This window comes from Salmo trutta, chromosome 36 (assembly GCF_901001165.1).
Source record: "Salmo trutta chromosome 36, fSalTru1.1, whole genome shotgun sequence".
NCBI lineage: Eukaryota > Metazoa > Chordata > Actinopteri > Salmoniformes > Salmonidae > Salmo > Salmo trutta.
In genome coordinates this window covers 36,485,193-36,773,550 of record NC_042992.1, presented here as the reverse complement: position 1 = coordinate 36,773,550, position 288,358 = coordinate 36,485,193, and the positions used below count along the sequence as shown (strand labels likewise).

At 43.6% G+C, this 288,358-nt stretch overlaps 3 protein-coding genes across 4 annotated transcripts in view; all 3 read right to left on the bottom strand.

Annotated features, from left to right (window-relative positions):
- Positions 1 to 63,411, bottom strand: part of LOC115175999 (exostosin-1b-like) — a 112,930-nt gene extending 49,519 nt beyond the window's left edge. The window contains exon 1 of the mRNA XM_029735707.1: positions 61,563 to 63,411. Within this exon, the coding sequence (XP_029591567.1) occupies positions 61,563 to 62,506 (944 nt within the window). The 5' untranslated portion in view covers positions 62,507 to 63,411. The remainder of the gene's footprint in view (positions 1 to 61,562) is intronic.
- A 27,370-nt stretch (positions 63,412 to 90,781) lies between these two features.
- LOC115175997 (sterile alpha motif domain-containing protein 12-like) lies at positions 90,782 to 212,697 on the bottom strand. Of its 2 annotated transcripts, none has more exons than XM_029735705.1 (5): positions 212,207 to 212,697; positions 186,932 to 187,131; positions 177,459 to 177,588; positions 163,490 to 163,630; positions 90,782 to 93,735 (listed from the first exon to the last, which is right to left on the bottom strand). In XM_029735705.1, exons 1-5 carry the CDS (start codon positions 212,265 to 212,267, stop codon positions 93,713 to 93,715), a joined length of 555 nt encoding a protein of 184 aa, XP_029591565.1. In that variant the 5' UTR covers positions 212,268 to 212,697; the 3' UTR covers positions 90,782 to 93,712. The 2 variants fall into 2 exon arrangements, with proteins under 2 accessions (XP_029591565.1, XP_029591566.1); XM_029735706.1 differs by lacking the exon at positions 212,207 to 212,697 and adding an exon at positions 188,368 to 188,983.
- A 28,117-nt stretch (positions 212,698 to 240,814) lies between these two features.
- On the bottom strand, positions 240,815 to 245,915 carry LOC115176138 (actin-binding Rho-activating protein). Its single transcript, XM_029735972.1, has 5 exons — positions 245,871 to 245,915; positions 244,451 to 244,506; positions 243,017 to 243,042; positions 241,811 to 242,810; positions 240,815 to 241,572 (listed from the first exon to the last, which is right to left on the bottom strand). The coding sequence occupies exons 1-5, from the start codon at positions 245,913 to 245,915 to the stop codon at positions 241,089 to 241,091; spliced, it is 1,611 nt and encodes a 536-aa protein (XP_029591832.1). The 3' UTR covers positions 240,815 to 241,088.
- Positions 245,916 to 288,358: the final 42,443 nt, after the last annotated feature.

The following is a 288,358-nucleotide window of genomic DNA, read 5'->3' as shown; positions in this document are numbered from 1 at the left end:
AATTAGCCAGCGCACCGCACTAGTCAGTGCTGAAACTCCCATATATAACATAGTTATTAGCGCATAACATGCATCACACCCACACCCCTCGGCGGCCAGGAGCGGAGTAGCGAACGACAGCTGCACACCCAAGCATTGACATTCCATCACCTGCCAATGGAGACAGACGGGGCACACGCATATTTCTGCACCAGCTGTCTACCCTGTACAGTGCTCCCTCCCGCCCCTCCCTGCCCTAATGCCATAAAATATCAATGAGACAAACTCTGACCTAAATAGCTGTAGCGTCTCCCTCCCGAGCACATCTGGTTTCTGGGTTAAAGATAAGATGCGCCCTTGGCATCAGGATATCAGAGCCTGCTCAGAGAAAGTATGTGTAACCAAAGCCTCAGAGTAAGGATGTACTGCACCATATATATATATATATATATATATATATATAGAAATAGATGATAGTCTGGTTTTAGCTGACAGATGTTGGTCAGTAAACTAACACAGCGAATGTTTGGTTTAGTTCATTTCTATGCATTTCAATTTATTGAATGGAGTGGAGTGATGGATCTCTAAAAAGTCCACGTACGTAGCTAAAGTGAAGGATTAAATTGAATTTCTAGCGGAGAAAACCTCCAACACGGTTGCAGGGGCGGTTCTGGGGGGGCAGTGCCCCTGTGACAACAATTTTCGACCCCCTTGTGGCCCCCCTTAAATGTGGAGTATGAAATCATTTTTACATACATTTTTGCTATCCTTCTTTTTTTACATCCGTTATTAGACAGTGGCAACGATGATGATTATGAACATGGTCTTTTGCCTGCTAATGCCTGCAATGCAGTGAAGAAAACGATATGACAACAATAACGTCTAATGTAATTGGCCCCTCTAACAGTACAACTGGCCCCAGCTTGCCCCCCCCCCCAGTTGAAATGGTCTAGAACCGCCACTGCACGGTTGTTGAAATGAAGGATTCAATTGAAGCCTTAAGTGCGGAGGAAACTCCATCTGTAGGTCATCTATGAGCTGAAATGGCACGCTCGCTAGGGTGAAAACTGTGGTCGAAGCCTTAGCTGGAGGAAAGGTTACGGCTACATTTACGCGTTTGTTGCACTTGCATTCAGTCGCATCTAAGAATCGCAGTATTATGAATAGTACGGACGTCAAACACGGAAAACCAAGGACACAGGTGATTCCTCATGTGAGATTGTCGCTAGTGTTCACAGAACAATTGGTTCTTAGAGGTTAGGAGCAGGACCTGCGATTGTAACAGTAAGCAACTAACAAAATGGATGACTGCAGTGTAGCCGTTATGAGTACATGATGCATGGATTGCTAAGGCATAAGAATGTGAAAGTGTGTATTCTATTTCACATGTACTGCATGTAGTTATGTACCTGTCTATTAAATGTTATGTACGATTTCATTTTATGTCGTTCTGTCCTTCAGCTGTAATTGTCTAATGTTGTTACTGAGTGGCTACGGATACAGAGTTTTGTATCCGAATTTGGCTGCATGTGACTCAGCAGCTAAGAAGAACATGAAAATCGCCAGACTGCCTGTTTGTATCCGTAGGCACTCAGTAACATTATTAGACACTGGACCCCCCCCCCCGTGCTCTACCACCTGAGCTACACGGGACTCGTATCTGTGTTTTGCTACATTCCACCTCTGGCCAGCCAAACGTTCTAAGCAGCTGGGCGTGTATCGCCTGGTGCCATAGTTATGCCATATCTGCTGATATCGTGGCGAGACTCTCGTGTAACTCAGTTGGTAGAGCATTGCACTTGCGACGACAGGGTTGTGGGTTCGATTACCACGGGGGTTCAGTACGAAGAAAGTATGAAAATGTATGCACTCACTACTGTATATTTGTAGTGTAAGGGCTATTTCAAATCAAATTTTAGTCACGTGTCAAATACAACCTTACAGTGAAATGCATACCTACAAGCCCCTAACCAACAATGCAGTTTAAAAAATATGAATAAGAAATAAAAGGAACAAGTAAATAAACAAACAGCAGCAGTAAAATAACAATAGCGAGACTATATACAGGGGGTACCGGTACAGAGTCAATGTGCAGGGCACCGGTTTGTCGAGGTAATCTGTCCATGTAGGTAGAGTTAAAGTGACTATGCAAAGAGAGTAGCAGCGGTGTAAAAGAGGGTGTGGGGGGGCAATGCAAATAGACTGGGTAGCCATTTGATTAGATGTTCAGGAGTCTTATGGCTTCGGGGTAGAAGCTGTTTAGAAGCTTCTTGGACCTAGACTTGGCGCTCCGGTAGAGCTTGCCGTGCAGTAGCAGAGAGAACAGTCTATGACTAGGGTGGCTGGAGTCTGACAATTTTTTGGGCCTTCCTCTGACACAGCCTAGTACAGAGGTCCTGGATGACAGGAAGCTTGGCCCCAGTGACTACCCTCTGTAGCGCCTTACGGTCAGATGCTGAGCAGTTGCCATACCAGGCGGTGATGCAACCGATCAGAATGCTCTCGATGGTGCGTTCTGGTCAAAATGATTGTTAATTAATATCATCAACCCTTGAGTTTCTTTGCCCATGGGAGAAGTATATTTCAACCCCCCCAGTCCTTTCGCCACACAAGTTAATCTACAATTGTTGGATGAGTTTCCTGTAAACAATAGATTATATTCCTTCTCTTTTAGCCAGGTAAATACTAATAGTATTTTCTTATCTGCTAGGCCATTACAATTATAACTATACATAGCTATACTTATTTCACAATAAATGATACACGTTTCAATTATATTTACAGTACATAATATATGTTCGTAAACTTACCATTAAAAAGTGCCATAATGATTGAGTGTCGATATAGCAGTACCGTGATATTTGCACTGGTACTGAGTAAACCTCAAATTGTTCTCTACTATTCCACCCGTTAAAACCTCCCCCCATCCCAAGTTGGAATGTCGTCCCAGTGACTGGCTTTAAGAAAGAGAGTTCTCCGGAGGGGCGGGCGGGGGCAGGGTGCGGGCGCAAACTCTTTATCTTTAGCCACGGCCTTAACCTTATGTGTAATGTCATGTTTTTATGTGGACCCCAGGAAGAGTAGATGCAGCTGGAGCCAAATGGTGACCCTAATAAAATACTAGACACAGAGATCCAGCTAGATAGACAGATCTGCAGCAGGCCGCCAGACAGGCAGGCAACTGGCTCTGGTGCCTCTTAACTACAGAGAGGTTGGAATGCTACAGGTACAAGTTGGTTGTAGATACAGATCTAGGATCAGCTTGGGGGTCACCAGTTTTACATTAGTTAAATTCCCCTTACTGGTTATTAACTGAACACAAAACTCATCAAGGATCAGCATCCAGAAGCAAGGACTGCCCAACACTATTATAACAATGTCCTAAACAGTCATGACAGCTAGTGTCAGTTTATGACAACTGACTGATGGGTCCATGTCTGCAGATAATGGTGTAGATTCCACAAGATGCAGAGCTGTACAAGAAGTGAATAAATTGTCACCTTGAGATTATATATAAATAATTTATTCACTTCTTGTACAGCTCTGCATCTTGTGGGGTTCTACCCTCCATCTCTCCTATCATGTCTCCGCGAAAGCCAGAGAGGAGTGGCCCAGACCCGACTTATCCACTGCTTGCCCCTTCAGCCGGCTTGCTGGGGCACTTAGCAGGGTCACTGGTCCCCCCCGGCTGAGGGGTACAGTAGAGCTCGCTCTCCTTTCTCCATCTCATTTTCCTTTTCTCTGTAACAGCAGCAGAGCTTTGTCATCCTGCTGACCTTGAGCTGCTAAGGAGGAACCCACTGCTGAACGAACCGAGGAGCCCACAGGCTGTGTGTGTGTGTGTGTGTGTGTAAGAGGGATAGTTAAAGACCATGAGAGAGGGAGAAAAAAGAGAAAGGGGCAGCATAGGAGTAGGCTATTGTAAGGGGCGCCGTGCCTTCAGTGAAAACATTGGTAAATGAAGCCAACATAGCACAATCCTGAGGAAATATGATTCAGATGAGAGGAACTGAAAATAAGCCCTAATTAAATAATGTGTGTGTGTGTGTGTTTCACAGGTCTGATGCAATTAGGTGACCCTCTCAACCAGACCCACCAAGAACAACTTTCACCGGTTGCCGTGGCAACCACCGTTTCCTGCCTCCACTTAGCAGGGTGACTTAATTACATGCGTTCTGAACTCAATCCAGACGCACAAAAGTAAAAAAATCACCAGTTTTTTTAAAACCAGTGTTACCATTTTTTATTTTTTTTAAAGAAACTCTTTCCCGAAACAAAGCTCCTTCCTTAGTCCTCCACTAGCCAGGGAGGTGGGGGGCTTGCCTGGGCAAGACGCCAGCAGTGCACTGCCGTAAGGCCGATGCAGTATGGGTATCCGACAGACTCTAGCTAGAGCAAACCCTCCCTCTGGGCCCGCTCGTTCTAAAGTGATGAAAACAAAACCGCAAACAACCTCGATGTTCTCCAAAAACACTGAGAAAAGGGTCCAATTAAGGACTTTCATGAGGCTGTTGTCACATTAGCCTAAGAGATCTCTAGTCTCTCTCCCAGTGTGTGTGTGTGCGCGCGCCGCGTGTGTAATTACCGTGTGTGTGTGTGTGTTGCGTGTGTAATTACCGTGTGTGTTGCGTGTGTAATTACCATGTGTGTGTGTAATTACCGTGTGTGTGTGTTGCATGTGTAATCACCGTGTGTGCGTGTGTGTGTATGCGCTGTGTGTGTATGCGTGTGTGTGTGTGTGTGTGTGTATCTGCTGTGTGTGCGTGAATTGCCTGAAGGGGGCTGAGATGTGTTTTAGTCAGTCTGAAGACACAAAGACGGTGAGGACCGAAGCTGTGTGGCTTAATCGTAACAATGAGAGGGGATGGAAGTAATACCGCGACATGGAGGATTGGGGCCACTGTGACATAGCGCGTCAGGCCTGGGAGCTAGCTGAATGCTCCGGTCAGACCTGGAGGCCGTGGGAGGTGTGTGTGTGGAAGGTGTGTGTGTGTGTGTGTGTGGGCGCGAGCAAGCGAGCGAAAGAGAGCGCGATAGTGAATTATTAAAAGGTAAATGAGTGATGCAGTCAGAACGTGTGTGCATGTTTGAGAGAGAAAGCTAATTAGTATACAGGCTTATAGGTGTAGTGATTAAGACTGAGCATATGGTGTGAGTGCCTGTGAGCGGATGCCTGTGAGTGAGGCCGATGTGCTGCGCAGTACAGTATGTGACTGATTAAGACAGGCAGTGTACTTGTGTGCTGTATATCAGGCACATATGTTGGTGTGTGTTTGCATAAGAACGATTATCCATGTCCATATACGTGTGGCTGTAAATATGAGGGACAGAGGCAGTGCGGTGTGACTGACTAGTGTGTGTGTGTGTGTGTGTGTGTGTGTGTGTGTGTGTGTGTGTGTGTGTGTGTGTGTTTGACTGTGCTTGCGCACACATGTCCCCGTAACCCTCAACCCTTGTTAGTACTGAGCGCTTAACCAAAATGTTGGTTATTTTTGGGGTATTTAAACAACTAACTGACCCAAGTCGGGTCAATTATTTGAATTTTATTGCGTTACTTTTTTTCTCTCCTGTGAGCTCAATGCGCACATTGCATAGTTTCTCTAGAGACAAATCAGATCCAGCCTGAACTGTGCGATGTAGTAGGGAGTTGTAGTTTCCAACAGGCCAATATTGTACATAAACGTGGTAATTAACTACAATGACCATAATCCATTGTGCATCTACTTTTTTCTTTATTTAACAAGGCAAGTCAGTTAAGAGTAACTTATTTACAATGAAGGCCTACCCCGGCCAAACCCTAACGACGCTGTGCCAATTGTGCGCCGCCCTATGGGACCCCCAATCACAGACGGTTGTGATACAGCCTGGAATCGAACCAGGGTCTGTAGTGACGCCTGTAGCACTGAGATGCAGTGCATTAGACTACTGCGCCACTCGGGTTTGTTTCTTTTATCCCTGCTACAGAGAGAGAAGAATACGATGTGTTGAGGTGATATTGAGAGCAGCTGCTGCTTCGTGAGGTATCTCTACCTGAAAATACATGATCTAAGTGATTGATAGTTGGTATTCAGCTGTCATAAAAGTATGCCTTATTTACTTTGAAGAACTGCAAAATAGTGATTTTGTCAGACAGCAGCTCTATATGAGATGAGATGACTTGGAATTAAATAATAAAAAGTAATCAAATAAAACAAATGTAATGTACACAACTGAAATATTTGATTATATCAACGTGAATAAATTATAGTTAAGTGATAAGCAGTCACTGCCATCATAGGACTTTTATTAATTGTTTTATTCTGTGTTACAGCATTCAACCCAAATAGTCGAAAACCGTGAATAAAAAAATTAACAGAAAGCGAACAGACCTGAAAAAGCACTAAGAGCTCAGCACTGCCCCCTGTACTCCCCACCCATCATCCCCGCGGCGGGATGCCCTGCCCCTCTGGTGTGTGTCCGGTATTCTCTCCTCCTCGCTCCAGCACGCTCTCCTCCACAACCAATTCATTACCCTAATTAGCCCTCATTATCCAGCTTATGCTAGTTCCAATTAGTATCCTAGCATAACGTAACCCTGAGGTCCGCTTCCCCAAACAAACACACAGGCTGTGTGCAGGGTCCCATGACGGCCGTGAGGTCTGGCTACACACGGGGGAATCCGATTACGCTCACTTACAGTCCAGACTCCAGTAAGTCTTACTCTTTACTTACCAACTGACTTTCAGAGAGGTCTCCCTTTCTAAATAGGCAACAACAAAAACGCAAGACACTTTGTTCATCATATAGGGACTACACTTAAGAACCAACCATCAGTGTCAGTCACACCAAACTATAGTCAAAAATATATATATATATTTTTTTTAAGTCAGTTGTCTAAATGTCAATTAGCCCATTTTGTTTTTACATTACAATTGTCTTTATTAAGCAAACAAATAATAAAGTTTGGGTTATTGTCAGTACTCCAGGGAGAAAGTGGAAGATTTCTTGCGCAATCTGCAAATGATGACGGCTAGCTAGTTAGCATTAGCTTGCTGTGACTTGAAGGCTGAGTAACTCCAAACAAGGACTCAAAACCAAAACAGTTACCTCAGGAATGGATTGTCAAGGTCTTAGCTAGCTTAGCTATGCTACCATAAAAAGAAAAACATTCAAGTTAAGCGGAGCTAGAGGTAGTGAAGTCAGTGACACAGCTCGTATGGCATGCTAACTTCTAGACAGCCAAATGCATCAGTTTCCCACTTATACCTCCCCCCAGCATTTCCTCCTAGCCTACCATTCCCCTGTCACATGCGTAAGCCTGAATATTTTACAAATACACCGATAACAAGGGTCCCTCCTGCCGAGATACTAATTCACTGTGACAGCTTTATCCAATGCAATTTTTTCAATTTGCTCTCTCCGTTTTTCCCCCTAGCTGTTTCCCACAGCAAACAGATTGAGGCAATTTTTCAGTTACATTTAGTATCTGCCTAGTACTCAGAGTTCCCAATGACTATCTCTCCCTCCAGAGGATAAAGGGGGGGGGGACTTTTAGAGGGACTCTCAACTCCCCCACACACACTTCAAATCAAAGTTTATTGGTCACGTACACAGTTTAGCAGATGTTATAGTGGGTGCAGCAAAATGCTTAAGTTGCTAGCGCCTCACAATGCGCACATACGCAATAGTCACACAGCACCAAGACAGTTCACATGTAGTCTGCCACACACACAAACCAAACCACTTTACAGTCGCTGCGATTGGCTCCATGTTCGGGGCCCTGTGTCACATCGGAGGTCCAGACCGTCTGCATACACACTGGAGACCAGCTGTGTCTCATACTGCAGTGCACTTCACTTCCAGATGGCCCTCACGATGACGCAGTGTGTGTGTCACGCATGTGTGCGTGCCGTCCGTGTGCGTGTATGTGTGTGTGTGAGAGTGAGAGACGGTCTTGGATTTAGACAGCACATGCATCGCTGCAGCCTCCTTTTAAACGCAAACATTTGTCAGAGCTGCTGGAATAGATGGCAGAGGCCATATTTAGCCTTTCATCCGCAGCACACTAACCATATAAATATGGAAACACACACACACACTTAACTCATGTGCAGAACATGGGTAGCTAGTAAAATCCCAGTGCATATGGCCCTGGTCCCATCTGCCTCTAGCTCCACTCCTCAAGAAAGGTGACTGGAAACCTAATTAACTCAAATAACTATTCCCTTTAAAAAGGCTAAAACCACACACTCAGGGCCATATGCACCCCCAATTGCAGCACAGCATGAGATAAAGTACAATGAAAACACAGACTCCCAAATAAAAAGATAAATGGGTGAATGGATAAAGATAGCCTGGGTCGGAGTTTGGATGTGGTGGGTGGCTGATCGCTAAAGGCTTCAGGACATGATTCCCTAGCATAAACAGTCACAGTACATTTCAACAGTAGTCTTTAGAGTCGCACTCTCTTCAACACACACCAATACAAATAATTCCGTTCTCTCTCCATCTCTCTTACACTCCAACCCTAGCAATCATGCTCGGCGTGAGTCCAACATATCCAAAGGTGAAGCAGCAAACCCTCACATTGTATAACAGAGGAGGGCTGCACAGGGATAATGCCTGAGAGTGAGGGTGAGTGAGAGCAGAGTGCTGGCTGGCTGTGTGTTTTTTTTGAAGGGCCCATTCACTTGCAGTGCCTCCAGGAATCAAAAATAGTGTGTGTGTGTGTGTGTGTGTGTGCGCAGTTGAGAGGCTTACAAAGTACCAAGACACAGGAGCAACATGAATCATAGAACGAGAGGAGGAGAGTATGACAATGGTTCAATTAAGAATTATTCAGAAAAACCTAATTCAATACAAAATGCTCCCACTGTTTTTATAAAAGGGCTTAATCCGGATGTGAAATTGTGCGCACGTAGCCCTTACTTTCGCATAGGTCTGAATGAATCATGCATTGAGGAGATTTATGGGAAAAATTAGAGTTATTCCCACAGACCTCAAGCTAGGATTTAGGATTCGACCCCAAGAGAAAGGAGTCATTGTTTCTGTGCATTGTTTCTCATCTGTTGATGTGACTAATGCTACTAGAGAAGGTGGCCTTTGGCTATAACCAACACATCTTAGTCATATGACTGGCTAGCCGTCTGGTCTCATATGACCCATCTTAGGGCTGAAGCCTGGGTGGAACCTAGGGTCGGGTCAGTGGGGTCAAAGAGCACTCTGGTCCCTACCCCAAAAAACAAAAGGCGGTGGTGGAAGTCTTTGAACGGTGTTGTTCGCTATGTAGCTGTGCGTGTGATCCCCCCCCCCCCTTTAAGCCCGAGGTGAGAGCAGTGAGCAGCCCCTGGTGTACTGGCGCCGTCTGAGACGAGGAGAGCTGTACGGAGAACAGCTGTTCCTGAGCACTCGACGGCGAGGTCAGGGGGAGAAGCGGCCGTGCTGCAGCTGTGTTCTCAGGGCGGCTGGGGCCCAGAGGAGCGGGGCTGTTCACAGACGGGGCCAGGAGAGGGTCACACGAGAGATAACAGATACAAGAAACCCACAGTCCCCCACACAGACCAAAACAGAACAACCCAAACACAAAGTAGCTAAATCTACAGTGAATCTCCGTCACACTCAGAGAGAGTGAAAGATCCAGCAGCACACAGGCCAAAATTGCAGTAAAGCAACCTTGCCAAAACTAGGCTTACAGGCAGGAACTACAGTGAAAGTCCAGAAAGTAAGTCTACAAAGACCTTTCATACAGAAACCACAAAGAAATAGCTTATCAAAAGATAGAAGCCCTTTGACTCCTTTACAGGAGTCTAGACTAAAGAAACGGAAGAACTGCATGTCCGACCTCGTGTCAGACAAACCTACTCAGAACAAGAAATCGCCGAACTTCGTCACACTTCATTTTGTACCCAAGTTATAATTAAGAGGGTGCATTTCAGACAACCGACCGTAGATTAAATCATCAAATCCCAATAAGGATTGGATAGAGAAGGAATGTGTTTAAAATTTAATGAGAAAGTGAGTTTGAATGCTAGCCTTGACTTCCAGCGATGAACCCGCTAAGACTGAAGAGAGAAGACGGGGAATCATAAGTCAATAATACAGAGGACTAAGTAGTCTCCTAGCAACCTGTTTCTGATGGACCACAGCGGCTTACTGTGTCTCGCTTGCAGATAGAGGGAGTGTGAGACAGATGGCCCCATCCCAAATCGACCCCGACTCCTAGCCCTTATGATCTAAGAGGATTGGACAGGAAGGCCTAAGCAATATGGTAATAACTCTACTTTGCTCTGTGATCTGCTAGGTGGAATTCGTGCATACATTGCATCCCTCTCAGATCTTCAGAAATGCATAGGGGGTAAGGGCTAGGGGTCAAATCGGTATTAAGCAAGAGATGGAGGACAACTGATGTTTGACATATGCACTAAATATGCAATAGACCATCAAATATAGTAGATAAGCACTAAACTAATAGACCAGAGGTCATGACACCGTGATCTATTGGTCGCATGAATCTACACTCCTGAGGTTGGGTTCCGATCGCACAGTTGGCTGGAGCATGGCGCCAACACCACCAGAGTTGTGGCTTTGATTCCTGCACAGGTCGCAACTACTGAATGTGTGCCTGAACCGTAAGTCGCTTTGAATAAGAGCACCAGCTAAATGACCGTATTGTAATTTAAATTCCTGAAGCCGGGTCTTTTCCTGTTGCGGTGTCACATAGGAACCTCCTGGGAACCATGGCTCCTAAACCCAGTAACTGGACAAACTAAAAAAAGTCTCCTTCACGGCTGTGTCACATTTCACCTTTCATTCAGAACGCCAGAGAGTCTTTTTTTCCCCGCAGTGTGCAATCAAGCAGAGTTTACCTTTTGAATCTACAACGGATGGATATTGTTGCCAGAGAGCCATGACTTCAGTCACTGAGAATGCCGACTTCTTCACTTCAAAAAGGGGAGAGACGCTGAAGGTGAGTTGGTCGGGTAAAGAGAGAGATGAGTGAGGGAATGGGAGCGAACGAAGCATTAATAGTGGCAATTATGCCACGACTATCTCTGTTCGCAAGCAGCCTGTGCATACTCTCAAACACGACATATGGCTCTCTCTTTGTGGGGTACACACACACAGTCCTCTATCTTAGACGCTCTCATCTTGAATGCATAATCTTGTCTTTTCCCCCCCTCACTGTGGTGAGGAAGAGTAATCTAGTGCTCTGATCCATCTCAGTGAGGAGCTGTCGACTCCTATCCAACCATGTAATTCCCCCGAATGGGGTGTTTCAGGAGCCACCATTGTTAGCCACTCCCTCTGACAATCGAGACAAATCTGCCTCTGAAAGTCATAACCTCACCAAAGGCATTAACTGTCTCCGACTAAGAGCTCAGCAATTTCCGTCGACAAAGTTAACACAAGCCACTGGAGAAACAACTCAGAGAGCAAGCAAACCGTTGCCTCTCATAATAGGCCTGGCTAACTGCTTCGGCTCCAACAGTGACTGTAATTACCATTGTAATAACGGCTAATGGTAATGCTAATCATAACAATAGAGCAGTGTGAAGAGAAAATGGTGCATGCAGGCCCAGATGCCGTTTAGGGCAAATAAGGCTAAGGAAAATAACTGGGGGCCGGCCTCCTTCGTTTGACTATCTCATCAGGCCCATCTCTCTGCCTTCACTCCCTTGGCTTTGAAGTCAAAAAACTCAACTCAACAAACACAGCCGTTGATGTCCGAGGATAATTCAGTGAGAACGACTGACAAGGAAGTGACACAGGCGGACAGATGGCTGAGAGAACAGCAAGCCATGATGACATGACAGCAGAACCTTTGATGGAAGGGTAAACGCCAAGGAAAGAAATCCTAGAATGAGTCTTCTACTGAGCATCGTCAGGTTTTCGTAGATTCGTAAGAGTTTCAGCTAAAATGCTAATGATAGGCAATGAAAATGGCAGGTTAAAAAGGTATCATCAGTAACGACACTGCGAGAGCTCGCACCCTCCACTTTAACTAGCGCTCCCATCGAAAAAGGCAGCGCAAGTCCCGGGAGCCCCTCTGTGCAACGCTGACGTACTCCCCTTCAGCTGGAGCAGTTCAAAGGAGTTGAAGAAACCATTTAAAGCACCGAGAAGGCTTCTTCTCCTCCCTCTTTCTATCTAGATCCCCCGCTCTCTCGTTCCCTCTGTGATTGACCTTGGGTTAAATGCATTGAAAATTAGAGCTCACAGGATCTGCACGCCCCCTTCCTGCTCTGCGAGCTCAAAGCCGAGCCCTCTGGACAGGCATTTCTCACATGAGAGCCGGCGCGTCCAACTGTCAGACCCCACAAGCTTTCCTCTCTTCAGGCTTCGCAATCAAACATAACAGGGCCTCAATCGACTCGCAAGGATTTTCGAGCTGAAGAAGTGTCCCCCCACACACATGCATAACATTGGTATACTACAATACACGCACATGTCACAGAGGAGTGAACAAAAAGGCCGATACACTCCTGTAACCCACTGCCTCAGACCTCCTTCACACAAGACGGTACATCTCGGGCATTGCAAGCCATAGCTTTGAAAAGGGTACCTCCATCTTGGAGATTTCCAGTATACACGCCAGAGACATATTTCACATATGGGTCACTTGGGTCAGTAATAGTGCGCTTTAATGTTGCGTCGCCAACATTGAGAATAACCAGCAGCCATGATTAGCAATATACACCGAGCCATAAAAATACATAGCTACTCATGAGAAACTGAGGTACCTGTGAGTATCACCATTGGACCCATCATGATGATTGTAGGTTTTCTAAAGAAAGCCTTTGCACATTTCCTACTATGTGCTTGGATTAAAAGACAACGTAGCAGAGACAAACCACCACCGGCACTAAGTATTAAATTGAAAAGGATTTAAAAGCAAATGGAAAACACAGTTGGTAAAACCGAAGCGATCTAATATCCAATGCAACATCTGGGGAAATAAAAGGTAAAAGAGATTTATATATTTAGACACTCCGGGTATTTCTTTCTTTCCACAGAGCGGCTGAGCTGACAATGGAGTCATGTGAAAACCTGCACAGAAAAGGCATAAGCGCTAACGCTCCCAGGTTACCCGTGTTTGGGGGGGGGGTGTTGTCTTTCTGAGGCGTCAGAGAGATATCTCGTTAGTCTCTAGTCTCTTTATGAATATTTGCGTTGGAAACTCCTCCGAGGAAAGTTTCATGGTGAGACTTGGAAGGAAAGAAAAAGAAAATGGATTCTCAACTTGGAGCCCCGATCCCCAATCGGATAATAATCACTCCCATCCTCCTATCGTTAGCAACAAATTGCAAAAAAAAAAAATCTAGCACACCACAAGAAGTAGACTCAGGAGAAAGCAAAGGCATAAAGGAAAAAAACAGGCCCTAATTAAAGGCTGAGAAAGCTCTCGGGGTAGCTGCTAGGCCTATTTCCCTTCCACTTTATGCCGCTTCTTGTATTTTCTGCACCCCTCTTGAGTAGGCACTAAGGAGTCGAAGAACATGATTAATGCTCGTTTCAAGTGCGGCTCTGTTTTTTTCCTGCTGCATTCGCATTCCAACGACAACAAACTCTTAACCTGGCAAATGAGGAGTACGGATTCACCTTTAACAACTCAAAAAGGGATGTGGATCTCACTCAGCTCCAGGCGAGGGACGTTTCAACTGATATCCATCGACGGCTGTTACTGTAGCAGCGCTGCACTGTCAACGGGGTCGGCCCGCCCATTAGGCAGGGTTAGGGTGTAAGATTGATGAGGGCATCTTTTTCTGAGCTAATCTGACCAAGAGGCACACCTCCAACAATATAACACCTAACATAATTCTGCCCAACACAATGAAACCTTGTCCATACCCAACGCGCCTCGCCAGTGTACTGTTGGAGAGATGATGCGCTGCGGCGCCCCGCCAACACTCAAGTAACCTAACATAAATCGTGTAGCCTATAGTAGAAAGAGTAGTAGCCTGTGGTTTTTCTGTAGCCTTGCATCATCCATGTCTGCGATCATATAGCCTAAATGGCACTTTATCAAATAAAATGCGAATCAACTCACTCACTCACACACACACACACACACACACACACACACACACACACACACACACACGTTCAAAAGTTGAGTCACTTAGAAATGTCCTTGTTTTTGAAAGAAAAAAAAGCTTTTGTCCATTAAAATAACATCAAATTGATCAGAAATACAGTGTCGACATCGTTAATGTTGTAAATGACTATTGTAGCAGGAATCGGCAGATTTTGTATGGAATATCTACATAGGCGTACAGAGGCCCATTATCAGCAACCATCACTCCTGTGTTCCAATGGCACGTTGTGTTAGCTAATCCAAGTTTATCATTTTAAAAGGCTAATTTATCATTACAAAACCCTTTTGCAATTATGTTAGCACAGCTGAAAACTTTGTGCCAACTAAAGAAGCAGTACAACTGGCCTTCTTTAGACTAGTTGAGTATCTGGAGCATCAGCATTTGTGCGATTGATTACAGGCTCAAAATGGCCAGAAACAAAATAACTTTTCTGAAGCTAGTCAGTCTATTCTTGTTCTGAGAAATTAAGGCTATTTCATGCGAGAAATTGCCAAGAAACTGAAGATCTCGTACGACGCTGTGTACTACTCCCTTCACAGAACAGCGTAAATTGGCTCTAACCAGAATAGAAAGAGGAGTGGGAGGCCCCGGTGCACAACTGAGCAAGAGGACAAGTACATTAGAGTGTCTAGTTTGAGAAACAGATGCCTCAACTGGCAGCTTCATTAAATAGTAACCACAAAACACTGCTGGCCTTCTAGACAGAGTTGTGAAAAAGAAAAGGAAAAAAAGCCATCTCAGACTGGCCAATAAAAATAAAAGATTAAGATGGGCAAAATAACACAGACACTGGACAGAGGAAGATTTTGGGGAAAAAAGTGTTATGGCCAGACGAATCTAAGTTTTAGGTGTTTGGACCACAAAGAACATTCGTGAGACGCAGAAAAAAAGTGATGATGCTGAAGGAGTGCTTGACGCCATCTGTCAAGCATGGTGGAGGCAATGTGATGGTCTGGGGGTGCTTTACTGGTGGTAAAGTGGGAGATTTGTACAGGGTAAAAGGGATCTTGAAGGAGGAAGGCCATCATTCCATTTTGCAACTCCATACCCTGTGGACGGCAATTTCCTCCTACAACAGGACAATGACCAAAGCACAGCTCCAAACTATGCAATAACTATTTAGGGAAGAAGCAGTCAGCTGGTATTCTGTATATAATGGAGTGGCCAGCACAGTCACCGGATCTCAACCCTATTGAGCTGTTGTGGGAGCAGCTTGACCGTACGGTACGTAAGAAGTGCCCATCAAGCCAATCCAACTCGTGGGAGGTGCTTCAGGAATCAAGGGGTGAATTTTTTTCAGATTTCTTAGACAAAAGCAAAAGTTTGAAGGACACAATTATTATTTCAATAAAAATCATTATTTATAACCTTGTCAATGTCTTCACTATATTTCCTATTCATTTTGCAACACGTATGTTTTCATGGAAAACAAGGACATTTCTAAGTGACCCCAAAACTTTTTTTGTACACACACACACACACACACACACACACACACACACACACACTATCCTAAAAACAGGACATGTAAGGACAATATGGAATGAAATGAGGCTACTCACGACTGCTGTCCGGGAGTTTCACACCTAAATTGTCCCTGTAGCTCAGTTGGTAGAGCATGGCGCTTGCAACGCCAGGGTTGTGGGTCCGATTCCCTCAGGGGACCAGTATTTTATTTTGAAATGTAATAAAATGTCACTCTGGATAGTCTGCTAAATGACTAAAATGTAAATGTCATGAATGAGTGATTTCAATTGTAGGCCTATTCATACATTTTTGACAAGCTGGTCATAGCGAAGGGAGAAAAAAATACTTCTTCTTTTCCAACTGTGTAAACACATTGATTCTCATTGCAACTAGGCTCAAAATAACTCCTCATAAACTTGGGTAGCTGATATGCAGATCTTAAAATAGCCAAAATGATTAGTCTTAAGCCTAGGATAATAAATGCAACTGCCTGCTTCACAAACGGTACAACATAAAATTGCATTGCGGGCCGACTCCGAGGCAACACTATTCTAGTTTTGTGAGGATAGGAGGAGGGGCGGTATTTTTGGGGTCTCGCCTAAGGCGCCAGAACAGCCAGAACCAGGCCTGACTGTCAAAGCACCATCTGGCTGCTGTCCATTACAAGGAATGCCGTTTTATTTTTTATTACACGGGTACTCTCTTGCACACCAGTAACCATGCGGTGTAGGAGAATGGAGGGCTGAAGAGAAATCCTTTCAATGATTCAGTTTTGCCTAGGATGTGGATTGTGGATGCTGGTCTGGACGAAAAATAGGTCAATGCTGATGACGATTTGAATACGTTTAGAAGCCATTTCATTCCATTCCTCTAACAATGATAATTGAGCTTGACGAAGCATATGGTTTGTATAAGCGAGCGGAGCGTGTGTTACGTGATGAGGTTTTGTGCGAGTGACTTACTATCGAGCGGTCTGTAGATAAATAGGTCGAGCTGAACTAAAAAGTTTCAGTTCAGGTGAGCAGGCCATGGAGTTTAACTAGTGTGTGTGTGTGTGTGTGTGTGTGTCACAGAGTTTAGTTTTGTGTCTGTGTGTGTGTGTTCATGTCTGATTATCCGCATCAGTGAGCATTGCTAAAAATTGGACCTAATGATCCCAGTCAGTTTTTACAGACATACTTTCAACATCCTGGTGAGTTGTCCGATTCATGACTCCCAGTGTTTTGACAACAACGACTTTAAATGACAACGACTTTAAATGACCTTGGCAGACGTCTAATCCGAAGTTCTACAAAAATGGTAAACAATGTGAGCTCATCTTTAATAAAAAGGTCGTTTAAACTGAGCAACGGTACACTCAGCAGCATTCATTAGAGCAAAATGACCCTTTTCGTTGAAAGCGTCAGTAAAAATCAGCCACACCAGCTAAACTTAATTGGCTCATCACTCTAGCTTAATCCCAGCCACCACCGAACCCCAGTGATGGGTACTCATAGTTAGCCTCATCAAGACAACAGTCTGCATTCACGGTCATGCATTACCACCCCGACGGTAGAAAAGTACACATTTCCCAACTGTCATAATAGCCAAAATCATCAGGAAAGTTCGCCAATTCTAAGTACCTTCTTTATGCAAATAATGAGGTTGAACAAAAATGGTCGGGGCATTCGCAAGCAAAGCACGATTGTTCAATCAACGTCAGATTCAAAAATCCAAGATATCGCCCCTCAAGACCCCTAATTCAAAACGGTCATATAAAAAAAAAATAATCTCTCCCTACAAAAGCACCACAGACGGGGCCAGCACACCTCTCCACCTCTCTAGCCCTGGGAAGATGGAGAGATCCTAAAGCAGCGTTGTCTGGCTGCCGTCTTGCGAGGCCGGACAAGAAGCTGTGTATGCCGTTGGCTACTAGGCCCCCCGCTATAGTGCCCTCCATCAGCCTAGTGGCTCTCTGTTTGACAGACAGTGGGCTCATTCTAAAACAAAGCCCTTTCTCTCTCTCTCACCACACACACCGCTGGCACAGCTCCAAATAAAGGCGGTCTGAGCGGCTTCCCTTGACCCAGAGAACAGGAAGGCTTTGTAGAGGAGGGACGGCAGGGAGGTGGCAGTCAAGGAGACTGAGGCGAGAGAGGAAATAATAATAATAAAAAAATCTAGACACCAAAAGACAGAGAGACGCCATAGGGGATATACTGGGTGTGGGGATCTTTAAGATGACTGTCCACGTTTTGAATTGGCTTTTGAAAAGGGTGATACGACTGATGTGATTCGATTACTTAATAGGCCTAAGCCCCAGCTACGCATTGACGATTGAAGTGAGAGAAAAACAACTCCAACTGTGACTTGATTATCAAATAAGGACCGCTAGCTGGTGGTGGTAATGTAAAGCGATGCTCAGGTTACTCAACATGAACCAATCCTTTAGCCGCGTTGTAAAAAAAAAAGCGGCCACCTGACAGAAAAGGCGCTCTGCTTCGGTTGCTAAAGAGCTGTAGTATATATCCCTAGCTGTGATTTGGTTACTTAACGCGGGACACCAGAGCTGTCGCTACGGAGAGAGAATATTCACAGGCTTTTTATTCATGAGTCCCTTGAGAGGTTACTTATCTGTGAGCACACCTTATCAGAAGAGCACTCCATCACTCACGGTTGCAGAGGGGAGCGGCGAGAGCCTATTGTACGTGCTGGATATGTACCCAGGACATACATGATGACTCCTCTTCAGCTGGCTAATACTGTGTTAATGCACACGTCTGTGGGAACTCGGTGTTCGGAGAGTGAAGGGCAAACACTCTCCCCTTGAGCTCATTTTCTGTCTCAAGAAGATAAGCGTGACATTCTGGCTTGTTGGTTGTTGGTTGTAGAGGCGGAGGCGAAATGGATGCTTGGTTTTATCAGTGCGTAACGCACTAAATGCCAAGTACGCAGCTTTTAACAGAAAAAAATTACATCAAAACGTACTCTTCCTCAGTAAGGAACACAAACGACTATGTGAAATACAGGCTCCATTAATTTATAAGCAATTATTACGTCGTCTTGCTACTACTCGACCTTCCAGAGACGACGGAGCAAGTAACGCTGAACCCCGTCTCATCTCCATACTTATCAAACTGGGCCTAGTCACTTACAATTAGGATTATTGGGCTGACGCCGAGACAGTGTGGCCTAGTACCGTGTAGTGGGACAGACCGACGACAGCTCAACAATGCTCGACTGACAGGAGTTGACAAGCGCTCTCCCCCCTCAGCAATACACACAGAAACTGCTGACACTGGAGTAGGGAGGAAGAGTTGAGTTCCTCATACGGATAACTACGACAAGCCGCAAACATCAAATGGAACGTAGACTCTTCCTGGAGACTCAAATGGTGATAACTGGCAGAGCAAACAGTGCTTTAAATGTTGTTGTGCACAGTGCTTTAAATGTTGTTGTGCACAGCACATTTGAGCTGGCAATATTAACGCTCGAGGCACGTGTTACAGTTTGGAAGGGAAGACAGAAGTGTGAGCGCACAGCACACTCATACTTTCCCCACATTCCCCCTTTAGTCTTTCAAAGGAGAACAAAAAAAGACTTCACTGCACTCGACTAGCTAAACAGCCTTAGCTTGACACTAACACACACTAACCTAGGTCTACAAGGCAGGTATTTCCAAGCTAGGACATCTACTTTGTACATGACATAAGTAATTTTTCCAACAATTGTTTACTGACAGATTATTTCACTTAATCACAGTTCCAGTGGGTCAGAAGTTTACATACACTAAGGTGACTGCCTTTAAACAGCTTGGAAAATTCCAGAAAATGATGTCATGGCTTTAGTAGCTTCTGATAGGCTAATTGACATCAATTGGAGGTGTACATGTGTCTGTATTTCAAGGTCTAACTTCAAACTCAGTGCCTCTTTGCTTGACATCATGGGAAAATCAAAAGAAATCAGCCAAGACCTCAGAAAAAACATTTGATGAAAAAAATAGTAGACCTCCACAAGTCTGGTTCATCCTTGGGAGCAATTTCTAAAACACCTGAAGGTACCACGTTCATCTGTACAAACAATAGTACGCAAGTATAAACACCATGGGACCACGCAGCCGTCACACCGCTCAGGAAGGAGACGCATTTTGTCTCCTAGAGATGAACATACTTTGGTGCGAAAAGTGCAAATCAATCCCAGAACAGCTACAAAAGACCTTGTGAAGATGCTGGAGGAAATAGGCACCAAAGTATCTGTATACACAGTACAACGAGTCATATATCGACATAACCTGAAAGGCCGCTCAGCAAGGAAGAAGCCAGTGCTCCAAAACCGCCAGACTACGATTTGCAACTTTTGGAGAAATGTCCTCTGGGCTGATGAAACAAAAATAGAACTGTTTGGCCATAATTACCATCATTATGTTTGGAGGAAAAAGGGGGATGCTTGCAAGCCGAAGAACACCATCCCAACCGTGAAGCACAGGGGTGGCAGCATCATGTTGTGGGGGTGCTTTGCTGCAGGAGGGACTGGTGTACTTCACAAAATAGATGGCATCATGAGGGAGGAAAATTATGTGAATATATTGAAGCAACATCTCAAGACATCAGTCAGGAAATTAAAGCTTGGTCGCAAATGAGTCTGGCTAAGGTCTATGTAAGCGTCCAACTTCAACTGTATATGTGTGTGCCAGTGAGAGAGAGCTAGAGTGTGTCTGTGTGTGTGTGTGTTGCGCACTGATTCCCACCCATCACTTAATATGATTAAAGAGTCAGACAATGATAAGCGTTCCCCCTTTTCTTAAAGTAATCAAAGCATTATGGAGAGCGGCCTGGGAGGCATACAAACTTTTTGGCTGGAGACGGAGTGAGCGGACCCTCCAGGGGCAAATCAATGCTGCATTTCTGTGAGGGCGTCCGAATCGATCGGCCCTCTCGTTTTTGACTTTCCTTACTCTCCCTCATCTCACTCCTCCGTTTCGTCATTCAAGGAACGATCAAGTATCGCCTTCGATCTGCTGAGCCACGTTGGGTCGTTTACAGAAAACACTCATGGTTCTGGGTCCTTAGCATGCATATTAGGCTGTGTGTGTGTGTGCCGCCACTATCGTCACGCACTCTCAGGCAGTGATTGACAAAGACGAAAGGCCTAATCAAAAGCACAAAGCCGCCCAGTGTCCAGAGTTTCCTTCAACCATCATTCCCATAAGAGCACGTCAGACCTGCCAACCAGCCTGCTTCCACACTGAGGAAGAATCCATTAAGAACAGAAAAGGAGGGAAAGAGATGAGGGTTGAAAATACGATATTAACGGCTCACCGATGTTGTCGGCTGATATTGGCCTTTTTGACGCAATATCAGCAGATAACCAATAAATAAAATGGAAGATGAAAAAACAACATCTGCATCTCCCCAATATGTCCAGGTCAGGCGTGTGCGTTATGTATTTTGTGCGCTTTCAAATAGATTTGTATGTTAATTCACCCCCTCGTTTTCTCTGTGTGCAGATCATTAATATGGAATAACTCGGCCCACACAGTCCCCTCCACAGAAACACCGCTGCCCACATATTTTCTCTACACACGTGCGCGCACACAGACGCACAAAAATCTGCCTACTACAGGAACACCGACGCACACATTTTCCTGCTACATTCCCACTCCGCATATGGTCAGGAATTCCCCCAGTAAATCTCAAGAGCATCACTTCACCCAGGACAACATAAATGCTTTCAAAAGCAACTCATTTCAACCTGCCCGAAAAAGCAAAAAACAATGGAATGCTTTAATAATGCTGTGAATTATTAACTCCATGATCTCAAAATGACCCTGAAAATTCCGTACCGCTAATCAACTTTCATCTACAGAGACCCCTTATCCACAAGGCCGCTGGTCGGGCTCCTCTAGCCCAGAAAAATAGTCACTTAAAAGGAAAAAAAAAAAATCTTCCATCTGAGGAGATCATCCCTCGCTCCTTGGTGGAGATGATGAAAGTGGCCTTTTATTCGGGCAGCTGAAAGGGCGTCTTGAGAGGCGTGACAGTGGGCCTGTGACAGCGGCCCTGGCCAAGCCTGCTTGTTTACATGTCCGCTGGGGCGCAATTGACAGTCTGGGCATGCTCGCCGCCCCGCAGATGGAGGGTTCTCACGCCCCCACCCATCAAAGCCTCACACACAACACCCCCACAAACGCACACCAAGAAAAAACATTTCTTAGCAGAGCACAACTCTATTTTGACAGAGAAAAAGCTTGATTAGTGGTGACTTCAACAGTGAATCGCCCATTTCTAATTCAGCCCTTATAAGTCTACGCCAGTAAGCAGCTCGGTTACAAATCCACAACACTCTTCGGGGCATAACATTCAAATGTTTTCCTTCTCAGCTAGCTAGCTGCTGTGGCATTCCACAAATCACAGCCAGCCTTCCTCTTCACGTTCTGAGCAGCATGCAGACACCACCTGAGGGATGCTGGGGGGAAAAAAACAATTAGGCCAGTCAAATCAGCAGGTGGGCCTTGTTGCGACAGCCCAGTCCTGACAGAGGTGACCCCTCCGTACCCCCGACCTGCATTCTTTTTTTTTCAGTGCCGCTCCGCTCCTCCCGCCCCCCTAGGGGGCGTACATCAAACCCTCCCCTGCCAAAGGTCAAACACAGGGGTACCAGACGGCAGAGAGAGAAAACAGAGCGAGAGAAGAGAAAACAGAGTGAGAGAAAGAAAAAAAAACAGAGCGAGGGAAAGAGCGAGAGAAAACAGAGTGAAAACAAAGAACAGAGAGAGCGAGAGAGAAGAGCAAGGAAAATAAAATGAACAGAGATATGTCCAGTTGATAGTCCCTTCACCAGCTGCCACCGTTCCTGTCTCAGTGTCTGATGGGCCTATGAGAGGTCGTAGAACACAACATGTGAGATTAGGAGTGTTGGAGTGAAGAGGTTGGGGACAAATGTGACGGGTACACGCTGACAACGCCGTCTGTCCGGCACGGACGAAGGGACACGTGGACGAGTGAACACGGGACGGTGTAGGGCTTCATTTCGCAAATGACACGCCGTCATTGGTCAGCAGAAGCTGCGTTTGCATACAGTGCACATCACGTGGTTTGATTAGAAGGTTGAGTTGAAAAAGGACACGGTCACAATGTGAAGGAAGTGGGATATTCTACGGTCGTCCACTTATCCAGCAACGCTCAGCATGACAATTGTGTTCAATGTCTTGGGGAACTATGACATTGCCAAAGAGCAGGGGTTTCTAAACTTTTTCACTCAGGTCCTACTTTCAGCATCCAGAGTGTGTGTGCCACATCGTTTTCTATGGGCACAAGCACTGTTCATGACACAAACGTGTTGTCGGAGAGAAAACGTTGCAGGTTTTAAAGCTTATTTCCCACGTAGTCATGACGTGAAGAGACAATTTTGCAGTTAAATAATTCTTGCATTTCTATACATCTTGCCGTGTCTGATGTGTATTCATGTGATATTTGACTGATTCAAACATTACAACAAAATCTATGGGCTAAAAACCTAGCAAAGAAAACGTTAGCTGGCATGGGCTAGTTGATCTGGACATTTCAGACCCAGTTATAAATAGCTCTCTAAGCTCTACAATGACAAGATGAACTGATGATGTACAACCCAATTTTAAATTTCACCTTGTGCATTCTACTATTACAACATTCAAGAGTAAGTTTAAAGACTGAGTCACCACCCCTAAAAAATATAGTTAATTTTGTTTTTTTGGGGGGGGGAGGGGGGGGGGGGGGCTGATGAGCACTCAAATAAAAACAACCTACACCTCACATTGAAGTTAAGGGCACTTAACAAAAGTCCAATGTCTGACACCCCCTTCAAAGCAAGAGAACTGCGACAACGGAACGTCCATGTGGTGTGAAAACAGGAAGAAACCTAGAGAAAAAAGAACTAGCAGGCTAGATCAGAAGGCCTTCAATGTGGGCTCCAGAACTGATCAGATAGAATTTAATAAGCAGAGAGAAGAAAAAACTGCTCTGGTTTCCTCTCTTTCGAGGATATAGATATATATGTGTGTGTGTGTGTGTGTGTGTGTGTGTGTGTGTGTGTGTGTGTGTGTGTGTGTGTGTGTGTGTGTGTGTGTGTGTACGTGTGTGGTGTATTGTGCGAGTGTGTCGTGAGCGGGCAGCCACACGTCTAACGCTCGTTTGGCATTTTCTTTGAGAGGAGGAAGCCCAGAAACCAGGCCGTGAGCCGCTCTCTGTCAGAGAAGAAGAAAGAGGGACTGACTGGCTGAGGTTTTGGCTTTAGGGCACAGTCCCAGTTGACCAAAGACTGCAGCGCGAGGCTGTGTGGCCAAAGGGATGGGACTTGAAGTTTAAAAAAAATAAAAATAAATAAATAAAGACTCCAAGCCCTTGGTCCAAGCCTCCTGTTCCCCCAACACACACACACACACACACAACAGAGAGCAGAATATTTCCAGAGTGATGGAATCGCTCTGAGCTAGAGCGGTTTGTCGGTTTAGCCTTAACCCATAAATCCCTGCGCTGTTGGGAGCAGCTGTGCTGAGCAGTGAACTCGATACAACTCCCAGTCTCCCCCTCTCCTTTAAGGCTTTGTCAAATGCCATGGAACCAGGTGCTATGCAGGTAGAACATTTGAGCGCATTCAGACTTAATTGAAGCGTTAACTTTTTTAATTAGGGGTAAATAGGGAATTCCTAAGGCCAAACGGTTTTTGATCCTTGGAGGCTTCAACGGTCGTTATTGTGTTCGGAGAATGCTAGTGAACTCATCCCATTCAAATGCAAACTAGGTTGTCAGTTACCATTTATTATAGGGTCCATTAACAGTATGTCAGTGTGGGTGTTGTGTAGAGAAAGGTTGCCCTTTCCTTACCCATATTCAGGACCAGGCGTCATCTGAAATGTACAGGAGGAGACATGCAAAACAGATAGTTTCTTACAAACGGCAGACACCCAAACAGAATGTAGGACGGTACGATTACTCACATTCCCCACCAGTACTGGAGTACTCAATTGAAAAAAAGCTATTTTAAGAACAAGGGCGGCAGTGGAATAAAGTTGTGCAAAAAGAATGCGCGCATTTATCTACAGTGCATACGAAAAGTATTCAGACCCCTTGACTTCAGCCTTATTCTAAAATGGATTATGGTTCCCCCCATCAATCTACACACAATAACCCATAATGACAAATCAAAAGCAGGTAAAAAAATAATGTGCAAATGTAAAAAAATGTATAATTTTTTGGGCAGAAATATGACAATTTCATAAGTAATCAGACCCTTTACTCAGTACTTTGTTGAAGCACCTTAGGCAGCGATCGAGTCTTCTGGAGTATAATGCTACAAGCTTGGCACAACTGTATTTGAGGAGTTTCTCCCATTCTTCTCTGCAGATCCTCACAAGCTCTTTCAGGTTGGATGGGGAGCGTCACCGCACAAATATTTTCAGTTCTCTCCAGATATGTTAGATCGGGTTGAAGTCCGGACTCCGGCTGGGCCACTCAAGAACATTCCGAGAAGCCCTTCTGCATTGTCTTGGCTGTGTGCTTCGGGTCGTTGTCCTGTTGGAAGGTAAACCTGCACCCAGTCTGAGCGCTCTGGAGCAGGTATTCACCAAGGATCTCTCTGTACTTTGCTCTGTTGATCTTTCCCTCGATCCTGACTAGTCTCCCAGTCCCTGCAGCTGAAAAACATCCCCACAGCATGATGCTGCCAACACCATGCTTCACCGTAGGGATGGTGCCAGGTTTCCTCCAGACGTGACGCTTGGCAATCAGGCCAAAAAGTTCAATCTTGGTTTCTTCAGACCAAAGAATTTTGTTTCTCATGGTCTGAGAGTCTTTAGATGCCTTTTGGCAAACTCCAAGCAGGCTGTCATTGTGCCTTTTACTCCATTTCAGAATAAGGCTGTAATGTAACAAAATGTGAAAAAGTCAAAAGGGTATGAATAGTTTCCAAAGCCACTGTACATATCCCAACCTGAAGCCATGGATTACAGGCAACAGCTGCACCGAGGCTAGAGCTGCCACTTTCAAGGTGCAGGAACACTAATCCGGACGGTTATAAGAAATACAGAGACTAATACCTACAGTTGAATTTGGAAGTTTACATACACCTTAGCCAAATACATTTAAACTCAGTTTTTCACAATGCCTGACATTTAATCCTAGTAAAAATTCCCTGTCTTAAGTCAGTTAGGATCACCACTATTTTAAGAATGTGAAATGTCAGAATAATAGAAGAACATTTTTAGTAATTTTATCACATTCCCAGTGGGTTAGAAGTTTACATACACTTAATTAGTATTTGGTAGCATTGTCATTAAAATGTATAACTTGGGTCAAACGTTTTGGGTAGCCTTCCACAAGCTTCCCACAATAAGTTGGGTGTATTTTGGCCCATTCCTCCAGAGCTAGTGTAACGGAGTCAGGTTTGTAGGCCTCCTTGCTCGCACATGTTTTTTCAGTTCTGCCCACAAAATGTTCTATAGGATTGAGGTCAGGGCTTTGTGATGGCCACTCCAATACCTTGACTTTGTTGTCCTTAAGCCATTTTGCCACAACTTTGGAAGTATGCTTGGAAGACCCATTTGCGACCAAGCTTTATTTTGTGAGGTGCACCGACCCTCCTGCAGCAAACCACCCCCACAACATGATGCTGCCTCCCCGTGCTTCGCGGTTTGGATGGTGTTTCTCATCTGGCAAGCCTCCCCCTTTTTCCTCCAAACATAACAATGGTCATTATGGCCAAACAGTTCTATTTTTGTTTCATCAGACCAGAGGACATTTCACCAAAAAGTACAATCTTTGTCCCCATGTGCAGTTGCAAACCGTAGTCTGGCTTTTTTATGGCAGTTTTGGAGCAGTGGCTTCTTCCTTGCCGAGCGGCCTTTCAGGTTATGTCGCTATAGGACTCGTTTTATTGTGGATATAGATACTTTTGTACCTGTTTCCTACAGCATCTTCACAAGGTCCTTTGCTGTAGTTCTGGAATTGATTTGCACTTCTCGCACCAAAGTACATTCATCACTAGGAGACAGAACACGTCTCCTTCCTGAGCGGTATGATTGCTGCGTGGTCCCATGGTGTTTATACTTGCGTACTATTGTTTGTACAGATGACCGTGGTACCTTCAGGCGTTTGGAAATTGCTCCCAAGGATGAACCAGACTTGTGGAGGTCATCAAAAAATATGAGGTTATGGCTGATTTCTTTTGATTTTCCCATGATGTCAAGCAAAGAGGCACTGAGTTTGAAGGTAGGCCTTGAAATACATCCATAGGTACACCTCCAATTGACTCAAATAATGTCAATTAGCCCATCAGAAGATTCTAAAGCCATGACATCATTTTCTGGAATTTTCCAAGCTGTTTAAAGGCACAGTCAACTTAGTGTATGTAAACTTCTGACCCACTGGAATTGTGAATTTTACGTGAAATAATCCGTCTGTAAACAATTGTTGGAAACATTACTTGTGTCATGCACAAAGTAGATGTCCTAAACGACTTGCCAAAACTATAGTTTGTTAACAAGAAATGTGTGGAGTGGTTGAAAAACGAGTTTTAATGACTCCAACCTAAGTGCATGTAAACTTCTGACTTCAACTGTGCATGTTTCAAGCAGACCACCATAGCCCCTGTGCCCAAGAACGCCAAGGTAACCTGCCTAAATGCGTACCGGCCGTAGCACTCACATCTGTAGCCATGAAGTGCTTTGAAAGGTTGTTCATTGCTCACATCAACACCATCATCCCAGAAACCCTAGACCCACTACAATTCACACAGCACCCAAACAGATCCACAAATGACGCAATATCTATTGCACTGCAGATTGCCCTTTCCCACCTGGACAAAAGGAGCACTTACGTGAGAATGTTGTTCGTTGACTACAGCTCAGCGTACAACACTATAGTGCCCTCAAAGCGCATCACTACGGACCATGGGAATAAACATCTCCCTCGGCAACTGGATGCGGGACTTCCTGACGGGCTGCCCCCCAGGTGGTTAGGGTTGGCAACACCACATCTGCCACACTGATCCTCAACACGGGGGCCCCTCAGAGGTGTGTGCTTAGTCCCCTCCTGTACTCCTTGTTCACCCACAACTGTGGCCAAGAATGACTCCAAAACCATCATTAAGTTTGCAAATGACGGTGGTAGGCCTGATAAGACAGCCTACAGAGAGGAGACCTGGCAGTGTGGTGTCAAAAGAGCTGATCGTGGACTACAGGGAAGGGGTGGGGGGTGATCAAGCCCCCATTTGTATCGACGTGGCTGTAGTGGAGCGGGTCAAGAGCTTCATGTTCCTAGGCGTCCATATCGCTAACAAACTATCATGGTCCAAACACACCAAGACAGTCGTGAAGATGGCACGACAATGCCTATTCCCCCTCAGGAGACTGAAAAGATTTGGCATGGGTCCTCAGATCCTCAAAAAGTTCTACAGCTGCAACATCGAGAGCATCCTGACCGGTTGCATCACCACTTGGTACGGCAACTGCTCGGCATCCGACGTTAAGGCACTACAGAAGGCCCAGTACATCACTGGGTCCAAGCTTCCCGCCATCCAGGACCTCTATATCAGGCGGCGTCAGAGGAAGGCCCTAAAAATTGCCAAAGACTCCGGCCACCCCAGTCATAGACTGTTCTCTATGCTACCGCATGGCAAGCGGTACCGGAGCGCCAAGTCTAGGACCAAGAGGCTTCTAAACAGCTTCTACCCCCAAGCTGTAAGACTGCTGAACAGCACACATGTGTAAAGGGAGCAGTCAGAACCTAATTGAGTGAGACATGGAGGAGAAAGGGAATTCAGCGAGCAGAACTGTGTGATGCTTGCCTTGGTTTATCTTTTGTTGTGTCCCGCAAAAGACAAAGTTTGACTAAATAGTTTCACAGTATACATTTTTTGTTGTTGCTCTGGTTAAAGATCGAGTCAAGACAATTACACATGCCCATACCTACCACAATGTCTCTGTCACTACCTTGGGCGTTTAGAAATGTTAAGTTCATTTAAGAAGCGAAATCCACCCACCAGAGTCCAACTCCAGTCGGTCTACATGCCCACAGTGGCACCAGCCTCTGAGACCCTGACATTTTTCCTCCTCTCATAAATGTTGTGTTGCTTCCTCCCACCTCAATCTGAGAAAGATTGAGCACAGGTGTCATAGCTGCAGAGGAAATTCAACGTGGGTTGAAGAAAAGATATCCTGCAGGTGTCAGGAAATGCATTCCTTGAAGTGAAAAAAAGAAGAAGAAGAAATAAACCTTGAAGGAGTTGTCCCCGCATAAAAATGACTTTCAGTCAGTCATTTCACACCTCAAATCACTACAGTCACAGCCTATATCCTTGGTACTTGAAACTATTACAAATTAACTAGACAAGGGCATGAGGAACCCCTAGCTCCTCCTAAACAAAGCCCCCCCCCCCCCCCGAGTCTAAATCTGTGTGTTGACAGTCTCGTAGCCTTAGTTAAACATGTCCAGTAACGCCTCATTGCCTGCTGTGCAGCAGCGGATATTCCATCTCTCTCTATTAGCTTTCGCAGTGTGGTGAAGCAACGTGTCGAAACCCAACAACTTCCTCTGCATACAGTACTGTAGCCACGTGGGAGGAAACTAAAACAGTGTTACTTTCAGCATGCTAACCGCAGATTACCAGTAATTGATAGCACGAATTGACACAAAGTGTCTTGCTTTTACAGGGCAACAGTAAGAGTGTTCTTTGAAACAGTGAGCCTGTGTGTGTGTGTGTTTGTTCATCATGCCATTAGTGGGAAGAGGGCTTGATGGGAAGGTTGATGTGGTCTAGGAGACGGGAGCATAGAGGTGCCTGTTGATTGCACATTGCAACGCCTGCTGGCATAAGACTGACAACACAGAAAATCCCTCAGTCCGAATTAGGGACGTCCTTACAGAACCTCCTTTTGGCCACAAAAAGAGTTGGGACAACTGAGTAACATTAAAATGAACATAGCTACTATCTGAGGGAATTGCGCTCCCATCCCAAGATCTGTTTCAAATTGCAAATTGGCTTAGGCTCCTTTTGAATTACGATCAGGTCTAACAATTAGTGTACTTTACTTTGGATTTGCTCGTTTCAGTTTGTCTGTTTCCTTGGTAGGAGAGTCTGATCGTTATCGCGCCAGGCACATAGTTGGACAACACACTGTGGTTTTCGGGTCCCAATGGGTGAAACACTTGCCCCAGACAGGAAGTAACACTGGCACTTCCTGCCTCCAGCCCAATCAGAAACTTCCGTTGGCCATTGCAGTGTTTGCTTCCCGGCATCCTGTAGGCTAGATTGGACCATTCCACAGGGAGGGCTATAAAAAACATTTTTTTTAAACAAACACCACTGAGCCAAAAAACACAGAACGTCATGGGAAAGAAATAAGTAACACTTTAAGCTCAAAAACGTAGGAGTCCCAGAATCAAAGCTTCTCAAAGTAACCGTCTCAACACATACCTACACATGCCACCTCTGATATCTGGAAGACAAGCATACCGTCATGGGCGGCTGTCAGTTCACCAAGGCATCAACGGGAGAGAGGGTGGCCAATGTTTTCACAGAGCTGCCATCTATGAATCCGCGTCCCAAATGGCATCCGGTTACCTATGTAGTACACTACTTTTGACTAGGTCCCATAGGGCTCTGGTCAAAAGTAGTGCACTATATAGGTAAAAGGGTACCGTTTGGGACACCATAATTACGTTGTTTAAGATGACCTGGATACGGGCGTCTGCTGGATAAATAAATAAATGATGTGGCTGCTTACGGGGGCGGACTTCACAGCTCAGCGGGTCTGTATGCAAGTGCAGAACATCGGTGACGTGTATGTTTGTAATGCACGGCTGGCAGTATTTAAGTGGAGAAGGTGAGTGCACGTGTGGGAGGTCCTGGTAATGCGTTATGTAGTGATCGGACCAAACCATTTTTTCCTTATTACAAGAAGGTTAAAAAGCGCTCCAACCTCAGAGATCACACCAAAAACAGACAGAAAACTCTGGTTCCTCTTGGATTGGCAACAGACCTGGCTGGCACACTGACAATCCCTATAAACAGGATGGGCTAATGCACTGTTCTCATTAAGCTATTTTTTTTCCCCCCAAAGGCGTTGTGTGCTGTTAGGGGGGGGGGGCTGCCTGCCTCCATCACAGGGGCGAGAGGTAGTTATTAATCACAGAGGGGGTTGGTGGGAGAGGAGTGTTGCACTGACAGCTCCTTCCACAGAGAGACGCTTCATTAATATCACCCTCAAGGCTCCCGGGGTACAGAGGGATGCACATCCACACAGTCAGGGGCCACACGCACAGACAGAGACAAACACTCTCGCAAGCACACAGAGGGACATTTAACCACGCACAAATAACCGCACACATCACCACCTAACCCACACAAGTGCAAAGCTACATCTATTTTACTTGCCAGGGGAGATTCCAGCTTTGTGGGATCGTTTGCAGTGTGTGTGTTGTACTGTACTGTTTGTAGGGTGCTGGAATTGTGTGCGCACAAACACCATTTCCTCTGGATCTACGATCCCTGCTGAGCCATGCTGCCTACATCCATCTTCACTTCCCAAGATGCCAGAGTATAGGCTAGAGAGAGAGAGAGTGTGCGTCACAGCTTCGATGTGTAAAAACTGATCAATTAGCCTGCCACTACACACCCAATCGTCCTGACCTTTCTGCTCCCTCTCCCTCAATCCCACCTCTCTTCCACAGCCCCCCCCTCCCCTCCCTTCATCCCAGCTCTCTCCTTTCCTCCTCGCCATAAAATAGGCATTCTACAAGCTCCGTTGCAGCGGCTGTTCGGTGCACTTCATTTCCTCCTTCGCAGCCCTTCAGCCGCTAGCCTGCTACACTGACTCCGCCTCCCTTAAATAGCCCTGCTGAGGAATCAGCAGCTCGGCCTGGGCAACACACTACTTTTGTAGCTCAGTTGGTAGAGCATGGCGCTTGCAACGCCAGGGTTGTGGGTTCGATTCCCACGGGGAACCAGTATTTAAAATGTTATAAAATGTATGCACTCTACTGTAAGTCGCTCTGGATAAGAGCGTCTGCTAAATGACTAAAATGTAAAACACACACAGCCATTGGCTGCCGCACACAAATGGAATGACATTAAAATGTCCAAACACCCCGCCTACAACACGCAAAAAAGTAAGCTGGTTCGACAAACTAAAGTACTCATCGAAGGTTGTCTCAACGCTTCCTCTCAGAAAACCATGTTCAATCAATTCAGCATCAACGTCTTTGGCCACTGTGTCAGTTGGGTTGTGCAGGTGAGGTCTCCTTTGAACCAGGGCAATGCCTGGCAATGCTGGCATGGCGTCCTGTCTGAGCTGAAGTACGCCTGCTCCGAGGCGGCCGACCAGCAGCCTTATAAATAATTCAGTCACTCCCCTTCAGACTGCTTACTCTACCTTCAAGTGCCTGAATAGGGCTTTGCTATGTTTACATTACTCTGAGAGAACATGTTTCTGTTGGAACGAGATGTTCATCTTCTAGAGGGAAATAGAACCCGATATAGCTACGAAGAGAGGACTTATGACCTTATGTACCCAGAAGGGACTATGAGGACTAGGCAAGTGAAGTAAACGAACCAGTGATGACAATAGTTTGCGTAACAGTTCATTGAAGACTAATCAAAATAACAGATTCTAAGCTCAAATTGTTGGGTGTTGTTTTCAGACTGCTGTCCGTGTGCCCCGGTCAGGCCCGTTTTGCTCTCTATAGTCACCTTGTAAAAGTAACACTGCATGCTGCCCATTGATCATCAGGGGCCACCATTTTGGCTACAATTTAGACAGAGGAATGCCGGAATGTCTCTGGCAGTCCGGCAGCAGCCTTTTCCTGGCTCGTCCTTTGACCTCTGCAATGGGGAGGGGCCGGGTACACCTCGGCTAAACTAAGCAGCAACCACCTGCTCTCTGATTGTGATCTCGCCTCCAAAACGACCATCCGACACACCAGACAAACATGATGGGAGATAGGAGGGGGGGGGGGGGACCAAGGGCTCTTCTATATACATACAGTACACAGAGTGGGCCTGAGACAAGGACAAACTCACACATCCATGTAAACTCAACAAAAAAAGAAAACATCCCTTTTTCAGGACACTGTCTTTCAAAGATAATTCGTAAAAATCCAAATAACTTCACAGCTCTTCATTGTAAAGGGTTTAAACCCTGTTTCCCATGCTTGTTCAATGAACCATAAACACTTAATGAACATGTACCTGTGAAACGGTCGTTAAAACACTAACAGCTTACAGACGGTAGGCAATTAAGGTCACAGTTATGAAAACTTAGGACACTAAAGAGGCCTTTCTACTGACTCTGAAAAACACCAAAAGAAAGATGCCCAGGGTCCCTGCTCATCTGCGTGAACGTGACTTAGGCATGCTGCAAGGGGGCATGAGGACTGCAGATGACGTCAGGGCAATAAATTGCAATGTCCGTACTGTGAGACGCCTAAGACAGCGCTACAGGGAGACAGGACGGACAGCTGATCATCCTCGCAGTGGCAGACCACATGTAACACCTGCACAGGATCAATACATCCAAACATCACACTTGCGGGACAGGTTCAGGATGGCAACAACAACTGCCCGAGTTACACTAGGAACGCACAATCCCTCCATCAGTGCTCAGACTGTACGCAATAGGCTGAGACAGGTTGGACTGAGGGATTGTGGGCCTGCTGTAAGGCAGGTCCTCACCGGCAACAATGTTGTCTATGGGCACAAACCCACCGTCGCTGGACCAGACAGGATTGGCAAAAAGTTGTCTCACCAGGGGTGATGGTCGGATTTGCGTTTATTGTCGAAGGAACGAGCTTTACACCGAGGCCTGTACTCTGGAGCGAAATCGATTTGGAGGTGGAGGGTCCGTCATGGTCAGGGGCGGTGTGTCACAGCATCATCGGACTGAGCTTGTCGTCATTGCAGGCAATCTCAACGCTGTGCGTTACAGGGAAGACATCCTCCTCCCTCATGTGGTACCCTTCCTGCAGGCTCATCCTGACATGACCCTCCAGCATGACAATGCCACCAGCCATACTGCTCATTCTGTGCGTGATTTCCTGCAAGACAGGAATGTCAGTATTCTGCCATGGCCAGCGAAGAGCCTGGATCTCAATCCCATTGAGCACATCTGGGACCTGATGGATCGGAGGGTGAGGGCTAGGGCCATTCCCCACAGAAATGTCCGGGAACTTGCAAGTGCCTTGGTGGAAGAGTGGGGTAACATCTCACAGCAAGAACTGGCAAATCTGGTGCAGTCCATGAGGAGGAGATGCACTGCAGTACTTAATGCAGCTGGTGGCCACACCAGATACTGACTGTTACTTTTGATTTTGACCCCCCCCCCCCTTTGTTCAGGGAAACATTATTCCATTTCTGTTAGTCACATGTCTGTGAAACTTGTTCAGTTTATGTCTCAGTTGTTGAATATTATGGTCATACAAATATTTACATGTTAAGTTTGCTGAAAATAAACAGTTGACAGTGAGAGGACTTTTCTTTTTTTGCTGAGTTTACACATATTCATGTCCTGTGCCCACGGATAAACACACACGCTAAGGGGCTCGTCGAACAGCACGGGCTCGCGCACACACACACACACACACACACACACACACACACACCAGGGTTTCATTTAGCCGGTAATAGCAGGCTTATGGCCACTAAAAATAAATTAAATTGCTGTCGGACAATTTTCCAGGAGAAAAAAAACCCATCCCATTAGGATTTTTTTAGGGGGAGGGGTACTATTCAATGATGGATATACCAGTCGATGGAAATACTTTTGACTTATTGGTCTATAGGTTAATTTGCATATTTTAGTAGAATTAAATTGGCGCGTGTATATTCGTTACGCAGCTTACTAATCACACGCGCACAGCATACAGATAAAGGATTTACTATGAAATGCTTGCTTACGAGCCCTTCCCAACAATGCAGAGTTAGAAATAAAATATTAACACAAGGAATAAAATACACAAGAATGAAGCTGTATACAAGGAGTACCAGATATTTGTGCAGAGGTACGAGGTATGAGGTAGATACACCACATCACCAAAAGTATGTGGATACCTGCTCGTCAAACATTTCATTCCAAAATCATGGGCATTAATATTGAGTTGGTCTCCTCTTTGTCTCAAAAACAGCCTCCACTCTTCTGGGAAGGCTTTCTACTTGATGTTGAGCATTAGTGAAGTCGGGCACTGATGTTGGGCGATTAGGCCTGGCTCGCAGTCAGCTTTCCAATTCATCCCAACGGTGTTTGATGGGGTTGAGGTCAGGGCTCTGTGCAGGCCAGTCAAGTTCTTCCACACCGATCTCAACAAACAATTTCTGTATGGACCTTGCTTTGTACACGGGGGCATTGTCATGTGGAAAAGGAAAGGCCTTCCCCAAACTTGCCACAAAGTCGGAAGCACAGAATCGTCTAGAATGTCATTGTATGCTGTCTTATATTCTGTTGCCTAGTCACCTTACCCCTATACATATCTACCTCCATCACTCCAGTATCCCTGCACATGTAAATATGGTTTTGGAACTTTAAAAATATTTCCTGTATATAGTATGCTTACTTAATTGTGTATTTAATAATTTCCTATTCTTATTTCTCGTGTTTTTTTCTAGAAATACATTGTTATTGGTTAATGTATTGTTGGGTTTTGAGTTTCCAAGAAAGGCATTTCACTGTACTTGTGACATTAAAACTTGAAGCGTTAAGATTCAGTCACTGGAATTAAGGGGCCTAGCCAGAACAATTAAAACTGCCCCAGACCATTATTCTTCCTCCACCAAACTTTACATTTGGCTATATGCAGTGGGGCAGGTAGCGTTCTCCTGGCATCCGCCAAATCCAGATTCATCCGTCGGACTGCCAGATGGTGAAGCCCGATTCATCACTCCTGAGAACGCGTTTCTACTGCTCCAGAGTTCAATGGCGGCGAGCTTTACACCATTCCAGCCGATGCTTGGCATTGCGCATGGTGATCTTAGGCTTGTGTGTGACTGCTCGGCCATGGAAACCCATTTCATGAAGCTCCCGACGAACAGTTCCTGTGCTGACGTTGCTTCCAGAGGCAGTTTCGAACTCAGTAGTGAGTGTTGCAACCGAAGACAGGCGATTTTTAAGCGCTTCAGCACTCCGCATTCTCGTTCTGTGAGCTTGTGTGGCCTACCACTTTGCGGCAGAGCCGTTGTTACTCCTAGACGTTTCCCCTTCACAATGAGAGTACTTACAGTTAGGCCTCCCGAGTGGCGCAGCGGTCTAAGGCAATGCATCGCAGTGCTTGAGGTGTCACTACAGAACCGTGTTCGATCCTAGGCTGTGTCACAGCCGGCCATGACCGGGAGACGCATGAGGCGGCGCACAATTGGCCGAGCGTTGTCTGGGTTAGGGGAGTGTTTGGCCGGCCGGGATGTCCTGGTCCCATCGCGCTCTAGCAACTCCTTGTGGCGGGCCGGGCGCCTGCAAGCTGACGCCAGTTGTACGGGGTTTCCTCCGACACATTGGTGTGGCAGGCTTCCGGGTTAAGCGAGCAGTGTGTCAAGAAGCAGTGAGGCTTGGCGGGGTCGTTTCAGAGGACACATGGCTCTCGATAATAAAATAATTAAAAAACAGCACCTACAGTTAACCGGGGGCAGCTCTAGCAGAGCACAAATTTGACGAACTGACTGGTTGGAACAGTGGCATCCTATGACGGTGCCGCGTTGAAAGTCACTGAGCCCTTCAGTAAGGTCATTCTACTTCCAATGGTTGTCCATGGAGATTGCATGGCTGCCTGCTCGATTTTAAACACCTCTCAGCAACGGGTGTGGCTGAAATAGCCAAATCCACTAATTTGAAGGGGTGTCCATATACTTTTGGATATATAGTGTATGTACACGAAGGCAAGGTAAAGTGACTAGGCATCTTAATAAGAGTAAAATAAAGAACAGAGCAGCAGTAAATTGAGTGTAAAAGTGTGCATGTGTGTTTGTGCGTATTTAGTGTATGTGAATCTGTGCAGGTTTTGTGTAGGAGTGTCAATGTAGTGTGTGAGAGTGTGTATATGATTTATATATATAGTCTAGTGAGTGTGCGTAGGGTCAGTGCTAGATGGAGTCAGTGCAGTTAACCTCCACTTTCATGACCATCATGCTTTTAGGTAAAAAGGATCATTTTGTACATGTATTAAACTGCTAGTTTTGACCAATTCCAGCCCCCTGGCTTTGGGGGTCCTGGGTCCCCCACTGGATAATATTTATGTAGGACTGAGAAGCTGTTTTGATGACTTTTTTAAAATGATTCTAATTTCCACCTGCAGAAATGGGCCCAATAACATATTGGTCAAAATATTGTAACATATTGGACCAGCCTAGGCATTGTCTATTATCAGATGGGATATTACCAATTAGAATGATCCCCTGCAGTCCAACTGATGAAGCATTGTGGCTATAAGATTTGCATGTGGTTTGTCCATCTGCATTTACTCCATTGGACACAACATCCAGATTGTGATAGAAACATTTAAAACAAATAACAAAGTATGTCACTGCCCTTTTAAGACGACATTGCCCCTTTAAGAGCTCTGTTGAGCAGCTGGGCCTACACCATGCTTGATACTGTGGTTGTAAATCTGCATTTGTAAAAAAAAAAAAAATGCCACGTACAATTGAAGGAAGAGAGAAATAAACGTTGTAGCAATACAAAAAAAAAACTGGGATCCTCCTTTTATTTGAAATGTATTCAAAATACATTACTACAACTGCTTTCAAACGGGTTTTCCCGCGATTGCATTAAGCAGTCAATGCACAAACAAATCTTACCAGAATACACGTTTCCCTCCTATGGCTCTCGCAATTTATCTTGCATACAACACACAAGCCGACTAGGTAAAACTATTCTACTATAGGGTTGTCTGATTTTGTTTTAGTAACATTACATGGCAAAAATAGTGGCGCTGGAAAGTTACATCCTGAGTGATAAAGTATAGGCTTCGAATTAAATTCCCTTTATCTGAACATCGGAGTGTCGTCAACAATCACGCATGTCGGTTCAGTGCACACAGCTCAATTATATATTTTTGGGAGAATACAGTTATTTGGGAATATATTTCGGAGAACAGACGTGCTTCTTTCTGTATTAGGCTAGGTCATCTCCAGACCATCTATCGCCCCACAACTGTCCCAGAGCGTTTTGCACAGGCCATTTCTTTCTCGACAAGCTGACCAATAGAATAGGTCAACTACTGGGGGAATAGTAGATTGACACAGGTTAGTGATTTTGCTGTTCGTTACTCATCTTGTTGGCGGAGGAAAAGTCAATGTGGACAGTTATTCTAAAAGAGTCAAAAGGGCGCATCGGATTCGAAAGGATGAAAGTCGCCGCAGCCTCGACTTGCGTGTTCTGTTAAAATTAATTACCATCATCTAAAATGAGATTTCTGTCCTTCTGAGCACGGTGGGTGGACGCCATAATCAGGGTACACACCCAATGCATATATGGGTCCAGCAAATGTCTCAAATGTCCGGTAAATTCAAATACTGCCGGTCAAAATGTCCGGTGCACATTTTCCTAACTGGGAACCCTGACAAACACAGCCCCAAGCTAAGGGGATGAAAAACAGCCCCCGGCGGTCGACACCACGTGTATGTGTCTATAGGGCATTTTCATGTGCTCGACTCGAGGAGGTACATAAAAGTAACCTCATCCAAGGCAGGTTACAGAGTTCAAATGAAGGAATACATGGAAACGTTTCAAAATAAAACATGAAGTCGTAAAATCAGAATGACTCAAATCAGCATGAACACTGAGCTGAGCAGCATTACCAGAAAAATGGTGAGCTTAACTAACGTAAACAGTCTGAAAGGCCTTTTATACACAGCCCACAAGCCTGAAAACAGAGACAGAGAGAGAGAGAGGAAGCTTGGGAGTACGACTACATGCAGACGGCCAGACGTCAAGAGATCACGTGTCAGCAGACATATTCCCTGGGCCTGAAGAGCATGTTGCCCGAATAGCAGCAACAGACCATATCAAATTACAAAAGACGGGGTATTCCCTCATCGCTCTGGATTTTCTGTCCATGGAAGCAAAAATGGGAAGTCTCAACAAAAAAGAGAAAATTACAGTGCTAGCTCGCTAGTCTGCTTATGTCATGAAAAACACTGTCACCGCAGAAGTGTTACCGAACGTGGCCGGTTCAGAGCTGGGAGACATGGAATGAAAGTGCATGTGAACTGGTGCACGCAATTACGTATGAGGAGAGAAAGGGGCTCATTTCCAGTGTACGATGTAATATCAAATAGACAGCAGAGCGCTATTGTTAGTGCACAGTAACCCAATACAGAGTCAGAGTGCCATAGCGACACAAGGCAGAGTTATGAACACTCAGTCAGACAAGGTAGTCACAAAAAGGCCCATAGGTGACACAGGACAGTCAGAGTGTCAGAGACCGAGGTCATTGTGACACGGAAGCAAGGTCGGAGAGCATTTCATTTTTTACTTTCGTCTATTTCGTAAATATTTTCGTAACTCTTATTTCTTGAACTGCTTTGCTGGTTAGGGGCTTGTAAGTAATATGTTCACGGTCTACACCTGTTGTATTCGGCGCATGTGACAAATAAAATTTGATAACAGTTGACTTGAGTAGTCGTGGGCTACACTGACGAGCAGATTACAAAATACATGGTGCTGTTACAGACAACATTCTGCAAGTGGGTGCTGCAACTGGAGAACATTTCAGCACTTTCTCCCTCAACACGTGTCGATAAAACACTCCAAGGGCAGTGCAAGGATAAAAAGACAATAGAACTTCTCTCAACCTTTGTTGAGAGGCAGTTGACGGTTGATGCTTTTCAGAGGAATTTAGTGTTGCTGTGACTCTGGATCAAAAAGGCAGAACTATTCACCACCACCACAGAGAGACAGAGACAGAGAGAGAGACAGAGAGAGAGACAGAGAGAGAGAGAGAGAGAGAGAGAGAGAACTGGGCAAGGTGGAAGACTGAGAAAATCCTTTTATATATGCGTCCACAGGTGACTGGGTTATCAGTGATCCCATCAGACACGAGAACACGTCAGCCTACCAGAGCTAACGGGTCAGCCCTTAGGTCACTGCTGTATGGGCAGACACCGACCCCATCTATAGCATCACACAGGGACAAACAAGGCTAGGGCACAGAGAGGAGATGGCTTTAAATAACATCTGACAATCTCTATGGGCATGGGGTTTATGTAGGGTGGAGAGACTGAGCCCTCAAAGCAGGAACAGAGAGAGAGAGAGAGAGAGAGAGATCAAAGCTTTTCTTTTTCAGAATCAATCCCTTGCTGGGTGTTGGGAAGCCTGCGACAGTGCCAGGATGAGAATATACACTGGCATACACACACACACACTTTGACTATGTACACACACACACTTTGTGCGGCTCTAAGTCTGTGCGCCACAAGGCAGCCGTGCCCTCTTGCCCCATTTCCAATCCACAGAAACAGAGATGCAGCGTTGCCAGGCTGAGTGCAACGTACCGCAGTCGTTTCATGTGGGGTTTCTACGGGTGAGAGGGAGGCTTTTTTTTATTTTATTTTTTTACATTTGACCTTTATTTAACTAGGCAAGTCAGTTAACTTCTTTGGGAACAGGGGGCAGTATTGAGTAGCTTGGATGAATAAGGTGCCCAGAGTAAACTGCCTGCTACTCAGGCCCAGAAGCTAAGATATGCATATTATTAGTAGATTTGGATAAACACTGAAGTTTCTAAAACTGTGAGTATAACAGAACTCATATGGCAGGAAAAACCTGAGAAAAATCCAACCAGGAAGTGGGAAATCTGAGGTTTGTAGTTTTTCAAGTGATTGCCTATCCAATATACAGTGTAAATTTGGTCAGATTGCACTTCCTAAGGCTTCCACTAGATGTCAGTCTTTAGAACATTGTTTCAGGCTTCTGTTGTAAAAGGGGAGCGAATAAGAGCTGTTTGAACCAGTAGTCTGGCTGAAAGCCTTTAGTTTAGTCATGCGCGCAGCCGTGAGCACAAGCTCCACTCCCTTTCATTTCTAAAGACAAAGGAATTGTCCAGTTGGAATATTATTTAAGATTTATGATAAAAACATCCTAAAGATTGATTCTCTACATCGTTTTATATGTTTCGACAAACTGTAATGAAACTTTTTTGACTTTTCGCCTGGACTTAGTGCCCGCGCCTTGTGCATTTGGAATAGTGAACTAAACACGCAAACAAAAAGGAGGTATTTGGACATAAAGATTAACTTTATCGAACAAAACTAACATTTATTGTGGAACTGGGATTCCTGGGAGTGCATTCCGATGAAGATCAAAGGTAAGTGAATATTTCTAACACTATTTCTGACTTTTGTTGACTCCACAACATGGCGGGTCAACATGTATGGCTTGTTTTGGTGGCTGAGCGCTGTACTCAGATTATTGCATGGTGTGCTTTCACCATAAAGCTTTTTTGAAATCTGACAGCGGTTGCATTAACCTGTTAGGGTATAGGGGGCAGTATTGAGACTTTTTTGAAAAAAGATGTGCCCATTTTTAAATGCCTCCTACACCTACCCAGTAACTACAATATGCATATACTTATTATATATGGATAGAAAACACCCTAAAGTTTCAAAAACTGTTTGAATGGTGTCTGTGAGTATAACAGAACTCATTTGGCAGGCAAAACCCTGAGACAGATTCTGACAGGAAGTGGATACCTGATGTGTTAAATTGACTTTGAGCCTATGCCATTGAAAAACAAAGGGGGTGAGGTATATTCTGGCACTTCCTATTGCTTCCACAAGATGTCCCCAGCCTTTACAAAGTGTTTTGAGTGTTCTACAGTGAGATCTGACCGAATAAGAGCCATGGAACGTGATGGTCCATCATTCACCCTGGCGCGCGATTTGATGGTGGGTACTCTCATTCCGAAACGTTTTAAAAGAAAACCCAATGGTCCGCCTTGAATTTTATTCATGTTCTGGTTAAAAAAGGCCCTAATGATTTATGCGATACAACGTTTGACATGTTTGAACGAACGGAAATATATTTTTTCCGTTCTTGAAGTGAAGTGAAGTCCGGCTGGCTTAGATCATGCGCTACAACACGGAGGTTTTTCGACATAAATGATGAGCTTTTTTGAACAAAACTACATTCGTTATGGACCTGGGACTCTTTGGAAGTGACATCTGATGAAGAGAATCAAAGGTAATGGATTATTTATATAGTATTTTCGATTTTAGATTCCTCCAACATGGCGGTTAGTCTGTATCGCGATGCGTATTTTTCTGGCGCAGTGCTCAGATTATTGCAAAGTGTGATTTCCCAGTAAGGTTAATTTAAAATCTGACAAGTCCATTGCGTTCAAGAGATGTAAATCTATAATTCTTTGAATGACAATATAATATTTTAGCAATGTTTTCTAATATTAATTAATTATTTTGTTGTCATGACTTGACTGCCGGTATTGGAGGGAAACTATTTCCTGAATATCAACGTAAAACACTGTTTTTAGATATAAATATGAACTTGATAGAACTAAAAATGCATGCATTGTCTAACATAATGTCCTAGGAGTGTCATCTGATGGAGATTGTAAAAGGTTAGTGCATAATTTTAGCTGATTGTATGGTTTTGGTGAAGCCTGTCTTTGAATCGACAATGCATTGCACACCGCTATTGTCAATGTACTCTCCTAACATAACCTAACTTTATGCTTTCCCCGTAAAACCTTTTTGAAATCGGTAAACGTGGTTAGATTAAGAAGATGTTTATCTTTCAAAGGCTGTAAGTTAGTTGTATGTTTGAGAAATTTGAATTTGTACATTTATTTGGTTTCAAATTTGCCGCACTTGAAATGCACCTGCAGTTGATAGGGTGCGCCACGGGGGGAACACTAACGTCCCAGGTAGCCTCAAGAAGTTAAGGAGAAGTTGATCTATAATCCTATGCATAACACTTGTATCTTTCATCAAAGTTAATGATGAGTATTTCTGTAAATTGATGTGGCTCTCTGCAAAATCACCAGATGTTTTGTAGGCAAAACATTACTGAACATAACGCGCCAATGTAAACTGAGATTTTTGGATATAAATATGAACTTTATCAAACAAAACATACATGTATTGTGTAACATGAAGTCCTATGAGTGCCATCTGATGAAGATCATCAAAGGTTAGTGATTCATTTTATCTCCATTTCAGCTTTTTGTGCCTCCTCTCTTTGGCTGGAAAATGGCTGTATGTTTTTTTGTGACTATGCGCTGACCTAACATAATCATATGGTATGCTTTTGCCGTAAAGCCTTTTTGAAAATCAGACACTTTGGCTGGATTAACAAGAAGTTTCTCTTTAAAAAATGTGTATAATACTTGTATATTTGAGTAATTTTAATTATGAGATTTGTTGTTTTGAATTTGCCGCCCTGCAATTTCACTGGCTGTTGTTGACATAGGTCGCTAGCGTCCCACATATCCCAGAGAGGTTAAGAAAAAAAATTCTTATTTTCAATGACGGCCTAGGAACAGTGGGTTAACGGCCTTGTTCAGGGGCAGAACGATATTTTTACCATGTCAGCTCGGGGATTCGATCTTGCAACCTTTTGGTTACTAGTCCAACTCTAACCACTAGGCTACCTGCCGCTTTGTGGGAGTGCACTCACACACACAGCTTCTGGTCTCCCAGCCTTATAAAGAGGCCATCTAAGGCCGGAGCCAGGACACAGGCAGACATTTGGTGGCTCCATGCTGCTCTGGAGGTATGGCTGTCGGCAGTCAGTCCTTCAGAGCACTAACAATGAACCGCTCTTCCCCCTTCTCCCCGTCAAATGCTTGTTTTCCTTCTCAGCTACCTAAATCAAATAGCTACCACTTCCTTCTCTTGTTGTAGCTCCTAACCTAGAAGTTCTGACAGATGGATGGTTTTGACTGAGAATTTTATTGAGGTCACCCGGTTTGAATTCAATACAAATCTCCCCGCTGAAGATTGACTTCAAGAAATACAGCATGGTTGATAGGATCATAGTGGAACGTTCAGAATCGTAGTGACGTGTCTGGCACTTAACATATATTATCAGCCAGAAAATATTGGGAAGGCCGATTTCTGTGAATCAACCATTTTCGATCTTCACACAAAACACCAAATAGAAGAATATAAACACCCCATACTATATCAGCATGGTCTCTGTTCTTATAAAACCGAGCTGACAAAGTGTGTCAACGCACAGTTAGACTTCCCCGTTGCTTCTCTCGGCGGTAAAGCTTCTCATGCTCGCGTCAGGCTTCGAGGCATGCGTTTGATCTCCTCTCCCCTTAAAAGAAGTGTCAGTTTGACGGTTGTAAACCACAGGCAGATCCAGCGGCAAAAGGCAGGCACCGGGGAATACCCCACCGTGCCGTACAAGCCATCTGATCACAGCTTCAAACCGAGGGGGAAGAGAATGAAGCTGGATCTCCGCTGATAGCGAGGAGCGGGAAGGAGGGATTGAGAAACAGAGAAAATGAGGGAAAGAGTGCGAGTGAGTTAGCGAGAGATCAATGGTCTGTTTATCCCCTTTCCCCTGACTAACAATTGGTTAGTCAATTGGTTGCTATGGGGGGAGAATTTAAAAAAATAAAAAAACGGCTGCTCCTCGCTTGATTGTCTCCAGAGATTCCCGCCCTCCCGATACCTATGGAGCTTCCTGCTCTGCCCCCCCCCCCAAACCACCCTCCCTTATCTTTTTTCCTCCTCTTGCTCATTCTCCCTGCCATGGCCTAATGAGGCATTGCTGCTGCTTCCTCTCCCTGTACAAGGTCCTGCTAAGAAGACTTCCAGCATTCTTACAAGACGGCATGCCGGGTCACACAGGACGGTAGCCTATAGCCAGGAATACTGCAGTAATAGGGCCCAGTTCTGCGCCGGATAACCATAGCTGGCACAGCATTGCGGGACCAACTGTACAAAAAAAATCATACTTTCGATGCAAAGGCTAGAAAAATGATTACTTGTATTAATGTGGAGTCAAGCCTATAAAATACTTGCTTATGTAGTCACATGCTATGTGTTATGAGTGTAAGTATGATGGACAAAGAAGAGCACAAAGAAGCTGTGTATGGAGATATGGGAGACCCCTATGGTGGGTCAGTCAGCCTTGTTCTTTGGACCAACTCTGGTCACGCGGTTAGCTAACAGACTTGTCCGTTTCCGCCGTGTCTATTTCTGGAGGCCGTACTGCGGAGGAGAAAAACAAGGGGGGGGGGGGGACACTGATATTTTCTTCAAGCTTAAGGATCTAGGAAACCTAAAGCTTAAATTTAAAAAATTATACTCAGCAAAAAGGACACAGTCTGTCATGAAGACACACACAACAATTTTGAATGAGTGTGTCTAAAATGCAGTAAGTATCTGTTATCTCCTGAACAAAGCAGCTGGGTAACCACCTCATTATAGCAAGCTATGGCAGTTTCCTACAGCACGATCAATAACTGAACCTGATAACAATTTAACAACATTGAAACAGAGCCGTAACTGGATCCCTTCTCGTGTCAGACGCAGATTACGCTGCCACTTGAAAATGAAAACACAGCAGGTGGCTTTACATGTAGCTCTGAGCACAAAGCCATGTGTGTCATCTCATACTACACCAAGTCCTCTAACCTAGGTAAGTCGTCATTGTGATGAATGTTATTTTTCCCTCGTAGGGCTCAAGTGGCTTCCCGTCTTTTGATTTAAACGCAAACGTCTTTCTTCCCTTTCCCCACTGTAAAGCCGTGACAAATCCTGACAATGTATCTTCCTTCCGTAATATCAGCCCTGGCCCTGCCGGATCAGATAGTCACTACCAGTTTACAGACCCCCTAGTTTCTTATTTTACAGTTGACTGACAGGAAACGCAGGTCAAGGTAAGTTCAGCCCAGCTGTATCCTTGTGATTTTTCTATGGCTAGTTATAGCTCTTCTAGTGAGTGACACAAACGCCTTAAAAAAAAAGTTTGTTTCACTCAAAACCAGCACGGTGAGTCATGATTTACCAAGTTCAGATGGCTCACAATTAAAAGAATGACTTAACTTGGTCAAACAAATGTATATCAACCAGTAACATTTTGTTACTGATGCTTACATGCTGACTACACCGCTCAAGTCGCAAAATAAAATGTACACATACATGTTATTCAAGCACTAAAACAGATGCTTTTCGACCTGTCCTCAAATTAATATAATCGGTTCAGAGTTTGTTTTGATATTTCAACCTGCGTGTCGTGATCGCGTTTGCTGTGGGGGGACAAAATCAATTTGCGCTCGATGGCGGGCGCGTCCGGTTTGGGCATGGTGTTATTCTTTCAGTGGGCTTTGATCCTTGAAAAAGTCAGATTTTCCAGCACAGAGAGTGACAGGAAGGGAAGGGTTGGAATGGCAGACCGTTACTATGGGAAGGTAAAAAAATAAAATGTCATTTTTTCCCCCCTTGCCTGGAGTCATTCTTTCCTTGGCAACAGCCAGCCAAAAGCTTTTCTCAAACACGACACAGAAGGGATAGAGGAGACAGCTCTTTGGAAACAGCACTTTGAGTGGACTGCAACAAGGAGAAACAATTCCGGACAAGCAGAGGACAATGGCAGTGACACGTTGTGGCTAACAGAGTTGCTCTGACTTTTGAACAGGGTCAGTCTGTGGTCGGCCGTTTCACGTCTATCATTTAGCTTCTGTTCAACTCCTGCTCTTTGGCACAATCCTCCTCCACACCCTTTAAATTGTCCCTCAGTATAAAAGGACATCATTTGAAATACTTGTTATTTCCCTGAAACAATGACTCATTTTCCTGGCACAAGCAGGCATCTGTCCATTTTGCTCTTCACAGGATGTGGAGTGTTAGTACAATCGTGACAGCAGCAAGCGCTAAGAGACAGCAGCAAGCGCTAAGAGACAGCAGCAAGCGCTAAGAGACAGCAGCAAGCGCTAAGAGACAGAGCTAATAAGTTTGGCAGTTTTTGGTTAACACTTAAAATTCCCAAGATGGACGATGTCGCGCAACGCTAAATATGGCAGGGGCCACCACCCCTCACCACAGCAACCGAGGGCAGCGGTCTGTCTATTCTCTGTTGTGGTAAAAGTTGAATGCAGCTCAGACAGTCCGTGTGGTCTGTCAAGACACGTGTTCTCTGTCTATGTTCTAGTCAAGACCTCATGTGGTCTGTGGAAGTATACGAGACGAACACATGCACAGTCTGGGCTGTGGTGCGTTTTGACTTGGGTCCGAATCACGTGTGGTCCGTTTGTGTTCGGGTCAGGCTTTCCCAATGTCTGTTTGGGTTAGGGTCAAGCACATGTACGGTAATTGTTTGGGGTATGTCTGTGTGTTAAGGTCAGGTGCAGAGTTGTGGTAGGATTTGGTCTATTTGGCTGTCTATTGTTGCGAGTTTAGTGGCCAGTCCGATTGAAAACACAGGCAGCGTCTGCATGGATTCAGCGGACCATGACGGCTACAATAACCCCTGCAGTGGAGGCACCCATGTGCTAAATTACTGCCACAAAATGCTCTCCGTCGGGCCTCTGCAGTCTAATCCAGGACATTCAGCCCTCTAGCACCGCCGGTCTTCTTTCTTTAACCACATAATTGCACTCGGCTTGCCCAGTCGCTGCCGCGTCAACCTAGCTCTGGGTTGGAAAGTGGGGACGGAAAAGAAAAGATCATCATCATTGGAACAGGTGCTGCGCTGACAACGTCATTAGAGGAGAGGGTGGCGAACCTGACCGCTACGCTCGTGTTTCCCATAATGAAGTTCTGCATGTCGCCGTGTGTACACTGGCTGTCTTACACTGAGGCGCATGATTAAGTTCCTCTGCTGGAAACGGAAAAGCCAGACAGTGAGACTGGTAGAGACTAGAGTTGGAGCCAGGGAGGGAAGCCATCTGTGTGAACTCAATGGAATGTGACATGTAGGGAAGAGACTTCTCCCCTTTGTGAGTGATTCAACTTCCACAAGTCCAGGCACTACCACAGCTTGGGCACGAAAAATACTCTATTGAGAACACACACACACAGTCCAAGAGGTCTTTCACAGTAGAGTGTACATTGACCTGAATGTGATTTGATCTCTAGCCCAATCCCAGACTGTGCCTAGGGGGGGTAAGACAAACAGTCAAAAAGGCTTATTCACATTCACAGCACCAACCAGCACTGAGGAAGCCTGTGGCCCCAAGGCTGGATGATAACGAATTTCACAATCAAAGACCTGCAGTGTCAACGCAGTAAGTAATAGCATGAATTACCATAGAGTAATGAGAGAGTGCCACTCTGATTAAGACAAAGGGCTTCCTGTCCTGCTGTGTGCCTGCGTGAATCATTATGTGAAGAGAGAATACAGCCTGCCGACGGGGAGGCTGAAGCTCACCATGTCCCCAACCTAATTCCATCTCCTTATTTCAAAAAGGTGCTAGAACACTGCGATCCAGCAATAGACATACCTATTCCTTTTTCAGTGAGGACTAGTCACTTGATAAAAAAAATAAGTGTCGGAGATGTGGGTAGTCGGCCTCAACAAGGCGCTGGAGTGAAAGTGGAACAGGGACAGCTATGATAAGGAAATGTAGAGCCCTGTCAATCATTAACCAGCAGGTTGACGGTGGCAATCTGCCCCAGGGCAGAACACACGCCATTCACCACCACATCATAACTATATTCTACAACGTCTGAACCATAACACACACACCCAGACTGTTCGGCTACATACTAAGAGGTATACAGCTCTTAACAAAACTCAAAATGAAGAAGACGGCTACAAGATCAACACTTGCATGTCAGTTAGGCCTACATTCACGACTATCGCATCTACGAATGAACATAATCCGACGATATGTAGGTTAGACGACGTTGCCTCAGCCAGTAGGGATATCTGGCAAACCAGTAAGAGAGCGAGAAAGTGCTCCCGTAATCCAGAAGGGACAGGAGAGCTGGGCAACATTGAAGCGATTAGTTAACAAGAGGCAGTGCTGATCCTAATCCTCTTCTGGGATTAGGAGGGAAGGTGTAGCGCTGCTGGTGCTGAAAGTACAAGGGACCTTTATCACTGACCTTAATGCAGAATATGTGACCAGCTTAAGCTTCCTCACGAGACCTTAACCAGCCTCCTTATAGAGCAAGGAGAGTTCACCAGGGCCACGTTCAGTAACCAAATGTTATTGATAGAAATGGCAAGAAGAAGAGCCAACAGAGACATGTTTGTTCTACATAGCAACGTTCCAAAAACACACCCCTGCTCCCAGAAAGGGCAATGTGAACTCACCAACTCTTACATAGGATAGGGGGGCCTCACCTGGGCAATATTCAGAGAATATGGCATGGCACATCTTTTGGCAAGATTAAGAATTTAAGAAAAAAGTGGTTTAAATTAGTCAAATGATCTGTTTGCAATCAAGCTGACGTGCCTGTGTGAAGGCATAAGGTACCATCCTTAGATATCCTTTGAGTCCACCACCAACCCAATAGGTAGGCTATATGAAATACAGAATGCATCTTTGTGAAGTCTTGACTTCTTTTGAAAGGTGATCAGCATCCCAAGATGCCAACGGCAAATCAAGCCTTAGTCCATATTAGGGCTGTCCCGACCAAAGAAATATATCATCTTACTCGACTGAGAGTCTGTTCTTTCAACCAATCGATTGGGCGAATCAACTATATGCAATAAGCTTGTCTGATGCTTTAAGCACACTGTTTGCTGAAATAATTAAGACACAAATGACTAGAGGGAGTCTGACCGCACTTAATTTGATTGTGCTAGGCTCTTTTTTTTTTACAGCGACTGACTAGCACCCGTTGTCTCGCTCTCCTAATTGCTGCAGCGACTAACCACAGAACATCAGTGTATATTGCGCTGTCCGTGTTGCTGAAGCTGAAACATAATTAGGCTCCAGCCATTTCACAGAAAATGTTACCGAAATCCCTAATTTGTTTAGGAAAAACATACCCTATTCCCTCAACTCTTGCTCTCTTTATGTGACATGTATGCATCACATTCACGTTACCAATAGGGCCTGACCTGTAGTCTATCATAATCGCATCAATAAATTGGTTATAGCAAACTCCAAAACACACGTGACAGCAAAATGATGCAGAGGACATGAAAAATAAACTTGAAATGGGGGAATGTTTACTGGTTGCTCAGGAGGTAAAGGGGAAGTCAGATGTGGGAATAAATTTGACCAGTAGAAAATACTGGAGATGAGTAAAGTAAAGAGCAAGCGCTGTGTGCATTTTATGTGTGCCAACAGATGCTGTTAGATTACAATATACTTTTTCAGACCTTTTGGTACAATGTAAACACTAAATCATTTCTAAGCGTACCAGAGAGTCTGTTGTAAAGTTTAGTTTTTTTGGTAAAGCCTTTATTACAGAAAATACTAAAAACAGTCGCATTCATTCGTGAATGCAATTTCCTAAATGGAACAGTTATTTTTATTGTTTACACTAATTATTGCTGGGACACTTTATTTAATTTAACAAAAATGCAAATCATGAATGACTCGTATGCTGTGTGAGGACATGAACAAATGATTGATTGATACAGTAGCCTATATAAAAGTATTGAAATATAGGCCTAAGTCAATTACGGCATTAAATAATAAACAGGATGCCCTTTTAGGCCTGCAGCTTGATGATGGTTATACAAGGCTGCTTTACAAAGCCTACTAATCATAATGACATGACTTACTATGATGATGATGATCATAATAAGATTTCTTACATAATATAACCATATACAATTTCAGTAGCACATCTTCCAGTGATGAACTGTGCCATCCCTATGGCCTCCACAATGCATTAGTCCACTCAGATAGGCATGAATCAAAACAGGTGTCTTGCCAACCAACAGCCTATCGGCCAAACAATCAACCAGTCGACTAGGGGGAAAAAAATAAAAAAAATAAAATAAAAATGGGCTCAGCCCGAGTCCATATTCTTTAAATGGAATCGAATAATGTATACCTTGCTTTTTAGACCGTTTAACTCAGCAAATTTACTCTCCCCAAAACAGTGCTAAGATCAGTTTCTTATCCAAGATGAAATTCTAATTACATTTCTTAAGTCTGCGATAATACAAGACCCCACAGCGTTCATGGCGCTGAATAAATATAAAAACCCGAGGCTAACTGCAAAAAGGATGAGCAGTGGCACTGTATACTACAAAATCGGAGAGAGTAAAAATACATGAATAAATATCCTGCTGATAAATTATTCATTTGTGTAGCTTCCAGGGTTCCACATGAGTGGTCACAGTTAAAGCAGCCCCAGCATTCATCCAAACAAGATACACCGGGGAAGCAAAGCGCCAGAGGACTTCCACAGGAGGAAGAGAAATCTGGAACGCACTGCTGATTTGGCACAACTTAGAGGATACACACTGTAGACATACTGGCTGCCAACACAGCATACCCTCTCCTCTAACTGTAGTACAAACACAATGGACAGACTCAGACGGGAAGTGCAAACCCAACTGTCCAAACGAAACACACCAACAGCACATACTTTGACTACGCCACACACACACACACACACACATCCATCCATACACAGTAGGGATTAATATTTTCCCGAATGTAAAAAATATATATAAATAAATAAAATCGAACAAGTTCAATACTGGGACTAATTCATATTTCATCCTGAGAGTCCCTGGAAAAACTGCAAAAATCAGAAGTACTCATTTAAAGCATTTAAAACCAAGATATGGTCAATACGCTAAGGTTCTTCCAAAACAAGATTGTCGCTGTGGCACTTTGCCGGTGTTGTGCCGAAAGTCTCCCCCTGCCAGAACCAGAACCCCCCCTATCTTGGGACTGCAATGCCTGGCACACTTCTGAACCATTTTGATAGCTCATGTTGACCAGTAGTGTGTGCCACAGAAAGTATTTGACTCTAGCCACAAAATTAAGGAAATTAGAAGGGGGCAGTGGGGATTTCAGCAAGGCCATGTTCTTGTGACTGCCTAAATCCCCCCTCATAATTTCCTTAATTCTGTGGCTAGAGTCAAATACTTTCGCGAGGGGGGGAGATTCTGGCAGGGGGGAGATTTTCAACACAACACCGGCTTGGCTGCTCCACTATGTTAAGATTTCACAGCAAGTGAAACTGATATTTAGTAATGAAAGAGTAACTTTGATTACCAATGACATTGTTGTGAATTGCGAAACAGGCTGTTCATAAATTCCCAGCGTTATCATGTTCCTCAATTCAGCACATTTCAGCAGTAGGCCGTCTCGACACAGAGCGCACCCGGAGAAGGCTACAGCGTTGTCGAATCATACAAACTTTGTATCGGGCAGTCAAACAAAAGTCAAAATGACCAAAGTTGCTAAGCTTGCTAGATAACCTCCAACAAATGACAAAAATCGAGTTGATTACACAGATAGCAGACCAGCTCATGAATAACAGGAAAATGGAGAGTAAATTGTTAAAATATCAAGGCATCTTAACTGGGACCAACTCTGTTTAAAAATATATATATATCCATATCTACTCTCATACCGTTTGTTGATAACACATTCTCTACCGAAGCGCTCATTTGGGCAGCAATACGAGACAGCGAAGAGAAGCAGGGGAAATGTTATAGCGGTATTTTGACATGCATAGGTGAGACGTGCTTTGACGATGCAACCTATGGATTACAGAATAAAGTTAGGAGTTCAGGATTTTGGGTTTCAGTGGGATTGGGACAACAGGAAAATAGCCTAGGCTCTAGAAGGCTACTATCTGAGTCAATAGACAAATAAAAACACTTGATTTAGGCTACATTATTGCATGCTAAATTGTTCTGATCAATGATAGCTGAGCAAACAAATAAATTAGCTATCACTTATCCAGCCAGAGATCAATTAACCAAATATACAGACAGAGATTCCGTGAAACAAAATCACATTGATTGATTATCAGACAAGTCACAGGCTTTGGGTCTGAAGTAGGACAGTCTACTACGCGAGTGAAGCGCACAATCCACTTGTGTAACATGCTAGCAAAATTTTTCTGATCGGCTAATATGAGCAAACCAGAATAGACCGTCGTTCAGCACTCACTTTAAATTCAGCTAACATTTTCCCAGCCTAAATTGTTACCAAATATCCAAATGGAGATTCAGTGACAACATGTATTTATCTAGACGAGTCCTCCACGCTTGTCTCAGCGCAGCGCCATCCCAATGAAAACGACGCTGAAATTACAATCTAGGTGACCACACTACTATTGCTTAAAATTAGTACAACGGTTGCATTTTACTTTGTGACTTTTGTATTACACACACACACACACACACACACACACACACACACACACACCTTGATAAATACAGGTTAAACACAACCATAGGTCAACAGCCAGACCGACATGATACAAAACACGCCAACAGACGTCAGTGAAAACTCATCGAGATAGACAAAACACGCTCCTACTCGTGATTGTTACAAATACTAGCACACCCGTGAACGTAGAAAGCGAGTGGAGGGGTGGCAAACATGCATGAACAACTTTGGGATTTGATTCAAAATAGTATGAAAGGAGCGAGACACCGACTCAGGGGAATAAACACTGTGTGAAAGGCGGGAGGTTAGTCACAGTTTTGCTACCGGTCTAACGGCATAAAAAAGGTGCGCTGCTACATTAAAAAGGTTCACTAATCCCCCAGATAAAACGCGCAGCTTCTTCAAAACCGAATTAAAAAGACAGCTCGTCAAATTCCGGTGTCACTGGGCCTACGGCTCTACAACCGTCGCTTCCCCGACCTCCCTCCTGCTCTCACCTTGAGAGAGAGAGAGAGAACTTTGAGTCTAGCAAGCAGAAGCTCTGAAAACAAAGTGCTGTCGTGTCACAACTTTCTGTGGAAATAAACATTCAAACCTCGAAATAACACCTGCCGAGCAGCTAACCCGGAGTAAGACGCGCAAGCTCCGGGTTCCCAGCACAGGCCTCAAGTCGCTTTGATCCCGAAGATGCGGTTGACTAAACACCGCAAACCAGGATGCAGTTTCAAAATACTGTACAAGCGACCATGACCTTCGGCATCATTTTACCAGACAAGGTGAAAATCTGTCATTCTGCCCCTGAACAAGGCAGTTAACCCACTGTTCCCCAGTAGGCCGTCATTGTAAATAAGAATTTGTTCTTAACTGACTTGCCTAGTTAAATGGTTAAATAAATAAATCATGACAGATGAGAAACCACAAAATCCCTCGTCACAAAACACAGTTTAAATTGTGGGAAACTGTCCTCTCTCAGGCTGTGGGCCACCTCTGACTCACTCAACAGAAATGCAACCTCAAATTACTTGCACACAGAATCCTAATGGAAGAAATGCCTTCATTACCTTCCCATGAAGGCCCATCTATAGCTTACTTCTGCGTTTGCACTAATTGGTAAACGGCCAGGGCAGATTCCATAAGTATAGCGGATTAAGTTTGCAGAGCTTAAAATCATTTAGAAATGCCCGTTTTGGAGTCCGTTCTCATTTCATTTCCAGGGGGTGGGGAGAGAGAGCAGGAGAGTGGGTGCTAGTGCCTTTCGTCCAACACTACCACCAGCTGCACTTTACAAACAATCCTATTCCCCTTATCTGAAAAGGAGGCCATGTAGGAACTCATGAATAAACAGACAAACACCAGAAACAAACTGCAAAGTAAAAAAAAATGCCCTGATAACCAAAATAACACAATATTCTCCCCATCCATGCTTGGCATACAGAGTCTCCTCCATTAGACCAGGTGCCGCCCACTACATCCACCACCCCCACTCCACCCCAGCTCTCGACGCCCTCAGTGTTGGGTTGGCTGGTGATCCGTGAAGTGTCATGAGATTCCGCCAAATGAGCGGTCGCTGGTGTGTCTGAGCAGCCATTGTTGCCGGCGTCCAGGGTTCAAAGGGGGAGGGGGTTGGGATCATGAGAGAGCAGCCTCAAGTAATGATTGGCTAAGAGGAGAGACCTAAGGGGGAGGGATGTGGGACTGGACTGTCGGAGCTCAGAGCCTTGAGGAGAGGAGGGTTTGGGGTGGGGGGGTAGGGTGGCCATATGAGGGGGGGGGGGCTGTGTCGTCAACAAGGCACAGGCGGCGGCTAAAGAACCAGTGCAAACTTTCACACAAAAGGGCCCCTCTAAGCGCCTAGGGCAGCAGAGCCTTCACACCCACAAAGGGGAAGTCAAACTAACCCATAAAGTACTAGCTAGGAGCACAAGCCATACAACCCTCTGCCACCACTTCAGTAAAACACTGATGACCAGGCCCCTACTTTCTACCAAACACTTCAACATTCATCAGGAACATAATGCTTTTTTTTTTTTTTTTGAAAAAGGCACCCCCTTTCACAAATTACTATTTGAATATCAATACAGTGGAGAGACGCATTTGTTTTCACTCTTGTGGTGGTGAAAGGGGTCAGTGTATTGAGGACAGACGGTGACGTAAACTATCTGCCGTTCTATTGATGTACTGACATGAGGAGGTGGTAAATTTCTCCTGGGGCCATCAAATGTGCCTTTCCTGCTGTAAAACTACCCCCCTGGTGCTGTAAAACTACCCCCCTGGTGCTGTAAAACTACCCCCCTGGTGCTGTAAAACTACCCCCCTGGTGCTGTAAAACTACCCCCCTGGTGCTGTAACGCCCTGAGGGAGGACAGTCAGGGAACAGAAATCTACTTACCCACGGCCCCAGTTCCTGGCCAGTGTCCAGGACAGAAGTAGGTCATGGTTATTTCCCTACGTTGACGAGATGGGTCGGTCATGGGTTTCAAAACGCCGGGTGGGTCACAGAGAGTCATTCAGGAAGAGCGACGAATCCCTGAGATGACCATCCCCCTCACCCATAGCCCACCTCTCTCTCACACACACAGAGCGCCAATTGAGTCCATGTAGGATAACAAGCATGCAACCACAGCCTATTCACACTGACCATAAAGCGTGCCAACTGGGCTAGTTTGAGCAGCCTAACAGTAGGAGATCCCCAGAAGACAATAAAAACAACATTAGATTACAGGAAGTGCTTTATGGAATATAATTTCCAGTGACCGACATGCTTCTCAGCCAGGGATTCATCGGTTGTGGAGGGATTCTTAAAGTCTAAATCTAATTCCAAGTAATTACAGTCAACGGATACCCAGAGAAATACAAACACAAGTGGGCTGTCGTTCAGAATGTAGGCCGTGAGTGCTACACAAAACCAAGAACAACAGAGGTGCTGAAAGAGTTGAGGAAAATATTACCTCAGAAGAAATGAGGAGAATTAAAAGTAAAACATGCAAATCGCCGGCGAGGTAGAGAATGAGATGCTCTGAATGGTTCTATCCGTGCCACATAGTAGAGAAAAGACGAGATGAACAAGCTTTCACGCACCAAACGAGACAGATGTCAGAACTCAAAAATCATTTGGCTTCCATAATGTAAATGCCAGGTCTTCCGACTGGAACCAGCCAGCTTACCGGTCTCACTCAATTTACTTCACAAAGAGCCAAATCAGCTGTTTAGCTTGATTTCTTAGTATCCTTTAAACTGAGCGGTTAGCCTGTTAACTTACCCCGAGCTGACAAGGTACAAATCTGTCGTTCTGCCCCTGAACAAGGCAGTTAACCCACTGTTCCTAGACCGTCATTGAAAATAAGAATGTTCTTAACTGACTTGCATAGTTAAATTATGGTCAAATATTTTTTTTACCTGCCTAACTCATCACTTTAGCAGATGGAGGGAGGAGGGGGGGAAGGGAAGAGATGCTTTTACCGCTGTACCCCTCCCACTTATTAATTCATGCCGCTCAAGCATTCCCTGACAGTCCGGGAATGAAAATGACTTTCGTTTCCCACCTTGTTATTTTGTACTTTCAATTACTGCTGCGTGATTTTCCTACGGTTTTGGACAAACGGTAGGCTCTTAAATGAAGCAAATGATCCACGGGGGGCAGCCCCCTAATGCCCAGCTCGATTTTCATTCGGAGTGAAACACTCCCGATTGATCAATCCCTCCCCACCACTAGCCAAGCGGAGGTGGCTGGACTGGGACTGAGCCAGTAAAGCCCAGCTCGGTCGGTCCCGCCTGGTCTCTCAGCTGCCGCCGGCCAAGAGCCACGTCGTCATGGTAATCCACGTGGTGACAGTGGGCCACCAAGAAGAGCCTCACCTTCGTCACTCAGCCAGGCACAGATAAGAGTTCATAACCCATCCTCGCTCCGCACACACACACACACAATACCAGAGATGTGCAGACACACAAACACAGATGCAAAGCAGACCGACATAGCAGCATGATCAGGAGCAACCCCCACACAGAGTTGGGGCCAACGATCATAGAGCACAAAGCCTCGACAACCGAGATTCTGATTGAGGTCATTAATGCTACACTATGTCTGCTTGTCTCAAACGGTCACAACTGGCTCACTAGTATCCGACAAGACGTGTGAATAACTACAACACTTCACAGATAAAAAATAAATTATTTTTATTTAAAAAAGGCACAAACACGTCGAGGAGAAATTGGATGAATAGATTGACAGATGAGATCAAAAAATGTCCACTCTGGTGTAGACTAGACTACATCGTCCACAGAAATAATCAAACAGCGCTAATTAAAGGCAAACTAGCATTCCCCGCTTATTTCCTGCTGGTCATTAGCATATTTTGGTGTGATCATGGCCCAGTGCTTTATTTAAGTGAGAGGAGGACGATGAAATATTCATGATGTATTAATCTGACAAGAGAGAACAAACAACGGCGACCCGGGGAGCATGACACCCCCGAGTATCAGGCCGTGGCATGCAGCAAATGACATGTTCTGTGTTAACCTCCAGTGCCACATCCACTCTAATATCATGCCAAGATCTGTCCAGAGAATAAACTGCCGTTGACATGCGAAAACGGTATTCATAATGCTATTTTAAACATGATAAGACGGGGGATGCTGTCTTTGCTTGGCCAGGTTTGCTAATTCATCTCTGGCACCGTGTCAACAAAATGCCACGCTCTGCGTCGTAAAGGAGGAAATGGAAATATGGCAGCAAGCCATCGTCGCCCCAAATCACATCAGTGTTTCCATTTCATTCTGATAGCACGGAACGAACGAGAGAGAGAGAGCGCAACGCAGCATGGCCAGCCCCCCTCCTCTTCAAGAGGATTTACTCAAGTGGGAACATTCCTGCTGATGACGCAGTTGCGAAAATGAAAAATGCACCATCCCTCCGATCCATCCCTCGGCCTGATATTGCAGTCTTGGGGGCTTCATACAGGAAAGAACACAGACACATAAATACACACATACATTGGGTAACTCTTACACATGCAGTGCACACTCAAAAACACTCTGGCTCTCATAAAAACACCCCATTCAACTGAGTGGAGGAGTCCCTGGAGTGACCTTGAGATGTGGCGGCCTGCTAGTGAAGTGGCTAAAGTACAAAGTCAATACCCGCGACAAAACTGGTTAACTATTAAATGGGGGATCATGATCTAGCCGTCTGCTGGGAAACTTGTAAGGAGGAGGAAACAAGTAATACGCAGCAAAGCTCAGAGAGGAGGCATGTTGGAAAGTTGGGCCAGATTTCATAGCTTACATTACAGCCTATATCAGAGTAATCTAACAGCACATACACTGAGTACACCCAACATTAGGAACACCTTCCTAATACAGAGTTGCACCCCCCCTCCTTTTGCCCTCAGAACAGCCTCAATTCATCGGGGGCATGGGGCTCTACAAGGCGTCGAAAGCGTTCCACAGGGATGCTGGCCCATGTTGGCTCCAATGCTTCCCACAGTTGTGTCAAGTTGGCTGGATGTCATTTGGGTGGTGGACCATTCTTGATACACACAGGAAACGGTTGAGTGTTGCAGTTCTTGACACAAACTGGTGTGGCTGGCACATACTACTCCGTAGCAGTGCGTGGGTAAAAATCACTGGTGGAAGCCAAGCCAATAGAAAAGCCATATTACAACCTGTTGTGATAATTGTGTTTTTTTTGCTCTACAACCCATTCATTCAGACGCCACTGTGAGACGCCATAATGACGTGACAAAAAAAAAAAAAAAAGACAACAGTCAGTGGCGGAATAAATTCAACTACACATACGTTTGTTTCATCACAAAACCAGAGAACATCTGTCTGGTGAAGTCCACAAGCAAATTCTGCACGTAACAAACAGTTATGTGACCTGCAGCATGGTCAAGCAAGTCCACGTTTGACAGTTTGCTAAAACTACTGGATTTAGAACCACAGAGTTACCACAAGTCAGCGCAAAGACAACAGGTGCACCGTCTCCGCTATTCCAGCACCATTTCAACTTAAAACATCAAATCAACAAGGCAATATGCTTAGTTTAATACACAGAATTTTTATTTTGTCATGTGGCTGTGCATGGTACTGATGTGTCCGTCTGTGTGTGCTTGTGCAAGTAAAAAAATTATTGACCCACCCAACTTATAGACTAGTTGAACGCCAATGCCATCCTCCTCGCATGATGGCAAAACGGTCCAGGGCTCTGCCATACAGTACACTTTGTTTTCATTGGCTACCTAGCTAAAATGTTTGCTAGCCTAATTTCCTCACATGGGCAACAATGAACCAGATAAGTTGGCTAGCTAGTTAATGTAAGCCTACCTCTAGGCTACATATTGAACTTCAATCATCTCAGGCCAGTGGCACAATATATGCATTTATGGTAAGATCAGAATCACTGGCCTGTACAGAGAATTAAGTCAAAACCACAAGTCCAAATTCACTTCTCCAGCCGTGGCTTGGGAAAGGGCCAATTTAGCAAGCCAGCTACTGCAGGACATCAACAAAAGGATACTAGAAAATAGACACATTTGTCTGACAATGATGATGTTTGATTGGTGTGAAGCCAAATCTAAAAAAACTGGCCTCCCTTGGGGGGTGTTTTGCTGCACCAGGACGACCCACAGTAGACCAGATGCTTGCTGGCATGCTACAGCGGCAACATGTCATACTCTTTCATTCCAGACAGCATCAGATACATGGGCTACACATACTGAGACAGAGAGGTTCTGTTTCCCCTCACTCGGATGAATTCTCCGGTGAGTTTTCAGCCACCTGCGAATTGACCGAAAATTCGGAAAAAAACAGACGAAAGAGAAATTGTATCATTTTTACTTGTCAAATACTTGGCATCCATGAAGACAGGCCAATGCTACTACCATACCCCATTCAAAGGCACTTAAATATTTTATCTTACCCATTCACCCTCTGAATGGCACACTACGACAATCCATGTCTCAATTGTCAAGGCTTAAAAATCCTTCTTTTAACAGTGTCCGGGGGCTACCAGGCACTGCCTGTGTGTGAATGTGTGTTTAAAAGCCAACCAATATCTGCTGCTTCTGCCACATTCCTCTTAGAGGCTGAAAAGGTCAGAGGTCAAGAATGGAAAAAGGTTGAGATGAGGCACCATGTTGACAGTTCCATCGTTTTACAGCTCTATGGACAGAGGAGATATATATTCTCTCCTCTGTCCATAGAGCTGTAAAACGATGGAACTGTCAACATGGTGCCTCATCTCAACCTTATATATATACATACACACACACACACACACCACTGATTGTGAGAGACTCTCTGGCTGTGAACGCAGCGCATAGAGTACGCACCAGTCCAAGCCATGGCAGTGCTAACCTGAGCAGTCGAGAGAAAATTACCTGGAATTTAGATGATGGATGACATTTCTATAGGTGACACGAGCCAAAAGCGTCACTCTGGGAGAAGAGCAGATTGCAAGGGCAGATAAAGGGGAGACAGATGACAAAATGGACAAGCACTTACTTGTGGGGATGTTGTTAAAGCATATTTGCAATTGGCGATGTGTCATAGGGCAGTGTGTTCTCATTCCAGCGAGTTTCGGTTTATGATTAGTTCAGTTTAAGTTCGATTTCCCTTTGACCAAACTAGGCCAATAGATATAGAGTGCGTCCCAACTGGCACCCTATTCCCTGCAGTACTTTAGGCCCTAGTCAAAACAAAGTAGTGCACTACATAGGGAATAGGGTGCCATTTGGAATGTAGGGCTAGTTATGGCTCCTCACAAGTGACTGGAAATATTTAGTCTTCAATGGAGTACTGTTTAATCCAATCTCTCACTTCCCTGAACTTTTAAACACTAACGTCATCGGCCTAAAGTATGAGGGGAGAGGGGGGGATTGTTGAGTTATCACATGCCTGAGTTTACGGAGGATTTAGAGGCATATTCAAATCAGAAGTAGGCAACGCGGCCTAAAACAAACCTGTGTCACTCTCGGAGAAGTAAACTTGGCAACGCGCTTACGATTCTTGTAAACTTCCATGGCAAAGTTTCCTATCATGGTTACAATGGGATGCCTGTCCTTCGGGTGATTTGACTTAAACTGGCATCATTACGAGTTGTGGTCTCCACAATCAGTGATAATACACAAAGCACAACCCTAGCCTACTATCAAACTAATATGGCCATTATGATGAAAATTATTTGGGATATAGGCCAGGCCTACCCAGGCCAGGCCTAATTACATTAACAGCAATACACAACATTATTCCAACTGATTTGGCTAATAAGTCTAAGCCTAATAAATGTTGTGCTTATTCATTATAAAATGGGAGTTTATAGCAGTGTGATGCAAGGTCACACACTCCCACAGTGCACATTGCTTTATTCCGTTAAAGTATACGGCAAATAAAACGTTTCAGTACATATCCTCGTTTGGCTACAATATCAGTGAAGTGGGTTCAATTCCTGTGTAAGAGGGGGCGGTGTCCGGGGTGATTTAGGCAAACCCGGGAAAAGGTAATTGACAGGCTGGCTGGAGACGTTTTTGTTCACGCTTGAAAGGGAGCGAGGTTAGGGGGTAGGCCAGGAAGAGAATCATAAACCATTTCAGTCAATGGCTTTGTATGGCAATAAAATGACTTCACAATCTGCTCACAAAACACACACCATGCCGCGGAGACCCTCAAGGATGCACAGTTTTGGAATGGTTAAAGGACACCCAATGTAAACTCTGTTATGGAGACCAAAGGTGGTCACTTTTCGTTTACACAGTGGTAATATGACCGGCACCACACTTATAAGAGCGTTTTAATCTGTCAACGCATCAGAACTTACTTGTCATATTCTGCGTTGTCCTTTTCGCAGCGTGCGTCCTTGTGTTTCTGCCAATCCTTTCCGTGTTTGCAGGTGGTGAGGAGCACCACATCCTCCTGGTTATGGACATGATATAAGGCATTCCTCGTATCTGACCCTATACCTGTAAGGTATCGCTTCCCCTTAAACACAAGCATGTATTTCCTGAAAGGTGGAATGGAGTTGTACTTTAGGTAACCCCTGTCCCCTCCGGTCCTAGGGTGCTCCTTGGAGAACAGCGGGATGGACACGTCAAAGTTGGGCCTGAAGATCTCGGTACTGATGCTGGCCTTAGCCAACATGGCCTGGCCTATGTCGAAACCTAGGTCTTCCGTGTAGTCCGGCCATGTCCCAGAGTACAAGTTAAATATGAGGTGGTTTCTGCCGTTGTTCCAGAGATGAAGGTTCTGGACCTTGGTATTGAGATTGTGCACGTACTGCGGAGACAGCGAGTCCCGGTCCAGGGTGTCCAGGCTCAGGATGAATAGACAAGCTTGACCCGGGTCAGTGGTGTAGAACCTGGATCCCTCAACAATCGACAAAATATTCTGGTAACTTTCTGAGATTTTCTCCCCCTTCTGCTGGGGGTAGACGTACACTTTGAAATCGTTCTTTTTGCACGCTGAGAAATCAAAGCACGAATCCATGCGACATCTTTTGCCTTTGTACACGCTTGTGTTAACGTCCCTCTTTTGCCTTGGCGATATGTGACTGTTGTATTCCTCGGTGTCCGGTTGATCCCAGAGTAGGAACTGTTGTAAAGGGTCCGAGAAGTGTGGCCACGGCTGGTCGGGGCGATATCCATTGTGGCTACGGTCATGCCGGTTCCTGCCCGAAGCTGGAAGTTGCACACCTCCAAAGTAGAACAGCAGAACTAGACATGTACCGGCGGAGAGCAGGATTAAATATCGTTTTTTGGCCTGCATGTGTCCTACGAATAGGGGCAAGTTGTTTACAAATAAATTCGAAGTGGCCAGAAGTTAGGCTCTCACCACCTCCAACTACACCCCTCTGCCATCTTCCAGCCCGCAAAGATTTCAAACTCGTGTCTTCCCACTTCTTCGTGTTCCGTGCCCCAATCCAGCGATTGATCCAGAGCATGTGGGCGATTTTTAAATGCGTTTTCTCCCCCGTCTTGCTCGTTTGACCATTTCACTCCCTCGACCAAGTTAAAAACGATCAGATATCCTACGCTCTCTGACCCTCTCGCTCCCTCCCTCACGCAGCCAAGCTGTATTCAAAATGCTAAACTGCGCCCAGTTCAGAGGTGCCCCGAAGCTTTTTATTAGCTCTTTACCCTGCGAGAGTAGCGGCAGGGGTTCATCAGATTCCCTGCCTTGGCCAACACAGGGGGGGAAAAGGCATCCCACGTTTGAGATGTAAAGTCGTTAACACGCCGGCTGGGATTTAAAGCAGTCGGTGTGGCGGGGTTTAGATCCAGAGGTCTCGGAGTAGAAGTCGTCTTGTTCCTCGCGTTTTCTACGGCGATATTTCACTCCATGGTTCCATAAACGAACGAATAAAGCTTAGTCGAACCAGAGCGGTTCATCAGTGCAAATGTAGCCTCACAAATCCCTGCATTTCTCTAATGTTTTAATCTCCCGACAGACCTCATACACGCCAACAAAAAAAATATCTCATCGGAGAATAGGGCCTGATATAAACGAAGAAACGGACGCAACGATCTCAAACAGTACGTACGGTTACAATGTGACTTCGCAAATACATTGAAATTGTTACCGATATGGGATTCCTTGATCCTAGTGTCCAATTACCAAAACGCTCAATTGTTCCGATTCTTACTCTGTAAATGTTCCAATCCCGACACGATGGCAGCAGATTTGACGTCCCATCAGTGTGTATACGCTTTTCTCATTGGTCTATCCTTGGGACCGGAAGAGGCGGTGCTTCGAATGCACCCATTCACAACTGGAGCGCTCTCGCCGAAGAATTTAAAGCACGAGTAAAAATATCGAAAACTTTGCGCAATAATTATATATATATATTTTACATATATTATATTGCAAGGAATGATTATAATCTGTCACCACTGTCTTGAAATAACTAGTTTGATGTTATTTCCTTTAGTAGAGGTTGAAGCTGTGGCCAAGAACAAGTGTTGCTTTAGTGTGCCAACAAAATCACAGTAACCAAATGTGAGTGCCCTACGGTAACGTTTACACAGCACAAATTGCTGGTTCAGGAGTCAGTGAAAGTGTAGGCCTATAGGTTGATCAGACATAATACATTTCATGATTTTCACAAAAATATAAAATAATTTCTTTAAAACTATAAATGTGCAGAGCCGAAAAAGATAGTGCACTTTGGTTTGTGTGAGACTGACTAATGACAAAGATTAATAGCTCCAAATCGCTCTCGAGGAGTCATACCATGCCTCGTAATTTACACAGCTGCCATTTTGTGGAACAACACTCAGGCTGGGTGAAGGGGCCATCCTCGTTTTTTATGGCCAATTAGTTTAGGGGGGACAGGGGGTGGTAATTTAACATGACCAATGAGAGGGACCGGCTGGGAGCTGGGCCAGAATCCTGGGGGTTAGCCAACCTCAGTATTACCCTTTCATACTATAGTGCCGAGTCCAAACTGAACCATACCGTGCTGGCAAATTTGTTGTTCGTTTTTTTCTCGCATTTTCCTGATTCACACTATCGTGCCAACCTGAACCATACTTTACTGGCTCAGATATTTCCTCTTCTCATGGTCTTTTCCAGCTTGGTTCCATAAATTATGGATGTGTGGATCTGTAACCAGGCCAGCTCAATAGAGCTCAGCTTGGTTCGGCTCAGCTCAGTAGTGTAAATAGGGTATAGTGTGCCGTTGAGACAAAGCCTCCTTTAGGCCCCCAACACCAGCCACCTTTAGGGCCATAGGGACACCTTCATTTACTTTTGAAAGTAATTGTGCCCCTCGTGCTATTTGTGGCAATCACTTGCTGGCAATTCCATTTCATTTAATCACCAATTAATTGCTGTTGTAATTTATACCTAATCTGACCCACTTTTCCTACATGGTGTTACATGAGATTTATTTTATTGAATCCTTATTTAACTAGGCAAGTCAGTTAAGAACAAATTATTATTTACAATGACAGGCTACACTGGCCAAACCCGGACGATGCTGGGCCAATTGTGCCAATCACGGTCGGTTGTGATACAGCCTGGAATCGAACAAGGATGTCTGAAGTGACACCTCTAGCACGGAGATGCAGTGCCTTAGACCGCTGCGCCACTCGGGAGCCCCCCTCGGAAGCTAAACGAACCAACTCCAGACAGGGCACCTCTGGTTGGTTGAGAATAGCTGGATTACCTGAAGGATTGCTATGGTTCCCCTGGTATACAGATGAGCTGTTTGTGAAGCAGCACTTCCTCCCCGCATCGGCAGGCAACTGTGATAAAGGCCACGGTAAATTAGGGCGGCGGTAAACAAATACCCACGGCTGGGAAGGTAATCCCAGGGTTCAGGGAGTTCTAGGCAGATGGAAGACAAAACAGCCTTTGAGAGTGCAGATCGGGCACAGATAACTCCCCTTAGGATGACGTAACGAGCTCGAGTGCTCCAGGAGGCTGGAGACGCAGATAGGCCCGGATAAAGGATGTGTGTGTGTGTGTGTGTGTGTGTGTGTGTGTGTGTGTGTGTGTGCGCACAAAAACAGACAAACACAACAAGGCCGTGTAACCCAACCGCAAAATCCCAACACACCCTCATTGGAAACCAAAACACAGCAGGCCAGGATTTGTTGTGAGGGGACAATAAAGGGTCTGCAAACCTAATAGAGGTCACTTTGTTCAGACGGAGAGGGAGAGGCTCATAAAAACATGGAATTGAGTTATATTGATGTAATCTCCTATTCATGGTCTCCTTGGGAGTGTGTTCTACTGTACACAATGTTTATCCCTGGCATTGTTGTAATGGGTTTAGGATACATTACACCTATTCAAATATTCACTCCACATCCATTGTCTTGTCACCGACGTGTTATAATAATTTCTCAAGGATGATATCTGCAAACTCTGAGAGGTGAAAAGTTCGGAGGAGAAATATCAACTTAATCGAATAGAATCCCGGTCTTTTAAATCCTTGAGGGCTCAACATCCCAATGCAATAAACATTGGTGGTAGACTTTCCCAAAGACTATAGAAATCTCACAACAACGACTAAAAGGCCAGAGGACTTTTCAGTAAGTCATATAGTACAGTAGCATTGTGCAGGCACAGTGTGACTCATGTAGCTATGGCTACAGAGTGGGAGTTAGAGTGGTCTTGGAAGATGTGTTGTTCTTCTCTCACTCTCACGGAATACCTCCAGGCGAATGAATGTTAAGTTGTGGTTCCCAGCCTTTTCAAGAGCTGCTCGGAGCTTGGTGTGTGGGATGCTATAGCGATCTTCCTCCCTTTTATTTATTGATTCCAAATGACCTTTAGACTGTATTTCTTTAGACAAAGTGAGGGTTTAAATGTTCTGGGATGTGGGAGGAGGACGGCCATCGTTTGCAGGGCTCAAAGCGAGCTGGAGACGAAACTCTGAAATTTCATCCGGAATTCTACTGGGACGCCAAGGCAGCAAATGAACTGGAGCAGGTTAGATGTGGTGATAGGTTTTTGTCCTCATTAAAAATCCCTGCCGCTGACTCCTGAACCACTCATTTGTATTCCACTGCAATTTATCCGAGGCGGATTTTGATTTGGGTGATATTGAAGCCGGGAGAATACTTTTTTTTTTTAAAAATTTCCCGCAGAGTTTCTCATAAAAATAAAAAAAAGCCTGCAGGAGGTACTTTACATATGGCATTGTTTTAAACTCCATGATTAAAGAAAGAATCTCTTATTTTCGGCTGAGTGGCTTAGGAAAGAAGAAACAACGGAAACTCAAAGAGTTTGGAGATCCTTAGATGATGAAGAGTGTCAAATAACAACCTAACAGAGACTTACCACATCAAATATGACTATCACACAAGGAACTGCAGAACCGAAACATAACAAATGTCACTTTCATTAAAACTCTCTATACTATTTATTAACATGAATAACAGCACTGATTTCAACAATTTGAAATATGCTGATGTTGCAGAAGTGGATGGGTACTACAGTGCATGATGATTTGCGTGTGTTCAAAGCAAAGTAGCTAATTCCCATTAGGGATTTCCCACTGCATGCTAATCCACTTAATGTACAATTATCCATGCAAACCACAAGTGCATAGAATAATAAACAGACTTTACTAATCCCACTGATACTCGGAGTAAATAATATAGAACAGAGAACATGTCTGCACACTATTCATAGTGAAACCAATCACTCACACACACACACACACACACACACACACACACACACACACACACACACACACACACACACACACACACACACACACACACACACACACACACACACACACACACACACACACACAGTGCATTTGCAAAGGTATTGAAACCCATTCCCTTTTTCCACATTTTGTTACGTTACAGCCTTATTCTAAAATTGATTAAATTAATTGTTTTCCTCATCAATCTACACACAATACCCCATAATGACAAAGTGAAAACTGTTTTTTAGAAATTTTAGCAAATGTATAAAATGTAAAAAACAGAAATACCTTATTAACATGAGTATTCAGACCCTTTGCTATGAGACTCAAATGGGCTCAGGTGCATCTTGTTTCCATTGATCATCCTTCAGATGTTTCTAAAACTTGATTGAAGTCCACCTGTGGAAAATTCTATTGATTGGACATGATTTGGAAAGGCACATACCTGTCGATATAAGGTCCCACAGTTGACAGTGCATGTCAGAGCAAAAACCAAGCCATGAGGTCGAAGGAATTGTCCGTAGAGCTTTGAGACAGGATTGTGTTGAGGCACAGATCTGGGGAAGGGTACTAAAAAATGTCTGCAGCATTGAAGGTCCCCAAGAGCACAGTGGCCTCCATCATTCTTAAATGGAAGAAGCTTGGAACCACCAAGACTCTTCCTAGAGCTGGCCGCCCGGTCCATACTGAGCAATCGTGGGATAAGGGTCTTAGTCAGGGAGGTGACCAAGAACCCGATGGTCACTCTGACAGAGCTCCAGAGTTCCTCTGTGGAAATGGGAGAACCTTCCAGAAGGACAACCATCTCTGCAGCACTCCACCAATCAGGCCTTTATGGTAGAGTGGCCAGAGGGAAGCCACTCCTCAGTAAAAGGCACATGACAGCCTGCATGGAGTTTGTCAAAAGGCTGCTAAAGGACTCTCAAACCATGAAAAACAAGATTCTCTCGTCTGATGAAACAAAGATTGAACTCTTTGACCTGAATGCCAAGCGTTACGTCTGGAGGAAACCAGGCCCCACCCCTACGGTGAAGCATGGTAGGGGCAGCATCATGCTGTGGGGATGTTTTTCAGCGGCAGGGACTGGGAGACTAGTCAGGGTCAAGGGAAACATGAGCGGGGCAAAGTACAGAGATACCATGATTAAAAACCTGCTCCAGAGTGCTCAGGACCTCAGACTGGGGCGAAGGTTCACCTTCCAACAGGACAACGACCCTAAGCACACAGCCAAGACAAAGCAGGAGTGGGTTCGGGACAAGTTTCTGAATGTCCTTGAGTGGCCCCGCCAGAGCCCGGACTTGAACCCGAACTAACATCTCTGGAGAGACTAAACAATAGCTGTGCAGCGATGCTTCCCATTCAACCTGACAGAGCTTGAGAGGATCTGCAGAGAAGAATGGGAGAAACTCCCCAAATACAAGTGTGCCAAGCTTGTAACGTCATACCCAAGACTCAAGGCTGTAATCGCAGCCAAAGGTGCTTCAACAAAGTACTGAGTAAAGGGTCTAAATACTTACATAAATGTGATATTTCAGTTTATATTTATTATGGGCTATTGTGTGTAGTTTGATATTTAATCCATTTTAGAATAAAGCTGTAACATAACGTAAAAAAAAGTCAAGGGGTCTCAACACTTTTCGAATGCACAGTGCAGTACACACACTGTATATTCCATCCACATACACACACAGCTCTTCCTGTCTTTTTCTTTGAAGAGATGCAGGGGCAAAGCCCTCCATTGCTGTGTGACTTAGTGCATTAACTCCACTGCCAAACATCCAAGCAGGCTTTTCTCACCCCTTTGAACTGCCTCGTGCCCGATCCTCCATTTCCCTCTTCCAATCTGCTTGGATGGAAGCAGAGAGCTGGATGCAGTCCTTACCATGATTCTTTGCTGGAAAGATGCTCCTAACATTGTGAGGAAAAAGTCCCTCTTTCTCTCACCCTTTTTCTTGTTTTACCCATTTTAATGACTTCTTGTTCTAATTTTAGACAGCGCCTCTTCAGCGCCTCTTCCACCACAGGAGGCTGAAGAAATTTGGCTTGTCACCGAAAACACTCAGAAACCTTTACAGATGCACAATCGAGAGAATCCTGTCGGACTGTATCACAGCCTGGTACGGCAACTGATCCACCCACAACCGTAAGGCTCTCCAGAGGGTAGTAAGGTCTGCACAACACATCACCGGGGGCACACTACCTGCCCTCCAGGACACCTACACCACCCGATGTCACAGGAAGGCCAAAAAGATCATCAAGGACAACAACCACCCGAGCCACTGCCTGTTCACTCCGCTATCATCCCGAAGGTCGAGGTCAGTACAGGTGCAACAAAGCTGGGACCGAGAGATTGAAAAACAGCTTCTATCTCAAGGCCATCAGACTGCTAAACAGCCATCACTAACATTGAGTGGCTGCTGCCAACAGACTGAAATCTCTAGCCACTTTAATAATTAGATGTAATAAATGTATCACTAGTCACTTTAAACAATGTCACCATACCCTACATTACTCATCTCATATGAATATACTGTATTCTATACCATCTACTGCATCTTGCCTATGCCGCACGGCCATCGCTCATCCATATATATCTAAATATTATTATTCATCCCTTTACACTTGTGTGTATAAGGTAGTTGTTGTGAAATTGTTAGATTACTCGTTAGATATTACTGCACTGTCGGAAATACATTTACATTTTAGTCATTTAGCAGACGCTCTTATCCAGAGCGACTTACAGTAGTGAATGCATACATTTTTTTTTGTACTGGCCCCCCGTGGGAATCGAACCCACAACCCTGGCATTGCACACACCATGCTGGCGTTGCAAACACCATGCTCTACCAACTGAGCCACAGGGAATCTCTCTCCAAATAGAAGCACAAGCATGAGATTGACACGTGGTGTAGATGACGGGGAGGAGACAGGTTAAAGAAGGATTTTTAAGCCTTGAGACAATTGAGACATGGATTGTGTGTGTGTGTGCCATTCTGAGGGTGAATGGGCAAGACTAAATAATAGTAGGTGCCAGGCTCACCGGTTTGTGTAAAGAATTGCAAGCGCGGCTGGGTTTTTCATGCTCAACAGTTTCCCGTGTGTATCAAGAATGGTCTACCACCCAAAGGACATCTAGCCAACATGGGCCAGCATCCCTGTGGAATGCTTCCGACACCTTGTAGAGTACATGCCCCGACGAATTGAGGCTGTTCTGAGGGCAAAAGGACACCTTCCTAATATTGCGATTCAATATTAGGAAGGTGTTCTTAATGATTTGTACACTTAGCATAGAGCACTCAATGTAGAGTATTATTATCCAGTGTTACTACCAGGTGTTTTACAAGGCAGCAGGAGTTCTACCATGTAGGGATATACATTTGTATGATGGTGTTAAAGTAAAAAAAACACATCACTTTCTATTGTCGCAACAAACCAATCTAATCAGCCTTATATCGTGAAATATAATGAATTGGTCAACAAAATATAATCGATTTATCTTGTATGGTAAAAACACTGACTGTTGTTCCCTCAAATATAATGGATTAGTCTACAAAATGACTTGTCTATCTGCCTTGTATGGTAAAAACACACATTTTCCCTCAATATTCCATGTTTACACAGTGTATATTAACTATTGATTGAAGTCGTTGAGCTGACGTTTGCTATCCGCTGACACAGCTTGTATTGTACTGACCTCATTTGTTCCTCTTGGATGTTTTGTTCTCCAAGCGGTCTTTCTTTGCCATCCTGGATTTACCACAGAATATTGTATCTTGCTGCTCTCGCATCTGTGTCGTTGTTGCTGCTGATTCATGCACTTTTGATTGCCTGGATTCTGCAATTAACTCGGTCAGGCAAACAATGCTGGAGGATGTCTTTGGAACAAACACTGTTTAGAGGTATAGATTAGAATGTAGGAGGAAGACTGATGTCAGCACGAAAACAAAGCTGAAATCTCCCATCAATATAGTTGTGACGTGTAGATGAAGACAAATATGAATGTACGTTCTTCTTTGCCTGGTCATTTGGAACATCATAACATATGATTAGGGCCTTGTGTATTTTCTGGTCAGGTCATGTGGTCAGGAAAAACTCCTGGCTTTACCTAGGACGAAAAAAGGCCAACTTTTTCTCGTTCACGTTTTATTTTCAGCCCTTGTTTTCTGAGACTTTTTTTCTTGATCACGTAGGCCCAATCTCTCTCTCCTTCTCTTCTGCGTGTCATCTGTTGGCTCGCCCTGTCTCTTCCTCCCCTTTCCTCTGTTATGCCTCATCACCCATTTCTCCTCCCTCCTCCCTCCTCATTTGCTTCCTAATTTGTTTTGTCCCGGGAAAAAGAAACAGATGAAAATTACAGTAAGTTAGACGTGGGTGCCGAGAAGGAAGGAAAGTAGAGTGTGGGTGGGGATGAGAAGGCGGTTGGCCGGGTTCTTATTCTTGAAAATCAGGTTTGTTTTAATGAAGTTTGCATGTACACTGTTTGTCAGTTATGGGGAATTTCTTTATTCATTTGAATGTTGAAGCGAGTGTGGTGACTGAAGAAGGGACAGAATGCCTAAGGCGACATGAAGATTATAGAACAACATTTGCTATTCTGTATGATAAGTCCCTTCATCAAAGATTTACTCGAAAGGCAAATTCCTGGGGTCCAGCAAAATTAAGGCAGTTAAACAATTTAAAAAACATTACAATACATTCACAACACATTAAGTGTGTGACTTCAGGCCTCTTCTCTACTACCACATATCTACATAAATATATGTGTACGTGTGTGTATGTTATCGTGTTTGTTACTTCACAGTCCCCGCTGTTCCATAAGGTGTATTTTTATCTAATTTTTACTGCTTGCATGAGTTACTTCATGTGGAATAGAGTTCCATGTAGTCATGGCTCTATGTAGTACTGTGCGCCTCCCATAGTCTGTTCTGGACTTGGGGACAGTGACATGGTGGCATGTCTTGTGGGGTATGCATGGGTGTCCGAGCTGTAGGCCAGTAGTTTAGACAGACAGCTCGGTGCATTCAACATGTCAATACCGCTCGCAAATACAAGTAGTAATGAAGTCCGTCTCTCCTCTACTTTAAGCCAGGCGAGATGGACATGCATATTACTAATATTAGCTCTCTGTGTACATCCAAAAGCCAGCCGTGCTGCCCTGTTCTGAGCCAATTGCACATTTGTGGCATCTGACCACATGACTGAACAGTAGTCCAGGTGTGACAAAACCAGGGCCTTTAGGACCTGCCTTGTTGATTGTGCTGTGAAGAAGGCAGAGCAGCGCTTTATTATGGACAGACTTCTCCCCATCTTAGCTACTGTTGTATCAATATGTTTTGACCATGACCGTTTACAATCCAGGGTTACTCCAAGCAGTTTAGTCACCTCAACTTGCTCAATTTCCACATTATTCATTACAACAATGAGTTGAGGTTTAGGGTTTAGTGAATGATTAGTCCCGAATACAATGCTTTTAGTTTTTGAAATATTTAGGACTAGCATTCCTTACCACCCATTCTGAAACTATCTTCAGCTCTTTGTTAAGTGTAGAAGTCATTTCAGTAGTGGCTGACGTGTATGATGTTGAGTCATACGCATACATAGACACACTGTGTTCTGTTAGACGGGAACTCTTCATCCACAATATAGCAGGGGGTGTAAAGCCATAATAACACAAACGTTTTTCCAGCAGCAGACTATGTTTGATAATGTCAAAAGCCTCAAAACAGCCCCCCCCAATCTTTTTATCATCAATTTCTCTAGGCCAATCATGTCATTTGTGTAAGTGCTGTGCTTGTTGAATGTCCTTCCCTGTAAGCGTGCTGAAAGTCAAAAAGTTTACTAAGGGTTGATAACAGGCTGATTGGTCAGCTATTTGAGCCAGTAAAGGGAGATTTACTATTCTTAGGTAGCTGAATGACTTTCGCTTCCCCTCCAGGCCTGAGGGCACACACTTTCTAGTAGGCTTAAATTGAAGATATGGCAAATAGGAGTGGCAATATTGTCTGCTATTATCCTCAGTCATTTTCCATCCAAGCTGTCAGACCCCGGTGGCTTGTAATTGTTGATAGACCATTTTTTCACCTCTTCCACACTTACTTTACGCAATTCAAAATTACAACGCTTGTCTTTCAGAACTTGGTCACATATACTTGGATGTGTAATGTCAGCGTTGTTGCTGGCATGTCAGTTTGCTAATATAGTGAGCTTGGATGACAGACTGAATGGACTTCAGCGTTTGTGCTCTTTACATTAGGACTGGTGGTATGTACACCAAACACAATATGTAGAAACCCTTAGGCTTATATAACTCGTGCTTCGGCCACGTTGAATCTGTTTGTTATTGTACCCCACTAACATGCAGTGCCTTCGGAAAGTATTCAGACCCCTTGACTTTTCCCACATTTTGTTAGGTTACAGTCTTATTGTCACAAGTATTGCCGTGTTGAAGGGAGGACCAATACGCAGCAGGAATCTGGATGCTCATCTTTTAATTAGATATAATGAAGCATACACAGAAAACAAGAATGACGAAGGACAGTTTCACAGGCTAAAGCAATAATACTTAGCAGTGCAAAATGTAACTACCCACAAATGACAAACCAAACACACACCTACTTATAGGACTCCCAATCAGAGGCAACTAGAAACACCTGCCTCCAATTGAGAGTCCAGCACCCAAACCTACACATAGAAAAACTAACCTGGAACATACTAATTCAGAAACATACACCCAAAACCCAGGAACACATAAATAACACACCCCTCTAAACCACACACAAAAAAACCCCACCATACAAAACAAACATACCTCTGCCACGCCCTGACCAAATATAATACAAATAATACCTAAATACTGGTCAGGAAGTGACACTTATTCTAAAATTGATTCAATTGTTTTTTCCCCTCATCAATCTACACACAATACCCCATAATGACAAAGCAAAAACAGGTTTACAAATGTTTGCTAATTTATTAAAAATAAAAAACTTGAATATCACATTTACATAAGTATTCAGACCCTTTACTCAGTACTTTGTTGAAGCACCTTTGGCTGCGATTACAGCCTTGAGTCTTCTTGGGTATGACGCTACACGCTTGGCACACCTGTATTTGGGCAGTTTCTCCCATTCTTCTCTGAAGAGCCCCTCAAGCTCTGTCATGTTGGATGGGGAGCATTGCTTCACAGCTATTTTCTGGAGAGTTCCGATCAGGTTCAAGTCCGGGCTCTGGCTGGGCCACTCAAGGACATTCAGAGACTTGTCCCAAAGCCACTCCTGCGTTGTCTTGGCTGTGTGCTTAGGGTCGTTGTCCTGTTGGAAGGTGAACCTTCACCTCAGTCTGAGGTCCTGAGCGCTCTGGAGCAGGTTTTCATCAAGGATCACTCTGTACTTTGCTCCATTAATCTTTGCCTCGATCCTGACTAGTCTTCCAGTTCCTGCCACTGAAAAACATCCCCACAGCACGATGCTGCCACCACCATGCTTCACCGTAGGGATGGTGCCAGGTTTCCTCCAGACGTGACGCTTGGCATTCAGGACAAAAAGTTCAATATTGGTTTCATCAGACCAGAAAATCTTGTTTCTCATGGTCGGAGAGTCTTTGGGTGCTTTTTGGCAAACTCCAAGCAGGCTGTCATGTGCCTTTTACTGAGGAGTGCCTTCCATCTGGCCACTCTACCATAAAGGCCTGATTGGTGGAGTGCTGCAGAGATGGTTGTCCTTCTGGAAGGCTCTCCCATCTCCACAGAAGAACTCTGGAGCTCTGTCAGAGTGACCATCAGGTTCTTGGTCACCTCCCTGACCAAGGCCCTTCTCTCCCGCTTGCTCAGTTTGGCTGGGTGGCAAGCTATAGAAAGAGTCTTGGTGGTTCCAAACATCTTCCGTTTAAGATTGATGGAGGACACTGTTCTTGGGGACCTTCAATGCTGCAGACATTTTTTAGTACCCTTCCCCAGATCTGTGCCTCGATACAATCCTGTCTTGGAGCTCTACGGACAATTCCTTCGACCTTATGGCTTGGTTTTTGCTCTGACATGTACTGTCAACTGTGGGACCTTATATCGACAGGTGTGTGCCTTTTCAAATCGTGTCCAATCAATTGAATTTACCACAAGTGGACTTCAATTAAGTTGTAGAAACATCTCAAGGAGGATCAATGGAAACAGGATGCAGCCGAGCTCAATTTTGAGGGTCTGAATACTTATGGAAATAAGGTATATGTAAAAACTTGCTTTTGCTTTGTCATTATGGGGTATTGTGTGTAGATTGCTGAGGATTTTATTTAATTTAATCCATTTTAGAATAAGGCTGTAATGTAACAATGTGAAAAAAGTCAAGGGGTCGGAATACTTTCCGAAGGCACTTTACATGTCTCTCCAAAGAAACAGATCATCCCCTATACATGATCAGAACATTAACACATTTATATCCCTAAGTTTCACACACGAAAGCACACACACGCATAACCAAGTACACATTCATGCACACACACGCACACAAAAAACCCTTTCGTTGACGAAGATCAGTCAGGCTGTCCATCATTAGTAACACAGCTGCAGATGTGTGTCATTACACTAACACAGTATTTACACACAAAAAAACACAGGAAAGACCCGAACTCACTCTCTCACGCTACTAATCTCTCATGAAAAGGCCCTAAAATGAGCAGTTTGCAAACAAGTATCCCGATCACCAGCTGTTTCTTCCACCCCTCTATCAGAGGGCGGTCTTTGTCATAAATCACCTCTCCTAGATCCACACTAAACCCTGGAAATTGGGGAATTTCTAAACCTGAACTTTTGGCTTTGCCTTGTGTCAACAGCCCAGAAGGAGAGAGGAATGGAGAGCATCGCTTTAGTGGCACACATGGCACACAGAAGACAAAGATTTATCTCCTGTAAGTCAGGCCTCAACCGGCACCGGACTGGACAGGCTTGGGTGTAAACAGAGGAGGCTACCCAGGCAGAGAATGGCGAGACATGAGAGAACCAGCGGGCCTTGGAGATTGTGGTAATATAGGGCCACAGTGTGTTGAGGCAGGGTTTGGCAGGTTTGTTACAGCCGCCACTACATGCAGAGTACATACAGATAGCTGGTTTGAAGCTGGAGAAGACACAGTTCAACGTTCTGCCATTTTTGGATAAATATATACTGGACAAAAATATAAACGCAACATGTAAAGTGTTGGTCCCATGTTTCATGAGCTGAAATAAAACATTGCAGAAAAAAAGCTTATTTCTCTCAAGTTGATCACATATACTCATTTAACAGGGATGTAACGATCATTTCTCCTTTACCAAGATTATCCATCCAGCTGACAGGTGTGGCATATCAAGAAGCTGATTAAACAGCATGATCATTACACAGGTGCACCTTGTTCTGGGGACAATAAAAGGCCACTCAAAAATGTGAAGTTTTGTCACCCAACACAATACCACAGATGTATCAAGTTGAGAGAGTGTGCAGTTGGCATGCTGACTGCAGGAATGACCACCAGAGCTGTTGCCAGAGAATTGAATGTTAATTTCTCTACCATAAGCCACCTCCAACGTCATTTTAGGGAATTTGTCAGTAAGTCCAACTAGCCTCACAACCACAGACCACGTGTAACCCCGCCAGCCCAGGACCTTCACATCCGGCTTCTTCACCTGCGGGATCGTCTGAGGGGGTGCTGAGGATTATTTCTGTCTGTAATAAATCCCTTCTGTGGGGAAAAACTCCTTCTGATTGGCTGGGTCTCGCTCCCAGTGGGTTGGCCTGGCACACAAGTGGGTGGGCCTATGCCCTCCCAGGCCCACCCATGGCTGTGCCCTTGCCCAGTCATGTGAAATCCATAGATTAGGGTCTAATTAATTTATTTCAATTGACTCATTTCCTTATATGAACTGTAACATCTTTAAAATGGTTGCATTTATATTTTTGTTCAGTATAGTTCAAGTGTCAAGACCGGCTCCTGGAAAGGGGTTCTCCACATGTTTGTTTCTCTCTGTCTCTGCACTCTGTTTCTTTCCTTGTGTCTCTGCCTTGCTCTATTTCTCTCTCTCATCTGTCTTTAAGATTATTTCATGGCTGTCTACTGTATTTAAAGGTGCCAATTCAGGCAGCTGAAATCTCTCTCTCTCTCCCCCTCTCTCAGCTTGGAGAGTATCACTATCAGACATTCCATTCACTGTAATAGCTAAAAACCTAGAGGACTCAAGAGTATAAAATGTGGAACAAATTCTTTCTCTGCTGAGAGAGAGAGGATACTGTAAAACTGCATAAGGTAAAATAGAGCCTCCAGGTGAACAGAGAAATAAGGGTTAGTGTGTCGCAAGACAGTCTGGGGCTGTATCTGTATCTGCGAGTAGACTATGCATGAAAATATACTATTTTTAGGGAGTGGATGGGGGTATGTGGGTTTATAATGTGTAGCGAAGGTGGTTCAGTGAACTAAACTTGCGTGATGAGTAACCATGACTGAGACCTGAAGGCTTGTTTTGGCGCCAAGAGATAATGACTTGGGTTTAGCTCAGAGGGATAATGTGGGCTTGAATGCACAGACCACCTGGGGTTGATACTGTTACACATACAGTAGTGGAAACTAGCATTAAACTGAATATATTCAAAGCACTGCTAACAGAACCACAGTCAATTGAAATAAATATATGATGCCCTCATCTATGGATTTAACATGTCTGGGAATACAGATATGCATCTGTTGGTCACAGATAAAATGTATAAAAAAAAGGTAGGGGCTTGGATCAGAAAACCAGTCAGTATCTGGTGTAACCACCATTTGCCTCATGCAGCGTGACATCTCCTTTGCATAGAGTTGATCAGGCTGTTGATTGTGGCCTGTGGAATGTTGTCCCACTCCTCTTCAATGGCCGTGCGAAGTTGCTGGATATTGGAGGGAACTGGGACACTCTGTCATACATGTCGATCCAGAGCATCCCAAACATGCTCAACGGGTGACATGTCTTGTGAGTATGCAGGCCATGGAAGAACTGGAAAATGTTCAGCTTCCAGGAATTGTGTACAGATCCTTGCGACATGGGGCTGTGCATTATCATGCTGAAACATGAGGTGATGGCGGCGGATGAATTGCACAACAATGGGCCTCAGGATCTTGTCACGGTATCTCTGTGCATTCAAACTGCCATTGATAAAATGCAATTGTGTTCATTGTCCGTAGCTTATGCCTGCCCACACCATAACCCCACTGCCACCATGGGACTCTCTGTTCACAACGTTGACATCAGCAAACCGCACGATGCCATACACGCGTTCTGCCATCTGCCCAATACAGTTGAAGCATGGATTAATCCGTGAAGTGCATACTTCTTCAGCTTCCCAGTGGCCATCAAAGGTGAGCATTTGCCCACTGTAGTCAGTTACGACTCCGAACTGCAGTCAGGTCAAGACCCTGGTGAGGACGACGAGCACGCAGATGAGCTTCCCCAAGATGGTTTCTGACAGTTTGTTCAGAAATTCTTTGGTTGTTCAAACCCACAGTTTCATCAGCTGTCCGGGTGGCTGGTCTCAGACGATCCCGCAGGTGAAGAAGCTGGATGTGGAAGTCCTGAGCTAGCGTGGTTACACGTGGTCTGCGGTTGTGAGGCCGGTTGAACGTACCGACAAATTCTCTAAAACAAAGTTAGAGGTGGCTTATGGTAGAGAAATGAACATTCAGTTCTCTGGGAACAGCTCTGGTGGACATTTCTGCAGTCAGCATGCCAATTGCACACCCCCTCAAAACTTCAGACATCTGTAGCATCGTGTTGTGTGACAAAATTGCACATTTTAGTGGTGCCTTTTATTGTCCCCAGCACAAGGTGCACCTGTGTAATGATTATGCTGTTAAATCAGCTTCTTGATATGCCACACCTGTCAGCTGGATGCATTATCTTGGCAAACGAGGAACGCTCACTAACAGGGATGTAAACAAATTTGTGCCCAAAATTTGAGAGAAATAAGCTTTTTGTGTCTATTTCAGCTCATGAAACATGAGACCAACACTTCACAGGTTGCGTTTATATTTTTGTTCAGTATAAATCATTTGTATAAGTTCTAGAAAAATGTTTGCTTTAATTTTGGGTATGTCAAGGTTCGTTGTCAACACAAAGTACAACCTGACCCACATGCAAGAACTAGACCGCTCCAGTAATGTTACGCAGGCAATTAATCACAATCAGGCTTTACAAAGTGCTGCCATCCCAGGTAGTAAGGGGGGGAAGGGGGAAGGCGTGGGAAATTATGACAGGAGGCTGACGCGCCCCCCTTATGCACCCGCCTCTCCGCCACTCCTTGGAATCCCGCTCCCTTCTCAATGGATCATCACACAGTTGGAAGATAAAGAGGCTTTGAGAATCTGTGGCCACTCCTGTGTGCCAGATCATAAGCACCGGGTCCGCCGGATTGAAAAGGCTTATTATGAGAGCTCTGTAATGAATTCACAGCCAGAGGTGTGTGTGTGTGTATTTGTGTATGTGTGCATGTACAGTTGAAGTCAGAAGTTTACATTTACTTAGGTTGGAGTCATTAAAACTTGTTTTTCAACCACTCCACAAATTTCTTGTTAACAAACTATAGTTTTGGCAAGATGCTTAGGACAGTACTTTGTGCATGACAAGACATTTTTCCAACAATTGTTTACAGACAGATTATTTCACTTATAATTCACTGTATCACAATTCCAGTGGGTCAGAAGTTTACATACACTAAGTTGACTGTGCCTTTAAACAGCTTGGAAAATTCCAGAAAATGATGCCATGACTTTAGAAGCTTCTGATAGGCTAACTGACATAATTTGAGTCAATTGGAGGTGTACCTGTGGATGTATTTCAAGGCCTACCTTCAAACTCAGTGCCTCTTTGCTTGACATCATGGGAAAATCAAAAGAAATCAGCAAGACTTCAGAAAATAATTGTAGACCTCCACAAGTCTGGTTCATCCTTGGGAGCAATTTCCAAATGCCTGAAGGTATCACATGCACCTGTACAAATAATAGTACGCAAGTATAAACACCATGGGACCACGCAGCTGTCATACCGCTCAGGCAGGAGACACGTTCTGTCTCCTAGTGATGAACGTACTTTGGTGCGAAAAGTGCAAATCAATCCCAGAACAACAGCAAAGGACTTTGTGAAGATGCTGGAGGAAACAGGTACAAAAGTATCTATATCCACAGTTAAACGAGTCCTATATCGACATAACCTGAAAGGCAGCTCAGCAAGAAAGAAACCACTGCTCCAAAGCTGCCATTAAAAAGCCAGACTACGGTTTGCAACTGCACATGGGGACAAAGATCGTACTTTTTGGAGAAATGTCCTCTGGCCGGATGAAACAAAAATAGAACTGTTTGGCCATAATGACCATTGTTATGTTTGGGAGGAAAAAGGGGGAGGCTTGCAAGCCAAAGAACACCATCCTAACCGTGAAGCACAGGGGTGGCAGCATCATGTTGTGGGGGTGGTTTGCTGCAGGAGGGGCTGGTGTACTTCACAAAATAGATGGCATCATGAGGGAGGAAAATTATGTGGATAATATTGAAGCAACATCTCAAGACATCAGTCAGGAAGTTAAAGCTTGGTCGCAAATGGGTCTTCCAAATGGACAATGAGACTAAGTATACTTCCAAAGTTGTGACAAAATGGCTTAAGGACAACAAAGTCAAGGTATTGGAGTGGCCATCACATAGCCCTGACCTCAATCCTATAGAAAATGTGTGGGCAGAACTGAAAAAGCGTGTGCGAACAAGGAGGCCTACAAACCTGACTCAGTTACACCAGCTCTGTCAGGAGGAATGGGCCAAAATTCACCAAACTTATTGTCGGAAGCTTGTGGAAGGTTATCCGAAACGTTTGACCCAAGTCAAACAATTTAAAGGCAGTGCTACCAAATACTAATTGAGCGTATGCAATCTTCTGACCCACTGGGAATGTGATGAAAGAAATAAAAGCTGAAGTAAATATTTCTCTCTACTATTATTCTGACATTTCACATTCTTAAAATAAAGTGGTGATCTAACTGATCTAAGACAGGGACTTTTTACTTATTTTTTTATTTATTTGGCTAAGTGTATGTAAACGTCAGACTTCAACTGTATGTCTGTGGCATGTTTTATGTCTGCTGAAGTGTGAATGGAGATTTTATGCGAGTGTGTGTGTGTGAATTCTATGCCATATCCACCCGGACAGTATATTAGGTACACCCATCTAGTACCTGGTCGGACCTGCCTTTGCCTCCATAACATTCTGAATTCTTCGGGGCATTCTACAAGGGGTCAGAAATGTTCCACAAGGATGTTGGTCCATGCTGACGTGACGGCATCACGCAGTTGCTTCAGATTGGACAACAGTGGTACATTTGTGCTGCTTACAGCCCATTCCATCTCATACTAAAAGGTGCTCTTGGGTTGAGGTCTGGGGACTGCACAGGCCACTCAAGTAAACTGAACCTTCTGTCATGTTTCAGGTGATGTTTTTCACTCCTCAATTGTCTAGTGTTGGTGATCGCGTGCCAACTGGAGCCGCTTCTTGTTTTTAGTTGATAGGAGTGGAACCCGGTGTGGTCGTATGCTGCAATAGCCCATCCATGACAAGGACCAACGAGTTGTGCGTTCCGAGATGCCGTTCTGCATACCACTGTTGTACTGCACCGATATTTGTCTGTTTGTGGCCTGCCTGTCAGCTTGCACGATTCGTGCCATTTTCATTCGACCTCTCTCATCAACCAGCTGTTTTCGCCCACAGGACTGCCGCTGACTGGATGTTTTTTGTTTGTCGCACCGTTCTCGGTAAACACTAGACACTGTCGAGCGTGAAAATCCCAGGAGAGCGGACGTTTCTGAGATACTGGATCCGGCGCGCCTGGCACCGCCGATCATACCTCGCTCAAAGTCGATTAGGTCACTCCTTTTGTCCATTCTAACATTCAATCGAAGAGCAACTGAATGCCTCGATGCCTGTCTGCCTGCTTTATAGAAGAAGCCACGTGTCTGAAGAAGCAATCCAATTTCATGAACAGGGTGTACAGTGTATTCGGAAAGTTGAAGCACCTTTGGCAGTAATTACAGCCTCGAGTCATCTTGGGTATGACGCTACAAGCTTGGCACACCTGTATTTGGGGAGTTTCTCCCATTCTTCTCTGCAGATCCTCTCAGGCTCTGTCATGTTGGATGGGTCGTGTCACTGCACAGCTATTTTCAGGTCTGTCCAGAGATAATTTTATTTATTTAACTCTTACTTTACCAGGTAAGTTGACTCAGAACACATTCTCATTTAAATCCTGGGGAATAGTTACAGGGAAGAGGAAGGGGGATGAATGAGCCAATTGGAAGCTGGGGATGATTAGGTGGCCATGATGGTATGAGGGCCAGATTGGGAATTTATCCAGGACACTGGGGTTGCCATGGGATCTTTAGTGACCACAGAGAGTCAGGTCACCCGTTTAACGCCCCATCTGAAAGAGGGCACCCTACATAGGTCAATGTCCCCAATCACAGCCCTGGGGCATCGGGATTTTTTTTTAGACCAGAGGAAAGAGTGCCTCCTACTTGCCCTCCAACACCACTTCCAGCAGCATCAAGCCGGTAGTGGGATGCAGGGGGGTTTGCTGCTGGCAATGAGATGTTCAATCAGGTTCAAGTCTGGGCTCTGGCTGGGCCACTCAAGGACATTCAGAGACTTGTCCCGAAGCCAATCCTGCATTGTCTTGGCTGTGTGCTTAGAGTTGTTGTCCTGTTGGAAGGTGAACCTTTGCCCCAGTCTGAGGTCCTGAGAACTCTGGAGTAGGTTTTCATCAAGGATCTCTCTGTACTTTGCTCCGTTCATCTTTCCCTCGATCCTGACTAGTCTCCCAGTCCCTGCCACTGAAAAACATCCCCACAGCATGATGCTGCCACCACCATGCTTCACCGTAGGGATGGTGCCAGGTTTCTTCCAGACGTGACGCTTGGGATTCAGGCCAAAGAGTTCCATTTTGGTTTCATCAGACCAGAGAATCTTGTTTCTCATGGTCTGAGAGTCCTTTAGGTGCCTTTTGTCAAACTCCAAGCGGGCTGTCATGTGCCTTTTACTGAGGAGTGGCTTGCGTCTGGCCACTCTGCCATAAAGACCTGATTGATGGAATGCTGCAGAGATGGTTGTCCTTCTGGAATCTCCCATCTCCACAGAGGAACTCTGTCACCTCCCTGACCAAAGCCCTTCTCTCCCTGAGCTCAACTTTGCATCTCATAGCAAAGGGTCTGAATATTTACATAAGTAAGGTATCTGTTTTTAATAAAATGTGCACAAATGTCAAAATCTGTTTTCATTTTGTCATTATGGGGTATTGTGTGTAGATTGAGGATTTGTATTTAATACATTTTAGAATAAGGCTGTAACGTAACAAAATGTGAAAAAAGTCAAGGAGTCTGAATACTTTCCGAATGCACTGTACCTAATAAACTGAACTGTGAGTGTGTATGCTTGAATACTGTTGCAGCTTCAGAGAGGGAGGGAAGCACACACTGGGAGCTGACTGTGATGTTTATCTGACCTAGCCGTTTCATTCCATATTCAAAAGGGGTTTAATATTGAGGCAGTTGGAGCTGTCAAAGCACATCAGAGGGAATGCATATTTCAGTGAGCTTGGCTAGCTGGGTGGGATATTCAACCCACTTTATGAGATACATATCTCAGTGACAGTGTAGATACCCAATTTTCATGCATAGATTTGCTCATATCCAGGCCAGGTCTATAAAAGACAAAGAATAAAGAAACTGATCTCAGTGCAGTATGGGGCAAATCCATACTTTGACTTAAGTATAATTTTCTCTTAGTCTCCCATTGACATCAATGAATGACTACAGATGTAGGATCCTAATTTGAGCCAGTTTGCTACAACAAGAAAATAATCCTGCAGCAACAGGAAATGGGAAATTGTTATGTGGATTATAATGAATTGAAATATTCTGTAGATGTTGATACATTTTTCATTAGGACAAATCAAGTTTGCAATTTTAAAGTGGAAATTACAAATTTAAAAGCCTTTTTAAATGTTGAATACACTACAAGTTTGAATTTTCTGCTCTGCAAGAATTTCCTGCTGTGCAAGAGTGATCAAATTAAGATCTGCATCTGTAAGTGTAATTCGATTTAAATGGGAGTTAGGATTTGCCCCTAACTTGTGGCATTTTTCATGGTGCACAGTTCAGTGAATAATATGTAAAACATTCAGTTGATAAGGAGGGGGTGTGGAGGAATCACACGCTATAATAATAGGTAGGGATCTACAGAGTAAATGGTGTGGAGATCCTTTCTTAGTCAATTCTATTTTTTTAAACACTTTCTGCCAGTCATTGGAGCTGAACATTCAAACAGTGGGAAACCACAGTTTCTACTGTACCTGTACCTCTGCTCTTCTTCTATTGGCCATCATTAAACACTTCCTTTCCTGCTCTCCTATTGGCTCTCGTTGACCCCAACTTCACTTCTTCTGCAAAACTATTGGCTCTCGTCAACTTTCACTGCTTCTCTTCCCCACTGATTCTCTGAGTTGGCATGGCAGAGAGCTGTGCCGCTGTCCTGGTTGGCACCCTGGTCCCAGCTGTCGCAGTGCGCGGTGTGCCAAGCTGGATGCCCACAGCACCCAGCCGAGCCGGAGGCTGCGCATGCTGCCAGCTGGCCTGCCAGGCTGAGCCCCCAACCCCCAACTAACCCCCACAACTCCCCTCCCCACAGATACACAGTCGATGTTGGAGCGGTCATGTTGGAGCGGTCACTGGCGACAGGAGTGTCAACAACTTCACACAGCCGAAACATAATCCTTATCCCCGGGTCCAGTTAGATCAATAAATCAATCCTCTTATTCAATGTAATGTCTTAAACCAGGGAGAGGTCACAATTAATTGTGCTGGGGGAGGTGATGTAATCCTTCATTCGTGACAACTTAAATCCAGAGACAATTTAAGAACTAGGAGAAATGGCTGATTTGATAGAGATATACACAATAGTCACAAACTACCCATCCCAAGAGGGCAACAACAGATCATTGACATAAAATATTGACACGTCATTGCAATATAGCACGTCCTCGGAGTTGTAGAGAGAGTATACTGTGCCCTCTCCATTGTTCGGAGGCTGTGAGAAAGTGGTGCCATTTACACACACACACACACACACACACACACACACACAGAGACAGAGAGAGAGAAACAAGTGTTAGTAACTAACCTGATCCCTGTAGTAAGACTACAGTATAAGAGAAAGCGAGGATTCACACCATTTCCTGTATTATGACATCATCATACCACTAATATGACTGGAAAAACCTGACTGCACAATGTTTTTATCATTGGTACACTGGAAAGGTTGCACAACGGTTAATGGAAAAGCAAGCTTGCCCAATTGTACAAAATTACCAAAACGTATGGTTTCATATTCCCCAGTTGCTTAGCGCCCAAGGGGAAGTTTTGTTGGTGTCCTCTATTGGCCTAGAACCTGGAAGGACAAATAATTAACACGAGTTTCCTGGAATTTTATCACTGGAACAGGACACCAAAGCTAAATGATTAATGTGGAAATACAAAGTTATCAAATAACACTCATCCAGGTGGAAAATGGGACTCAAACAGTTTCAATTAATATTTGACTCCTACATGGTGAATGAAAGGTGCCATCAAAGCTCAATGTTTTGGCCTATCTGGATCCTGTAGTTTCCCACAGAAATTGAATGAGAGAGGATTGAGGATTTCCCACCAAAGGCTACATGTTACATCATCTCATCTCCCAACTTCCCCATCATTGTGGTGTAAATAATTAATAATAACCAGTCCCCTAGTTTCCTGAACTCAACCCAGCAGTGGGAAGTGTGAGGGAAAGAGAGAGGCCATTTTGTGCCACAAAGAGCCGGGGCGGTCGTCCCGAGCTCTGCTCCTCATTAGGAGGCAGTGACAGAGACTTCGAGACCAGACGGGCCCAGGTTTCTTCACTGAGGGAGGGGGGAGGTATGGGGGGGGAGAAAGCGCCAGCGGATATCATTAGGGCAGAGCGCCAGACTTTTTAATGAGCACGCTCACAGCACCCCTTCGTCCTCAGTGGCGCCTGCCGGCTGGAGGGCCCCAGGTTCCAGTTCCCTACTGTGCTGGCTTTGGCCTGTTCCACTAGCTATTGAAGGTAGGGGGTGTTGTTGGTAGGGAGCCTTATTGTTTCTGGCAACCTGTGGAGCTCCAGCACATTAACACAATGGCGCGGGGTACAAACAGTCACACATACCTGCTCTCGGGATCAAATGAACACAAACACAGCCTTTATCATGCTGCCCTCTTCTCCCTCCCCCCCCCCCCCCGTCGGTGACATAATTGACTCTCCCCGACACGTAAACGTGACTGTAATTACCCCGACTCTCCCCTTGATGTCGAGCAGCTGCGAGAGACGCTGGGAAAGGGAAATGTCGCCGGGCTTTACCGCTACACCCGTCGACCGTTCGGCTTTCAGAATGCCCGCTGCAACTGGAAGCCGGAAAAACCTTCCCCGCGGATGACGAACAGGGGCCACACTGTCGGAATCCATCAGTGCGGAATCCAACAAGTCAGTCTTCCTATCAGAAAAGTTACTGATAATTCCATAGGCACAGGGAAGTGAGCCAGAGTGATAAGGGGAGAGGGAGACTAGAGGGAGAAGCCCGACAGTAATGATTCATGAGCACTGTTGTGGTTCCTCTGGAGTGCACACATAGACCCTGCAGAGGAGTGGAGGAGATCAACACATGAGAAGTAGCTTAGAGTGAGCTCAACCAGGTGAAGTGTGTGTGTGTGTTTGTGTGTGTGCGCGCACAAGTGGATGGGTGCAAATTTGATCTAGATCCTGCTGTAATAACTGATAAGGGGAAGAGGCTTAAACCTTGGCTGCTGAAGTGGGCCATCGGACACACCACCTGGAGTGTTGATGGGACTGAGACAGACTAGCAGCCATGGACAGGATAGATAGTTCTCAACTCATTTACACCCAAAGCCTCATAGTGGACAGAGGGAGGAAGAGGATAGTGCAAGAGCAAGAGAAAGAGAGAGGGAGGGAGGGGAAAGAGAGCAGGAACATGAGTCCCCACATTTCAAAACCAAAACAAATTACGGAGAGGGGAGAATTGAGTACGTACGACAAGAAAGAGAAAGAAAAAATACTTACTTGCGACACGCCATGAAAAAAAGCATTGGCTAAAAACAAACATTATGTACTGTGAAGTTCAGCGAGATAAGAGATGAGAGCGAGAGCGCACATTCCACTCCGTGCTGCTTAGTCAAACGGTTAAACCATACGTTAATAAAGTAGTGTGATCCTTGTGCTTAACCCTCGGTTCTCTCTAACAATAAAACAGAAAGAGATGCTGCCCTCTCTGCTGAATCAGATACAGTGTGTCAAGAGAGAAAAGAGGGGCAGAACACTGCGGACTTCCTCCAACACGCACCCTGACACAGATGCACACACTCCTCGAACATACACACCGCACGCTTTCTCTCTCTCTCCACTGTGGCCAGCGCACCCCCGTGTTAAAACGTTCAGCTTGACACACCAAAGGGGCTGAGCGGCATACGGTCCAACATGTTTAATTCATGGGACAGTCTGTGTGTGTTCAATATACCTGACAGAAAAAAAAGAGAGAGAGCAGACAAAATAAAGAGCTTGGAGGGGGAAAAGAAGATACAGTAACGAGAGAACAGGGATCAAGAGAGTCAAAGGGAAGAATCGCGAAGAAGAGGGAGACAGAAAGATAAAAGATAGGGCAGAGAGAAAGATGGACACCGACACAGATGTGTAGAGGGACAGCAGAAGTGATGGCTAGAATTGGATTGCTTTAGACAGAGCTAGAAAGAGAGACAGGAAAAGAGAGAATGTGAGAAAGACAAAATAGGGCAGATTTCACCCAAACAGCCTAAAGTGCTGAGAGCGTCTTCTGCATATCTTGTGTGCCCTAGTGATTTACTGTCACCTCTCTCTCATCTCTCACTCCTCCCCCTTTCCTTTCCACCGCATGTCCCAGGGTAAGTGTGTTTTAGCATTGACACCGGCGTCATGCTCCACGGCGCTGCTTTCACTACCGGCGTGTGTGTGTGTATGAAGCTGCGTTCGTGTGTGTGGAGCTGCTTTCTCTCTCCGTGTGTGTGTGTGTGTCGCAGAGGTGCTCTGTCATTTCCTACTGTGATTTACAGTCCAACTGGACCCAGAGGTAGTGGGGAGGCCGGAGCGTGTTAACCAGGAGAGATGGTTTACATTCTATAGTATAGTATCACACAGTACCACTGATACATCATTCATCTTCAGGATCTGAGTCTTCAGGCGTTATTCAGCAGTGTGGGAAGAGGTGTGTAAAGAACATTTGGTATATGTAAAAATATGTAAGTGGGGTACGCTCAATAATGTACACTACAGTATAACATTACTCAATATACAATGAGCAAGTATATTTAAACTAACAGTTTGTAAAAAATAAAAAAGAATAATAATAAGACTACAAACCCAATGTTAATTGATTTATTTATTATATTAATATTTGACAACACTTTACACATAACCATGTCATAACAGCTAACATAACATGTATAACCTGAAATATGTTCATAACCCTGTCATGACTCATATACTGTATTTACACCTGTGACATATATTGCGTTATTTTATGGCTGGTTATAACACCTACATAAGTGTCAAAAGCCACATTTATTCAAATGCGTTTTTCCCCTGCCAGGAAGCTTCCTTTCGGTAGAAAGTTTGTTTCTTAAACCCTTTGTTGTTATGAATTATTTACAGTCATGTTTTTCCCCCCTCATATTTTAGATAACTTGTAGAAAATACACTTTATGACATTGCCAAGATGCATTGTGACCATCATGAGATAGGCCTATCACGTACATTCCCTTATATCAGTCCTGCTCCTGCATTCATCCCAGTCATCAGCAACAGAGCGTGTGGTAGGTGCATTTCTGACGTCAATGTGTACGCAATTACAATGATAATTTAATATGGTCAATAAAAATGATAAACATACTGTTGACAAGTAGGTTATGGTGTACTGGAATGTTTTGCATTGTTTGGTAGGTTTTGTGCGTTTTGACACTTATGTAGGTGTCATAACCTGCCATAAAATAACTACTGTGGTAGGTTTTGACACTTATCACAGGAGGTTGGTGGCACCTTAATTGGGGAGGACGGGCTCGTGGTAATGGCTGGAACATGATTAGTGGAATGGTATCAAATACATAAAAAAAATGGTTTCTATGTGTTTGATGCCACTCCATTTGTTCTGTTCCAGACATTATTATGAGCCATTCTCCCCTCACCAGCCTCCTGTGACTCTTATGTAGGGGTCACAATAGCCATAACATAATGCAATATATGTCATAACAGGTCTAAATATAAAGTGTCATGACCATATTATAAACAGGTCATGACAAGTAATGTCAGCTGTTATGACATATGACGTGTTATGGCGCTGGGTGTATAGTGTTACCAACATTTCATTTATATCTAAGATTATGCACCCTATATGTAGATGGGGGGGGGGGGGTGTATGGGGGCTGAAGACTTGGTCTGCATGCCTGTCTGATACGGACATGCTGTAAAAATGGCAGAAAAATCATACATTACAGTTTCTCTCAATCGCGTACGAGCGATTATTTTGCACAATGTTGTCGATTTTCAAAACAGAGTTCGCGAGGCAGAACTATGTGCCCTTTTGCAAAACAGCAAATGCGTTTTCCAAATGTCGTTGCCTTCTCAAAACAAATACATTTAAAAAATATATATATTATAGCCTACCGTCAAAATTGCAAATAGATTCATGAAAACAACACCACTGCCTGCAACCATATTTGTCTTTCAAGTCCAAGCAGACAAAACAGTCTTCCAAAAATCCCATTCGATTTTCTTTAGATACTAAATCATGATCAAAATTGGAAGAAAAACTATACAAAAGGTGCAGAACTACTCTCCTTTTATGCATATTTGATCAAACAATTTCCTACACGTCAAGTCAAACATTATTCCTGATAAAAATATAAAATAAAGAACATTGTGTGCAGGATTCATTCATCGCTATCATCACAATCCAAGTCCATGTATTCAATACAAAAGCTGGTTTGCTCATTGTTTTGTAGCCTTTCCATTGGTTCACAGAAACTATCCACAATAGAAATAAGGAACGGTGAACACAATGGAGGAACACAACTGATATGAACCTTTAAGCAACCCAACGTTACTTAGAAGTAAGCCAACTTCATTCTCTGCAATATTGTAAAAAAAACACACAAAAAAAACTATTAGACAGTCCCCATTGCCTAGATCTTTCCATATACAGTGAGCACCAAAAGTATTGGGACAGTGACAATTTTGTTGTGGATTTAAATTATTAAAGTTCAGACTGTCTGCTTTAATTTGAGGGTATTTTCATCCATATCGGGGGAACTGTTTAGAAATTACAGCACTTTTTGTCCATTGGTCCCCTAAAATGGGGGGACTAAGGTATTGGGACAAATTCATTTAAATGTGTATTAAAGTTTAGTATTTGGTCCCATATTTCTAGCACACAATGATTACGTCAAGCTTGTGACTACAAACTTGTTGGATGCATTTACTGTTTGTTGTAGTTGCGTTTCAGATCATTTTCGTCCGATAGAAATAAATGGTAAATAATGTATTACGTCATTATTTGAGTCCCTTTTATTGGCTCCTGAGTGGCGCAGCGGTCTAAGGCACTGCATCTCAGTGCTAGAGGCGTCAGACACCCTGGTTCGAATCCAGGCTGTATCACGACCGGCCGTGATTGGGAGTCCCATAGGGTGGCACACAATTGGCCCAGCATCGTCCGGGTTTGGCCGGTGTAGGCCGTCATTGTAAATAAGAATTTGTTCTTGACTAGTTAAATAAAATAAAAATGTAAATAAGAATAGAATGTTTCTAAACACTTCTACATTAATGTGGATGCTACTGCGATACTGAATGACTCATGAATAATGATAAGTGAGAACGTGATAGATGCATATACACCTGTGAATGTAATGTCTGACTATGTGTAGTGACAATTCCTTGTATGTCTGCTTCTATTTGCATGTATGTTTTTCTTGTGCAATAAGAAAGTGAGGCTCAGTATAAGGTTTATTTTGTGTAACAGTGTACTAGTAAAGTGCCAATGAAAAAATGCCAAATGCCTAAAAAAAAGAAAATCAGGAGATTGTGGAAAGAGCCAGTTCAGGCAAGTCCTCGGGCACCTTGGCAGAGCTGGCAGGGTCGTGTTCATTAGGAACCAAACAGGAGAAAACAGACAAACAGGGAGGGACTACCTGGACTTGTCCAATAAGAAACGACCGTTTTTGTTCTCTGTTGCAAAACGTTTTGTTACGGTATTCCCTAATGAACACGACCCAGGTTCGAAATGCCTTGAAAGTCACATGGTTGGCGACGGCATACAAAGTAATCATACTTCCTTCCCCAAAACACCCCACCAGCCAAGTTACGGTGGGGCTGCTCCATCCTGACATGTTACAGTTCCAGGAGGGTTTTTCCCTTACCCAAACACTGAATTCAATACTGTTCTCAACAATACTGGATTCAACAAAACGCTGCCTTGTGTTAACTCTGTAGACTGCTCCTCCCAGTTTGGCTATTGACATCCAGATGATGTGAAATCAGAGCGCCAGCCTTCCCAACTGGAAGCAGCCAGGCAGGGCTGGCAGCTCACACAGTCCAAGAGAGACACACTGACACCAGAGCTCCACCAAAGCATGAAATAGCCACTTGTATTTTGATATGAACAACTTCATCCCATGTGACCAAGTATCAGCATTCCTTACCTCTCCAATGTCAGGGATTGGGCTATTCCAGGCCTGGAGGGAAATACAGTCCTGAAGGTTTAATCAATACTAATCTGCTACTACTGGGCCAACCAACCACTAGAGAGCATAAGGCAAGCTCCAAACCAAACAATGGACGCTCGTAACACACAAGACCCAATGTTCCAATTAAATTCAGCTAAATCAAAAGGCTCTCCAGGGCTGGAATCCCGCCCCTTTTGTTTCTTGGAGGCCATTTCAATTTTTTCGATCCCCATTTATTCATATTCACAGGGAGGAGGTTGTTGTGATGGTGACAATAGGTCATGCTACACTGGTAGTGATACATGGGTAATAGGAATCACTCCAGCATACTGGCTTTAGTTAAAGTTCATTACTGGCTACAAGGTATGAAAACACACATATAGGTCACGATGGCCCAAGCAACAGGTTTGTTGGCATGACAGGTAAAATACCTTTATATCACCAGTGAATGGCCATTTCACATTAACAGTTACAGCAAAGAGTTAGTTTCTCATAAAAACACTAACCGAAAGATAAATACCACGTCTCTCTCTGAGACTTGACAGACATTGGATGATTTGTTTTTTTTTGGCCACGGTACATTTTCCTTTCTACACTATTTTCAATATATCTCATATCTAAAAATAGTCTCAAGCAGTGAGATAGAGAATATTTTTCTTCTTCATCAGTAGAGAAGCACTTGCCTTGAAGTCTCTCTCAACCGACCAATTGTCCCATGTAGGTTATCAGTCATTTCATTTTCAGTGGCTCAAAAGCCCTTTTGGGTTGCCAGATTCTCTCTCAACCGACCAATTGTCTCATGTAGGTTACCAGTCATTTCAGTTTCCCTGGCTCAAAAGCACTTTAGCCAGGTCCTCGCAATAACATACCGTGTTCCATTTATGTTGTCAGGTCTTTTCACTATCACATTTAATCCTTAATGGGTTGCCAGATCTTTTCACTATCACATTTAATCCTTAATGGGTTGCCAGATCTTTTCACTATCACATTTAATCCTTAATGGGTTGCCAGATCTTTTCACCATCACATTTAATCCTTAATGGGTTGCCAGATCTTTTCACCATCACATTTAGTACCTTTTGGTTTGCCAGGTTCTCCCTCTTCATGCCACACCTGGACTTATTCACAGTGAAGGCTTGCTGACCGCGCTGAGAAAGAGACCCACAAAAGTGAAGGAGGGAAAGGTGCGAGGACAGACAGATAGGACAACGGCTGTCATTTTCACCAGGCAAGCCCAAACTCTGGCAGGGCACAGAATCAATGCAGACAACAGTCAGGAAGAGAGGGACAGAGAGGGGAAGGGAATGCAAAATGTAGCACCCTCTCACTGCTCTGGCGATATAGTCAGTGAGGACAGAGAGAGAGAGAAAGGCTGGTGTACCCAATGTCTCTAAAGTCACCATTAGAAGTCACTAGAATGTTACACCGGCTCAGTGGTGTATCGTGGGGGGTTACAATTCACATTTAATGTCTGTCCTACGCTGGAGGATTTACTATACAGTGAGAAGGTTTTTGGAAGTGGACGCCATCTTTGACGTGTTTGTTTTCTCATCGTTCTCCACAGTCCTTGTAGTGGGATCGTCAGTTGAGGATGTATAAATTGTCCAGCTTTTGATGCTCGTTCTCAGAATAGAGTCCTGGGAGACAGGTGTTGGGTTGTGGTAATTCAGAAGGGGTAAGAGAGTTGGGATGGGATAGGGACAAATGTAGTGGAAACGCTTGGTTAAAGGCAAGAAAATGAATGTCTGTCTGTGATAAGTCACTGGACAGGTCAATGACTTGACTTGTTTGAAGATTTGAGATTATGCATGGGGTTAAAAATCAAGGTTAGGATTAAGATTGGAGTTAGGTATGAGGTTGGGGTTAAGACGGCTTTGATTGGTGGTGGGAGGAGGTCAAGGGTCAGATGTAGGAAGCCCAGGGTCGGAGGGAGACCGGGTCCTGTTGGCAGCTGGTTTCCTAGAGCGCCCGGGCTACGGTGAACACTCCAGAGAGGCTGCAGAGAAGGAGAGAGAGGGAGGGAGGAAGAGACCGAGAGGAAGAGAAAGAAAGAGCGAAAGAGAGGGGAGAAGAAGAGATGATTAGAAGAGGACGGAAGTGAGAAATGGATAAACAGACAAAAAGGAATCAAAAATGGGAGCAAAAATGTACAGAGAAATTAAGGAGGAAATGAGTGATTACAAGTGTTGGGCAAGGGGAGGTAGAAAAATGGATCAGGGGGAATTAACAAAATAGAGGAGAAAGAAAGAGATAAAGAGAGAGGATAAAAGAGAGAAAAAAAGAGGGGAGACATAATTATAAAATGGCAGTAGCAGCAGAGAATCAACACAGTGGAGCAGCACTGCGCTCCCAGGCACACAAAGGGATGTAGAGAGCTGTGTGTGAGTGAGTGAGTGAGAGAGTGTGAGTGAGAGAAAGAGTGAGTGAGAGCGAGCGAGAGAAAAAGCACACCACACACACACACACACACACGTCAGGCGATCAGGGGAGAGAAGATAAGTGACATTTAAAGCTCGGCTACGACGTGTGACACGGTACGGGTGACACATGCCAAGTCTCTCTGATGAGTCTGAATCAGTCTCTGAAAGACTGGCACACTGTTATTAATCCACCATTTTTTTTATTGAAATGAAAGCAAGCGCTTATGCTATATTTACCACACATAGGCTTTGTGGCTGTGTATCAAACGACATACTCAACGTTTTAGAACACAGCACAGATCTCTAAATAAATACCAAGTGTGTAGGTCTTTACATGCAAGGTTGGGGAGTAACAGACTACATGTGACGTTAATTACATGTTATGTTACCAACAAGAATTTTGTAACCAGATGACAGATCCTTTTGAAAAAGTCGATGATTACTTCAAAATTTGCCCAAAAAATATTCCTAACTTTTGTTCTCTCAAAGGCATTCAAATCAGCATTGAAAAAAGGCACAATTTAAATTAGTTCCGCTTGAGCAAGTCAGAGACCACTATAAATTAAAAAAGTTGTCACATGCACCGAATACAATAGGGGTAGACTACCGTGAAAAGCTTGCTTACGAGCCCTTCCCAACGATGCAAAGTAAAAAATATATAAATTGTAACACGAGAAATAAAATACACAAGAATGCGGATGTATACAGGGAGTACCAGTACCAGATCAATGTGCAGAGGTATGAGGTATTTGAGGGAAATATGTACATGAAGGCAGGGTAAAGTGACTAGGCATCAGAATAGATAATAATAAGGCATTTGAGGTAGATACAGTCTGAAGTTTACATACACCTCAGCCAAATACATTTCAACTCAGTTTTTCACAATTCCTGACACTTAATCCGAGTAAAAATTATGAATGTGAAATGTCAGAATAATATGTGAAATGTCAGAATAATAGTAGAGAGAATGATTTATTTCAGCTTTTATTTCTTTCATCACATTCCCAGTGGGTGAGAAGTTTACATACACTCAATTAGTATTTGGTAGCATTGCCTTTAAATTGTTTAACTTGGGTCAAACGTTTTGGGTAGCCTTCCACAAGCTTCCCACAATACATTGGGTGAATTTTGGCCCATTCCTCCTCACATAACTGGTGTAACTGAGTCAGGTTTGTAGGCCTTCTTGCTCTCACATGCTTTTTCAGTTCTGTCCACAAAATTCTATAGGAATGAGGTCAGGGCTTTGTGATGGCCACTCCAATACCTTGACTTTGTCCTTAAGCCATTTTATCACAACTTTGGAAGTTGGCTTGGGGTCATTGTCCATTTGGAAGACTCATTTGCGACCAAGCTTATGTTTGGAGGAAAAAGGGGGATGCTTGCAAGCCGAAGAACACCATCCCAACCGTGAAGCATGGGGGTGGCAGCATCATGTTGTGGGGGTGCTTTGCTGCAGGAGGGACTGGTGCACTTCACAAAACAGGTGGCATCATGAGGGAGGAAAATTATGTGGATATATTGAAGAAACGTCTCAAGACATCAGTCAGGCTGTTAAAGCTTGGTCGCAAATGGGTCTTCCAAATGGACAATGACGCCAAGCCAACTTCCATAGTTGTGGAAAAATGGCTTAAGGACAACAAAATCAAGGTATTGGAGTGGCCATCACAAAGCCCTGACCTCAATCCTATAGAAAATTTGTGGGAAGAACTGAAAAAGTGTGTGCGAGCAAGGAGGCCTACAAACCTGACTCAGTTACACCAGCTCTGTCAGGAGGAATGGGCCAAAATTCACCCAACTCATTGTGGGAAGCTTGTGGAAGGCTACCTGAAACGTTTGACCCAAGTTAAACAATTTAAAGGCAATGCTACCAAATACTAATTGAGTGTATGTAAACTACTGACCCACTGGGAATGTGATGAAAGAAATAAAAGCTGAAATAATCATTCTCTCTACTATTATTCTGACATTTCACATTCTTAAAATAAAAAGTGGTGATCCTAACTGACCTAAGACAGGGAATTTTTACTCGCAGTAAATGTCAGTAATTGTGAAAAACTGAGTTTAAATGTATTTGGCTAAGGTGTATGTAAACTTCCGACTTCAACTGTATGTAAATAAGGTTCCTGTTTTTTATTTTTAATAGATTTGCTAAAATTTCTAAAAACCTCATTATGGGGTATTGTGTGTAGATTAGAGGAAAAACATTGATTTAATAAATTTTAGAATAAGGCTGTAACGTAACAAAATGTGGAAAAAGTCAAGGGGTCTGAATACTTTCCAAAAGCACTGCATGTACAAAAAGTATTGTAATTTCCAAATAGTTCACCCGATGTGAATAAAAATAAAGCTGACAGTCTGCACTTTAACCTCAGACATTGTATAATTTCAAATCCAAAGTGCTGGGGTACAGAGCAAAAATGACAAATTTGTAACTGCCCCCAATGGACCTCACTATAGTTGTTAAGGAGCTAGAATATTAAATGCTGAATAAAAACAAGTAAAACCTCATAATCTGTCTATCGTGTCTCTTAAAAGCCCTCAGAATGACTTGAGTTCTATTCTTTTCTCTGGTTACTACAACCTACTAAACCCAAATTAAACACGACAGGGTATGAATACAACCATGCTTGGTGTGTTGCCTAGTTTGTGTGAATCTGTGCGAGAGTGAATGTGTTTGTGCATTTGAATGAGTGTGTGTGTGTGTGTGCAGTAGGTTTCTGTGGGAGTGTGAATGTCTGTATGCGCGAGTAAATGTGTGTGTGTGTGTGTGTGTGTGTGTGTGTGTGTGTGTGTGTGTGACAGAAAAAAAGAGCAATGCCAGTTATTAAACAAACCAATTACAAGGCCCACTCATGCCGTTTACCTCCCAAACAAAGGCTGAATGTTGATTATTATTCTTTACTACTACTACACTGTAATTTACACACAGTAAAAACTGTCTTCTCTCACTGTCTTTTCTCTCTCTCGCTCTTTTTTCCCCTCCATCTTTTGAGCCTGTGGTGGCTCCCTTGCCATTGATCGCTCTCTCTGTGTGTATATTTTCTCTCTCTCTCTGTGTGTGTATTTGTTCTCTCTCTCTCTCTGTGTGTGTGTGTATTTGTTCTCTCTCTGTGTGTGTGTGTGTGTGTGTATTTGTTCTCTCTCTGTGGGTGTGTGTGTGTGTGTATCTGTTCTCTCTCTGTGTGTGTGTGTGTGTATTTGTGTGTGTGTGTGTATTTGTTCTCTCTCTGTGTGTGTGTGTGTATTTGTTCTCTCTCTCTGTGTGTGTACGTGTGTGTGTGTATTTGTTCTCTCTGTGTGTGTGTGTGTATTTGTTCTCTCTGTGTGTGTGTGTGTATTTGTTCTCTCTCTGTGTGTGTATTTGTTCTCTCTGTGTGTGTATGTGTGTGTGTATTTGTTCTCTCTCTCTCTCTCTCTCTCTCTGTGTGTATGTGTATTTGTTCTCTCTCAGTGTGTGTGTGTGTGTGTGTGTATCTGTTCTCTCTCTGTGTGTGTGTGTGTGTGTGTGTGTGTATCTGTTCTCTCTCTGTGTGTGTGTGTGTGTGTGTGTTCTTTCTGGGTGTGTGTGTGTTCTTTGTGTGTGTGTGTTCTTTCTCTGTGTGTGTGTGTGTGTGTGTGTTCTTTCTCTGTGTGTGTGTTCTTTCTTTCTGTGTGTGTGTGTGTGTTCTTTCTTTGTGTGTGTGTGTGTGTGTTCTTTCTTTCTGTGTGTGTGCGTTCTTTCTCTGTGTGTGTGTGTGTGTTCTTTCTGTGTGTGTGTGTTCTTTCTGTGTGTGTGTGTGTGTGTGTGTGTGTGTGTTCTTTCTGTGTGTGTGTGTGTGTGTGTTCTTTCTGTGTGTGTGTGTTCTTTGTGTGTTCTTTCTGTGTGCGTGTGTGTGTGTGTTCTTTCTGTGTGTGTGTGTTCTTTCTGTGTGTGTGTGTGTGTGTGTGTGTGTGTTCTTTCTGTGTGTGTGTGTGTGTTCTTTCTGTGTGTGTGTGTGTGTTCTTTCTGTGTGTGTTCTTTCTGTGTGTGTGTGTGTGTTCTTTCTGTGTGTTCTTTCTGTGTGTGTGTGTGTGTTCTTTGTGTGTGTGTTCTTTGTGTGTGTGTGTGTGTTCTTTGTGTGTGTGTGTGTGTTCTTTGTGTGTTGTGTGTGTGTGTGTGTTCTTCCTCTGTGCGTGTGTGTCTGTGTGTTCTTTCTGTGTGTGTGTGTGTTCTTTGTGTGTGTGTGTGTTCTGTGTGTGTTCTGTGTGTGTGTGTTCTGTGTGTGTTCTTTCTGTGTGTGTGTGTTCTTTCTGTGTGTGTGTGTTCTTTATGTGTGTGTGTGTTCTTTATGTGTGTGTGTGTGTGTTCTTTATGTGTGTGTGTGTGTGTGTGTTCTTTATGTGTGTGTGTGTGTGTGTTCTTTCTGTGTGTGTGTGTGTGTGTGTTCTTTCTGTGTGTGTGTGTGTGTGTTCTTTCTGTGTGTGTGTGTGTTCTTTCTGTGTGTGTGTGTGTGTTCTTTCTGTGTGTGTGTGTGTGTGTGTGTTCTTTCTGTGTGTGTGTGTGTTCTTTCTGTGTGTGTGTGTGTTCTTTCTGTGTGTGTGTGTGTGTGTTCTTTCTGTGTGTGTGTTCTTTCTGTGTGTGTGTGTGTGTTCTTTTTGTGTTCTGTGTGTGTGTGTGTTCTTCCTCTGTGCGTGTGTGTGTGTGTGTGTGTGTGTTCTTTCTGTGTGTGTGTGGGTGTTCTTTCTGTGTGTGTGTGTGTGTGTTCTTTATGTGTGTGTGTGTGTTCTTTCTGTGTGTGTGTGTGTTCTTTCTGTGTGTGTGTGTGTGTGTGTGTTCTTTCTGTGTGTTCTTTCTGTGTGTTCTTTCTGTGTGTGTGTGTGTTCTTTCTGTGTGTGTGTGTGTGTGTGTGTTCTTTCTGTGTGTGTGTTCTTTCTGTGTGTGTGTGTGTGTGTGTGTGTGTGTGTGTGTTCTTTGTGTGTGTGTGTGTTCTTTCTCTGAGTGTGTGTGTGTGTTCTTTCTGTGTGTGTGTGTGTTCTTTCTGTGTGTGTGTTCTTTCTGTGTGTGTGTTCTTTCTGTGTGTGTGTTCTTTCTGTGTGTGTGTGTTCTTTCTGTGTGTGTGTTCTTTCTGTGTGTGTGTGTGTTCTTTCTGTGTGTGTGTGTTCTTTCTGTGTGTGTGTGTATTCTTTCTGTGTGTGTGTGTGTGTTCTTTCTGTGTGTGTGTGTGTGTGTGTTCTTTCTGTGTGTTCTTTCTGTGTGTGTGTGTTCTTTCTGTGTGTGTGTGTTCTTTCTGTGTGTGTGTTCTTTCTGTGTGTGTGTGTGTGTGTGTGTTCTTCCTCTGTGTGTGTGTTCTTTGTGTGTGTGTGTGTTCTTTGTGTGTGTGTGTGTGTTCTTTCTCTGTGTGTGTGTGTGTGTGTGTGTTCTTTCTGTGTGTTCTTTCTGTGTGTGTGTGTGTGTGTGTGTGTGTGTGTGTTCTTTCTGTGTGTGTGTTCTTTCTGTGTGTGTGTTCTTTCTCTGTGTGTGTTCTTTCTCTGTGTGTGTGTGTGTGTTCTTTGTGTGTGTGTGTGTTCTTTGTGTGTGTGTGTGTGTGTTCTTTATGTGTGTGTGTGTGTGTGTTCTTTATGTGTGTGTGTGTGTGTTCTTTCTGTGTGTGTGTGTGTTCTTTCTGTGTGTGTGTGTGTGTGTTCTTTCTGTGTGTGTGTGTGTGTGTTCTTTCTGTGTGTGTGTGTGTGTTCTTTCTGTGTGTGTGTTCTTTCTGTGTGTGTGTGTGTGTTCTTTCTGTGTGTGTGTGTGTGTTCTTTCTGTGTGTGTGTGTGTGTGTGTGTTCTTTCTGTGTGTGTGTTCTTTCTGTGTGTGTGTTCTTTCTCTGTGTGTGTTCTTTCTCTGTGTGTGTGTGTGTGTTCTTTATGTGTGTGTGTGTTCTTTATGTGTGTGTGTGTGTGTTCTTTATGTGTGTGTGTGTGTGTTCTTTCTGTGTGTGTGTGTGTGTTCTTTCTGTGTGTGTGTGTGTGTTCTTTCTGTGTGTGTGTGTGTGTGTTCTTTCTGTGTGTGTGTGTGTGTTCTTTCTGTGTGTGTGTTCTTTCTGTGTGTGTGTTCTTTCTGTGTGTGTGTGTTCTTTCTGTGTTTGTGTGTGTGTGTGTGTTCTTTCTGTGTGTGTGTGTGTGTTCTTTCTGTGTGTGTGTGTGTGTTCTTTCTGTGTGTGTGTTCTTTCTGTGTGTGTGTGTTCTTTCTGTGTGTGTGTGTGTGTTCTTTTTGTGTTCTGTGTGTGTGTGTGTTCTTCCTCTGTGCGTGTGTGTGTGTGTGTGTGTGTTCTTTCTGTGTGTGTGTGGGTGTTCTTTCTGTGTGTGTGTGTGTGTGTGTGTTCTTTCTGTGTGTGTGTGTGTGTTCTTTCTGTGTGTGTGTGTGTGTTCTTTCTGTGTGTGTGTGTGTGTGTGTGTGTGTTCTTTCTGTGTGTGTGTGTTCTTTCTGTGTGTTCTTTCTGTGTGTTCTTTCTGTGTGTGTGTGTGTGTTCTTTCTGTGTGTGTGTGTGTGTGTGTTCTTTCTGTGTGTGAGTTCTTTCTGTGTGTGTGTGTGTGTGTGTGTGTTCTTTGTGTGTGTGTGTGTTCTTTCTCTGAGTGTGTGTTCTTTCTGTGTGTGTGTGTGTGTTCTTTCTGTGTGTGTGTGTGTTCTTTCTGTGTGTGTGTTCTTTCTGTGTGTGTGTTCTTTCTGTGTGTGTGTTCTTTCTCTGTGTGTGTGTTCTTTCTGTGTGTGTGTTCTTTCTGTGTGTGTGTGTGTTCTTTCTGTGTGTGTGTGTGTTCTTTCTGTGTGTGTGTGTGTTCTTTCTGTGTGTGTGTGTGTTAGTGTTCTTTCTGTGTGTGTGTGTGTGTGTGTTCTTTCTGTGTGTTCTTTCTGTGTGTTCTTTCTGTGTGTTCTTTCTGTGTGTGTGTGTTCTTTCTGTGTGTGTGTGTGTGTGTGTTCTTTCTGTGTGTGTGTTCTTTCTGTGTGTGTGTGTGTGTGTGTGTGTGTGTTCTTCCTCTGTGTGTGTGTGTGTTCTTTGTGTGTGTGTGTGTGTTCTTTCTCTGTGTGTGTGTGTGTGTGTGTGTGTTCTTTCTGTGTGTTCTTTCTGTGTGTGTGTGTGTGTGTGTGTGTGTGTGTGTTCTTTCTGTGTGTGTGTTCTTTCTGTGTGTGTGTTCTTTCTCTGTGTGTGTTCTTTCTCTGTGTGTGTGTGTGTTCTTTGTGTGTGTGTGTGTGTTCTTTGTGTGTGTGTGTGTGTGTGTGTGTGTTTGTGCGTGTGTATTTTTCTCTCACTCAGTGTGTATTTTCTCCCTCCCTGTGTTTTCTCTGTGGAACTCTGTGTGAGAAAGTGTAGCCTGGAGAGTCACACAGTGCCCAGCTAACCGTCAAGCCTGCTTTGAAGTACCTGATCTGGGCTACAGTCAAGCTTTTCTTGGGGGGGTAAGAAAGGAACAGGGTCTATCTTTAATTTACAATCTGGAGAGATTATGAGAATAGAAAGGTTCAGAACTTCTGTGAAACATCACAGCACTGTTGAAAAATATACGGCAAATAGAAATCCAATATGGATGGTTTTAAGAGATAGATGGGAGGGGTTGAGGTTAGAGGAAGGACAGGAGTAAAACAATATATATATATATAATTATTAGACTGTGCCCGTAAAATGCATATAGATGTACAGTTGGAGTCAGAAGTTTACACTTAGGTTGGAGCCATTAAAACTTGTTCTTCAACCACTCCACAAATTTCTTGTTAACAAACTATAGTTTTGGCAAGTCGGTTAGGAGATCTACTTTGTGCATGACACAAGTCATTTGTCCAACAATTGTTTACATACAGTGAATTATAAGTGAAATTATCTGTATCACAATTCCAGTGGGTCAGAAGTTTACATACACTAAGTTGACTGTGACTTTAAACAGCTTGAAAAATTCCAGAAAATTATGTCATGGCTTTAGAAGCTTCTGATAGGCTAATTGACATCATTTGGAGGTTTACCTGTGGATGTTTTTCAAGGCCTACCTTCAAACTCTGTGCCTCTTTGCTTGACATAATGGCAAAATCCAAAGAAAATCAGCCAAGACCTCAGAAAAAAAATTATAGACCTCCACAAGTCTGGTTCATCCTTGGAAGCAATTTCCAAACGCCTGAAGGTACCACGTTCATCTGTACAAACAATAGTACGCAAGTATAAACACCATGGGACCACGCAGCCGTCATACCGCTCAGGAAGGAGACGCATTCTGTCTCCTAGAGATGAACATACTTTGGTGCGAAAAGTGCAAATAAATCCCAGAACAACAGCAAAGGACCTTGTGAAGATGCTGGAGGTAACAGGCACAAAAGTATCTATATCCACAGTAAAACGAGTCCCATTTCGACATAACCTGAAAGGCTGATCAGCAAGGAAGAAGCCACTGCTCCAAAACCGCCATAAAAAAGCCAGACTACGGGTTGCAAATGTACATTGGGACAAAGATCGTACTTTTTAGAGAAATGTCCTCTGATCTGATGAAACAAAAATAGAACTGTTTGGCCATAATGACCATCGTTATGTTTGGAGGAAAAAGGGGAGGCTTGCAAACCGAAGAACACCATCCCAACCGTGAAGCACGGGGGGTGGCAGCATCATGTTGTAGGGGTGCTTTGCTGCAGGAGGGACTGGTGCACTTCACAAAATACATGGCATCATGAGGAAGGAAGATTATGTGGATATATTGAAGCAACATCTCAAGACATCAGTCAGGAAGTTAAAGCTTGGTCGCAAATGGGTCTTACAAATGGACAATGACCCCAAGCATACGTTCAAAGTTTTGGAAAAATGGCTTAAGAACAAAGTCAAGGTATTGGAGTGGCCATCACAAAGCCCTGACCGCAAGCCTATAGAAAATTTGTGGGCAGAACTGAAAAAGTATGTGCGAGCAAGGAGGCCTACAAACCTGACTCAGTTACACCAGCTCTGTCAGGAGGAATGGGCCAAAATTCACCCAACTTATTGTGGGTGAATTTTGACCCAAGTTAAACAATTTAAAGGCAATGCTACCAAATACTAATTGAGTATGTAAACTTCTGACCCACTGGGAATATGACATTTCACATTCTTAAAATAAACTGAGTTTAAATGTATTTGGCTAAGGTGTATGTAAACTTCTGACTTCAACTGTATGCAAAAAGATATGGGGGATTGGAAGTGATATAGACAGTTACATTGATGGAAGCTACAATCTATCTGCAATATTAAAGCTGATCTACCCCTTTAAAAAAAAGAAAGGAACGAGGGTTTGTTATTGGAGCGTGTCGAGTTCTTGGGGATGTGGTCTGGTTTGCGATTGGATGCTATCCATTTTTCGGGTGTGTGATCTGGTTTTCGACTGGCTCTTTTCCCCTCTGTGCGGGTTTCATGCCGTCTCTGAAAGGCTGTTGTTTCGGTGACCATGCGATTTGTCTAATCATGCCTGGAACTGAATGCCCTTCTTCTGATGTGCTCCAAGCAAGCCAATGATCAGTAAATGTATTTATAGTATCTGGTCTACCATGTAGTTGGTCCATAGATTCATTACTGTAGCAGCAGTTATTCCAGGGAACAGAGGGCCCTTGGGTTCGGTTACATCACTTTGCTGCGAGCTTAAATCCTTGACTGTTTGCTGTAACACACACACAAATTATATTGTTTGGAGACTCTGTGGTTCACAGATAGGGTTTAACAAAGCTTTTGTTCCACAGCGTGCCTTCAAAATAGGTCATCCTGTTCTCGGGCTGTCTGTGAGTTTTCTTATTTTCTCCTGCCCTGATTTTACCACATAAACAAAAGATGGAAGTTTTGCTCTCTAAAACAGAAAAAAAACCCTGCTCATCAGCATAACCCTGTGAGGTGAAGTAAATAAGTTATTTTATGCGGAGGGAGTCGTTCTGTCTTTATGACTTTCGTCACACAGGTTTTTATTCGTCATATTTCTTCCTGCATCTGAAAATCCCCACCAGTACTCACTGTCAATGTTTGTTATTAGGATGATGTTTGGGGGTAAGGGAAGTGTATGTGGTGAGAAATAAAAATACAAGTAACTACCAAAATAGTAGAAACACCTGAGTAAATGAGGGATACCAAGTATATTGAAAGCAGGTGCTTCTATGGTTCCGGAGTTAATTAAGCAATTAACATCCCATCATGTATGAAAATGCTGAGCAGGCCATTATTTGGCTACCATGGCTATGCCCCCATAGTATGACAATGCCCCCATCCATAGGGCACGAGTGGTCACTGAATGATTTGGTAAGCATGAAAACTATGTAAACCATATGCCATGGCCTTCTCAGTCAACAGATCTCAACCCAATTGAATGCTTATGGAAGATTCTGGAGCCGTGCCCCGAGACCGCATTTTCCACCACCATCAACAAAACCAAATGGAAGAATGGTGTTGCATCCCTCCAAGAGTTCCAGACACTTGTAGAATCTATGCCAAGGTGCATAAAAGCTGTTCTGGCCCAACAGTCTATAAAAGACACTTTATATTGGGGTTTCCTTTATTTTGGTAGTTACCTGTAAATCATCATAGTACGATGCCATGATGCCTCCACGCTCTAAGTTATTTACGACATGTAATGGTATTCGCCAGGGTACCCTACTGTACCTAACTCATTACCAGTGCTCTGTTCTCTTCTTTAGCACAGAACTAACTTCTCCTCTAGGGCTTTCAGTGATGCGACACACAAAAAAAGTGAGTGCAGAAGTGCTGAAAGTACTTTACTGTAAATGTGCCATGAGGGTCACTGTAGGTGGTCACTGTAGGTGGTCCTGAGAGGTTTGACGATGGTGGCGACTGCTTCACGATCCTCCATCTTACAGGGCGGTTACAGTGTTATTGCATTAAAGCTCAAGAGTTGTATATTGTATGTACATCACATGTATATTGTAGCTCCACCATTGGCGAATGCAAAGATGTTGGTTGTAGCTAGTGGTGTACTTGCTATATCTCAAGCACTGGTTACAGCTTTAAAACCAGTTGTAGCACAAGCGTTAGCTGTATTAGCATTAGCTAACTGCTAAACAAGGCTGCTAAATAGCTAATCAAATTGCTACCTGGACTACCTGCATTGACCCCTTTGTTTAACTAACTCTTTCATGGACTATGCACACACACGCTCACATCCCTAAACACACACGCTCACATACACACACTCACATACACACACACACTCACATACATTACTGCTTTCCTCTCTCTCTGGCAACTGAGTTAGGAAGAAAGCCTGCATCCTTGAAGTGACTGGGTGTATTGCTACACCATCTAAAGAGTAATTAATAACTTCACCATGCTCAAAGGGATATTGAATGTCTGCTTTTTTCCTTCTTTTTTTTTAACCCACCTACCAATAGGTGCCCTTCTTTGTGAGGCATTGGAAAACCTCTTTGCTCTTTGTAGTTGAATCTGCTCGAGTGAGGGACCTTACAGATAGTATGTGTGGGGTACAGAGATGAGGTAGGCATTCAAAAAGCATCTTAACAGAATTATTGCACACAGAATGAGTCCATGCAACTTAGTTGAGCAAATCTTTACTCCTGAACTTATTTAGGCTTGCCATAACCAAAAGGGGTTTAATACTTGACTCAAGACATTTAAAATGTCGAAAAACATAGTTCCACTTTGACATTATGGGGTAGTGTGTAAACCAGTGACCCGACATCTCAATTGAATCCATTTTAAATTCAGGCTGTAAGTCAACGGGGTGGGAATACTTTCTGAAGGCACTATCGCTACCTCAATTACCTCGTACCCCTACACAATTACCTCGTACCCCTACACAATTACCATCGTACCCCTACACAATTACCATCGTACCCCTACACAATTACCATCGTACCCCTACACAATTACCATCGTACCCCTACACAATTACCATCGTACCCCTACACAATTACCATCGTACCCCTACACAATTACCATGTACCCCTACACAATTACCATCGTACCCCTACACAATTACCATCGTACCCCTACACAATTACCATCGTACCCCTACACAATTACCTTGTACCCCTACACAATTACCTTGTACCCCTACTCATCGACTCAGTGCTGGTACTCCCTGTATATAGCCAAGTTATTTTTTACATGTTATTGTTATTCACTGTGTGTTCATTTCTCATGTCACTATTTCTATTTTATCTTGAACTCTGCATTGTTGGAAAAGGACCCGTTAAGTAAGCATTTCACGTAAGTCTACACCTGTTATTTACAAAACGTGACAAATAACATCTTACTCATACAGGAATCTCATGGCCAGACTACGTAACATAAATTGTATCATTATCGAGTAGTTTGTGAAATGTTTGCTTCTAGGTTACCGAGACTAGCTATCTCTGGTACAGCTTGTTGCTACAGCATCGTCTATGGCTCACACATTGCAGTTTGCTGAACAATTGCTTTTACTTTGGGGCTCAGGTATTCTACTGCAGTTTTGGCACCAATCCTTGTTCCTTCTGCAAAGTTAGGGAAGCAGAGAAAGAGGTAGGAGAGGGATGGGGCTGCAGCCTAGCCCAGGTCTAGCGCGCACCACAGGTTTCTCCTGACACTGATAAATACCTGAGGAATGGGACACACTCGAGAGCTCTGCTACGGGCGTCGTTAACCTTGTAGAACCTAACCCCGCGCCCATGATTAACGGCGGGCTATTATGTGCTATTAAACACCATCATGGGAGCGTCCCGTCACCCACACCAAAACACACAACTAAAGCTGCCAAATATGTAGGGGCCTACTTCGAGTATCGAACTTCTTTAAGTGTGGCTATGTAACATCTCCCACAGGAGGAAACCTGTTACAGGAGGTCCAATATGCGTAAGATATGATTGTACGGTAGCGCATGGCTCAATATGCTCCAATGTCGCTATACTCCTGCTCTGTGTTACGTTTGCGGTGTCTCTTACACGTTTCTCCTCCGTCTATTTAAAAAAAAACGTATTGTTTATTACAATAGAATAGAACGCCGGAGTCCCTATAGTCTGGGCAATAAGCAAAATACCCTAGCACAGTAGAAAAACCTTTTTACATATGAAAAGAAGGGTAAAGAAGAAAGAGGTGGAGAGAATGAAGCTGGGAACGAAACCGATAAAGTGAGAAAAAGAGAAGAGGTGGCAGGCAGGGCGGGGTTGGAGTTGAGAGAAAAGGAGAGAGAGAGAGAGAGAGACAAGGGTAGAGTGAGGGAGGGAGGGAGCGAGAGAGAGGGGAGAAAGATGAAGAGAGAGCTATTCCCTGTTGTGGCTCTCGGCAGCCTCTTCGCGGCTCCTGCTCTGAGGATTACTGCAGTTACACTTCGGCTTAAAAATAGCCCCCTGATCATTTATTTAGCTGGAGCGCGCCGTCCTGCATTGTGCGCCTAGAGAATAGAATTGCTTTCCCCGTCTGTTCCCGGCGTGAGACTTTTGGCTCGCTCCCTACAACACCTCAATGTCATCTACTGTAGTTCCATCCAAGGAATGACAGAGCAATGCGATCACGGCGTCTTGTGCGACATCAATTAGGGTTACAACGCACTGCAGCTTCCAAAGCTATCGATTACCTCGTACCCCTACACATCGACTCAGTGCTGGTACTCCCTGTATATAGCCAAGTTATTATTTACATGTTATTGTTTGTCTTTTAAATCTAGGATATACAGTTGAAGTCGGAAGTTTACATACATCTTAGCCAACTACATTTCAACTCAGTTTTTCACAATTCCTGACATTTAATCCTAGTAGAGAGAATGATTTTTTTCAGCTTTATTTCTTTCATCACAGTCCCAGTGGGTCAGAAGTTTATATACACTCAATTAGTATTTGGTAGCATTGCCTTTAAATTGTTTAACTTGGGTCAAACGTTTTGGGTAGCCTTCCACAAGCTTCCCACAATAAGTTGGGTGAATTTTGGCCCATTCCTCCTGACAAAGCTGGTATAACTGAGTCAGGTTTGTAGGCCTCCTTGCTCGCACAGTTTTTCAGTTCTGCCCACAAATTTTCTATAAGATAGAGGTCAGGTCTTTGTGATGGCCACTCCAATACCTTGACTTTGTTGTCCTTAAGCCATTTTGCCACAACTCTGGAAGTATGCTTGGGGTCATTGTCCATTTGGGACCAAGCTTTAACTTCCTGACTGATGTCTTGAGATGTTGCTTCAATATATCCACATAATTTTCTCTCCTCATGATGCAATCTATTTTGTGAAGTGCACCAGAACCTTCTGCAGCAAAGCACCCCCACTACATGATGCTGCTACCCCGTGCTTCACAGTTGGGATGGTGTTCTTCGGCTTGCAAGCCTCCCCCTTTTTCCTCCAAACATAACGATGGTCAAACAGTTCTATTTTTGTTTCATCAGACCAGAGGACATTTCTCCAAAAAGTACAATCTTTGTCCCCATGTGCAGTTGCAAACCGTAGTCTGGCTTTTTTATGGCGGTTTTGGAGCAGTGGCTTCTTCCTTGCTGAACGGCCTTTCAGGTTATGTCGATATAGGACTCGTTTTACTGTGGATATAGATACTTTTGTACCTGTTTCCTCCAGCATCTTCACAGGGTCCCTTGCTGTTGTTCTGGGAGTGATTTGTACTTTTCGCACCAAAGTACGTTTATCTCAAGGAGACAGAACACATCTCCTTCCTGAGCAGTATGACGGCTGTGTGGTCCCATGGTGTTTATACTTGCGTACTATTGTTTGTGCAGATGAACGTGGTACCTTCAGGCGTTTGGAAATTGCTCCCAAGGATGGACCAGATTTGTGGAGGTCTACAATTTTTTTTCCTGAGGTCTTGGCTGATTTCTTTTGATTTTTCCATGATGTCAAGCAAAGAAGCACTGAGTTTGAAGGTAGGCCTTGAAATACATCCACAGGTACACCACCAATTGACTCAAATGATGTCAATTAGCCTATCAGAAGCTTCTAAAGTCATGACATAATTTTCTGGAATGTTCCAAACTGTTTAAAGGCACAGTCAACTTAGTGTATGTAAACTTCTGACCCACTGGAATTATGATACAGTGAATTATAAGTGAAATAATCTGTCTGTAAACAATTGTTGGAAAAATGACTTGTTTCGTGAACAAAAGTAGATGTCCTAACTGACTTGCCAAAACTATAGTTTGTTAACAAGAAATTTGTGGTGGTTGAAAAACTAGTTTTAATGACTCCAGCCTAACTGTATGTAAACTTCCGACTTCAACTGTATACACTGAACAAAAATATAAATGCAACATGTAAAGTGTTGGTCCTATGTTTTGAGTGATCATGCAATTAATTTCTTAATTTCTGTACCATAAGCCGCCTCGTCGTTTTAGAGAATTTGGCAGTACGTCCAACAGGTCTCAGACCACATGGCAGATCACGTGTAACCACTTCAGCCCAAGTCCTCCACATCCAGCTTTTTTCCCTGCTCTATCGTCTGAGACCAGCCACCCAGACAGTTGATGAAACTGTGGTTTTGCACAACCAAGGAAGTTCTGCATAAACTGCCAGAGACCGCCTTAGGGAAGCTCATCTGCATGCTAGTCGTCCTCACCAGGGTCTTGACCTGACTGCAGTTCGGCGTCATAACTGACGTGTGTGTAAAGGCTCACCTTCGATGGCCATTGGCACGCTGGAGAAGTAGTGTGTTCTTCACGGAGGAATCCCAGTTTTAAATGTACCGCGCTGGTTTGCTGATGTCAATGTTTTAAACAGCGTACCCCATGGTGGTGTTGGGGTTATGGTATGGGCAGGCTTAAGCTACGGACAACAAACATAATAGCATTTTATCGATTGCAATTTGAATGCACAGAGATACCGTGACGAGATCCTGGAGGCCCATTGTTGTGCCACACATCCGTCGCGATCACCTCCTGTTTCAGCATGATAATGTACGGCCCCGTGTCACAAGGCTCTGTACACAATTCCTGGAAGCTGAAAATGCCCCAGATTGAGTATGGCCTGCATACTCAGACATGTCACCCATCAAGCATGTTTGGGATGCTCTGGATCGGTGTACGACAGCTTGTTCCAGTTCCCGCCAATATCCAGCAACTTCACACAGCCATTGAAGAGAAGTGGGACAACATTCCACAGGCCACAATCAACAGCCTGATCAACTCTGCGAAGAAGATGTGTCGCGCTGCATGAGGCAAATAGGTGGTCACACCAGATACTGACTGGTTTTCTGATCCACGCTAGAGGTCGACCGATTAATCGGAATGGACGATTAATTAGGGCCGATTTCAAGTTTTCATAATCTGTAGTCGGTATTTTTGGCCACCGATTTGCCGATTTTTATTTATTTATTTTAATAAATATTTTTTAACCAGGCAAGTCAGTTAAGAACACATTCTTATTTTCAATGACGGCCTAGGAACGGTGGGTTAACTGCCTTGTTCAGGGGCAGAACGACAGATTTTTACCTTGTCAGCTTGGGGATTCAAATCTTGCAACCTTAGGGTGAACATTTACGTCATTTAGCAGACGCTCTTATCCAGAGCGACTTACAAATTGGTTTATTCACCTAACTAGTCCAACGCTCTAACACCTGCTTTACATTGCCTTCCACGAGGAGCCTGCCTGTTACGCGAATGCAGTAAGAAGCCAAGGTAAGTTGCTAGCTAGCATTAAACTTATCTTATAAAAAACAATCAATCAATCAATCATAATCACTAGTTAACTACACATGGTTGATGATATTACTAGTTTATCTAGCCTGTCCTGCGTTGCATATAATCGATGCGGTGCGCATTCGCGAAAAAGGACTCTCATTGCTCCAACTTGTACCTAACCATAAACAATGTCTTTCTTAAAATCAATACACAAGTATATATTTTTAAACCTGCATATTTAGTTAATATTGCCTGCTAACATGAATTTCTTTTAATTAGGGAAAATGTGTCACCTCTGCAACAGAGTCAGGGTATATGCAGCAGTTTGGGCCGCCTGGCTCGTTGCGAACTGTGAATACTATTTCTTCATATTTAGCTGCATATTTAGCTAAAAGAAATCCAGGTTAGCAGGCAATATTAACCAGGTAAAATTGTGTCACTTCTCTTCCGTTCATTGCACGCAGAGTCAGGGTATATGCAACAGTTTGGGCCGCCTGGCTCGTTGCGAACTAATTTGCCAGAATTTTACGTAATTATGACATAACATTGAAGGTTGTGCAATGTAATAGGAATATTTAGATTTAGGGATGCCACCCGTTAGATAAAATACGGAACAGTTCCATATTTCACTGAAAGAAGAAACGTGATAGGTCATTAATATGGTCGAATCCGGAAACTAAGGCTCGTGTTTCTGTGTGTTATGTTATAATTAAGTCTATGATTTGATATAGCAGTCTGCCTGAGCAGTGGTAGGCACCAGCAGGCTCGTAAGCATTCATTCAAACAGCACTTTACTGCGTTTTGCCAGCAGCTCTTCGCTGTGCTTCAAGCATTGCACTGTTTATGACTTCAAGCCTGTCAACTCCCAAGATGAGGCTGGTGTAACCGATGTGAAATGGCTAGCTAGTTAGCCGGGTGCGCGCTAATAGCGTTTCAAACAACACTCGCTCTGAGACTTGGGAGTAGTTTTTCCCCTTCCTCTACATGGGTAACGCTACTTCGAGGGTGGCTGTTGTTGATGTGTTCCTGGAGCGAGGAGAGGGATGGAAGCTATACTGTTACACTGGCGATACTAAAGTGCCTATAAGAACATCCAATAGTCAAAGGTATATGAAATACAAATGGTATAGAGAGAAATAGTCCTATAATAACTACAACCTAAAAACTTCTTAACTGGGAATATTGAAGACTCATGTTAAAAGGAACCACCAGCTTTCATATGTTCTCATGTTCTGAGCAAGGAACTTAAACGTTAGCTCTCTTACATGGCACATAATGCACTTTTACACATTTTTGCATTATTTAAACCAAATTGAACATGTTTCATTATTTATTTGAGGCTAAATTGATTTTATTGATGCATTATATTAAGTTAAAGTGTTCATTCAGTATTGTTGTAATTGTTATTATTACAAATAAATAAAAATCGTCAGATTAATCGGCATTGGCTGTTTTCGGTCCTCCAATAATCGGTATCGGAGTTGAAAAATCATAATCGGTCGACCTCTAATCCACGCCCCTACCTTTTAAGGTATCTGTGACTAACAGATGCATATCTGTATTCCCAGTCATGTGAAATCCATAGATTAGGGCCTAATGAATGTATTTCAATTGACTGATTTTCTTAGATGAACTGTAAACTCAGTAAAATCTTTGAAATTGTTACATGTTGCGTTTATATTTTTGTTCATTGTACCTTTCGCATGAAAAAAAGTGCTTTCTTTCCATTCACTGTCTATGGAATATGTCTGCAAGACCGCCACGTATTCTTGGAGTACAGTCTTGAAAAGACCCCTTGAATGCTTTAGCTTCCTCACCCAGACAAAAGGTCTCTTCGATGTCAACACATTTGATGTTGACGACAACTCAATTCAAAGTCAATGTGATAGGAGTCCTTCAAAGTGCTCCAGTATAAGACATGATCTTATATCGTCCAATTTTAAGGGGGAATAGCTGAGGTTAAGGGGACCAGTCAGTCAGTCTTTCGTCACTGAAGCGAATGTATTTTTCTGTAGAAATGATGACTCAACAGAAGGGATGGAGTTTGTTGGGAAAGATGAGGAAGTGAGCCCAGGAAGAAATCACAATGTTTGGGCCTCAGCATTTTGATCTTCACAACAACTTTGAGCCGCATGGCATTTGTGTGAGAAAAGATGACCTCACATCCTGCGGGGTTGACATCTCTTCATATCCGCGTGGTAATGGGATCTTATTTGTCTCCCATTCTGCCAACTCAACGGCAGAATGTACTCAATGTCTCTCGCTTGAGTGCAAAATTCGTTTCAACAAGGTCAAATGTGGATGGAGAGAGGGTGCGAGAGGAAAGCAGCTTTGCGAGACAAGGCGATAGTCTTGGCTCATGGGTTGTGAGGTATTGTGGAATGCTTTCTCTCTCTACACAGGTTATAACCTTTCACTGTGTTTATTTAGTTAGCTAGAAGAATTCAAAAACATATATATACAGCCGTATATATACACACTAGTCTCACACGATAAAAAAAAGCATACATTTATTTAATTGAATCTAACCAGGATAATGAGTTCATTATCAACTATCATTTATAATGTAATCTACTTTCTTACAATTGCTTTTCTCTGTTGAAGTAGCAGTAGCAAAATCCAGTGAGGTGCTTGCATCACCAGGCAACAAGACAAACCAGTTCCTAAAATACAGATTTTCCTGTAATGACAACCCTTCCAAGACTGGGCGGTAATACGAGTGGGCAGAGGAGAACATCCAAATCCTCCCACGCAATCATATCACCAATCAACAACAAAAAAAATTCTCATTTGGAGGTCTTCAGTCCTGAAAAACGTTCTGAAGCGCGCTTATTCCCAGAGTGGAGCTGCGTTTCATGTAGAAATTAATTCCGCTGTCTTGCAATTAAATAAGAAATCAATTCGACAAACAATTAGTTCCGCGTGAGCAACTTGGTGCTTTGGCATGTGGGTGTAAGTTGAATTGACTCATTTTGGGTTAATTAGAACCGTTCCCCCCCCCCATGTTTGTGTTAGAGAGGCAGGAAGAAAGAAGGTGGGAGAAGTGGGCAAGTCTGGACTTTATTACTAGACTCTTTGATTCTGTTACCTAAATGAAAACCATGCATTGACTGCACACTGACAAATCTCTCATGTCCTTACTGAAAGTAGCGACATAGTGCCACAAACCATAAAGCTGAACACTGCATCATAAGGCTGTCTTTAGTTTGGGCTGTCGCAAGCGTGACATAACAGATGTTGTAGGTCATCATACTAAAACTCTTGGCCCCAATAACAACCAGATACCAGGTTATGACAAGTGACTTGACACACACCACACTCTTGGTTAGCTAGTTTATAAGCCACAAAGCTAACGATTAGATTACAACCTTCTGAAAGCAGTCTGCCGTAATCGCGGCGGTGGCATATCATTTGGCACATACAGACGTAGTAAAGCTATTACAGCGGACTATGACATGATAGTTGATGATAGGCCCCAATGATGGAGGGTTCAAAGGGAACATTACGGGGCCGCGCAACTCTGTCGCAACACACAGGTGAATTATGGAAACAACATCTGTGGGAGCCAGACACGTGACCACCGAAGACTTACGCGAGTTCGATTCCCAGTGGGGGGATGCTAATGTTACCAACGCTCTCCCAGTACCCTTGAGCAAGAGGGCACAATCACCTTAACTGCCGTAGAACTGTATATATATTAACCTGTGGTAAAATGGGATATTATGCAAGTGCCAGCTATGTGTAGGTCCCGGTGGATATGGGCAGGGGCATCTGCGGGCTACCGTATGATAAATATGAATACTCGTATCGTACCGGGGAGAGACCCCGGGGGAGTAAGTGTCACCTAGCGAGGCCGTCGTCATTACCCATCCACCACTGCAGCGTGTCCCAGCATGCCCTCAAGTCTATGTGGCCTTTCTGCTGTGGAGCTGTTCAGTGATGTGTGGCGCTACACTGTTACAGTACAGTAACGCTGATATAAAGTCATATATTTACCTGTGGGTACATGATGTCGCTGGATCAAGCCAAGCGGCACTAAGAACACAGAGGGAGACAGTATGGTATCTGCAAGCAAGCCAGTTATATAAAAGACACACAGTTGGTGAATCTAGTGAGGGGCAAATGGAATATATGGACTTATACTACTACAGTATTAGGCTTATACTACTACAAGATACTGCTATAAGTACTAATAGATTGGAGTTATATACAGAAGCACTCCAACTACACAAATACCTGTGGACAGTACGGGGTGGAACTAATCTCATCCACTGTAGGTCTATTGGATAAGACAGGGAGTCACTCGCCAAATATCAACAAACATATCAATTGTTGATCTTACAGTATATTAGTGAGTGAGTAAAACTTACTTCAAATGTATGAGCCACAGTAGTGGCTCAATACACATTTCTGGGGAAAAATGGTCTGATGGAGAAGTGACAGAGAAAAAGAGTACAGTTTGAGCTCAAATCATGACTCATCGGCGTGGTGCCGTTCGTTCTCACGCGGTCCAGATCAATGTGTCACCTGTTCTCACCGCCCACACCCAATGACTAATCACAGCCTGAGACATCTGTCCTGTTAGTGGACAGCAGCAGCTCCTCCCCTCCACCCCCGGGCCAATCAGGGCACAGTGTGACTGAGAGAAGCCTGTGCTTACTAAAGGAGGGAGAGGATCGGTCGCACCCACCTACTCAACCAACCAAGCAGCGCGTACACCTTTGGTTCTGCTCCTCCTGCTAGGTGATGATGGTGAAATGTCAAACTTAAGTCACGTCAGCTATGGGTAGAAATAAAAAGGACTGTTAAAGGGTATGTGAGGGGGGGGAAGGGAGAGAGAGTTGACAGATGGAATACAGCAAGAGAGTAAATGTGAGGGAGGAGAAGAAACAGGGGTGGGTGAAAGAGAGCGAGAGAGGGAGTAAAAGTGAGCGAGAGATTAAAAAAAAAACAAGAGTGGGGGAGGAGGGTATGAGAAGAAGACGCAAGCCACTACCCTTGTGATCTGCAATTACACATCTTTCTCTTTACATCTCCTTCTCCTCCCCCCATCCTCCCTCTGACTGTCTGTTGAGAGCCTTGAAAGAAGGCAGTGAAGCAGGGAGACAATTGCAAATCAATTTTCTACTTAAGCACCTATGATAATCACTCCTTTTACAGGAAATGGGGCATATTGCTTCCCCCACAATTCTATTAGGGGCAGAAAGAGGGAATTAAAAAGCGCAGAATTTTCAAATCGAGCACAAAAACGAATCTATTCAAAACCCCAAAACAAATACAGAGATTTAACAACTCGAGTAGAATGAAGATGCAGTGCCTAGCCTATAATCAAATACAGAGCATTGTACAACGGTCTGACAATTAGCGTGTTTCTAATGATTAAGCATTTAAAGCTGCAAATGTCATACGTAGGCCTATGCTTATTTCATGTACCTTTATACAGTATTAGGAGAATGTATAGAACTGTAGGCTTTGTAGATATCTAAAGGAGGTCCCCACCCCAAAAAAATAATAACACCCTTGCCTTTCTTGCACTTGTCTCTTCGAACAAGTGCCAACTTTTCTGCGACTTTATTGCGATTTTTTGCCTACTTTGACTGTTATGTGGTTGTCTCAACTAGCTACCTTATGATGCACTTACTGTAAGTCATTCTGGATAAAAGTGTCTGCCAAATGGACTAATGTATAAATGGTTAATTGAGAAAGAGAGCGAGAAATGCTCTACGGATGGCACTTTGACAGTGCCTTCAGTCGAGTAGTCGATAACATCCTGAGATTTGGCATTCAGTGAAACATTTAGTGTTAATTATTTAAGTAAATTACGTTTAAATTACTAATCTGTCACTTTTTCCCCACAAGAGTGCCTTGGTGCTAATTTGAAAATACACCAGGATTTCTCAGGAACAATAATTAGTCATTAACTCAATATGAATCTGATTTAAAGCTAGGACTGGAAGACTAAAGGCATGCCCATCTCACATTGGCTCATTATCGCCTTTCCTGACCAATTAGGAAGTCCATGTTAGCCTTCTGACATTCAGCCTTGCACAAACACCTCTATGTGTGAGAACGTGACTTGGTGAGAATGAGAACATGACTTCGTAAGTGTCTATGCTCATGCGCTTCAACATATTACTGGTCAAGTGCATCCAGGTGTGTGTATCCCACAAGATGAGTGTCCAAATAAGCATACTAACACGATTTGCTTCGCGATGTCTTTCGATGAATCCTCACTCATTTGCAGAAAGGCACTCTAAATACGTTAGCTTCAAGTTCTATTGTTTTGTCCGTGTCGCCTCCTTTTTTGGTATCTTGTATAGCCCTAGCCTGCTAGCTATCTTTAATTGTGTCGCCTACTGTTCTTACCCTTTCATTAAATATTTTTTTCCATTTCAAAAGGTTGCTCTTAATGTAACAAGCTTTGTGAATAACGTCTGTAAGTAAAAAGCGCTCTGCAAATGCATAAGTAATGTACCCCGGTCTACCCTGATCGCAGGGAAACAAAGTTAGACTGGGCGAAAAACGAGGATAAACCCCACCAGCGTAAAATGACAAGATTTAATGAAGTGTCACGACTTCCACCGAAGTCGGTCCCTCTCCTTGTTCGGGCGGCGTTCGGCGTCACCGGTCTTCTAGCCATCGTCGATCCACTTTTCATTTTCCATTTGTTTTGTCTTGTTCTCCTACACACCTGGTTCTCATTTCCCTCATTAAGCGTTGTGTATTTAACCCTCTGTTTCCCCCATGTCTTTGTGCGGAATTGTTTGTTGTAAGTGCTTGTGCACATGTTTACTGGTGCGCGTCGGGTTTTGTACCCATGTTGGTTATTTCCTTATGCCGTTGGTTTGTAATTAAACTGCTCCGGCTATTACCTAGTTCTGCTCTCCTGCGTCTGACTTCACTGCCACCAGTTATGCACCCCTTTACATTAAGACTTGAAAGGGAAGATGAGTTTGCCGTCATGGAACAGTGGAGAGCAGGTAGGTTGTGTACCGCCTGACACCTCGCACCGTTGAAGCAGAAAGCCAATTGGCTCCGCAAATCACCCAAAATAAAACTGATCTGATACGTCAGACGACAACAAAACCGTCCCCTGAAAACACAAGTGACTAAGTCAGTCAGTATGGTGGCTGTGTGTGTGTGTGTCTAGGAGGGTTGAGGCATCTAATGAGAATGACAGCTTATACCTCTCTCTATCTGCTCCCACACTCCAGCCTAAAGTCTACTGACTGATAGGTAAATGCAGGCGCTAATTTGAAGAAAGTGGGGGGAGGGAAGACGGGTGACAATGGCAACAAAGCAAGACAAGGGAAGAAAGGAGAGACAGGGGAGGGGGGAGAGAATACACATGAAGATCCTTTGTCTGGTTTACATCATTTTAACGCAGCCACACACACACACACACACACAACGCTCCGAGAGAGAGAGAGAGGGAAAGAGAAAGAGGGAGAGAGGGAAAGAGAAAGAGGGAGATGGAGGGGGAGGAGAGTGAAAATGAGAGGGAACGAGAGAGCAGTGTGAGAGAGGGACAGAGGGGAAGAAATTGAGAGGAAATGAGGGCTGTACACCACGTCATCAGTCAGAGGAATGCACACAGGGTAAACTGTGGTTTTTATACGACCGGTTCGGCCTTTTGATGACGGCGAACACTTGTTTACAGTTACATGGCATATAAACAAATCAAAAGAATAAAGCCAGTGTCGTTAAATTAAAATGGAACCCGGGGCCAACCGTGGGTTTTGGTTTACATGACATGTCAGCAGTCGGAGGATGCAGAAAAGCGCAAACTACGACCTTCCTACGTTATGCATATTCTTTGGAAACAATAGACCAGCTCTAGTTTACTGTACATCACCTGTAAGCTATTACAGAGCACACACAGTAAATGATGTTCTTTTCTTCACAGGCCACAGATGTCAGGATGTGGGCCGTAGTTCCAACTGTTCCAGCACAATGTAGATTTGGTGTTACTTTCCCTGTACGCAGATCCTAACCTGTTCAACATTCAAACCCCTGACACTGACTCCTGATTCCAGTCTGTTGTTTTTCTCCTGTTTCGCCAAAACAATTAGATTTAGATTATGGCTCCCCTCTGGAGAACAATACATGGTGCTGTGTGTGTTTGTGTGTGCGCGCGCGCGGGGTTGCCACATGAGTCATTGGCTCTCAGGGTAAAGTGCATTTATTTCCCCAGTGACGAGCCTCTCCCTCCAGACCAATGACATTGTATATGGAATAAGTCTGTAAAAATGGCCAAGGTGCCAGGGTGATAAATATTACTGCAAACATATACAGTACTGCGCACACACACACACACACACACACACACACTACATTGGGAAGTTGCCAACAATAGGGGTGATGACGAGCGAATGTAGAGCGAAGTTTTGCATTTTATGTTGCCAGTGATCTGCACTCAGGCATAACGCAGGCTAGCAGGCTTAAATAACTATCAATTTGAACAGGGTATATAGTCCCTTATACATTATGCAAAGAGTCTTATGGGAATCATAAAGCAGTTGTCTAACATAAACTAGTTAACTGCTGTCACTCTGGATCGAGAGAAGTGTGTGTGTGTGGGTGTGTGTGTGTGTGTGTGTGTGTGTGTGTGTGTGTGTGTGTGTGAGCGCGCGCGCACCCTTTGACTGTGTGTGGTGTGTGTGTGCACATGCGTCTTTCTTTTCAAAGCAGTATCTGTCAGCTCTGTGCTATAGCGTCATATCAGATTATGGTAAGATACTGGTTACTTGTACAACGCTCGCCGTAACTCTGTTCACTTTCATTGGAGTTCCACAGACAGAAACAAGTCCGGGCAATGCCTCCCTGGAATCTCTCTCTGTCTGATAGAACTATAATCCCGCTGACATCTAGCTAGCAGTACTGCAGAGCAGAGCCCAGACAGTGACAGAGTGGGTGTGTTCCTCCATCAACACAGAGATCTGCTATCAGTCTGTCAGACAGTGTTGCTGTGTGTGTGTGAGAGAGAGAGACACTGAAGAGAGGTACGATGGGAGGAGAGAGACTGATGGAGAAGGGAATGCTGTGGGGAAGGAGAAAAGGAACAGAGCTGATGAGACTGGAGGAGAGGTTGAGTGGTGATAGAAGATGGCTAGAAGTCTGTCTGTGTCCTCGATGTTACCTCCGTCTCTATGGCCTAGCACAACCTAGCAACAACTCTCTCTCAATTCAATTCAGTTCAATTCAATTCAAGGGGCTTTATTGGCATGGGAAACATACGTTAACATTGCCAGAGCAAGTGAAGTAGATATACAAATGTAAAATAAACAAAAAATTAACAGTAAACATTACACTCACAGAAGATCCAAAAGAATAAAGACATTACAAATGTCATACTATGTATATACACAGTGTTGTAACGATGTACAAATGGGGGTAAATGGTCTCTCCCTACCTGTGGCTCTTTTAAGGAAATGAAGACGGAGGCTTTCTGACTGACAATACCAACCGCCAGTACTGTTTTCTACAGTGTAGCATTGATGGCACTTGCTCTTGAACTAGGACTTGCTCCCCTATAAGAAATGCAGAAAGTACATGTTGCCAGGCTTGACTATTGATAGAAGCCACGTTCCATTATAAATACATGGCATGGCACGTCAAACAAATAAAGCACGCGCGAGTCCAAGACCTTAAAATGTTCAAGGTCAAACACAAGCCTCAAAAATGCTCTCTATTCACAACGCAACTACTAAACCCTGCCAAATACCTTTCATGTATTCCAATCACTAATAGTTTGCATATAATATATTAAAAGCAGAAGTACTTAGCATTCCTTAAACACCTGCTGCCCCCCCCAAAAATCATATTTTTTCGCATGTCCTTTGTCAGCAGTTCTGTGGAGAGGATGAGAGGATGCTATTCCCCAACTTTAGGTCAGAATTAAACATTCATCCATGTTTCTCTAACGTGACATTTCGAAGTTGTTACAAATGGGTCAAGGTCAAAAAAAACTAAACCAAACCCTTAACCATTCGGAGTTAATGTCTAACCTTTAAGTTTTTGTTGTTGTTGCTTAAACTTAACCTTAAACACTTAGAAAATGTGACATTTGTAAAATATGGATGAAACGTCTATTTCTGAAGCAAGACTATGAGAGGCAGATTGCTTACGCCCATCCACCATCCCCGTCAACAACACCCTAGCAAAACCAAAACCTACTTGAAGGTAACTCACGCTTTCCACATCATCTCCTGACGTCCTCAGACATGGAATACTAACTTGCCCAGCCAGGTCACCTGTGATACTTGTCAGTGGGGACCTGAGAATATAGCATTTGTATTCTGCTAATCCCACCTCTACCGGAGGAGGCTAATGGAGGTTAAAAGGACTTCACTTCTACAAACACTGTGCTGGGCGGGGCTGAGCGGCAGCTCCTCTCAGAGGTGGCCAACATTATACCACACGCACGATATGGGCAAAAAAAATCTAGTCTAATTTGTAAAAATGTCTAAAAACACGATTCCACTTTGACATTGTGCGGTATTCTGTGTAGGCCAGTGACACAAAATCTCAATTTCATCCATTTTAAATTCAGGCTGTAACACAATGGTGTGGAAAACTCAAGGTGTGTGAATACTTTAAAGGTACTGTATATTAAGAAGCAAAGTGGAAAGCAGCATCCAGGTTGTATCACAACCGGCCGTGATTGGGAGTCCCATAGGGCAGCTCAAAAAAAAAAATTGTTCTTGTTTGGAATAATCTGTTGATGTCATTTGACCCAACTGAACAGCATGTAAACTCGGAATACAGTTTATTCGAAAAGTATTCTGTTACAGCCTTATTCTAAAATGGATTAAATCATTTCTCTCAATCTACACACAATACCCCATAATGACAAAGCAAAAACAGGTTTAGATTGTTTTTGCAAATGTATTTAAACATTTTTTTAAATCACATTTACATAAGTATTCAGACCATTTACTCAGTACTTTGTTGAAGGACCTTTGGCAGCGATTACAGCCTTGAGAATTCTTGGGTATGATGCTACAAGCTTGGCACACCTGTATTTGGGGAGTTTCTCCCATTCTTCTCTGCAGATCCTCTCAAGCTCGGTCAGGTTGGAAAGAGATCGTTACCGCACAGCCATTATCAGGTCTCTCCAGAGATGTTCGATCTGGTTCAAGTCCGGGCTCTGGCTGGGCCACTCAAGGACATTGAGAGACTTGTCCCGAAGCCATTCCTGCGTTGTCTTGGCTGTGTGCTTAGAGAGTTGTTGTCCAATAAGAAGGTGAACCTTCGCCCCAGTCTGAGGTCCTGAGTGCTCTTGGAGCAGGTTTTCAATAAGGATCTCTGTATTCCGTTCATCTTTTCCTCGATCCTGACTAGTCTTCCAGTCCCTGCCGCTGAAAAACATCCCCACAGCATGATGCTGCCACCACGCTTAACCATAGGGGTGGGGCCTGGTTTCCTCCAGACATGACGCTTGGCCAAAGAGTTCAATCTTAAACAAGGTTCTCTGGTCTCATGATCTGAGAGTCCTTTAGGTACCTTTAGGGAAACTCCAAGCGGGCTGTCATGTGCCTTTTACTGAGGAGTGGCTTCCATCTCAGGTTCTTGGTCACCTCCCTGACCAAGGCCATTCTCCCCCTGATTGCTCAGTTTGGCCGGGCCGCCAGCTATAAGAAGAGTATTGTTTGGAACCACCTACCATTTAAGAATGGAGGCCACTGTGTTCTTGGGGACACTGGTCTAAAGGTGTGTGCCTTTCCAAATCATGTCCAATCAACTGAATTTACCACAGGTTGACTCCAATTAAGTTGTAGAAACAGGATGCACCTGAGCTCAATTTCGAGTCTCATAGCAACGGGTCTGAATACTTATGTAAATTAAGTATTTCAGTTTTACATTATTTATAAATTTTCCAAAATGTCTAAACCTGTTTTTGCTTAGTCATTATGGGGTATTGCGTGTACAGTCGTGGCCAAAAGTTGAATGACACAAATATTAATTCACAGTCTTCTGCCTCAGTTTGTATGATGCCAATTTGCATATACTCCAGAATGTTATGAAGAGTGATCAGATGAATTGCAAAGTCCCTTTTTGCCATGCAAATGAACTGAATCCCGCAAAAACATTTCCACTGCATTTCAGCCCTGCCACAAAAGAACCACCTCGTTAACACAGGTGTGAGTGTTGACAAGGACAAGGCTGGAGATCACTCGGTTATGCTGATTGAGTTCGAATAACAGACTGGAACCTTCAAAAGGAGGGTGGTGCTTGGAATCAATGTTCTTCCACTGTCAATCATGGTTACCTGCAAGGAAACACGTGCTGTCATAATTGCTTTGCACAAAAAGGGCTTCACAGGCAAGGATATTGCTGCCACTAAGATTGCACCTAAATCAACCATTTATCAGATCATCAAGAACTTCAAAGAGAGCGGTTCAATTGTTGTGAAGAAAGCTTCAGGGCGCCCAAGAAAGTCCAGCAAGCGCCAGGACCGTCTCCTAAAGTTTATTCAGCTGCAGGATCCGGGCACCACCAGTACAGAGCTTGCTCAGGAATGGCAGCAGGCAGGTGTGAGTGCATCTGCACGCACAGTGAGGTGAAGACTTTTGGAGGATGGCCTGGTGTCAAGAAGGGCAGCAAAGAAGCCACTTCTCTCCAGGAAAAACATCAGGGACAGACTGATATTCTGTAAAAGGTACAGGGATTGGACAGCTGAGGACTGGGGTAAAGTCATTTTCTCTGATGAATCCCCTTTCAGATTGTTTGGGGCATCTGGAAAAAGCTTGTCTGGAGAAGACAAGGTGAGCGCTACCATCAGTCCTGTGTCATGCCAACAGTAAAGCATCCTGAGAACATTCATGTGTGGGGTTGCTTCTCAGCCAAGGGAGTGGGCTCACTCACAATTTTGCCTAAGAACACAGCCATGAATAAAGAATGCACCAACACATCCTCCGAGAGCAACTTCTCCCAACCATCCAGGAACAGTTTGGTGACGAACAATGCCTTTTCCAGCATGATGGCGCACCTTGCCATAAGGCAAAAGTGATAACTAAGTGGCTCAGGGAACAAAAGATAGATATTTTGGGTCCATGGCCAGGAAACTTCCCAGACCTTAATCCCATTGGTCAATCCTCAAGAGGCGGGTGGACAAACAAAACCCCACAAATTCTGACAAACTCCAAGCATTAATTATGCAAGAATGGGCTGCCATCAGTCAGGATGTGGCCCAGAAGTTAATTTGACAGCATGTCAGGGCAGATTGCAGAGGTCTTGAAAAAGAAGGGTCAACACTGCAAATATTGACTCTTTGCATCAACTTCAAGTAATTGTCAATAAAAGCCTTTGTTTGTAATTATACTTCAGTGTTAGTAACGCCATAGTAACGTCTGACAAAAATATCTAAAGACACTGAAGCAGCAAACTTTGTGGAAATTAATATTTGTGTCATTCTCAAAACATTTGGCCACGACTGTAGACTGATGAGGATTTTTTATTCATTTCATCAACATGTAACAAAATGTGGAAAAAGTCAAGGGGTCTGAATACTTTCCGAATGCACTGTAAATCTATCAGCGGGGCGGAGGAACTGAGCTGCTTGAGAGGCATTGTGTGTGTGTGTAAAACAGCCACAAGAGGAGAGCGAGACTACGTGGCTGAGTGCCGTTTTAAAATATTGCGCTATGGACACACACACACCCAGTCAAAAGTTTGGACATGCCTACTCAGGGTTTTTCTTTACTTTTACACATTGTAAAATAATAGTGAAGACGTCAGAACTATGAATAACACATCTGGAATATTTAGTAATCAAAAAAAAAAAGTGTAAAACAAATCAAAATATATTTTAGATTTGAGATTCTTCAAAGTAGCCACCCTTTGCCTTGAGGACAGCTTTCCACCGGTCTAATGTCCATTTCTTGTGTTTCTTGGCCTCTTATTGGTGTCCTTTAGTAGTGGTTTCTTTGGAGAAATTCGACTATGAAGGCCCGATTCATGCAGTCTCCTCTGAACAGTTGATGTTGAGATGTGTCTGATACTCTGTCACAACACAACTGATTGGCTCAAACGCCACAAATGAACTAACAAGGCACATCTGTTAATTGAAAGGCATTCCAGGTGACTACCTCATGAAGCTGGTTGAGAGAATGCCAAGAGTGCAAAGCTGTCATTAAGGCAAAGGGTGGCTACTTTGATGAATCTGAAATATTTTTTAACACTGTTGGTTACTACATGATTCCATATGTGTTATTTCATAGTTTTGTCTCCTCTATAATTCTACAAATGTAGAAAATGGTAAAAATAAAGAAAAGACTGAGAACGAGTAGTTGTGTCCAAAACTTTTGACTGGTACCACACACACGCTTGTCGAACACCTCATTCCAAAACCATGGGCATTATTTTTGGAGTTGATCCCACCTTTGCTGCTATAATCGCCTCCATAGGAAAGGGGCTTCCCCAAACTGTTGCCACAAAGTTGGAAGTACAGAATCGTCTAGAATGTCATTGTATGCTGTAGCGTTAAGATTTCCTTTCACTAGAACTAAGGGGCCTAACCCACACCATGAAAAACAGCCTCAGACCATTATTCCTCTTCCACCAAACTTTACAGTTGGCACCATGCATTGGGGCAGGTAGCGTTCTCCTGGCAACCGCCAAACCCAGATTCATCCATCGGACTGCCAGATGGTGAAGCGTGATTCATCACTCCAGAGAACGCGTTTCTACTGCTCCAGAGTTCAATGGCGGCGAGCTTTACACCACTCCAGACGACGCTTGGCATTGTGATCTTAGGCTTCTGTACGGCTACTCTGCCATGGAAACCCATTTCATGCAGCTCCCGACGAACAGTTATTGTGCCGACGTTGCTTCCAGAGGCAGTTTGGAACTCAGTAGTGAGTGTTGCAACCAAGGACAGACGATTTTTATGTGCTACGCGCTTCAGCACTCAGCGGTCCCGTTCTGTGAGGTTGTATGGCTTATCACTTTGCGGCTGAGCCATTGTTGCTCCTAGACGTTTCCACTTCAGAATAACAGCACTTACAATTGACCGGGGCAGCTATAGCATGGCAGAAATTTGACAAACTCACTTGTTGGAAAGGTGACATCCTATGACGGTGCCATGTTGAAAGGCCATTCCACTGTCAATGTTTGTCTATGGAGATTGCATGGCCGTGCGCTCAATTTTATACACCCGTCAGCAACGGTGTGGCTGAAATAGCTGAATAAGCTAATTCAATACTGCGATTTCAATGTGAATTAGATTGTGCAGCCCTAACGCACACAAAAAGATGGGGTACGTCCCCATCAACCACCCAGAGCAAAACATATTCATAATTTAAGAATGGTGTTTATAACGTGATGTTCCTTCACACACTTTTAAATAGAGTTTCTGTAGGTCAAAAGGGAGCACAGTGGATCAAACAGTTCCCTGATGTAGGCCCTTAACAAAATCTGTCACACACGCACATTCTCTCTACCCTCGAAGCCCCATGAGGATTCCCCTCCATATCCAGCTGCTGTGTGTGTGTGTGTGTGTGTGTGTGTGTGTGTGTGTGTGTGTGTGTGTAAGAGGAAGGACCTATCAATAAGTTCAGTATTTACTGTATCTGTATGCATATTATAATCTGAAATAAGTACGTACACTAGATCCACGCCAATGAAATATGTACCGTCTGTCTCGCGTCAATTCCATTTAACCTAATTGTATCTAAACCAATCATTTTTAACAGAGTAAATGTATCGCTCTCGTAAATATATTCTGTGAATTAATACTATATCTACACGCATCTATAATGAATTCGGCCTGTATAATATGCCTGTATATACCTAGTTCGTACATTAGTTTTGCAATGTGTGCTAAAGCATTTACAGATGTAGGATCTTAAATGTGATCATGTTTTTGTAGGAAATGCAAACGTTTAGTGTATTCAAGGTTAAAAAGGCTTCTAAAGTTTGTCATTTCCACTTTAAAAATTGCAGACTTGATTTTGCTCTAACAAAATGTATCAACCCCCACAAAAATATCTGTTAATTATAATCCAACAATTCACATTTCCTGTTGCTGAAGGATTATTTTCCTGCTGTGAGAAAAGCAACATGTTGGTCCCATGTGTCATGAGATGAAATAAAAGATCCCAGAAAATGTCCATAAGCACAAAAAGATTATTTCTCTCAATTTGTACACAAATTTGTTCACATCCCTGTTAGTGTACATTTCTCCTTCGTCAAGATAACCCATCTACATGACAGGTGTGGCATATCAAGAAGCTGGTTAAACAGCATGATCATTACACAGGTGCACCTTCTGCTGGGGACAATAAAAGGCCACTTTAAAATGTACAGTTGTCACACAACACAATGCCACAGATGTCTCAAGTTTTGAAGGAGTGTGCAATTGGTATGCTGACTGCAGGAATGTCCACCAGAGCCGTTGACATAAAATAGAATCTCTACAATGTCGTTTTAGAGAATTTGGCTGTACTTCCAACCAGCCTCACAACCGCAGACCACGTGTATGGTGTTGGGTGGATGAGCGGTTTGCTGATGTCAACGTTGTGAACAGAGTGCCCCATGGTGGCAGTGGGATTATGGTACGGGCAGGCTTAACAGACAACAAACACAATTGCATTTTATTGATGGCAATTTAAATGGACAGAGATACCGTGACGAGATCCTGAGGTAAATTGTCGTGCCATTAATCCTTTGCCATCACCTCATGTTTCAGCATGATAATGCATGGTCCCATGTTGCAAGGATCTGTACACAATTCCTGGAAGCTGAAAATGTCCCAGTTCTTCCATGACCTGCATACTTGCCAGACATGTCACCCATTGAGCAGGTTTATGAAGAGTACACTTCATGAAGAGTACACTTCTCCAGCAGGCCAGTGGCCATTGAAGGTGAGCATTTGCCGACTGAAATCAGTTACGATGCCGAACTGCGGTCAGGTCAAGACCCTGGTAAGGACAACGACCTTCCCTGAGACGGATTCTCCTAGTTTATGCAGAAATTCTTAGGTTGTACAAACCCACAGTTTCATCAGCTGTCCAGGTGGCTGGTCTCAGACGATCCCCAGGTGAAGAAGCCGGATGTGGAGGTCCTGGGCTAGCGTGGTTACATATTGTCTGCGGGTGTGAGGCCAGTTGGACGTACTGCCAAATTCTCTAAAACAACATTGGAGGTAGCTTATGATAGAGAAATGAACATTAAATTCTCTGGCAACAGCTCTGGTGGACATTCTTGCAGTCAGCATGCCAATTGCTGACTGCTTTTAAGATACTTTAAAAGGAGTGGCCTCTTATTATCCCCTGCACAAGGTGCACCTGTGTAATGATCATGATGTTTAATCAGCCTCTTAATCATTTTGAAAACTTTTACTTCAATTGGAAATCAAATGATCCTCCATCATTAATGCATTATTTCAATATAGAACTATTACAAGCCCTAGAAATATCCAAAAGGATGAAATATTTTTTTATTCAAATTTTATGGGAACAAACAAGATGGGTCTGGATATTGTGGGAACTTGTGGGTTTGATTAGTATAATCTCATTAATGTTAGTTGAAATTTTATGTACAGTATGTCTGAATAGGTATTTTTTGGTCTTTACTAATCTTTTTTCTTTATATTGAAGATTGGGCATTAAGTCCCAGCGAACGTCATGTCTAGTTTAGTGGAGCCATGTCTATGAAATGTTAAAGTTCTCTATTGTCTGTCTATTGTCTTAAAAAACTAAATATTTGTTTTATTTTTATAAAAATATACACCTTTAAAAAATAAAGCTAATGCAGAAACCTCTTAAACGTCTACATCCTTTGACCAGTCCCAAATTCTGACACAGACAGAATTTCACTGTCTTCAGTAAAATGCCAAGGGGAAGACACTGTCTCTTAGACATAGATGTGCAGTAGCTGACTGCCCGGGCCATAGTCTACTGACTGTGCCTTGGTAGGGGGACTCTGAGGACAGAGTCGTACAGACATAGACAGGTTGCCTTGGTCTCTTGCCCTAAGCCTGTCTCTTCTAATACGGACAGCTCAGCGTCCGTACAGCTCAGCGTCCGTACAGCTCAGCGTCCGTACAGCTCAGCGTCCGTACAGCTCAGCGTCCGTACAGCTCAGCGTCCGTACAGCTCAGCGCAGACCGGGCCCTCTGCGAATATCACCGAAGTGCATGTCTGAGGTGGCGTGACGGGAAAGGTCGCCTTCCCAATAGCACAGCCTGAGAGGCTAGGAAGTGACTAGCGCTTCAGTCAACCCCTTGCTTTTCTTGCAGTATATACACAGATGTATTTTCTATTTATTCTATCTAAATGTCAAGGTAGCAGCCCCCTAGAAATCTCCATTTCTATTTTTGCACAATGAGTAATGAGCCTAAGTGAACAACATGATCCGGCCTAACTTCCACCTGCTACCTGAGGAGCAGAGGACTCTGGAGAAACACTCATTGTTATTCTCCTCGGCTGGCTGGACCTCCTTTTCAATAAAACAGTATTAATGCAATTTTTTGTACTTTTATATAAAATCCGGCCTCTTGACGGCTGGCGCATCAACAGAAAATGGCAAGGGATCTGCGCTCAATATCTTTGTCAGATATATTGTAATTGTGTGGGGCAGGGTGGCAGAGCCCGGCTTGTCGGGATATTGCTTGGGTATTTCCCCAGAGTCTCTGCCACTTAAGCAGTCTCTCTGTCGCCCTCTCTCATCCACTTCTCTCGTTCTCTGCCTCAATCTGTCTGTCTCCCTCTCCTCCCTCTGTCTTTCTCCATCCGTCTCCCTCCACTGCTCTCCCTCTCGTCATGCATTTCACTCTCAATGTCTGTGCATTAAGTGCAAGATACGATCTAAAATAATACAACATATGAGGTGCGTCTCGCCAAAGCTGGGATAGCAAAATGATGGTCTTACACACACACACACACAACTATAATGGCATTCCAAATGAAGGCAGGGAATTAAGCGTGCGTGCGCAGAGAGAGACTGTGCGAAGGTTGGCTATAAAGCAAACTGGATTCATCTGGTTCAGGGTGGAAAGAGTGCTGGTACTGTTACAGCCTTCTTACTCCTCACACTCTCTCTCCCCCTTCCTCTGCCTGTCTCTTTCTCTGTTAATTTCCACTTGGCTGGAGAGAGCGAGGGCAAACAGAAGTACTCTAATTCTCTCTTCTGCAGACACCACACAGATTCTCCTGGACCGGCTGGGCTTCAGACCGTACAGGTTCATTTTAGGCACTGGGATTAAGAGGAAAAAAGTTCAGGAGTAGGAGTGAGAGAAGTTTCGCTGTGGAATGCGGCGGCAGGAGGAAAAACTGACGTCTCATGTTCTTTTTGGAAGATGAAAAATGTTCTCGGGGGATGAGGGAGTTGAAGTACTTTCTTTCATGGCTCCCCTGCAAATCTGGAGGTGATGAATAAGTGAGGGTGCATACGTCTGCTGCTACTCTGAGTAAAAGTATGCAGCCGGTGTGGAGGAGCTGAAGGAATCCCCCTTCTCTCAGTCCAGATCCAGAACATTTCAAAAAAGGTCATTTGTCGACAGACTCAAAACTTAAATTGCCAATATACTGTATTACTGTGAGCTGATAGGAGACAGCTAGTTGATACGCCTCTGTGGAGGCCAGAAAGTAATGCAGCTCAACTCAAAATGTTTTCTATTTCATAGATAGCAGAAAAGGAGCTGGCCACTTCCACTGTGTGCTCCTATAGAGAGATAAGCTACTCAATATAGACTCTCTGGCTCTATTAGAGGCAGTTCAACAATGCGTTGTGTAATAAAGAAGCTAATTGTGATGAGCTTGGAAGTAATTATCTGACATTTCCATGATAGTCTATTAACATTGTTGTGATTGTGAAAGAGGCCAATTTACTCCCTCAATTGCAGTTATAAGATCAGGATCGTACTCATTATTATGGCATGCCATACCAAAACGTTTTGCAACGGAAAACTACCGTTTCCTTTTGGACAAGTTCACATAACTGACTGAAACAGGTAGGGACATTCTTCAGTTTGGTGCCTAATGACACCAATTTCAAGTTTGAACAACAATACTCACTACTTTAATGATCAAAAGAACTTACTCTGCCCCACTTTTCCTGATTCGTTAATTACCAAAACATAGATTATTACAACAGGGAAACATGTTCCCCTAGGACATCGAGTCCTTTTGAGAGAGCCAGAGAGTGTAGAGTACATAACGTTGAATACAAACTCTCTGATCTGAGCAGAACAGGGGCTGGACTAACACCTAGGCATTAGATACCTTTGATACGAGTTTAGCTATAGTAGCCGTGACTGAAGTTGGCTCTCTGGGCTTGGTAACACAGACTGGTTAGCTAACCTCAGCTCTATCTCTGAGCCTCAACACAGACTGGTTAGCTAACCTCAGCTCTATCTCTGAGCCTCAACACAGACTGGCTAGCTAACCTCAGCTCTATCTCTGAGCCTCAACACAGACTGGTTAGCTAACCTCAGCTCTATCTCTGAGCCTCAACACAGAGGTGAAACCATAGATGAACGATGTGATGTCCATCTAGATGGGACAGACTGGCCTGGCACTATTACTGACCAGATCAGATTGACAAGAGTAGGACAATATGAATTGTGGAGGAAAACGGAACCAAAACCGAACTGGGTACAACATGTTAACAAACACGACTAAGGAAGAGAAACCGCAGGTTTCTGAGAATAGTTACCGTTGACCGATGAGTACCTAATTGCAAATAATTAACTTCAACTTGAGCCCAGGACTGAAGCACACCGATAAGAAACATTTGTTGATTATGATTTAATGTGTGCTTAATGAGAAATAATATCTCCCCCATAAATATCCGTGGGGTAAGTTTGTCATAGACGCTCCGAGTGTTCAATGTACCGGACGGTCGTGCCAAAGAAAACAGCTGGCATGTTGGCCAACCCGACTCATTCCACCCAGTTATGGTTTCTCTGTGCCAGCTTTATAGTAGGGACACTGAAAGGTGTGCCATGTAATCATTCCTAATATTCTACGAGCCAAACACTCCTGAGCTAATGAGAGAGAGAGGAGAGAGAGAAAGAGAGAGAGAAAGAGAGAGCGCTTCTTGTACATTTGCTTTACATTCAAATGCCTTTATGACTCATTGCCTGGAGCGTAACAAATTACAATAAATGGAACTATTAGAGAGAACACAATGGGCCAAAGAGGAATTGAAACGAAAGTATAGCAACATACATTTTATTTTTCTCTCTCCCTCTCTGCATAATTATGGTGGGCAGCCGGGCTTGGTGTAAATATAGAGGTGACATGTAGGTGAAGGCCTTAATGGAATTGATTCGGTCTCTGTGTTCCTAATGGCAGCGGGCCGTGGCGGTGTTGTGATGAGCCCTCGGCTCGGCGGGGGCCCTTAGATCGGCTCGGATGAGGGCGAGTTTGATTTGTCGGAGGTTGTCAACGAATGCCGGCTGCATTTTCTCCCGTAATCACTGCGCACTATGCTGCAAAGATGTTTAATTAAAAAAAAAAAGAGCTGTGGAGCGGATGAGACCGGACGGCGAGGTGAGCTGAAAACGCCATCCGCTGTGCCGCAGCCCCTGAAAGGACTCCAGACCACACCATAAACATCTCCCCAACTCTGGCTGGTACACTCACTCAGCCCAGCCACCGTAATTAAGTTACAGCACCAGCAATGTTTTCACGGGTGACTGTATGATTAGATGGAGGCACATTAAAAAGAGGGACGGTGTGTGGAAATGTAAGTTAGGGAATGACACACACACACACACACACCCCTCCATGACATCATGGCAGCTGGACTCTCCACTATATATTTCTCCTTCAAACAGCGTGGGGTTTGACACCTCTAGGCTTGAACGTACATCGTATTTGGAAAAAGCCACGGGACGGTTTTTCAATACTGTCAAAACCTTTTTCAATAAATGTGAACATTTGAAGCTACTTAAGTTAATAGCTGCAGTCAACTTGTGCCACACATCAGGAGATAAAGCAGATCGCGCTCATTTTACCTGTCACATGATGAAGCGTACCGTAGTTCCCCAGAACAGTTGAGCCAGTCCCGTGTTTGTTTGTAAATAGCACAACGGGAGATGGCGAGAGCTGCTGAGACCACAGCGGTCTATATCTATCAGTGAGTCTCTTGTACTGCGCACATGAGGTGATGAAGTTACACTTGTATACAATTCACTACTAAATGTTTGCCATCAGATATCTTATAATAGCGTTGACAGAAGTCAAAGTGCTCTGGATGAGTTCTGTACAGCTGACATTTTCCCATCTGTGCTTCCTACTAGTGTTTTGTTTCTCCTCTTCTCCTTATAAACATGCTGCTCTTCCTTCAGAAAATATTTTATTTTTACTTAACCATGAACTAGGCAAGTCAGTTAAGAACAAATTCTTATTTTACAATGACAGCCTACCTGGGCCAAGCCCTCCCCTAGCCCGGACAATGCTGGGCCAATTGTGCGCCGCCCTATGGGACTCCCGATCACGGCCGGTTGTGATACAGTCCGGGATCGAACCAGGGTCTGTAGTGACACCTCTAGCACTGAGATGCAGTGCCTTAGACTGCTGCATAATTTCTTTCATTCACTTTTGCTTGTAAATGTCCACTCACTGAAAATTACATTCCGTACCAACTAGCTCTGCATGCTTGTATAACTATGTGCTGGATTTGCCTGTTTTTGCAAATAGTTTGTTTGTTTTTGCTCTTTAGCATTAATCTAACAGCGTCTATGTGATTTCACTGTTAGCAAAAACTAACTTTGTTAGCATTCTGTAATAGCGGCCCAATGGGCTTTTCTTGCTTTTTTTATCAAAACAAATGTTATTTGTCTCACGCGGGGGTAGTGAAATGCTTGTGTTTCTAGCTCCAACAATGCACACAATCTAAAGGAATGGAATAAATATGTCAGAGCAGTATAGACTAAGATAAAGTAGAATATAATCCAGTATATACACATATGAGATGAGTAATGCAAAATATCTAAAAACATTAAAGTGACTAGTGTTCCATTATTACAGTGGCCAGTGATTTCAAGTCTATGTATATAGGGTAGCAGCCTCTAATGTGCTAGTGATGGCTATTGAACAGTCTGATGGCCTTGAGATAGAAGCTGTCCCAGCTTTGATGCACCTGTACTGACCTCACCTTCTGGATGATAGTGGGGTGAACAGGCAGTGGCTCGGGTGGTTGCTGTCCTTGATCTTTTTGGCCTTGCTGTGACATAGGGTGCTGTAGGTGTCTTGGAGGGCAGATAGCTTGCCCCTGGTGATGTGTTGGGCAAACAGCGCAACCTTCTGGAGAGTCCAGCGGTTGCGGGCGGTGCAGTTGCCGTACAAGTCGGTGATACAGCCCGACAGGATGCTCTCAATTGTGCATCAGTAAAAGTTTAGGGTTTTAGGTGCCAAGCCAAATTTATTCTGCCGTCTGTTGTGCCTTCTTCACCACAATGTCTATGTGGGTGGACCATTTCAGTTTGTCAGTGATGTGTACGTCGAGGAATTTGAAGCTTTCCACCTTCTCCATTGCGATCCCGTCAATGTGGATTTTTTTTTTTGGGGGGGGTGCTCCCTGTGCCGTTTCCTCAAGTCCATGATCAGCTCCTTAGTTTTGTTGACGTTGGGTGAGAGGTTATTTTCCTGGCACCACACTCCGAGGGCCCTCACCTCCTCCCTGTCTCGTCATTGTTGGTAATCAGGCCTACTGTTTTGTTGTCTGCAAACTTGATGATTGAGTTGGAAGCGTGCATGGCCACGCAGTCATGGGTGAACAGGGAGTACAGGAGAGGGCCGAGCACACACCCTTGTGGGGCCCCAGTGTTAAGGATCAGCGAAGTGGAGGTGTCTTTTCCTACCTTCACCAGCTGGGGCAGCCCATCAGGATGTCGAGGACCCAGTTGCACAGGGCGGGGTTCAGAGCCAGGGTGATCTTGGAGGGTACTATGTTGTTGAATGCTGAGCTATAGTCAATGAACAGCATTCTTAAATAGATATTCCTCTTGTTCAGATGGGATAGGGCAGTGTGCAGTGCAACGGCGATTGCATCGTCTGTGGATCTATTGAGGCGGTAAGCAAATTGAAGTGGGTCTAGGGTGTCAGGTAAGGTAGAGGTGATATGATCCTTGACTAGCCTCTCAAAGCACTTCATGATGACAGAAGTGAGTGCTACGAGGCTATAGTCATTTAGTTCAGTTACCTTTGCTTTTAAATTTTTTAAATTTTCGTGGTATCCAATTGGTAATAGTTACAGTCTTGTCTCATCACTGCAACTCCCGTACGGACTCAGAAGAGGCGAAGGATGAGAGCCCTGCGTCCTCCGAAACACAACCCAACCTAGCCGCACTGCTTCTTGACACAATGCACATCCAACCCGGAAGCCAGCCGCACCAATGTGTCAGGGGAAACACCGTACACCTGGCGACCTGGTCAGCGTGCACTGCGCCCGGCCCGCCACAGGAGTCGCTAGTGCGCGATGAGACAAGGATATCCCTGCCGGCCAAACCCTCCCTAACCCTGCGTCGCCCCATGGACCTCCCGGTCATGGCCGGCTGCGACAGAACCTGGGCTCGAACCCAGAGTCTCTGGTGGCACAGCTAGCACTGCGATGCAGCCACCCGGGAGGCTGTACCTTCGCTTTCTTGGGTACAGGAACAATGGTGGACATCTTTAAGCATGTGGGGACAACAAACCTGGACAGGGAGAGATTGAAAATGTCCGTAAACACTCCAGCCAGCTGGTCTGTGCATGCTCTGAGGACGTGGCTAGGGATGCAGTTTGGGCCGGCAGCCTTGCGAGGGTTAACACGATTAAATGTCTTACTCACGTCAGCCACGGAGAAGGAGAGCCCACAGTCCTTAGTAGCAGGCCGCATTGGTGGCACTGTGTTATCCTCAAAGCAGGTTAAGGTAGGTTTTAATAGTCACAGTGGGTACAACATCTCCTATACACTTCCTGATAAACTCAGTCACCGTATTTGTCTATTTTGTTCTTGGAGGCTACCCGGAACATATCCCAGTCCGCATGATCAAAACAATTTTGAAGCGTGGATTCCAAATTGGTCAGACCAGCGTTGAATAGTCCTTAGCACGAGTACTTCCTGTTTGAGTTTCTGCCTATAGGAATGGAGGAGCAAAATGGAGTTGTGATCTGATTTGCCGAAGGCATCCCAGATGTTGGAATAGCAGTGGTTGAGTGTTTTAGCAGCGCGAGTACTATAATCAATGTGTTGATAGAACTTCGGTAGCGTTTTCCTTAAATTGCTTTGTTAAAATCCACAGCTACAATAAATGCGGCCTCAGGATATGTGGTTTCCAGTTTGCATAACGTCCAGGGAAGTTCTTTGAGGGGGAATATACACGGCTGTGACTATAACCGAAGTGAATACTCTTGGGAGGCAATACGGTCGGCATTTGATTGTGATGTACTCTTGGTTGGGTGAACAAAAGGACTTGAGTTCCTGTATGTTATCACAATCACACCATGAGTAGTTTTGGAATAGCCTCTGGAATCAGTTCAATTGCCCTGGAGAGGACGAACAAAGGATGCGATTCGGGAAGTCGTATTACTGGTGAGTTACCGCCACTCTGATATTACATACAGCCGGGAATAACGTTTGTATAACACTAAACACTTCCTGGGCTAATGTAAGTAATAAAAAATAAAAAATACTGCAAAGTTTCCTAAGAGCTAGAAGCACGGCAGCCCTGTCAGTCAGCACCATTTTATCATGGATGACAATACCCATTGTGTGCTATTCCGCTAAATCCCGGAATGACGACATGAAAATCGGGATATCGCCCAAGCCTATACACCTCTGAGCCTTGTGGCCTCTCACCTACAGGTAACTGCCAAAATAAAGGAAACACCAGTATAAAGTGTTTTAATAGGGCATCGGGCCACCATGAGCCAGAACAGCTTCAATGCACCTTGGCATAGATTGTGTCTGGAACTCTGTTGGAGGGATCTGACACCATTCTTTTGGTGTATTGTTGGTGGTGGTAGCCACAGGCACCACTCCAGAATCTCCCATATGTGTTCAATTGAGTTGAGCTCTGGTGACAGACGGCCATGGCATATGGCTTATATCGTGTTCATGGTCATCAAACTATTCATTGACCACTCGTGCCCTTGTCATTGTCATCCTATGGGGGTACAGCCATGGTAGCCAAAATAATGGCCCGCCCAGCATTTTTATACATGACCCTAAGCATGATGGGATGTTAATTGCTTAATTAACTCAGGGAACCACACCTGTGTGGAAGCACATACTTTGTATCCCTCATTTACTAAAAAGTGTTTCCATTATGGTGGCAGTTACATGTATAGATATAAAGGATTTCTGCATCAGATCAGTGGCTAATGTTCAACAAGCCGCCAACTTTTCAGCTCACTCACAGCGTTATAGAACGAGTGGAATATATCGAGACCGAATGACAACCATTTATCTTTGCAATCTGCACAGACTTCTCCAAGTCTATGGGAAAGAAAATTTGAAGAGTAATTCCTAGAAACACATCACATTATCTATGACACATGTGCATGCACACAGATACAAACTAGGCATTGTTCTGGAAATTCTGCTGTGTACGCAGTGGTGAAACTGCTCAATGGAACAGACACAGATGAGAGGGGAGATCAGCAAGTGTTCTTTAAAGGGTAAGGCCACAATGATCATGTCTGTACAGAACTATAGAATGCACCTCATCAGTCATTAGATACTTTCCCCCTAAATACAATGATTTTTTACACTTTGCGTCTTTGATTTATCCGACCTGAAAGACCATGCGTGTTGAATTTAGGCAATCACTGAACTGATCAATTAGCTTAGATGGTCAAGTATGGTGCCTAGTTGGAACAAAATCCTGCAGTAACTGCGGAACTCCAGGAAGAGTGTTGCCTACCCCTGGTTTATGATTACGACATGGAACTTCACTGAAGAATCCATTTCCACTTTACTGGGTTGCCTCTTGTGAAAAATTGTATGGTCAAACCAGCCTGACTCATTGTGGAAATCCCATGACATTTGAAGAGTGACGATTTTAGCATGTACATTTTGGTGGGGGGGGGGAAGAAAGCGGGATGCATGCCAGCAAAGCCACAGCACAACACTAAATAATAAACTAATTGCACTATAACGGTGACAAACGATGCCCACAAACTGTTAGGGCCTACATAAAGCTGTCTCAACATCTTACCACTGCTACACCTGGCTATTAGCGGAGCTTTGTCTGGCAGTGAAACAGTTCATTCAACCTCATTTACTGTCTTTAAAAAAAAACAAAGCTGATATGGCTGACTTGCGTAAACAAATGTGGTTTCTAATGACAATTGAGATGTACAAACTATGGCATGGGGGGGACAACAAGTGGATAAGAGGCAATCCGTCATTTCGATTTAGACATTAATGAGCAAGCTAGGACAGACATAGTCAGTATAACTATTTGTTTAGCACTTTTGAAATGTACAGCGACAGAATTCAGAACATGGGCCGTTCTTAGTGTTCTCCCTGTACACCAAGTCAGAAACGTAGGATAAATAAAGGATGCATATAAGTATACAATGAAAGCTCTTACAATATTCAATTATTACATTTCTCTACAAAAAGGTTATCGCCAACAGTACATGTGCTCACCACGTCAGAACAGTAGGCGAAATTAAGGTAAATAGGCCAAATTATTAGGGTGAGGAACATGGGCTACTAAGCTAACTACACAACATACATTTAGTATTACTTCTTTGCTACAGTATACATATCTCCCTGGCATACTACATAATTTATGGAGCAGCATACAATATATTTTTGGACTCAACTTGTTGTGCTGTGCTCACTTGAACAGGAAGGTGGCGTGGCGGTCCTTCGTGGGCAAATTTTGTCAAAGTCTGGCCTTCTCTGGATTTATGGTGCTTTCAAGACAACTGGGAACTCGGAAAAAACATGGTGGAATCATGACGTCATTGATCTTCTGCATTAAGTATGGCATTAAGTATGGCAGTGCATCTCCTCCTCATGGACTGCAACAGATTTGCCAGTTCTTGCTGTGAGATGTTACCCCACTCTTCCTCCAAGGCACCAGCGAGTTCCCGGACATTTCTGTGAGGAATGGCCCTAGCCCTCACCCTCCGATCCAACAGGTCCTAGACATGCTCAATGGGATTGAGATCCGGGGTCGTCGTTGGCCATGGTAGAACACTGACATTCCTGTCTTGCAGGAAATCACGCACAGAACGAGCAGTATGGCTGGTGGCATGGTCATGCTGGAGGGCCATGTCAGGATGAGCCTGCAGGAAGGGTACCACATGAGGGAGGAGGATGTCTTCCCTGTAACGCACAGCGTTGAGATTGCCTGCAATGACAACAAGCTCAGTCTGATGATGCTGTGACACACCGCCCCAGACCATGACGGACCCTTCACCTCCAAATCAATCCTGCTCCACAGTACAGGCTTCGGTGTAATGCTCATTCCTTCGACGATACATGCGAATCAGACCATCATCTGGTGAGACAAAACCGTGACTCGTCAGTGAAGAGCACTTTTTGTCAGTCCTGTCTGGACCAGCGATGGTGGGTTTGTGCCCATAGGCGACGTTGTTGCCGGTGATGTCTGGTGAGGACCTGCCTTACAGCAGGCCTACAAGCCGTTAGTCCAGCCTCTCTCAGCCTATTGTGGACAGTCTGTTGTTGCCATCTTGTACCTGTCCCGCAGGTGTGATGTTCGGATTTACCGATCCTGTGCAGATGTTGTTACACGTGGTCTGCCACTGCGTGGACGATCAGCTGTCCGTCCGGTCTCCCTGTAGCGCTGTCTTAGGCGTCTCACAGTACGGACATTGCAATTTATTGCCCTGGCCACATCTGCAGTTCTCATGCCTCCTTGCAGCATGCCTAAGGCACGTTCACGCAGATGAGCAGGGACCCTGGGCATCTTTCTTTTGGTGTTTTTCAGAGTCAGTAGAAAGGCCTCTTTAGTGTCCTAAGTTTTCATAATTGTGACCTTAATTGCCTACTGTCTGTAAGCTGTTATTGTCTTAATGACCGTTCCACAGGTGCATGTTCATTCATTGTTTATGGTTCATTGAACAAGCATGGTAAACAGTGTTTAAACCCTTTACAATGAAGATCTGTGAAGTTATTTGGATTTCTACGAATCATCTTTGAAAGACAGGGTCCTGAAAAAGGGCCGTTTCTTTTTTTGCTGAGTTTATGATGTTGACATTATCAGTCCAATCAAAACCTACTGTAGATATAACATGATTTGATGTAATTTTATCTGTGGCCAATGACCTTGAGCCTTCTTGGATAGGCACTTCTAATGTAACTCTAAGGCAGCACCCAAGGGGCTTGAATTTTTGAGGTCTACCCTTACTTGGCGGTGACGTACTGTCCCGACGAGTGACAGAACACAGAGCCAATCACGGCGCAACTAGAGAACATTACCACCCCCTACCCTCTTATTTTCCGCTGGCTGCCCCACCACCACAGAAAGCACTGAGCTAGGCTGAAACACCTGCATTTTGGAGCTGCCTTACTCAAGAAAGCAAAAAAAGAGACCATGTATGGTGCTTTATTAACTAAATTATTATTAATATATTTTTATTATTATTAATATATTTTTTTACTTTGTTTGCAAACTGATATGACACGTATTAATGCCAAAATAACATGCAAAACAGGTAAGCCCCAGGTTAGCTAAAAATGTGGGTCTCAAAAATGACGAGTCGCCAACTGCATATGCAACCCAGTTAGCCACACAAATGCCTACAGTAGTACTACACATCACAACAAGGTTCCCTTCAGGCCTTCCCACACTGCACATCAGATTCAGTCTTTTACATGTCACACTGTGCAATGTTAACAAATTAAAATCTTGATATCAACCTGGCCAGATTGTGATAAAACTGAAGCAAATCGTACATTCTGAGATTTGCTTGCGGGGTAACTCTAAGACAGCCGACAAAGGCAAAGTCAAGCCTCCCTCTATGCTTATAATTGAGTGAAGTGAATTCGGAAAAACTAAAAAGGATGCATCTTAGAAATAGTTCACATACAAACTTTATACGTCCGAACTTAGAATCAAATAGGCTTCCCAAAAAAATGACATGGTTGCTGTGGTAGAACGTCGATTTTGATTGGCGATTTTGTGCATTTATCAAAATTCCATCAGGTAGCCCGATTTCAGATGTGTCACGTAGGCTAAACAAGATTATTAGTGATATCATTCTTCTTGGAAGGCATGTAAACGTTTAAATCAAACTATTACATTAAATCTGACTATTCAACAATAATCGATTATGTGCATACGCAGCGCTGGCCATGTTCCTATTGGTCAGTCACTGGGATTGGCTTATAACACCAGCCACACAACACGATAAAGGCAAAACATTTCTGACACTGACAGAACTTTGTCGGAGCCTACGTCGGCACGTAGTGGTACTTAAAAATCGTCAGATCTAGACCCTGTCACACTGAACGAGCCAAGACATCCGACAATCTATGTGGACATTTTGTCTGGGATGACAGGCCTTAAGTGTGACCCCCATGATCTTAAGACAAACTAATACTGCTCATTCGTCAGACAACGTGGATTGCAAAATGGCTGCCATGCCATGGCAACAAATCACAACCACCCATCTTCAACCATCCCACCATTAAAACAATTGAAGACGGGTAGTAAAACAAAAACACATTTCTTGTAGTAAAATCCCATGCATGTTGAGAGAATGATGGCGCTGACAGAGATGGTCGCTTCGCGTTCTTAGGAAACTATGCAGTATTTTGTTTTTAATGTATTATTTCTTACACTGTTACCCCAGGAAATCTTAAGTCTTATTACATACAGCCGGGAGGAACATTTGGATATAAGAACAACATCAACTTACCAATATTACAACCAGGAATACAACTTACCCGAAACAGATCCTCTATTCGGACCACCACCCAGGACAATGGGTGGTGGTCTATCTAATCCCAGCAGCTGACCGAAAACAACGGCGACGCAGAAGGGGCAGATGGAGCGGTCTGCTAGTCAGGCTTCGTAAAATGGGCACGTCGCTCACCACTCCCGAGTACACTACTCGCCAATGTCCAGTCTCTACAACAAGGTAGATGAAATTCGAGGAAGGGTTGCCTTCCAGAGAGACACCAGAGATAGTAACATTCTCCGTTTCACAGAAACATGGCTCTCTGGGGATATGTTGTCGGAATCGGTCCAGCCACCGGGCTTCTCCATGCATCGCGCCGACAGAGATAAACACCTCTCTGGGAAGAGGAATGGCGGGGGTGTATGCTTTATAATTAACAACTCATGGTGTAATCATAACAACATACAGGAACTCAAGTCCTTCTGCTCACCCGACCTAGAATTCCTATCAATCAAATGCCAGCCATTCTACCTACCAAGAGAATTCTCGTCAGTTATAGTCACAGCTATGTACATCCCCCCCTCAAGCGAACACCAAGACGGCCCTCAACAAACTTCACTGTACTCTATCTAAACTGGAAACGATATACCTGGAGGCTGCATTTGTTGTAGCTGGGGATTTTAACAAAGCAAATTTGAGATCAATGTTACCACATTTTTATCAGCATATTGATTGCACGACACGTAGGGATAATACTCTTGACCACTGCTACTCTAACTTCCGCGATGCATGCAAAGCCCTCCCCCACCCTCCCTTCGGCAAATCCAATCATGACGCCATCTTGCTCATCCCGGCTTATAGGCAGAAACTCAAACAGGATGTACCAGTGACGAGAACCATTCAACGGTGGTCTGACCAATTGGAAGCCACACTCCAAGATTGTTTTGATACACGGACTGGAATATGAGAGAACAACATTGATCTATACGCTGACTCGGTGAGTGCGTTTATAAATAAATGCATTGCACTGTGACTATTAAAACCTACCCTTAACCAGAAACCGTGGATGAATGGAGGCATTCGTGAAAAACAAAGCGCGATCCACTGCATTTAACCATTTAAAGAGGTCTGGTGATATGGCTGAATATAAACAGTGTAGTCATTCCCTCCGCAAGGCAATCAAACAAGCGAAATGTCGGTACAGGGACAAGGTGGAGTCGCAATTCAACGGCTCAGACACGAGACGTATGTGGCAGGGTCTACAGGAAATCACGGACTACAAAAACAGCCACGTCACAGATACCGACATCACGTTTTCAGACAAACTAAACACCTTCTTTGCCCGCTTTGAGGATAATACAGTGCCACCGTCTCGGCGTGCTAACAAAGACTGTGTCTCCTCCCTCTCCATCTCAGTGGCTGACGTGAGTAAAACATGTAAACGTGAGGCTGCTGGCCCAGACGGCATCCCTACCCACGTCCTCAGAGCATGTGCAGACCAGCTGGCTGGTGTGTTTACGGACATGTTGAATTGCTCCATATCCCAGTCTGTTGTCCCCATATGCTTCAAGATGGCCACCATTGTTCCTGTACCCAAGAAGGCACTCACTTCTGTCATCATCAAGTGTTTTGAGAGGCTAGTCAAGGATCATGTCACCACCACCTTACCTGCCACCCTAGACCCATTTCAATTTTCATACCGCCCCAACAGGTCCACAGATGATGCAATCGCCATCGTACCGCACACTGCCTTGTCCCATCAGGACAAAAAGAACACCTATGTAAGAATGCTGTTCATTGACTACAGCTCAGCATTCAACACCATAGTACCTTCCAAGCTCATCATCAAGCTGGAGGCCCTGGGTCTCAACCCCTTCCCTGTGCAACTGGGTCCTGGACTTTGACGGGCAACCCCCAGGTGGTAAAGGTCGGAAACATCTCCACGTCGCTGACCCTTAACACTGGGGCCCCACAAGGGCCCTCTCCTGTACTCCCTGTTCACCCATGACTGCATGGCCATGCACGCCTCCAACTCAATCATCAAGTTTGCAGACGACACAACAGTAGTGGGCTTTATCACCAACAATGACGAGACAGCCTACAGGGAGGAGGTGAGGGCACTCAGAGTGTGGTGTCAAGAAAATAACCTCAACCTCAACAAAACAAACGAGATGATCGTGGTGGACTTCAGGAAACAGCAGAGGGAGCCCCCCCCCTTATCCACATCGAAGGGTCAGCAGTGGAGAAGGTGGAAAGTTTTAAGTTCCTGGACGTACACATCACAGACAAACTGAAATGGTCCACCCACACAGTGTGGTGAAGAAGGTGCAACAGAAGGCTGAAGAAATTTGGCTTGTCACCCAAAACCCTGAAACTTTTACAGATGCACAAATCGAGAGCATCCTGTCGGGCTGTATCACAGCCTGGTACGGCAACTGCACCACTCAACCGTAAGGCTCTCCAGAGGGTGGTGCGGTCTGCACAACGCATCACCGGGGGCAAACTACCTGCCCTCCATGACACCTACAGCACCCGATGTCACATGAGGACCAAAAAGATCATCAAGGACAACAACCACCCGAGCCACTGCCTGTTCACACCGCTATCATCCAGAAGGCGAGGTCAGTACAGGTGCATCAAACCTGGGACCGAGAGACTGAAAAACAGCTTCTATCTCAAGGCCAGCAGACTGCTAAACAGCCATCACTAACTCAGAGGCTGCTGCCCACGTTGAGACCCAATCACTGGTCACTTTAATAAATGGATCACTAGTCACTTTAAACAATGCCACTAAATAATGCCACTTTAATAATGTCTACATATCTTACATTACACGTATCACATGTATATACTGTTTTGAGACCCAAATCACTGGACACTTTAATAAATGGATCACTCTAAATGTTTACATATCTTACATTACTTTAATCACATGTATATACTGTATTTTATACCATCTACTGCATCTTGCCTATGCCGCTCGGCCATCGCTCATCCATATATTTATTTGTGCATATTCTCATTCACTCCTTTAGATTTGTGTGTATTAGTTAGTTGTTGGGAATTGTTAGATTATTTGTTAGATATTACTGCACTGTTGGAACTAGAAGCACAAGCATTTTGCGACACTCGCATTAACATCTGCTAACCGTGTGCATGTGACCAATAAAATTTGATTTGACTTTGATTTGAATATCTCAGCGTGGACTGGGCACACCTTTTCATTACTGTGGTGCTGCCTGGCAGAGGCACTGAGGCAGCCCAGGTCTGTATCATCAGCAAATCTCTCCCTCTCTCAGGGTGAGGAGTTCAGTGTGGAGGATAATCAAAGGGTGTAATTACAGGAGTGTCCCTCAAATATGGCTGCTAGACGAGCGGGGCCAAATGGGGCTGAAGAGGGTGTCAGGGAAAAATGATGTATTCACCTTATTTGTTGGCTATGTAACAATTATTTTCTTAACAAACAGTAAGATATTTCTGTCCTGCTAATGCTGTGTTTTATGGTCTCCACTCTAGCACCCTGCAGCTAGTCTGGGTGTTGAGGACATGGGTTCTACTAGAGTTAGCTTGAAGCTAACTTGTGTTGGTGATAAAACCTAAAAGCTAGCATTCTATAGATAAGATGTGGTGTGTGTGACTCGAGATAGAGAGCCCCTGGAAGAGTTAAGAACAATGCCTCATTGTCTTATCTGTCTGGCATCTGGGAAACTAAGTAAAAGACCATCCTGTGTAGATAACCAAGGTGGCTTATGGGAAGGTTAGAAGTGACTAAGCAATCTTGGTATCAGCTATATAAAAACTGTGCCTTGTCTGTAAAGGCTAGACTCTCAGCCTAGCAGTCAGTCAAGACTGGTGGGCTGAAGGTCTCATTATTGCAATAATTAATCAATATTAAATAAAGATTGTTTGAAGAAATGACCAAGACCAAGTCTCTCTCAGTACTGAATTTCCACGACAAGGGTACAAGAGAGAGCGAGAAAGAGAGAAAACTAGGGCCGAGAGACAGAGAGAAGATTGGCATTCTTAGGGCTGGAGCGAGATCAATCATCCAGAATGGTTAAAAGACCTTTCAATGAACCTTTAATCTTGGCACAATGCTACAAACCGAGCGTCACGAAGTGGGGCTCTGGGGTTTAATAATTCCCCACGGAGAGCGTAAATCTTTAATAGAGGGCAAGTTAAGCCTGCGGTGGCTCCGACGGCGTGCACAGTGATGCGTGCACGTGCTGATCCGGATAATTGATGATGCACATAGACAATGATGATACCTGACACACAAACTGAAATATTAAGTAGCATTACAGGGGTATAGTCAGGGATGTCGTATCAAACGGGCAAGCAAACCAACCTAGGCGTGCATGCACACACACACACACACACACACACACACACACACACACAGAGAGAGGAATAATGAAGCGAGAGAATTATAATATGAAACTTACAAATAAAATCCTCATTTATATTTCACCCTCTTGGCAACCCTTGCCTGTAAATATTTATAGTCATAAAAATGTAAGTTAGAAGATCTCTGAACCTCCAAGTCCTGTGAATTAATTTAGTCTCGGTTATAAAGATAAGTCATTTCCCGCCTACTATTTATTCTGTAAACCAAGAGGCCAAATCTAATCTTATCAAAACAGCAAAACCTGTTAGGGCACACTTGATTATGAAATACTGGTAGGCTATGTTGAAACAGTTGGGATCAATGCATTTCTGACTACTACCCAGTATCTAGATCTCTCCGAGGTAGGATTACAATGCTCCCATCCAGTGGCGTAGCTTCAGCCGGTGCAGCCGGTGCGGTCGCACCAGGGCTCGTGACATACATAGGCCTGCTGCCGGGTCCGGATCTGCGGAGCCGCGGGCCCCCTATGTAATTTGAATACCGCCCCACCACGCCCAAGTATGAATTGTTGATGCGAGTCCATCACGTCTACAATTTGACGAGAAGAACTTTCCTTAACGTAGGCTATATGATCCAACTGATGGTTTCACCAACAAAATGTTTTTGTTTTTTTTGCCACTACATTAAGTCAGCATGATATTTTAGTGATTTGATGACAATAAATCAAAAATAATTTGATAAATAAATCATATTATTCAATAGTTTCAATACCATGTTAAGATAATGAAATGCATTCTGGGATTCATTGTGCAAATACTCGCCAAAGCGTTGTTGTTTCGGTCATCGTTTTAAGCAACAGTTGAGCTAGCTATCAAAAGACAACGCCCCCCCCCAAAATTTAGAAAGTCAAGAATAGAAAATTATGGATTTAAAAATCACAAATGTATCAACACAAAATTTGAAAGCAAAGGAGGTATCAAAATTAGTTAAATTAGATTCCGTTTTCAAATGCAGTTCAACTGCAGCCATTGCTAGCACAAGCAATATAGCAGGACCAGAAGAGGATGTAGGTTAATCGTCGCCAGCAGCAGCTTTTAGCGGCTCAAGTGAGTAAAGGCCAAGCTGTTCCATCGTGCCAGAAGAACCAACTTTGACAGAGGGGGATACAGGTTGTCAGGTATCGGCGGATACGACCCTGAGCACAAGCCAGGCAGGACAAGCTGTCCCCAGGCCGGGCGGGGAGGAAGAGGAACAGGGCGAGGCTAAAATTGTGGCGGCTGAGGAAACGGGTGGAAGTGGGACAGACAGCCTTTTTACCTATCCAACTGACAGGGGGCATTATGCAACAAATGTGGATGCTTGCTAGCTGTTCAGAGATCGGAGTGAATGGGGTGAGAGATTGGCGCCATCTAACACCCAAAATAGCATGTAATGAGACATCCCAAATTCAGATGGGGGCCTGTTCGGTATATGAGCAATGGAAGCTCAAATGGCACTATTGACGCAGAAATGGAGAGAGGCGTGCGTAACGCAGCAAATCTCTGGCGACAGGTGTTGGAGCGCATAGTAATGTAACTCCCACACTTGCATCATGTAATTTTGAGTTCAGAGGGCACCGTGAAAAGCTGAGGCAGGCCAACAGTGGGAATTTTCTCAGTATAATTGAACTGCTGTCATTTTATGACCCAGAACTCCCCACAGGATCCATTAAGTGTCTATCTTAACGGATTTCTATCTTAGCCGAGCGAGTGAAGTGTGACAATCAGTTATTATGGACAGCACACCGGATGTATCCAAAGTAGACCAGTTAAGCCAAGTTTATCGCTATGTGAGAGTGATAAGGGATGCAAATAATGTCGCCACAGATCTGACCATCATGGGGACTTCTGGAGACTGCTGTCACATCTGCAGCTGAGCTTCAACATAAAATCCTGGGCAGTATAGAGGATAATGGGCTGGATATTTCAAAATATCCCGGGCAGGGGTATGATGGAACTGCTAACATGAGCGGGGTCTATTTCAGGTGTGCAGGCCAGAATATCCGAAAAAGAGCCACTTGCTGTTTATGTGCATTGCACAGCTCATAATCTTTACCTGGCTCTCAACAACAACTATCAAACATGTGCTAGAGATTTAAAAAAAAGTTTCATGATACTGTTGAACTGTTAAACACCTTCTTTGGGCATAGCATAAAGAGATTATCAATATTGAGTGGTATATTTGATTTTGCAGCAGACATTTTTTTTTGTCGTTCTGCAGACTAAGGTTTTTGAAAACGTGAACGTCGTCTCCAAAATGCTACAGGCCAAAGACGCAGACCTGCACAGGGCAGTCAGCCTACTCAAGGACATGATAGAGGTCCTGTCCGGATTCCGACCGGATTTTGAAAAGGCCAAAGTCACTGCAAAGACCCTTGCCGACAAATGGGGAGCTCAGAACGCATTGGAAGACACTCGGAGAAGGAAGGCGAGGCGTCATTTTGATGAGCTATGCGAGGACGAGCGACTGCCCGATGGGGAGAGTAGTTTTAGAGTCAACGTCTTTAATGCAAACTTTGACATCGTTATCCACCAGCTGTCAAACAGATTTAAAGGTCTGCGGGCAACAGTCAGACTTCATCCATCCTACTACCCTGGCCAACGCAGATGATGATGCGCTCTACAAGACCGCCAGCCGGCTAGCAAAAGATAAATCAGCAATATATATGGCCAATTACTCGCTTTCAGGTCCTGTTTTAAGAGGGAAATAGAAAAGCACACTACAGTGAGAGACCTGGCCAAGATGCTCATTGTGGACTACAATTCAGTCACTGCTATATTTGGGGAAGTAGTTACAGCAATGCTCCTTTTTATGACTCTGCCAGTAACGGTAGCCAGTGCTGAGTGCTCCTTTTCCAAACTGAAAATAATTAAAATCATACCTGAGGAGCAGCATGGGACTGGAGAGACTGAGTGGGTTGGCCATTCTGTCCACTGAAAACACCAGGGCCAGGACCATGGATTTGAATGCCATAGTCAACGACTTAGCAGAGCGCAAGGCCTGTCGAATGCCAATCAAAATGAGTGAGTGAGCTTATATTTTTACAAGGCAGGCTACCCAGACAGCCTATATAAATCATGCTTTATTGAGATTCATTTACATTGCTTGTCAATCTATGACTATGATCGATCTGTCTTTGGAAACCCTGTTCTGGTGCACGGCCGCTGAGCCATTTCATTGTCGTCATCATAGCCTACACGTTTAACTAGGCTATAAGAATAATAAGCACATACGCATCATATACTGTTAAAAAGGCATGCTGCCATTTAATGAATCTGTTTGAATGCTCCACTTAATTGATTTGCTGGTGTTTTTGCTATAGGCCTCTGCGGGAGGCAGATCATTTGAAATACCGGTATGTAATTTTTGACGCCGTGCATAACTTCTGCGAGCATGTACTGGGTCATTAGCTGCATTTCAGTGTTTCTGTCAAGAGATTGATTTATATATTTATGTTTTATAATATAGGCTATTGCCTATTATTTGCAGATAAAATAGGGTGTTTTTTTGACTACTTAGTGCTTTCTGTGGTGCTGATCTACTTATACGGGTTCATTTCTGACCGTCGTCCATGTTACTGAATGTATTTGATTTGTATTGGCTATATTGCCGGTAACAGCTTCAAATGTTCCCTTAGATTAGGTTTTCCTCTGTTGTTACAATGCTTAGTAATATTAACACACAGCCTTACCAACAAAACAATTTTAATTAAAAGGGAAATATGGGTGGAGATAGGGGCCCGGATTTTTTTTGGGGCACCTGGGCCCGTCATGAATAAGCTACGCTACTGCTCCCATCCACAGGGCACGAGAGGTCACCGAATGGTTTGATGAGCATTAAAACTATCTAAACCATATGCCATGGCCATCTCAGTCACCAGATCTCAACACAAATGAACACTCATGGGAGATCCTGGAGCAGTGCCTGAGACAGCGTTTTCCGAACGCCATAAACAAAAAATACCAAATTATGGAATTTCTCATGGCAGAACGGTGTTGCATCCCTCCAATGATTTAAAAATACATTAGATGACTGACAGGGGGCGCTGCTTTAAAGCCACCATCTTAGCACTCCCCAACCATTGTAAAAAATATTTTGCAAGCTATAGAAATGCATTTATTAATGTCTACATTTGTTTTTGCCATGTTTAGTCTATTAGACACCATAATGGCTACCTTTAAATTATATTATATTATGTGAGCTAAACATGAACAAATATATGAAACCAATAAAAAAAAAAATGTATATGTGAAAGTTCTACAAAACAAAATACATGTATTCAGACCCCTTGAATTTTTCCACATTTTGTTACGTAACAACCTTACCATAAAATGTATTAAATTCCCTCCCCCCCCCCATCAATCTACACACAATAACCCATAATGACAAAGCAAAAACAAGTTCAGATTTTTTGGCCCAAAAAAAGAAATAAAAAAAGAAATATGACATAAAGTATTCAGACCCTTTACTCAGTACCTTGTTGAAGCACCTTTGACAGCGATTTCAGCTTCGAGTCTTCTTGGGTATGACCTTACAAGCGTATTTGGGGAGTTTCTCCCATTCATCTCTGCAGACCCTCAAGCCATGTCAGGTTGGATGGGGAGCATCGCTGCACAGCTATTTTCAGGTCTCTCCAGAGATGTTGGCTCGGGTTCAAGTCTAGGCTCTGTCTGGGCCACTCGGGGACATTCAGAGACTTGACCCAAAGCCACTCCTGCGATGTATTGGCTGTGTGCTTAGGGTCGCTGTCCTGTTGGAAGGTCAACCTTTGCCCCAGTCTGAGGTCCTGAGCAGGCTTTCTTCAAGGATGTCTGTAATAGGCGCCGTTCATCATTCCCTCGAGCCAGACTAGTCTCCCAGTCCCTGCCGCTGAAAAACATCCCCAGAGCATGATGCTGCCACCACCATGCTTCATCCTAGAGATGGTGCCTGGTTTCCTCCAGACGTGACACGTGGCATTCAGGCCAAATCTGGTTTCATCAGACCACAGAACCTTATTTCTCATGGTCTGAGTGTCCTTCAGGTGTCTTTTGGCAAACTCCAAGCAGGCTGTCATGTGCCTTTTACTGAGGAGTGGCTTCCGTCTGGCCACTCTACCATTGGTGGAGTGCTGCAGCGATGGTTGTCCACAGAAGGTTGGGGGTACCTTAATTGGGGAGGGCGAATCATGGAAATAGCTGGAGCGGAAAGGTATCAAATACATCAAACACGTGGTTTCCATTTGTTTGATACCATTCCATTCGCTCTGTTCCAGCAATTATTATGAGCTATTATGAGCTGCCTCCACTGTGGTTGTCCTTCTGGAAGGTTCTCCCATCTCCACAGAAGAACTCTGGAGCTCTGTCAGAGTGAACATCGGGTTCTTGGTCACCTCCCTCACCAAGGCCCTTCTCCTCCAATTGCTCAGTTTGGCCAGGCGGCCAGCTCTAGGAAGAGTCTTGGTGGTTCCAAGCTTCTTCCATTTAAGAATGGAAGCCACCATATTCTTGGTTACCTTCAATGCTGTAGAAATGTCTTGGTACCCATCTGTGCCGCGAAACAAGACTCGGAGCTCTACGGACAATTCCTTCGACCTCATGGCTTGGTTTTTGCTCTGACATGCACTGTCAACTGTGGGACCTTATATAGACAGGTGTGTGCCTTTCCAAATCATGTTCAATCAATTGAATGTAGAACAGGTGGACTCCAATCAAGTTGTAGAAACATACGAAGGATGATCAATGGAAACAGGATTCCATTGGTTCGATTCCAGGCTGTATCACGGCCGTGATTGGGAGTCCCATAGGGCCGCGCACAATTGGCCCAGCGTCGTCCGGGATAGGCCGTCATTGTGAATAAGAATTTGTTCTTAACTGACTTGCCTTGTTAAATAAATGTTAAATAAATAATTGTTGGTGTTTCCTTTATTTTGGCAGTTACCTACAGTACCAACCAAAGGTTTGGACACACTCAAAGATTTTTTCTTTATTTGTACTACTTTCTACATTTCAGAATAATAGTGAAGACATCAACTATGAAATAACACATATGGAATCATGTACTGTAGTAAAAAAAAAAAAAAAGAAGTGTTAAACAAATCAAAATATATTTGAGATTCTAAGTAGCCACCCTTTGCATTGATGAAGGCTTTGCACACTCTTGGCATTCTCTCAACCAGCTTCACCTGGAATGCTTTTTCCAACAGTCTTGATGGAGTTCCCACATATGCTGAGCACTTGTTGACTGCTTGTCCTTCACTCTGCGGTCCAATTCATCCCAAACCATCTCAATTGGGTTGAGGTCAGGTGATTGTGGAGGCCAGGTCATCTGATGCAGCACTCCATCACTCTCCTTCTTGGTCAAATAGCCCTTACACAACCTGGAGGTGTGTTGGGTTATCCGCCTGTTGAAAAACAAATGCTAGTCCCACTAAGCGCAACCCAGATGGGATGGCGTTTGCTGCAGAATGCTGTGGTAGCCATGCTGGTTCAGTGTGCCTTGAATTCTAAATAAATCACTGAAAGTGTTACCAAAGCACCCCCACACCAGCTCCTCCATGCTTCACAGTGGGAACCACACATGTGGAGATCATCCGTTTACATATTCTGCGTCTCACAAAGACACTGGCTGGAACCAAAAATCTCAAATTTGGACTCCAGACCAAAAGGACAGATTTCCACCGGTCTAATGTCCATTCTTCGTGTTTCTTGGCCCAAGCAAGTCTCTTCTTCTTCTTCTTGGTGTCCTTTAGTAGTGGTTTCTTTGCAGCAATTTGACCATGAAGGCCTGATTCATGCAGTCTCCTCTGAACAGTTGATGTTGAGATGTGTGTTACTTGAACTCTGTGAAGCATTTAATTGGGAAGCAATTTGAGGCTGGTAACGCTAATGAATGTATCCTCTGCAGCAGAGGTAACTCTGGGTCTTACATTCCTGTGGCGGTCCTCAATTGAGCCAGTTTCATCATAGCGCTTGATGGTTTTTGCGTAGGCACTTGAAGAAACTTTCAAAGTTCTTAACATTTTCTGGATTGACTGACCTTCATGTCTTAAAGCAATGGAATGTTGTTTCTCTTTGTTTATTTGAGCTGTTCTTGCCATAATATGCACTTGGTCTTTTACCAAATAGGGCTACATTCTTTATATTACCCCTACCTTGTCACAACACAACTGATTGGCTCAAACGCATTAAAGAAGGAAAGACATTTCTACAAATAAACGTTTAACCTGTTATGACTAGGGGGCAGTATTTTCACGGCTGGATAAAATTTTTTTTGAGCAGTGTACATGAGCAGTTTCCTTCCTCTCTGGCAAGTGAGTTGGACGCCTGTATCTTTGTACTGACTGGGTGTTTAAATACCCCATCCAAAGTGTAATTAATAACTTCAGCATGCTCAAAGGGATATTCAATGTCTACTTTTAATATATACTGCTCAAAAAAATAAAGGGAACACTAAAATAACACATCCTAGATCTGAATGAATTAAATAATCTTATTAAATACTTTTTTCTTTAACTAGTTGAATGTGCTGACAACAAAATCACACAAAAATAATCAATGGAAATCCCATTTATCAACCCATGGAGGTCTGGATTTGGAGTCACACTCAAAATTAAAGTGGAAAACCACACTACAGGCTGATCCAACTTTGATGTAATGTCCTTAAAACAAGTCAAAATGAGGCTCAGTAGTGTGTGTGGCCTCCACGTGCCTGTATGACCTCCCTACAACGCCTGGGCATGCTCCTGATGAGGTGGCGGATGGTCTCCTGAGGGATCTTCTCCCAGACCTGGACTAAAGCATCCGCCAACTCCTGGACAGTCTGTGGTGCAACGTGGAGTTGGTGGATGGAGCGAGACATGATGTCCCAGATGTGCTCAATTGGATTCAGGTCTGGGGAACGGGTGGGCCAGACCATAGCATCAATGCCTTCCTCTTGCAGGAACTGCTGACACACTCCAGCCACATGAGGTCTAGCATTGTTTTGCATTAGGAGGAACCCAGGGCCAACCGCACCAGCATATGGTCTCACAAGGGGTCTGAGGATCTCATCTCGGTACCTAATGGCAGTCAGGCTACCTCTGGCGAGCACATGGAGGGCTGTGCGGCCCCCCCAAAGAAATGCCACCCCACACCATGACTGACCCACCGCCAAACCGGTCATGCTGGAGGATGTTGCAGGCAGCAGAACGTTCTCCACGGCGTCTCCAGAACGTTCTCCACGGCGTCTCCAGAACGTTCTCCACGGCGTCTCCAGAACGTTCTCCACGGCGTCTCCAGAACGTTCTCCACGGCGTCTCCAGAACGTTCTCCACGGCGTCTCCAGAACGTTCTCCACAGCGTCTCACGTCTGTCACATGTGCTCAGTGTGAACCTGCTTTTATCTGTGAAGAGCACAGGGCGCCAGTGGCAAATTTGCCAATCTTGGTGTTCTCTGGCAAATGCCAAACGTCCTGCACGGTGTTGGGCTGTAAGCACAACCCCCACCTGTGGATGTCGGGCCCTCATACCACCCTCATGGAGTCTGTTTCTGACCGTTTGAGCAGACACATGCACATTTGTGGCCTGCTGGAGGTCATTTTGCAGGGCTCTGGCAGTGCTCCCCCTGCTCCTCCTTGCACAAAGGCGGAGGTAGCGGTCCTGCTGCTAGGTTGTTGCCCTCCTATGGCCTCCTCCACGTCTTCTGATGTACTGGCCTGTCTCCTGGTAGCACCTCCATGCTCTGGACACTACGCTGACAGACACAGCAAACCTTCTTGCCACAGCTCACATTGATGTGCCATCCTGGATGAGCTGCACTACCTGAGCCACTTGTGTGGGTTGTAGACTCAGTCTCATGCTATCACTAGAGTGAAAGCACCGCCAGCATTCAAAAGTGACCAAAACATCAGCCAGGAAGCATAAGAACTGAGAAGTGGTCTGTGGTCACCACCTACCGAACCACTCCTTTATTTGGGGTGTCTTGCTAATTGCCTATAATTTCCACCTGTTGTCTATTCCATTTGCACAACAGCATGTGAAATTTATTGTCAATCAGTGTTGCTTCCTAAGTGGACAGTTTGATTTCACAGAAGTGTGATTGACTTGGAGTTACATTGTGTTGTTTAAGTGTTCCCTTTATTTTTTTGAGCAGTAATATATATATATATATATATTTTACCAATCTCTTCTTTGTGAGGCATTGGAAAACCCTCCTGGTCTTTGTGGTTGAAATTCAATGATCGACTGAGAGACTTTCAGATAATTGTATGTGTGGGGTACAGAGATGAGGCAGTCATTCAAAAATCATGTTAAACACTTATTGTCCATGCTACTTATGTGACTTGTAAAGCACATTTTTACTACAGAATTAATTTAGGCTTGCCATAACATTGAATACTTATTGACTCAAGTCATGTCAACTTTTAATTTTAAATTAATTTGTCAACATTTCTAAAAACATAATTCCACTGACATTATTGGGGTATTTTGTGTAGGCCAGTGACAATATCTAAATGTAATCCATTTTAAATTCAGGCTGTAACAACAAAATCAAGGGTTGTGAATACATTCTGAAGGCACTGCATGCAATATTGATGATGGCATACAAGAACCTTGAGAGTCTTGATGTACTAACTTTTAGTGATGGGGCCCCCGGAAAAATGGGTACATATCGGGATATTATTTTTGACGATATATCGCATTGTATCGTTTTGTAAATAAATCGCAATATTAATTTTGCGCTAGTTTGCTGTACCTGCACCAAAATTCCAGTATTTTTCCTTCATAGTTTGTTCTCCATCTTCTTTCTAAAATAGGATCCAATTTGTTTTCAGCTCTTATTTCCATTCCTGATCAAAACTTGTTTTCTCATGGCTCTCTCGTCCCTCTGCAGCAGACATACACTGAGTGTACACCTTCCTAATATTGAGTTGCACCCGCCCCTTTTGAGGACACGTTTTGGCTTGAGCGCTACTTTGAGAACTACTGGCTCAAAAGATAATTACTGACATCAAATTTGCCTTCGACATGAAAGACGTTAGAATAATAATGGATCATCAGGTGTAGCGCCGCTGCTACCGCTAATTGCAGTATCATAAATCCTGAGCACGCAAATGACAATCCAGCATTATATTCATAATTCCCTTTTATGCACCCCCTTGAGACACCTATGTTTCCTCAAAATGCCCTTGCTCTCTCGCTCTCCCGGTGTCTTCAAATGTTTACGGCCATTCATATGAATCTATGGCAACATGGGCTAACATGTCCCATCTGTTCCACGCCTATAAGTTAAGATCGATAGAGGTTAACTGAAAATACCAAATAGAGACAAACACCTTGAGATTAAGATTGACCAGCTACTAAAAAAGGTGCTAAGATAGAAGCGAAAGAACTAGACACTAAATTACAACAAGACATAAGATTAAAACGACCTCCAAATAAACAAGACCAGTACAAGAAAAGACAGGCTACGCTCCAAAACGACATTAATGATCTATGGCACACAATCCACTACATTAAGGTCACCATGGCAACACATAAACCCACCAAAACCTCTATACTGGTGAGGAGGAGGAATCTACTGTATCACCATGAATCTTTGTTTTACTATTGAGAGTTACAGCTGATTTTAGAATTGGAAAATCCATTTGCTCTCCTTAAATATAAGTAAATCTCATTTATTTGTTCCAGTCCGAATTGCTTAAATCAAACTTTTCGCTACCTGAATTAGCCCGAGCTCATTTTCCCCAGCTAGCTGAACTATGCTCGTTTTCATCCTCATTGCCAAACTTCATAAATACTGCACCCTCAACTTCAAAACTCCTTTGCTAGTTATACAATCATATAACTAAGAAATTTGCCGCAAAGAAAGCTTGTTTTGTTGAATAGTCATGACTGGTTCGAGATACAGTATCGGTCATAAGAAGGAGGCGAAGGATATCATTGCGACTTAACGCGGATCCAAGTTCAGTTTTGAGATCCACCAGCGTCATTGGCATAGGGTTAGCAGAATGTTTTGGACTGGTCTTGGAACTGTGACAACTTCCTCTCCCCGCTTGGCTCAATGGGATTGTTGTGATTTTGCCAAACACAGTCAATATATGTACACGGTCTTATACCCAACTTTTTTTTCAACTGACGATCATATCTGTTGATTAAATCAGACTGTTAATAGTAATCCAGGAATGTCACAAGTTAATTGATATGTAATGGCTGGCGGTGTTAACAGTAAAGCGGCCTGCTTGCTATTGATCCAGGTTGGCTAGATCATGAGTGAATTCTGGGAAGCTGACTTCATGTGCCTGACTGCCTAGGCGGGCAGACGTCTAAACTCCTGAGTGGCGGGTGGCGGTCGGGAATGGCTGTCTGCCGACTGAGCGGAAGCAGCTTGGACGATGCCTTTTTATTGCTCTTCGTTGCTCCATATATTGATGAATGCGGCTCCACGCGGTGAAAAACCGCCACGGTTAGAGGATACATTTTTTTTTAAACGATTGAGCTTTTTGCGGCTTTAAAAATCGACCTACCGGGTCATTGTTGTTGCAAAGTTCAGTGCAGACACTTGCAGAGTAACAGTTTGAAAAGTTAAATCTATAATAACAGTCTATTAAGCTCACGATAATCTTGTTTTGGATAAAGTCAATGTCCATGCTGTCTGCAAAGGTCCACTGTAGGACATGACAAAACTAATTAAGTCTTTGCCTGAGTCTATATAATCAGCTAAAGATATCAGAATATGTGCTCAGTGCCATCTCTGTGCTTCTACCAGGTTCACAGGTCAAAGGTGATGCTGCAGAGAGCCTCACGTATGACAACAGTACAATCAGTGCCTCTGGCTATTCTACCTGCATGCCCTCTCTGCTCTGGGTATTCCATCTTTTGAGTTCTATGGCGGTGCCCTCTCTCCTTCAGCTTCATTAACAGATCTGCACGTGTTGTTCATGCTTCACTGCCCTACAGCTCTGACATCCTTGAGAGAGAGAGTGCAGGTTAGAAGAAGGTTTTGTTGTATTATTGTATTCCCTGCTTCTCCCTGGATAAAACCAGATGACGTGCTGCAGCGGCTAACCTTGACGTTCTTCAACTCCCTCTGTGCAAGTAGGCAGGGAAACAAAAAGGAGAAAGAAAGAAAATGGCTGCCGCACACTCGCAGTCCGGTCTGAGGTATTTGTGAGGGAGAACAGTACTCTAATTGGTAACCTAAGCAGGGAGCCTTCACTCCATATTGAGGGGACTTGTCACCGGAGGTTATCAAAAGGTAGAACTATTAATTTCAAAACACCAGTGTTTTGTTCCAGGCTCGTTTAAAAACACCTGGGCTACATTTCTCACTCAATACCAACTGCGGGGCGGCTGATTACCGTGGCCGCTTTCAATGCGGTGCAAATAAATGGAGTAAATGGAGTCTGTGCCTTCACAAAGACAGAAATAATTATTCCCTGTATTTCATAACATTTATTAGTGGTGTAGCTACATTGTCTCTCACTGTGGGTAGCCGAGCTTTCAGATGTTAGCGACTAATGAGCGAGGGCTCAGAGGCAATTTCACGAACAGTGTGGCCACATTACTTTGCTACATAATGACTCCTAACCTTTCGAATATGAGCCCCGATTGGAACCTAAGGCATTCATAGTGTTAGACGTTTAAAATAGGGAGTAACAGAACTGAGGACTTCATTAAATAGTGATATTATAGTGCTCAGCTTCGGTCTTATAGGTAAGAATTACATCTAAAAATGCATTTCACTTTTTCTTCACCTTAAATCATATCTTGACGACTTTCCGGTGCAGGTAGGGTCTCTTTTGGGGGAGAGCGAAAGAGGTGGTAGACGGAGGAGTTTTCCGAGGCTATTGACTCCACAGAGGACTGAAACCTGCCGTGCAGGGAGCTCAGAAAATAAAACCACTCAGCTCAGCCTCCTTCTCCAGAGTAAAGACATTCTATTCACTAAAGACTCCAAGGAAAGACGCTACCTGCCAAAAGACTATATTTCACTGAAGACTCCAGAGTCAAGACCCTAAAATCAGGGGTGTCAAACTAGAGATCCTATTGAATTACTATTATTAGTATTCTAATTCCTAATTCTGTGTCAATCCAGCCCGGGAAGGTGGTTTGAGTAATACATTTTAAAAGAAAAATCACAAAGCAAGGACTCCAGAGGTAAGAATACATTCAATAAAAGATCATCAAGAAACACTATTGACTAAAGATCACCAAGCGAAGGACATTCCCATTTGAGGCCATAGATCAGGGAGAGTTAATTTATTAAGGAGTCTGGGGCAAGGAAATTCTGCACTTTAGACTACAGTGCAAATGTATTCTTTTCACTGAAGACTTCATTAGAGAGAGAAGATACTTGCTTAAGAATGAAGTGAGTGAAGAGACAGTCTTTACTAATGAACCTATAAGCAAAGGCAATACTGTAAGTGGAGTTAGGCTACGGAGAGTTGAGTTATTATTGCTAATGATTATACTGTTCTTCTAACATTTAACTGAAGAATATCCTGCTATATCCATCTCCACAGAGTACTCCAATACACTTGACGGATAACTTGGTATCAAATTCTTCATGCTGTGTAATTCAAGTTTAAGAGTAATGCATCCAATGGTATGTTAAATGAGGTTTGCCTCTAATAAAATAGTTACTATCAGGGGAAAGAATAAACAACCAACTGCTAACTTTCCGTTCTATGGAGCGAAGACAAGTTGGGGAGATTCATTACAGCCCATTGTGTAAAAACAAAACAAAAAAAACTGATCAAATAAAAACATTAACAGTTATTCTAGTTTTCCATTAACCTTGTACACTTTAGTACTAAATTGATTTCATTTTTCTTTTATGGTTGCTTGTCAAAATAAGAAGAAAAGTAGAAAGTCAAGGTGGCAAACACTAAGTCTAGTAAATGTGCTCGAAATACGCTCTTCTGCTAGGTTAAATATTTCTATTCAAATCACAAAATTCTACATCTTTAACATCCAACCCTTTTTAAAAAGAAATGTGGACACCGAGTCATTCTTGCTATTATAAATCAGAAAATTCAACAGCATCAGAAAGTGGGAGAAGCTAGCCAGCCAGCCCATAGAGCCCCACAGTGGAGGTGTCATAATATCCATTAAACCTAGCGTTCAAACAGGGAAATGGTTCCAAATCGTTTTTTAACCATACATTTAATCCCCATAGGGAATTTAAAAAACACTTTAAAATTAGGGCTGCGTTTCATGAAGGCTTACCCTGGCATGACGTATTGATACCCATTTAAATCTCTCTAGGACAAGGTGACTTATCAATATATTTGGCTCTATTTACTCTGATTCGAAAAAGCTAATTAGCATCAAAGTTGGCATCATGCAAAACTACAAATCCCTGCAAGCTCCTGCATGTTATCTCTAGCTGGTATTGTGTCAATTTAAAACTTGCATAAGACAGTTCACAGAATTGTCCATTTAATGAAATGTAGCCAATTAGATAGTTAGAGATTCGTACCTTTGCTTCAATTCATCGGTCTTGTCCAGATAATTAGCATATCCAATTTGTAAGTCGCTCTGGATAAGAGCGTCTGCTAAATGACTTAAATGTAAATATCATTTTTTTTGGGGGGGGGGGGGGGGGGATAGAGGTGAATATAAGTCACATTGTCCTAGAGGGATTTACATAGTTATCAAAACATCACGTAAGGGTCAGACTACACAAAACACAGCCCTTATGTTAAGTGTTTCCAGAAACACCTATGGGAAAAATGAATGGTGGAAAAACAATTGGAACCATTTCCCTGTTTGACCACTAGGTTTTGTGGGATTATGATTTATACAGTGGTACTCTAGAGAGCATTGCATTGTGGATTTTGTAGTCGACTTGAGCTGCAATAGATTTCCATAATTTTGATAAATGAAACATTTGTTAACAAAAAATAATTGTTCTCACATATTACTATTATTTAACACTAAATTAAAGGATTTTTCCTGTAACTGATGTAGTTGGTATTTGTGCAAACTCCTTTCATGAGATTGATAGCAAAGACATCAGGCTTGGACCCACTTTGAGGATCCACTTTGAACATCCATGTACAGCGACTTCAGAAAGTATTCACACCGACTTCTTCCACATTTTGTTGTTTTACAGCCTGAAATTTAAAATGGATTAAAATGTAGATTGTGTCACTGGTCCCCACACACAATATCCCATAATATCAAAGTGGAAGTATGTTTTTAAAAATGTTTACAAATTAATTAAAAATGAAAAGCTGAAATGTATCGAGTCAATAAGTATTCAACCCCTTTGTTATGGCAAGCCTAAATAAGTTCAGAAATACAATTCAACCACAAAGACCAGGGAGGTTTTCCAATGCCTCGCAAAGGATGGGCACCTATTGGTAAATGGGTAAAAATAAAAAATAAAAGTAGTCATTGAATATGCCTTTGAACATGGTGGAGTTATTACACTTTGGATGGTGTATCAATGCACCCAGTCACTACAAAGATACATGGGTCCTTCCTAACTCAGTTTCCGGAGAGGAAAGAAACCACTCAGGGATTTCAACAGGAGGCCAATGGTGATTTTAAAACAGTTATAGGAGAAAACCAAGGATGGACCAACAACATTGTTGTTACTCCACAATACTAACCTAAATGTTGTCCTGAATACAAAGTATTATGTTGTTTTGGGAAAATCCAATACATTACAGAGTACCACTCTCCATATCTTCAAGCATAGTGGTAGCTTCATCATGTTATGGGAATGCTTGTAATCGTTAAGGACTGGGGAGTTTTTCAGGATTAAAAAAAATCTGGTTCAGTCTGCTTTCCATCAGACACGGAGATGAATTCACCTTTCAGCAGGACAATAACCTAAAACAAGGACAAATCTACACTGGCATTGCCAAGAAGTCAATGAATGTTCCTGAATGGCTTAGTTACAGTTTCGACTTGTATCTGCCAGAAAATCTATGGCAAGAATTGAAAATTCCTGTCTAGCAATGATCTACAACCAATTTCACAGAGCTTGAAGAATTTTGAAAATAAATGGGCAAATAATGTACAATCCAGGTGTGCAAAGCTCTTAGAGACTTACCCAAAAAGATTGAAAGCTGTAATCGCTGCCCAAAATGTGCAAACATTTCTAAAAACATGTTTTAACTTTGTCATTATGGGGTGTTGCGTGCAGACCAACATTTTTTATATTGAATCTATTTTGAATTCAGGCTGTAACAACAAAATGTGGAATTTCTGAAGGCACTGTCCTTGAACGTGAACAAACAAACAATGTTATGAAAGTATATATAGTGGAACGGCCCAGTTTTGGAAAAAAATGCCACTTTATCAAACTGTCCTCCACAGTCTAAAAAGCCTCTCTACCTAACTTGAGTATTACTGTTTAGCGAAAGGACAACTCTCCTTTGTTGTTGATAAAAAGTAGAGAATCCTCCCACTGCGTGGAGACGATGAGAGGAGGGAGAGGAGATGGGGAATCTAATTATTTTCCTCCCATGGCCCACTGCTCCTTAAAGGTTAATCACTGTCCGTCTGGCTAATTCTGCCTGGGTACACCGCAGTAATAACACCACTGATCTCCTCATCTCATCTCCAGTCTCTCCTTTTCTCACAAACTCCTCTTTCACGCTGCCTTTTGTCATTTCCCACAACTTCCCTGACCGTTAGGTCCTGCCTTCCCACACCTTTATTCCAAAAAGTGTCTAAAGTACACCAGCTCTCCTCTGTTCAAGGCTCTCTCCCTCTCTTATCATCTTCCTTCAGTGTTCTCTTCCCCCACTAAATGACCCACCCGGACTTTTCCGCAGTAAATCTAGTTCTCCTTTGTCCAGCTCCTTCCCTTCATTTCACACTTCCTCCTTTCCTCAACACTCCCCATTTCTCCCTCCTTTCTTCCCTCCCTGTTCTAATTCTCACAGCAGTAGTTCTAGTAGCACAAGTTCAGCCTTTCTAGGGACACAAGGGGCCCCTCTCCCCCAGCAGTAGTGTAGCATCTCGCTCTCCCTCAACCAGTGGCAAGAGAGAAACCGGTGGCAACAAGAAAGGAGCATCAAAGAGAAACACCACAACTCCAACTGTTTTCCTGGAATTCGAGACGAGAACAGTTTGAGTATTTGGATTTCGCCCCTGAGGTAAAAGAGATCTATGTTGAGAGCCAGAGACAAGTTGATGGGGATGATGCTGATTTTAGTTACAGGTGGTGATGTGGGTGATGAGTGGTGCTGAATGCTGAGGAGAGACAAATCACAAAGAATGACTGGATGTCAGGGTGTAAGGGGTCAGTGTTGTGATTGGACGACCTGAGACGGAAAAGAGGCTGTAGAGTAGGGTCCAGAAATACACACATACTGTAAATTGGCTGTAGTGTTGATTGGTGCAGGTGGCTGGCTTTGGCCACATAAAGAGTGCTGAGAGAACAATTCAAACCAATTGAATGTAAAGCCGCATGACCATGCAATCGGCTGAGCGAAATGGCCTATCGTTTCCATCACTGTAAACCTGGCCACACCAGCTCCATCATGGCCAATGACAGTAGGGTGCCAATCCCAATTGGCACCCTACTGTTCCTACCGTTGTTGAAAAGTAGTGCTCTATATAGGGAATAGGGTGCCATTTGAGATGCTGCCATGGTGAGAGTTGTACCTTGCGTGAGTAGCTGCAGGGTGCGGACCTCTTCTCTGACGCGGAGCTGCAGGACCTGCTGGAGGATGTACTGCCGTTGGCCCTCCTGCATGATGCCCATTCGCTCCAGCTTCCTGTCTGTCAATCTCATCAGAGCCCGCCCTGGACAGAGAGAGAGTGCGAGAGAAAGGATAAACTCAACCCCTCATGAGATATACAGACTCCCCCCCCCCCCCCCCCCCCATCTCGCCCACCCAAGGCAAACACCATAAAGGGGCACAAGGAAGACCAAGTACACTGAGTGTACAAAACATTTGCTCTTTCCATGACATAGCTTTCACCTGGATTCACCTGGTTAGTCTATGGTCCTTATGAATTAACGTCACAGTTAAATCCACTTCAGTCATTGTAGATGAAGGGGAGGACAATTGAGACATGGATTGTGTATGTGTGCCATTCAGAGGGTGAATGGACAAGAAAATATTTAAGTGCCTTTGAACGGGTTATGGTAGTAGGTGCCATCTGGTTTGAGTGTGTCAAAAACGGCAACACTCCTGGGTTTTTCACGCTCAAAATCTGTGTATCAAGAATGGTCCTCCACCCAAATGAAATCCAGCCAACACTGACACCTTGTAGAGTCCATGTCCCGTCAAACTGAGGCTGTTCTGAGGGCAAAAGGGGGTGCAACTCAATATTAGGAAGGTGTTCCTTATGTTTTGTCCAGTCAGTGTATTTACAGAATAAATATTTAATGAAATTGATAAACATTCTTTGGAAAAGGATCTCAGTAGTACCTGAAGGTGAACTAAAGCATAACTAAACAAAAAGGACTCTCTCTGAATGCTGTCTTCAACTGTACTGTTGCATACAATAAGTAGCACAAGAAATATCCCATTTTCCATTTAAATTATGCATAGACATCGTCAAGGTGACTATTCGCAATCTATGAATAGATAATTTTCTATCCTCTAACCATTCAATACATGTTATTCAATTTATTCTTGGGTATGCTAGCAGTAAGCGTCGAGCAGCCAACCCACTTAGTTTCAAGGAATATCTTCATCTGGCTACATAACGCACTTTAGCATAATTATTCATCTTATTTCGCCCATAGGCACATTCTTCTGGGAGACCTTGATTTTAAAATCCCTAATTTCATCTTCAATATCATTTCTTAAAAGTAGGTGATTTTGGACAGTGATAAAAATGCAGTGGAGAAAGTACAGTCTAATTAATTACGCTCGTTGTGGAAGACCTTTGTGGCAATGTGCGGGATTGGGGAGCTAGATAGAAAATAATTCCTGCCGATTACTATGCATTAGCCCGACTCCTGTAAATCCCCCTCGCTCATTTACACTAATGACTCGGGGCTCTGAATTGCTCCTCCTGATTGGCTGGCAGCCTGCTAACTTTCCCTGGTTCATGGTCTCAAAGCAGGGCTATGGTGGCGTGACTGTCACATGCTCTCACTCGTTCATCCCGAGCTCCCTCCTCCCATCCACACCTCCAACAGTACTGTACTTACTGCAGTCATTAGATACTCTAGATTTGATGTGATTTCATAACGACTTGTTACTTAACGCACTTTGTATATTTACTTTATCTGGCTCATTATTCGAGATGGATTTTTTTTGGGGGGGACAAGGGGTGTTGTGTGAAAGCATTGTTGGCTATAATGTCTTGTGAGAAAGTCACTTTTGGTGATTTATGCAGTTTTACACCTTATGCAACCATGCCTCAACACACAGTGAGCAGTTAACAAAAGCTAAAGTTGTGTATTGGTATGAGGCTGACAGCAATGGAAAATATATGCCCAAACGCTATTTGTGGGTGACTATGGCCAATAAATGGCAAAAATGTTAAGTGTAAAATAAATAAAAATGTTGAAATGCCAGCTACGGTTTTAATGATGCCCATTACAGAGTAGCTAACTATAGACAGGAGAACCTATGAGGGCCGGTGAAATGGGATGTGAGAGAGAACTAGAACGACAAAGTGAATGTAAAAGGATCACCTGTGGAGTCTATAAATAAATGGCCAATCATCACTTGGCACCTCATCCGAAATCCTACACAAATCTGCTTGGCAACAGGGACACCTCTTTAGCTTTACCTCATGGCTATCGGTTCTATAAACAAAAACAACAATACAGGACGTATGAGAGATAAAGCTTTCCAGATCAATGACTAAACAGCTGCTATAATAAAACATCTTTAATTATCAATATCTCAGAGTTAAAAGGAGACCGCTTAAGATGCCTCAAGATGAGAGCAATTTGGAGTCAAGCTGCTAGTTTCTTGGCGGCGGTGCCAACATAGCTCCTCTCCTCTCCTTCCGGTAGCAGCCGGGCGAAACGCCTCTGTGGAGTTTCTCTCCACTGCAGTTCTGAGTCATTGACTCCACAATCCCACAAAGCCACAGTAGGGAATTTATCAAACCACAATTAATACACAGAGCAGTGTAGCATGGCCGGGCAGAGAGAGCACAGAGGAGTAGAGGATGAGGGGAGAATGTCTGAAGAGAGAGGAGGAGATGGAGAGAGAGAGTGAGAGAAAGTTAAGAGGGACTAGGAGTGGATTTGATTAAAAAATGAGAAAAGAGGAAGAGGAGACTTGTTGAGGACTGAATAGACAGCTTGGAGTTGAGTGGAGTGCTATGACAAGGCACAGTGTCTCCAAAATGGTGGACAATTGTGACAGTGTTGGGGTTGGAGTAGCTATTTCCTACATCACATCATGGCAGGTAACATGGTTGAATTTAGAGAGTGGTTCAAAAGAAATGTCAAAAAATTAGCTATACTATTTGTGGCAATGGCAGAAATAGTATTGAAACCCCACACCAAGCAGTCCTCCCACACACACACACACACACACACACACACACACTAGGGATGGGCATTTACAATTATTTTACTATTCAGTTTTTGTGATTTCCATAGTTGAAATGACACTTTTTTTAAATAAAGAATTGCTCGACTGTCTCAACCAATCAGAATGACGCATATGCACATGGCTGGGGTAAACAGCGGACAGTGTGATTTCACCGGGAATTTGTAAGCAACAGCAAAAGAGAAGTCTGATTTTTGCCATGATAGAAGTGATTGTTACAAAAAAGGGCGTTTTGCATTGATCCGTTTCAGGTCTAGTGGAACCGCCGACAGGCGAGCGCCTGTTATTGCTGTTTAAAGTAGGGAAAATAGCATACCGATGTCAGGACAGCCTGGAGGGCCAAATGCGCAGCAGTAGCTCAACGCAACGTTTCATAAAAACTACATTCAAGTTTGTTTTGTTAAATTAAGAATTTCAAATGTCATGGTATATCCTTGTAGGTAAAAGTGTCACAAGGATAATTTCATTTTAGACAAGGCTTTTCACTGAACACTCACTGAAGTAATCAAACACTAAAGTCTGTTCGATATTCGATTAACCGTGCCCATCCCTAACCCACACACACACAGACACAGACAGAGCCCTCTCTCGGACTCAACCCCAGCGAAGGTAAAAGGGCTTCTATTTCAATTTCCTTTCCTCTAGAGTCTCTAGACCATCTGTGATGGGAACACTGCCAGACAACAACGCTTCCTTTTTACTTCATCTCCTGTATTCACTTATATTTGGCCAACTGACTGACTGACAAAAATGACTTAAGGCACTTCTGCCTCTTCAGTTGCACAATATCGATTGGAGAGTGGGAGGGAAATTTAAATCCAGTTGGTCTGCCCTGTAGCTTGTTGGCTGACGGTGTTAGGTCTGCCCTCTCTCACTGGCCACCCCTCTATACCATTACCGCAAACCTGCCTGAACGAGGCCTCCTTCTCACCCAAATATTAGTTACTGTTGAAAAGGCAACCCCCTATAAAAAAAGGTACAGATGCTGTAAAATACAGTATGTATTCAAGTCAGCATATTCATAAATCTATGGATACAAACCTACAGTGTGCACACACACACGGACCAGGCGTTAGATTAATGGGCAGGGGGAGTGCGGGTCTCAGTGTGGGGCTGCAGGCAGATTAATCTACAGCTATGGCCTGGCACAGTCAACCACTGCTTTGATGAATGGGGGCTTAGAGTGCACACACCTACCCACCCACCCCTGCGGGACCTGTCCCTTTTTGCGTGTGAACCAAAAGCCATGCTAATTACTGCTCTGTGGGTGAGGACAGGGGGCACAAAAGCGGAAAATGAACCTCACTTTCTCGCCACCTCACAACTCTCTCCAAACAAATACATTCAGTGAACGTACATGGGTTCTACAGTAAGAGCTGGGCTGGCTGTGAACTGCAGATAGAGGGAGAAAATGTAGTTCTCAGGTAAAACCTTCAGACACATCTGTGTGTGTGTAAGTGGGTATAGACTACTGAATGTCTCTGGTTACCCTCCACATGTGCAATAAGTCACAACATGCAGCACACACATCCTTATCAATAGACCATTCTATAACAGGGGTCTCAAATTGGTGGACCGCGAGCCAGATCCGGCCCACAAGCCCATTTAATGTGGCCCACTGTTGTGTAAATAAATGCAAGAGTTAACATTCACAACTTACTATGTATATCATCCTTTACTAGTGCTTGGCTTACTGGTACACATTACAAATACACGGTGACCATGATGTGACTCTCTCAGTAACCTAGGCACGATATTGTAAAGTGCTGCTCCCAAATGGCCATGAGATGGGCTATGCTCTGAGATGAGTTCCAATGGGTTCCAAATTAGATGCTAATGCTATTTCTGACTGGAGCAGAGGGGCATCATTCTCAAGGGGATGCAGCCCTCATCCTTAATGAAGCCAAGCACAGTAGCAGAGGGATAATCAGCAGCACAATCACACTGCAACCTCAGCAGGATGCTAATTCAGAGTCACTGCCCATCTACAGTATCTGATCCCTAATCATTGTTTAATAACTAGCACAGAGACGTGAGGAAGAATGTCATATATAGCATTTCCATTCTAAGAGGATCAACATGATCATACAATTAGGTGGCTCTCCAGATGCAAACTGATCACTTACTATACGTTTCTTCCTTTGTGTCGGCCTATCGCCCGCAATGCTTTTCTCACAATCATTGAGGATAGGTCTAGTAATGGAGCCAGAGGAGATGGTTGCCGTTTAACCAATCGTGCAATTGTGTGTTTGAGTTATTTGTAACTTATTTTGTACATAATGTTTCTGCCACCGTCTCTTATGACCGAAAAGAGCTTCTGGATATCAGAACAGCGATTAATCACCTCGTACCGGACAAAGATTTCTTCTTTAAAGAGTCGGACGCAAAGGATTTACTTCAGACACCCGACAAGGCCAAGATCCACGTCATTTGCATGAAGAGACATCGGGGATGTAGGCTGGGGTGCCTTGTAAAGATCCGACAGCGAGTGGGTAATCCGCCTCTACCATCAGTCTTATTAGCCAACGTGCAATCATTGGATAATAAAATGGATGAGCTCCGACCAAGACTATCCCACCAACGGGACATTAAAAAGATATTAAAGTTATGTTTCACAGAGTCGTGGCTGAACGACGACATGGATAACATATAGCTGGCTAGGTTCAGTGTGTCGGCAAGATCAAACAGCCGCCTCCGGTAAGACAAGGGGTGGTGGTCTGTGTCTATTTGTAAATAACAGCTGGTGCACAAAATCTAATATTAAGGAAGTCTAGAGGTTTTGCTCGCCTGAGGTAGAGTATCTCACGATAGGCTGCAGACCACACTATTTACCAAGCTGTCTATATAACACAGCAGACCGATGCTGGCACTAAGACCACACTCAACGAGCTGTATACGGCCATAAGCAAACAAGAAAAATGCTCATCCAGAAGCGCCTCTCCTAGTGGCGGGGACACTTAAATCTGTTTCACCTCATTTCTACCAGCATGTTACATGTGCAACCTGAGGAGAGAGAGAGAAAGAAAAAAAAACTCCAGACCACCTTTACTCCACACAGAGACACGTAAAAGCTCCCTCGCCCTCCATTTGGCAAATCTGACCATAATTCTATCCTCCTGATTCCTGCTTACAAGCAAAAACTAAAGCAGGAAGTACCAGTGACTCTCCTAACAAGGAAGTGGTCAGATGACGCAGATGCTAAGCTACAGGACTGTTTTGCTAGCACAGACTGGAATATGTTCCGGGATGGCATTGAATATGGAATATGATCTTCCGATGGCATTGAGGAGTACACCACATCAGTCACTGGGTTCATCAATAAGTGCATTGGTAACGTCGTCACCACAGTGACCGTATGTACATACCCCAACCAGAAAACATGGATTACAGGTCACATCCGCACTGAGCTCAATGAGTGGGACTCCAACCCGGACACTTACAAGAACTCCCGCCATGCCCTCCGACGAACCATCAAACAGGCAAAGCATCAATACAGGACTAAGATTGAATCATACTACAACGGCTCTGACGCGCATTGGATGTGGCAGGCCTTGCAAACTATTACAGACTAGAAATGGAAGCACGAGCTGCCCAGTGACACGAACATTTCCAACCTCTCCCTGTCTGAGTCTGTAATACCAACATGTTTCAAGCAGACCACCATAGTCCCTGTGCCCAAAAACACCAAGGTAACCTTCCTAAATGACTACCGACCCTGAGCACTCACTTCTGTAGCCATGAAGTGCTTTGAAAGGCTGGTAATGGCTCACATCAACATCATTATCCTAGAAACCCAATCCAATTTGCATACAACTCCAACAGATCCAGCAATCTCTATTGCACTCCACACTGCCCTTTTCCACCTGGACAAAAGGAACACCTGTGTGAGAATGCTATTCATTGACTACAGCTCAGTGTTCATCACCATAGTTCCCTCAAAGCTCATCACCAAGCTAAGGACCCTGGGACTAAACACCTCTCTCTGCAACTGGAACCTGGACTTACTGACGGGCCACGCCCAAGACAGTCATGAAGAGGGCACGACAACGCCTATTCCCTCTCAAGAGACTGAAAAGATTTGGCATGGGTCCTCAGGTCCTCAACTGCTCGGCCTCTGACCGCAAGGCACTACAGAGGGTAGTGCGTACGGACCAGTACATCACTGGGGCCAAGCTTCCTGCCATTAGGACCTCTACACCAGGCGGTGTCAGACGAAGGCCCTAAAAATTGCCAAAGACTCTAGCCATAGACTGTTCTCTCTGCTCCCACACGGCAAGCGGTACCGGAGCGCCAAGTCTAGGTCCAAAAGGTTTCGCAACAGCTTATACCCCCAAACCATAAGACTCCTGAATAGCTAATCAAATGGTTACCCAGACTATTTGCATTGTCACCCCCATTTTTACTGAGTTGCTACTCTGTTTATTATCTACTGTATGCATAGTCACTTTACCTCTACCTACATATAACCTCAACTAACCTGTGCCCCGCACATTGGCTCTGTACTGGTACCCCCTGTATATAGCATCGCTACTGTTATTTTATAGTTGCTCTTTATTTATATATTTTTATATTGCAGTTTATTTTAGTAAATCCTTTAAAACTTATTTTCTTAAAACTGCATTGTTGGTTACGGGCTTGTAAGCAAGCATTTCACTGCAAGGTTGTATTCGGCGCATTTGATTTTATATATTGAATTCTTCATTTAAGATACACTTTTGGTCATGTAGTTAGTGGACACCTGCTTGTTGAACATCTCATTCCAAAATCATGGGCATTCATATGGAGTTGGTCCCCCCTTTGCTGCTCTAACAGCCTCATCTCTTCTGGGAAGGCTTTCCACTAGATGTTGGAACATTGCTGCCGAGACTTGCTTCATTCAGCCACAAGAACATAAGTGAGGTCAGGCACTGATGTTGGGCGATTAAGCGTGGCTCGGTCGGCTTTCCAATTCATTCCAAAGGTGTTTGATGGGGTTGAGGTCAGGGCTCTGTGCAGGCCAGTCAAGTTCTTCACACCAATCTCGACAAAACATTTCTGTATGGACCTCACTTTGTGCATGGGGACATTGTCATGCGGAAACAGGAAAGGGCCTTCCCCAAACTGTTGCCACAAAGTTGGAAGCACAGAATTGTCTATAACGTCATTGTATGCTGTAGCATTAAGATTTCCCTTCACTGGAACTAAGGGGCCTAGCCCAAACCACAAAAAACAGCCCCAGACCATTATTCTTCCTAAACCGAACTTTACAGTTGGCATCCGCCAAACCCAGATGCGTCTGTCCGACTGCCAGATGGTGAAGCGTGATTCACCATTCCAGAGAACGTGTTTCCACTGCTCCAGAGTCCAAATGGTGGCGAGCTTTACAACACTCCAGCCGCCGATTGGCATGAGCATGGTGATCTAAGGCTTGTGTGCGACTGCTCGGCAATGGAAACCCATTTCATGAAGCTCCCGACGAACAGTTCTTGTGCTGACATTGCTTCCAGAGGCAGTTTGGAACTCGGTAGTGAGTGTCGCAACAGAGGACAAAATATTTTTTTTACACGCTATAGCACTCGCCGGTCCCGTTCTGTGAGCTTGTGTGGCTAACCACTTTGCGACTGAGCCGTTGTTGCTCCTAGACGTTCCTACTTCACAACAACAGCACTTACAGTTGACCGGGGCAGCTCTATCAGGGCAGAATATTTTTCTTCTTTTTTGTCCCCAATTTTGTGCTATCCAATTGGTAGTTTCAGTCTTGTCTCGTTGCTGAAACTCTCGTACGTACTCGGGAGAGGCCAAGGTCGAGAGCCGTGCGTCCTCCGAAACACAACCCAACCAGTTGTGCACCGGGGCCTCCCACTCTTTCTATTCTGGTTAGAGCCAGTTTGCACTGTACTTTGAAGGGAGTAGTACACAGCGTTGTACGAGATCTTCAGTTTCTTGGAAATTTCTCACATGGAATAGCCTTCATTTCTCAGAACAAGAATAGACTGACGAGTTTCAGAAGAAAGTCTTTGTTTCTGGCCATTTTGAGCCTGTAATCGAACCCACAAATGCTGATGCTCTAGATACTCAACTCGTCTAAAGGCCAGGTTTTTTGCATCTTTAAAATCAGCACAACCATTTTCAGCTGTGCTAACATAATCACAAAAGGGTTTTCTAATGATCAATTAGCCTTTTAAAATGATGCAACTTGGATTAGCTAACACAACATGCCATTGGAACACAGGAGTGATGTTTGCTGATAAATAGGCTTCTGTACGCCTATGTAGATATTTCCTTCCCTCTGCGGACAAACTCATCCTAAACCATCTCAATTGGGTTGAGGTTGGATGATTGGGGAGGCCAGGTCATGGGTTTCCATTTCCGAGCAGCCGCACACAAGCCTAAGATCACCATGCACAATGCAAAGTGTCAGCTGGACTAGTGTAAAGCTCGCCGCCATTGGACTCCGGAACAGTGGAAACGCGTTCTCTGGAGTGATGAATCACGTTTCACCATCTGTCAGTCCGACGTATGAATCTGTGTTTGGCGGATGCCAAAAGAATGCTACCTGTTTTTCATAGTTCGGGTTAGGTCCCTTAGTTCTAGTGAAGGGAAATCTTAACGCTACAGGATACAATTACCTTCTAGACGATTCTGTGCTTCCAACTTTTAGTTTAGGAAAGGCCCGTTCCTGTTTTAGCATGACAATGCCCCTGTGCACAATGTGAGGTCCATAGAGAAATGGTTTGTCGAGATCGGTGTGGAAGAACTTGACTGGCCTGCAGAACCCTGACCTCAACCCCATCGAACACCTTTGGGATGAATTGGAACGCTGACTGCGAGCCAGGCCTAATCGTCCAAAATCAGGGCCCGACCTCACTAATGCTTATTGATGAATGGTAGAAAGTCCCCACAGCAATGTTCCAGCAGTTAGTGGAAAGCCTTCCTAGAAGAGTGGAGGCTGTTATAGCAGCAAAGGGGGGACCAACTACATATGATTACAAGCAGGTATATTTCAATAGCACTTGGTGATACATTAAACAACATTTAGTATTACAATAAAATACTGCTATCCTTCTTACAGTATGCTCTTGCGGAGGTGAACCTTAAAATAGAACCAACACTGGTGCAAGCGTCTCCATTTCCCCATTGGTACATTATACAAGATTTTGCTGGATGCTTTCATTTTGACTGCAATCCAAAGACCGTCTACCACCAAGGGTCCGTCCATATATATATACATATACATATATATATATATATATACACATATACATACATATATACATATACATATATATAAAAAGTTGTGCAATACATATGGAATATAGTGCCATTTGGGATACAGATCAACCGTCTCATATCTACAGCTGCATCTCTTGGTCTGCCTGAAGTGGAGGCCATTGATTCACCATGTTCTAATTCAGTCAAGCCACTGCTCTATGACAGGGGTGTGTGATTCAATAGTCGCCAATCCTTTAATCTTCCTCTTTCCTCTTCTGATTACATATGTCAGTGCACCTCTTTACTGATTACACATACGGTATCAGTCAAATGTGTACATAACTCATTTACCACACCACGCTCTTTGCTCCCCGCCACGACTCGGTCTTTGTAATTACACAAGATTAGGTACTAATATCTAATTATGCCTTAATATGCTTTAATGCACTTTTAACGACAGCCTCCGAATTTGACTTTAACGGAGCTATCTTGTGGTTGCATCAAAAGGGGGGAAATCTTGGCAATCGAGGCTGGAGGCGGTCAGATGGGAAACACTGATTTTGATTTTGGCTGTCGCTCGACGACGCTGGAAGGGGATGGCAACTGGCGGCTGCATATTGAAGTCATTCAAAGAAGTGAAAATGTAGCACTGCTGCAAAGCCCATGTATCTAAAATACATTGTACCGTCAGAGCTAGGGCATAAAATGGGGGATGTGTAAGAGTTATGATTTGGATACGCTGCCGTGTATTGATTTGATACTTCCGAGAGGAGGAACAGTGGGCCAAGACCAATGAAATTGAGTAGTATTGACATCCTACAAGAGGCTTAGGTTTTCTACTAGTAGTACTACTCTGTTACTATAGTTACCATTGCAGAGGAAGTCCTATCAAACAGAGGGCCTTCACCTAATCAGACAAGAAACGAACACCACACAACATGATTTTCAATTTCCAACTCAATTTCCTAGCCCCGGCCAGAGTGTGACAATGCATTGACCAATCCTGATTTACAAAACAAAAATATAAAAACCCAACAAGTGTTGATCCCATGTTTCATGAGCTGAAATCCCAGAAATGTTTCATACGCACAAAAATTTTGTGCACACATATCTTTACATCCCTGTCAGTTTGCGCTGTTTTGTGAAGGGAGGCGAACACAGCATTATACGAGATCTTCAGTTTCTTGCCAATTTCTTGCATGGAATAGCCTTAATTTCTCAGAACAAGGATAGACTGATGAGTTTCAGAAGAAAGGTCTTTATTTCTGTGTTCGATTAAAGGCTCAAAATGGCCAGAAACACTGATGCTCCAGATACTCAACTTGTCTAAAGAAGGTTTTCTTGCTGCTTTAAATCAGCCGACCGTTTCAGCTGTGCTAACATAATTGCAAAAGGGTTTTCTAATGATCAATTAGCTTTTAAAATTAAAAACTTGGATTGGCTAGCACAATGTGCCATTGGAACACAGGAGTGATAGTTGCTGATAATTGGCCTCTGTACGCCTATGTAGATATTCCATTAAAAAATCTGCCGTTTCCAGCTACAAGTCATTTACAACATTAACAATGTCTACACTGTATTTCTGATCAATTTGATGTTATTTTAAAAACGGACAAAAAAAGCGCTTTTCTTTCAAAAACAAGGAAATTTCGACGTGACCCTAAACCTTTGAACGGTAGTGTGTGTTCACTCACACACACACACACACACACCTCTATTCAACTTGTTTGTTTACAGTTGTTCTTGAGCACAATACTACATTCATCATGATTTGAGTGCTCTTGTTGATTCTAATTGAGTGGAAAAAAGATGCGCATGATATTTCCAAGAGATTGATTGGGCTGCAAATTGCATTGTGCGCCCGCTTGTTTTAATTGGATTCTGTTCATTAATGCTGGATGGGATGATGAGCAAAATTACTAGCGTGTTTTGTGCATATCGTTATCGCTAATTGATCCTGAGACAACAACACCTCACAACTGCAGGTAATTACACTAATTGTGAGACAACATCTGAGTCACTGTTTGCTTCATTATCGGCAGGCTAATGAGGAAATGCATAATTTACAGACAACGTGCTAAGATTATCTAATATCTTATATCTAAGGTTATCGTCAAAGAACTTTGAAGTCAGCCAAACTCGTGGTAATGGTCTCATGAGGAAAATGAAATGGATGAAAAAGGGCCCTTTTCTTAATTCTTTACACAGAGCATAATTTTACATTTGTTTACGTACAGTGCAGTCGGAAAGTATTCAGACCCCTTCCCTTTTTCCACATTGTTACGTTACAGCCTTATTCTAAAATTGATAAAATAGAATTCTCAACCTACACACAATGCCCCATAATGACAAAGCAAAAACTGGTTAAGGAATATTTGCTAATTTATAAAAAAAAACAGATACCTTATATACACATAATTATTCAGACCCTTTGCTATGAGACTTGAAATTGAACTTCAGGTGCATCCTGTTTCCATTGGTCATCCTTGGAGAGATTTCTACAACTTGATTGGAGTCCACCTGTGGTAAATTCAATTGATTGGACATGATTTGGAATGGCACACACTATATAAAGGTCCCACAGTTGACAGTGAAGGTCAGCGTAAAAACCAAGCCATGAGGTCAAAGGAATTGTCCGTAGAGCTCCGAGACAGTATTATGTCGAGGCACAGATCTGGGGAAGGGTACCAAAAAATTACTGCAGCATTGAAGGTCCTCAAGAACAGTGGCCTACAGCATTCTTAAATGGAATAAGTTCGGAACCACCAAGACTCTTCCAAGAGCTGGTCGCCTGGCCAAACTGAGCAATTGGGGGAGAAGAGCCTTGGTCAAGGGGGTGACCAAGATCCCAATGGTTACTTAGAGCTCCAGAATTCCTCTGTGGAGATGGAGAACCTTCCAGAAGGACAACCATCTCTGCAGCACCACCAATCAGGCCTTTATGGTAGAGTGGCCAGACGGAAGGCACTCCTCAGAGTAAAAGGCACATGATAACCCGCTTGGAGTTTGCCAAAAGACACCTAAAGACTCAGGACAACGCAGGTGTGGCTTCGGGACAAGTCTCTGAATGTCCTTGAGTGTCCCAGCCAGAGCCCGGACTTGAACCCAATCGTTTATCTCTGGAGAGGCCTGAAAATAGCTGTGCAGTGAAGCTACCCATCCAACCTGACAGAGCCTGAGAGGATCTGCAGAGAAGAATGAGAGAAACTCCCCAAATACAGGTGTGCCAAGCTTGTAGCGTCATACCCAAGAAGACCCGAGGCTGTAATCGCTGCTAAAGGTGCATCAACAAAGTACTGAGTAAAGGGTCTGAATACTTCGTTTATTTTTTATAAATTAGCAAATATTTCTAAAAAACAGTTTTTGCTTTGTCATTATGGGGTATTTTGTGTAGATTGATGAGGGAAAAAAAAGATTTTAATCATTTTTAGAATAAGGCTGTAAAGCACCAAAATGTGGGAGAAGTCAAGGGGTCTGAATACTTTGTATGCACTGTACATGTTACTGACATGGGATTATCACTGCATGTAGCTAGATCCTATTACTGTTAATAGAAAGTAGCCTCATCCACATCTTAATGGAATGCCGCTGCAGTGTGCTCTGGTTCAGCACATAGCCTCAGCCATCTCCGTTTCCTTGCGGCGTAAGGGCATCATGGATGAAGTGCTCAATTTCGCCAGTCACGGCGAGTCGAGAGGGCGTCAGTACTTCACAAATAAACAAACATTTTAATGTAAATCAGTCGTGCTCCGAGAGGTTGAGTGCGTGGCAATTAGCCGTCTCGCCATTATGCGGCAGGTGGGTTGTTAGCGGGTGGGCGGGTGTGACCTTGCCGAGGGGCTCGTTGGGGGAGGGTATGATTGACATGACGGTAACCACGACGACAGATACTCGGGCTATGGCTGGCGCACCTGTGATGTCATGCTGCTTGAAGGAGTCACTGTAGATCTGGTGTTGCTTGGGGCAGTGCTTCTTCAGCCACTTGCACACGTCCTGCTGGGTCCACAGGGCCACCGGCTTGGACAGCTTTACATTCCCCGGCTGCATGGAAGGGAAAGACAACAGATGACTTATTAAGTTCCAATATTGATGGCACATGCAGTACGCAGTAATACACTATACCAGTAATACAAGAGAGACTACCTATACAGTGCATACACAAACAATACCAACCAATGCAGATAAAAGTAAGGGCCCTTTGTTTCATCCTCATGGATGATCTGCATGTCAGTAATAGACAGCATTACACAAGAGTAGCTAGCGTATGCACTATGTAGGCCTAGGGTTAGAAATTACACAGTACCTGCCAGTACCAATGATATAGCATGGTCTACGGATATGGTAATGAGCAGATACGTACGATACATAAGCAGCACTAATGGAATCATGGTACAGTAGTATTTAAAATCAGACCAAAAAGAGGACATACTGTAGATAATTTGATCCGACAACAACATGCAGCCAGGTGGATAGTTATTTTGCCTGATCCCACAGGCATTCGGTCTGCGTCCCGCTGAACAACCAGCCACTGTAGCTAAAGTGCTGGCGTCGCTTCCTTTTGATTGAGGGGCTACTAAGATTAGAGCCACCCCCTTCCTCCCATCTCCCTCCCACTCCAGTCAGCGGCGGCTCGCTGCGCGGTGCGGCATAGCGATAGAACATGCCTCCATCTAAACTAGCATAACAACACAGTACCCACAGCATTGCCCTGTCTGTCCGTACCTGACTGACTAGAGAGAGACAGGGAGCGAGGTAGAGAGCACCACCGGGGAAGACCGTCATTCCCCACGTGCCAAGCATAGAGTACAGACAGATGACCGACGTGACTGCTTTGGCAGGCCACAGAGACGCCGAATCTGCAGGTAAGGAAGCGATAGGAGACCTCCGCTGAGGATTGCGTTGCAACAAAATCCCACGTTAACCATTAAATACAGCTCAGCACTAATTAACCCTGACTGGCAGCCTGGGGCATATGATACAGTACAGTGTAGGAAGAGGAAGGAGCTAGTGTAGTTCTGGATGGCTTAGGCAGAAACACTACAATGATGAACCAGTAGGGAGAAATGGAGAGAAAGGGCATACATATATATATATACACACACACATATATATACACACATATGTATAAAGATATACATATATACACACACACACACACACACACACACACACACACACACTTCTCAAAAAAATAAAGGGAACACTTAAACAACACAATGTAACTCCAAGTCAATCACACTTCTGTGAAATCAAACTGTCCACTTAGGAAGCAACACTGATTGACAATAAATTTCACATGCTGTTGTGCAAATGGAATAGACAACAGGTGGAAATTATAGGCAATAAGCAAGACACCCCCAATAAAGGAGTGGTTCTGCAGGTGGAGACCACAGACCACTTCTCAGTTCTTATGCTTCCTGGCTGATGTTTTGGTCACTTTTGAATGCTGGCGGTGCTTTCACTCTAGTGGTAGCATGAGACGGAGTCTACAACCCACACAAGTGGCTCAGGTAGTGCAGCTCATCCAAGATGGCACATCAATGCGAGCTGTGGCAAGAAGGTTTGCTGTGTCTGTCAGCGTAGTGTCCAGAGCATGGAGGCGCTACCAGGAGACAGGCCAGTACATCAGGAGACGTGGAGGAGGCCGTAGGAGGGCAACAACCCAGCAGCAGGACCACTACCTCCGCCTTTGTGCAAGGAGGAGCAGTGCCAGAGCCCTGCAAAATGACCTCCAGCAGGCCACAAATGTGCATGTGTCTGCTCAAACGGTCAGAAACAGACTCCATGAGGGTGGTATGAGGGCCCGACGTCCACAGGTGGGGGTTGTGCTTACAGCCCAACACCGTGCAGGACATTTGGCATTTGCCAGAGAACACCAAGATTGGCAAATTCGCCACTGGCGCCCTGTGCTCTTCACAGATGAAAGCAGGTTCACACTGAGCACGTGACCGACGTGACAGTCTGGAGACGCCGTGGAGAAGGTTCTGCTGCCTGCAACATCCTCCAGCATGACCGGTTTGGAGGTGGGTCAGTCATGATGTGGGGTGGCATTTCTTTGGGGGGGCCGCACAGCCTTCCATGTGCTCGCCAGAGGTAGCCTGACTGCCATTAGGTACCGAGATGAGATCCTCAGACCCCTTGTGAGACCATATGCTGGTGCGGTTGGCCCTGGGTTCCTCCTAATGCAAGACAATGCTAGACCTCATGTGGCTGGAGTGTGTCAGCAGTTCCTGCAAGAGGAAGGCATTGATGCTATGGACTGGCCCGCCCGTTCCCCAGACCTGAATCCAATTGAGCACATCTGGGACATCATGTCTCGCTCCATCTACCAACACCACATTGCACCACAGACTGTCCAGGAGTTGGCGGATGCTTTAGTCCAGTCTGGGAGGAGATCCCTCAGGAGACCATCCGCCACCTCATCAGGAGCATGCCCAGGCGTTGTAGGAAGGTCATACAGGCACGTGGAGGCCACACACACACTACTGAGCCTCATTTTGACTTGTTTTAAGGACATTACATCAAAGTTGGATCAGCCTGTAGTGTGGTTTTCCACTTTAATTTTGAGTGTGACTCCAAATCCAGACCTCCATGGGTTGATAAATTGGATTTCCATTGATTATTTTTGTGTGATTTTGTTGTCAGCACATTCAACTATGTAAAGAAAAAAGTATTTAATAAGATTATTTCTTTCATTCAGATCTAGGATGTTGTTTAAGTGTTCCCATATATATATATATATATATACACACACACACACACACACACACACATACACACATATATATATACACATACACACACACACACACACGTGTGGTGTGCGTGTGACAGAGTTAAAGAGAAAGGACAAGGCTGGAAAGAGGATCGATAGATGACGGGAGCGAGGGATTAAGTCAGAGAGGCTTTGCTCACTACTGCTCAGGGGTGAGTGTGTATAATGTGTACTGCCCATGGTGAGCTTGGTGGGAACTGCAACAGTTCCTGAGTCAATATCACATAGTACTGTAATGTAGCACAGAGCAGTGTTTCTGGGACTATAACATCGTGTGAGGCTATGCCTGCCAGCCATGGAACGTAGAGAGAAAGAAAGAGAGCGAGAGAGGAAATAGAAAAGGAGAGAGAGGAAAGGAAAATCCACATAAATGCGTTTGAGACCAAGCCAATTAGAGATTTGAGTGACAGCGCTGGTGTGCGACTCGAGAAAAAGCTAGCTTCATTTCTAAGTGAGAATATGCCTGTGCGCACACGCTCGCAAACACAACACAGTCAATCTGTCCTTGGCATATTTAAAAAACACTATGCATTTCAGGTGTTTCTCATGTTACCTTAGCAACAGAGCAAGGACAACTTCAAAAACAAACGCACAACAAACAAGAGAATTTCAACCCACAAAGCCAAAATTAAAACATACAGTACACCCACAGCAACACACACTGACTACTACCAGGTGTAATGAACAGGATACTAAAAGCCTTACAGGTAGTTAATTACTTACTTATATTCATTTAAAGTAATACCATTATTACAATAATGTAAAGGCATTTCAAGAGTTGTCGTAGAGTTGTCGTAGTGTAGTGTCGTAGTGTCCTGACTCCATTGTGTTGCATAGAAAATGTGTGCGAGTGTGTGGGGGGGGTCATGTTTGCAGTAACTGCCATCACTAACGTCAGTTACTGCCATTTACCTTGGTTTCACTGAGCTTTGGGCTGCAGTGTCTACGGTTTACCTTGGTATTATGCATTGTTCTTTGCTGATACAAGAATCAAACTATATGACACTGACAGCCACGTACAAATAAATACATTAACAAGTTTTTATTTTTTATTTTTTTAAATCAGCATGGAAACCAGTGGTTGGATCAAGCAAGAAGGCAGTAACTGCCGTCTAGGGTCAGAGGTCAGGGTCAATATTAATACAATTTTTAAAATAACCTCATAGTATGACAACAGATAACTACATCTCCAATGATTGTGCTTACAATTCATTTGGCTGGACAATAACAAAACCACTGAAGTCATTTTTTCTCAGTTTCACTCCATAAGCAGTTACTGCTCTGTTCCTTGGTAGGGCAGTATACAGCTCTGGCATTTAAACATACAGCGCCATCTAGCGAATGAATGACCACACCGCATCATTCCATTGATACAGTACACAATTATTTCCTTAGTGATGAGGGAACAGCGTTACGCTGACCGAATAAGTGTGTACTTGAGATATTGAGCCCGTGTCGTTCCCTCCCTATCCCCTCCGTAGCTCAATTACCTAGTTCAGCATTGCGGCAGGCGTCGCCTGGGCCCACAGTTTCTCTCCCCCAAAGCTCTATAAGGCGCAGAAAAGTCGCTAATTATTCAATTTCATTGCGGGGATAAGGCAGGCTAGGCTGTCTCTATATGTGGACGGCAGGCCGTGCGGCAAGGGAGAAATAACACGCTAAGTAAATTAATAACCGTTTTAAAGACGCTTCCGGGTTGAAATTGGAATGAATGACATTTTATTTTCGTGTCGAATCGCCAATTGGCAACCCTTCCCTTATGGGATTAATTGACACTAACAAACCTTACAATAATTCACTATGGTAATTAAATGATCATTCTTCCAGCGTTCTCTGCATTGCGCATCACAGTGATTTTTTAAATAAAAGATAACCTTATTTACTATTGTGTATAGTTATCCAAACAATAATTACACCCATAGAGCAGTAAAATAACATACACCATATACAGACAAATAAACAAAAGTCACTTGAACCCAGTCTGACACAAAGAGAAGATATATATGGTAGACAAGCCTACACACACACACACCATCTTTTTCCATTTAATTATAGGTAGGCCTTTTTCTTTTATTCCAGGCTTTATCTAAATATTCCGCAAACGGAAATGCACAAAAAAAAAAAAAAAACATTCACATTTCTCCTTATCACTCAGCCACATAATGCCAGGGTATATCTGGTGTGCTTTCTGGAATAACAGCAAGCGTATATCGTGGTAGAAAGAGCAAGAGGATAAAATTAGTTTCATTCTCCATTTCTTCCGAGGTCACAATAATATCAGTCTTTCCTCTTCCATTTCACCACAATACTGACCTGTTTCAATACGCAGAGGCAATATCCCTGATCTTACCGGTTTCAATACGCAGAGACAATATCCCTGATCTTACCTGTTTCAATACGCAGAGGCAATATCCCTGATCTTACCTGTTTCAATACGCAGAGGCAATATCCCTGATCTTACCTGTGCACATAGCAATCTCTTTTTAGGTAGGTTATACATAATATATATCCCTCACACACGAATTGGAATTACAAGCAGTGTGGAGACAGACTTTATTGGGCCACATCAAAGAAAGAACATACACAATGCTGGCTTTTAATTCCCTGACCTTGGGAGTCATATGGGTGCATTACGAAGCAGGGCAATATGAGTTGGTGACTAATATATTGCTTTGGGCATGATTTTAATTATGTGTAAGGTTTGTTGATTCTCAATTATAATATATACACTGAACAAAAATATAAACGCAAAGTGTTGGTTCCATGAGCTGAAATAAAAGATCCCAGACATTTGCCATATGCACAAAACACTTATTTCTCTCAAACTTTGTGCACAAATTTGTTTACATCTCTGTTAGTGAGCATTTCTCCTTGCCAAGATAATCCATCCACCTGACAGCTGTGGCATATCAAGAAGCTGGATAAACAGTGTCATGATGTTGGCCTGTGGGTAAGGTTTATGACCCCCCCCATAAATACCTTTCTCCCTTCCCCTCTCTTACTGACCCTACTGAAGGACTGCTGTTCTGTTAAATATAGAGAGTCTGGGAACATCAAACAAATGGGGAAAGGAACCATATTTTGGTAATAAAACCAGTTGGAAATATGCTTGATAACGTAATGAGTATGGATGTCAGTTCATTGTTATCTGTGACATTATGACTGATGACAGGATGACATAAACTGTACCTGGGAAAGTATACACCCTCTAGTTATCAGAGTCACATGGAATTGTTATGCAATTGAAATGTTTGATATTGAAATTGTTTGTTAGGAGATTAAATGTAATTTTAGCTTCCAAATGAGAGAATTGGGTTTTCATAAGGAAAGTGCCCTGCTTGATCAGTGACCCACCCCTGTGAAGAGGAGGAGTTATAAACGATGAAACACATCCTTCCCCCCTCTCCACTATATAAGCCTTTGACGAAAAGATAACCAGTGGTTCCAGTACGTGAGGTCTGCAGCCTCTACGTTAGAAGGACACACATGTCAAGAACAGAACTAAGCCAACCTTGGCGTGAGCTATGGTATGAACTGGTATGAACTTTGAGCTTATTCACTACAGAAGTGATACTTCCTAGCCGTTGAGTTAGCAGCGGCCGCCGTCGACGTGGGCTAGGAAAGGACGGACGACGGATCCAGTCTAACAGATGGACGAAGATACCACCACGTATCCAATTTACCACCAGAGACATTGTTCCGAGTACAGGAAGATCTGTGGGCCAACCCGGCCAGCATCTACGACCAACCTACCGAAGCGCAGCTCAGAGTAAATATTTATTGCATTTTCCTTTTCCAAATGGGCGGTAATTTAGAATGCATAAGATAATGTATTTACGATAGCATAGCTGCTGTTTGTGGTTCCTAAGTCTTCCCGCTCTTTCATTCAAGCCCAACCCCCTTTCCTTTGTGTAACCAGGTTCCGTCCACCGGGACGTTTTCTGTATGACATTCGTTTGTATTCTGTGTATTTGTAATTCTGTGTGATTAGTTTAGGTATTTAGTATATAAATAATTAAACCCAATTTTGTATTGCTGATTCAACTTGTTAGCCAGGGTTCGTGAAGATAGCCAAGAATTTACAACTTTCATTATGAGACTGAAAATAAGATAAGGGTTAATATTGACTGCTATCGATGTAAAATATTTCTAAGTATTTTAAGAGTTTATTCAGAAGATAACAGCTCTATAAACGTTCTTCTGTGGTGCCCCGACTTTCTAGTTAATTACATTTACATGATTAGCTTAATCAGGTAATATTAATTACAGAGAAATCATTTTATAAGTTAGCATGTCATATCACTTAATCCGGCATAGCCAAAGACACGACAACAGCATGATCATGGGTCCTCCCGAGTGGCACATCGGTCTAAGGCACTGCAGTGCTTGAGGCGTCACTACAGATCCGGGTTGTGTCGCAGCCTCCACGAGGCGACACACAATTGGCCCACTCGTCGTCCGGGTTAAGGGAAGGTTTGTCCGGCCGGGATTACCTTGTCGCATATCGCTCTAGTGACTCCTGTGGCGGGCCGGGTGCATGCACGCTGACACGGTCACCAGTTGTACGGTGTTTCCTCCAACACATTGGGTGCGGCTGGCTTCCGGGTTAAGCGAGCAGTGTCAAGAAGCAGTGCGGCTTGGCAGGGTCGTGTTTCGTAAGATGCATGGCTTTCGACCTTCGACTCTCCCGAGTTTGTATGGGAGTGGCAGCGAAGGGACAAGACTAACTAGAAAACGGGGTAAAACGTTTTTTTTTTTAAGAATACAGCATGATCATTACATAGGTTCACCTCGTGCTGGGGACAATAAAAGGCCACTAAAATGTGCAGTTTTGTCACGCAACACAATGCCACAGATGTCTCAAGTTTTGAGGGAGTGTGCAATTGGCATGCTGACTGCCGGAATGTCCACCAGAGCTGTTGCCAGAGAATTTTATGTTCATTTCTCTACCACAAACCGCCTTCAACGTCATTTAAGAGAATTCGGCAGTACGTCCACCTGGCCTCACAACCGCAGACCATGTGTAACCACGCCAGCCCTCCACATCCGGCTTCTTCACCTGCGGGATCATCGGAGGAGTATTTCTGTCTGTCATAAAGCCCTTTCGTGGGGAAAAACTGATTCCGATTTGCTGTTCATATAAGGAAAATCGGTAATTTGAAATAAAATTAATCAGGCCCTAATCTATAGATTTCGCGACTCTGCATGGGCACTGCCAAGGGTGGGCCTGGGAGCCAGCCACCCACTGGGGAGCCAGGCCCAGCCATGGCAGCGCCCATGCAGAGTCGTCAAATCTATATATTAGGGCCTAATGAATTTATTTCAATTGACTGATTTCCTTATATGAACTGTAACTCAGTAAAATTGTTGCGTTTATATTTTGTTCAGTATATAGTACATGCCATTTAGCAGACACTTTATTCCAAAGCAGCTTACAGTCATGTGTGCATACATTTTACAGATGGGTGATCCCGGGAATCGAACCCACTATGCTGGCATTGCAAGCACCATGCTCTATCAGGTCATGCTTTCAGTCGATGCTGTTGCTTAGCCACAGAGTTTCTCTATTGGCTGAACTGTACCTTACTGTGCTGGCTCTGACATTTTATTTTCAAACATGTTCCAGCAACTAGAGGTATGTGTAGCCTGGCCAGAGCAGTACAGCTTGGCTCGGGTTGGCTCAGTAGTGTTAAAAGGGTATCGAAGTCATGAACTCAACAGACGGAAACTGTACAATGTGTATGGTTGAAAATAGTTTGGGATTAAGACATCCTAACATAACTCCTATAGATTTCTAATGAGGATTCCATGCAGTGATGACATTCTTTTTCAAATGAACCTACATGGTGGTTTATCACTCTTACTTGTATACTGTAGGAACATAGAAGCCCTGTACCATGCAGTGAGACAGAAAGAATCCTAGTTTTTCCATCAAAGGCTTAGCTACGTGGAGCTTCTTGAAGGACATATTGTCTGGGTGAAAGCAGTTCCAGTTAGCCAGATAATTATCTGTCATTTTCTTTCTCATCTCCCTTCAGAGACAGAGGCGGAAAGAGGAGGAAATGTCCGGTCCGTTGCCTCGACAGGATGCTATTTTTGGAGGAAATAAAAACACATCTCCACTGACGACAACCTTTAATCTAAATAAATAGTTCTCAGGAAACATTGAATAAGGGCTGTCGAAAGACCACAATGGTTAGGTACCAGAAAGTGTGTAGTAAGGAAGTAATTATTGAAATCAAGATGGGCAATTCAATTTGTTAGAATTACATTTTTGAAAAGTCTGTAAAAATGTGCAACCGTACAGCAAAGGATGGGACCTGTTACTAATATCCCAAAATGAACCTACAAATCTATTACAGACCAATGATCATGTATGAGTGGTCACCCCAGCCTGGGTACCTATCCTGACATTCGTTAGAGCAGACTTTCTCAACAGTCCTTGGGACACACCAGCTGTACCATATATTTTATGTGCTCCAACACCTTGTACACCTGAAACTAGTCAACTAATCAGCTATTTGAATCGGTTGTGCTAGGGTTACGATACATCAAATATATGGAACGACTGGGTTGAGAAAGGCTGCATTTAAGTCCCCCTGTTCTTACCCGTGAGAGTTCTGACTCGGAGAGGGAGCGCTGGGGTGGTGAGTGACGCTGGTAGCCGGGGCTCACGTCCTGATAGGTGGGGCTGTCGTCGTCCAGCATGGCGCCTTGGTCCAGGGGCTGCTCCTCCAGGTGTGAGGTCACGTCGTCCGGGCACATCATCTGGTGGTCGATCCCATTCTGGCTCAGGTTGCAGTGGACAGCTGCAGGGATAAATAGGAGGGAGGGGACAAACAAGGTTAAACTATAGGACATCCATTTTACAGTATAGATGTGTGTGTACCAACCAGCAAGATGGTTGGTAATAGTTCAGAAATGCAAAAAATACAAAAATAAAACATTGGAAAAGTAAGTACTTGAATACCAGTAGCAAAGGTACCAGCGTTACCACATTTGAGTTCTTGGTGCATGTTATACTATTAGAATATCACTAGAGGACGGTACATAACAATTTGGTAGAGTGGCCAACACTATCTTACTTGGAGAACATTCAACAATTAGCCCTAACATTTAGGTGTAAAGCTCTTATAACACTGCCAATCATGACATAATTACACATATTGATAAAAGTAGATCACAGGCACTATTTAAAGTCAGAAAACAGAAAGTACTGACAGGAGTTACCATGGTAAACTAAAGTAGTTTTACCATCTATCAGGCTTTTGAAAAACCAAATATCACCTTAAAAGGCTTGTAAAATGATCCAACACAAATAAAACGCAACCTTATGTTTGAGGTCAAAGATTATAAATGGTTTTCCTGACTGTGATCTAAAAAAAAAACAACTAAAAAAAACACAATTTGGCAGAAAAACACTCTGACCCAGTCTAACCCCACGCAATTTTTTTGAGGGTACACAAACTACACAAGCTGCATAATAACTTCAAATTATTTCCATTCATTTCCGCGACAGGAAAATTTGCGTTGCGGGGAGATTAAAAAGACACGTCCATAAATCTGACCCTGATGGAAATCATGTTGGCACGATGCCAGGTGGCAGATGGCCCAGAAACAAGTTTAGGCAGCTACTGTCACCGAGAGATTACAGGAAACCCAATAAGGAAAAACTAAATGAGTAAAAAAAAGCGTTTTTCCTCCTAGTAGAGTAAAATGCGGCGAGACGCCCTTTTGATCCTGATGCACTAGCTCTACCACCTCAGTCTACTTCTGCATGACACCACAATGTACAGCAGAGATTACCACAAAGGGTTACTGGACAACGTCCTGCTGGATTTGACGGACAATTATAGGCTACAAGACTAACTAATAAATCATTAAAATATGAGAAGTGTTCGTTTCAAATTTGAGCCGATTGAAATAAAATGCAAATTAGACAACCAGACATGAACCCGAGGCAATTAAATCCATGCAATAGTAAACTATAAAAAAAACACACAATCGCAGCAATACATGTGAACTGAACTCTATTGAACACTTACAATGCCACCTCATTATCAATAGCAGTTGACATGTTGACAAGACTAGGTGATTACCAGACACTTCTGGTATGGTTTCAGTTTAAAGCTCGGAGTAGTCTCCCTATGCGGACAGCATACACACTAAGTCTGGAATTCCCAGACGCAGGAGCTAGGCAGAAACCATGATTCATTCCCCTTTAAATAGAAAAGGGCAATACACATGTACACGAGGGCCATGTTTTACCCAAAGGCAATTTAGGATGCATGGCACGGAGCTAGCTATCCGCTTGTCGCCTCGCTCGTTCTTTTGCGCTCCCCCTCGCTGTATCGTAACGCATTGTATGACTGGTGTTCAACCATTCTGGAGCAGCAGTGAATTATGCATCCCCTGTTAAATCTGTAAAATTACAGCAATATGGAAATAGATTGAACGAGAGAGAAAAGGGACAGAGGGGGAGGGATGAAAGTAGAGGGGTAAGACGGAGTTGCCTGGCTCGCTGTCCTGTTGAGGAAGAGGGCTCAGTGGGGGTTGAGGAAAAGGGCGATTTTTTTTTTCCTGCAATAGTCCAGAACGTTCACCCCCACTCCTTTCCTCTCTGACATGCGCAAATGGTGATGGAAGAGAGCCGCAGCCGCCCGCTCCCCCCTCCTTTTTTCTCTCAATGAGGCTGAGTCAATGACGGGGAAAGAGAGCAAGAGCTGCATGGAAAACACATAGAGCCACCATCTTGGCAGTTGGAATTACTGAATCAATGGACTTTGGAAGGACAAAGGTTGGTCATGAATCCGAAGGTCGTACGAGCGTTACAACATAGCAGCCTTGTGTAATTATGTTTTATCACCTGTATAAGGACTCATAACACGCTGTCATAATGGTATAGTTTCCACAACATAATCTTGGGGGGGGTTTCTTTACTTAATATTATAGCTCCGTGTATAGTACAAAGTAATAGAAGCGAGCTAAGGACGGGGTGAGCATAGACCCTGATTTTAAGTCATACACAACTTCTATCTCAAATTTCCATTAAAGAGATGCAATGATGAGCATTACAGACTTTCCCCCAGATGTTTTTTTTAAGTCGGGCTCCATGAAGGCCCCAGATCATCCATGAAGACCCCGGGTCCTGAGATCCTAAAAAAGTTCTACAGCTGCAACATCGAGAGCATCCTGACTGGTTGCATCACTGCCTGGAACGGCAATTGCTCGGCCTCTGACCGCAAGGCACTTCAAAGGGTAGTGCGTACGGCCCAGTACATCACTGGGGCTAAGCTGCCTGCCATCCAGGACCTCTACACCAGGCGGTGTCAGAGGAAGGCCCTAAAAATTGTCAAAGACCCTAGCCACCCCAGTCATAGACTGTTCTCTCTACTACTGCATGGCAAGCGGTACCAGAGTGCCAAGTCTAGGGCAAAAAAAGGCTTCTCAACAGTTTTTACCCCCAAGCTATAAGACTCCTGAACAGGTAATCAAATGGCTACCCGGACTATTTGCATTGTGTGCCCCCCCAACCCCTCTTTTTACACTGCTGCTACTCTGTTCATCATATATGCATAGTCACTTTAACCATATCTACATGTACATACTACCTCAAAATCAGCCTGACTAACCGGTGTCTGTATGTAGCCTCGCTACTGTATATAGCCTCGCTACTGTATATAGCCTGTCTTTTTACTGTTTTATGTCTTTACCTACCCATTGTTCACCTAACACCTTTTTTGCACTATTGGTTAGAGCCTGTAAGTAAGCATTTCACTGTAAGGTCTACACCTGTTGTATTCAGCGCACGTGACAAATAAACTTTGATTTGAGATCAGCATCCTTGCAATCCAACATCAAAGTTTGGATTGAAGACAAGGGGTAAACAAGGTGGTAAAGGTTGTGGAAGCACAAGTAGGCTATTAAAAGTACATTTGTACTATAAATACAATTATTTTTTTTAAATACTAGTTTTATTTTCCCTACACAGGCATCCAGAGCCATATCTGGGCCAACAGTATCTATCAGAAGTAGTTTGCTCAGTGTGAGCTGGTCGCCGGGCACTCCGGCTTCACCCTCCAAGTAGAGAAAGAGTATGTGCATACACTATGAACAGAAACCAGGCCTGGAGAAAGACCAGCTGACTGGAGCCCTGTATACTACATTAGGGGCCTCAGCAGCCAAGTCCAATGACATTACCCAAAGGTGATGTTTAATTAGTGATCCGCTAGGGGGCGTTCAAGGGGTGAGCGCTCGCTCTTTCTCCCCACAGGGGAGACCCTTAGGGGGGGGCTTGAAGAGGAGTCAGGGATTGGCTGGGCTCCAGTAAAATGACGATTCATAGGCTCTGCTGCCAGCCCCGGCAGCTGCTCTTTTATATGCTGCTCTTTTAAAAACAGTAGCTTTGATCGCTAACCACAAATAAGCCTTTTCATAAGCTGCAGAAAAATCATCTTTACTTCTCTGTCGATGCTCTGAAAGCAAACAACTATTTGGGGATTTTATGGACCGATGGAGTGTGTGGGTAATGGGTATTGTATATTTGCATGCAGTCTTTTAACGTCATCCATCTGTGGTTCACTGTCATCTATTTATGCATGCAGTCAGAAAAGTCTCCTAATCTCTCAAAGTGTATCTCCACAACTGACTACCCTAAGGACTTTCAAGAGCACATTCTCCATCAGCAGGGGGAAGGCAGATCCTTGTTACACGCTTGCCTAAAGTAGTAATTGGAACATCTGAGAGGAAAAAGGAGCTCATTGTCCCATATGGGGATCTTCGCCTCATGTGACTCATTGACTAAGCCAATGAGTGGACGGGGACGGGGTGAGCAGGACTGTGTGTCAATACTTTGACATGGCTAGCTCAGCTTTGAGATGCATAGGTCATCTCAGCCAATGGGACATTGACGTGCATGGGTCAACTTCGTCACAACAGCAGAGATGAGTAGGTAGTCTCAGTTATTATACTGAACAAAAATATAAAAATGCAAATATTTCAAAGACTTTACTGAGTTAGTCCATAAGGAAAATCAGTCAATTGAAATAAATTCATTAGGCCCTAATCTATGGATTTCACATGACTGTGTACTGTAGAGGTGCAGCCATATGTGGGTATAGGCCCACCCACTGGGCAGCTAGGCCCACCCACTGGGGAGTCAGGCCCAACCAATCAGAATTCATTTTTCCCCACAAAAGGGCTTTATTACATGAGTCGTCCATGTCTTTATCACAGGACAAGATAAACGGTTGAGTTTGATATAAAAAAAAAAATATATATATATATATATATATATATATATATATATATATAAATAACAAAACAGGGTAGTCAAAACTATTTAATACATTTCCTGAAATGGTCAGTAAATATTTTACATTTTAACCTTTAACGTCAATTATATAAAAACACGTACTCAGATTTTTGTAGTATGATGTAGTTTATACCCTACTTTACATAATCTGAAGTTTCTGTGTTGTGCCCGCTGTCGTTTGAGACAGAACATGCTCTTAAATACAGTGTGGGTGTCATTTTAAAATCATAGAAATCGAATTCATAGAATGGACCAAACCCTTCTGACCACTGCAATTTAACTGGTACAGCATCAAAATTGAATTACATATATTTCTATGATTTCAATAGGTTTCCGATGGAAGACTTACGGTATAATTTAAAACAGATATTCCCATTCAATTCAACAATCTCTGATGTGTGGACCTCCATCTTTGTGGTACTGTTTGAAAGTTGAAAATAACATTTTATTCCCATTTTAGTACATTTAGCAGCCAAAACATGACACACCCTGTATGCTAGAGCATGTTGTCTCAAACGTTACCTTAACACTTTTTTCTACTGCATCATTGATTGTATGTTGTTTTACTCCATGTGTAACTCTGTGTTTTTGTATGTTGTCGAACTGCTTTGCTTTATCTTGGCCAGGTCGCAATTGTAAATGAGAACTTGTTCTCAACTTGCCTACCTGGTTAAATAAAGGTGAAATAAATAAACACATGAAGGTCAATCAATGCGGAAAATTTCAAGAACTTGAAATTGTCTTCCAAGTGCAGTCACAAAAACCCATCAAGCGCCATGATGAAACCGGCTCTCATGAGGACTGCCACAGGAATGTAAGACCCAGAGTTACCTATGCTGCAGAGGATAAGTTCATTAGAGTTACCAGCCTCAGAAATTGCATTTCATTTAGAATTCAAGGCACACTTAACCAGCATGGCTACCACAGCATTCTGCAGCAATACGCCATCCCATCTGGTTTGCGCTTAGAGGAACTATCATTTGTTTTTCAACAGGACAATGACCCAACACACCTCCAGGCTGTGTAAGGGCTATTTTAGCAAGGCGAGTGATAGTGCTGCATCAGATGACCTGGCCACAATCACCCGACCTCAACCCAATTGAAATGGTTTGGGATGAGTTGGACCGCAGAGTGATGTTAAAGCAGCTAATGAGTACTCAGCATATATGGGGGAACTCCTTCAAGACTGTTGGAAAAGCATTCCAGGTGAAGCTGGTTGAGAGAATGCCAAGAGTGTGCAAAGCTGTCAAGGCAAAGGGGTGGTTAATTTGAAGAATCTCAAACAGAAAATATATTTTGATTTGTTTAACACTTTGGGTTACTACATGATTCATGTGTTATTTCGTAGTTTTGATGTTTTCACTATTATTCTACAATATAGAGCATTTGTAAAAACAAAGAAGGTAGAAATTATGGAACGTAGAAATTATAAAATAGTTTGATAACCCTGTTTGTAATCTTTTAAATGATATCAATCTCAACCATTTATCTTTTCCAGTGATGAAGACATGGATGTCTCATGGTATGGTGGGGTATGCAAAATAGGTCATCTTTGAGCCTCTTGAATGTTTTGGCATTCAGGTCCAAAAAGTCACTTTCGGAGCACTTCTACAATAGGCAAATATGTATGGAAGGTTTAGTTCAAATCAAAAGAGGTGCTGTCAAAAAGTAATTTAATTAAAATGGCTTTAACCTCATAGATAGATGCCAGCTACTCTACTTCGGTCGCGCCAGGTTGCTCTGGCCTAGTTCTTTGCCACAGGCTGTTTGTAGAGGGCCTCAAGATTTATAGGTCAACTGTGCAGCTTGCATTGAGATGCATTTAGTCATCACAGCTAACAGGGCCTTGGCATGCATGGCTTAGCTTTGTCACTACAGGATTGAGAGGTCAACTCAGCTGCTGCAAAGTTCAGGCATGAGTCAATATTGATACCGTATAGGTAATTAGCGCATTAAGATTCATAGGTCAACTCTGTCCACATAGGTCATATACAACCTTGCAATACATGAGTTGGCGCCAACAACTCTTTGGCCTGAATGCCAAGCGTCACATCTGGAGGAAACCAGGCACCGCTCATCACTTGACCAATACCATCCCTATGGTGAAGCATGGTGGTGGCAGTATCATGCTGTGGGGATGTTTTTCAGTGGCAGGGACAGGGCGACTAGTCAAGATCAAGGCAAAGATAACGGAGCAAAGTAAAAGAACCTTGATAAAAACCTGCTCCAGAGCGCTCAGACTAGGGCGAAGGTTCACTTTCCAACAGGACAACGACCCTAACCACACAGCCAAGACAATGCAGGAGTTGCTTTAGGACAGGTCTCTGAATGTCCTTGAGTGGCCCAGCCAGAGCCCGGACTTGAACCCGATCGAACATCTCTGGAGAGACCTGAAAATAGATGTGCAGTGACGCTCCCCATCCAACCTGACAGAGCTTGAGAGGATCTGCAGAGAAGAATGAGAGAAACTCCCAAAATACAGGTGTCAAGCTCGTGGCGTCATACCGAAGAAGACTGTAATCGCTGCCAAAGGTGCTTCAACAAAGTACTGAGATAAGGGTCTGAATATTTATGTAAAACATGATCGTTTTTTAATACATTTGCAACCAAAAAAATCTATAAACCAATTTTTGCTTTGTCATTATGGGGTATTGTGTGTAGACAAAGGGGGGAAAAAACTATTTAATCCATTTTACAATAAGGCTGTAACCTAACAAAATATGGAAAAAGTCAAGGGGTATGAATACTTTCTGAATGCACTGTATTAGAGTACTCACAAACAAACTGATGCTGTTAATCATGCGCCTGACAGTACCGACAAGGTCTAGGATCTGGTGTAGACAAAAATAGATGATATGCTCGAGTCGGAGCATAAGGACAGTGTTTAATATTTCAGCAGAAGGCACAACACTCCCAATTTAGCAACGGCAACAAAAAAAAGTGCCAAAAACAATTGACTGAAAAGTAAGCCTTGGGGTTTCTGTACTTTTTACGACATCAGCAGGTATGAGAAGCCTAACTTAGGAAGTCGACCAATTAGGATTTTTTTCCATGCCGATATTAAATTGGCAGATTTTTTACTTATTTCACACACACACATATATACATACACACACACACACACACACACATATATGTGTATGAAATAAGTAAAAAATCTGCCAATTTAATATCGGCATGGGGAAAAAAAATCCTAATATATATATATAATTAAACATTTATTTATTTCACCTTTATTTAACCAGGTAGGCAAGTTGAGAACAAGTTCTCATTTACAATTGCGACCTGGCCAAGATAAAGCAAAGCAGTTCGACAGATACAACAGAGTTACACATGGAGTAAAACAAACATACAGTCAATAATACAGTAGAAAAATAAGTCTATATACAATGTGAGCAAATGAGGTGAGATAAGGGAGGTAAAGGCAAAAAAGGCCATGGTGGCAAAGTAAATACAATATAGCAAGTAAAACACCGGAATGGTAGATTTGTAGTGGAAGAAAGAGCAAAGTAGAAATAGAAATAATGGGGTGAAAAGGAGCAAAATAAATAAATACAGTAGGGGAAGAGGTAGTTGTTTGGGCTAAATTATAGATAGGCTATGTACAGGTGCAGTGATCTGTGAGCTGCTCTGACAGCTGGTGCTTAAAGCTAGTGAGGGAGATGAGTGTTTCCAGTTTCAGAGATTTTTGTAGTTCGTTCCAGTCATTGGCAGCAGAGAACTGGAAGGAGAGACGGCCAAAGGAGGAATTGGCTTTGGGGGTGACCAGTGAGATATACCTGCTGGAGCGTGTGCTACAGGTGGATGCTGCTATGGTGACCAGTGAGCTGAGATAAGGGTGGACTTTACCTAGCAGGGTCTTGTAGATGACCTGGAGCCAGTGGGTTTGGCGAGGAGTATGAAGCGAGGGCCAGCCAACGAGAACGTACAGGTCGCAGTGGTGGGTAGCATATGGGGCTTTGGTGACAAAACAGATGGCACTGTGATAACAAGCTGGATGCAGTCTGAGTAGGGTATTGGAGGCTATTTTGTAAATGACATCACCGAAGTCGAGGATCGGTAGGATGGTCAGTTTTACGAGGGTATGTTTGGCAGCATGAGTGAAGGATGCTTTGTTGCGAAATAGGAAGCCAATTCTAGAATTAACTTTGGATTGGAGATGTTTAATGTGAGTCTGGAAGTTGAGCTTACAGTCTTACCAGACACCTAGGTATTTGTAGTTGTCCACATATTCTAAGTCAGAAACGCCCAGTGTAGTGATTTTGGACATGCAGGCAGGTGCAGGCAGCGATCGGTTGAAGAGCATGCATTTAGTTTTACTTGTATTTATGCTAGCTTGAAAAATGGGTGTCTGATTATTTCTGGCTGGGTACTCTGACATAATCTAATGTTTTGTTTTCGTTGTAAAGCCTTTTTGAAATCGGACAGTGTGGTTAGATTAACGAGAGTCTTGTCTTTAAAATGGTGTAAAATAGTCATATGTTTGAGAAATTGAAGTAATAGCATTTCTAAGGTATTTGAATATTGCGCAACGGGATTCCACTGGCTGTTGAGTAATGTCCCACCTAGCCCATAGAGGTCAAGTTCCTTGCTCAGAACATGAGAACATATGAAAGCTGGTGGTTCCTTTTAACATGAGTCTTCAATATTCCCAGGTAAGAAGTTTTTGGTTGTAGTTATCATATGACTATTTCTCGCTATACAATTTGTATTTCATATACCTTTGACTATTGGATGTTCCTATAGGCACTTTAGTATTGCCAATGTAATAGTATAGCTTCTGTCCCTCTCCTCGCTCCTACCTGGGCTCGAACCAGGAACACATCGACAACAGCCACCCTCGAAGCAGCGTTCCCCATGTAGAGCAAGGGGAACAACCACTCCCAAGTCTCAGAGCGAGTGACGTTTGAAACGCTATTAGCGCGCACCCCGCTAACTAGCTAGCCATTTCACATCGGTTACACCAGCCTAATCTCGGGGGTTAAAGTCATAAACAGCACAATGCTTGAAGAATTGCGAAGAGCTGCTGGCAAACGCACAAAGGTGCTGTTTGAATGACTGCTTACGAGCCTGCTGCTGCCTACCATTGCTCAGTCAGACTGCTCTATCAAATCATAGACTTAATTATAACATAATAACACACAGAAATACGAGCCTTTGGTCATTAATATGGTCGAATCTGGAAACATTCATTTAAAAAATGAAACGTTTATTATTTCAGTGAAATACGGAACCGTTCCGTATTTTATCTAACGGGTGGCATCCCTAAGTCTAAATATTCCTGTTACATTGCACAACCTTCAATGTTATGTCATAATTATGTACACTTCTGGCAAATTAATTATGGCCTTTGTTAGGAATAAATGGACTTCACACAGTTCACAATGAGCCAGGCGGCCCAAACTGCTGTATATACCCTGACTGCTTGCACGGAACGCAAGAGAAGTGAAAACGTCACATCCCTAGTTATAAGAAATTCATGTTAGCAGGCAATATTAACTAAATATGCAGGTTTAAAAATATATACTTGTGTATTGATTTTAAAGAAAGGCATTGATGTTTATGGTTAGGTACACTGGTGCAACGACAGTGCTTTTTTTGCAAATGCGCTTGTTAAATCACCCGTTTGTCGAAGTAGGCTGTGATTCGATGAGAAATTAACAGGCACCGCATCGATTATATGCAACGCAGGACACGTTAGATAACTACACATGGTTGATGATATTACTAGTTTAACTAGTGATTATGTTAAGATTTATCTTATAAAAAACTAATCAGTTAAATGCTAGCTAACAACTTACCAGGGCTTCTTGCTGCCCTCGCGTAACAGGTAGTCAGCCTGCCACGCAGGCTCCTCGTGGAGTGCAATGTAAGGCAGGTGGTTAGAGCATTGGACTAGTAACCGGAAGGTTGCAAAAACGAATCCCCGAGGTGACAAGGTAAAAATCTGTTGTTCTGCCCCTGAACAAGGCAGTTAACCCCCGTTCCTAGGCCGTCATTGAAAATAAGAATGTGTTTTTAATCTGACATGCCTAGTTAAATAAAGGTGTAAAAAATATTGGGGCAAATCGGTGTCCAAAAATACCGATTACCAATTGTTATAAAAACTTGAAATCGGCCATTCCGATTAATCGGTCGACCTCTAGTTAAGATTGATTGATTGTTTATTTATAAGATAAGTTTAATGCTAGCTAGCAACTTACCTTGGCTCCTTGCTGCACTCGCGTAACAGGTGGTCAGCCTGCCACGCAGTCTGCTCGTGGATTGCAATGTAATCAGCCATAGTCGGCATCCAGAAATGCTGATTTTCATTATTTCTTAACATCGGCCCTAATTAAAATCGGCCATGCCAATTAATTGGTCGACCTCTAACCAGTACCCCCTGTATATAGCCTCGTTATTTTTTACTTTTGTTAATTTGGTAAATATTTTCTTAACCAACCGTGCTGTTCAATAAGAGTTAAGGGCTTGTAAGTAAGCATTTTATGGTAAGGTCTACACTTGTTGTATTCGGCGCATGTGACAGTTTGATTCCATTTTTTTTATTTGATTACAACATCACTAATCTCTTCAGCCATATTGTAGTCAATAAAAGCAGTTAGGATGGATAAGATATCATGCCAGATTCATTATGGTTTCACAAAGACGGTCTTCATATTCACAGAGCAGCCTATATTTAGTCAGTCACTGATTAGAGAACCTCCTATTCTTCCCACTAAGCTTGTGTAACTCCCAATTACTGATGTGGATTCGATTTAAATAAGAAGGCATCCTTTTTTTTCACTGACACACACTATTTTTGTACCGAGGCAGATTCACACACAGCGATACAAGGATGATGTAACGCAGTCTAATTTTAGACCTGATAAATATGCAATTGATGCAAGGCACTGAGAGCACATAACTGCTATGTTCTCCCATGTGTACTGTAACATTAGCAAAACTTTTTTTTAGCCGTCTGTCACAATAATCAATTCACTCAGTCAAGGGCATGAATGACCTCTAAGAGGGTGTGGTTTTTCCCGAACTCTGGTGCATTTACCCCCTTAGATCGTTTGGACCGGTGTGAACACTATTCACACTCGGGAGCTCACTAAAACAATGCACCACGGTTCGCTCGAAAAAGGGTGGGCTCGGTTCAATTCGTACCGGGGGAGACTCGCTGCAGGTGAAAACGCAGTCCCGACCAAACAGAGTCACGCATTATTATTGGTTGTTTGACTGCGAGCATTTGATATAATACAAAACGGTATCATAACTTGATCTCTGAAACTTTGTGAGTAGCAGCGCATCCGATGCAGATTAGGGGAGACGGGGGCTATACTGGGGATGTAGGCTATTCACGTTGCAGTTATAGCGGCTATGGCGCTCTTTTCTCCCACATGTTGGAAGAACAAAGCGAAAGTAATATTTGGACACAAGTGACGCTGCATGATCGTCATAAATGGATTTAACTTGAGCATGTTTGTCTAATAAACAGATTTTCATGGACACGTGGCTTTGTTTAGGACTTTTGTGAACTCAACCAGACCAAATGGGGTGTGGGGGGGAAATACAATGTAACAAACAGTTTGAATATAGCTCAAAACTGTTTGAAAATACTACGGGGGTAAAGAAACGTAAGAAAGTAGGACTTTCTTGGACATGCCAATTATGTTTTCCACCTTTAGAAATGTATAAGACCTATTTTTGTTATGAATATGATTCCCATCTCCTTGGAAAGAACGTGTCCAAAATGGCACCCTATTCCCTTTATAGTGCACTAGTCCTGACCAGAGCCTTATGAGCCCTGGTCAAAGGTAGTGCACTATAATGAGATTAGGGTGCCATTTGGGATGTAGACATCGAGTCAACCTGCTGTGTACTTCTGCTTTGTCACAGCTCTGGATAACCATGTTCACTGAGCTGCGGAGTGATTGAAGCCGCGGGAGTGAGACCATTTTAAAGTCATTGATATAACTGTGGGCACAAATCGGGAACTGTCAGAGGAAGTCAGACTTATTTGCAGAATTTTTGCATAAAATGTATTTTTTTGTGCCATGACATCTTTCGCATGAGGTGAGAGAGATATCTTGAGGTACTGTCAGCGAGATGTCTCGGTAAGGAATTAACTTTTATGCATGATGGAGCACCTGAGTTTGAATACAAACTATTAGTTTACTGGGTCATATACACATCGTGTACAAAACATAAGAAATCCTTTTTCCATGACAGACTGATCAGGTTAATCAAGGGGAAAGCTATTATCCTTTATTGATTCCACTTCAAATCAGTGTAGGGGAGGAGACAGATTTTGAAACCTTGAGACATAATCCATGTCTCAAGGTTTCAAAATCTGTGTGTCATTCAGAGGGTGAATTGGCAAGACCCCGTGCCTTTGAACGGGGTATGGTGGAAGGCAATGTTCCCTCTTCGGCACTGAGCAAATGTCAGGTCTGCTGAGCGCAAACTTGAACGATTTGAAAAATGCACTTTAACTTTGAACACTGAGGCTGTACCCGCTTTAAGTTTTAATAGTGGCCAAATCGGCTACTGTGGCTGTTTGATCATAATGTAGGCCTGCCAGAGTGGCCTACCATCAAAAACAGCGAAAAATGCATCATATTTTAACATGGAAATAGAACAGCTATCATTCATCCTACAGTAGCAGCAAATGTGTGTTGTTCAATGTAGGCCTACAATCCATGATACTTTTGAAAAAACATGTAGAGGTCGACATTAACCTGTTTATCTACTTGTCCTTTAAAAAATATATAAACTCAGCAAAAAAAGAAACGTCCCTTTTTCAGGACCGTCTTTCAAAGATAATTCATAAATCCAAATAACTTCAGATCTTCATTGTAAAGGGTTTAAACACTGTTTCCCATGCTTGTTCAATGAACCATAAACAATTAATGAACATGCACCTGTGGAACGGTCGTTAAGACACTAACAGCTAACAGACGGTAGGCAATTAAGGTCACAGTTATGAAAACTTAGGACACTAAAGAGGCCTTTCTACTGACTCTGAAAAAACACCAAAAGAAAGATGCCCAGGGTCCCTGCTCAGCTCTTCCATAGTTGTTTAGTTTGGGTATGTTACATTGAAACTGTAGGAATTGTGCTCGAATCAACGCAATATTACCCATATTGCGTTGATTCGAGTACAATTCTCACGGTAGTGCGAATCATTGACAGTGTTAACTAAAGGGGAAAACTCTAGAAAGTTCAATGCGTCAATCTGGGTACATAATCAGCAGTCTTTATCTGGTCGCTTAAAAAGAGGTATGAAAAAAAAAACATACACTGTGACCGTGATGTCTGACGTCATAAAGATGCCATTGCAACCCGTTTTGGCTTCTGGGACATAGAGTTGAACCTAACAGCCATTCAGGAGGGCACTTGCCTTGCCTACTGTACTCGCCATATAGATGTAAAATAGTTTGTGGTTGCAGAAAAGACCCATTTAGGCTAGAGGTTGACTTCAAGTTGTCATAACAATCGGTAATCAGCATTTTTTACATTGCAATCCACGAGGAGACTGCGTGGCAGGCTGACTACATGTTATGCGAGTGCAGCAAGGAGCCAAGGTAAATTGCTAGCTAGCATTAAACTTATCTTATAAAAAAAATCAATCTTAACATAATCACTAGTTAACTACACATGGTTGATGATACTACAAGTTTAACCAGCTTGTCCTGCGTTGCATATAATCAATGTGGTGCCTGTTAATTTATCATCAAATCACAGCCTACTTCGCCAAACGGGTGACGATTTAACAAAAGCGCATTCGAAGAAAAATCACTATCATTGCACCAATGTACCGAACCATAAACATCAACGCCTGACTTAAAATCAGTACACAAGTATATTTTGTTAAACCTGCATATTTAGTTAAGAAATTCATGTTAGCAGGCAATATTAACTAGGGGAATTGTCACTTCTCTTGCGTTCCAGTGCAAGCAGAGTCAGGGTATATGCAGCAGTTTGAGACACCTGGCTTGTTGCAAACTGTGTTTCTTCCTAACAAAGAATAATTAATTTGCCAGAATTTTACATAATTATGACATAACATTGAAGGTTGTGCAATGTAACAGCAATATCTAGACTTAAGGTTGCCACCCGTTCGATAAAATACAGAACGGTTCCGTACTTCACTGAAAGAATAAACTTTTTGTTTTTGAAAATGATAGGTCATTAATATGGTCAAATCCAGAAACTAAGGCTCATATTGCTGTGTGTTTATTATAATAAAGTCTATGATTTGATAGAGCAGTCTGACTGAGCGGTGATAGGCAGCAGCAGGCTCGTAAGCATTCATTCAAACAGCACTTTCCAGCGTTTGCCAGCAGCTCTTCGCAATACTTGAAATACAGTGCTGTTTATGACATCAAGCCTATCAACTCCCGAGATTAAGCTGGCAATATTATAGTGCCTATAAGAACATCCAATAGTCTAAAGGTAAATGAAATACAAATGGTATAGAGAGAAATAGTCCTATAATAACTACAACCTAAAAACTTCTTAACTGGGAATATTGAAGACTCGTGTTAAAAGGAACCATCAGCTTTCATGTGTTCTCATGTTCTGAGCAAGGAACTTAAACGTTAGCTTTTTAACATGGCACATATTTCACTTATACCTTCTTCTCCAACACTTTGTTTTTGCATTATTTAAACCAAATTGAACAGGTTTCATTATTTATTTGAGACTAATTAGATTTTATGTATTATACTAAGTTAAATAAGTCTTCATTCAGTATTGTTGTAACTGTCATTATTACACACACACACACACACACACACACACACACACACACACACAGATTTAGTCGGAATTTACATTACACCTTAGCCAAATACATTTAAACTCAGTTTCACAATTCCTGACATTTAATCCTAGTAAAAATTCCCTCTTAGGTCAGTTAGGATCACCACTTCATTTTAAGAATGTGAAATGGAGAGAATAATTTATTTCAGCTTTTATTTCTTTCATAATATTCTCAGTGGGTCAGAAGTTTACATACACTCAATTAGTATTTGGTAGCATTGCCTTTAAATTGATTAACTTGGGTCAAACGTTTTGGGTAGCCTTCCACAAACTTCCCACAATAAGTTGGGCGAATTTTGACACATTCCTCATGACAGAGCTAGTGTAACTGAGTCAGGTTTGTAGGCCTCCTTGCTCATACACGCTTTTTCAGTTCTGCCCACACATTTTCTATAGGATTGAGGTCAGGGCTTTGTGATGGCCACTCCAATACCTTGACTTTGTTGTCCTTAAGCCATTTTGCCACAACACTGGAAGTATGCTTGGGGTCATTGTCCATTTGGAAGACCCATTTGCAACCAAGCTTTAACATCCTGACTGATGTCTTGAGACATTGCTTCAATATATCCACATCATTTTCTCTCCTCATGATGCCATCTATTTTGTGAAGTGCACCAGTCCCTCCAGCAGTAAAGCACCCCCACAACATTATGCTGCCACCCCTGTGCTTCACGGTTGGGATGGTGTTCTTTGGCTTGCAAGCCTCCCCCTTTTTCCTCCAAACATAACGATGGTCATTATGGCCAGACAGTTCTATTTTTGTTTCATCAGACCAGAGGACATTTCTCCAAAAAGTACAATCTTTGTCCCCATGTGCATTTGCAAACCGTAGTCTGGCTTTATGGCGGTTTTGGAGCAGTGGCTTCTTCTTGCTGAGCGGCCTTTCAGGTTATGTCGATATAGGACTCGTTTTACTGTGGATACAGATACTTTTGTACCCGTTTCCTCCAGCATCTTCACAAGGTCCTTTACTGTTCTGGGATTGATTTGTACTTTCCACACCAAAGTACGTTCATCTCTAGGAGAGAGAAAACGTCTCCTTCCTGAGCACTATGATGGCTGTGTGGTCCCATGGTGTTTATAGTTGTGTACTATTGTTTGTACAGATGAACATGTTACCTTCAGGCGTTTGGAAATTGCTGCCAAGGACGAACCAGACTAGTGGAGGTCTACCATTTTTTTTCCTGAGGTCTTACTGATTTTCCCATGATTTCAAGCAAAGAGGCACTGTTTGAAGGTAGGCCTTGAAACACATCCACAACTCCAATTGACGTGAATTAGCCTATCAGAAGCTTCTAAAGCCATGACATTTTCTGGAATTTTCCAAGTTGTTTAAAGGCACAGTCAACTTACTGTATGTAAACTTCTGATCCACTGGAATTGTGATAGATTATTTCACTTATAGTTCACTGTCTAAAAAAAAAATTGTTGGAAAAATTACGTGTCATTGCCAAAACTATAGTTTGTTTACAAGAAATTTGTGGAGTGGTTGAAAAACCGAGTTAATGATTCCAATGTAAACTTCTGACTTCAACTGTATGTATGTAAATAAAAACAACAACCGGTATTGAAAAATCATAATCTGTCGACTTCTAGTACTGGTACCGAGTGAGTGTGCAGGGGTACAGGTTAGTGAAGGTAATAGGTACATGTAGGTAGGGGTGAAGTGACTATGCATAGATATTAAACAGCGAGTAGCAGCAGTGTACAAAACAAATGGGGGGGTGTCAATGTAAATAGTCCTGTGGCCATTTGATTAATTGTTCAGCAGTCTTACGGCTTGGGGTATAAGTTGTTAAGGAGCCTTTTGATCCTAGACTCCGGTACCGCTTGCCATGCGGTAGCAGAAAAAAAAGAAGGTATATGACTTGGATGACTGGAGTCTGACAATTTTATGGGCTTTCCTCTGACACCGGTTATTATATAGGTCCTGGATGGCAGGAAGCTTTGCCCCAGTGATGTACTGGGCCGTATGCACTACCCTCTGTAGCGCTTTACGGTCAGATGCCGAGCGGTTGCCATACCTGGTGGTGATGCTCTCGATGGTGCAGCTGTAGAACTTTGAGGATCTGGGGACCCCATGCCAAATCTTTTCAGTCTCCTGAGGAGAAAAGGTTTTGTCGTGCCCTCTTCACAACTGTCTTGGTGTGTTTGGACCATGATAGTTTGTTGGTGATGTGGACGCCAAGGAACTTGACTCTCGACCCGCTCCACTACAGCCCGTCAATGTTAATGGGGGGCCTGTTCGGCCCGCCTTTTCCTGTAGTCCACGATCAGATCCTTTGTCTTGCTCACATTGAGGGAGAGGTTGTTGTCCAGGTAGGAAGGGCAGTGTGGAGTGCGATTGCATCAATCTGTGGATCTGTTGGGGCGGTATGCAAATCGGAGTGGGTCTAGTGTATCCGGGAGGATGCTGTTGATGTGAGTCATGACCAGCCTTTCAAAGCACTTCATGGCTACCGACTTGAGTGCTACGGGGTGGTAATCATTCAGGCATGTTACCTTCCCTTCCTTGGGCACAGGGACTATGGTGGTTTGTTTGATACATGTAGGTATTACAGATTTGGTCAGGGAGAGGTTGAAAATGTCAGTGAAGACATCCTTGTAATCCATCTGGCCCCGCGGCTTTGTGAATGTTGACCTGTTTAAATGTCTTGCTCACATCAGCTACCGAGAGCATTATCACAGTCATCCAGAACAGCTGGTGCTCTCGTGCAATGCGGATGTTGCCTGTAATCCATGGCTTCTGGTTGGGATATGTACGTACGGTCACTGTGTGGACGACATCGTCGATGCACTAATTGATGAAGCCGATGACTGAGGTGGTATACTCCTCAATGCCATTGGATGAATCCCGCAACATATTCCAGTCTGTGCTAGCAAAACAGTCCTGTAGAATAGATTTGCCGAATGGAGGGCGGGGGAGAGCTTTGTATGCATCTCTGTGTGTGGAGTAACGGTGGAATTTCTTTTCCCCCTCTGGTTGCACATGTGACATGCTGGTAAAAATTTGGTAAAACTGATTTAAGTTTGCCTGCATTAAAGTCCCCGGCCACTAGGAGCGGCGCTTCTGGATGAGCATTTTCTTGTTTGCTTATGGCCTTAGAGTTGGTTGAGTACGGTCTTAGTGCCAGCATCGGTCTGTGGTGGTAAATAGACGGCTACGAATGATATAGATGCGAACTCTCTTGGTAGATTGTGGGGTCTGCAGCAAAAGGTAGCCAGGCGAGCAATACCTCGAGACCTCTTTAATATTAGACATTGCGCACCAGCTATTATTGACAAATCGACACCCCCAACCCTTGTCTTATTTGATGATTTGATTTGTCTTACCAGACGTAGCTTCTCTGTTCTGCCAGTGCATGGAAAATCCCCCCAGCTCTATATTATCCATGTCGTCGTTCAGCCACTACTCAGTGAAATATTACAGTTTTTAAATATCCCGTTGGTAGGATAATCTTAAATCGTAGATCAATTTTAATTTTCCAATGATTGCACGTTAGCTAGTAGAACAGATGGCACTGTGAGTTTACTCGCTCGCCTACGGATTCTAAGAAAGGCAGCCCGACCTGTGCCCCCTTTTCCTCAGTCTTTTCTTCATACAAATGACAGGGATTTGGGCCTGTCCCCGGGAAAGCAGTATATCCTTCTCGTCGGACTCGTTAAAAGGAAAAAGCTTCTTCCAGTTCGAGGTGAGTAATCACTGTTCTGATGTCCAGAAGTTATTTGCGGTCAGAGACAGTAGCTGCAACATTGTGTACAAAAGATAAACGCAAAAAAAAGAACGAAATAACACAGTTGGTAAGGAGCATGTACAACTTCAGCCTTCCTCTTCGGCACCATCTTATCATGTTCTACATATGACTACTGAACGTCTACAAAACCAAATAAATTGAATCTCAGCTATAAACTTTCATATTCTTGTGTAGCACTGACAACCACAGCTTTTTTTTTCAGGTTTAGTATGATATCACGTAGGTGCTGTTAGAGTTCCCTCCTTATATTGTGGGTTTTTCCACTAAGCCCTGGGTAAACTAAGTGAAAGCGGCAAGTGTTGAAGCACAACAAATAGCCTGTCAGGTTTCTCGTTGAAGTGTACCCAGCCTCTTTCCCTGGGCTGACAGGCCTCACCGTCGCCAGGGCTCCAGGCCGGTGGAACTGAGGGATTATATTTAGGGTTCTGAATGGCTGCACCAGGGTTCCAACAGACAGTGGCAAGTCAAATTCAAGGACTTTCCAATACTTTTTCAAGCACTAGTATTTATTTACGGATCATCAAATTTGTAATAGTTCCTATTATGCAAGTGTTTCTAGTCGCCACCAGATGGCAATACATCGCCACAAGCTCATGAAAATAACCAACAAATTTACTGTTCATCACTACCTTACAACTGCTACTCAAGTGTTTCAATACTTATTTACAAAATACATGAGTAGTAAGTCAGTACTGATTTCCTTATATGACCTGTAACTCAGTAAAATTATTTGCATGTTGCAATCTATATTTTTGTTCAGTGTACATGATAATATTAAATTGTGTTTATATTTCACAAAATATTTGGTTCAACAGGCTGTCCCAACACATTACATGAAAGTGAATTCTGACAGTGTAAAAAGGCTCTTAGAGGACTCTAAAATGTATTCCTTATCCATTTGAAGAGAAACAAGTTATTAGTGCGTTTGATAAGATTAAAGATTCTCTCAGGGGATCCCATTTACATTTTAGAGGACCCCATATTGGTCCCAGAACCCAAGTTTGGGAACCACTGTACTACTCTCGCCCTGCTTGCTTCAATGCTTCCTCTCCCTCTCCTTTTTGCATCCTTCATTGCAGCCTGACTCACCACCGTCTGGCTCACTACTCTCTAAAAAGAAAATGTATTTTGTTATGAGAACATAGTAGCCCATCTTTTGATTATAGCTAGCTTAATTTCAGTCAACTGCTCCTGTTGAGGTCAGGCTCCGTTCAACGTTAGCTCGATAACTAAATGCATGAAGTTCGACACTAACAGCCAGGGCCCTTGAGTTACCTAGCTAGCTAGACATTTGACTGAAATATCAGCAACAATTTACCAGTTGTACCCTCATTCTCCGAGTCAGGTTTTTTTGTTTAGGGATGTCTGTTGACACGGCAGGAGTCGAGGGATGTTTAAAAATTCCGATACTTGCCACTGTAGGTCTGGGCTGAGGTAGTTCGGGATCACCTCTAGGCCTATGGTCGTGGGTGGAGTTTCCCGTGGGTGAGTAAATGTGCTGCTAACAAGGCAAATCCGGGGGAGCAGGCGAGCATACATGAATCATTCATGTTTCCACTCGTTCGCAGAGGTAGCTGTGACTAGAACTCAGATCAAGAAGCCTTCTGAGCGTTGATCAAAGTGGGTAAACGATAATTAACTAAATAAAACAGTGAGTAAACACAAATAAAAAAAAGGTGCTTAAATGGTGTTTACCCTCCACCACTTCCCAGGTTGGGTCTGGCAAAACCCATTCATAAACATCAATATCCTGTCAGGGAAGATTGAATCTACATTTTCCCAGTATTTTAGCTATCAATGTGACGTTTGGTGGCACATATATAATCAGTCAGTTCTGTACCTGCCTGGCTGAGTGGCAGTGTGGGTGGAATGAGCGAGTTCGCCTGGAAACCAGAGCACGAAACACATGAGGAAATAAAACTTGGTAGACTGCCTGGAAATGAATTTGCAAGATCAACAAACGTTTCTAATATTTTTCATATTTGATCATTTTCTGTTCTCCTCTCCATTTAAATTCAAGTAGCAACTAGAGAAAATGTCTGATTGAAGGTATTCCAGTACTTGGATTTCAGAATGCCAAATTCAAGTACTTTAAGGCCCTTGTGCGGACCCTGATGCACAGTAAGGAGGGTCGGTGTAGGGTGCATTAGAGAGGCTGAGCAGAGATCGAGGCCAGACTAAACGGAATGGATAGGCTCGGACAAAGTTTGAGAGCATTGGTCAGATGGATAGGCCAGGGCATCCAATTGTAGGCTAAAGCATTGTTCTGTAACAGTTCACTGGAACCCTCAGCCACAAAGCTGTTCACAAGTGTCCCAAGTATTATGCAACAGATGACATAAGCAGTCATAACTTATGTCAGTATGTGCAAGATAAGCATCCACTGTCATACCATAGATCATGCAACGGGACATTACGCCATGACTGTGTACGTATCATTTGTCATGAAATCACAGACAACTTAATGAGAATTATGTCCTCTGCATGTTTCCCAGCGCAGTGTTTAGTTGGGCTTCATCGCGTAGAGCCATCATCAAGCACAACAGTGGAACTCAGTGCAAATTTGTAATGGAACTGGTCTTTTATCAAGGATGTGTATGTAGATTGAGGGAGGTAGGGTGTCCGCCAATAGGCGTTCTCACGAACAAGATGTAATTTGTCTTTCGAGTGTGTATGTGATTCATAAATGTCTCAGATGGTCATGATATATATCATCTCCAAGGCAGTATGCCTGCTTCACCACAGGATCTTCACTCACAGCAATAATATCACCATTCCTAGCATTTTAGACTGGGAGTCTGCTAGAATACATTTCATGCGACTAAATAACTCTAATATCAAGGTGTCTCGACTGGAGATCAAGCAGTTGAAGTAATGCTGTGCTTTATCACTTGCGGGTTATGCACTACTGTGCGGAAAATACTTCGCTATCTTTTGTTTTGGATAAAATAGATGAATAAATGAAACAAAATATCAATTCATGACTTAAATATCTAAATGATAAACCAAGGTCCTTCTAAAAACTGCATTTTCAAACAGCTAATAATTGTCTCACATGTTATACATGATTAATACGGTACCTGCACTGCATTCACCGTCTAAGAGTTGGTAGCAGTTCGTACTGTAACACGGTGACATTGCAGAATCACCATTTTACTCAAAACTTCCTCACATCAAACATGACAATGAGTTGACATGACAGTACAAACATCTGGGACAAGGCTACATCACATCTGTACCAAGGTGCAACTCCAACATAAGGAGGCTACTGTTTTTTAAACCAGCCTGGTTTCATAGACGCACATAACATAGTAGACGTAAATCCATGACACTCAAATTAGTATGATTTGTTACATTTGGTATTTTATTAGGATCCCCATTCGCTGTTGCAAAAGCAGCAGCTACTCTTCCTGGGGTCCACACAAAACAGAACATCATTAGACAATAACAGCTCAAGGCCATAGCTACATACATTTTTTAAAAAGGCACACGTAGCCTACATATCAATGCATACACAAACTATCTAGGTCAAATAGGGGAGAGGCGTTGTGCCGCGAGTTGTTGCTTTCTGTTTTTTTTAAACCAGGTTCGCTGTTTATTTGATCAATATGAGATGGAAGTTACATGCAATAAGGGCTCTATATAACTGTACGTTTTCTTGAATTTGTTCTGATTTGGGGACTATGAAAAGACCCCTGGTGGCATGTGTGTTTGTCAGAGGTGTGTAAATTGACTATGCAAACAATTTGGGATTTTCCACACAATGTTTCTTATAAAAAGAGATGCAGTCAGTCAACTCTTAGCTAAGAGAGACTGGCATGCATAGTATTTATATCAACCCTCTGATTACAATTAAGAGCAAAACGTGCCGCTCTGTTCTGGGCCAGCTGCAGCTTAACTAGGTATTTCCTTGCCGCACTAGACCACACAATAATCAAGATTAGACAAAACTAGAGCCTGCAGAACTTGCTTTTTGGAGTGTGGTGTCAAAAAAAGCAGAGCATCTCTTTATTACAGACAGACCACTCCCCATCTTTTCAACCATTAAATCTATATGTTTTGACCATGACAGTTTACAATCTAAGGTAACGCCAAGTAATTTAGTCTCCTCAACTTGTTCAACAGCCACACCATTCATTACCAGATTCAGCTGAGGTCTAGCACTTATGGAATGATTTGGTTTCAGTGACTTCATTAGCTGTGGTTGTGTATATGGTTGAATCATCAGCATACATAGACACACATGCTTTGTTTAATGGCAGTGGCAGGTCATCGGTAAAAATAGAAAAGAGTAGAAGGCCTAGAGAGCTGCCCTGCGGTACGCCACACTTTACATGTTTGACATTAGAGACGCTTCCATTAAAGAAAACCATTTGAGTTCAGTTAGATAGATTGCCATATCATGGATTCAGAGCTGAGGTTGAAAAGCCATAATACAATGTTTTCTCAACAACAGGTTATGGTCAACAATATCAAAGGCTGCATTGATATCTAGAAGTACAGCTCCCACAATCTTCTTAATATCAATTTCTTTCAACCAATCATCAGTCATTTGTGTCAGTGCAGTACATGTTGAGAGCCCTTCTCTATAAGCGTGCTGAAAGTCTGTTGTTAATTTGTTTAGAGAAATAGCATTGTATTTGGTCAAAAACAAATTCCAACAGTTTGCTAAGAGCTGGCAGCAAGCTTATAGGTCTGCTGTTAGAACCAGTAAAGGCTGCTTTACCACTCTTGGGTAGCAGAATTACTTTGAATTCCCTCCAGGCCTGAGGACAAAGACTTTCCTCTAGGCTCAGATTAAAAATATGACAGATAGGAGTGGCTATAGTCAGCTACCATCCTCAGTAGCTTTTCATCTAAGTTGTCAATGCCAGGAGGTTTGTCATTATTGATCATTAACAATAATTTTTCCACCTCTCACACACTAACTTTACAAAATTCAAACTTGCACTGCTTTTCTTATGCATGAATATGTTTGTCGTGGGAATTTCCTGCTTAAGTTTGCCAATGAAATAATCATTAAAATAATTGGCAACAAATGTTTTGTGATGAATAAGCCATCTGATTCGATGAAAAATGGAGTCGAATTAGTCTTTCTGCCCATAATTTCATTTAAAGTACCCCAAAGTTTTTTTCCCATTATTCTTCATATCACTGATCTTGGCTTCATAACAAAGTTTCTTCTTTTTGTTGAGTTTAGTCAAATAATTTCTCAATTTGCAGTAAGTAAGCCAGTCAAATGTACAGCCAGACTTAATAGCCCCCCATTTTGTCTCTATGTATGTAGGCCCTATATGGTATTAGTGATAATTAAAATGTTTTCTAGATATAGGGGCATCCTCACTAAATGTGTGTAAAAGCTGAACGTTCTGTTTAAGAAATATACAAATGTAATCTCCAGTGCATTAAAAGGATGTTTGGGCAGCTTTAGCAGGATAAGACCTGACCTTGTGTGAGATTAGAAATGCCTCTGATGTGCACTTCACACGTCTACACACAATATCTGCAAAGCAATTGATTATTGCAGTGTCAATAATCATTTCTGCAGACGACGGCATAATTTATCTGCAAATACAGCAAAACGTACCACAGTGAAGGTGGTCCTTGAGAGAACGTAAAATGGTTTTACAAGATTTAAAAGCATAGGCATGTTGAATAGACCCGAGTGTGCAGTCTGGTCATACAGGCCAAATAGGAGTTTAGACTGACCCAGGACAACACATGAATGATGCACATGATGACACAGTCTGTGTGTAATGTTATCAGCTTAAATAGCAGCAAATGTTGCATTTTAAAATTGTGATTAAAATGGTAGGTGTTGATGACACTATTTTCACGGGAGAAGTGGAACAGGAAACGGGTTAGTATCGAAAATTATGGTAGCATCGGTGCACGGTAGAAATAAATGGATGATCATGATATCAGCAACCTGTCCACAATAATTATCATCCCACCTGACACAGAGAAGGGTTGCATTACCATAAGTTATGAGCCCACCAAACATACCTCTCATTGGATTCTGAATCCACAAGATGCCTCCGAGAACGTGAGGTGACTGGCCGAACATCGCAGTTCAACAGCACACTGACTTGGCTATAGCTTCTTGCTTCACCGAATATCACTGGTCGGGAACAAAACCGTTCACGGGTCTAGATGGCATAACTCCTAGTAGCTGCTAAACCAGCCTTTACTGTAAATATTCGGTAGAAATAACGCGCCATGTAGTTAATGCAAATAAAAGGGTTTAAAACGTCAAAACAAAGTGATGTTTCCCTATGCATACGGAACACTCACCGGGGGCTACAGTATCCTAGTGAACAGGTGCAGACCCCGAGCACAACACGGTAACAGCGCACGTCACACATTTAGACTAATTATGCCAATGGTTGCTCAAAATGTATCCACACCTGCATAGGCTGTATATCATTATTGAAGACAGAAGACCTATTCTGTAGTATTTTCATCACAGCTCTTTCTAAGCAAAGCTGCATGGGGTTTCAAATACCGACTGACGCCTGCGCATTAATACTGCTCTATATAGCACGTGATGTGAATGGACTTTCCGTCTCCGCAAACACCATTGTGTTATCCATACCAATTGCACTGTAGGAATAGATGACCAGGCCAAAAACATATGAGGTGCGCGGCAACTGCAGTACACAGGCTTTTAGAGTTGACCGGTTACCGAATAGTGTCTATTATATGGACAAGATATTCGAGTGGCTGCTCTAAAAATGGAAATACATGCCCCCAAAGATGGAAGGCAGGCAGGAGGAACCATTATAGCTAATGAGAGGGCAGATACGTTTGTGAACATGCCATTGAAATAGAGGACTCATCTTTGTGTCAGTGCCATTTTAGCATCTGACAGCATAGGCAGCGCCATTGAGGCGATCTCCATTTTAAAGTAGTACATTTTCTTCTTCTTCATTGTCTGATTGCTCCCAACTCGTAGGAATCGCCACCCAGTTGACTACTTTAAAATGGTGATGAGTCGTCTCTCTCTATGACCACAGGCACAACTCCGATATAAAGGGTTTTTGGGTAAGTTGCCAAAATGACACGTGCATCCACTTATATCAGTGCATTTGTAACAACCTAAACATTACAAAACATAAATTTGATCAAATAAGCCTCAAATACAAAATTAGCAATTATATTTTTTGTTGACCAAATTCAACGCTCATTAAGCTCCATACAAAAATGTCTTACTTCATGGGGTTGTTCGTGGAAAGATTTTGGGCAGAGTAAAACCTCTTGCTTCACCTCTTCCTCTCTGAAGTAACCTAAAGTAGCTATCAGGTAAGTAATAAACCCAGTCTATTTATACATCTTTATTTTATTTTAACCCTAAACCACAATGCTTACCATATGCCTAACCCTAACCTTAAATAAAGAACTAAAATGAGCTTTTTGATTTCATGAATTGTTACGGTAGACAATTTTTACTTTGTGGCTTTGGAAACCTATTCGGTGTTCAGTGGAAAATGAAGCTAGGTTGAATTAGCTGTATCCCATAAAACCTGATGCATCCGGTGGTGGCAAACCTACTTTTCAAGAAAGCAAGAAACCCATCGCTGAGGGAGTTCTATTAACCTGAGCCATGGTGCACCATCTCTGACCCGCGTCGTGAACGAGCAAAGACGGTGAGGGAGGAGCGACCTTCTCAAATCTAACAGTAATCTGTGCCATTCGGTCATGGTGTCAGCAAGGCACCATTAATCTGTTTGAATTTTCAAACTATTTTAAATTGACGGCATATAAAGCTTTTTTATTTAAGCAATCACTTTTGCATGTGAAAAGTAAACACAGAATCATACTCATTACTCCTCATGCTTAATTTAGCCTACTTCACTTTTGTTTTGAGCTGACTTCACAGTGGGCTTTGAAAGGGGCAGCTGGCTCACACCAGGGAGGCATCCAAGAAGGGTGCAATTGCAGCCCGCAATTTGGGGCATTCCTGCGTGTGGATCTTCCTGCATCTGCAGGAACCTCTCTTTATATTTCTATTGGTACATTTTTAAGTTAGGACAAGCAGGAGGCATTGTGCTCTAGTACAGTAGGTGGCTTTAACGCACAATAACTTTGGATGCCAGCCATGGATAAACCCCACAGAAGAAAGGACGGGGGCGACAACGGTAGCTAGCCAGACAGTGTCCTTCGTCCCGCCTGTCGGCAGGGTTGGGGAGTAACAGATTACAGGTAAGGGATTACAAAAAAAGTAACTAATCTGTTACCATCAAAAATATTGTAATCAGATACTTTTGAAAAAACAACATGATTACTTTTAAATTCAGAAAGGATGTTTGCGGATAAAAAAATTGACACTTTTCTCAATGACATTCAAATCAGCATTGAAAAAAGGCGCAAGTTTAAGTTTGTTCTACCTGAGCGAGTCTGACCACAAGTCAGAGACCACTATGATGACACAAAATGTGTTTGATGGATCGCGGGAAAAGAGCAGGAATAGGCTTTTGTAGGCTACAGTCCAAGCTATGTCTTCTGCTGTCGGCATCCAAAGATTATCCAACTTGAATAATCTCTTAGAGGTAAGGATGACAGCAGTGGTGTACAGTCGTGGCCAAAAGTTTTGAGAATGACAAATACATTTTCACAAAGTCTGCTGCCTCAGTTTATATGATGGCAATTTGCATATACTCCAGAATGTTATGAAGAGTGATCAGATGAATTGCAAAGTCCCTCTTTTCCATGCAAATGAACTGAATCCCCCCAAAAACATTTCCACTGCATTTCAGCCCTGCCACAAAAGGACCAGCTGACATCATGTTAGTGATTCTCTCGTTAACACAGGTGTGAGTGTTGACGAGGACAAGGCTGGAGATCACTCGGTTATGCTGACTGAGTTCGAATAACAGACTGGAAGCTTCAAAAGGTGAGTGGTGCTTGGAATTATTGTTCTTCCTCTGTCAACCATGGTTACCTGCAAGGAAACACGCGCCGTCATCATTGCTTTGCACAAAAAGGGCTTCACAGGCAAGGATATTGCTGCCAGTAAGATTGCACCTAAATCAACCATTTATCGGATCATCAAGAACTTCAAGGAGAGCGGTTAAATTGTTGTGAAGAAGGCTTCAGGGTGCCCAAGAAAGTCCAGCAAGCGCCAGGACCGTCTCCTAAAGTTGATTCAGCTGCGGGATCGGGGCACCACCAGTACAGAGCTTGCTAAGGAATGGCAGCAGGCATGTGTGAGTGCATCTGCATGTACAGTGAGGCAAACACTTTTGGAGGATGGCCTGGTGTCAAGGGCAGCAAAGAAGCCACTTCTCTCCAGGAAAAACATCAGGGACAAACTGATATTCTGCAAAAGGTACAGGGATTGGACTGCTGAGGACTGGGGTAAAGTCATTTTCTCTGAATCCCCTTTCCGATTGTTTGGGGCATCCGGAAAAAAGCTTGTCCGGAGAAGACAAGGTGAGCGCTACCATCAGCCCTGTGTCATGCCAACAGAAAAGCATCCTGAGACCTTTCATATGTGGGGTTGCTTCTCAGCCAAGGGAGTGGGCTCACTCACAATTTTGCCTAAGAACACAACCATGAATAAAGAATGGCACCAACACGTCCTCCGAGAGCAACTTCTCCCAACCATCCAGGAACAGTTTGGTGACGAACAATGCCTTTTCCAGCATGATGGAGCACCTTGCCATAAGGCAAAAGTGATAACTAAGTGGCTCGGGGAACAAAACATTGATATTTTAGGTCCATGGCCAGGAAACGCCCCAGACCTTGATCCCAATGAGAACTTGTGGCCAATCCTCAAGAGGTGTGGACAAACAAAAATCCACAAATTCTGACAAACTCCAAGCATTGATTATGCAAGAATGGGCTGCCATCAGTCAGGATGTGACCCAGAAGTTAATTGACAGCTTACCAGGGCGGATTGCAGAGGTCTTGAAAAGAAGGGTCAACACTGCAAATATTGACTCTTTGCATCAACTTCATGTAATTGTTAATAAAAGCCTTTGACGCTGTGACGATCATCGTAAAGGGAAGGAGACCAAGGTGCAGCGTGGTGAGTGCTCATGATAAATATATTTATTATAACTCAGAACACTAAATCAAAATAACAAACAACGGAAACCGACCGTCACGTTCTGCAGGCTAAACTGAGCTGTACAAAAACAAGATCCCACAACTGAAAGTGGGAAAAGGGCTGCCTAAGTATGATTCCCAATCAGAGACAACGATAGACAGCTGCCTCTGATTAGGAACCATACTCGGCCAATCAAAGAAAAAAACAACATAGAAATATAACACAGACTGCCCACCCCACACCCTGACCTAACAAAATAGAGAAATAAACCGTCTCTCTCAGGTCAGGGCGTGACAGACGCTTATGAAATGTTGTAATTATACTTCAGTATTCCATAGTAACATCTGACAACAATATCTAAAGACACTGAAGCAGCAAACTTTGTGGAAATTAATATTTGTGTCATTCTCAAAACTTTTGGCAACGACTGTAGTCTACGACAATACGGATATCACTTATTATTAATATCTACATAGCGCATTGATGTGAATCAACACTGCTGCTCTCTCATTTAGCTATTTGCGCGTTATGGATTGTGGTTGTTGTGGATGGCTGTTCACAAACCTAAATGTGTAGTTGAACCCAATAATGGTTGAATTCAAAAAGTTTAATCTGCCGAGCAATCATTGTTTTTGAAACCATTGGACAGCCAGTGAAAAATACGCTCTTGCAAAAGCTACATAGTGCGGATCCCAGCCTATGGAATAAAAGTGGGGCTTTTATTGCTCAATCTAATTCATGCTGATAAAAAAAAAAATCCATAGGCCTAATGAACGCATGTTTAAACTTGCACACTTTTGATAAACTTAAAGGAGCTAGATGCTACATCAATTTTTGGACTTACAGTTGAAGTCGGAAGTTTACATACAATTTAGCCAAATACATTTAAACTCAGTTTTTTGCAATTCCTGACATTTAATCCTAGTAAAAATTCACTGTTTTAGGTCAGCTAGGATCACCACTTTATTTTAAGAATGTGAAATATCAGAATAATAGTAGAGAGAATGATTTATTTCAGCTTTTATTTATTTTATCACATTCCCAGTGGGTCAGAAGTTTACATGCACTCAATTAGTATTTGGTAGCATTGCTTTTAAATTGATTAACTTGGGTCAAATGTTTTGGGTAACCTTCCACAAGCTTCCCACAATAAGTTAGGTAGATTTTGGCCCATTCCTCCTGACAGAGCTGGTGTAACTGAGTCAGGTTTGTAGGCTTCCTTGCTCATACACGCTTTATCAGTTCTGTCCACACATTTTCTATAGGCTTGAGGTCAGGGTTTTGTGATGGCCACTCTAATACCTTGACTTTGTTGTCCTTAAACCATTTTGCCACAACTTTGGAAGTATGCTTGGGGTCATTGTCCATTTGGAAGACCCATTTGCGAACAAGCTTTAACTTCTTGACTGATGTCTTGAGATGTAGCTTCAATATATCCACAGAATTTTCTCTCCTCATGATGCCATCTATTTTGTGAAGTGGACCAGACCCTCCTGCAGCAAAGCACCCCCACAACATGATGCTGCCACCCCCGTGCATCACGTTTGGGATGGTGTTCTTCGGCTTGCTAGCGTCCCCTTTTTCCTCCAAACATAACGATGGTCATTATGGCCAAACAGTTCTATCTTTGTTTCATCAGACCAGAGGACATTTCTCTAAAAAGTACGATCTTTGTCCCAATGTGCAGTTGTAAACCGTAGTCTGGCTTTTTTGGTGGTTTTGGAGCAGTGGCTTCTTTCTTGCGGAGCGGCCTTTCAGGTTATGTCGATATAGGACTCGTTTTACTGTGGATATAGATTCTTTTATACCTGTTTCCTCCAGCATCTTGACAAGGTCCTTTGCTGTTGTTCTGGGATTGATTTGCACTTTTCGCACTAAAGGTCATTCATCTCTAGGAGACATAATGCGTCTCCTTCCTGAGCGGTATGACGGCTGTGTGGTCCCATGGTGTTTATTCTTGCATACTATTGTTTGTACAGATGAACGTGGTACCTTCAGGTGTTTGTAAATTGCTCCCAAGGATGAACCAGACTTGTGGAGGTCTACAATTTCTTTTCTGAGGTCTTGGCAGATTTCTTTTGATTTTCCCATGATGTCAAGCAAAGAGCCACTGAGTTTGAAGGTAGGTCTTGAAATACATCCACAGGTACACCTCCAATTGACTCAAATGATGCCAATTAGCTTATCAGAAGCTTCTAAAGCCATGACATAATTTTCTGGAATTTTCCAAGCTGTTTAAAGGTACAGTCAACTTAGTGTATGTGAACTTCTGACCCACTGGAATTGTGATACAGTGAATTATAAGTGTAATAATCTGTAAACAATTGTTGTGAAAATTATTTGTGTCATGCACAAAGTAGATGTCCTAACCGACTTGCCAAAACTATAGTTTGTTAACAAGAAATGTGTGGAGTGGTTGAAAAACAAGTTTTAATGACTCCAACCTAAGTGTTTGTAAACTTCCGACTTCAAATGTATTTGAAGCTATATTTTAAGGACTTTAGAACAAACTACTTAATTCCACTGCCTGTTTATTGATGAATTGGTGGCAAGAAAAATGCCCTTCCCATTTTCACTGCAAATAGACTATTAGGCTGGTTGGGTATTATTTGGTTGATGTACACATTTACATGAGTGTTTAGTTAGCCAAGTTACTGACTGACTAGGATTATTGTTATTCGTGTTTTTGTTATTGCATTTCAGGTGTAGAGGGAGTAAGAACACGAGAAAGCAGCATGCTACCAGACCACCAAAGGACCCTAGAGATATTACAGTCAATGATTATGAACTGGATATTGTATTTGAATTGCCCATTTATATAAATGACACTAACAAAATGGTTGGATTGTTCAGCAACGTGCGGTAAATGCTAAAATGGCTTTGGTGGTGTAGCGAAAATAATGTATTTATTGACATCTCCCTATCAGGCCACTGCATGCTGTGACAAGGGCCTGGATGGGGAAACACATCTGCTTCAAGCTGCCTTCCTGAATATTGGGTCCTTCACTGGTACCTTCCCTTTGATTACAGCAAGAGTCTCCTTATCTGTCTCGTAGCCATTTAACACGTGGTGTATGTAACCACTCAAATTCATAGAAACTGCTATGAGCACAAGAACTGACTTACATTCACTTGTCCCCGGCTGCGTTTAGACAGGCAACCCAATTCTGATATTTTTTCCACAAATTGGTCTTTTGACCAATCACATCAGATCTTTTTCAGAGCTGATCTGATTGGTCAATTTGTGGGGGAAAAAAATCTGATTTGTGCTGCATATCTAAACACAGCCTATATGTCCTATTCTTCAGTCTTGTCTGGGATAAGTCTTTTAGTTGGCACACCTGTGTGATGTCCTTTATACATAAAACATTTATTCACTCTGGATATGAGACTTGCATTGATTTTAGCCCTTTTTGAATCATACACTCTAAGTGTTGTCTTGATGGATAAAAAGTCTGCATGTTGTCAGACGTTTAACTTACTGTATTAGATAGTAAAAATGAGAACAGGCTAAGAAACAGTTATTTTTTGTAACCTATTAAAAAATGAAAGAGTAGTTTATTCAAAACCTTATTGCATTGGGTGGTCATCCCCCAAAATTTGACCATTTAAAGCCTTGATAGTTGCATCCTTCCTCAGGTAACTGTCAATGGCTGAAATGGTGGCAGGTTTTTTCGATGATTTGCTCTCATAACGATGTGCGCAGAGAGTCGGGAAGCAAGTTCAGGGAGTGAGTGTTAATGAAAACACACAACATAAACCAAACCACAAACCACGCACAGACATGAAACTGAAACAATGACGCCTTGGGGAGGGACATATATAGGGCAGGTAATCAAGGTGGTGATTGAGTCCAGGTGAGTGTCATATTGCGCTAATGCGCACAACGATGGTGACAGGTTTGTGCCTTAACGAGCAGCTTGGTGACCTAGAGGCCAGAGAGGGAGCACACGTGATAGCTCTAGAGCTCCATGGCCCAGCAGACTCACCTTGGAATAGAGGGATGGACACATTAGTCTTTATAAAAGTCTGGGAGACTTTTAGTGGGAAAGACACACACACACACACTCTTACACCACTACGCACTAACCCACACACCACTTATGCTGCCGCCATACTGTTTACTATTAATCCTGCTACAAGTCACTTTCTCCTAATTCTTGCCTACATGTCCGTTTTATCATATCTAACCAGGGGTGAACTAGGGCCAGAAATCGGCCCTGACATTTCTAACACACCGGCCAATTTTTTTCCTTGAGATTAGACAGGCCCACTGGGCTAAAAACAGACCAGCCCATCTGGCATTTGCCAGAAATGCCAGTCCGCCCATGTATCTAACAAAGGACTAAGCGCAATGTTTGCTCCAGTTCCAACAACTCCCAACGCATTTACCCTTTAGTAAAGGTTGAAATATTCAGGTCACTTTCCCGAAATCCTGGTTAGAAGATACTCATCATCAGCAGAAAATCCTGAATCTTTAAATCAGAATTTTGCAACCCTGTAAAAGGTATTCTGAAAATAGTATATAAGCAAGCTTTCAAAGGTACAATACACACCAGTTTAATTCTTGAAATAAGTGAACATACAAAGAAAGACTACAAGAGTTCCACCCCTCTCTTCACCTTGAACATGAACTGAATCAGTGAGTTCTACTTTATTTCAATGTTACAATGCTTTGATTGAGAATGCTATTCTTTATCTAAAGCCAAATACTACACAACTATTTGATTCACCATCAACAGTCCGAGATTAATGTTATTAATGGTTGTTCTAATGTTGCAGATATTCTGTCCATCTTTGCTTTATGTCTCCTGTGTGCCATTTCTTTGTAGGGGTTGATACACTTTATTTTAAGGCTAATCAAGTCTGACATTTTCAGTGGAAATAAACTTTAGAAGCCTTTTTAAACCTTGAAGACACTACAATTCTGTATTTCTTGCAGGAAAATTCTCACCACTCTGTGGTCCAACTCATCCCAAACCATCTCAATTGGGTTGAGGTCGGGTGATTGTGGAGGCCAGGTCATCTGACACAGCATTCCATCACTCTCCTTGGTCAAATAGCCCTTAGACAGCCTGGAGGTGTGTTTTGGGTCATTGTCCTGTTGAAAAACAAATGAGAGTCCCGAGTGGCGCAGCGGTCTAAGGCACTGTATCTCAGTCCTAGAGGCATTACTACAGACCCTGGTTCGATTCCTGACTGAATCACAATCGGCCGTGATTGGGAGTCACATAGGGAGGTGCACAATTGGCCCAACATCGTCCAGGTTAGGGTAGGCCATCATTGTAAATACGAATTTGTAATTTACTGTCTTGCCTAGTTAGATAAAGGTTGGGAACCACACATGCGGAGATCATCCGTTCACCTACTCTACGTCTCACAAAGACATGGCGGATGAAACCAGAAATCTACTATTTGGTCTCATCAGACCAAAGGACAGATTTCCACCGGTCTAATGTCCATTGCTCGTGTTTCTTGGCCCAAGCAAGTCTCTTCTTATTATTGGTGTCCTTTAGTAGTGGTGTCTTTGCAGCAATTCAGCCACGAAGGCCTGATTCACGCAGTCTCCTTTGAACAAGTTGACATTGAGATGTGTCTGTTACTTGAATTCTGTGAAACATTTATTTGGGCTGCAGTCTGAGGCTGGTAACTCTAATGAACTTATCCTCTGCAGAAGAGGTAACTCTGGGTCTTCCTTTCCTGTGGTGGTCCTCATAGCCAGTTTCATCATAGCACTTGATGGTTTTTGCGACTGCACTTGAAGAAACTTTAAAAGTTCTTGAAATTTTCCGCATTGACTGACCTTCATGTCTTAAAGTAATGATGGACTGTCATTTCTGTTTGCTTATTTGAGCTGTTTTTTTGCCATAATATGGACTTGTTCTTTCACCAAATAGGGCTATCTTCAGTATATACCACCTACCTTGTCGCAACACAACTGATTGGCTCAAACGCATTATGAAGGAAAGAAATGCCACAAATGAACTTTTAACAGGGCACACCTGTTAATTGAAATGCATTCCAGGTGACTCCCTCATGAAGCTGATGAAGAGAATAGGCAAATATGTATGGAAGGTTTAGTTCAAATCAAAAGCGGTGCTGTCAAAAAGTAATTGAATTAAAATGGATTTAATCTCATAGATAGATGCCAGCTACTCTACTTCGTGTCGCCAGGTTGCTCTGGCCTAGTTCTTTGCCACAGGCTGTTTGTAGAGGGCCTCAAGATTTATAGGTCAATTGTGCTGTGTTATTTCATAGTTTTGATGTCTTCACTATTATTCTACAATGTAGAAAATAGTCAAAATAAAGAAAAACCCTTGAATGAGTAGATGTGTCCAAACTTTTGACTGGTACTGTATGTAAATGAGATATGTCTATTTCATTTTCAATAAAATATGCAAACATTTTTAAAAGCACTGCAAGATGAATATGTTTTAATGGGAAAGGACTGTTTTCTCTTTGTGTCCACAGATCCCCCAGAGCACGACTCCTATTCCACAGCAGTGGGCAGTGGTACGGGCCACCTCTGGGCAACCATGAATGGAGTACATGATATAGGCTGCGGCTTTGTATCAATAAAACACTGGACAGTTGAATTGACATGCAGTACCACACTGCACCTAGGGAGATACCCTATATAAGTATAATTCCTGGTGAACGAATACAAAAACGACTGAATACCTGAGCAGTATACTCTTATTTGCATTTCCTAAATGTAACATAACCTCTGTAATGGTGGGCCCAGCCTCCGAAGTGACTCTTTACACTGTATTCAAGGGTTTCCTTTGTGTTGTTTTAGGAATGCTGCATTATCTCACCAACCCCCTCTTGTCACATCTCTGTGAAGCCAATAGAACGGAGGGTAGAGGTGGTTTATCCACTCGCCTCTGAGTCCAGGTTGCTCAAACAGAAACATGAAGGTGAGGTTACGGCCCACTCTGGAACTTCAGCTGGAACCTGGAACAGAGAGGAGCAATTGCTTTACAGTTGTTTATTATGGGAAGACATTGAACACATTGTTAAAGATTGCTCAAGGTTTTAGGGACGGGTGTGGTGGGGTAATATTTTATATATTATATATACCTCACATAACTTGTGATAAGACTATACAATTAATTAACAAAGTCTATGAACATGTTTATCTGACTACATAAAGATGATTTAGCAATGTGTAAGGGCCATAGTTGTGTTAAAGGAATTAACTATCAAGCACTGGTAATGAAAAGTGAATATCAAAGAAGGTATTATTTAATAACTTTGCTAAATGAATGAATTCACATTATATAAGGCATAAAGCTTAAGTCACAAAGCAATACTAACATTAACTAAACATTCATAATCTAGGCATGATCAGACATGGAGACAGAAGTCATAGCCTAAAAGGCCATGCCCCAAGAGTCCATGGGGAGGAGAGAGAGAAACCGTGTATCTCACACAACTAGAGGCGAAAAAACTGTAGATCCCCATTACTCCACACACAGGGATGCATCTAAAGCTCTCCCTCGCCCTCCATTTGGCGAATCTGACCATAACTTTATCTTCCTTATTCCTGCTTACAAACAAAAACTCAAAAGGCTAGAACTGCCAAAGATCGAATCCCACTACACCGGCTCTGACGCTCGGTACCGGACTGCCAAGTCTGGGACCAAAAGGCTCCTGATCAGCTTCTACCCCCAAGCCATAATACTCCTGAACAGTTCATCAAATGGCTACCCAGATTGTCTTGCACTGGCGCCATGCACACTCACTGGACTCTACCCATACACTCACGTATATTACACTAACACTCCAACACACACACACACGTGCATATTGATGCCACACACTCACACAGACACACTTTCACACTCCATATATGCTGCTGCTAGTCCTACCTACATGTACATATTACATTAACTACCTTGTACCCCTGCACATTGACTCGGTACCAGTACTCCTTGTATATAGCCTTGTTATTAATTGTGTTACTATTTCCTTTTTTTTTTTTAGCAAATGTAGCTTATTTTTTAAACTCTGCATTTGAAAGGGGTTGTAAGCATTTCACTGTAATGTCTACACCTGTTCGCAGGATTGAGTAGGTTACTTTCTAAAAGTAATCTGTTACAGTTACTAGTTACCTGTCAAATTGTAATCAGTAACGTAAGTTTTGGATTACCCAAACTCAGTAATGTAATCTGATTACATTCCGTTACTTTTAGATTACTTTCCCCTTAAGAGGCATTACAAGAAAAGCACACAGATTTTGGGTAATGTATGTTATCAATTGAACAAAATTAATTTCAGGATAAATCTGTCACATGGAATGACGCTGGAGAGACGGAGCAGGTACGGGGAGTAAAACATTTAATAAATAACGGACATGGAACGAGACAGGAACAGCGTCAGCAAACAGGTAACACAAAGAAAAGACAATCAATGAAGAAGCGGGGAACAGAGCTGGGGAACTGACAATTATAGGGGAGGTAATAACAGGTGATGAGTGAGTCCAATGTCGCTGATGCGCGTGACGAGGGAGGGGGGGAAGAGCGGGAGCAGACGTGACAAAATCAATGTTAAAGTTTACATAGCTGGCCATATATGGATGTTAAATTTTACTTTATGGGTTGGTTATATAGGCTTCTTCTGACCCATCACTTTCTACTACCGTAAATAAGCCGCAACTTTTTCCCAGGCTTTGAACCTCGCGGCTTAAACAATGACGCGGCTAATATATGGATTTTTCCCGCTTTCAATTTTTTTTTCTCCAAAAAAACACATTCTGTGACTTGCTCAGTTTTTTGGCGGCATGAAGCTTTCATTAGACCAATGAAATTGCCGAACGGGTTAAGGTCAAACAACTTTTTTGTTTACTGTTTAGATTAAATCGAGCGCTCTCAAACTTCCCATCATTCTGATTACGGTAGTCATTTTGTCACCCTCATCATGGCAAAGACACGGAGAAATGCATATGATGCAGCTTTCAAGTTGAAGGCGATTGATCTGGCTGTTGGAAAAGGAAATAGAGCTGCTGCACAGGAGCTTGGTCTTAATGAGTCGATGATAAGACGTTGGAAACAGCAGCGTGAGGAATTGACTCAGTGCAAAAAGACAACTAAAGCTTACTGCTAATTATTATTTTTTTGTTACAAGCCGTGTTTCGTTAAAGCCTATTTATTTTTGTTACAAGCCGTGTTTCGTTAAAGCCTGTGTAAAGTTAATTTGTTTCAATGTACCGGTAGGCACCTGCGGCTTATAGACATGTGCGGCTTATTTATGTTCAAAATAATATATATTTTTTAATTCAGTGGGTGCGGCTTATATTCAGGTGCACTTAATAGTCCGGAAATTACGGTACATATAATAATACGATTATATTAGACTTTGGTTTTTAATGTAAAGATATATCAGAATTCCAGTCATTCCAATAAATGTTATACCCCTTGATCTTCAAGAATAGGATTTGGAAATATGAAAGTATATATTATCCAAATTGTTTTACCTGAGCATAACCTCCAAACTAAGGACTTTATAGCCAGCCCTGCTCTGTTGTTAATATTTTGTTGTCATGGAGGACTGATTGGGCTCATTGATATCATCGGATGGGGCCACAGTGTCTTCTGATCCCTCCTGTCTCAGCCTCCAGTATTTATGCTGCAGTAGTTTATGTGTCGGGGGGCTAGGGTCAGTCTGTTACATCTGGAGTATTCTCTTGTCTTATCCGGTGTCCTGTGTGAATTTAAATATGCTCTCTCTAATTCTCTCTTTCTCTCTTTCTTTCTTTCTCTCGGAGGACCTGAGCCCTAGGACCATGCCTCAGGACTACCTGGCATGATGACTCCTTGCTGTCCCCAGTCCACCTGGCCATGCTGCTGCTCCAGTTTCAACTGTTCTGCCTGCAGCTACGGAACCCTGACCTGTTCACCAGACGTGCTTGTTGCACCCTCGACAACTACTATGATTATTATTATTTGACCATGCTGGTCATTTATGAACATTTTAACATCTTGACCATGTTCTGTTATAATATCCACCCGGCACAGCCAGAAGAGGACTGGCCACCCCTCATAGCCTGGTTCCTCTCTAGGTTTCTTCCTAGGTTTTTGGCCTTTCTATGGAGTTTTTCCTAGGGAGTTTTTCCTAGCCACCGTGCTTCTTTCACATGCATTGCTTGCTGTTTGGTGTTTTAGGCTGGGTTTCTGTACAGCACTTTGAGATTTCAGCTGGTGTACGAAGGGCTATATAAATAAATTTGATTTGATTCAAGTTGAAAAATACAGTGGGGCAAAAAAGTATTTAGTCAGCCACCAATTGTGCAAGTTCTCCCACTTAAAAAGATGAGAGAGGCCTGTAATTTTCATCATAGGTACACTTCAACTATGACAGACAAAATGAGAAAAAAAATCCAGAAAATCACATTGTAGGATTTTTTATGAATTTATTTGCAAATGATGGTGTAAAATAAGTATTACATTGTGTTGTTTAGGTGTTCCCTTTATTGTTTGGAGCAGTGTATATATATATATATATATATATATATATATATATACACATTATACATATATAGTATATACATACATATATATATACATATATAGTAATGATAGTAATGTATACATATATATAGTAATGATAGTATATACATATATACTATCATTCAAAAGTTTGTGGCCACTTAGAAATGTCCTTGTTTTCCATGAAAACATACATGAAATGAGTTGCAAAATGAATAGGAAATATAGTCAAGACATTGACAAGGTTATAAATAATGATTTTTAATTGAAATAATTATTGTGTCCTTCAAACTTTGCTTTCGTCAAAGAATCTTCCATTTTCAGCAATTTCAGCCTTGCAGACCTTTGACATTCTAGTTGTCAATTTGTTGAGGCAATCTGAAGAGATTTCCCTCCATGCTTCCTGTAGCACCTCCCACAAGGTGGATTGGTTTGATGGGCACTTCTTACGTACCATACGGTCAAGCTGCTCCCACAACAGCTCAGTAGGGTTGAGATCCGGTGACTGTGCTGGCCACTCCATTATATACAGAATACCAGCTGGCTGCTTCTTCCCTAAATAGTTATTGCATAGTTTGGAGCTGTGTTTTGGGTCATTGTCCTGTTGTAGGAGGATATTGGCTCCAATTAAGCACCGTCCACAGAGTATGGCATGGCGTTGCAAAATGGAGTGATAGCCTTCCTTCTTCAAGATCCCTTTAACCCTGTACAAATGTTTTATTTATTTTTATTTTACCTTTATTTAACTAGGCAAGTCAGTTAAGAACAAATTCTTATTTTCAATGACAGCCTAGGAACAGTTAGTTAACTGCCTTGTTCAGGGGCAGAACAACAGATTTGTACCTTGTCAGCTCAGGGATTCAAACTTGCAACCTTTCGGTTACTAGCTCAACGTTCTAACCACTAGGCTACCCAAATCTCCCACTTAACTACCACCACCAAAGCAATTTCTTACATAGAATTGCCTTCATTTCTCAGAACAAGAATAGACTGATGAGCCTGTAATCGAACCCACAAATGCTGATGCTCCAGATACCCAACTAGTCTAAAGAAGGCCAGTTTTATTGCTTCTTTAATCAGCACAACTGTACTAACATAATTGCAAAAGGGTTTTCTAATGATCAATTAGCCTTTTAAAATTATAAACTTGGATTAGCTAACACAACGTGCCATTGGAACACAGGAGTGATGGTTGCTGATAATGGGCCTCTGTATGCCTATGTAGATATTCCATAAAAAAATCTGCTGTTTCCAGCTACAATAATCATTAACAAAATTAACAATGTCTTAACTGTATTTTAATGGACCAAAAATGTGCTTTTCTTTCAAAAACAAGGACATTTCTAAACGACCCCAAACTATGAACTGTTGTGTGTGTGTGTATATATATATTATATATGGATATAGCAACTACAGACTGCCCCTTTAAGTCTATCAAAAGTGGGCAAGTTTGAGCATGTGTCCATTAGGCCTATGGATTTTATATTTTTTATTAGCATGAGCAATAAAAGCTCCACATTTATTCCATAGGCTTGGATCCGCGCTATGCAGCTGTTGCAAGAGTGCATTTTTCACTGGCTGTCCACTGGTTTCAAAAACAGTGATAGATAGGCAGCTTAAACTTCTTGAATTCAACTATTATTGGGTTCAAATACATATTTAGATTTGAGAACAGCCAACCACAACAACCACAATCTGTAATGTGCAAGTTGTTAAATGAGAGAGCAGTAGTGTGATTCACATCAATGAGCTATGTAAACTCAGCAAAAGAAGAAACGTCCTCTCACAGTCAACTGTGTTGATTTTCAGAAAACTTAACGTATAAATATTTGTATGAACATAACAAGATTCAACAACTGAGACATAAACTGAACAAGTTCCACAGAAATTGAATAATGTGTCCCTGAACAAAGGGGGGGGGGGGGTAGAAATCAAAAGTGGCCACCAGCTGCATTAAGTACTGCAGTGCATCTGCTCCTCATGGACTGCACCAGATTTGCCAATTCTTGCTGTGAGATGTTACCCCACTCTTCCTCCAAGGCACCTGCAAGTTCCCGGACATTTCTGTGGGGAATGGTCCTAGCCCTCACCCTCCGATCCATCAGGTCCCAGACATGCTCAATGGGATTGAGATCTGGGCTCTTCGCTGGTCATGGCAGAACACTGGCATTTCTGTCTTGCAGGAAATCACGCACAGAATGAGCAGTATGGCTGGTGGCATTGTTATGCTGGAGGGTCATATCAGGATGAGCCTGCAGGAAGGGTACCACATGAGGGAGGAGGATGTCTTCCCTGTAATGCACAGCATTGAGATTGCCTGCAATGAAAACAAGCTCAGTCCGATGATGCTGTGACACACCGCCCCAGACCATGACGGACCCTCCAACTCCAAATCGATCCTGCTCCAGAGTACAGGCCTCGGGGTAACGCTCATTCCTTCGACGATAAACGCAAATCCGACTATCACCCCTGGTGAGACAAATCCGCGACTCGTCAGTGAAGAGCACTTTTTGGCAGTCCTGTTTGGTCCAGCGACGGTGGGTGTGTGCCCATAGGTGACGTTGTTGCCGGGGATGTCTGGTGTGGACCTGCCTTACAACAGGCCTACAAGCCCTCAGTCCAGCCTCTCTCAGCCTATTGCGGACAGTCTGAGCACTGATGGAGGGATTGTGCGTTCCTGGTGTAACTCAGGCAGTTGTTGTTGCCATCCTGTACCTGACCGGATGTACCGATCCTGTGCAGGTGTTGTTACACGTGGTCTGCCACTGCAAGGACGATCAGCAGTTCGTCCTGTCTCCCTGTAGCGCTGTTTTAGGCATCTCACAGTACGGACATTGCAATTTATTGCCCTGGCCACATCTGCAGTCCTCATGCCTCCTTGCAGCATGCCTAAGGCACGTTCACACAGATGATCAGGGACACTGGGCATCTTTCTTTTGGTGTATTTCAGAGTCAGTAGAAAGGCCTCTTTAGTGTTCTAATTGCCTACCGTCTGTAAGCTGTTAGTGTCTTAACGACCGTTCCACAGGTGCATGTTCATAAATTTTTTATGGTTCATTGAACAAGCATGGGAAACAGTGTTTAAACCCTTTACAATGAAGATCTGTCAAGTTATTTGGATTTTTACAAATTATCTTTAAAAGACAGGGTCTTTCTTTTTTTTTTGAGTTTAGATATCAATAATAAATTATATCCGTATTGCCGTAGACTACACCAATGCTGTCATTCTTAACTCCAAGCGTTTATTCAAGACATAGCTTGGACTGTAGCCTACAAAAGCCTATTCCTGTTCTTTTCCCGCGATCCATCAAACACATTTGGTGTGTCACCATAGTGGTCTCTGACTTGTGGTCAGACTCACTCAGGTGGAACAAACTTAAACATGCACCTTTTTTCAATGCTGATTTGAATGTCATTGAGATAACTGAGAAGTGCAATGATTTTTTTTCTCGCAAAAATCCTTTCTGAATAAAAGTAATCCTCGAAGCAATCTAGTTTTTTGAAAAATATCTGTAATCTGATTACAATATTTTTGCTGGTAACGTAACGGATTACTGTTACCTTTTTTTGTAATCCCTTACATGTAACGGATTACATGTAATTCGTTACTCCCCAACCCTGTCACGTCCTGATATGTTTCACCTGTCATTGTGCTTGTCACCACCCTCCTCCAGATGTCACCCATCTTCCCCATTATCCCCTGGGTACTTATACCTGTGTTCTCGGTTTGTCTGTTTCCAGTTCGTGTTGTTAGTCAAGTCAACCAGCGTTTTGTCTCAGCTCCTGCTTTTCCCCAGTCTCTCTTTTTCTCGCTCTCTTGGTTTTGTTCTCTGCCTGCCCCTGAGCCTGCCTGCCGTCCTGTGCCTTTGCCCCTACACTGGATTACCGACCTCTGCCTGACCTGACCCTGAGCCTGCCTACCGTCCTGTGCCTTTGCCCCTACACTGGATTACCGACCTCTGCCTGACCTGACCCTGAGCCTGCCTACCGTCCTGTGCCTTTGCCCCTACACTGGATTATCGACCCCTGCCTGCCTTGACCTGTCATTTGCCTGCCCCTATTGCTGTAATAAACATTGTTACTTCAACACAGTCTGCATTTGGATCTTACCTGAAACGTGATAAACCCTGTGTATTCGGCACATGTAACAAGTGAAATTTGATTTGAACATGATAAACGTAAATCTGGGACACTCCAATTAGTATGATATGTTTCGTTTTGTATGCTATGTATTCATTTGTGGATGTCCATCATCCATTTTTGTATGTTATGTTACAAATTACGTTTCGTATGATATGTTATGAATTCCAATTTGTTGTGGCTAACGTTAACTAGGTGGCTAACGTTAGCTAGGCTAGGGGCTAGGGTTAAGTTTAGGGTTAGAAGTAAAATTATAGGGTTAGCGAAAGGGTTAGCTAACATGCTAAGTAGTTGCAAAGTAGCTAATTAGCTAAATGCTAAAGTTGTCTATGATGAGATTGGAACACACAACCTTTGGGTTGCTTTGGGTTGCTAGTTGTTCGCATTTTATGCTCACCCATCCGTCCATCCATCCCGACCAACCACCCTACTTTTATTTTTGCCTTAAGTAACTTTCTGTCTTATGTAATCATACCAAACGTAACATATCATACTAATTTCAGTGTTTCAGTGGATTTACGTTTACTGTGTTACGTCTAGTCCATGAGACCAGGCTGGTCAGGTGTTGAGGAAGTATAACCTGAGCAATTTCATCTTCCAGCTGCACTTCACTACCAGCAGAGGGCGCATTTTGACTGCTGGCCAATTCAACAGCGACTCCTTCACCCACAACCCTACCCACGCTGCCAGCGAGCTGCAATGCCAACAATGTCACCTCCCTGGGCACCCACTGGGGGTTGTTCGACGCCACCTATGACCCCACGACTCCGACCCCTCATATGGGCAATACCACAGTGATGCCCCCAAACTTATCATGACTGAATTCATTGAAAAACTCCCCTGAGTAGATTTGCAGGTAACTTATGTTATAACCTTATTGGATGACTTGAATACATTTATCAGCATTGAATCGTTCATATGGAGTTTTCTTCATTTAGCATTTCCTTCAATACTGTAAAAAAAAAAGTCTGTGATTCTCATGTTATTTGCTGGGAGGAGTCTTGGCTAAGTTCTCTGGCTTGCTTGTAGGGACCTACTGTGGAAGCCTATCATCACAAGCATCACATTTGCAGCTCTAAAATGATATGAAATGCTTCGCATAATAGGTGTGACAGTGTACTGTAGATGATTGTCCCTCAAATGAACGACTCACTCATGAGATATATCAGGTTTGAATGAGAGCCCAGTGTTTCCACCTCCCTGTTGTCCTTAATATATGTGGAAAACAAATTGTAAAATGAGTGCTTTTGTTACGTCTGCTCCCTCTCTGGCACTCGAGGGCGCCAGGCTGCCCTTCATCACGCACACCTGTTACCATCATAACGCGCATCAGCGCTCACAGGACTCACCTGGTGTCACAGCTGTCTTCATGAATGGACCAAGGCGCAGCAGAAGTGTGAATACTCATGGTTTTTATTTACCAAAAAAAGGAGTAGAGCATCCACTTGAAAGAAACAATAACGGTGACAACAGCAGGAACAGTCTGCAGGCTAAAAAACGCAGTGCAAAACAACACAATTCCCCACAAACACACAGACAAACACACCCAACTAATATAGGACTTCCAATCAAAGGCAACACCACACAGCTGCCTTCAATTGGAAGTCCACCCCAATTACCTCTACATAGAAACACCCAACATAGACAGAACAAAGAAAACCCAACTTCTTCTGCCACGCCCTGACCAACACTTATACACCTACTCCACCTGCTGGTCAGGACGTGACATTACCCCCCCCCCTAAAGGTGCAGACCCCGAATCCACCTTCAAAAGAAAAAACACAAAACACCCAAAACAACCCGAAACAACAAAACCAAAATTCCCCTCTACTAAAGGGAGGGAAGGGAGGGTGGCTGCCGTCAACGACGGCACTGTGCTACACCCCCCCTCCCCAACCCACCTATATCTGGAGGTGGCTCTGGTTCCGGCCGTTCCAGGCTGTCGGGCCACTCTGGCATCGCCGGGGGGCAGTCGGGCCAGTCTGGGCAGTCTGGCAGCTCGGGACAGTCTGGCAGCTCGGGACAGTCTGGGCAGTCTGGCAGCTCGGGACAGTCTGGGCAGTCTGGCAGCTCGGGACAGTCTGGGCAGTCTGACAGCTCGGGACAGTCTGGGCAGTCTGGCAGCTCGGGACAGTCTGGGCAGTCTGGCAGCTCGGGACAGTCTGGGCAGTCTGGCAGCTCGGGACAGTCTGGCCACTCCGGCAGTTCAGCGCAGTCTGGCCACTCCGGCGACTGTTGACTGGCGGGCAGCTCCGACGACTGTTGACTGGCGGGCAGCTCTGACGACTGTTGACTGTCGGGCAGCTCTGACGACTGTTGACTGTCGGGCAGCTCTGGTGATGGTTGACTGTCGGGCAGCTCTGACGACTGTTGACTGTCGGGCAGCTCTGGTGATGGTTGACTGGCGGGCAGCTCCGACGGCTGTTGACTGGCGGGCAGCTCCGACGGCTGTTGACTGGCGGGCAGCTCCGACGGCTGTTGACTGGCGGGCAGCTCCGACGACTGTTGACTGGCGGGCAGCTCCGACGACTGTTGACTGGCGGGCAGCTCCGACGACTGTTGACTGGCGGGCAGCTCCGTCACACAGCCCTTGTGCCCCCCCCTAAAAATTTCTTGGGGGTGCCTCTCGGTCTCCCAGTCCTTGCCAGCCTTCTTCCGCTGCTTGGTCCTGTGAAGGTGGGGAATTCTGTCACAGCTGTCTTCATGAATGGACCAAGGCGCAGCAGAAGTGTGAATACTCATGGTTTTTATTTACCAAAAAAAGGAGTAGAGCATCCACTTGAAAGAAACAATAACGGTGACAACAGCAGCAACAGTCTCAAAAACGCAGTGCAAAACAACACAATTCCCCACAAACACACAGACAAACACACCCAACTAATATAGGACTTCCAATCAAAGGCAACACCACACAGCTGCCTTCAATTGGAAGTCCACCCCAATTACCTCTACATAGAAACACCCAACCTAGACAGAACAAAGAAAACCCAACTTATTTTGCCACGCCCTGACCAACACTTATACACCTACTCCACCTGCTGGTCAGGACGTGACACCTGGACTCCTTCACTTTGTTGATTGCCTTCCCTATTTCTGTCTGCTCCCCCATTTGTTCCCTGTGTCAGCATGTCCAGACACTGTCCTGTTCCATGTCCGTTGCTGATTAAACGTTCACTCCCTGTACCTGCTTCTTGTCTACCAGCGTCGACCCTTACAGCTTCCATGGACATGTTAATTGTTCCCTTTTGATTAGCACTGAGATTCTAAGTGTTACAACATCCAAGTGTATTGGGAACAGACTGTAGCTTCTGTTTTATGCTTCTGTTTCATATTGAAATTAACAGTCAAAGTTGTGAAAGTATTGTTGAGGTTCAACGTATGTCATTTGACGTACAGCGTCTACCTGTTATTGCTCCTATTTCAGCTCACAGACACATACTATTTAATTTGAAAATCATTTTATTAAATCGATTAAAGTTTGAGGAATTGGGAGAGCATGGAAGAGTAAATGCAGACTAAAATTACATTACTTAAGATATGAAAGCACTTCTATCATCAGAGGTATTATTGCGACTAAATATATTTTAATCTAAAACCTGAGATTCATTGTACCTTTTAATCTGTGTGCTTCTATCTATTGACCGTGAAAGGACAAGCATTTTATCTACTGAATCATGAAAGGACAAGCATTTTGCTACACTCGCTATAACATCTGCTAACCATGTGTATGTGACCAATACAATTTAAATTGATTTGAAAATCACAAGGAGAGATACTCACAGTTGAAGTTGGAAGTTTACATACACCTTAGCCAAATACATTTAAACTCAGTTCCACAATTCCTGACATTTAATCCTAGTACAAATTCCCTGTTTTAGGTCAGTTGGAATCACCATTTTATTTTAAGAATGTGAAATGTCAGAATAATATTAGTGATTTATTTCAGCTTTTATTTCTTTCATCACATTCCCAGTGGGTCAGAAGTTTCAATACACTCAATTAGTATTTGGTAGCATTTTCAGTTTTGCCCACACATTTTCTATAGGATTGAGGTCAGGGCTTTGTGATGGCCACTCCAATACCTTGACTTTGTTGTCCTTAAGCCATTTTGCCACAACTTTGGAAGTATGCTTGGGGTCATTGTCCATTTGTAAGACCAATTTGCGACCTAGCTTTAACTTCCTGACTGATGTCTTAATGTCTTAAGATGTTGCTTCAATATATCCACATAATTTTCCATCCTCATGATGCCATCTGTTTGTGAAGTGCACCAGTCCCTCCTGCAGCAAAGCACCCCCACAACATGATGCTGCCACCCCCATGCTTCACGGTTGGGATGGTGTTCTTTGGCTTGCAAGCCCCTTTCTTTTTTCCTACAAACATAACGATGGTCATTATGGCCAAACAGTTAAATTTTTGTTTCATCAGACCAGAGGACATTTCTCTAAAAAGTACGATCTTTGTCCCCATGTGCAGTTGTAAACCGTTGTCACGTCCTGGCCAGTATAAGGGTTAATTGGTATTGTAGTTTGGTCAGGACGTGGCAGAGGGTATTTGTTTTATGTGGTTAGGGGTGGTGTTTTTTCTAAAAGGGCATTTGATTTAAGTATTCCGAGGTTTTTGGGCACTGTTCCTTGTTTACGTATTTCTATGTTGATCTAGTTAGTTGTATGTCTCTGTTTGGTTAATTGGGGTGGACTTCCAATTGAAGGCAGCTGTGTGGTGTTGCCTTTGATTGGAAGTCCTATATTAGTTGGGTGTTTTTGTCTGTGTATTTGTGGGAGATTGTTTCGTGTTTAGCATGTGTGAGCCTAACAGGACTGTCAGTATATCGTGAGTTCGTTTTGTTATTTTGTATGTTCATCTTTGAGTTTATTAAACGTTCAAAATGAACTATCTCAACTCTGCTGCATATTGGTCCTCATTTTCCGACGATGATTTCGCTATATCGTCTGACGACAAAGAAATCCCTGACAACCGTAGTCTGGCTTTTTTGTAGCGGTTTTGTAGCAGTGGCTTCTTCCTTACTGAGCTCCCTTTCAGGTTATGTGGATATAGGACTCGTTTTACTGTGGATATAGATACTTTTGTACCTGTTTCCTCCAGCATCTTCACAAGGTCCTTTGGTGTTGTTCTGGGATTGATTTGCACTTTCCGCACCAAAGTATGTTCATCTCTAGGAGACAGAATGCGTCCCCTTCCTGAGCGGTATGACGGCTGCGTGGTCCCATGGTGTTTATACTGGTGTACACTTGTTTGTACAGATGAACGTGGTACCTTCAGGCATTTGGAAATTGCTCCCAAGGATGAACCAGACTTGTGGAGGTCTAAAATTGTTTTTCTGAGGTCTTGGCTGATTTCTTTTGATTTTCCCATGATGTCAAGCAAAGAGGCACTGAGTACAAGAGGCACAAGGTACTCGGACGACTGTTGGAGCATGACCTGTACGTCAAGGCTGAGAAATGCCTGTTCTTTCAACAGTCTGTCTCCTTCCTAGGGTATTGCATTTCCACATCAGGGGTGGAGATGGAGAGTGACCGCATAGCAGCTGTGCGTAATTGGCCAACTCCCACCACGGTAAAGGAGGTGCAGCGATCTTTAGGGTTTGCCAATTACTACCAGAGATTTATCCGGGGTTTTGGCCAGGTGGCTGCTCCCATTACCTCACTGCTGAAGGGGGGTCCTGTACGTCTGCAGTGGTCTGTTGAGGTGGACAGGGCTTTTGGGCAGCTGAGAGCTCTGTTTACCTCGGCTCACGTGCTGGCCCATCCGGATCCCTCTTTGGCATTCATAGTAGAGGTGGACGCATCAGAGGCTGGGATCGGAGCCGTGCTCTCTCAGCGCTTGGGCACTCCACCGAAGCTCCGCCCTTGTGCTTTCTTCTCGAAGAAGCTCAGCCCGGCGGAGCGGAACTATGATGTAGGGGACCGGGAGCTGTTGGCTGTGGTTAAGGCTTTGAAGGCGTGGAGACATTGGCTTGAGGGGGCTAAACACCCTTTCCTCATCTGGACTGACCACCGCAACCTGGAGTACATCCAGGCAGCTAGGAGACTGAATCCTCGTCAGGCAAGGTGGGCCATGTTCTTTACCTGTTTTGTGTTTACCCTGTCCTTCAGACCAGGTTCCCAGAATGTTAAGGCAGATGCTCTGTCCCGGCTGTATGACACAGAGGAGCGGCCCATGGATCAGACTCCCATTCTCCCGGCTTCCTGCCTGGTAGCGCCGGTCGTGTGGGAGCTGGACGCGGACATTGAGCGGGCATTGCATACTGAACCCGCTCCACTCCAGTGTCCCGTCGGACTTCAGTACGTTCCATCTGCTGTCCATGACAAGTTGATCTATTGGGCCCACACATCACCCTCCTCTGGTCATCCGGGGATCGGTCGGACGGTGCGCTGTCTGTCTGGGAAGTACTGGTGGCCCACCTTAGCTCGGAACCTGAGGGTTTATGTTTCCTCCTGCTCGGTGTGCGCCCAGTGTAAGGCTCCTAGACACCTGCCCAGAGGTAAGCTACATCCCTTACCTGTTCCACAACGGCCTTGGTCACACCTGTCGGTTGATTTTCTAATGGATCTTCCTCCCTCACAGGGGAACACCACGATCTTGGTCGTTGTGGTTCATTTCTCTAGTCCTGTCATCTCCTCCCTCTGTCCGGTCTCCCTACGGCCCTACAAACTGCGGAGGCCCTGATTACACAAGTCTTCCGGCACTACGGGGTGCCTGAGGATATAGTGTCTGATCGGGATCCCCAGTTCACTTCGAAAGTCTGGAGGGCGTCCATGGAACGTTTGGGGGTCTCGATCAGCCTTACCTTGGGTTTCCACCCCGAGAGTAATGGGCAGGTGGAGAGAGTGAACCAGGATGTGGGCAGGTTTCTGCGGTCCTATTGCCAGGACCGGCCGGGGGAGTGGGCGGCGTTCGTGCCCTGGGCAGAGATGGTGCAGAACTCGCTCCGCCACTCCTCCACTAACTCCTCCCTCTTTCAGTGTGTATTGGGGTATCAGCCGGTTCTAGCACTGTGGCATCGGAGTCAGACCGAGGCTCCTGCGGTGGACGAGTCGTTCAGACGCGTGGAGGAGACCTGGGATGCCGCTCATTGTCACCTTCAGCAGGCCGCACTGCGCCAAAAGACCAGCGCGGACCGTCACCTCAGTAAGGCCCCGATGTTCGCACCAAGGGACAGGGTCTGGCTCTCGACCTGAAACCTGCCCCTCTGCCTGCCCTGCCGGAAGCTGGGACCGCGGTTTGTGGGGCCATTCAAAGTCCTAAGGAGAGTGAACGAGGTATGTTACAGGTTACAGCTCCCCCTGATTACCCCTCGTTCCATGTGTCTCTCCTTAGACCGGTGGTGGCTGGTCCGCTCCAGGACTTTGAGGTGTGGGAGGTTCCTCGGACATCGAGGGGGCCCTGGCGTACTCCGTCCATTCTATCCTGGATTTAAGGCGTCGGGCGGGGGGCCTTCAGTACCTCGTGGAGTGGGAGGGGTACGGTCCGGAGGAGAGGTGCTGGGTTCCGGTGGCTGATGTTTTAGACCCTGAACTACTGCGTGAGTTCCACCGTCGCCGGTGTTGACGCACTGCTGGAACCGCACGTCGGGGGGGGGGGGGGGGATACTGTCACGACTTCCGCTGAAGTCGGCTCCTCTCCTTGTTCAGGCGGCGTTCGTCGGTCAACGTCACCGGCTTTCTAGCCATCGCCTCTCCATTGTTCATGTATCCATTTGTTTTGTCTTGTTCCCTGCACACCTGGTTTTCATTCCCCAATCAATTCATATGTATTTATTCCTCTGTTCCCCATCATGTCTTTGTGTAGGATTGTTTCGTATTACATGTATTTGGATATTGTGATTTTGTTACGCGCATTTATTTTTTTCTATGTTCCGTGTTTTAGGCACATTTATTGTTATTTTTTGTGTTGTTTTCTTACCGGAATAAATTGCGCCTGTTCACTACACTCTGCTCTCCTGCACCTGACTTCGCCTCCGATACACACTCAATACACTACCGGTCAAAAGTTTTAGAACACCTACTCATTCAAGGGTTTCCTTTATTTCTACTATTTCCTCCATTGTAGAATAATAGTGAAGACATCAAAACTAAGAAATCATAGTAGTGTAGTAACCAAAAAAGTGTTCAACAAATCAAAATATATTTTAGATTTCAGATTCTTCAAATAGTCACCCTTTGCCTTGTTGACAGCTTTGCACGCTCTTGGCATTCTCTAAACTAGCTTCACCTGGAATGATTTTCCAACACTCTTGAAGGAGTTCCCATATATGCTGAGCACTTGTTGGCTGCTTTTCCTTCACTCTGCGGGGCGACTCATCCCAAACCATCTCAATTTGCTTAATTTCTGGGGATTGTGGAGGCCAGGTCATGTGATGCAGCACTATCACTCTCCTTCTTGGTAAAATAGCCCTTACACAGCCTGGAGGTGTGTTGGGTCAATGTCCTGTTGAAAAACAGGACAATGCCATAATATGGATTTAGCTCTATTTGGTAAAAGACCATCTTCTTATACCGGCCTACCTTGTCACAACACAACTGATTGGCTCAAACGCATTAAGAAGCAAAGAAATTCCACAAATGAACTTTTAACAAGGCAAAGTTGTCATGAAGGGTGGGTATTTGAAGTATATTTTAATATTTTTTGCTTACTACATGATTCCATATGTGTTATTTCTTAGTTTTGATGTCTTCACTATTATTCTACAATGTAGAAAATTGTAAAAATAAAGAAAACCCTTGAATGAGTAGGTGTTCTAAAACCTTTGACCGGTAGTGTATACACACGATTATAACATAAAAACGAAATACATCTCAAATGCCATCAATAGGGAGAAACATACACAAACAGTACATAGTGTAACTAATGTTACAGGTAGGCCATGCATTTTCAGTAAGCAGAACATTATTTAATGATGAAGACATGATCATGATTCCTCTTCAACTCAATAGACTTTAGATCATTTAATGAATTGTTCAAATTGTTTGATGTCTCGATTAGGAAGCATGTGTGTTGTTAGTAAGCAGTTCACAGATTATGTCTTATATCATTTGCGAGGAAATGATGTAATGTTAGGTGAACTCTACTTGTTTTTAGGTTTGTGCTACAGTTATTAAGAGTTTACTAATCAACAAAGTCCCAGGATTTAACTTCCTTCATAACAATTACACTCAAATTAGTAGATTGACGAATAGAATGTATGGTTATTCAAATAAAAGTGGACAATCCATATCAGAGACCGTAAACTGACACCAAGTTTTGTTGATTAATACAGTATCAAGTGTATTTTAGACTTAGGGATCCGATTAGGTATCAGACATGGAGGTCAAACATGTTCACAAGGGCTGCGTTCACACAGGCAACCCAATTCTGATATTTTTCCACTAATTGGTCTTTTGACCAATCACATCAGATATTTTCACATCAGATCTTTCACATCAGATCTGATTAGTGAAAATAACATCACAATTGCCTGTCTAAACGCAGCCAAAGTGCCCACATCTGAGTTCAGCTCTGTCAGACACACAATACATGGCATCAGAGGAGGCTGGTGGGAGGAGCTATAGGAGTACAGGCTAATTGTAATGGCTGGAATGGAATAAATGGAATGGAGTCCAACACGTAGTTTCCATGTGTTTGTTACCATTCCATTGATTCCATTCTAGCCATTACAATGACAAGTCCTCCTATAGGTCCTTCCACCAGCCTCCCCTGCATAGTGTGCACTGCAGCCTTTGTATCTCAGATTTCATGTCTCCTAAATCTCCTCAGAGTTGGCTTGTGCTGTGCATCATGAAACTCAATCCCTGTTTAAAATTACACAATGTTCCTCAAGTCAAATAAGCTATTTATTAGTCATATATTAATACATGTTATAACATGATTCATGAGTTCAGATATAATATAAAAAGACACAGAAAACTGTACTTTAAAAGCTAGTAAAAAGCTTTAATCCAACACAAATCAATCAAGTTCAAGCATTACCTCTGGTGCCCACAGGAAATAAATACACCGCAGCTGTAAGCAACAAAATAACATACAATATTGATTTAGATACTGATATCAAATCTTCAGTAAACTATAGCAGCAAATTGTCTAAGTTCCTGTTGAGAAACAAATCCAAATCTATCAGTGCATAATCATTCAATGTTAAAAAGGACTTATGTCTCCTTAGTTCTGTATGGTTCCACCTCAGATGACGTCACACCAACAGAGTGATGATAACACCATCATCCTGCCCTTGCCACAGCATCTCCCCCTTGAACGCCACCTTCCCATGCCTCCTGGCTCTCAGAAGAATCCCCACCACCTTGTCAGAGATGCGTACGTATCTATCAAACAGTTCTCTGAAAGTGACGCGGGTCTTCCCGTCGGGATCTGGGTCATTCATAGTCCTGATCACATAGCACATGTCGGCTATCTCACCGTGGATGTGTTGCTCGGCTCGCCTGGCCCGTTCGGCTGTTTTCGTGCCTTCTTTGGGGCGTCCGTAACCCTCCTCGCCCTTGCGGAGGCGTAGGGACATTGAGTATTCATAGTCAAAGTCATCACTGAAGGGGTTGAGCTTCTGGTTGACGGTGTGCATCGAGGACCAGTTCTGCCAGCGGCTCTTCAGATTGCCCACAGCACTGTACTTCCTTGAGAGAGCGTTGATCCTGTTGGCGTCATCCAACTCCTTTCTGCCCCTGTGAAGGACAATCACAAAAATATTTACCAAAAAATGTAACAATCATCAATCATGGCAACATCTATTTCCACTCTAAAGCTCAGAACAGGTTTTGCACTATACCGTTTTATTTTAGCAAAAATGTGCTGTATAAAAATGACATAGGTGTATTAGCATTATCCTTTACATATTTGGGGGCAATGTGCAATGACGGGCCGTCATGCACCATCACTTGTACATGAAGAAATTGAACTCACACTGAGATGGAGGGTATTTTGACCCTCACCCATGACTCAATTTTCCTTTTCGGTAAGACGCTGTCATTGTCCCTCTGCTTGGCCTCCCCGGATGACCCAGTGCTATCTGTCTTTACAGGTTTAGAGGTGTCTGTCTGTCCAGGTTTAGAGCTGTCTGTCTGTCCAGCTTCAGTGCTGTTTGTCTGTCCAGGTTCAGTGCTGTCTATCTGTCCTGGTTTGGAGCTGTCTGTCTGTCCAGGTTTACCTTGGCCGCTCTCCGCCTCAAGGGCCCTTTCCTCTGCCTCAGAGTACCGACTATCCTCTGTGTCCACGCTACAGGTGCGCCCATCTCCAACTTCTCCCTCTGACGGTACATTCCGCTCCTTCTCCTTCCAGCTGCAGGTCAGCTCCAACACATTGGAGCACTTTCTGCGGAGTGTGGGCGACGCTCTCTTGCTCAGCATCCTGTCTATCTCCTCCCCTGGTGGTGGAGCCTCCTTACAAATCCGCTCGGTCAGAAATGTAATGCCCACACTCCTCTCCTGAATGCCGCTGGTCACAGTCTTCACCACCTGCTTGGTCTGGATCCGGGACTCCCCTTGAAGCACTAGCAGAGTCTTCCTTTTATCCACCGATTGGGAAGGAGGAGAACTGCCTTGGGACTCCTGCTGGTCAGCTGAAGGGTTGTTCTGATCACCAGGTAGGTTGGTGCCAGTGGTGAGATCCTGACTGGGACAAACCCTCTTCTCCCAAGTTCCTAATTTAGTGGTGCTTGGCGTCTTTGGTGGTTCGTCCCAAAGCTCTCTTAGGGCGTCAGGAGCCCAGCCGACAGGCTCCTTGGCCTGCTTGTCCTTGACCTCGGACACCCAGTTCTGCCAGCTCCGGGTCAGGCTGGACACCATGCAGATGGTACGCAGCTTCTTGATGTTCTTGTTGGTGGAAGGCTTCCTCTGGCCAGCCTGTGCAGTCAGTGTCAGGTTAGGCTTTTTTTTCAAATGTTCTACTCTTGCCAGACTACTTGCTTATGTTCATGAAGCTTCTCTCTCTTCCTCTGTGGGACTGTCTCTCTGACCCTAATTGCCTGCCCTGTTGCCTTCTACCCTAACTCCGGCTTAAAATGGGAGGTGTGAACTCTACATGACGTTGTAAAGTATTTGAGACATCCCCGCCTCCCCGCTGATCGTCTTTCCCTGACACTTGCCAACCTAGAGGGATTGGTGTGCTCACATTTCCTCACGGACCATGGGCCATATCTGGAGGTAAACAGGGCAACAGAGCAAAGGTGCGCTAAGCTCTTAAAGGACCGGCGCTAACGTGTAGCTAACCGCCTAGACAAATGCAAAGACTAGCTGATCTATAAAGCTTGTTTGGATGTGACGCCTCAACGCGGTCCGGCTTTGTTTGGTGTGAGGAATACATGGGGATGCATCACTGCCTCCTCTCACGACTTGCATTATGTTCTCAGGGAAACCATGCTTGTGTACTGCCCCCAGACTGTAATCTACGCATTATTCATGATAATTTTCCAATTTGACATGACAACCACAAAGTCCATACAGTTACTGTATATGGAGGCCCAAGGGCATCCTTTTGTACGTGATATTGCAAAAATAACATACAATCAGTATATTACACAGCGAGAGCAAACATGAATGAGATTAATCCACATTTGCATTTTCGATGATGGTACTACTTGCAAATGTCACTACATGACATTGGTGGTGATTGCTAATCACAACTCCAAGGCCAAACTGCCTGTACAGTATATCACATGTCAGATGACAATGCAGCAGCTGCTGTCTAGAAAAGAGCTATCAAAATACTGCCAGTAGTTCAGATGACCTTGTAGACGATAATGAGCAAATCCCATAAAAGCAATCCTGTTTAACAGTGTCAATCCAGTTGGGTGGCCTGTCTGGATGCATGTGTCACCAATATTTGTGTTGGCGAAGGCATGAAATGTAATGTATTCAAAATCACAATGACTTTTGCAGGAAAAGGGAATCTAAGAAAGGGGACATGTGACGTTGAATCAAAGTGGAAAACTGATTAGACTGGCAAAAAGTCATCAACGTAAAGGAATTTTGTCTTTTTTTCACACAACTTTTAACCTAAAAGCAATGAATGACATGGTGAATTCATGTTAGTTGACAACTCAACCAAATGTATATCAAAACTAGACGTTGAAATTACATTGGTGCCCAGTGGACAATCAATCAAGTCAAGCTCATGCTCAAAACAGGTCAGTGACAGACAGAAAGACAGTGAGGGTTGGTGCAATACAGAAAGATACAATTGGATTTGACAGCATCTGTAAAATAGATCAACTAGCAGAAACACACAAGAGAACATTAGCTTACAGCACAGCTCAAATTCTGCTCTAGTTTGCACGTTTGCTGCCAGCGCCAGGTTTTATTTCTATAAACACAAACACTTACTGCATTGTCACCTGAACAGATAGATGGATGATATATATCCACACCGTGCATGCCATGCAAATATGCTGTATGGAGTGTGCTTAGGCAAGAAGCTGAGAGCAGCTATACCTACACAGGCAGTTTTTTTGGGTCACAGGGACCAGAGGGGGTGTCAAAGACAGAAGGAGACATTTGACCCAAGGACCAAAGGCACACGGACTCTAACCAGGAAAGAATGTGATACCTGGCGAAGACGAGGAGCTCCTGCTTACGCATGTAGGGTTTAGTCTTGCAATGCACCTGGTAGAGAGATTAAAGTTTAGAAACAGGGAGGAGCACAGACTCTGGCATTGCACCCAGTGCTTCAAGACTACATTTCATGTTAGAAAATGGGCATGTGAGTTTTAGATGGATACATGTGTATGTGTCCAGCTCTCTAGACATCACCTAATGTGATAGTGTACATGTGTGGATGTTTATGGGAATCTGTGTGTGTGTTAATCTTGATATTTGTATGGGTCAATGAGTGGAAAGGGATATATTAATAGAATCTGTCCGAAGCATACACAGGCCAGCAAGCTGGTGAGAGGCAGCTGTTGGCAGTCAGTCACACGGTGTGGAAGTGTGTCAGTGAGCATGAACAGAGGACTCCTGTATACCTCTTCAGGTCATTCCGAATACCAGATAACCCCATAAGCAGGTTAGAGCGCCACCTTATGGACAAATATGTGGATTACCTCTCAATCACATGTTTGGGGATGATAGGGTACTCTGTCACATTGTTCATCTTTGAAGAGGATTTCTAAATATAATTCATATTCAAATCACATGAAATCAGGATATAATGTTTTTTTGACTATAAAAAAAATCTGCAAAATTATAAGAATTTAGCAGTGTGACATTTTTGGGAGGTAATTGGTACTTTGGGCCTGGGCCTTGTTTTAGGGAAATGCCTATAGAAAACATATCTGGGTACTCAGATTAACTTGTAGATAGAAGTCTGTGAAAGTTTAACAAATGTCATTGTAAAGTTTACACCTTAAAGAACCCATATAAAGACAGTTTAGAGTTTTGAATTCAATTATATTTTTGGATTTTTTTTTGTCTAAAACATACATCTCAGCGTTTAAAGAAAATCATCCAAAAGTATTTCTACTGACATCTAGTGACAAAAGTAGGAACTTCACCTGGACAAGGTAGTGTTGCAAATACACATTCACCAACTATATTCATCACACAAGAACTCTAAAAAGCAGCCGTTGTTGAGAACGGTAAGCTCAGTAAAACACCAGCAGAGGTCCCCACAAGGTCAGTGTTGAGTCTGTAAAGCTCTGTAGTGCTAGAGAAAGATGCTGGAGAAAAATGTTCTGTCTCCAGTGGTCAAATAACCTACAGGGGATTGAGTGGGTGAGCGAGTCAGAGACGGACAAATTAGGTCTATGGTTTATGAGGAGTTAGAGAAACAGATGGAAAGACAGAGGAAAGGCATGTTGAACTAGAGCTGTTGTTACCAAGCCTGATCCACCATCCTGATCTCGCAAGCTTACATTGTTTCAGGATGGTGGATGCGGCTAGTGGTTACCATGTACTGTATGTACTCAGACCGGACACAACCCTTCATGCTGCTTGTGCTGTATATCACAGACTAATAAATATCACCTCACCCACTGCTGCCCCAGCTTGCCATCAATCAGAGTGTGGTAGCTCATACCCAGAGTGGACCAGGCAAATCAGATGGTTTTCATTCTGGCTCCGCTCATAAACTGATTCATTACATTCACTATTCAAAGAGATGGTTGCTTCATTTGGAATTCCAGGTGTAAATGCTATACATTTCTTATTGAAAGTCCATTCCGGTCTGGTCTTTTAGGCCACCTGGACTGGTGGTTCAGACACCGCATCCAGGCCCGCGGGAAGGGCCAGAGCAGTGAGTGCACCTGCGTTTCCTAGCGTGTATCAAAATGGTTGCTGTTAGTCCTCTGTCTTATTGCCTTTTATTCTTTAGAGTCGGCAGCTCTTCAGCGGGGTTGTTTTGGTTGGCCATCGAGATGAATTGTGCGGTATTAGGATCGAAGGTGGTGGAGAAGCGACCTCTCAGGCACTCTGTGACCCCTGCGGGTGATGCTGATTTGTGGGGTGCTCTTAGTGGGCTGCGTATGCAGAATAAAATGTTCTATTCTAATCTGCATGTGATTAACATGCCTTATTAACTCGGAGCACTGGTAAAAGATAGATGCTTTTAGCCATGTTATTTTGGTTGCCTCGGAATCTTGTATGCTGTCCTTAAGATTGGAACAAAGTAAGGGGTCTTTTTTGGGGGACAAATACAGTATAACACTAAGGCGATCATACAGGTTCTGCCTAAGCCAAAATCAGAGGATATTAACAGTATTTTTTTTCTCTTGGACGGTACTTTTTTTCTGCTCAGAATTTGATGAATGAGGTGTCATTTCCAACGCAGACTGCAACACCAACAACAGTTAAACATTTGCGGTTGACAAAGTGTCTTTGTAAGTAAACTTGACAAGTACAGGCATCCATTTCTCTTTTCTCCGACACAACATGTTCTCCTATCTCGACAGTGACTCCGAAGACAGAGCCAGTCAGCTCTACACATCTGCCTTAGCCAGAGACGTAAACTGTGTCAGCCAGTCCCTTTAAAAAAACACTGTAATCCCCTTATACTTCCTAAAGTCGAAGGCGAAGTGTGTTATTAATTTTGTTTGGCTGTCTCAAACAGCCCTCATAAATAGACGGACGGGACGTTAAATTAGCTGTAGTGCAGGCCTGTGGTCAGCTTGTGCCATCCAGAAAGAGGAGGACATCATATCGTCTCCTGCACGGAGACTGACAGGATGAATGACTGGGCTTGAGATAAGGCTTCTTCATTTGAATTTATTGGACATGTTTTATACAAGATGAATAAAGAAAAGGAGCAAGAAGAAATAAAGTTTAAAGAAACATGAGGGTTCAGTGTTTTTGAGAGGCTAGTTGATGTTAGATGTTAGGAGGGACTTCCTTCTCAGTAAGTAGCCTAGTGGCTATAAAAACATGATACCATTTTGTAATAATTAGTCTTGTCTTAGTATCCTGTGCTATGCATTTTTATTTTATTTAACCTTTATTTATACAGGTTTTTCTCGTTGAGATAAAATCTACTTTTCAAGAGAGACCTGGTCCAAGCATCGGCTTCAGTTACTGCAAATTCTCTGATACACTAAGGGCAGCAGGTAGCCTGGAGATTAAGAGCGTTGGGCCAGTAACCAACAGGTTCCTGATTCAAATTCCTGAACCGGCAAAATAGAAAAATCTGCCGTTCTACCCTTGAGCAAGGCAGTTAACCGACAACAACTGCTCCCGGGTTTAAGACAGCCCCCCGCACCTCTCTGATTCAGAGGGGTTGTGTTAAATGCAGAAGACACATTTTGGTTGAATGGATTCAGTTGTGCAACTGACTAGGTATCCCCCTTTCCCTGGATATTGTCATGTCCTGACCATAGAAAGATGTTATTTTCTATGGTAGAGTAGGTCATGGTGTGACAGGGGGGGTTTTCTAGTTTAGAATTTCTATGTTATGTTCTAGTTTTTGTATTTCTATGTTGGGTTTTGTTTGGGATGATCTCCAATTAGAGGCACCTGGTCATCGTTGTCTCTAATTGGAGATCATACTTAAGTAGGTGTTTTTCCCACCTGGGTTTGTGGGAAATTGGTTTTGAGTTAGTGTATGTTTCAACTCTGCGTCACGGTTTGTTGTTCGTTCAGTTTATTGTGTACGTATTGCATAGTTCCACAGTGAAAATAAAATGTGGAACAACACACACGCTGCACTTTGGTCTGCTCCTTCCTACGACAACCGTGACAGATATACAGTGCCTTCGGAAAGTATTCAGACTCCTTTACTTTTTCCACATTTTGTTAGGTTACAGCTTTATTCTAAAATGTATTAAATGTTTTTTCCCCCCTCATCAAACTAAACACAATACCCCATAATGACAAAGCAAAAACAGGTTTTTAGACATTTTTACTAATTTATTAAACAAAAAACTGAAATATCACATCTCTACCACAAAAGACTAACTGGTGGAGTGCTGCAGAAATGGTTGTCCTTCTGGAAGGTTCTCCCATCTCCACAAAGGAACCATCGGGTTCATGGTCAACTCCCTGACCAAGACCCTTCTCCCCGATTGCTCAGTTTGGCCGGGTGGCCAACTCTAGGAAGATTCTTGGTGGTTCCAAACTTTTTCCATTTAAGAATGATGGAGGCCACTGAGTTCTTGGGGACCTTCAATGCTGCAGAAATTTTCGGGTTATTTTCCCCAGATCTGTGCCTCGACACAACCCTGTCTTGGAGCTCTGCAGACAATTATTTTAACCTCATGGCTTGGTTTTTGCTCTGACATGCACTGTCAACTGTGGGACCTTATATAGACAGGTGTGTGCCTTTCCAAATCATGTCCAATCAATTGAATTTACCACAGATGGACTCCAAACAAGTTGCAGAAACATTTCAAGGCTGATCAATGGAAACAGGATGCACCTGAGCTCAATATCGAGTCACATAGCAAAGGGTCTGAATACTTATGTAAATAAGGTATTTCAGTTTTTTTATTTGTAATAAATTTGCAAACATTTCTAAAAACCTGTTGTTTTCACTTTGTCATTATGGGGTTTTTGTATTTATTTAATCAATTTTAGAATAAGGCTGTAACTTAACAAAATGTGAAAACAGTCAAGGCACTGTATCTGTAGATAGTAAATTGTTCTGCATAACAGCGGCTTCTAAGTGACTAAAATATTAATTTGATAGTCAACAGGTTCCACAATGTCTGGTTTGTTGTGGTAAAAATATTACCCAAGAACTTGGGCTGTAATATCGGGGAATTACACCAATACAATGCAGGCTAGATCCTTCCCAAGTATCAGCAGGTCATATCTGAAGATTTAAAAACAATGTTCATATTCAACGCACACTAAACTCAGCAAAAAGATAAAGATAATTTGTAAAAATTCAAATAACTTCACAGATCTTCACTGTAAAGGGTTTAAACACTGTTTCCCATGCTTGTTCAATGAACCATAAAAAAATTATGAACATGCACCGGTGGAACGGTCGTTAAGACACTAACAGCTTATAGATGGTAGGCAATTAACCTCTCTTGGGTAGGGGGCAGTATTTTCACCTCCGGATGAAAAGCATGCCCAAAGTAAACTGCCTGTTACTCAGGCCCAGAAGCTAGGATATGCATATCATTGGTAGATTTGGATAGAAAACACGCAAAAGTTTCTAAAACTGTTAATCTCTCTGGGCCAGTGGGATGTTTGCGTCCCACCTAGTCAACAGCCAGTGGAATCGCGTCGCGCGAAATACAAATACCTCATAAATGCTATAACTTCTGAAACATATGACTATTTTACACCATTTTATAGATACACCTCTCCTGAATCTAACCACGTTGTCCAATTTCAAAAAGGCTTTACAGCAAAAGCAAAACATTAGATTATGTTAGGAGAGTACCCAGCCAAAAATAATCACACTGCCATTTTCAAAGCAACCAGCATTCATCACAAATACCCAAAACACAGCTATATGCAGCACTAACCTTTGACAATCTTCATCAGATGACACTCCTAGGACATCATGTTACACAATACATGCATTATTTGTTCGATAAAGTTCATATTTATATATAAAAACAGCATTTTACATCGGCGAGTGACGTTCAGAAAATATTTTCCCTCAAATGCTTCCGGTGAATCAGCGCTACAATTTACAAAATTACTATTCGAAAACATTTTTAAAATGTAATATTGTCATTCAAAGAATTATAGATTAACAACTCGTGAATGCAACCGCATTGCCAGATTTAAAAATAACTTCTAAGTCTAGGCGATACAGGTTAGCGCCATCTTGGAACCATCTAAAATCAAAAATACTATTGTAAATATTCCCTTACCTTTGATTATCTTCATCAGAAGGCACTTCCAGGAATCCCAAGGCAAACAACAAATGTAGTTTTGTTCAAAAAAGTTAATAATTTATGCCCCAATAGCTCCTTCTTGTTAGCGCGTTCCGAAGGCTACTCAAAATGCACTGAAGCCCGCTGAACTTGTCGTCATGAATGTGCAAAAAATATATATTTACGTTCGTTCAAACATGTCTAACGTTGTATAACATAAATCTTTAGGGCCTTTTTCAATCAGAGCTTCAATAATATTCAAGGCGTACGATTGCATTGTCTTACTAAACGTTTCGGAACAAAAGGGTACCCATGGGCACCCGCGTCATAGTAGTAATGGCCCTCCCTCTATGACCAACCTTCCAAGCCTCTCTTTCGGTCAGTTTCTACCATAGAAGACTCAAACCACTTTGTAAAGACTGTTGACATCTAGTGGAAGCCTTAGGAAGTGCTAAATGAATCCTAACTCACGGTGTGTTTCATAGGCAAAGTGTTGAAGGTGATTCCACAAATCAGATTTCCACTTCCTGCATGGAATCTTCTCAGGTTTTGGCCTGCCATATGAGTTCTGTTAAACTCACAGACACCATTCAAACAGTTTTAGAAACTTTAGAGTGTTTTCTATCCAAATCTACTAATTATATGCATATTCTAGTTACTGGGCAGGAGTAGTAACCAGATTAAATCGGGTACGTTTAAACAGGTTAAAATAATGTTTGTGAGTATAACAGAACTGATATGGCAGGCGAAACCCCGAGGACGACCCATCCAGGGGGAAAAAAATTGAGGTCATTGGAATTTCCAATGGTTTTTTATGGGATTCCCTTGGGGGTTCCAGTTCCTATGGCTCCCACTAGATGTCAACAGTCTTTAGAAATTGTTCTATGTTTTTCTTTTGAGAAATGAAGAAGTAGTCCTATTCATTGTAAGTGTCACTCCAGGTGGACTCCACTGTTTTGGTGCGCGTGAACTGGAGCGAGCTTCACATTGTTTTTATCCGGTATTAGAAACTGTTTATTCCGTCTTAAATTTAATCGATTATTTACGTTTTAGGGTACCTGAGGTTGGATTAGGAACGTTGTTTGAAATGTTTGGACCAAGTTTACAGGTAACTTATTAGATACTTTGTAGGCATGTTGGGCGAGTTGAAACCAGTGTATTTCTGAATCAAACGCACCAAATACATGGACATTTTTGGGACATAAAGAAGGACATTATCGAACAAAAGGACCATTTGTGATGTTTCTGGAACATTTTGGAGTGCCAACAGAAGAAGATCTTCAAAGGTAAGGAATTAATTATATCACTATTTCTGACTTTTGTGGCGCACCTGCCTGGTTGAAATATGATTTTCATGTGTTTGTATGCGGGGTGCTGTCCTCAGATAATTGCATGGTTTGCTTTCGCCGTAAAGCCTTTTTGAAATCTGACACAGCGGCTGGATTAACAAGAAGATAAGCTTTATTTTGATGTATAACAAATATATTTTCAAGAATGTTATATATTTGAATTTGTTATTTTTGAATTTCGCGCTCTGCAATTTCACCGGATGTTGGCCAGGTGGGACGCTACGTCCCACCTGCCCATAAGAGGTTATTAAGGTCACATTTATGAAAACTTAGGACACTAAAGAGGCCTTTCTACTGACTCTGAAAAACACCAAAAGAAAGATGCCCAGGGTCCCTGCTCATCTGCTTGAACGTACCTTAGGCATCCTGCAAGGAGGCATGAGGACTGCAGATGTGGCCAGGGCAATAAATTGCAATGTCCGTACTGTGAGACGCCTAAGACAGCGATACAGGGAGACAGGATGGACAGCTGATCGTCCTCGCAGTGGCAGACCACGTGTAACAACAACTGCACAGGATCGGTACATCTGGACAGGTACAGGATGGCAACAATAACTGCCTGAGTTACACCAGGAACGCACAATCCCTCCATCAGTGCTCAGGCTGTCCGCAATAGGCTGAGAGAGGCTGGACTGAGGGCTTGTAGGCCTGTTGTAAGGCAGGTCCACACCAGACATCACCAGCAACAACGTCGCCTATGGGCACACCCCCACCGTCTTTGGTCCAGACAGGACTGGCAAAAAGTGCTCTTCACTGAGTCGCAGTTTTGTCTCACCAGGGGTGATGGTCGGATTCGCATTTATCGTCGAAGGAATGAGCGTTTCACCGAAGCCTGTACTCTGGAGCGGGATCGATTTGGAGGTGGAGGGTCCGTCATGGTCAGGGGCGGTGTGTCACAGCATCATCGGACTGAGCTTATTGTCATTGCAGGCAATCTCAACGCTGTGCGTTACCAGGAAGACATCCTCCTCCCTCATGTGGTACTCTCCCTGCAGGCTCATCCTGACATGACCCTCCAGCATGACAATGCCACCAGCCATACTGCTCGTTCTGTGTGTGATTTCCTGCAAGACAGGAATGCCAGTGTTCTGCCATGGCCAGCGAAGAGCCCGGATCTCAATCCCATTGAGCACGCCTGGGACCTGTTGGATTGGAGGGTGAGGGCTAGGGCCATTCCCCCCAGAAATGTACGGGAACTTGCAGGTGCCTTGGGGGAAGAGTGGGGTAACATCTCACAGCAAGAACTGGCAAATCTGGTGCAGTCCATGAGTTGGAGATGCACTGCAGTACTTAATGCAGCTGGTGGCCACACCAGATACTGACTGTTACTTTTGATTTTGACCCCAACCTTTGTTCAGGGACACATTATTCCATTTCTGATAGTCACATGTCTGTGGAACTTGTTCAGTTTATGTCTCAGTTGTTGAATCTTGTTATGTTCATACAAATATTTACACATGTTAAGTTTGCTGAAAATAAACGCAGTTGACAGCTAGAGGACGTTTCTTTTTTTGCTGAGTTTAGTTAGATCATGGCTTGCCCTACGTTGCAGTAAGTAACTTAGCTAGCTATAATTTCTTACACCTTTACGATAGCAAACAGGCTATCTGCAAATTGTGGTAATCTTTTGAGTAACGTTAACAGATTGAAAAAAGCAACTGTTCGTTTTGAGTTCAAGTACGAAAATCTAACTGAGTTAATGGATTTCAAATTGCTGAATGTTAACTTGCTGAACACTAACAGCTGTAGCCTACTAGTTACCCCACATTCGCAAATATTTGTATACTGTAACTTACGACACTGCATTGAATATGTGTGTATTACTAGCACAGATGTAAACATAATGTTAGGCTAAATTGGGAACCATTTTTTACATTTTAGTCATTTAGCAGACGCTCTCATCCAAAGCCACTTACAGTAGTGAATGCATACATTTCATAAATTATTATTATTATTATTATTATTATTATTTTTCCCGTACTGGTCCCCCGTGGGAACCGATCTCTCTTATCTGACTAACTGTCTGTTAATGGAGCCAAAGGTCTAACGTTAACTTACACTTTCGTAAAAGTTGTTCAGGAAACCTAAACCCGATGCTAAACCTTAAAACTTACTTCAAATATGATGCTTTCACCAATCGCAAAAAGAGCTCGTGGAGCTGTGGAAATATTCTCTCTTCTTCTTCTGTATGTTCTTCTTATTCTTATTCTTCTGTGTCTCGCAACCAACGTTAATATTCTCTCTTCCTTGTCCTCGATTTAAAAAATGTGCCGCCGAACATCAAAATAAATGCTTCTTTCAACAAGAGGTGAAATGAGATGTCAATCAGCATCAAACTGCCCTCTGGCTCCGCCCCTGCCCACAAGTGTTTCTGTGTGTGTAGGGTGTGTATCTTACCTGAGGATGTAGAGAAGCAGATGTGGCTCAGTAGACTGACCAGCATGTACTTGGACCCACCCTGAAAACAACAACAGAAATACACACACATACATGCACATACACAACACATTTACTCATTAACTTCTATGGGCTACGTGGGACGCTAGCGAGTGAAATATCAGGGCGTCAAATTCAAAAACAACAAAATGTATAATTCAACTTTCTCAAAACATACAACTATTTTACACCATTTTAAAGATACACTTCTCCTTGATGTAACCACATTGTCCGATTTCACAAAGGCTTTACAGCGAAAGCAAAACATTAGATTATGTTAGGAGAGTACATAGACAAAAATAATCACACAGCCATTTCCCAAGCAAGGACATGTGTCAATAAAACCCAAAACACAGCTAAATGAAGCACTAACCTTTGACGATCTTCATCAGATGACACTCCTAGGACATTATGTTACACAATACATGTATGTTTTGTTAGATAAAGTTCATATTTATATCCATAAACTGAATTTTACATTGGCGCGTGATGTTCAGAAAATGTATTCCCACCAAAACCCTCCGGTGAATGTGCACATCAATTTACAAAAATACTCATCATAAACGTTGACAAAATATATAACAATTATTTAAAGAATTATAGATAGACTACTCCTGGATGCAACCGCTGTGTCAGATTTTAAAATAGCTTTACGGAGAAAGCATATTTTTCAATATTCTGAGTACATAGCTCAGCCATCACAGAAAGCTATTCAGACACCCGCCAAGTTCGGGGCTACCTAAACTCAGAATTAGAAATATTCTCTTACCTTTGCTGATCTTCGTCAGAATGCACTCCCAGGACTGCTACTTCCACAAGAAATGTTGTTTTTGTTTGAAATACTCCATATTTATGTCCAAATACCTCTGTTTTGTTCGTGCGTTCAGAGCACTATCCAAAGGCACAATGCGCGAAAATGTTCCATTACCGTACTTAGAAGCATGTCAAACGCTGTTTAAAATCAATCTTTATGGTATTTTAACGTAAAATTGCAATAATATTCCAACCGGACAATAGCGTATTCATTCAAGGAGAAAAAGAAGGAGGGGCGCGCTCGCGGGATCGAGCATATGCAATCCCTTTGTGGCCAGGCAATCCACTCAGTAACTGAGCTCCTATTATCTGCTCAGTGACAGGAGAATGCTCAAACCACTTTCTGAAAGCTTTTGACAGCCAATGGAAGCCTTAGGAAGTGCAACGTAACCCAACAGATACTGTAGTTTCGAAACGGACTAGAAAGAAGAACTACAATTCTCAGATCCTCCACTTCCTGGTTGACTTTTTCTCAGGTTTTTGCCTGCCCTATGAGTTCTGTTATACTCACAGACACCATTCAAACAGTTTTAGAAACGTCAGAGTGTTTTCTATCCAAATCTACTAATAATATGCATATTCTAGTTTCTGGGCCAGAGTAGTAATCTGTTTAAATTGGGTACGTTTTTCATCCGGCCGTGAAAATACTGCCCCCTAGCCCAGACAGGTTAAACACAATATTTTTGAAAAATTCAGACTTATTTCTCTGAAACTTGCACTATGACATTTTCCTGCTTATTCTTTAATTCTTCTATGGATCTTGACCTCCCTCTTGATTGAGGTTTACCTAGTTGGTTTACCTCGTTGAACCTCTTCAAGTGGAGGACCAGGACCCTGCAAACAGGTGGAGAGAGAGAGGGAGAAGGACAGAGCAGAGAAGGAGAAAGAGAAGGAGAGAGAGTCCACCTCAGATGTGATTACAAAGCCAGGACAACAGTAAAGTAAAGTGGAGCATTTTGGAGATTTTGGAGATGAACAACTTCATAGCTGAGTATTTTGACAATAAACAATGTCAAATCGACTGTATTGTACATGCAGACAGATACCATATCTAAAGATGACAGACAACAGTGCAGAGCTCACTCACTGTTACAGGGACTGGAAAGACCAGCGCTGATCAGAAGCCTTCCCCCTCACACCTAGACTACAGCTCTTCCTACAGCAAAGGAGGTAGGTAGAGATGAAACACTAATCGATCTGACACATTTCACATTACACTGTAAATAACCAAATGGAAGCTTCAATTCTTTCGAAAACAATGCCGTTAAGGGTTGGCCCAAACTATCAAAATAGATTAAGCACTAGACATGACCTGTATCCTACTAACTTAACACTATTTAATGATTTTTTGGTAGAGCTGGAGGCTGGCTTTCACTGAGCCACCAGGCACCACTTCCGTAGACAGCTGGACACATAGAGACCAAAACAAGAGATCTACAGTGTGTATGTGTTAGTGTGTTTATGGGCATTTTTCCCCCTCTGTTTGTGTGTGTAGATGTTACCTGCGGCAGATCCTGGTGCTGAGCATTTGGAACCCGAAGTGGGTCTCCACCAGGCAGGTGTAGGTCCCATCCATCGCTGCCGTCACCTTCTGCAGCACCGGGGCTAGAGATGCCATCTGACCCAGCAAGGTGCTCATGAACTCGTGGGTGTCCTAAACATTTACATTTTGGTAATTTAGCAGCCGCTCTATCCAGAGCGACATACATTCAGCTAAGGTAGGGCTGGGCAATATGGCCAAAATATCATATCATATCTTTATTATTATTTAACTAGGCAAGTCAATATCATTGTATTTAACAAAAAAAAACATTGACGGTCTGATGGTATCTGATGGTATCTGATGTTTTTGAATAATAAAAATGAGAAATTTGCTTTAAGAGTAGAGCGTGACCCTAGGGTGGCAACACATACATTCTAAGTGATTTCAATGGGTCTTTCTCCATTGTGATTGTTTTGTACTGTTCAGTTATTTTCTGCATTCATCATTCATCAATTTCTACATTTCCTGCACTCATTTGAGATCATTTCCGCACTGCTACATAGGGCTGCACGATATTGGCAAAAAATCGAGGCCTTGCTTTTTTACCAAATGTTGCAATTGCAATTTCACTAGATCAAAACACTGTTTTGGAATCATGGAAACATAATGATTATTATAATTATATAGTTAGAATATAATAGTGGGCAAATTGAATACAGTGTTGTTTGACATGACAACAAATGAAAATGCCAGGCAGGAGTTATTGTAACAGGGTAGGAACCAAAGTGTTGGTCAGTGTTTTTTAGGGAACCCTATAATCTTTGGCTACATGAAATGTTTTCGCTTAGCTACTTCATGTAGCAAACATATTCATGCTTCTTGTAATCCTTTTTGATTTAGAAGATACTGTTGCACAAACAACATGCTGATTTAGGCCTACACCATCACTGGTATCAGGCTGTATATGTAACAGTGTAGGTTCCATCCCTCTCTTCGCCCCAACCCGGGCTCGAACCAGGGACCCTTGCACACATCAACAACTGACACCCACCGAAGCAACGTTACCCATCGCGCCACAAGAGCCACGGCCCTTGCAACGCAAGGGGAAACCCTACTTCAAGTCTCAGAGCGAGTGACGTCACTGATTGAAACGCTATTAGCGCGCACTACCGCTAACTAACTAGCCATTTCACATCGGTTACATATAGCTAGCTACGTCTGCTCTGACTTAATACATTTATTAGCTAGCTAGCTAGCAATTAGCGGCTAACATGATTTAGCCAAAACTTGCTAAGAAAATACAAACTAGCTCTTTGCAGATGTAAGAAACACAACCTAATAGTGTAATTATAGAATGCTTGTGGATTTATATTAAGACGCAAAGTGGAAACAGCATCTTTGTCATCAACATTGCTGCAGGTGTTGCATTGACTATGCAGACTGAACGCAAGTGTCTTGTGGTCGAGCAACAACAAATGCGCTCCTTGAGTGACACACACACACAGAGAGAGCGAGAGCGAGAGAGAGAGACGAAAGAGAGACGAAAGAGAGGACTCAAGTAGCAGAGTAAATGATAAAAATGGGCGTTACATATGGCATATCACATTTAACAAACCAAACGTTGAAATACTGTTGTAGAAGGTAAAGTAAAAACCCAAACCGGTCCGTGCATCAATACCGGTATATAGTAAAATATGGTATACGGCCCAGCCCTAAGATAAGGTAGGTAAAACAACCATATATCATAGCAAGTAACACTTTCCTCAACAAAGCAGCTAACAGTATAATTAGTGCCAGTAAAAAAAGAGTGTTAGTAGCTAGGTTTCCATCCAATTGGGGACAGATTTTCATGCGAATATTCAAAAACCTGCATAAAGAAAATATGCATATTTTACCACCAGTGGTGTTTCCTCTAAACTCACTTGTTGCAGATAAAAATCAGTGCGTGATGACGTTAGTGCACACAAAACATACTTTTTCACTTACGTTTTCATGTACCGAATACAAATCTAAAGTTCAATGTGTTTCCATCACGTTTCAACTCTACCAATAGTTTTGTCACAAAAACTGTTGCGTTAAATAATGTGTGTGCGTAAGGAGAGCATGTGGCAATAAGCAGAATTGCAAAGTCGCAAGATGCAAGGCTTCCAAGTGTGTGGTGTGTGTGTGTGAGGGCACTTGAAGAGAATGCAAGCTTGCAGAAGTCCTGGAAGAAGGCTTTCAAGGCCAACAGACACTGCAAGCTGGAGTTCATGTACAGTAGCAGCTGTTGCTGAGGTTTGGTCGCCTGGGATGGAGAGACGGAAGAGGGTGCGTGAGTGAGTGCTCATGTCTGGCATACACATACACACAAAACACATTCTCCAGTTTACCCACAATTTCACACCTGCCCTCTTCATGTGTTTTCACTTTGCAGTTTCTCTGTGTCCTTGAGAGGTTTTACTTACAGCGTGTGTGTGATGTCACACTGCTTACCTCAGGCAGACGAGCTGCTGGCGGGTGAGGATGGGGCTGGAGCCGAGGTGAGTGTCTCTCTCCCTCAATCTGCTCCACTTGCACCTGGACACTGGAGCAGTGTCACCCCATGATGACCTCAAGTCATTACCCTGAGGAAACGGATATATTCACATTCGCAGGAAGGGGCCACGGTCAATTATCTTAACAAAATATCCAAATGTTGGCAGAGTGGGGTGAGGTAATTGGTAGTTAAGGGTCAGAGGTTAAATTATGATGAGAGCTTATGGTTGTTAAGATTAGGGTAGGGTTGTTGTTATTGTTTAGGTAAGACACAACCCCACACTCAAATGTCCAGAGAACTGGAGGCCCTGGGGTTACTGGTGACAGCAGAGGCTGGTAGGGAACCAAAGGAAGAGTGACTGACCACAAACAGACACTACTGTTCATTACTTCATGAGCCTCAGAGAGGCTGGCATTTATACAGAAGCAGTATTTTAGACCAGGGGTTCCCAAACTTTTCGGCTCGCGGCCCCCTTATACAATTGGGTCGCAGCTCGTGCTGCCCACTCCTCCCCCATCCTCCCAACCTATTTGTAATTCATACACTGCTCAAAAAATTAAAGGGAACACTTAAACAACACAATGTAACTCCAAGTCAATCACACTTCTGTGAAATCAAACTGTCCACTTAGGAAGCAACACTGATTGACAATACATTTCACATGCTGTTGTGCAAATGGAATAGACAACAGGTGGAAATTATAGGCAATTGGCAACACACCCCCAATAAAGGAGTGGTTCTGCAGGTGGTGACCACAGACCACTTCTCAGTTCCTATGCTTCCTGGCTGATGTTTTGGTCACTTTTGAATGCTGGCGGTGCTTTCACTCTAGTGGTAGCATGAGACGGAGTCTACAACCCACAAAAGTGGCTCAGGTAGTGCAGCTTATCCAGGATGGCACATCAATGCGAGCTGTGGCAAGGTTTGCTGTGTCTGTCAGCCTAGTGTCCAGAGCATGGAGGTGCTACCAGGAGAAAGGCCAGTACATCAGGAGACGTGGAGGAGGCCGTAGGAGGGCAACAACCCAGCAGCAGGACCGCTACCTCCGCCTTTGTGCAAGGAGGAGCAGGAGGAGCACTGCCAGAGCCCTGCAAAATGACCTCCAGCAGGCCACAAATGTGCATGTGTCTGCTCAAACGGTCAGAAACAGACTCCATGAGGGTGGTATGAGGGCTCGACGTTCACAGGTGGGGGTTGTGCTTACAGCCCAACACCGTGCAGGACGTTTGGCATTTGCCAGAGAACACCAAGATTGGCAAATTCGCCACTGGCGCCCTGTGCTCTTCACAGATGAAAGCAGGTTCACACTGAGCATGTGACAGACATGACAGAGTCTGGAGACGCCGTGGAGAAGGTTCTGCTGCCTGCAACATCCTCCAGCATGACCGGTTTGGTGGTGGGTCAGTCATGGTGTGGGGTGGCATTTCTTTGGGGGGCCGCACAGCCCTCCATGTGCTCGCCAGAGGTAGCCTGACTGCCATTAGGTACCGAGATGAGATCCTCAGACCCCTTGTGAGACCATATGCTGGTGCGGTTGGCCCTGGGTTCCTCCTAATGCAAGACAATGCTAGACCTCATGTGGCTGGAGTGTGTCAGCAGTTCCTGCAAGAGGAAGGCATTGATGCTATGGACTGGCCTGCCTGTTCCCCAGACATGAATTCAATTGAGCACATCTGGGACATCATGTCTCGCTCCATCCACCAATGCCACGTTGCACCACAGACTGTCCAGGAGTTGGCGGATGCTTTAGTCCAGGTCTGGGAGGAGATCCCTCAGGAGACCATCCGCCACCTCATCAGGAGCATGCCCAGGCGTTGTAGGGAGGTCATACAGGCACGTGGAGGCCACACACACTACTGAGCCTCATCAACCTATAGTGTGGTTTTCCACTTTAATTTTGAGTGTGACTTCAAATCCAGACCTCCATGGGTTGATAAATTGGATTTCCATTGATTATTTTTGTGTGATTTTGTTGTCAGCACATTCAACTATGTAAAGAAAAAAGTATTTAATAAGATTATTTCATTCATTCAGATCTAGGATGTGTTATTTTAGTGTTCCCTTTATTTTTTTGAGCAGTGTACATAGACGTATTCGTTTGCATTTCACTTCATACTATTTTATTTGGCCATTGGTCATTTCCAGAATCTCTCTATCCATAAACCCATTCTTAATCCATCTGTACTCACTCCAATGAATGAGATGGATGAGCCTGATGCTGGGAACACAGCATTTTCATTTTGAGCGCTATGCTTGACGCGGATAAACGTTTTTAATGTAAGTGCGGCAAAAGTATTCACAGGGATAGCTTGATCCAAAAGGAATCAGTTTATGCAATACGATGTCAGATAATCCCGGGTATTCTCCTGCAATTGACCGCCAGAATTCATCCAGCGGGATTGAGACGAATCCTGTGTGCAGGGTCCTGTCACTGGATAGGTCCAGGAGGGAGTCCTCTAGCTTCACAAACCCCTCAACTTTGTCGGCCAATGACATAATGTTAGTATTAGGGCCTTGCAGTGACAAGTTAAGTCCATTCAGTCTATCCAAAAATGTCTGCCAAGTAGGCCAGGTTTTCCAGCCATTTAGGATCAGTCAGGCATTCTGCATAGGGCGACTTTCTATCCAGTAGGAATAGGCGCACTTCATCTCTCATTTCAAATAGTTCACCTTACCTCAGTATGCAACAGTAACGATTCGTGCTCAGATGCCATTACCCTGCACAGAACAGCAAACAGTCTCGTATTCATATGGTGTGCCTTTAAGAAGATCACAATTTGTATTGCTGTTTGAAGCACGCTACTAAGCTCATTATCAAGAGCCTTGAAAGCAAGAGCTTCACTGTGTCCTCTTGGGGATCTGATCCCGGTATTGGGATTTATTGTCAAGAGACCATGGCGGGAAATTCAAAACTGCAAGAATCTAATAATTTCAATTTCTCAAACAATCAACTATTTTTCACCATTTGAAAGATAAACATCTCCTAAATCCAACCACATTGTCCGATTTCAAAGAGGCTTTACGGCGAAAGCATAAAGTTAGGTTATGTTAGGAGAGTACATTGAAAAAAGCTGTTTGTAATGTTTTGTCAATTGAAAGACAGGCGTCACCAAAAGCAGATAACCAGCTAAAATTATGCACTAACCTTTGACAATCTTCCTCAGATGACACTCCTAGGACATTATTTTATACAATACATGCATTTTTTGTTCATCAAGTTCATATTTATATCCAAAAACAGCATTTTACAGTAGCGGTGAAATTCAGAATTTTTTTCCCCTCAAATGCTTCCGGTCAATCAACGTTACAATTTACAAAATTACTATTCGAAAACATTGGTAAATTATAATATTGTCATTCAAATAATTATAGTTTAACATTTCGTAAATGCTACTGCATTGCCAGATTTCAAAATAACTTTACTGGGAAATCACACTTTGCAATAAACGGGGTGCTGTGCTAAGAACAATAGGCTAGGATATACAGGTTAGCACCATCTTGTAACCATCTAATATCAATAATACTATTGTCAATAATCCCTTACCTTTGATTATCTTCATCCATTGGCACTTCCAGGAATCCCAGGTCCACAACAAATGTGGTTTCTTTCGACAAAGTTCATAATTGATGTCCAAATAACTCCAAGTTGTTAGCGCTTCGGTGGCTACTCAAAAGTAGGGGGGGGGGAAGTCACGACGAAAAGTAAAAAAAATAATCTATTTACGTTCGTTCAAACATGTCAAACGTTGTTTAGCATCAATCTTTAGAGCCATTTTTAACGTGAAACATCAGTAATGTTTCAACCCGACCTCTCCTGTGTCTTGAAAAACGTTTTTGAAAAATGTCTCGCCTCACATGAACTCACATGCATGCGCAGGTGCGCACAATAATGAAGTGACGACATCCCAGGGACGTCAACTTCTCTTCCTTGTCATCCGGTCTCTGTTCATCATAGACGCTTCAAACAACTGTATAAAGATCGTTGACATCTAGTGGAAGCCGTAGGAAGTGCGAAATGAATCCTTTGTCACTGTGTGATCTATTAGCAATGACTCGAAAAATAGTACAGCCACAAAATTATTTTGTTTTTCTCAGGTTTTTGCCTGCCATATGAGTTTTGTTATACTTACAGACACCATTCAAACAGTTTTAGAAAATTCAGAGTGTTTTCTATCCAAATCTGGTAATAATATGCATATCCTAGCTTCTGAGTTGGTGTAGGAGGCAGTTAAAAATGGGCACATTTTTTTTTTAAATTCTCAATACTGCCCCCTAGCCCCAACAGGATAACACAATGAGTGACTATTACGTGTGGTGCAATGGCTTGTACCTTTGCCTTCAGACCCTTATGTTCCCCATAATAGCACCAGGCCCATCTGTGCACACGCCCACACACAGGGGTTAAAGTAAAAAGTTAATTTCCCCTTTCGTGTAAAAAAAAAATCACAACAATCATTTATTTAACTTGGAAAGTCAGTTAAGAACACATTCTGATTTACAATGATGGCCTACAGGGGAACAGTTGGTAATTGCCTTGTTCAGGGGCAGAACGACAGATTTTTACCTTGTCAGTTTGTGGATTTAATTCAGTAACCTTTTGGTTACTGGCCGAAAACTCTAACCACTAGGCTACCTGCCGCTTTTAGTGAAAGATGAGCATTTTGTGCATGTATTAAACTGTGTGGTTAGCTGACCAATTCCAGTCCTTTTCAATATTGGAAATATTGTATTTTTTCCGATATATTTGATGTAAAATGACACTTCTATGAAAATGAACTGGGCCTATATATGCATTAAGGCAAAGCTTTTTCAGAGAATAGAAAGTCTGTTGATTTTTCAATCGACAACCATTTACTCTGTTACAACCAAATACATTCTGATATGCATAATAATAGTAAGTAATGTGAATAGCCAAGTTAATCAACACCACTAGATGACTACACTGAGTGTACAAAACATTAGGAAGGATGCAGAGGTGAAACATACACTAACTCAAAGACAATCTCCCACAAACCCAGGTGGGAAAAACACCTACTTAAATATGATCTCCAATTAGAGACAACGATGACCAGCTGCCTGTAATTGGAGATCATCCCAAACAAAACCCAACATAGAAATACAAAACTAGAACATAACAACATAGAAAAACGAAACTAGAAAACCCCCCTGTCTCGCCCTGACCTACTCTACCCTAGAAAAGAACAGCTTTCTATGGTCAGGACGTGACCATAGAAAGGGAGGGTAAGGGAGAGTGACAAATGTCTATGGCGGCTCTGGTGCAGTACTCAGAACCTTCTCATCCCGCGGATCCTCCAGCAGAGGAGGCGGCTCTGGTTCGGGGCGTAAGCCCCGCTCCACCCGCTGATCCCTCCGCTTTTCTGACACCGGACTCTGGATCGTCACCGAAGGACCCGGACCGTGGATCCTCACCGGAGGTTCTGGACTGCATACCGCCGCTGGAGGTTCTGGACTGAATACTGCCGCTGGAGGTTCTGGACTGCATACCGCCGCTGGAGGTTCTGGACTGCAGGCCGTCGCTGGAGGTTCTGGACTGCAGACCGTCGCTGGAGGTTCTGGACTGCAGACCGTCGCTGAAGACTCTGGAATGCGGGCTGTCGCTGAAGACTCTGGAATGCAGGCTGTCGCTGAAGACTCTGGACTGCGGACCATCTCAGGAGGTTCCGGACTGCGGCCCGTCTCAGGAGGTTCCGGACTGCGGACCGTCTCAGGAGGTTCCGGACTGCGGCCCGTCTCAGGAGGTTCCGGACTGCGGACCGTCTCAGGAGGTTCTGGACTGCGGACCGTCTCAGGAGGTTCTGGACTGTTCCGGACTGCAGACCTTCTCAGGAGGTTCCGGACTGCAAAACGTCACCGGAAGCTCTGGACTGGGAACTGTCGCCAGAAGCTCTGGACTGGGAACTGTCGCCGGAAGCTCTGGACTGGGAACTGTCGCCAGAAGCTCTGGACTGGGAACTGCCGCCGAAAGGTTGATGCGTTCTGCTGGCACATGTGGTACCAGACTAGTAACACGCACCTCAGGGCGAGTGCGGGGAGCAGGAACAGGACACCCCGGACTGGGCAGGCGCACTGGATGCCTGATGCGTGGGGCTGGCACAGGTGGCGCCAGACTGAGATGAGGCACAACAATAAATAACAGTATCATCAGCATAAAAGGGAAGTTGCGCATTTTGCACATTTTTGTCTAAATTATTTATATAAATAGTGAATAAGTGGGGACCAAGTACAGAGCCCTGGGGCACAGCATTACAGACAGACAATTTACCATACATGAGCCCATCAAATTGAGTGCACTTAGTTCTATCAGACAGATAGTTAGCAAACTCCGAAAGACCTACACTCGACAATCTCTGCCTCAGTATAGCATGATCAACTGTATCAAAGGCCTTAGAGAGATCAATAAAAAGTGAGACACAGTGCTGTTTTTTGTCAAAGGCTTCAGTGATATAATTTAAAACCTTCATAGCTGCTGTAATTGTGCTATGCTTCTTCCTGAAGCCCGATTGGTACATTGATAAAATAGAGTTAGTATATAAAAACTATTTTAACTGTTCACTCACAAGGTTTTCAAGTATTTTCACCAAGGGAGACAGCTTTGATATTGGCCCATAATTATTTAAGAGTTTGATCCCCCTTTTAAAAGTGGTTGGACAAATGCTGATATCCAGCTATGAAATCAGCTGCCAGATTTAAAAAGCAGGGATCAAGATCAGGACCTGCAGGCTTTCTCTGATCGGAGGATTTCAGGGCTTTATGTACCTCCTGCACTGAGAATGGCAAAACGCTAAAAGTTTGACCAGCTCTCGCTGGTTCATCTACACAGGGCTGTACAGAGACAGAGGACACTGAATAAAACAGCCTACCAGATTATACAAAATGCTCATTGAAACAATTCAGCAGTTCAGTTTGTCATATACAGCAAATAAGCCCTTCAATACACATGACGGTAATTCATTAACATTACTGTTTCCAGACATAGACTTAATAGCCTTCCAAAACTTTCTAGGGTCATTCAGGTTATCAGTGGTAACAGACATAAAATATTCAGACTTGGCCTTCCTGAGGAGAAAAGAACACTTGTTTCGTAACTGCCTAAAAAGAAGCCAATCAGCATCAGAACACGATTTCCTTGCTTTAGCCCAGGCTAGATTACGGTCGTGAATAATACAAGACAGCTCAGAAGAAAACCATGGATTATCCCTCCCTTTAACCCTGAACCTGTGGAATGGGGCATGTTTGTTTACTATTTGGAAAAAACCATCATGAAAGAATTCCCAGGCAGTTTCCACATCAGGAATAAGGTCAATCTTGCTCCAGTCAAAATAAAACAAATCATTAAAGAAAGCCTGCTCATTAAAACTCTTAATAACCTTGCATGGCTTCTCTTTTTTAATAAGAGACCTACTGCAAGCTAATTCTACAAGTGAGGTTCCAGACAATACAAAACAGTCATTTAAAACCATTAGACTTTGGTAGAGACACAAGTTCGTACTGTTCACATCATGCCACAAATGCATCGGCACTTGGACGAGTGGATGGAGTGAAAAAGAGCAAGTTCCCACAGACAAAATATTTAATGGACGGGAGAGCACATTGTCAGATGTACTCACCCAGTGACAAAGTTCGTTTTACCAGAGTTCAGTAAAGTCAGTGCACAAAGCAATACCATGAAAATTGTCATTTTCTCTGAGAGATGTAAGAAATAGAGGCCAAGGGAAGGTAAGGGGAGAGAGGGACAGTGTGTATGTATGAGTATGTATGTGAGTGTGTGCGCGTGCGAGTAGATTGGGTGTGGGGGTTGATTGAGAAAATGGGTTGGGGATTGTTGAGCTGCCTCTGACAGCCAGGCGGAGAGTGAAGAGGAGCAGCTTGGACGAGACACTCAGCGAAGGGAAAGCTGAAGAAAGAACTCAGGCCAGCCAGAGATAGGGTTACTTTGGTAAACTTCAAGTAAAGAAGTGCAAATAGGGATAAAAAAAAAATGTATCCGAGTTGAGGGAGACCCGCGATCTTTACACCAGCAAAACAAAATAGTTTGCACTACCCAACAAGGAAATTGTGGATTTACTCAACCATAAATGAGCAGGTTATTGGTAGGTTAAAATCTACTAGTCACAGACAAACGACTTGACATGCTGCCATCTTGTATTTATTGCCATTCTTATTATAACCTTCTGCACAAAAACATATGTAACTAAGTCAAAGCAGACCATCTTAGCCAACAGGGCAGGAGACTAGTCTGTCAGTCCATGCCAATATCCTACAGAGGTATTTCACATCCACTATTGAGACAGAGAATATACTAATCTCCCTCTGAAGAACTAGGCCAGTAGACTCTCCCACCCTAATGCCAACAGGGGAACACGTCCAACAAAGGCCCAAGATAGACAGACCCCTGGGACTATCCCACTTATGATATCAATGTAGCAAAGTAAGGGGGGCAGCAGGAGCGGGGCTTGAACCAGCAACCCTGTGACACTAGTAAACCACCAGCTGACTGTGTCAAAATTAACTTTTTGTCCTGAATACAAAGCATTATGTCCGGGGCAAATCCAACACAACACATCACTGAATACCACTCTTCATATTTTCAAGCATGGTGGTGGCTGCACCATGTTATGGGTCTGCGTGTCATCAGAAAGGACTAGAGAGTTTTTAAGGATAAAAATAAACGGAATACAGCTATATATACAGGAAAAATCCTAAAGGAAAACCTGATTCAGTCTATTTTCAGACACTGGTAAACAAATGTACCTTTCAGCAGGACAGTAACCTAAAAAACAAGGCCTAATCTACACTGGAGTTGCTTACGAAGACGACATTGAATATTCCTAGTGGCCTACTTACAGTTTTGACTTAAATTGGTTTGAAAATCTATGGCAAGACTTGAAAATGTCTGTCTAACAATGATCAACAATCAACTTGACAGAGCTTGAAGAATAAAATAAAAAAATAATGGGGAAATATTGTAACAATCCAGGTGTGCAAAGCTCTTTCCTTGTTTCAAGATGGCATAGCAGTCGGACGTCTGTTTTGTCTTGTCTTGTCCCGTCCCGTGTACATATAGTTTTCTTCGTATATATTTCATATATATTTTTACATTTTTAATCTCAATGTTCCATCTACGGACTGAACATACTCTCCTGCAACCCGCCTCTCCCAATGTGGTACGGATCTGATATTTTTTTTACTTTAGAACCCGGAACCCCCATCAGAAGCTAGCCAGCTAACTAGCTACTAGCTAGTAGTCAGTTAGCCACTGCTAGCGGTCATCACCGTTAACTCGGACATCAGCCAGCCTCAGCCTGGTCAATTCCTGCCAGTCTGCACAGCGCGATATCAACCCAGAGCATATCGGACTGCTTTTTCTCTACCACATCTCCGGATTCCTACTGCAAGCTCTGAACCTTTACACCGGATCATCGCAGCTAGCTAGCTGCAATCCGAGTGGCTACTCCTGGCTAACGTCTCTGTTCCGAAGCAAGCACCAGTTAGCCAGGAGATAGCCTCGAGCTAGGCCCATCTCCCGGCTAGCCGAAGAGATCCATCAGCCAATTCCTGGGCTACAATACCTCTTTTGCCAATTGGCCTGGACCCTTTAGTGCCGACACGGGGCACCGCCAATTCATCACGACTGGTCTGCCGACATAAGCGTCCGAGGGGGTTTCAACAGGCTCTTCCGTTGTGATGTCCCCTGTAGGCCCATCTGCTAGCCTGCTAGCCCGGGCTACTAGCTGTCCAAATCGCTGTGTCTCTAGCTCGCCTAGCTACTCATTGGACCCTATGATCACTCGGCTACACATGCCTCTCCTTAATGTCAATATGCCTTGTCTATTGCTGTTTTGGTTTGTGATTATTGTCTTATTTCACTGTTGCTCTGCTCAATATGCCTTAGCTAGACCTTTTGTTCCTCCCCCCACACATGCGGTGACCTCACCTGGCTTAACTGCTGGCTTTAGAGACAAAACCTCTCTCATCGTCACTCAATGCCTAGGTTTACCTCCACTGTACTCACATCCTACCATACCCTTGTCTGTACATTATGCCTTGAATCTATTCTTCCATGCCCAGAAATCTGCTCCTTTTACTCTCTGTTCCGAACGCACTAGACGAACAGTTCTTATAGCCTTTAGCCGTACCCTTACCCTACGCCTCCTCTGTTCCTCTGGTGATGTAGAGGTTAACCCAGGCCCTGCAGTCCCCAGCATCACTCCCATTCCCCAGCCGCTCTCATTTGTTGACTTCTGTAACCGTAAAAGCCTTGGTTTCATGCATGTTAACATCAGAAGCCTCCTCCCTAAGTTTGTTTTATTCACTGCTTTAGCAAATTCCGCCACCCCGGATGTCCTAGCCGTGTCTGAATCCTGGCTTAGGAAGGCCACCAAAAATCCAGAAATGTCCATCCCTAACTATAACATTTTCCAACAAGAACTGCCAAAGGGGGCAGAGTTGCAATCTACTGCAGAGATAGCCTGCAGAGTTCTGTCATACTATCCAGGTCTGTGCCCAAATAATTTGAGCTTCTACTTTTAAAAATCCACCTTTCCAGAAAAATGTCTCTCACCGTTTCCGCTTGTTATAGATCCCCTTCAGCCCCACATGTGCCCTGGATACCATATGTGAATTGATCGCCCCCCATCTATCTTCAGAGTTCGTACTGTTAGGTGACCTAAACTGGGACATGCTTAACACCCTGGCCGTCCTACAATCTAAGATAGATGCCCTTAATCTCACAAAAATGATCAAGGAACTTACCAGGTACAACCCTAAATCCGTAACCATGGGCACCCTCTTAGATATCATTCTGACCAACTTGCCCTCTAAATACACCTCTGCTGTCTTCAACCAGGATCTCAGCGATCACTGCCTCATTGCCTGTGTGCGTAATGGGTCTGCGGTCAAACGACCATCCCTCATCACTGTTAAACGCTCCCTGAAACACTTCAGCGAACAGACCTTTCTAATCGACCTGGCCCGGGTATGCTGGAAGGATATTGACCTCATCCTGTCAGTAGAGGATGCCTGTTTGCTCTTCAAAAGGGCTTTCCTCACCATCTTAAATAAGCATGCCCCATTCAAAAAATGTAGAACTAAGAACAGATATAGCCCTTGGTTCACCCCAGACTTGACTGCCCTTGACCAGCACAAAAACATCCTGTGGTGTTCTGCATTAGCATCGAATAGCCCCCGCGATATGCAACTTTTCAGGGAAGTCAGGAACCAATATACTCAGTCAATTAGGTAAGCTAAGGCTAGTTTTTTCAAACAGAAATGTTCATCCTGTAGCACTAATTCCAAAAAGATTTGGAACACTGTAAAGTCCATGGAGAATAGGAGCACCTCCTCCCAGCTGCCCACTCCACTGAGGATAGGATACACTGTCAACACCGATAAATCTACTATAATCGAGATTTTCAATAAGCATTTTTCTACGGCTGGCCATGCTTTCCATCTGGCTACCCCTACCCCGGCCAACATCTCAGCACCCCCTGCAGAAACTTGCCCAAGCCCCCCCCCCGTTTCTCCTTCACCCAAATCCAGACAGCTGATGTTCTGAAAGAGCTGCAAAATCTGGATCCCTACAAATCAGCTGGACTAGACAATCTGGACCCTCTCTTTCTAAAATTATCCGGCTAAATTGTTGAAACCCCTATTACTAGCCTATTCAACCTCTCTTTCGTATCGTCTGAGATCCCCAAAGATTGGAAAGCTGCCGCAGACATCCCCCTCTTCAAAGGGGGAGACACTCTAGACCCAAACTGTTATAGACCTATATCCATCCTGCCCTGCCTTTCTAAAATCTTTGAAAGCCAAGTCAACAAACAGATCACCGACCATTTCGAATCCCACCTTACCTTCTCCATTATGCAATCTGTTTTCCGAGCTGGTCATGGAGGCACGTCAGCCACTCTCAAGGTCCTAAACGATATCAACCTCCATCGATAAAAGACAGTACTGTGCAGCCGTCTTCATCGACCTGGCCAAGGCTTTCGACTCTGTCAATCACCGCATTCTTATTGGCAGACTCAATAGCCTTGGCTTCTCAAATGACTGCCTCGCTTGGTTCACCAACTACTTCTCAGATAGAGTTCTGGCAGTCTCTATTGGGGTGCCACAGAGTTCAATTGTCGGTCCGACTCTTTTCTCTGTATATATCAATGATGTCGCTCTTGCTGCGGGTGATTCTCTGATCCACCTGTACGCAGACAACACCATTCTGTATACACCTGTCCCTTCTTTGGACACTGTGCTAACAAACCTCCAAACGAGCTTCACACCATACAACACTCCTTCCGTCACTTCCAACTGCTTTAAAATGCTAGTAAAACTAAGTGCATGCTCTTCAACTGATCGCTGCCCGCACCCTCCCGCCCGACTAGCACCACTACTCTGGACGGTTCTGACTTAGAATTTGTGGACAATTACAAATAACTAGGTGTCTGGTTAGACTGTAAACTCTCCTTCCAGACTCACATTAAGCATCTCCAATCCAAAATTAAATCTAGAATCAGCTTCCTATTTCAAAACAAAGCCTCCTTCACTTATGCTGCCAAACATACCCTCGTAAAACTGACTATCCTACCGATCCTTGACTTCGCCGGATCATTTACAAAATAGCCTCTAACACTCTACTCAGCAAACTGGATGTAGTCTATCACAGTGCCATCTGTTTTGTCACCAAAGCCTGTATGCTCTCGTTGGCTGGCCCTCGCTACATATTCGTCGCAAAACCCACTGGCTCCAGGTCATCTATTTGTCTTTGCTAGGTAAAGCCCTGCCTTATCTCAGCTCACTGATCACCGTAGCAACACTCACCCGTAGCATGCGCTCCAGCAGGTATATTTCACTGGTCATCCCCAAAGCCAACATTTCCTTTTTGAGGAGTTTGTATTTCGCGCCACGCCCAATCATTGGATATTGGAGTGGTGTTCCGCTAGCGGAACGTCTAGATGTAAGAGGTTTAACACAGTGTCCAAAGAGGGGCCAGAAGTATACAGAAGGGTGTTGTCTGCGTAGAGGTGGATCAGAGAATCACCAGCAGCAAGAGCAACATCATTGATGTATACAGAGAAGAGAGTCGGCCCGAGAATTGAACCCTGTGGCACACCCATAGAGACTGCCAGAGGTCCGGACAACAGGCCCTCCGATTTGATACACTGAACTCTATCAGAGAAGTAGTTGGTGAACCAGGCGAGGCAATCATTTGAGAAACCAAGATAATAAACAGTAACAAAAGCGTATGTGGGCTAGCACTAAATAAACTTCAGTTTGTGCTGAACATGGCTGCTAGAATCTTGACTAGAACCAAAACAAATCCCGCAGGACCTGAGCCCTAGGATCATGCCTCAGGACTACCTGGCCTGATGACTCCTGGCTGTCCCCAGTCCACCTGGTCGTGCTGCTGCTCCAGTTTCAACTGTTCTGCCTGCGTTTATGGAACCCTGATCTGTTCACTGGACGTGCAACCTTGTCCCGGATCGACTCTCTCTCTACCGCACCTGCTGTCTCGACCTCTGAATGCTCGGCTATGAAAAGCCAACTGACATTTATTCCTGAGGTACTGATCTGTTGCACCCTCAACAACCACTGTGATTATTATTTGACCCTGCTGGTCATCTATGAATGTTCGAACATGTTGAAGAACAATCTGGCCATAATGTCCATGTTCTCTTATAATCTCCACCCAGCACAGCCAGAAGAGGACAGGCCACCCCTCAGAGCCTGGTTCCTCTCTAGGTAGGGAGCTTTTCCTAGCCACCGTGCTTCTACATCTGCATTGCTTGCTGTTTGGGGTTTTAGGCTTGGTTTCTGTATAGCACTTATTGACATCTGCTGATGTAAAAAGGGCTTTATAAATACATTTGATCGATTGATGTGATGAGTCAAAATAATTAGTGCAAATAGGGTCAATGCAGATATTCCAGACTGCCTTCATGTACATATCTACCTCAAATACCTTATTATTATCTATCCTGATACCTAGTCACTTTACCCTGACTTCATGTACATATCTACCTCAAATACCTTATTATTATCTATCCTGATGCCTAGTCACTTTATCCTGCCTTCATGTAGATATCTACCTCAAATACCTTATTATTTTCTATCCTGATGCCTAGTCACTTTATCCTGCCTTCATGTAGATATCTACCTCAAATACCTTATTTTTATCTATCCTGATGCCTAGTCACTTTACCCAGCCTTCATGTACATATCTACCTCAAATACCTTATTATTATCTATCCTGATAGCCAGTCACTTTACCCTGCCTTCATGTACATATATACCTCAAATACCTTATTATTAGCTATCCTGATACCCTGCCACGACTTTCGCCGAAGATGGTGCCTCTCCTTGTTCGGGCGGCTTTCGGTGGTCGTCGTCGCCGGCTTTCTAGCTGCCACTTATCCACGTTTCCTTTTCCATTTGTTATGTCTTGATTGTTCACACCTGGTTCCCATTACGTTATTATTATTTCCCTATTTAACCCTCTGGTTCTCATTATGTTTTGTGCGTGATTGTTTCCTGGTTTTGTGTTAGTCTTTTGTGTTAGGGTTTTGTTATCCCTGCGTGGATTTATTTGGCTGATTATTTTCCCGAGTAAAGTACGTTATTCTACTTGGTTCTGTGTCCTGCGCCTGACTCCGTCCTCATCTCTGCACAACTGACAACTGACAGAATTACGCACCACTTTTTTTATGGAGTCAGTAGGTGCACCCAGTCCTCCGGTACCAGTGGAGGAACGCATCCAGCAGCACCCGACGATGCTCCAACATCTTGGCACAGCCATGGATCGTGTGCTGCTCACCACGGAGCGATGGGAAAGAGGGGGTGTTCCCACAACCCCATCAACTTCACTCCAACCAACACCACAACCCACACCGCTGTACACCGTCACCTGGACCCAGTGGGACTCAGCTCTCGCTCCCGAGCGCTTATGATGGGACGGCTCCCTTGGGATACGAGAGCGTGTCCACCCTCATCTCCTGTCGGGGAAGGCACTTGAGTGGGCCAACGCGGAATGTGGAAGTATAGACGCAACGTTGGTCCGCTATGAGGATTTCACAATGGAACGCTTGTTCCATCTTAGACAGGGGATGAGGAGTACACAGGAATTCGCACTAGACTTCAGGACCCTGGCTGCCAGCGCGGGATGGAATGAGAGGGCCCTGATCGACCATTACCGATGTAGTCTACGGGAGGACATTCGTCGGGAGCTGGCCTGCAGGGACACCACACTTACCCTCGACCAGCTGGTGGATTTATCCATCCGGCTGGATAACCTGTTGGCCACCCGTGGATGTCCGGATCGGGGTCCGTCCATTCCATCCCCCAGCACCTCTGATCCTACACCTATGGAGCTCGGAGGTGCTGCTCTAAGGGTGACCGGAGGGGGGGCTGTTTCCTGCACTACCTGTGGCCGCAGAGGACACACTGCTGGTCAGTGCTGGAGAGGTTCCCCAGGAAGTCGTGGCATCATCCCAGGATCATCCCAGGTGAGTATGCACCTAACTCACCCAGAATTTCCTGTTGCGCACATGTATATATCTATAGGATTTCCTGAGTTTTCCCCGCATTCCCAGCATAAGGCGCTAGTAGATTCAGGCGCAGCTGGGAACTTTATTGACCGTTCGTTTGCTCGTAGATTAGGTATCCCTATTGTTCCTGTTGATGTGCCCTTCCTTGTACATTCCTTAGATAGTCGTCCTTTAGGGTTGGGTCTGATTAGGGAGGTCACAGCTCCACTATGTATGATAACGCAGGAGGGTCTCTTCCTGATAGATTCTCCTGCGTTTCTTGTGGTGTTGGGGTTTCCCTGGTTGGCCCATCATGACCCGACTATTTCGTGGCAACAGAGGGCTCTCAAAGGGTGGTCACGTCAGTGTTCAGGGAGGTGTATAGGTGTTTCCATAGGTGCAACTATGGTGGAGAGTCCAAGCCAGGTCTCCACCATGCACATCCCCCCTGAATATGCCGATTTGGCTCTCGCCTTCTGTAAAAAGAAGGCGACTCAACTACCATCCCATCGACAGGGGGATTGTGCGATAAATCTCCTTGTAGACGCAGTACTTCCCAGGAGTCACGTGTATCCTTTGTCACAGGAAGAGATGGTGGCTATGGAAACATATCACCGAATCTCTGGGACAGGGATACATTCGGCCTTCCACTTCACCTGCCTCCTTGAGTTTCTTTTTTGTGAAGAAGAAGGATGGAGGTTTATGCCCATGCATTGACTATAGAGGTTTAAATTAGATCACGGTGAAGTATAGTTACCCTCTGCCTCTCATAGCCAGTGTGACCGAGTCATTGCATGGGGCGCGCTTCTTCACCAAATTGGAGCTCAGGAGTGCTTATAACCTGGTGCGTATCCGGGAGGGGGATGAGTGGAAGACGGCATTTAGTACCACCTCTGGGCACTATGAGTACCTCGTCATGCCATACGGGTTGATGAATGCTCCATCCATCTTCCAATCCTTTGTAGACGAGATTTTCAGGGACCTGTACGGACAGGGCATAGTGGTGTATATAGATGACATTCTAATATACTCGGCTACACGCGCCAAGCATGTGGCTATGGTGCGCAAGGTGCTTGGTCGACTGCTGGAGCATGACCTGTATGTGAAGGCTGAAAAATGTTTGTTCTTCCAACAGTCCATCTCCTTCCTAGGGTATCGTCTGTCATAGTCAGGGGTGGAGATGGAGAATGACCGCAATTTAGCCGTGCGTAATTGGCCGACTCCAACCACGGTAAAGGAGGTGCAGCGGTTCTTAGGGTTTGCCAACTACTACCAGAGATTTATCCGGGGCTTTGGGCAGGTAGCGGCTCCCATTACCTCACTGCTTAAGGGGGGACCGGTGCGACTCCAGTGGTCAGCTGGGGCAGACAGGGCTTTTAATCAACTGAAGGCTCTGTTTACCTCAGTTCCGGTATTGGCTCATCCTGATCCCTCCTTACAGTTCATAGTAGAGGTGGATGCGTCCGAGGCTGGGATAGGAGCTGTACTGTCTCAGCGCTCGGGTACGCCACCTAAACTTCGCCCCTGTGTGTTCTTCTCGAAGAAGCTCAGCCCGGCGGAGAGAAACTATGATGTGGGGGATCGGGAGCTGTTGGCTGTAGTCGGAGCTCTGAAAGCGTGGAGGCATTGGCTTGAGGGGGCTAAACACCCTTTTCTCATTTGGACTGATCACCGCAATCTGGAGTACATCCGGGTGGCGAGGATTCATTCTCCTCGGCAAGGTAGGTCATGTTTTTCACCCGTTTTGTGTTTACTCTATCCTACCGACCAGGTTCCCAGAACGCTAAGGCAGACGCACTGTCTCGCATGTATGGCACAGAGGAACGATCCATGGATCCCACTCCCATAATTCCAGCTCCTTGCCTGGTGGCACCGGTGGTATGGGAGGTTGACGCGGACATCGAACGGGCGTTACGTGCGGAACCCACTCCCACCCAGTGCCCAGTTGGACGTAAGTACGTTCCGTCTGATGTTCGTGATCGATTGATCTGTTGGGCTCATACGTCACCTTCCTCTGGTCATCCTGGCATCGATCGGACAGTGCGCTGTCTTAGTGGGAAGTACTGGTGGCCCACTTTAGCTAAGGACGTGAGGGTGTATGTTTCCTCCTGCTTGGTGTGCGCCCAGTGCAAAGCACCTAGACACCTGCCCAGAGGGAAATTACAACCCCTACCCGTTCCACAACGTCCATGGTCACACCTATCGGTGGATTTCGTGACGATCTCCCTCCGTCACGAGGAAACACCACAATTCTGGTTGTTGTGGATCGGTTTTCTAAGTCCTGCCGTCTCATTCCTTTGCCCGGTCTCCCTACGGCCCTACAGACTGCGGAGGCCCTGTATACACACATCTTCAGGCACTACGGGGTGCCTGAGGATATAGTGTCTGATCGGGGTCCCCAGTTCACATCAAGGGTCTGGAGGGCGTGCATGGAGCGTCTTGGGGTCTCGGTCAGCCTGACCTCAGGGTTTCACCCCGAAAGTAATGGGCAGGTGGAGAGAGTTTGGGGAGGGGTCAGGGGAGTGGTCGGATTTCATCCCCTGGGCAGAGATGGACCAAAACTCCCTCCGTCACTCCTCCACTAACCTGTCCCCGTTTCATTGTGTACTAGATTATCAGCTGGTTCTGGCACTGTGGCATCAGAGCCAGATCAAGGCACCTGCGGTGGATGAATGGTTTCGGCGCTCGGAGGAAACCTGGGACACTGCCCATGTATGCCTGCAACGAGCAATCAGGCGACAGAAGGCGAGTGCCGACCGCCACCGTAGTGAGGCCCCGGTATATGCACCGGGAGACCGGGTCTGGCTCTCAACCCTTCACCTGCCCCTTCACCTGCCCTGCCTTCATGGACATACAGTGCATTCGGAAAGTATTCAGACCCCTTGACTTTTTCCACATTTTGTTACGTTACAGCGTATTCTAAAATGTATTAAATAGTTTTTTCCCCCCTCATCAATCTACACAATATACCCTATAATGACAAAGCAAAAACTGGTTTTTAGAAATGTTTGCTAGTTAATAAATAATAAAAAACAAATATCACATTTGCATAAGTATTCAGACCCATCACTCAGTACTTTGTTGAAGCACCTTTGGAAGCAATTACAGCCTCGAGTCTTCTTGGGTATGACGCTACAAGTTTGGCACACCTGTATTTGAGGAGTTTCTCCCATTCCTCTCTGCAGATCCTCTTAAGTTCTGTCAGGTTGGATGGGGAGTGTCGTTGCACAGCTATTTTCAGGTCTCTCCATAGATGTTAGATCGGGTTCAAGTCTGGGCTCTAGCTGGGCCACTCAAGGACATTCAGAGACCTGTCCCTGACATTCAGAGACCTGTTGGCTGTGTGCTTAGGGTCGTTGTCCTGTTGGAAGGTGAACCTTCGCCCCAGTCTGAGGTTCTGAGTGTTCTGGAGCAGGTTTTCATCAAGGATCTGTCTGTTCTTTGCTCAGTTCATCTTTCCCTCGATCCTGACTAGTCTCCCAGTCCCTGCCACTGAAAAACATCCCCACAGCATGATGCGGCCACCACCAGGCTTCACAGTAGGGATGGTGCCAGGTTTCCTCCAGACGTGACGCTTGGCATTCAGACCAAGCGGATGTGAGGCCGGTTGGACATACTGCCAAATTCTCAAAATCGACGTTGGAGGTGGCTCATGGTAGGGAAATGAACAACAGCTCTGGTGGACATTCTTGCAGTCAGCATGTCAACTGCACGCTCAATCAAAACCTGAGACATCTGTGGCATTGTGTTGTGTGAGAAATCTACATATTTTAAAGTGGCCTTTTATTGCCCCCAGCACAAGGTGCATCTGTGTAATGAGCATGCTGTTTAATCAGCTTCTTGATTTGCCACACCTGTCAGGTGGATGGATTATCTTGGCAAATGAGAAATGCTCACTAACAAGGATGTAAATAAATGTGTGCAGAAAATTTGAGAGAAACAAGCATTTTGTGCGAATGGAACATTTCTGGGATTTTTTATTTCAGAAACTGAGACATGGAACCAACACATGTTGCGTTTATATTTTTGTTCAGTGTACATAAAAGCAACAGTGTTCCCACACCTCACAAGCTACAGACAACATGTTATGTTCAGTCCTTTTTTGTGAAGGTGTGATAGGTGGTGCAGTTATGTGTGTCTGATTGCAGTGTGTTTCAGACATGGGAAGCTCTCACAGAGAAAGCAGTTTGACTAAAGGTGCTTTTCCTTAAGGGAACTATACAGTCACCTCTCATGGCAGACCTTGTGGATCTGCTGCCATGGGTTTGGGTTTTCGGTTTGACAGAAATACTTAATGGGGTGGAGCCAGGCCATTTAGGATCTTGAATACAAGACATGCGTCGGTGTATTGCACAAGATTTTCCTAACTCAGGAACTCATGCTTTCTGAGGATGTAACAGTGAAAATAGCTATTGGACTTTCTATCAAGCACTTTGATAGCCTGTTTGTAGACAGACTGAATGGGTTTTAATGTTGTACAGCAAGCTTGGGCCCAACTAGTCAAGCTGTGTGTTAAGTGGGGGAGTATCATAGCAGTGAAGTCCAGTTTATTCCTGTGGTGATGTTATTGTGTGCGCAACAGCCTAATCAGTTTTTAAGTGAAGCATGAGGTTGTCTTTGGATGAGGGGCTTCTCCTTTGTAATATGTGGTCTTGCAAAGAGGTGTTGCTCTGGGCGTGTGTCTTCGTCAGCCATCACACCTCGTTATCTGCGGCCACGCCAGGGTCTCTGTCAGGTCCAGACCATTTCATAATCAGCCGCACGCTTTTCATCCTTCGTGTCCACGCGTGCAGCACATATATATTTTTTTTATTGAGTTGGAGGGAGCCGTATAGTTCAACACACAATCCATTATTTTTGTATCAACATCGATGTGTAATAGGTTTTTGAATTGTACAGTCACTTGAACGTTTCCACCTAACAACATTGACGTTTTCATTGTTATGTTTCATCTATGATATTCAGTGAAAAGCAAAAGAACCCCCCCCCCCCATACCAGTTAATTCATGCTTTGTAATGTAAAGAATGTCTTGGATATAATAAGTTAGAAATGTCATAATTAGATTAAAGAAACAAAGAAAGGCCCTTCCCAGCTAAAATCCAGCAATGTGTCACAGCGGAGCCCTAAAACATGACTCAAGGTCATTATAGAGGGGCAGCCCAGGGTCTGATTTGGAGTTCGCTAGCATTGGAAAGAGTAGCCACGCCTTGCCTCACCTCGCTCACGCACCATTCTAAAACAGCTGTCATTTCCACTACCACAAACCATCCGTCATGATGAACATATATTGAGTTCTTCAAGATGGAGGGGTGGGGGGGTCCCTAACCTCACCTCTGTTTATACGAGAGTTCCTTTCCATTTATTTTGCTTAAACCAACCAGGAGTTTTTTACTCGTAGCTGATGCAACCCAACATTACACTAGCGCAACATTCTTGTGGGTTTTCTCCCCATAGCCAGACAGGAATATATATTACTCTAAAAACGAATAGGGTGTGCCAATAGCAACCACTTTCTTTGCAAAAGTAAAGAATGTAAGATTGAGGATCATTGACCTTTTGGTGTTTTCAGACCAGTTCAGAGGCAGTCGTCGGTGTCGCAATAGCATCTTGGATTTTTAAAAGAACATTGTTTATTTCATGAGAGGTGCAGATTTATTTTACAAATGGTACAGGTCCAACACAAGTGTAACAAATCTCTGAAGTACATAAAGTTGGATATGGATCATGCTCCCCCCCCCCCTAAAAAGAAATGGCTTTGCACATTTGGAGGAAAACAATGATTCTTTCATTTTCAAAGAAAGAGCCATTAACCAAAAATGTATGACCTAACACCTAATCTTGACAATTCTACAGAGACCACCGGGAAGGTTTTGGATTTCAGAGTCTGCTGCAATGAACAAGGAAATGACTTGGAATTGTGTGCGTCGATGTCAATACTTGATGTAGTGATTTTCAGTAGACTTGCATGTTATGAATTTTATGAGCAGAGTTCATTTCCAGGGCTCAATTAACCCTTGTCAAACCTGTAACTGATTCATTTTGGGACATCTGTTTTGATAGTCCTATTGAAGAACCATGGAAAACTGTGCCCAAAAAGACTGAAGATAGGTAGCAATGGCGCTCTCTTGGTAAAAGTCCATAAAAAGAAAGGACCATGGCTCTCTTCATATAATCCATTAAAATGCCTTTTTTTGTATGGTATGTTCAATGGAACAAAGATTTACTTTTGAATGTATATTATTGTTTACTGGGTGATGTCTAATGACTATTAACTATTCTGTAACCAGAATAGGGTTCTGGTTAGGGTTCTATTCTGTATAGGGTTCTGAATAGGGTTCTATTCTGTAACTACAATCAGGGTTGATTGGAAAATGCTTTGTTCAAATGAAGACATTGTATTATCATATCTTTGATGAAGGCCATGCAGCCGAGTTGTAACATTTTTTTGTTCCATTGAGTATGCCATACAAAGAAAGGCATTGTAATTAATCATATGAAGAGTGCCTAGGTCCTTTCTTTTTGAGGATTAAATATGTTTTTAGTGTCAGTTGAAATGTATCAGCTGCATAGTCTGAATCCAACCATTATCCAACAACTTACACTGTATGTGTACTAGAGGGGTATCAGGGGCCTCGTCATTGGCTCCGTCGTGCCTGTTTTGTACTGTAATAGGTTACTGTACCTCAGTGCAGCAAACGGACATCAAGTCAGTCATTCAGGAGTTAGAGTGCAGGATCACCATCATATGTATCTCCAAGCATCGGAAGGCCTTACAGGCGGATGCCACAATCTGAAACAAATCTAGCAATGCTATTTGTTAAACGTTTCCCTGATTTTTAATGACCCCTTGGAGTTGATCCTAGACATTGTTATGCAGTAGTTGTTATTGAATTTGAATTTCTGGACACACGCTGGATGCACATGGCGCTGAACAAGCTGGTTTTCATTGTTTACAAGTAATGTGGATTGATATTTGACAGATGACCATTTCCCTCTGTGTTTTTTTCAGTGGTAAACAGCTGCCATTGGTTAAGTAAATGTAATCTTCTGATGTAACCATATTAACCAACTTCGGTAAATCAGATAACACAGCAACAATGCAAGTGCCTCTGCGTGTTAGCATGGAAATACAAGGCCCCCATTCATTGTTTAAAGCTAAAATAGATTTCCCCCTCAAAAGTAAACAACTGTTATTCACACCCTTCATACATGAAGACACCCAACTGCTGTGTCCAACTGGCTAGCATGCCAGACCTGGCTCAAGTTCTCCAAGGTTATTCAGACTGATTCATCTTACCATTAGTCAGGGTGTTAGAGCTCCATACATATTGAACAGTAATTGCTCATTAGTTGCTCACGAACTGCCCTTTTTCTACTTGTATTTATTGTCTGTATATGTCCTTTTGTCTATCTTTGATTGTGTTTTTATGTATGCACAGAGCAACACCCAACATTTCCCCATTGGGATAATGAAGTCATCATCTCATCTTCATTTCACCAGATGATTGATTCAACAGTAATACATGTAACTGTTACACCAAAGGTATACTCTTAGAAAAAAGGGTTATCGGGCTGACCCTGTAGTAGAACCCTTTTTTGTTTCCAGGTAGAACCCTTTTTGGAACCCTTAAAGTACCAAAAAGGGTTTGAACCTGGAACCAATAAGGGTTCTTCAGGGAAAACCGTAGAACGTAACTGGTGAACACATCATTTATGTAGGCCTAGGCTATTCGTAAGCAGGTAACAACAGCCAGTGGCTACATTTGTTTTGACAGCAAAGTACTCTAAACTTCTGTAACTATCTCAAAATAAATGTGCTTTCCAAACCCCAGTGGCTCTTAGTATTCTGAACATCATAACTTTTTCGTTTTTTTCCTTCAAGGAAATATCCATTCTAATACTCTTCTAAATCTAAGTCGGAAGTTAGCAGGACTTTTTACTTCTAAAAAGTTAATGAGGGGGCCAAAGGACACATTCTGTTTTCATAAAGACACAAGCATTTCCGCTTTCCCCTTAGTTTTCATATTCTCTATGTGAGTAGGTGGTCTCAGGGGGTTGAGATGGCTCTTTTGTGTTGACACTGCAGGTACTGTCCTCTTATCAGATTTGGCCTGCACCCAGCACCGTCTGCAGCCAAGGCCCCCCTTCAGCAAACAGGAAATGATCTGTCTTCAACACAGCCAACAGGCCATGGAGGCAGGAGGTGGGGAGGGCTGAGAAGGGGCCTAGAGTCAGACTTCACTTCAACTAACATCCTGAACATGTGAGCCCCTAGTTGGACTTCTGTCTACTTCTGAAGACATCAACATCCTATTTTTGCAATGGAAAAGCAGAAAGAAGAAAATATCCATGCCTCCTGCACAGTGGAATGAGTCCCCATCATTCATCTCCCATCCTATATTTCTATAGTGGAGGGAGTCACTCACAAGACACTATTGGTGTGAAGTATGCCACCGGTGCTGCTGACCCTAATGCTCCTGTTCATTGTGTTTCTGGAACCCCTCTTCCCCCCCACCCTAGCCCCTGTGTGGAGGACATTCCAGTAAGGGTGTCAGGTCAGCGCAGGAGCTGAGGGATAAGCAGCAGTTTGCAGGCAGACGTAATTTGTTTAACCTCTGATTAGGCCCCAGGAATGTCAACTATGAAGATACACCAGAGGGCCCGACAGCATCGTTTGACACCTCTGCCATCTGTCATTGCAGACAGCAGCGCAAAGAGGGGCCGAGCTGAGGTGAAGACAAAGGCAGCTGCCCCGCACCTATGGGTCCTCATAATCTCAGCACCATTTGCCTAAATGTCTTGTAGGAGGACTCGCTCATGTCTCTCTCCTCTGTGTTTCTCCTATATTTCACTTGGTGTGGAAGACCAAGGTATTGTCATAAGAGAGAATGGCAAATTGCCTCTTTTTGTAGAAATGTAGGACCCTACTGCGCAAACACTGGTTTAAACAAAGTTGTTTCAATGTAATTTGTCAACATATTGTTCCGTGGAATCAACGTGTTAAATACATTGGATTCGAAAAAGTAATCAACCTGTACTGTTCTCATCTAATTTCAACCAGCATTGTAAAAACAAATTAGGGTAAAACTTTTATTTAAATACTAGACTTAATCTGACTAACACGTTGTTACATCAACCTAATTTCAACATAATCATAAGAACTATGTATACATTTAAATTGCGTTGAAAATTCTGCGTAAAAACATAATTGTGTTGAACTTCATATTTGATTAGACATATTTTATTTGACCTTATTTCAATGTTGATAATAAAATAGTATGTTTGAATCAACGTCATCGTTTCAAGTTTATCCACGGTTGATTGGATCTTTGGATGTTCAGAAGTAACCATTAGCCCTATAAATATGATGCCAAATTCATGATATTAATAACACACTTTGCCTTTGGATATTGACACACACACACACACACACACACACACACACACACACACACACACACACACACACACACACACATATATATTATTCATAATGTACAGTATATAGTTGAAGTCGGAAGTTTACATACACCTTAGCCAAATATATTTCAACTCAGTTTTTCACAATTCCTGACATTTAATCCTAGTTCAAATTCCCTGTTTTAGGTCAGTTAGGATCACCACTTTATTTTAAGAATGTGAAATGTCAGAATAATAGTAGAGAGAATGATTTATTTCAGCTTTTATTTCTTTCATCACATTCCCAGTGGGTCAGAAGTTTACATGCACTCAATTAGTATTTGGTAGCATTGCCTTTAAATTGTTTAACTTGGGTCAAACGTTTCAGGTAGCCTTCCACAAGCTTCCCACAATAAGTTGGGAGAATTTTGGCCCATTCCTCCTGACAGAGTTGGTGTAAAAGACAAAGAGGCACTGAGTTTGAAGGTAGGCCTTGAAATACATCCACAGGTACACCTCCGATTGACTCAAATGATGTCAATTAGCCTATCAGAAGCTTCTAAAGCCATGACATCATTATCTAGAATTTTTCAAGCTGTTTAGTCACAGTCAATTTAGTGTATGTAAACTTCTGACCCACTGGAATTGTGATACAGTGAATTATAAGTGAAATCATCTGTCTGTAAACAATTGTTGGAAAAATTACTTGTGTCATGCACAAAGTAGATGTCCTAACCGACTTGCCAAAACTATAGTTTGTTAACAAGAAATTTGTGGAGTGGTTGAAAAACAAGTTTTAATGACTCCAACCTAAGTGTATGTAAACTTCCGACCTCAACTGTATATACTATCTAAGCAGAAGATACAGCTCCTTCAAATTCTGATATCTGGTTGCATTCACAATTAAATTTTCAGTTTGCCTTCAAATTGATGATTGATATGTTGGTTTCACAGTCACGCCCTGATCTGTTTCACTTGTCTTTGTGATTGTCTCCACCCACCTCCAGGTGTCACCCGTTTTCCCCATTAGTCCCTGGGTATTTATTCTGGTGTTCCCTGTTTGCCTGTTGCCAGTTCAGCTTGTCTTGTCAAGTCAACAAGTGTGTATTTTTTTTATTTTTTATCTTGCGTTTGCTATTCCTCCTGGTTTTTACCCTTGCCTGCCTTGACTCTGAACCCGCCTGCCTGGCCATACGGCCTGCCCTGACCTCGAGCCTGCCTTGACCTCGAGCCTGCCTGCCACTCTGTACCTCCTGGACTCTGAACTTGTTTATGATCTTTTGCCTGTCCATGACCATTCTCTTACCTGCCCCTTGGATTATAATAAATATCAGACTCGAACCACCTGCCTCCCGTGTCTGCATCTGGGTCTCGCCCTGTGCCCTTATATACAGTACACATCTCCATCTCAACCAAAAATCTAAGTTGAAGTAAAGCACTAAATCAAATTCAACTTTAAATGCACTTCAAATAAAGTTTGATATGATTTAATCCTATTCTTCAAAGTAGATTTTTGGTTGAAATGGAGGTGTGACTCGTACATATTAATAACTTGTAGATTAAATTTGAAACGACCAACCATCCTTCATATACAAGACAATTTCCAAAGGTAAAAGTATTTTTCTAATACCCTACATGACAAAAAGTATCTCATTCCAAAAATCATGGGCATTAATATGGAGTTGGTCCCCCCCTTTGCTGCTATAACAGCCTCCACTCTTCTGGGAAGGCTTTCTACTTGATGTTGGAACATTGCTGCGGGGACTTGCTTCCATTCAGCCACAAAAGCATTAGTGAGGTCAGGCACTGATGTTGGACTTCAGGCCTGGCTCGCAGTTGGAATTCCAATTCATCCCAAAGGTGTTTGATGGGGTTGAGGTCAGGGCTCTGTGCAGGCTAGTGAAGGTCTTCCACACCGATCTTGACAAAACATTTCCATATGGATCTCGCTTTGTGCACGGGGGCATTGTCATGCTAGAACAGGAAAGGGCCTTTTCCAAACTGTTGCCACAAAGTTGGAAGCACAGAATCAACTAGAATGTCATTGTAAGCTGTAGCATTAAGATTTCCCCTCTCTAGAACTAAGGGGCCTAGCTCGAACCATGAAAAACAGCCCCAGACCATTATTGCTCCTCCACCAAACTTTACAGTTGGCATCCGGCAAATCCCAGATTCGTCCATCGGACTGCCAGATGGTGAAGCGTGATTCATCACTCCAGAGAACGTGTTTCCACTGCTCCAGAGTCCAATGGCCATGAGCTTTACGCCACTCCAGCTGACGCTTTGCATTGCAGATGGTGATAGGCTTGTGTGTAGCTTGGCCATGGAAACACATTTCATGATGCTCCCGATGAACAGCTCTTGTGCTGACGTTGCTTCTAGAGGCAGTGCTTCAACACCTTGAAGGGTTGGTTGTCCACATACTTTAGTGCATCATGAATTTGGCATCCTATTTATAGGGCTAATTGTAACTACTTCTAATCGTGGATGAATTAAAGTATACCTAGCTACACGTTGAGATGATGGTGTCGTTTGTTGGGCAAATCAGATGTTAATGTAGCCTACGTAAACATAGCTTCATTCCGAATTTACTTTCACATACAGCTTGTGTAAGAAAAGTTAGGAGTTACTTTCAACTATTCAATGCTATTTAGTTAGTCTACACAAATGATTGTGGAAGCTGATCAAAGTCTAAATGTGTTTACGTGATAGCTCAGCTGAAACAAACACAGCTTGTTTCCAAAGCTAAGCAGGGTACTTACGGTGCCTTCAGAGAGTATTCATACCCCTTATTCTACCTTTTATTATAGCCTGAATTCAAAATGGATTAAATAAATACAAATTGTCAACCATCTACACACAATACCCCATAATGACAAAGTGAAAACATGTTTTTAGAAATGTTTGCACATTAATTGAAAATGAAATACAGAAGGATCTCATTTACATAAGTATTCACACCCCTGAGTCAAAACTGTGTAGCAGAACCTTTAGCGGTGATTACAGCTTTGAGTCATCTTGGGAATGTCTGTATCAGCTTTGCACATCTGGATTTGTGGATTGTTTTTTATTATTCTTCCTTGCAGATTGTATCAAGCTTTTAAGATAGATGGGGAGCGATGGTGAACAACAGTCTTTCCACAGATTTTAAGTGGGATTCATGTCTGGGCTTTGGCTTGGCCACTCAATGACTTTCTTGTTCTGAAGCCATTCCAGCATTGCCTTGGCTGTATGCTTGGGGTCATTGTCCTGTTGGAAGATAAATCTTCATCCCAGTGTAAGGTTGTGTGCACTCTGAAGCAGGATCTCATCGAGGATTTGCCTGTATTTTGCTCCAGTCATTTCCCCCTCTCTACTTACCAGTCTCCCAGTCCCTGCTGCTGAAATGCATCCCCATAGCATGATGCTGTCACCACCGTGCTTCATGGTAGGGAGGATGTTAGACAGGTGATGACCTGTGCCTGGTTTTCTCCCTACATAGCGCTTTGCATTCAGGCCAAAGAGTCAGACCACATAATATTTTGCCTTATGCTCTCAGTCTTTCATATGCCTTTTTGCAAGCAGGTGTGCTCTCATGTGCCTTTTTCTCAGGAGTGGCTTCTGTCTGTCCACTCTCCCATGAAGCCCAGATTGGTGAAGTGCCATGGAACTATGTAGTTTTGTCAGAGTGGTCATTGGCTTCTTGGTTACCTCCCTGAGCAAGGTCCTTCTTGCCCGGTTGCTCAGTTTGGTTGGACGGCCAACTCTAGGCAGAGGCTGGGTAGTTAAATCTTTTTTTTACATTTCCCAATGATGGAGAACACTGTGCTCTTTAAATCTTTCAACACTCTAGAAATGGTTTATCATCCTTCCCCAAATATATGCCTCATCACAATTCTATCTCGGAGATCTACGGACAGTTCCTTGGACTTCATGGTATAGTTTCTGCTCTGACATGCACTGTCAACCTTGGGATCTTACATAGACAGGTGTGTTTCTTTCTAAATCATGTTCAAACAATGTATTTGACAACAGTTGGACTCCAATCAAGTTGTATCTCAAGGATGATCAAAGGAAATTGAATGCACCTGAGCTCAATTTAGAGCGTCATAGCAAGGCGGTGTGAATACTTTTGTCAATGATATATCTCTGTATTTCATTTTCCATAAGTTTGCTAAAATGTCTAAAGACACGTTTTCACTGTGATTATGGGGTATTGTGTGTAGTCGTAGTAAAGAGAACCTGCTCTGCAGAGCTTACTTACTTAATCCTCTTCGTGCCTTGAGGCACATAAGGCTTCCACAAGAAAGTGCCTCTGTATCTGGTCTGCAGTATTCTTGGTGAATGTTCCCCAGGTCAGGCCACACTCCATCTCCTTCTCTATGTCGCTTTCTAGCATCCTAGCTTCCTCTTTCCATCAGGTTCCCAGCGTAGGGCAATATCGGGTGTGTTTCTGGTCGTAGTCTGGCAGAGAAAATGGGTTGCTTAATAAAGTAGAAGACAGGGGTCTAGGGCCCTTCATCAGGTGTAGAGTTGAATGGTGGGAACCCGGTTACCCAGATGTACCAGGATTTACCGCCCAAAACCACTCCCCTTTCTCTGGATAAATAACTGCCAGAAACCAGTCAGTTATAATAAATGATTTATATGAACAGCATGGTGTGAAATGGAACTGTTGGGC

Bases quoted from the DNA above. Each gene is read 5' to 3' on its own strand.
- LOC115175997 (XM_029735705.1), bottom strand. From the start codon at position 212,267: ATGTTCGGCCAGTCACCTCACGTTCTCGGAGGCATCTTGTGGATTCAG. The intron at 187,132-212,206 runs GTATGTTTGGTG...TTATCCCTGCAG, and splicing joins GATTCAGAATCCAATGAGAG to CTGTCCACTGCAACCTGAGC. The intron at 177,589-186,931 runs GTAAGAACAGGG...CCTTCCATGCAG, and splicing joins CCGAGTCAGAACTCTCACGG to CCGGGGAATGTAAAGCTGTC.
- LOC115176138 (XM_029735972.1), bottom strand. From the start codon at position 245,915: ATGAGCTACCACACTCTGATTGATGGCAAGCTGGGGCAGCAGTGG. The intron at 244,507-245,870 runs GTGAGGTGATAT...TCTCTCTACCAG, and splicing joins GCAAGCTGGGGCAGCAGTGG to GTGCATTGCAAGACTAAACC. The intron at 243,043-244,450 runs GTATCACATTCT...GTTTACCTCCAG, and splicing joins GAGCTCCTCGTCTTCGCCAG to ATATGGCCCATGGTCCGTGA.